Source organism: Beta vulgaris, chromosome 8 (genome assembly GCF_026745355.1).
Source record: "Beta vulgaris subsp. vulgaris cultivar EL10 chromosome 8, EL10.2, whole genome shotgun sequence".
Taxonomy (NCBI): Eukaryota; Viridiplantae; Streptophyta; class Magnoliopsida; order Caryophyllales; family Amaranthaceae; genus Beta; species Beta vulgaris.
In genome coordinates, this window is record NC_079209.1 from 53372973 (window position 1) to 53608039 (window position 235067).

The 235067-nt window shown below is 36.3% G+C and overlaps 19 protein-coding genes across 31 annotated transcripts; 14 read left to right on the plus strand and 5 right to left on the minus strand.

The window, feature by feature from the left end:
• Positions 1 to 2305: 2305 nt before the first annotated feature.
• LOC104901798 (cyclic nucleotide-gated ion channel 17) lies at positions 2306 to 13550 on the plus strand. The gene is made up of 8 exons (XM_010689410.4): positions 2306 to 2677; positions 2832 to 2878; positions 3002 to 3569; positions 4651 to 4863; positions 6811 to 7112; positions 8528 to 8639; positions 10972 to 11208; positions 12267 to 13550. Exons 2-8 carry the CDS (start codon positions 2850 to 2852, stop codon positions 12960 to 12962), a joined length of 2157 nt encoding a protein of 718 aa, XP_010687712.2. The 5' UTR covers positions 2306 to 2677; positions 2832 to 2849; the 3' UTR covers positions 12963 to 13550.
• Positions 13551 to 14147: 597 nt separating this feature from the next.
• LOC104901799 (preprotein translocase subunit SECY, chloroplastic) lies at positions 14148 to 24618 on the plus strand. Its single transcript, XM_010689411.4, has 8 exons — positions 14148 to 14409; positions 15573 to 15730; positions 15833 to 16218; positions 17074 to 17373; positions 17456 to 17545; positions 20717 to 20840; positions 23338 to 23501; positions 23984 to 24618. The coding sequence occupies exons 1-8, from the start codon at positions 14246 to 14248 to the stop codon at positions 24203 to 24205; spliced, it is 1608 nt and encodes a 535-aa protein (XP_010687713.2). The 5' UTR covers positions 14148 to 14245; the 3' UTR covers positions 24206 to 24618.
• A 4532-nt stretch (positions 24619 to 29150) lies between these two features.
• Positions 29151 to 38057, plus strand: LOC104901800 (leucine aminopeptidase 1). The gene is made up of 10 exons (XM_010689413.4): positions 29151 to 29443; positions 30296 to 30710; positions 30810 to 31004; positions 31169 to 31394; positions 32098 to 32224; positions 32477 to 32572; positions 33427 to 33504; positions 35012 to 35072; positions 35318 to 35505; positions 37756 to 38057. Exons 1-10 carry the CDS (start codon positions 29210 to 29212, stop codon positions 37882 to 37884), a joined length of 1749 nt encoding a protein of 582 aa, XP_010687715.2. The 5' UTR covers positions 29151 to 29209; the 3' UTR covers positions 37885 to 38057.
• An 8965-nt stretch (positions 38058 to 47022) lies between these two features.
• On the plus strand, positions 47023 to 64797 carry LOC104901802 (formin-like protein 17). Of its 4 annotated transcripts, none has more exons than XM_010689416.3 (17): positions 47027 to 47479; positions 49031 to 49731; positions 50555 to 50776; positions 50885 to 52368; positions 52474 to 52603; positions 54655 to 54726; positions 58233 to 58331; positions 58543 to 58584; positions 59784 to 59864; positions 59951 to 60001; positions 60199 to 60280; positions 60695 to 60789; positions 62031 to 62102; positions 62184 to 62300; positions 63347 to 63382; positions 63503 to 63569; positions 64080 to 64797. In XM_010689416.3, the coding sequence occupies exons 1-17, from the start codon at positions 47407 to 47409 to the stop codon at positions 64241 to 64243; spliced, it is 3588 nt and encodes a 1195-aa protein (XP_010687718.2). In that variant the 5' UTR covers positions 47027 to 47406; the 3' UTR covers positions 64244 to 64797. The 4 variants fall into 4 exon arrangements, 3 of the variants coding, with proteins under 3 accessions (XP_010687718.2, XP_010687717.2, XP_048491072.1); XM_010689415.3 differs by having other exon boundaries at positions 47028 to 47479; positions 63347 to 63415; XM_048635115.2 differs by lacking the exons at positions 47027 to 47479; positions 49031 to 49731 and having other exon boundaries at positions 50646 to 50776; positions 50898 to 52368; positions 63347 to 63415.
• A 2491-nt stretch (positions 64798 to 67288) lies between these two features.
• LOC104901803 (reticulon-like protein B21) lies at positions 67289 to 76656 on the plus strand. Of its 2 annotated transcripts, XM_010689418.4 has the most exons (9): positions 67296 to 68650; positions 68751 to 68816; positions 68947 to 69049; positions 69176 to 69250; positions 69337 to 69487; positions 70211 to 70280; positions 72163 to 72228; positions 73754 to 73876; positions 76216 to 76656. In XM_010689418.4, exons 1-9 carry the CDS (start codon positions 67540 to 67542, stop codon positions 76389 to 76391), a joined length of 1941 nt encoding a protein of 646 aa, XP_010687720.2. In that variant the 5' UTR covers positions 67296 to 67539; the 3' UTR covers positions 76392 to 76656. The 2 variants fall into 2 exon arrangements, with proteins under 2 accessions (XP_048490724.1, XP_010687720.2); XM_048634767.2 differs by lacking the exon at positions 73754 to 73876 and having other exon boundaries at positions 67289 to 68650.
• Positions 76657 to 95654: 18998 nt separating this feature from the next.
• Positions 95655 to 98388, plus strand: LOC104901804 (cytochrome c oxidase subunit 6B-like protein new16). 2 transcript variants are annotated; one of them, XM_010689422.4, is made up of 4 exons: positions 95655 to 95787; positions 95868 to 96005; positions 96700 to 96775; positions 98129 to 98388. In XM_010689422.4, the coding sequence occupies exons 1-4, from the start codon at positions 95713 to 95715 to the stop codon at positions 98152 to 98154; spliced, it is 315 nt and encodes a 104-aa protein (XP_010687724.2). In that variant the 5' UTR covers positions 95655 to 95712; the 3' UTR covers positions 98155 to 98388. The 2 variants fall into 2 exon arrangements, with proteins under 2 accessions (XP_010687724.2, XP_010687722.2); XM_010689420.4 differs by lacking the exon at positions 98129 to 98388 and having other exon boundaries at positions 96700 to 97034.
• An 18241-nt stretch (positions 98389 to 116629) lies between these two features.
• Positions 116630 to 118956, plus strand: LOC104901806 (uncharacterized). Its single transcript, XM_048634812.2, has 2 exons — positions 116630 to 118025; positions 118411 to 118956. The coding sequence occupies exon 1, from the start codon at positions 116797 to 116799 to the stop codon at positions 117940 to 117942; it is 1146 nt and encodes a 381-aa protein (XP_048490769.1). The 5' UTR covers positions 116630 to 116796; the 3' UTR covers positions 117943 to 118025; positions 118411 to 118956.
• A 4079-nt stretch (positions 118957 to 123035) lies between these two features.
• On the plus strand, positions 123036 to 135598 carry LOC104901807 (FIP1[V]-like protein). Its single transcript, XM_057391192.1, has 9 exons — positions 123036 to 124215; positions 125902 to 126131; positions 126665 to 126791; positions 127009 to 127077; positions 127157 to 127294; positions 127374 to 127475; positions 127586 to 128001; positions 129800 to 131450; positions 134160 to 135598. The coding sequence occupies exons 1-9, from the start codon at positions 123319 to 123321 to the stop codon at positions 134727 to 134729; spliced, it is 4200 nt and encodes a 1399-aa protein (XP_057247175.1). The 5' UTR covers positions 123036 to 123318; the 3' UTR covers positions 134730 to 135598.
• A 2006-nt stretch (positions 135599 to 137604) lies between these two features.
• LOC104901808 (ATPase 8, plasma membrane-type) lies at positions 137605 to 143620 on the minus strand. Its single transcript, XM_010689426.4, has 12 exons — positions 142099 to 143620; positions 141798 to 141917; positions 141372 to 141608; positions 140944 to 141258; positions 140394 to 140840; positions 140177 to 140299; positions 139982 to 140086; positions 139581 to 139890; positions 138965 to 139479; positions 138507 to 138863; positions 138227 to 138408; positions 137605 to 137909 (listed from the first exon to the last, which is right to left on the minus strand). Exons 1-12 carry the CDS (start codon positions 142153 to 142155, stop codon positions 137813 to 137815), a joined length of 2865 nt encoding a protein of 954 aa, XP_010687728.2. The 5' UTR covers positions 142156 to 143620; the 3' UTR covers positions 137605 to 137812.
• Positions 143621 to 144675: 1055 nt separating this feature from the next.
• LOC104901809 (60S ribosomal protein L39-3) lies at positions 144676 to 145806 on the minus strand. The gene is made up of 3 exons (XM_010689427.4): positions 145656 to 145806; positions 145445 to 145548; positions 144676 to 144904 (listed from the first exon to the last, which is right to left on the minus strand). The coding sequence occupies exons 1-3, from the start codon at positions 145656 to 145658 to the stop codon at positions 144856 to 144858; spliced, it is 156 nt and encodes a 51-aa protein (XP_010687729.1). The 5' UTR covers positions 145659 to 145806; the 3' UTR covers positions 144676 to 144855.
• A 3732-nt stretch (positions 145807 to 149538) lies between these two features.
• Positions 149539 to 165349, plus strand: LOC104901810 (uncharacterized). 3 transcript variants are annotated; one of them, XM_010689428.4, is made up of 9 exons: positions 149542 to 149718; positions 149879 to 149929; positions 150698 to 150719; positions 150919 to 151033; positions 153602 to 153634; positions 155468 to 155593; positions 164274 to 164380; positions 164482 to 164553; positions 164858 to 165349. In XM_010689428.4, exons 1-9 carry the CDS (start codon positions 149575 to 149577, stop codon positions 165184 to 165186), a joined length of 999 nt encoding a protein of 332 aa, XP_010687730.2. In that variant the 5' UTR covers positions 149542 to 149574; the 3' UTR covers positions 165187 to 165349. The 3 variants fall into 3 exon arrangements, with proteins under 3 accessions (XP_048491111.1, XP_010687730.2, XP_048491113.1); XM_048635154.2 differs by lacking the exon at positions 153602 to 153634 and having other exon boundaries at positions 149539 to 149718; XM_048635156.2 differs by lacking the exons at positions 149542 to 149718; positions 149879 to 149929; positions 150698 to 150719 and adding an exon at positions 150800 to 150820.
• A 6104-nt stretch (positions 165350 to 171453) lies between these two features.
• LOC104901811 (uncharacterized) lies at positions 171454 to 174869 on the plus strand. The gene is made up of 5 exons (XM_010689432.4): positions 171454 to 172297; positions 173213 to 173249; positions 173534 to 173770; positions 173853 to 173900; positions 174205 to 174869. Exons 1-5 carry the CDS (start codon positions 171984 to 171986, stop codon positions 174460 to 174462), a joined length of 894 nt encoding a protein of 297 aa, XP_010687734.2. The 5' UTR covers positions 171454 to 171983; the 3' UTR covers positions 174463 to 174869.
• A 10714-nt stretch (positions 174870 to 185583) lies between these two features.
• On the plus strand, positions 185584 to 194084 carry LOC104901889 (two-component response regulator ARR10). The gene is made up of 7 exons (XM_057391101.1): positions 185584 to 185998; positions 186775 to 186927; positions 192137 to 192345; positions 192376 to 192526; positions 192624 to 192700; positions 192779 to 193888; positions 194025 to 194084. Exons 1-7 carry the CDS (start codon positions 185887 to 185889, stop codon positions 194082 to 194084), a joined length of 1872 nt encoding a protein of 623 aa, XP_057247084.1. The 5' UTR covers positions 185584 to 185886.
• A 245-nt stretch (positions 194085 to 194329) lies between these two features.
• Positions 194330 to 196466, minus strand: LOC104901814 (hypothetical protein). The gene is made up of 3 exons (XM_010689434.4): positions 196087 to 196466; positions 195218 to 195241; positions 194330 to 194833 (listed from the first exon to the last, which is right to left on the minus strand). Exons 1-3 carry the CDS (start codon positions 196376 to 196378, stop codon positions 194532 to 194534), a joined length of 618 nt encoding a protein of 205 aa, XP_010687736.2. The 5' UTR covers positions 196379 to 196466; the 3' UTR covers positions 194330 to 194531.
• Positions 196467 to 201746: 5280 nt separating this feature from the next.
• Positions 201747 to 204691, plus strand: LOC104901815 (temperature-induced lipocalin-1). The gene is made up of 2 exons (XM_010689435.4): positions 201747 to 202364; positions 204148 to 204691. Exons 1-2 carry the CDS (start codon positions 201978 to 201980, stop codon positions 204331 to 204333), a joined length of 573 nt encoding a protein of 190 aa, XP_010687737.1. The 5' UTR covers positions 201747 to 201977; the 3' UTR covers positions 204334 to 204691.
• Positions 204692 to 205518: 827 nt separating this feature from the next.
• Positions 205519 to 209874, plus strand: LOC104901816 (glycerophosphodiester phosphodiesterase GDPDL7). The gene is made up of 10 exons (XM_010689439.4): positions 205519 to 205535; positions 206504 to 206647; positions 206742 to 207038; positions 207128 to 207240; positions 207329 to 207827; positions 207936 to 207977; positions 208100 to 208381; positions 208471 to 208616; positions 208742 to 209225; positions 209373 to 209874. Exons 2-10 carry the CDS (start codon positions 206548 to 206550, stop codon positions 209663 to 209665), a joined length of 2256 nt encoding a protein of 751 aa, XP_010687741.2. The 5' UTR covers positions 205519 to 205535; positions 206504 to 206547; the 3' UTR covers positions 209666 to 209874.
• A 349-nt stretch (positions 209875 to 210223) lies between these two features.
• LOC104901817 (uncharacterized) lies at positions 210224 to 218358 on the minus strand. 5 transcript variants are annotated; one of them, XM_048634850.2, is made up of 10 exons: positions 218150 to 218358; positions 214475 to 214782; positions 214314 to 214371; positions 213768 to 213876; positions 213540 to 213690; positions 212579 to 212630; positions 212343 to 212489; positions 212130 to 212241; positions 211927 to 212053; positions 210224 to 210977 (listed from the first exon to the last, which is right to left on the minus strand). In XM_048634850.2, the coding sequence occupies exons 2-10, from the start codon at positions 214633 to 214635 to the stop codon at positions 210518 to 210520; spliced, it is 1377 nt and encodes a 458-aa protein (XP_048490807.1). In that variant the 5' UTR covers positions 214636 to 214782; positions 218150 to 218358; the 3' UTR covers positions 210224 to 210517. The 5 variants fall into 5 exon arrangements, with proteins under 5 accessions (XP_048490807.1, XP_048490808.1, XP_048490809.1 ...); XM_048634851.1 differs by lacking the exon at positions 218150 to 218358 and having other exon boundaries at positions 213540 to 213685; positions 214475 to 214559; XM_048634852.1 differs by lacking the exon at positions 218150 to 218358 and having other exon boundaries at positions 213540 to 213685; positions 213768 to 213871; positions 214475 to 214558.
• Positions 218359 to 221287: 2929 nt separating this feature from the next.
• On the plus strand, positions 221288 to 227144 carry LOC125492377 (F-box protein At5g49610-like). The gene is made up of 4 exons (XM_048634779.2): positions 221288 to 221481; positions 223905 to 223999; positions 224837 to 225836; positions 226582 to 227144. The coding sequence occupies exons 3-4, from the start codon at positions 224840 to 224842 to the stop codon at positions 226974 to 226976; spliced, it is 1392 nt and encodes a 463-aa protein (XP_048490736.1). The 5' UTR covers positions 221288 to 221481; positions 223905 to 223999; positions 224837 to 224839; the 3' UTR covers positions 226977 to 227144.
• Positions 227145 to 227313: 169 nt separating this feature from the next.
• On the minus strand, positions 227314 to 231820 carry LOC104901818 (uncharacterized). 2 transcript variants are annotated; one of them, XM_010689441.4, is made up of 7 exons: positions 231661 to 231810; positions 230726 to 230889; positions 228931 to 229149; positions 228668 to 228844; positions 228351 to 228575; positions 228081 to 228209; positions 227314 to 227778 (listed from the first exon to the last, which is right to left on the minus strand). In XM_010689441.4, the coding sequence occupies exons 2-7, from the start codon at positions 230807 to 230809 to the stop codon at positions 227548 to 227550; spliced, it is 1065 nt and encodes a 354-aa protein (XP_010687743.1). In that variant the 5' UTR covers positions 230810 to 230889; positions 231661 to 231810; the 3' UTR covers positions 227314 to 227547. The 2 variants fall into 2 exon arrangements, with proteins under 2 accessions (XP_010687743.1, XP_010687744.1); XM_010689442.4 differs by lacking the exon at positions 230726 to 230889 and having other exon boundaries at positions 231661 to 231820.
• Between the last annotated feature and the right edge of the window lie 3247 nt (positions 231821 to 235067).

Genomic DNA, 235067 nt, shown 5'->3' on the forward strand with positions numbered 1-235067 from the left:
TTAAGCTCCAATCAGTTCAGTTAAACTCCAATTAGTTCAGTTCAGTTGTGTTGAGTTGAGTTCAGTTCAGTTCAGTTCAACTCCATTCTTTTATAACCATTTTGTTAAATATTATTATTATATTGGTATAATTTTTTGTACTAATTACTCTTATTATTATTATTATTTTATTATTATTATTATTATTATTATTATTATTATTATTATTATTATTATTATTTATATTCATTACTATTAAGTATTATTATTATTATTGTTGTTGTTGTTGTTGTTGTTGTTGTTGTTGTTGTTGTTGTTGTTGTTGTTTTTGTTGTTGTTGTTGTTTCTATATCTTATTTTGTTTATTATAATTTTACTCATTATTATTAGAAGGAACATGGTCTAGGTCAAAGCACAAATAAACCCACGTTTTTTAGCCAATAAACCAATCAAATCGTGTCAAGACGGTTCATGATGTAATTTTCGCGGTCCAACCCAATTATTATTTTTATTACTAAATATTATTATATTATTAAATCTAATTATTAAAATAGTAATATTAATTTACTTCTTAGATATTATTGTTATTATATATCATCATCAAGTATTAATATATTGATACAAATAATATAAAATAATAATTATTAATATCATTATTATCATTAATTATTATTATTATTAATTTATGATTATTAATATTATTATTTATAACTATCATTTAAAAATTCCAAAATACTATTATTATTATTCATTATTATTACTTATCATTATAATAATTATTTAATATTCATATTATTATTGTTTAAATATTATTTATATATTTATTACATTCAATTTGATTTAATTCAATTCAGTTTAATTCAACTCCAATCAGTTCAGTTCAGTTCAGTTCAGCTGTTTTATGCCGAAGAGAACATGCCCTTATTCCTCTAAAAAAAAAGATACTTCCTCTAGCTGTGATCTCAATACTCCATATGTTCCATTTTTTATACGTATCAATAGTAATTTATACTTCATCCATTCCTAATTAAATGTTAGGTTGAGTAAATTGACATTATCCATCAACTAACTTCAACTCTATTTTCTCGGTATTATGTAAAGAAAAACATAGTCGAGTGAAATCTTGTTACATCCATCTCAATGTATACTTTTAAAATATCATCTTTCTATGATTATTACTTGTGCATAATTAAGACTTTGTTCTCTTGGACTGAACTGGACTGAGGTGAGCTAAATTGAAATGAGTTGAACTGAACTGAATGAAAACTGTGAGAGGAAACTAACTGAACTGAACAGAATTAAAAAAAAAGCCCAAAAAAACAGGGCCTAAATATATTAAAGATCAAAAAATATATTGGATTACATAAAAAAATGAATATAATCCTTATCTATATTATATAAGCCAAGGGAGGAGGTGTGATGTCCTCTTTTGAAGTGACTAAAATGCCCTTAATGATCTAATTAATAGAATGAAAAAAATTACAAAAGCAAATCATTTAAAGATTCTCATTCCAACTTGCCATTTAAAACAAGTTTAAAATGGTATATGCATCAAATACTTTAATCAAAAATTAAATGGACAAAATATTTATACCTTATAAAAAAAAGATGACATACATAACGTGCACATGAAAAATCTAAACATTCACTACCTTTGATACTCTTTAATTCAGTTAAACCAACTCATTATTTTTGTTCTTTCTGTTCAATATTCATTCACAAAAAATTAATATTAACAATCACTCACAACCTTTTTATTTTTTTACATTAGCGAATTAATATACTTCCTCCGTTTTTTTTTAGATGTTACACTTTCTATTTTAGGAAATTTTAAATTAGATGTTACACTTTTATTTTGGGTAATAATTTCTCTCTATCTCTCTCCTATCACATGTTCACATGGGCCCTTTTGTTTTTCATTCTCTCTATCTCTCTCCTCTCCAAAAATTACCTAGGAGTCCGTGATTTGAAAAGTGTAACATCTAAAAAAAATGGAGGAAGTATCTAAATTCATCTAACTGTTGAATTTTTCACATTTAAGTTTAATCATAAATAAAGTACGAATGAAGTATCTAATAGAATAACAAATTTTGAAATTAACGCACGCATCGCGTGCATATGAAGGCTAGTATAAAAAGAAGTGAGGAAGTATTATTTTTAGCAAATTTTACTAATTTATTCAATTTATTTATCGCAGTTAACAAAGGTGTGCTATCTTTTCTGCCAAGTAAAGCAGTTGCTTGGTTTGTGCAAGTGTAAAATCAGCAAATATTTGCTCTTCCTACAATGAACTTTGGAGTATCGTTTCACATTCACACTTTCTTAAAAATTCCTAATCAACAATTGAAATGTGACCAAAAGAAGAAAGTAACTTACATCAGTTGAAAAAAGACTCCATTATTGTCTTTGCATTTTCTGGGAATAATTTCACTACTTTTACCTCTTTCTCTCTTCAGTCAACATCCATTTGACTTATCTTTGAATAATAACATACATAACCCTTCCCTGGTTGTGATTTGTGAATCCCTTCCTCTTTTACTGTGTCATAGCAGAAAAAAAAACAAGTTTTTATCTTTCTCTTTTCTGGGTTTTCCACATTTTTTTTTGTCTAGGTTGTCCTATATCTTTGTTGAAGAAAGACAAAATGTTGATTTTCACATTAATGGAGTTCTTCTACAGATTCAAGATCTGAACTTTGGTATGGTGTGTTGTATTTCTATCAAAATTCTGCTTGTTTTAGTGTAATTTCTTCATTATATTTAGTGGGTTCTTAGTATTTTTTTGATGCAAGTGCTCTTTGTTGAGTGAACTTTTTGTTACTAATCTAGTTTACTATGAACTGGGTATGTTAGGGTTTTTGCCCATCTGACATGGAGTTGAAGAAGGAAAAGATAGTAAGGTTAGTTCACTCTAATTCCTTTTTGTATGTTGATAATCTTTTTCCTTTACTGTTTGATATGATGTAATGGTGAGTTCAATTGGTGAATTGAGTGTTTATTATGAATTTATGATGCAATCATAGGTTCTATTCTGGTGGGAAAAAGGACCCAAGTGTTGTACTGCCAAAAACAGACCCTACAAAATTAGAGAAGTCATCTTCTACTTATAAGCTTTCATCAATCTATATTAATGATGGTGGTACTATAGGGGCTAGTGGTAGATTAGGAGAACCATATAAGTACGGTAAGCCGAAGGTTTTACCGGAGGAGGAGGGGGAGTCATGGAGGAAGAAGATACTAGACCCAGGGAGTGAAATTGTGCTGAAATGGAACAAGGTTTTCATTGTTTCATGCTTGTTGGCTCTATTTATCGACCCGCTGTACTTCTATCTGCCTGGGATAGCTGGGGATCGGAAGACTTCTTGTGTGAAAACCGACTTGCATTTGCAAATTGTTGTCACCCTCTGGCGGACCGTTGCAGATCTCTTTTACCTTTTGCACTTGATTATCAAATTCAGAACAGCTTATGTAGCTCCCAGTTCTCGGGTCTTTGGAAGGGGTGAGCTTGTGAGGGACCCTGGCATGATTGCAAGGAGGTACATAAAATCTGATTTCTTCATCGATCTCATTGCCACATTGCCTCTGCCCCAGGTATGGTAGGTTATTGATCACTTTACTTTCAATTCTGATGAATTTTCTGACCATTAAAGTAAGCTTGAAAGTTGTAGTACGATTTTTGTAATGGAGGGGATAATGATAATGTAGAAATGCTGCCAATGCATGTGACATCAACGCTCATGTTCCATTATCTTTGCAATTGTTTGTTGGGGATTGATAAAAGTTTATCTTAACTATTCACTGGTTGATTATTTTGCAAGCTTTATTTGGAATAGTTGGAAAGCATGCACTTTCACATGTTTGATGGTAAAATCTTTTGAAGGGTTTTGGTTTTTCTTCCCCTCCCAAGCTAATGGATGCTTCTTAGATTCATTATACAGACATTTATATCTGTGACTAAGTTTTCGTCTGATTCTAGGTGTTTGATCTTCAAAGTTGTAGATTTTGCGATATTAAGACTCGGTAAAGAATTCCCAGTAGCTTATATGCAATGCAGGATGTAGTTCCAAAATTTGTAGTTGTTGTGAAGCCTTATACTGTGTAGTGTATATCATCTAGCTAGGTCCACAAGTATCTTCTCTTCTTAATTAAAGTCATGATTCTATGGAACCTTGAACATCAATCTTTAAAAATATAAAACTTCACTCTGTTTATGCTTTAGTATTTATCTCTTTCTTCTTTGTTTAGGGTGCACTCATGATTTTTGAAATTTTGGCATGTGTAACTTTGAGAACGTGTTGATTCAGTTAGCGCTGTCACATGTGCCTTATTTATATATCATACATGCCTGAGTGTATTTTCCTGTCCATTAACTAAAGGCAAACACTTCAATTACATTATCTTCAATTCTTCATATCCTCTTTTTTTTTTTACAAGTGTAAGGCCTAAAATTGTATCACCGATAATGTAGAAGACTTACATATGATATCAGTAACTCTTTTCTAGGAGAATGATAATGTCACACAAGTAAATTTTTTTTTTTTTTCCCAGCCTGTGTTGCATGGCTTTGAGAGTATGATAATGATGGTTGTTAAGTCAGAAATGCTTGTCCTAAAAACATTATGAAGCTTTACATGTTCTTTACAATAGTTTCTTTCTCCAAATATTTTTGCAGATTGTAATCTGGTTCATCATACCTGCATCGAGAAGTCCGAGAACAGATCACAATAACAATGCTCTTGCGCTTATTGTTTTGCTTCAGTATATTCCTCGATTATATCTGATTTTTCCATTGAGTTCTGAAATCATAAAGGCCACTGGAGTTGTCACAAAGACTGCATGGGCGGGTGCAGCATACAATCTGCTTCTGTATATCTTGGCTAGCCATGTATGTATTTCTAATGGTATCTATAATATTGCTGCAACACCCCCCCCCCCCCAACCCACCCGGGATTTGTTTAAACTCACAGAACTTCACATTTAATGAACTAAGAGTTACACATTTGCAATTCCAAGCTGTTTTCATATGATCTCGTAAAAACCATGTGGATAAATAAGAATGAAGTACAAAAAGCTAGGATTTTCTGGTTTCTTATTTCTATTTTACTCATTTCAGAATTTATTATAAGTTACATATCAGATACTTTGCTTTAAAATAGTTTGAGCTACAAATTTGCAATTCCAAGCTGTTTTCATGTGATCTCGTAAAAACCATCTGGATAAATAAGAATTAAGAACAAAAAGCTAGGATTTTCTTGTTTCTTATTTTTATTTTACTCATTTTGGAATTTGTTATTAGTTACATATCAGATACTTTGCTTTAAAAAAGTTTGAGTTACAAATTTGCAATTCCAAGCTGTTTTCATATGATCTCGTAAAAACCATCTGGATAAATAAGAATTAACTACAAATAGCTAGGATTTTCTTGTTTCTTATTTTTATTTTACTCATTTCAGAATTTGTTATTAGTTACATATCAGATACTTTGCTTCAAAAAAGTTTGATTTGCTCTTGTCTAGAGTATAATCAATCATATGCCTTTGTTTCAATGGAAAATTTATGATCTACTCTACCTCAGGTTTCATTTAGTTTGAGATGTCTATATATGAGGGGAGAACAATCAGAAACGCAAAATAAATAGAATGAAGGCTCCTCTCTGGGAAGCTTTCTTTTGCACAGTTTGTCGCTTATATGAATACTGACTGCTCAGAATGGCTAGAACCTCAAAGATTAAAGAACAACAAATTGACAACTCAACCAAAAGCCCAAGTACCATCACAGTTACGTGCTTTGTATCCTATTCAGCCGGAGAGTTTTTTTATTTTATTTTTGTGCCTTGCTTTCCTTTTGTAGACGCTGGCGCCCTCTTTATGATACTCTCTATTACCATTCCTTGCCAAAACATTATATGAGTTCCTCAAGCCAAATACGTAAAGTAATTGAAGATGGACGGATTAGTAGCTAGCTTTCCTTGAGTAACCAGGGGAATGAAGAAAGAAAAGGACATAGAAAAGCTGGTTTACAATGCTTAGTTTGGTAATGAGACATAGGGACTACAACAACCTGTGAAGTAGAAAGACTCTCGGAAGGTGCTGTTTCAAGTTTTTGAAACACATGAAAAGCAAATTGAATGCCTCAAAAACGTTGGAGACGGTGGCAAAATGTTCTGTTCTCTTAAAAATGCTTAGAAGATAGGTGCAAATCTGATTTGAAAAGGCTGTGTGGTGCATGCGTGAAATTTTGACTGGCATATCCAGATAATATAGCCCCCAAATAGAATGAAATATAAATCAAAACCTGGACCTAATGGCTGATGGAGAGTGGAAAAGCCTGGCTGCCTCCCCTTCCCTTCTCGAATGCACCACATCTCTGCTAAGAGTTCAAACGCCCATACCTCCATAATTCATAGTTATCAGGCAACAATTTGAGTAGCTTGGTGTCCAACAGCGTTAAAACTTAGATCTAACCTTTGCAACAACACTCATAGCTGTTCTCTCTCGCAACCTTGCCATTCTTGCTGATTTTAATTTTTTCGGTCCTTTCACAATTTACAGTTGGTGGTTTCTGAAGGATTAAAAAGAAGAGAGGATGACTTGTCAAATAAAGAAAGAAGGGTCTTGGAGCCTTGGGGGGGTTTATTGAACCCTTGCCAGTTTGCTTTTGTTTTTATGTGTGGAGTTCTCAATATTATTAATGTAGAATGAAGGGAGATTACTCCAAATGTTTTTTTTATTCATTATTTGTTTTCCCCCTTTAAAATACTTTGTTTTTCGTTTCGGAAAAAAAATGAAAAACTGAGAAAATTTGGTTCCTGTTCTGTGCTACCGTTCTGCAGGTTTTGGGAGCAGCATGGTATTTACTATCAATTGAGAGGTATACACATTGTTGGAAGGCCTTCTGCAAACAAGAAAAAGGCCCTCCGAAATGTGACCTTCATTTTTTAGATTGTGATATCTTCAACAGAGCAGATCGTGTGGCTTGGGCTAACTCAACAACTGTATTCAGCAACTGCGATCCAAAACAAAGTGATAGCTTTCCATATGGAATTTTTGCAGATGCAGCAAAAAAGAATGTTGTCTCTTCCAATTTTGTCCGGAAGTACTTCTATTGTTTATGGTGGGGGTTGCAACAATTAAGGTACACGCATAAAATGCATTTTGATAGAAATATTTCTTTTTGATACTGTAGGATATTGGTTAGGTCCTTGTTTTTGAGTGTTTCGAATTCACTATTGGAGTAATTAGACTACATAATAAATAACGAAGGAGTTGTAGTGATGTAACGAAGGAGTTGTAGTGATGTCTTTATTCTCCTGTCAATTTTTAATATAAAGTGTCAACCAAAGAGAGAAGTAGAGAACCAATGATGGTGGTTTGGGCATGTGAGACGTTGCCTGGATGATGTAATGGTTAGGGCAGCGAAAGTTTGGGGTTGGGAATTTGGGATGTTCTAGAAGAAGTCAAGGCCGAATTGATTTGGATGGAAGGCATTAGAAGCAATATTAAGATATTAGGTTTGTAGGAGCGTGTAGCAGTTAGCACTTAATAGAAGATAATGGAGGCAAAGGTTCCATCTAAACGGTCACCGGAGATAAATTATTGACTCATGCAGCCGTGCCATTTAATGAGATTAAGGCCTTGACATTACTTTTGTTGTAGTATACAACAAAAAATATGTAATATAGGAAAAGAGTTTCTAGGATAGAGACCGTCTCTTTGGAACTATCTACCTTTTCTTTTATTTTTTTACAAAGAAAAGCATAAAAGAGCAACCAGCCAACCACCTTAATTAGCCACTAATGGATTCCATTAAGTTTTTTGTTATTTTGACCAAAATCCTATCCCTCCACGTTCATCACTTCCATGTCCATCGTGCCACACCCTCCTCCTGCCCTCCAACACAACCCCTAATTACTTCTACACGGTTCATCCCACCTCAGTCTCCTCCACTAACACCAAATCCTCCTGTTAAAACTCAAACTACCTTCGATTCTACCACCATCATTATCGCCGTTTACATCATAATGATCAAGATGACGACCTATACATTCTCTCTTTTATCTCTATCTCTTTCTATCTAAGTAGTCTCTTCTTTGTTGCTTAATTACTGCCAGTACCACGTCCACTACATTACCCTCAACACCATCACTGTTTGCATCCTCTATGCTCCACACCCTCATCCACTAAACCTGAAAGCCTCATTCTCCTCAACATTACTTCTAACCACTGTTGAATGATAGGGCAACAGTGGAGCAAGGGAGAGAGGTAGTGAGAAGAGACAAAAGAGTATGAGAGAATATATCAAATGTGGGGGTGGTGGAGATGTCTAGAGATGTAGTCAGGCAATAATGGCATTGAAGTGAGGTGCGGCTCTTGGGCAATTCAATGGAAAATTTATAAAGAACCTGTTTATTGGTAGCGTTACCAGAATATATACTTCATACTATTATGAGGTAGTTGTTTTTTTTGGTTGATCAGTGGACTAAAAGGCTTCTGGAATTATGGATATGATTTTTTGAGAGGTGCTAATGCGTGTTTTATCTTTCTTTTCAGCTCTTATGGGCAGAATCTAGATACAAGCACTTTCATAGGGGAGACTTCATTTGCCATACTCATTGCAATCTTGGGTCTTGTTTTATTCGCACATTTGATTGGTAATATGCAGGTATTTTGACAATCCTCTTAACATATTTGCTCCGTGGATTTCTAATTATTGGTTGTGGTGACAAATTATAATTCGAAAACTCTTCTCCATTAGAGTTGGGGCTGTGTCGGGTTGTTTATTCTGCTTTGAATTTGTGCTAAACTACCTTCTCCATAAGATGGGAATTCTTTTACCCCTTCTGGGCAAAAGGGGAATACATTGGAGGAGGAAGGCGCTGCTGGGACCCTTGAAACGAATGTTTCGGGAGGAAATATTAAGTGGTAATGGTATTAAACCAATTTTTCTATTTATTAGGTAGCTTAAAGATTTTTTTTAACTAGATATTGTTTTGCAAAACATGATACTCCCGTTGTTTTTTAATCAACTGTTGCAATTCCTCTTGGCACACATGGTTTCATAACAGCATGAAATGTTTTAGCTGGCTTTGTGGGAACTTAATAGCTAGTCGCTACCATCCTTGTCCTTATGCAGTCTTCGGAACTTGCCATGCAACCACTGCGAACCGTCAGCCCTATAATCTCTATTCTGCATCTCCGCAAACCCTAATTTCGTTCCTTTCTAGCGAGCCACTACTATCCGTGGTCCTTATGCAGTCTTCTGAATGTGCTTTCTTTATGATCTCTGCCTCTTGCCCTCTTCAACTAGTGTATGGTTATGGTTGCCTGTTAGTGCACTTGCAGAAACTCTTTTGCCCCCTGGTCTTAGAGTAGGTAATCTATGGTACTTCATCATGCAATATGAAATTTTGAACAAAGAGTTCTTTCAGATTATAGGATTATAGAGTCTGCAGTATTCTACTGCTTCCATTTATTTTGGATATAATCCTCATCTTACACTTTGGTTACTGCAACCCATGTAGGCATGTAGATTAATCTGACATAGAACTTTTTGTTCTTCAGTAGTTTCCATTGCTTTTTAAATCTGCTTCTGTTAAATGAGCAGAGTAACCTTTTGAGGTCGTCGACTGTTTGAAATATAATGACTAATATAACAAGTGATGATCCTTATTGATTCATGTTAGGGGCCTTGAAGGACTATTTGCGATTCAGAGTTGGATTCTTTCCATTATTTCTCACTATAGACCATAGAGGTGATGTTTTTAGGGTTGTCTTGTACAATGACCACACTTCAGAGGTTCCTTTTTGACATGATTATCCTCCTGGCTAATTGTGAGACTATCCAATCCTTATACACTTATTTAAAGCACAGGGACTTGAATGACTATATTTGTGATTCAGAGTTGGATTCTTCCATTATGTCTCACTATAGAGGTGATGATTTTAGGGTTGTCTTGTTGCTATGAATTAACATAGCTTAGACACCAATAAATGCATAAATTGAGGGAGAAGATGAAGATTTGATTGATAAACTGAAAATTACAGAAATAAAGGATAGATTGCCAAGTATTCGAGTGACTTGACACACTCCCAAATGAACTCTTAAAAGCTCCCTAATATTCTCAATAATTTTCAACCTCCTTTCTTCTCTCTAATTAACCCTATATATAGAGTAATTTTCTTAACAAAACTACCTAGCTTATTCCCTAAGCTATTCATTAAGAAAAGGCCTAAATTACCCTTCCCCTAAAATATCAGTTCATAGCACTTGTACAATGACAACACTTCAGAAGTTCCTTTTTGACATGATTATCCTCCTGGTTAATTGTGAGACTATCCAATCCTTATACACTTATTGAAAGCAACTTAAATGAGCTATTCATGAGCAACGTCATAGATTTTGAAGAACAAATCCCATTATAGGCGTCCCTGCGTCGGAGCCTTGAACTTCACAATGTGAGTAGATCTTTATACTGGTCAGCAGGCTTGAACTTGGAAGGGACTGAGTACTCCTCATGGTGGCAACCTCCACCTCATCTGTCATTTCTCAGGTTGCTATGGTTTTGAAGGAAAGAAAAGAAACACAATGTCTTTAGTAACTATGTTTTACTAATGCTTGACAAGACGCCATTTAAGTTCTTTTAGTGGAACTTTCAAAAAAAAAAAAAAAAAAAAGTTATTTTAGTGGACATTTTAATTTTATATGAAAAGATTGGACAATATCTTTTTAAACTTCATTTATCAGGCAGCTTTATCCCCTTTATATGGCCATATCTGTCAATGTTTTTTGTCATTCTATAAGCTCCATGTACATAACCTTCTGTAAGAATTTGGGTGGAATTTGAGTCCTGTCACAAATTTTCTTAAAAGCTGGGGAGGTTTTGTGCTGAAAGTTCTCTTATGCACCTGCTCAGATGCTTGTTTTTGTTCTGGGTTCTAGTGTAATAGTCTGCAAATTATCCTTCTGAATTCTTCCTTCTAATTTTCTGATGTAGACTTATCTTCAATCTATCACTGTGAGGCTTGAAGAGTGGAGACTCAAGCGAAGAGATACTGAAGAGTGGATGAGGCATAGGCAACTTCCTGAAGATCAGAAACAGCGTGTGAGACGCTTTGTACAGTACAAATGGCTTGCAACTCGGGGAGTAGACGAAGAGACAATTCTGACTAGCTTACCTACTGACCTTCGTAGAGACATTCAGCGCCACCTGTGCTTGGACCTTGTCCGAAGGGTATGCTTCGTGCTCCCAATGTTTGCTGCTCTATAGCTGAAAACTAGAGCTCCTGTTTCATTATCCTTTCTCTTTATATTTTATAAACTATTTATCAATTTACCAGCTAGGAAGCTTGCACCATCTAAATAAGGTTTCTGTCAGAACTAACTCTTATAATACTACCAATAAAAAAAGGTACAAGATAACAACGGCATAATAGACTGGTGTGGATGTAACCGTCAAATAAGTAAAAACTGGTAGAGACAATCTGGTACTCATGACAATGCTTTATGCAAAAGAAGTGAAAGAGGTAGTTTCTTATAATACTGTTGATACTAATCAGAAAAAAAAGAATTGTTAAACGAAAGTGATCGAAATTCAACTATTTCTAAATGAACCATGGAAGTGGAATGGTGAAGGATAACTTTGCTTGGGGAATGCTGAACTGCTATCGTTGGAGTTTAATTGTCATGAACTAAAGATAGTGTAGCAATTGCCCCATTCTATGGCAAATCTGTTCAATACTATAAAATATAAGGTACAGCAGTAGAAGTGGTGTAAATTGGCCTGTTCCACTCTGCTTTCATGAGACATCACTATTTTGTATGAATGCAGATTGTGCTGATCATGAATACCTTGGTTTTTCATCTGCGTATTGTTTAGAATAGAAGGTCACACATTTCGTACAAAGTGTCATATGCAATGTTGTTGGAACTACAGAGTGAGTTTTGACAAATCAGATCTGTCCTTCTTGAGAGAGTGCGTGGAACTTATAAGTTGTACAGCTCTTTTGTCATCTACCTTGTTGATTGACATAGTTTCGGCTTTTTTTTCTGTAGAGTTTCCGTTAATGATCCCATAAGTGATTATGACTGTATCTGGCTTACTTTGGTTTTATGCACAAACCTTTCAAATATCCCCAGTTTCACGGTATGTTTGGAAATCTAATGTTACCTTGTAGTGAAAAAACTTTAGTGCAACATTAGATACCCAATTTTTTTTTTCATGGTCAACCTTCTTTGGATCCTTTTGGTCCTATACCATATATTAATCAGCTACTACTCTATACTATACAGGTTCCGTTCTTCTCACAAATGGATGATCAGCTACTAGATGCTATATGTGAACGTCTTGTATCCTCATTATGCACGGAGGGCACATATATTGTTCGGGAGGGTGATCCTGTGACTGAGATGCTTTTCATTATTAGAGGGAGATTGGAGAGTTCAACCACAAATGGTGGCCGGACTGGTTTTTTCAACTCGATCACTTTGAAACCTGGAGACTTTTGTGGTGAAGAGTTGCTCGGTTGGGCCCTTCATCCAAAATCCTCCCTCAATCTACCTTCATCAACCAGAACTGTGAGAGCGCTTGTTGAAGTGGAATCCTTTGCCCTTAGAGCAGAAGATCTCAAGTTTGTAGCCAATCAATTTAGACGGCTTCACAGCAAGAAACTTCAGCACACATTCCGGTTCTACTCTCATCATTGGAGGACATGGGCTGCCTGCTTTATACAGGCTGCTTGGCGACGATACAAAAGGAGAAAGATCACGAAATGTCTCTCCTCCTTGGAATCCTTCACATCTGAGAGAGATGATGATGAAACTAGGGAGGAAGAAGAACCGCTTTGTCCAACTCCTCGGGCTAAATCAACCCTGGCAGTGACATTATTGGCTTCGAAGTTTGCAGCAAACACTAGGCGAGGGGCTCAGAAGATAAAGTTGCAGAAGCCTGAAGAGCCTGATTTTTCTGCTGACCCTGATGATGATTGAGCACATACCAAATATCCTATATGTATTTTTTTGAGGGGTCCTATATGTATAGTGATGGTTATTACTTAAGTTTCTTAATGCTAGACGGCAAAAGAAAAGCCATGAAAGTCCACGCCGATGTTCTTCTGTGCGCAAAATGCTGGAATTTTCTCTTGGCCATCCATCAGCTGCTTGCTCTTGCATTGTTTTGCTTCTGACTTATCTGCTGATGCACATGAGAGTTGTTTCCATGAAGTGTTGAGGGGAACAAAGTAATGTCGACATGCAGTTCGTGGATTTTTCTAGCTGGCTTGTACTCTGGGTTGCAAAACAGAACTCAATGCAATGAAATCGGAGAATATGAATCCAGATTATTCACTGCCTATTTTGTCACTGAAATATGACAATCATATATAGATGTACACTAAGACCACGAGGGCATAATAACAGATCATTGTTCTTTTTTTGTTGCTTCTCTTGGTTATTTTTTTGACAAAACCATGGTCCACATATATAGTCAAGTCATGAGCATGTATCTCAGAACAATTTCCATAGATTAGGGAATAATTATGGGGTTTACAGGATAATTGATAAAATTATTCTTACTAACTAATGGAGTTGGCTTCGGTTAGTCACTAAGGCATTCTGAACATTTTTTTAAAACTCAAGATATATGATGAATTTTTGAAACAATGGAAGTATTTGGCGAATAAATGAATTTGTCAAAGTTATTTAATGAAAAAATCGTTACGACAATGTTTAAATCACATCACCATTATTGTAGTGGGAAAACAATATTGCCATAAAACAAAGCAATTAATAAATAAAAAATGGAAAAAGAAATTTAAAACATTACTACATTAGTTAACTATTCTACATTATGTTATTATATGAACAATTATGTTAAGCAAATTCCTAATAACTACTAAGCAAATATCTAGTAGCTACCCCAACAATCACATTTACTGCAACAATTAATAACTACTAGAACGGCTAGTTTTGTCAACAAATCTGTAGTATTTAGTCGATAAATATCTACCATTAAATCTCAAATACTACTTGTAATAATGTTCTACAACAACTACCAATCATGTGCGGCCATTGCCAACGGCTACTTGCTACTACAACTACTCTCCCCCAAAGATACCCTCATAGGCTCATAGTTATAGTTTTCATATCCGTTGAGAAAGAAAAAGAAAAAGGAAATCAAGGGCCTTCAGTCTTCACTCTTTTCTCACAAGTTAGCTGCTACAGCCTACAGGTAGAGCAAGAGGAGGAGAAACAGGGGAAGAAGGGCGGGGATAATGTTGTTAACATTTACAGAAGCAGCAATTCCATCAACTTCTTCTTTCATCTCATTTTCTCTCTCTTCCCCTCCCAAATTTAATCGCAAACCCAGAAATTTTAGCCTACGCACCAAACCCACTTCATGGATATCTGCTTCTCTCTCCTCCACCACAACACCCAGGTTGGTTTTTGTCTTCAATTTTGTGATCTTAATTTTCTTCAATGAAGAATTTTGGTAACTGGGTTCTTTTATTCTGCTAAAAAACTGAACTTTTTGTTAGTTTTACTTAGTTGGAAGATTTGGAAGTAGTTAAGGATTGTTCTATGAAACATTTGGCATATTGGGTTTCTTTCTATTTTTGAAAGAATGAAGGTGTAATTGGTTTTTTATGACATTTGAGGAAGTGGCTACCTCTTATTTCAAGTGTTAAATTGCAAATTTTGAACTTAGCTTCGCCTCAGATTAGTATATACTCCCTCCATCCCTCAATAGATTTTCCATTTCTCATTTTTCACATTTGCCAATGCATATTTTGTGTCATTAATCATATTAGTAAAAGTTATAGAAGTTTGATTTTCGTAATGTATACAATGAGGCAAATCAAAGAAGACCCACATGACTATATTTTTTTCTTATCAATTGATTTTTTTTTTTTTTTGAAGATTTCCTTACTTATGAATAGTGACAAAACAAGAAATGGGAAATCTTGAGGGATGGAGGGAGTATATATTGTCTTTGTTTTTTTGATCTTAATTTTCTTCAATGAAGCATTTGGAAATTTGGTTCTTTTATTTCTGCTAAAAAACTGAACTATTTGTTAGCTTTATTTTGTTGGAAGATTTGGGAGTTACTTAAGAACTGTTCTATGAAACCTTCAGGATAGTGGGTTCCTTTTATATTATTGGAAGAATTGAGGGTTTAATTAGTTTTCTGTGACATTTGAAGAAGTGGGTGCCTCTTATATTAAGTGTTAATTGCAAAATTTAAACTTAGCTTCACTTCAGATTAGTATATATATGCATTAATATTAAACCGATCACAAGAATGCCAGCTACAGTACCTATTATCCAAAGAGGAATCCTTGGTGTATCCTTACTCATGATTTATGTAATATTTTACTTACAATTAGTAGAATTTATAAGGAGACATTGACATGGATAATCCCAAGTTTAACCAATCTGCCTAAGAAATAATCCAAACTGTTGATTTTCATATATATGATAGCCAAAATGAATTAGTAAAGGCAAGAAATATTAGAGTTTTGTTTATTTTGAGAAGGTTGGGATCGTTCATATCAAAATTTCCAAATTCTAATTGGATTGTTGCTCTTTCTGTCTCCAAAGCTGTGAAAGCTCAGTGTTTGATCCATTGGGTATAGAGAAAGATAAGTCATGGGATGTAGCTGGTACCTGGGATGGTGTTCTGAGGTTTGTTTCACAGACTTTTGAGAGTACTTCAGGTACAAGAAAAGACAGAACATCATCGGGTCGTGGAGTTGCAGGTGTGTTTCTAAGGCATATATTATTCTGACACTTTTTCTAATCAAATCTTTTCCATTGTTGTTGTCTGAGTCCTTTTAATTTTGTTAGTGTTATATTGGCAGCTGCAATTGAGGATAGTTCCATTGATTTCGGGGACTTCTTTAAAGGCCCATTACCTGGGAAATTTCTGAAATTGTTGGGGTTATTGGCATTGTCTCGACTTGGGATATATGTGCCTCTTGGTGGTGTGAATCGAGAGGCTTTTGTGGGTAACTTGGATCAGAACAGTTTCATTAGTACTTTGGACTCGTTTTCTGGGGGTGGCATTGGACGGCTTGGGATATGCTCTCTTGGAATTGTCCCCTTTATTAATGCACAAATTGTGTTCCAACTCCTTGCCCAAGTCTACCCCAAGTTGCAAGATCTCCAGAAAAAAGAAGGTGAAGCGGGGAGGAAGAAAATTCAACAGTATACCCGTTATGCTTCAGTGGGGTTTGCTTTAGTGCAGGTGAGGAAGTTTTCTTATCAATATAAAGAGCCGAAAAAGCTATGTTTTTTAGCTCTTTCTTTATTTTTTTGGCTAGCAAGTCTCCTACCACCTAGATATTGTCAATCTATTACTTTTCCCATAGTTTACTAAGTTAACCATGATCAAGATGTACTATAAATGTTTTATTTTTCACTGTCCAATGCAAATTTTGAGGTGAACAGTCTCATGTTGCAGAACACATTTCATTAAAATTTAGTTAGGTAAATATACAGAAACTTTATCCACTTTATATTTCTGGTTAGGTAGCTTAAAAATCTAATGTAGCGTAAGAATTTGAATACATCTAGCAGTCATCCTCCCTTACCATGATGATACAAACAACGTAACATCCACATTATCCTGTTACATATATTTTCATGTTAAGGGAGAATGAATGCTATTATCATCAAATCCTTTGGCTGGATTATTTTCTTGAACTACGGCAGTTACCTAATAACAATAGTTAACTGCCCATTTGTTAGCCAGAAATAAATGGTGGTAATAGTAAGTTTAAAGTCTTGTACCAATGCCCACGACCACGTTTATAGAACTTCATCCCCGAACATGTATTTTTCTTTGCAATTCCTATTACCACTCAATACCACCTTTAAAGTGGTAATGGATGATAACTGAAAATATGTGAAGAAAGAGAAGTATTGAAGATGGACAAGTATTATCATGGACATTGGGGTGGAACTTTGTTCACAAATTAACCTGTGAATTCATTACTAGTACCTCCATTTATGCTGGTTGATGTTTCAGTAACTTGTGCACAGTAAGGTTCAATTTAATTTGTGGTAGTGCAATGAATTGAAAATGCTCATCTTATGGCAGGCAATTGGCCAAGTGCTTTTTCTTCGTCCTTATGTCAATGACTTCAGTACCGAATGGGTTCTTTCATCAGTTATCCTGTTGACACTTGGTTCAGCATTGACAACATACCTTGGTGAACGTATCTCTGACCTGAAACTTGGAAATGGTACATCTCTATTGATCTTCACCAATATCATCTCATATTTACCAGCATCTTTTGGAAGGACCTTTGCTCAGGCATATCAAGATGGGAATTATACTGGCCTTGCCATCATAGTAGTATCATTCGTGTCATTGGTGTTCGGTATTGTATATGTTCAGGTAAGTAAGAAGATTTTTGTTACAGGATGGATCTATAACAGGGGAAGCTAGAAGCTCATGATGATTTTGAAAATTTTACCAGGAAGCAGAGAGGAAAATTCCAATGAACTATGCATCAAGATACTCTAGTAGGAGTGGAGGACTTCAAAAATCTGCTTATCTGCCCTTCAAGGTTTGTCTTTTATGAAAGGTTAATTGACATTTTCAAGCTTCAATAGATATTGCTAGTCTTATAAAATGTCGGCAACAATGGGCGGGGGATCAAGGCTTTTTTAATTTTTCTTCTGACATCTTTCTACGCTTCACAGTAACCAGATACCCAGACCTATGAGATTTTTTTTTGGTAGACGTTTGCCTTGGGTTCAACCCAGTGTTACCTAATTCGCTATCTAATTGGCCTTTTGAATTCGCCAATTCGCCCAAAATGAGCCAAAAATGAACCAAAACCGACCATAATTCGCTTTTCTCAATTCGCAATTCGCGGGGAATTAGGGAATTAGGTAACACCCGTTCACTTCAACCCACAAAGTTTAAATTATACTTATATTTGGGTTGAATGTGATCCGTTAATTTCTATAGATTAATTGGTGCCCTATGTAGCACCTTTCACATTTATGGCTCTCTTTAATATTTCTGCAAAAACTAAGTTTGGAGGATGCTTGGTGTTAGAGATGATATCTCTTGTTATTTTAGGTTCTTGTGACCTTGGAGGATACTTGGTGTTATAGATGACGGTTTGCTGAACTCCTAGTTCCTTGTGGCCTTTGATCTTGAAGTGTAGAGATAATGTCAATGTTTACTCTTCACTATGAAATGATCCTGCTTACACAAATCACCACAACAACTAGCACAAGCAAGTAATAACAGATCAAAGATCAGCCAAAGGTTTGTGATATTGAAGATAGTAACCACTGAGCTTTCGAGAGGCTCGGACTCTCCCAAAATAACTAAATACAAATGACAATTTTTCTGCTTCCCTTTCTTTCTCTCCTTCCTTCCCTTTATATACAATCATTATTTCTCTCACTACCCCCCAAACTCCTTTTTCTCTAACAACTTATGACACTACCTGTCAACCATGATTATATTCCCTGAATTCTGTTAACCCGATTGATTTACTGATTTGCCCTTGTTATCCTTGCGTCTGGACTGACTTGCCCTTCTTCTTGCGGCGTGTGTAAGTGAGCATAGGTGGAGGGTCCGGATTCATTACACACTATCACTGATTACGTTTAATATATCTTAAAAAATAGTAAAGATCAAAATCCATAGATACTATCTTACCCTCTTGTGTACCATGACACCTCTATCGTATTCTTTATGCAACCATTATAAAAGCTAGATACTCCCTTCGTTTCTTTTTAGTTTACTCACTTCATTTTGGGGGAGAACCAAGGAGGAAGTACAAAAGTATGAGAAAGAAACGGAAAAGGTGGAGAGAGAAACTAAAAAGTGGATTAAAATATTAAAAAATGGATGACATAGGTGGAAAAAAAAAGGATAAAGTAGATGGGACATGTTACCAAGAATAGAAAAAGCAAGAGTGTGTAGATTAAAAAGAAGCAGAACAAAAAGAAAAGTGTGTAAATTAAAAAGAAATGGAGGGAGTATATCTTAGTTGAAATTGGTTATATTTCCTGAGCTACGAGACATTTATTAGGAAGAGTAGACTGTAATGAGTAAGCTCACATAAGTTACATATTCTATCCTCTTTTATCCTTTCTTCCCACTTAGTCTAATCTACTAACCTTTAGCCTTTTAGAATGGCAGATGTGACTAGCCTAATTCTTACATATAGAGGGAAGTGAGTCTGATAGAGTATGTTTACTTGGAGGGATCCTATAAGTATTATGTGGCTACATATTGGGCAAATGAACGTGGTCTGCTGGAAACATGAATATTGGGGTAAGCTTTATGGAGAATAATTTTGAGTTTTTACAACAGATGACATGTGTACCATTCTGTTCCCCACCATCTTATTGACCATAAACCTGCAAGGTTCTATCCAAAGACTGGGGTTGGGGGGTGGGTCATGAGAAGGCAACCTTACCCTCGCTATTGAATGCTAACAGGTTGAATAAAAATCTATTGATTGGCCTATTACTTTTATGTAATATAAGAAGTGAAGAAATAGTATAGTAAGATATCTAATGCTGAATTGCTGACAATTCCTTAAGCAATGTGTCATTGACCGGGTGTTTAGACACCCTTGCCTATTAGGTGCCAAGGGGGCAATCCTTAGCTGGAAGGGGTCTTCGAAGCTCGTGAAAACACGAGCAACGTTGTCTCTCAAAGGGACATGCTTGCCTATTGGCGACAAGAGAATGAGGGTCGGTCGGGGCTTGTGTGGGTGGAGCAATCACAAGCGCAGGTTTTTGGAAAACTAGTCGGGACTTTCATGGGGATGGGGTGCTTTAACGTAAATTGCAATATCAAACGGAAGTATGGAAAACGACAACTTAGTTAAAACTTGGTAAAAAGTCTAATGCTTGTATGTGCGGAGCAATCACAAGTGGCAGTTCTGGGAAAACGAGTCGGGACTTTCATGGAGAGTGCACTTTAATGTAAATTGCAATATCAAACGGAAGTATGGAAAACAACAACTTAGTTCAAACTTGATTCCATTTATTCAATGATATCCCTAAAGAGGGTTAATCGTGAGATACTTATTCTAACCAGTGAACACACTATTTGCAATAACTAATAATGAACTAAAAACCTAAAGATAAGAGCTAAAGACAAAAAGTGAAGTACTATAAAGCATAAACTAAGCAAAATACAAGTAAAGGTCCGTTGGATTCTAACATGACTCCTGGTATAGACATGAATAGGTACTGGATATGTATCAGGATATCAGACAAAAGGGTCAACACGCCTTTATTGCTAGAAGTAGTTAAGCTGGTATTGTAAAATGCTACTATGTAAAACACTTTAAGATAGCTTTTCATGATTTTTTGAGCTTCGTTTCTGCTTAATTCAGCTAAGGAAAGAAATTTTAGTGGTGTTCAGTTTGTAAAAGTTCAGTCAGTAATCATAAGACTTAAAATTCAATTAGATTTTTTGCTCAACTCAGGAAGTAAAGCTCATTCATGCTGTTTGCATAGTTCAGTCTTTATGTAGATAATTCTAGTTCTAAACCTTTCTCTTTCAGCAACTAAGCTAAATTTGCATGGTGCAACAAACCAGAAGCTATCCTCTTCACTTCTAGACTAGTATAGACTATAGAGTGACCCAATGTGGATTTGAGTATCTCTACCATAAAATTTGCGATCCGCCTCGTCTTTTCTCATCGATTTAATTTCTTGTTCTATTTTATATTGAGTCCAATTTTTTTCCTATACAGGTGAACAGTGCTGGAGTAATGCCTATTATATTCTCGACATCATCATTGGCCCTTCCAGCTACACTTGCACGCTTCACTGGTTTAAATGTCCTTAAGAAAGCTGCTGTTGCTTTGACTCCTGGAGGTAATACCTGGTCAACTCTGGGATATTGACTGATTATGTTTTAAGTTTCACGGATTGGTAGTTCGGTGGGTATATGAGTGGCTGAGATTCAAAATTTCAGACATGGGGACCTGCTATGATTTAACACGGGTGCGACAACATGACATATATGAAACTTATTACCGGTTCTAATAGATATACACACATATATTTACTTGTTTTCTGATTCTGATTAGATTATAAATCTCAATCCCACTATTGATTTATTAATTAGAATGGATTGTCATGGAAAGTGAGTCAAGAAATTAATTGCATTCTGGGAAACTAACGGATAGATGGTTTTATTTGTAAAATTGATGATATGGAATTATCAACTCGGCCTTACTAGTTACTACCTCATACTTCTTAGTGGCGATATACTCCTCAAAGAAAAGGAAATAATGATCTGAATAATCTCCCTGGTACAGAGGTTCCCTTATACTACCAAATAGCTGCTCTCTTTTCTTCTATCTCTATAACTAACTCTGCCTGAGATCCTTGAGTTCCAACAACTTCGTGCACAAGGTAAAGCTAATAGAACAGGATGGGGGAGGAGGCAGCAGTCGCAGCACTGGTGGGGTGTCTAGGTCCTTGCTGCAGCCACTGGAGAAGAGCTCATACAAAATTTAGATAAGGCAGCAAAAAAGAGGAAAGGGGCAGTGAGATTAGAGAAGATAATAAAAAAAACAGGTTAGGACTGGAGCAGTGGCTCTGATCACCATGCTAGAATATGATTGATGCCCTGAAGAGGGTTGCATTGTACATTGAAACAGAAACCTAAATATACAAGATTTAGGAGCCATAACATAAATACATCATTTATGCAATTATATTTACTAGCATTCAGATGATGGTACCAAAGGTGCTGCTTAATGACATTGATGATCTATGCTTTGTACAAAAAGACAAGATCCTTAACATACAAAATATATGAGCCTAGAAATAAATAAATCATTTATGCAATTATATTTATTATTACTCTGATGGTGGTACTAGAGGTGTGCTGCTCAATGACCCAGATGATCTATGCTACTCTGGCTTATTATATGGTCATATGGACACTAGGACACTGAATTTTGGGCCAAAATCATGGAAATTTTTTCATAAATTAGCACATCTGTTGGACATATAGACATGCGCGGATCTGTCGGACTCTTAATCACGTACACTTGTCCGACGTCGATACTAACTTACTAAGATGGTTAAACATAGAGTAAAGTTGAAATGTGAGATTAGCTACTCATCCGCTTCTTCCCTTCCCTTCTTCACTGATTTTATATTTTTTGGTTGAGGAACTATTTGTGTGAGTTTGTGCATTTAGAACCATTTACTCCTGGGGAAGATTTACATACATAATCTGTGCAGAAGCTTAAGGTTCTTGAATAATGAAAGAAATCACTAGTTATGAAAAGCTCTCAGCACGGAGCCTTGAAGCATTATCTCAAGATTGCACTTGTAAGAAGTGAGCTTAATTGATGTTAAGAGGAACTGCTTGTTATTCTCGAAGGGTGTTTAAAAGAGAACTTTTACAGCCAGCCCAACATATGAGGTTTGTGCTGTTGATGATGAGGACTAAATTGAACAACACATACAAGTAAATAGACACGAAAAGAAAGATAAAGAAACATATAGAGGACTTGTTCCGCTTCCTGCCCCCAGGCCTCGTGTCAGCTTGGCATTAAAATTTGAGGGATGTAACCAGAGGCTAAGCTATCAGGACACATGAAAGAGGTTAGCCGTACCTTTTTAATATTTATTTAGTGGGAGGGGACTATAGGTAAATAGAGTGGACCCAACATATGAAGCTACTGTATTACTTGTGAATTATCTTCCTGTCTCTAAAAGCTGCATGATTTAGGTTTTGGCTGCATTGTCACAGGATGCTTTAGCATAATCTTTGGTGTTCTAAATCTCAGAGGTGGTTGTGATAACGATCACAGAATAACTTTCGCAATGCGGATGGTCTGCGAGCTTAATATCGCGGTAACTGTAAGCTCACAAACCTTTACAATGAGGTAGCGATGTGGAGATGCAGCCAAGGCTTGACAGTTGACACAAATTTACAACCCTTTCTCTGAGTTGCATCTTTATGCTCATATAGTTGATTTGATCATTGGCCATGACCTTATATTGATACTTGGTTAGCCTCTACAGGCCTGCTCCTTTATTAGAAAAGTGCAACTGCACAATGAGTTGTGTTGTTTGATGTGATTGGAGTAATTGAATGAGTTTGAAATAGGGAAGCTTGATGGGGAAGGGGACGCACCTTATTTCACTGGGAGTTCCAACAATCTTCCTTGAACTTAAAATGTTGATTTAGTTTGACATGGAGTTTTGCTTTTACAATTGGACGTCTGTAGATCAGCTATGAAGTGTTTGGGGGGGGGGGGGATACAAGACGCTAAGTGGTGCCATTTTGTTATATCAGCTTGTTTATTTATTTTTAACATCTTAATCTGAACAGAAAATTCTTTTGCAGGTTCTTTCTATATTCCAACGAACATCATACTGATAGCCTTTTTCAATTATTATTACACTTTCTTGCAATTGGATCCTGATGATGTAAGCGAGCAACTGAAGCGTCAAGGTGCATCTATTCCACTAGTCCGGCCTGGTAGGAGTACGGCTGCATTCATTAAGACGGTAAAACTGACCTTTTACCTTACTGTGGCAAACCTAGACTGTATTTACACAGCAGCATCATAATTTCTATTTCTATATTGATGAATGAGATGGAAATTGCTTGTTAACTTCCAAGTCTTCCTTTGTGATTTATATAATTTAGCCACAAGATCCCCTCTTTATAGTCTATTTGTTTCGACTTATGACTAATTATTGGCCTTGGCAATGCCTAGGGTCGTTGTATGTAATTTGAGATCAAATTTGTATTTTAATTCAGTGAATTGTATAAGCAAATGTACATACATATTGGTATATTGCATATGCATGTTGAAAGTTATAAAACGGATGTAGGCTGAGCCGGTGAGAGGGCAGTAATGAAAATTCTTAGACCAATTTTTATTTTCTGTAATAAAATAAAATGCCTTAATACCTGAACCTTTTATTTTTGCTTCTGCACTGTGCTGCATACTGATGTTAGTCTTAAATTGTTGGTGGAAAATCAGGTTCTTAGTCGCATATCAGTCCTTGGTTCATTTTTCTTGGCAGTACTAGCTGCAGGTCCAGCTGTAGTTGAACAAGTCACTCATCTCACTGCATTCCGGGGGTTTGCTGGCACGTCTGTCCTCATCCTTGTTGGTTGTGCAACAGACACCGCAAGAAAGGTTCAAGCCGAGTTAATTTCTCAGAAGTATAAGAACATTGAGTTTTATGATCTTGACAAGTAGAATTCTTGAAGAACAAGGTCTGAGGATATGAATTGGAAAGATTTCTTTGGTGTAGATATGCTTGCTGTGTATCTCCTCAGTTAGATCACGCAACACTTAGCCTTGTACTATTCAAGTTTTTTTGGTCCATATATATATCTGAAATTTTCCAATTGAGCCTGAGTTGCAATCTACGAGAGTATGGGCACGGACACCATTGAAAGGCGAAAGCTCAAAAATTACACAGAACGACTCGAGTATTATATAAGGCTTGCTAACACTTCTTTGTATGATAAAATGCTATTGTTGTGATACACTTTTAAGAATTCTGTTAAGGTAAAAGTACACTGGTGATGTAAATTGACATGTAATTTTTGTTTGATATTATAAAATACATGTAGATTGAAATTATGAAATGACATTTACGTTGAATATACCTGTTTGGAATTACAATTAAACCAGCTTTTGATGGTATCAATATTTTTGATTTTTTTTGCATGTTAATTTTAATATATTGTTGTTATTATAATTACCATTATGGATTTGATTGAGTCGACCCATTTGAGGATTGATTCAGTTCAAAAGCTGAACTCCAACTCTAAATGTCTCTCGAAACTTTAGATCTCCTATTCTTATTTTACAGCTTTCCTTTCTGAACAATTGCAATCTTGGAGACTATTGGAATTGTTCAGGTCAACGTATAAGGTCCACCCACATAAATATATAGGTATCCTTATAACTAAAAACCATGTGACTATTTTTTGAAAGTAATGAGCCTACAACCTACAAACAAGCAATGGCTTGAGGCCATGGGATCCAATATGGACTCCATGTATGAAAATCAAGTTACTCATTGAATGCAAACGAGTCTTCAAAATGAAGACTGGAGAAAATGGAAATATTTATATTTATAAAAGTAGATTGATAGCTAAAGTTACAAACTAATTCACAGGGTGAATTATAATGAAACATTTTCTCTAGCTTCATGCTTAAGTCTGTTCGGATACTTTTAGGCTCCTATCAATTGTAGATTTGTAGTTTATTTTGATTATGAGATATGGTAAATGGATATCAAGATCACCTTTCTAAATAGGATTTTGGAAGAGGATGTGTACATAGTATAACCTAAAGTTTTTGTGGATCATAAAAAAAGCTGGAAATGACATTGGCAGTTGCCTAATAACCGAAGCAAATGATTTTTTTTTCAAAACTTAAAAAACTAAATTGTTTTGCGTCAGTTGTACCTGGTTGTACGTGTGCAAACATTAGGTCTTGTTCATCATTTTGATCTAAGCTATTTAAAATGTAAAGATTTGATTTGTATCGTGGATACGTATAAAGCAACTACATACGCGTTGGAGTTTTTCATTCCATGATAAAATCCCCAAAAGGGAGTACACACATCAAAGGAATAATTTATTTGTTCAAAGTCATGCTATGTATGTCCATGAGACCTTGATTTAGATTTTAATGTTGGAGATTTAGAGTATAATGTTAGTTTACTTCATGATGTATTGTTTGAGTTACTTGGTTATGGTGTTGTTACTCAAATGGTATATGTGATACTATGCTATGATGAAGAGCGATGTTTTCAAGTAACTAGCATATGCTCGCACTTGCCTCGCAATCGCTCGCACAAGCAGGGAGGCAGGGTCGAGGCTGGTCGCACCTCGCGACACAGTCTCGCACAAGCAGGGAGGAAGGGTCGAGGCTGGTCGCACCTCGCGACGCAGTTAAGCAAAGCAGAAATTTTTTGTCGAGGCTGGTCGCACCTCGCGACCTGGGTCGCACCTCGCGACACAGTTAATTTCTGTGCGGTTTGTCAAATGCATTGTTTCGGTTTTTCTAAAATGATGGAGCATTAGTATATATATGAGATCTCTCATATGATGAAGGGGTTGAGAAAAAATAACTTCTGTCTGATTTACATAAGAACTAAAGTTCATCATCTTTTCAATTATTTCTTTCTTTCACTCATTTGACGAATCTTATAACGAGCGTGATATTCGTTGTTCTTCTTTGTATCTCAGAAGTGAATTCCTTATAACTCGTGCTCAGTGTAGGGTAGGAATAGTGCTTTTGGGAAAGTGTCCCAACACGCCTAGAAGATTCAAAGTTCATCTAGTAATCATCTTTGTAACCCTATTACTATTTCTAACATTTAATTCAGATGCCTTAGTTTTCTAAGATCTAACACAACCCTGTAACATAATCGTCGAATGCAATTTCAACACTCCAAGGTAACACAAAGTCACAAACCCGATAAAATCTAAAATAGTTATAAGGTTTACACTAGTCTAAAATGTTTAAACAATCAACACCAACCAGTGATTTTACCTAAAACATTTATAAACAAGTCGATAATCAAACAATCAACATAAACTATCAATACATCGAACTAGTCAAAGGAACCAAACAAAATATTATTCTGTAATGCCCTGATAATTCTCTCTTTTCAGAAATACCTTTTGAATATAAAACATAGAGAATTACCCAAGCATTATCGTCCGTGTGATAACGTATCGACTTATTCAGAATTTTGCAGCGGAAAACAATTAACTAAACTTCATACTTTAATATAATAAATAAATAAGTAAATAAGTACTTAAAACAAAACACTCTATAAATGTCTACTTCAAACCAACTTATTAATTATAATATGTTCCTACCAATGCAGTAAATATAATAATACTACCTCTGTTTTTATTTAGTTGCAACAATTTCTACTTTTAGGTGTTTTTTATTAGTTACAACATTTTCCTTTTTAGGAAAGCTTTTGGGATAATTTGACTATATTACCCTTACTTCACCTACTCTTCTCATTTAATATAGTACTAGTAGCAAGGGTAAGTGGGTCAATTATACTCTCTTTTCTCATTTTGTTAAAGTTTGTGCAAAAAGGTGAATGTTGCAACTAAATAAAAACCGAGGTAGTATGTTACACAAGCTCTCCATTTCTAGATTCCCAATGATGGACATTTTCGAACCTATAAATGTCAATGCTCTAGAGAATCTGCTCACCAAAATGGGTCATCACATGATCAATAAGGCAAAGCCATGATCAACAATCACAAACAAAGAACGTAATTAGCAAAGCTGAGTACTACATAGTATTACATAAACATTCCTAACATAATACTAATAAATAACGTGTAGGGATAAATAATAATATAACAATATAACATTCTGCAGATAACTTATATTGAACTAAACTTTAAACATCTTTTATTACTTTAATGGGATAGTTATTGGACTTGAGTTGTCTTATCTAACTTGCCTTCACCTAGGAAGACGAAATACGGGAGCGAATCCGTATTCCAGAATGACCTGTGATATCGAGAAACCTTTTGAAAAATAGGAATGGTGATCAATTTATTACCCAGAAAAGCCATGGCACGCTCACCATGTACCCCAACTCCTAAATGTCCAACTCTAGACGTGCACCAGTCTAAAGTCTATGACTATCTACATTACACTTTACGTGATTTACAATTTATTACTTGTTATGACACACACACACAAGTAACAAAGAAATATCAATCAACATTCACAACTGAACTTCTCTTTTATCTTAGGATTCAATAAGTGATCACACAACTTACAATCCAAGATTACTTTCTTTAATCTCAATCTTTCTTACTTTGTTGAACCTAGCCAACAATCAATCTTACCTTTCAAAGGGATAACTTATCAACTTACCAAATAAGGCCCACATTCCTCATAAAGTAGTGAAAATAATAATATAAGGGAACACATGAATAAACATGATTCAATCTCAATAATATATTAATTTCTCCATGTGAATTAATAAATAAAGTTCTCATCCACATGCTTGCATCAATAATTCCATACAAGCATGACAATCTTTAACTCATAATTAACATGTTTGCACAAAGGACTTTAATATTTAAATCTCATCTTGAACTTAAAATATTAAATCTGATTTTTTTTTACTTAATAATATGAAACATATAATCTGAAATAATTAAAGATACAATCTTTAAACAATAATTTAACAAAATAATACTTAGAAATATTAAATCAACATATATGAAATCAATATATAAGAAAAAGAGGAAAAGAACCAAAAGAAAAAGGGAGAAAAAGAGTGAAATATCGAAATCATCAACATATATGAAATCAATATATAAGAGAAAGAGGAAAAGAACCAAAAGAAAAAGGGATAAAAAAGTGAAATACCGAAATCGCGAGTGAAATATGACAGCAAAATTGTGAAACTTGCGGAGGCCATAACTGATAGAATAATAATCGGAGTGATTCTTGAGCCTAAGTTCAATAACTTTTCGAGATCTACAATTTCTCAGAAGGAATTTTTGGCTAAAAATAAATGAAACTATGGGAAATCTGGACAATCAGATTCGGATGAGAGAAAAACGAGTGAGAAACCGAGCAAAAGTCGAGTGAAACAAAGAGGGAAAAATCGAGTGAAGGGAGGGAAAGAGGAAAGAAGAATTAGTGGAAAACAAAAGCCAAATCTGAAAATATGAATCATGGGAGGTTTAATGAAGTTTTCATAGGTTCCTTTTTCCTAATCCTTGTAGAATTAGGTGTACATAGGAATAGAAGTCTTATTAAGAAAAGAATTACTCCTTTGAACTTTCAAATGGGCTCAAAAAGCTACAAATTAGATTCTTCAACCCATAAGCTTAATTTAATAATTAAATATACTTTAAATACTACTCTTTAAATAATTAAAATTCCACTTAATGAAACATTTAATTAATTTAAGAAATAAAAACCATAAAACTCTTTTAACTCTTCAAAATAGTCAAATATTAAAATAATTCGACTCATAAAATATTAAAATTATTTATAAATATAATTTAAATCTATTTATACAATTCATAAAATTACGGAGATTACATATTCAAACCAGCCAAGTAAAACACCCATCATCCACTCAAATAACCCATCAAAATGGGAGACAATAGAGAGTGGGAGAGTGGGCAATGTGGGTAATTAATTAATACTAGTACTAGTAGATAAACTGTGGTGCATGACAAAATGGCCGCCACCATTGTATCCATTGCTTCATCGGTTGCATCGTCCTACTACTCTACCTTAGTTGCATCGTCTTACTCTACCTTACTTATATCTAAGTTACGCCCTTTTCAAATCCTTAGACTTTCTACTCCATCTAAAAAACCTCTATATTTCTACGCAAAACCACGTATGGCGCATTCTCTTACTCGTGCTACTCTAGGACTCACTCAACCTGCTAATGTTGAGCCTTTTAAGGTTTGTGTTTCTCGATTGATTCAGTCTTCTTTTTTGTGTGTAATATATTTCACTTATCACTGGATTTAGTGGAATCTAATTTGCTAAAGTTTGATGTTTTATATATCTGTTTGTTTTTGTTCTTTGATTATGCTTTCATTGTGCAATTGTTGATTGGATGTGAAATTGCTAGTTAGGGTTTTTTTTTTTTTGAATTGAATTGCTAAATTTTGACTCATCACTGATTTAATGGAATCTAATTTGCAAAAGTTGATTTTTTTTTTTACTATCTGTTTGTTTTTCTTCTTTAATTCTGTTTTCATTATGCATATGTTGATTGGCACTGAAATTGTTAGGTAGGGTTTTTTGATTTTGAATTGAATTGCCAAATTTTGACTCATCACTGATTTAGTGGAATCTAATTTGCAAAAGTTGATGTTTTTACTATATGTTTGTTTTTCTTCTTTAATTCTGTTTTCATTATGCATATGTTGATTGGTGCTGAAAATGTTAGGTAGGGTTTTTTTATTTTGAATTGAATTGCCAAATTTTGACTCATAATTGATATAGTGGAATCTAATTTGCAAAAGTTGATGTTTTTACTATCTGTTTGTTTTTCTTCTTTAATTCTGTTTTCATTATGCATATGTTGATTGGCGCTGAAATTGTTAAGTAGGGTTTTTTATTGAATTGAATTGCCAAAATTTGACTCATCACTGATTTAGTGGAATCTAATTTGCAAAAGTTGATGTTTTTACTATCTGTTTGTTTTTCTTCTTTAATTCTGTTTTCATTATGCATATGTTGATTGGTGCTGAAATTGTTAGTTAGGGTTTTTGATTTTGAAATTGAATTGTCAATATTTGAGTGAAGGTATCTTTTGCTGTGAAAGATATTGATGTGGTGGAATGGAAAGGAGACCTGCTTGCAGTGGGGGTTACAGAGAAAGACATGAGCAAGGATGACAATATGAAGTTTGAGAATTCTATATTGAAAAAGTTGGATAACCAACTCGGTGGTTTATTAGCGGAAGCGTCGGTTGAGGAGGATTTTACTGGCAAGGCTGGACAATCAACCATTCTTAGGCTTCCTGGTTTAGGATCAAAGAGGATAGGATTGATTGGGCTTGGTTCTAAGCAGCCTTCTCTTTTAGCATACCGTGGTCTAGGTGAAGCTGTTGCCACGGCTGCAAAGACTGCTCAAGCTAGTGATATTGCAGTGTTCCTTGCTTCTTCTGAAGGGCTTTCAGCAGAGCTGAAGCTAAGCACTGTTTCAGCCATTGCATCTGGTGAATGCCTGAACTTCATTCTTGTTTGATGTGATTCGTGTCTGGTAGTGTTTAGTCACTGATAATGTTTTTGTGGTGAACACTTGTGTTTTTGTATAGGTACCATCCTTGCAATGCATGAAGATAACAGGTTTAAATCTGAGTCAAAGAAACCACACCTCAAATCTTTGGATATTATTGGTCTTGGAACTGGGGCTGATTTAGAGAAAAAGCTCAAATCTGTTGAAGATACTTGTTCTGGAATTATTTTTGGAAGAGAGCTGGTTAATGCACCTGCTAATGTTCTTACCCCTGGTTAGTACTCTGATTATTTTTTTGCTTACGAATTCCCAGGGGTATAGAATTCATGTTTTATATGTATTTTATATCAAGATTGTTTGTAAAAGGGGTTTAGGGAAGAAGAAACTACAAAGCTCTCCTCTTCCATGACTACACTCGTGTTAACATTTATTCTTCAGGAGTACTTGCTGAAGAGGCTTCCAAGATCGCTTCAGCGTACAGTGATGTCCTATCAGCAAAGATTCTCAGTTTAGAGCAATGTGAGGAACTGAAGATGGGATCCTACCTTGCAGTTGCTGCGGCTTCTGCAAATCCACCCCATTTTATCCATTTATGCTACAAACCTCTTAGTGGACCAGTTACTGCCAAATTAGCGCTTGTTGGGAAAGGATTGACATTTGACAGGTGAGTTTGTCTTAGTGGGATACTTATCTAATTATATATCATTTGACCCTTTGGAAGCATACCTGTGTGTGATTGTGGAACCAATTTTAGTTGTTTATGGGAATGCCACGGGAGGAGTAATGTGGTGCTACTTACTGAAACAGTTGATCTGTATCATGTATGTGATCGCATATTCTACTTTAGATTTCATTGTCCCTCTGATCATGCCTGCAGAGAACGGAGGTGGTGGTTGTGTGGTACTATCTCGTATTTCCTCTGTTATTCTTTTCTTGCAATATTGGAGTGTGCCACATGAATTTAGGATAGGAGAGGGATAGAGAGAGGTGAAAAAGGGGACCCCATGAGCTAGGAGAGAGAATATATTGCCAAAAATGTTGATGTTGCAAGTGATATGCAATTTTTTAAAAATGAGAAGGGTTGCAAGTTAGAAAAAAGCGGAGGACATATATAATTGTCTTCATTGCCCAGGCTTTTGGTCCTGTATGTGTTACATTTCTCTGACTATGTATGATTGCTTTTGACTTTCTTCTTTGGGGTGATTAATCTTGCTCTTCTTATATTACCTTGTTGTGTTTTTGGTAAGGTTCTTTTGCCATACAAGCGATAAGAATGTTCTCAAGAAGTATTTAGTCTTTCAGAGTGTGTTTGTGACTTTGTATGCTAAATCTGGCATATTACTAAGTGTTTATCTTTGATTTTTTAGCGGGGGCTACAATATTAAAACTGGACCAGGTTGTTCGATTGAGCTAATGAAGTTTGATATGGGTGGTTCAGCAGCAGTTTTAGGTGCAGCAAAAGCCATTGGTCAAATCAAACCTGCTGGAGTTGAGGCAAGTCACAAAATATAATTGTTCTTGTTTTCTTTAATTAAAAAGGAAAGAAAGAAGGAAATATGCTATACATATATGTGAAAGAGGCATTACATATGTCTGTCTTATCTTTAACTAGAAGACTAGAACTAACTTGACTTTAAGACAGTTGCACACTTATACTCCCATCGGCATTTTTCTTATGGCAAGGATAATAAGACGGATAAGAGGGATGCAATACTTATCTGAATCATTGTTCTTGGGAATGTGCAGGTTCATTTCATTGTTGCCGCCTGTGAAAACATGATTAGTGGGACTGGTATGCGGCCTGGGGATGTAGTCACTGCTTCCAATGGAAAGACTATAGAGGTAGTGTTCTATTTATTGTGACAAGATCTTTTGTATATCATATGATTTATTTGATTCGTGACGAAGAATACTTTTGGTATATCTGATCTTTAGTGAAGGTCATATGCTTGAAAAGCTCGAAGCCCAATAGTGCTGGGGCTTTGGGCTGGTTTGTTTTTAAGCCAAATATTTCACATCATGATCATCTTGTCTGGACCTTACAACTTGTGGTCACTAGGAATGTCAAATGAGACATTCTTTCCCTGACACAGAAGCAAGGCTTTTTTTTAAATAAAATTTTCACATAGATATGCCGTTGATGGCTCCATCCATATTTACTAGTCCACCTAATTGTTATTTTTTGTTCCATATCGTGTCACTTAAAATGCAAATGTGCTGTTCATTATCATTTTATTCATCTGTTTAATATTGCTCATCATCCTTTTTTCAACGATGATGATCTTCTAGGGTGATAGACAAAACTAGGTATATCTTTTTAATCTTAGACGACGCAGACATTCTGGTTGAAGGCTCTAAAAACTTGATTAATAGCATGTTGATAGGATGTAGAAGAGTAGGTTATCTTTGACACTTTGCGATTCATTAGATTTTTTTAATGTTCTTTCCATCTTAATGTGTATAGTGTAGATAGGTTGCATTTCCTTAATGTCAAGTGAAAAATGTTGGATAAAAAGGGCTGTCATGGCAACCAGCTTGAACGGTCCAAAACATGTGCTCTGATGATACAAGCTTAAAAGAGTTGATGTGATTATCTGATGCACTTTTTGGGAAAATCAAAAAGATTGCTTGGCTGTACAGTTATGGTGTTTGTTCTTGTATCTAATCTTCTGCTTGCCTATCATAATTTAATTCAGGTCAACAATACGGATGCGGAAGGCAGGCTTACTCTTGCGGATGCTTTGGTGTATGCTTGCAATCAGGGTGTTGATAAGGTATTAGGTGTATCTATCATTACGAAACTATGAAACAATGGGTTAAATAAATTCACCCGTGCACACACTTATACATATGAGAATGGAGAGGCTAGCTCCTATATTTCTCACTCCCATTACCAGTGTTCAATCCTCATTAACCCCACCCTCAGATTCCAGACTAATTTCTCGTATGGAGTACATATGTTAGTTTACATGTGTGTTTGTGCAATTTGTATTGACATTTCTTTATTTATCTTAGTTGCTTGATAGGGCTTGTTTCAAGAAACTTCAAACAAAAGGGAAAATTAAGTGGTCAGAATGGTTGTAGTAGCATAAGTTATTGCAATTTTTATTTAATTATTATTAATAGACTTGAGTGAGGGGGGTTAGGGAGAAAAACCGACTCAATGAAATAAAATCAATTAGACGCACACAATAAAACACATGCACTCATGCGTGTATGATTTTTTATATATCTATGATAAGTAATAAAGAATTAGATAGAAAGACACCAAGGGGTGTCACCCTGTGATGCTCAGACTCGGCAAATCACCCCACCATACCGGTGTTGACCCGACCCGACCCAGGTGTGGACACGGAAGATCGGATACTGGAGAGAAAGTGGACTCCGCAGTTTCTACTTTCTAACCCTTGATCTAAAATTAGAGTTGAGATACATTATAATACTCCAATTAAGACTATAGGGCTTTTCCTTTTGCTTGCCACGCGACCACCTTCTCCTGCAACAGCTGCTTGATGTTTCGATATAGGGTTGCTGAGTTTCCTACTTTCCTTCTATTTTCTTTCTCCAATAAATAAACCGTGGTTAAAAGAAAAAAAGAAAAAGAAAAAGAAAAGAGACCTACTATCACGTCAAGGAATGGGAGAGATCACTTGCATTTATTGTTTCCCTTCTTTTTCCCTTAATTTTACTGAACCTGTACAGCTGTAATCATTATCCATTTATTTTTCATTTATCTCCTAGGATCTAGAGTCCGTGCTAACAAAGAAACCATTTATTACTCTCAATCTTTTGACGTTTTAATAAAAAAAATTAAACTTCTTCTATCAACAAATGACCAATAATTCTAATCTAAAGATGAAGTATTTTTTTTCTCTGAATATTTTTTTTCCAACCGTGTCCCTATGTCCAAATATAAAATTTGTATCCTTCAAAAATGAGTCCTCAAGTCCTTGATTTTGAGATATGGAGGATCCGACACTCGGATTACTATCCGTGTCCGAGCATCATAGGTATCACCTATGTACAAAAGGAGGGCTAATGACAAAAAAAGGCTCAAGCCCTCAATATCATAGAGCATTTTATCTACAAAATCAATAGGTTACAAATGATGTATGAATTAATTTTGTATCATACCAAAATGCTTATTACTAGGTTATAAATGATGTAATTCTGTGACTTTTATCTCCATTTTCAGAGCGTTTAAAATAGAAAAGTACTACTTTTTTGTCGCCATCAAATTTGTCTAAGATGCTTATTACTAGGTGAATTCTTCTTTGACAGATCATTGATCTTGCAACATTAACTGGAGCTTGTGTTGTTGCTTTGGGACCTTCCATAGCAGGTAAACTGCATATTCGTGATCCGTCTCTGCCAGCAGTTAACTGTGTCAATTGCTGTTAATGTTGATGTCTAATTGTTTTTCATTGTCTTGCTACTTCACTTCCCAAAAGTTGCAGTATGTCAGTTTAAGATAATTGCCTTTACAATCATTGCCACAAATGCTATACGTTAATAATATATTGTTTAGCCTGAATGTGAGGATATAGTTCACTTTTTATCCTCTTTTCCTTTTTTTGGTTTGATCAGGTGTCTTTACACCCGATGATGCACTTGCCAAAGAGTTGTTTGCTGCTTCAGAAGCCACTGGAGAAAAATTTTGGAGGATGCCATTAGAAGATAACTATTGGGAGTCCATGAAATCAGGAGTGGCTGATATGGTCAACACAGGGGGTCGCCAAGGTGGTGCGATTACTGCAGCTCTGTTTTTGAAACAGGTAAAATCAATGCTTCATCTTGTGGTTAAGAATGTCACCCATGGTAATATTCTGTCATATTTAGATGTGCTTCACTCCATGCCATTAATTTTGTATTCCTTTTGTTTTACTCATTTTATGAGTTTGTTCTATTATGCCTTCCATTCATCTTTGTTGCAATTTTTGCTTCTAGTATGAAATTTATGAATATTAGCACAACTACTACACACCCTCCCTGAGCAATAGATGAAAAATTAAAATCTTTTTCGGTTTCCCCAAAATACATAGGCATTTTTTGGATACGGGTCCACCATCTCCAATCACCTATATGTGTCTCTTTCTAATATAAAATTACCTACCATCTCTTATTGCATCTGCTTTTTTCTGTTCTCAATATAAGTTACGCACCATCTCCATTCACATATTTATCCCCCCCCCCCCAAAGAATGTAAAACTCCCTGCTATCTCCAATCACATCAACTTTGGTCTCTTTCCTCAATATTACCTGCCACTTATGTTTTTCCACACCACTACCAACAAAATAAGGGATCAGCCATTATATTTCTCGTAAGATATATGTCCATCTCTTCTATGTTATGTATTGCGGGATGCAGGAAGTTTTTAGAAGAGGGTACAGTGGTTCTAGGTTTTTTTATTTTTCTAGGGTGAAGGTTGGCCTTATTGAGGAGTACTTTGTCAAAGTCGCTGTGGTAGTTTCATTTAACATTTCTCTCTTTATAATCCAATAATTGTTGGTTTGCTGATAGTCAATTAGAGAAATCCTTTGGAAAAGTTCCACTTTGGTTCCCTGTGAAACCACTTTGGTGCCTTCTGTATTTACTGATTCCTTCATGTTGGTATCCCAACCTTCCAGTTTTTCTACACTTGAGTGCCATATGGATTAGTAATTCCATTTTGTTGCTGTGAAGTATATATTCATTTCACTTTGGTAACTTATGGTTTAGTAATTTCATTTTGTTGCCCTGAGCCCCAGAGAATTATAGAAATTTCCCAATTATTGAAATTTTTTTCACTTTGGTAACATTTTAACTCTTTAGCTTCTTTCTCCCAGAAGAGGAAAAAAGCACCACCTGTTTTAAAAATGTTCGCTTTGAGCGGTTGGACAAAACCACTCACAGCCATATATTATTAAAAAAAGTTTGAAAAAGTGGGTTTGGTAGTTTAATAAGAAAAAAGTGGAAAAGGTAAGTGTGTATTTTCATAATGAAAGTGATGCCTTTGTCAACTCATAGATTTTTATTAATAAAATATTGTGGGAAGCATTAAAATAATATTAAGCCAAAGAGTGACACTGACAATTTTTTCCCCCAAAAAATACAATTAAGAACCCATGTTTGTGTATTGAAATCCTGGTTATTGTTAAATCAACCCTTGTTTGTGTGTTTGAAACCCATGTTTTTGTTAATTCAACCCTTGTTTGTGAAAAAGTAAACATGTGATCTCTGCCATAAAGCAAAAGGTTGCATTGGTTTGTGTGTCTTTTTTATCTTTTCCCCCCAAAACGTACAATTGATTATCAATAAGAACTCTTGTTTGTGTATTTGAAACCTGGTTATCGTTAAATCAACCTCTATTTGTGTGTTTGAAACCCATGTTTTGGTTAATTCAATCCCTGTTTGTGTATCTTTTGTCCCCTTCCATTGCCTAGTCGATTCCTTAATACCATATTGACTTCATTTAATTGTTAAATTACCACTTTACCCCTTTTTTAATTGTTAAATTACCAATTCACCCCTGTGAACGGTTTTGCCCAACCGCTTATGATGAGCGTTTTATCACTACTCGGGGGAAGTGGGTAGGAGAAAGTGATAGCCAAAACTAGGCTGTGCTTTACCTGAAATAGGTGGTATGGACGCGGCTCTACCGCTCTACTCATACTTTTTCAAAAGAAAAAAAGAACGAGCGGGTATGAAATTTTGAAAAAAAGAACTTGCAAGTTCTCAGTATTGTGAATCAGAGTTTGTCAACTTGGAAGGAACGACATATTACCTTGTTTAAATGGGGAAACTAACTAAGTTAATTGTAGGTTATTAGAGTAGAACTCACTATAGATCTGAGGGCACCAAAGTGAGAATGAATATAAATTGTATGACACTAAAATGAAATACTAAACAAGAGGATATTAAAACGAAAATGTTTAAACTCGTGGGCACCAAAATAGAATTAGTAAAACCATACGGTTCTAAATTGAAATTTTTTCTATTATTTACTACAACTTGCAATTTCTGACTCTGTAAGTTCAATTTGCAGTTTGTGGATGAAAAGGTTCAGTGGATGCATATAGATATGGCCGGTCCAGTTTGGAACGAAAAGAAACGTTCAGCAACAGGATTTGGTGTATCAACATTGGTGGAGTGGGTTCTTAAAAATTCATCATAGTTTTTGGTTTTTTATCATGATTGATATTACAGTGTGACTAGGATGATGATTCGGAAAATAATACAGTTTCAGTCAGAAAAATTACTTTCAGCTGAGTAGTTTTTCAAATTTTTACACAGTTATACACAGAGATATGAAGTTGGCTCTAATGCGGTATTTTTGACTTGTTTTCATTTTGATTGTTTTTTGCTCTGATTTTCCGATGGGATAGCAACTTTTTTTGAGAAGTTGACGGCAAATGATTTAAACTTTTGCTTGTTATGATGTTTCGCTTTGAGTTGATTCTATGATTATCATTGAATTTCTGATTAATTGCATATTTGTTTCACAATGTAAAATATAGTTGCTCTGTTATTATTATTATTTTTTTTTTTACTCTCTTTCGGGAACTCGTGGTAACTAGTAAGATGAATTTTCTCTCGGTTGCCTTCAGACTAGACTACTTATCCAGAGGTTCAATAAGCCCCAGAATGGGAGTATTAAGGGGTATTGAGGAGAGTCTTATGGTAAAACTTAATAAGACTCAATTATATTTAAGTAAAATTTTGGACAGAGTTTTGAGTTGGGTTTTGATATTTAAGACTCTTTTCAAGACTTTTGACATGTAAAGAATATATTTTTTGACCAATAAAAAATGTTGTGTCTTTTTTTCCTGTGTGGAGTGGGTATGAAGAGAGTATAAGTATAAAATTGGAATGTGTATGAAGTGAGTATGTAGAATTAAAAATTAGTGGAAAGCTGATGTGGCACGATTTGAACTTTGGAGTTTAGTCTGAGAGATAAATTTATCTTGAGTTCTTGATTTTAAAATATATGTTTCATATACAACTTTAGAATTTTTACAAAATTTTATAGGATATGGGCTCAGTAACTTCTATAGGCATGTAACATGATTACATGAGAATCTTCTATACTTTTTCGTAGAGGTTTCATTTTCCCATAAAGTTCCTCCTTCTTCAAGAGGGTTGCCCACCGAGTTTCAAGTCCAACATAGCCGATTGAGACCATGACACGACCCATTATTATATATACTTTCTCAGTTATTTAATAAACTATTCATTTATATTTTGACACTATTCATTAGTAAAAAAAATATTTCAATTTTTTTTCAAAATATAAGAAAAACCACAATCATATGGGGTTTTGTTTGATTTGTCTCATTGTTTACATTATGAAAAAGGAACTTTTATAATTTATATTAATATGTTATTAGAAATATTAATAATGACACAAAACGCACATTGACAAGGGTGAAAAGAGAAATGAGAAGTCTATTGAGAGATGGATGGAGTAAATAGTAATTTGTGAGTTGAATTAGAAGAAATTATTAAGTTTCATGTGAGACATTAACCCCTATGGCTAATGGTTGTGGCCTCCAAGGATCATTGTATTAGATGTGAACTCTTTGTAGAAAACTATGTGTTAGGAGTTTTATATTATAGTACCATCACAAAAGAAAAGAGAATTCTAGAGAGAAGGTCTCTTCCTTCTCTCTAGAATTCTCCAGATCCCTACTCACACCGCCTCAAATCAGCCCTCTCACCGCCTTTGTTTTCGCCTCTCTATCGCCCCTAATTCTTCCCCTCCATCATCTCCTTCTTAATTGATGGGTTTAGGCAGGCCATCTGCGCCTTGAAAATCTGCTTGGTTGGTCGATTTCTTTGCCAAATCTGCTCAACCCTCCGCCATCGGTGGGTATTAGCTCTGATTTAGCCCGGACAACGGCTCTTCAACTCCCTGATTATAAGGCTGGTGAGAGAAGATGTGAAAAAAGGAGGTGAAGATTCATCCGCCGCAAAAGAAGTGAACTTATGCCCAGTTCGATGTCGCCGACATCGACTCCGACCGCCGCCGCTGGTGGCTCAGCAACCGAAACGAGGAGACCGTTCGATCGTGTTCCAGATCTGGCTGTTTGAAGCTGAAGCAAGTGAGCGGCCTCCTCCACCGCTGTGGGGATGCTGCTTAGTTGTTAAATTTGACTGTAAAGCTTCCCTGAGAAGCTAGAACTAGTTTTTCTTTTTTCTTGTAATTTAGTTATCTAGTAGTCTCTCCCTGAGATAGAGATTCTACTAGTTTTAGGTTCCTGGTGGATATTTTCCTGAGATAGGGATCCACTAGTACCTCATGTACTTCAAAAAAAAAAAAAAATTTGGTTGTGGCCTCCAAAAATAAGACACGTGTAGAAATTAGAATTGAAAAGATTCCAAGAGAAATAAATGATTCACATATAAGACCAATTTTGTAAAATATTACTATGGTTCGAGTTAAAATAAGACACTTGCAAGTTGCACGTAAGTATGTTGAATACATAACATATAGTAAATGCCTTTATTATGGGCGCTATATTCTCTCTCCGCTTATAAAATGTCAAGGTGATCCAATAGGCATTGTGATGCGAAGAGCGTTACTTGCAGAAATAGGAGATGTATTAGACGTGTGAAATCTAAGAAAATCCCACCGGAATACTCAATCATATAAAATTATCAAGAAAAAATAAAAATACTCAACCATATTAGGTATTCAAGAATTTGTTTCACTATACCACATTTAGACCATTGCAATTAGGGGGAAAATGAGGATCTTACTTTACAAGGGAAAAAAAATCGAACCGTTGTCCCCAACGCCATGTATATGAAGAGTCAAAGTGACCAAGAAAAAAAAAATATGTACGAGATTTTTTTTATTGGTAAGGAGACCTACTAGATAGATACTTGTATAGGTTAATCCAGACCAATCACACAAGTAAGGGGAGGGTAAGAGAATCCCATCCCCAAGGTGCATCTAGTACGGTTAGTTCCCAACCTCAAATAGAAATTTATACTTCCTCTGTTCTTTTTCTCTTTTATGTGAGAGATTTTTGAGAGAAATGTTTCACTTATTTCAAATAAGAGGAAGTATAAGTTTTGAATCTATGTACTCATTGTAATATACAAGCCAAATAATAATATATTTTAACAATAGAAAAACTTGAATGGACCGATTCACAATAACTTATTGTATACCAGAAACCATATGATATATCCAGTTTCATTTGATATACTTAGTTTTTGTTTGATATAATCATTTTTTTGTATAATAATCACTTTTTACATAGTCAGTTTTGTATGATATAGTCAACTTTCATATATAGTCAATTTTCATATGATAATATAGTCGATTTACTCCGAATATAGCTAATTTTTAAGTGGTAAAGTCAGTTTGTGTGCACATAAATTATCGTGAACCGGTAAACCTAATACGCTTTGTTTTAACAAACGGAGATAACACCAATTTTTTTATAAGAGATAGTAACATACAAATAAAAACCTATTTTTAAAACAATCTGACTTGTGTGGATCCGGTTCACGTTAACATTAGTGTGCACCAGGCAAAACAACATATCATTACTGAACAATCCACTATATTATGCGAAAACCCACTATATTATGCAGATTTTCACTATATCATCCAGACGCATACTATATCATGCAGAAATTCACTATATTATTCAGACACACTTACTATATATATCATTCAAACACACACATAATATATCATATAGAAACTTACTATATCATTCAGACACACACTATATCATTCATAAACACACTATATCATGCAGAAACTCACTATATCATTCAAACACATATTATATCAAGAAGAAACTCACTATATCATTATGATACTCATTATATCATGGAGAAATTCCATATGTTAGAACACGTGTCATGATATATACTACGCAACTTAGATCTTCCTGTATGTAAAAACATTTTAATTAATTCCTCTATTGTATTGCATATAATTTCACATTATGTTTTTCGTTAATAAAATATACTATATTATAAGTTCACTATATCTCTGTAGAATTCACTATACAAAGTTAATATCTTACCAACCCGGTGCACACTAAGGCTATGTTCAGTTTACCTTATTTTTGCTTATCTCAGATCTAATCAGATCAGATCAGATCAGAAAAAATAAGATCAAATAAGATCATGCTTATATTTAAAAATCGTTATTACTATTAAATATCTTTCATTACATATTAGTAAAAATTATAATAATTGAATATTAATAAAGTACTAATTGAGACGAATCAAACAAGATCCCACATGACTATATTTTTTCTTATATATTGAGAAAAATCTAAAAGATAAGATCTTGTAAATCAGATCAGATTAGATCAGAAAAAATAAGTTCAAATCATAAAATTTTAGGTGAACTAAACATTGCCTAAATTTAGTATGCACCGAGTCCATTTGAGTTTTTTTATTTTCAAATTTTTTGGTTTCTTTATTGGTCCTATGTACCTGCTCGTCCGTCTGATGGTCAAGTGCATCCCTGTAGTAAGGAAGTCCACCTGCTGTGTGGGACCTAGTGATGTGTACTCGAAGCCAACTGAAAAGAAATATACGTTATTATCCATGAGAAAAATGAAACTAAATAATGTCAACAAATGTGAGACATTGAATATTACCTGACAGCTAAGGGGTCAAGCCCCGGAACATGCTGGGAGCCTAAAATAGGAACGGCCTCGTCAAACTGTGGAGGTGGGTCCCGCACCCTCGAAATCCGAGGTCTGCCAATGTGTATGTGCTCCCATGCCCAAATCTGTAACAACAACACAGGGCCACCTAACTCCCTCGCACCCCTCTGTGATGCCCGATATAGCTGCCGATACAGGTATGCAAGGGTCGCACTACCCCAACTATATGTCCCTACTACGTCGAGATCAGCTAAAAGTGGGAGATAAAGAACCTGGACTGCATCTCCACTCTTGTCGGCAAAATGGACTGCATCTCCACTCTTGTCAGCTAAAAGTGGGAGATAAAGTGGGATACAGGTATGCAAGAATGGACCCCATCAACGCAAGAATGTAAGCCCGGGCAAATCGATGTACTGTCACCTCATCAGCATCATTCGGCAACAAGAAAAAATGTTGCCGAAGCCATGTCAATCTCAAAGACGAACCCTGGAGAACTTTGGGCTCGTTCTCCGGTGTGTTGGGCCAAATCCCTAACAACTCGAAAACTAATGTAGCCCAGTTACCCTCGCCTCGACCAGTAACAGGTTCCCCGTGCACTCTAAGTCCAAGGATAACAGCGACATCCTCCAAAGTAATCGTCGCCTCCCAACAGTCAAATGAAATGTATGGGTCTCCTGCCTCCATCGCTCCACTAATGCCGTCAGAAGTGGTCTATCAATCTCCAAACCTCCCCCTACCAAACGATGTATGCCGAGAAAACCAGCACGCTCGACATACCGAAAAACCTATCGTGAATCTCCCAGTCAAGATAGAGACTGTGATGATGCAACCGACACGATATACCGTGTCCGCTACTCCCTCCAGACATCCTCACTCCGATGCTGGTCCTGGAGGGTGAGAACGCTGCGATCAGTGGCGGGGGAAAGATGGACTGCGCCATCAGACCTAATAAGAAAAAAAAAAATATACCGGTTAGTAACACAATGACGACTATGAAAATAATATAAATTTATGAAATTTAAAAAATATGAAAACATTTACCCAGATGTTCCTTCACCGTTCTTATTAGGACATCTTTGCTTATTGTGTCCTGAAACCTTACAAATGCTACATCTATATTTGCCAGACCTATCAGCTGCATCCATTTCATTTTGTATTCGAGTGGACCGTGGACGTCCAGCTCCACGTTTTAGCCTCTCATCAGCTATAATTCTGGACCATCATATGGAGAACAATTATGCATATCAGGCACAGGCTTGAAAAAGGACATATAAGTAGATCGATACGAGCTAGTCAGAAATGAAGCGTCCAAAAACCACTATATGACAAGCTCCGGTGACGACATACCGCAAGGACATGAGAACACGGCAACTTATATATTATGACTTTCTCACATGTACATGTCTTCTGCATTAAGTTAACCGTGTGTTTCTTTCCACCTTTCCCTGCAATACGGTCTCCACGACCAGTAGTGACCTCAAATAGCCCTCGTTCATAATCAAACACAATCACCTCATGAGCACCTGCCTTCTCCATGTTCTTTTCAATGATGGTAGTCGCCTTCGGGCTATAATCATGGCCTTCCTCAAGTCTTTTTCTACCTAATTCTCTCCTTGTAGCAAAATAAGAATTGACACGATAAAATGTCATTCTTACCAAAGCAGTGATCGGAAGACATCTTGCCCCTTTTAGGACACCATTAAACACTTCAGACATGTTGGTGGTTTGCACACCATATCTACACCCACCATCATGATGTAGAGACCATAGATGAAGGGGAATGTCCAACAGATATCTAGCTGCCTCGACATTAATGGAGCCAATTCGATCCATATAGTACAAAAACTTCCTTTTCTGCCTAGCATATGCAGCTTTTCCGAATAGATTCTTGATGGCAGCATTCTTATACTTCGAATTCAAGTTCGAAGCAAGATGACGCACACAAAAGCGGTGATGTGCATATGGTTCTTCCCATCCACTACCAGGCTCGTTCATAGCTGCAAGGATACCCCTATGACGATCAGAGATGACACACAAATCCTTTCTATCTGTGACGGAACGTCTAATGCAAGCTAAAAACCAAGACCAGTCCTCCGTGCTTTCTTCCTCCACAACGCAAAGGCAAGTGGGAATAGCTGGAAATTAGCATCTGTTCCCATAGCAATCAATAATTTGCCTTTGTATTTCCCGTACAAGTGAGTACCATCTATAGTGATAAGAGGCCGACAATGACGGAATCCGGAAATGGAGGGTTTAAAGGCCCAGAAGACCCTCCTAAAGATGTGCGTAGTAGGATCTTGTGTTGGGATCGTACTCCAGTAAACGACAGTGCCTCGATTGGACTCTTTCAAGGCTTGCAAGTACCTCGGTAACTCTTGATACGACTTCTCCCAATCACCAAAAATATTGCTGATTGCCTTTTGTTTTGCTAACCAAGCTCTCTTATATGTTATTGAAAATTGATATTGGTTCTTCACAAAAGTAAGGATGGACTGAACTTTGAATGAAGGATCAGTCCTAATGAAATCCTCGATAAGATCAGCAACGAAATCTGATGAAATGAGAGGATGGTCTCCACATGTTATGTCTCTAAACAATTGCTTGCATGTGGACCAACATATCGTACAATTTTGAATGAGAACGACTTAGTCATGATTGCACGCAACCTCCATGGACAGTGACACACTTCCTTTCTGGCACATTCAATGACATACTTTGTGGGCTCTGACTCTAACACCCGAAACATCTGGTTTCTAGAGATCGACCATGCTTTCACAAAATTCTTTAATTGCTGCAATGAGGCGAACTCTTGTCCTATCTCAAATTCAGAAGCCACAATCAATGAACTAGTGCAATTCCAAGTCATCCATGAATCTATTAACCTTTGATCAACTTCGTCAACTCTAAGCCAATTTTGTGAAGGAACACCAGCCTTTATTGCCTTGTCAGCTAATTCTCTTGCATCATCATCCTCATCCCTATCAGAATCCACATGCTCCTCCTCGTTTCCCAAAAAATCAACATCATTTTGATGTAGAGTGTCAAGATGGAATGTGGATGGTATGTGGGGAGACGAAGCAGGAGAAATAAACTCATTCATGTGCTGATTAACATAATGTGGGTCTGACAACATGCTAGTAAATGATTCAAATTGCATATTAGGAGCTGATGTCGGTACCTCCATGCTATCCCTAAAGTCCATTGAAGGTACATAACCCACATTACTTTGCACATTTATCTCTTTGGGAACTTGTTCAATGTACACCTCCATTGCCATGGCTGACGTTTGTGTCACTGAAAGCCACATAGCACTCAGTGACTCGTCATCCTCTAGTGCAATTGGCACATATTTTCCCGGCATCGGATATCTCATAAACAATTTAGTTCCACATACATACGATCACATCCAACAACGTCATATACCCTATTCAGAATCTCTTGAAACATCATACCGGAATTGATGAACAAAAACTTTTTCCTTCCACCTCTATACACAATATCAACATCATTTTGAGATAATTCACCATTCCAATAAAGGTATAGAGGATATTTAGGTTGTTCCATATTCTACATACAAAAACATAATGTTTAATTAAGTTATTCTTATTCTACATATTCAAACAATATGAACACTATTTTTCACCTATACTAGTAGTATTTACAACATAAACACAACAATTCATGCAAAATCAACCATCACAAAATGCTCAAATCCATTTTAACCAACCAACAACTAAATTATACTAATCAAACAACTAAACAATATGCTAATAACCTTCGAATTATACTAATCACCTTCCAATTATACTAACCTTCCAATTCATACAAAATCAACCATCACAATATCCTAAATTTTTAATCATCAACAACTAAATTATACTAATCAAACTAAACAATTTCCATCTAACAGTTACAAACCTAAAATACATAACAAATATGGCATGCTAAACAAATTAAATTAAAAAAAAACAAAAAAAAATACTCACAAAGATGGCTGTGGTCGGAAGAGAGAGAGGGAGAAGTGACGGAATCCGGTGAGGTGGTGCGCTGTCGTCGGAAGAGAGAGAGGGAGAAGTGACGGAATCCGGTGGTGAGAGCTCCGGTCGCCGTGTGCGGTGAGGTGAGGTGCGGCGCTGTCGTCGGAAGAGAGAGAGGGAGAAGTGAGTTTGAGAGAAAAAAAATTTCGAACGTTAGAAATTGGGGATTTAGGTCTGATTTGGGGATTTTTATAAACCGCTACTCGGAGTAGCGGTTTTCTTTAATGAACCGCTACTCCGAGTAGCGGTTTATAGGGTGGGTCCAAAATCTTGTAAACCGCTACTCAGAGTAGCGGTCAATTCTTATGAACCGCTACTCCAAGTAGCGGTTAATTATTAAATATAACTGCTACCTGGAGTAGCGGTTTTTATGCGTTAACCGCTACTCTGAGTAGCGGTTTTACTGAAGTTTTTTTTAAAAAAAATTTCTCGCGTGCCGTCCTACGTGGACGGTACGCAGGGAAATAAATTTTTTTGGGGCATATTTTGGGAATTAATCCCCTTTTTGACATTATTCAAGGAAAAAATTCTCCTATAATGACCGTGTCGAATAATGATCCTAACCAGCTCTAGTAACATAATATTTAAATGAGCTTGGACGCTTGGTGTCAACTGTCGCGCATTGGAGACGCACACGTAACATGCTATGCGGCTCTGACTCTCCCGAGTAGTGACTGTTTGACATGCAGCTTCTCGAGAACCCAACTTAGATTTGTTTGAACAGAGAAGAAACGAAACACAGATTTGATCAAAAACAACAAATAAAACACCCACCTCCATTTTCAAGTACAGAGATCCTATTTCTTACAATCCATTCTACTCCTACTACTTTTACTTTGTCAAATTGTCACCCAACGTAATAATAATACTATACTGCTATCATTTTTATAATGATCATGATGATCTAAATTTCAACTTAGGTTAATTTTCGTTATTACATCTGCATGTATTTTCTATTTTGTATTGTGTTTTGTTGTTTGAAACAATTGCAGAAAAGTGTGTAATTAAGTACATGAAATGGCACTGCTTCGCAAATTGTTCTTTCGCAAACCACCTGATGGACTTTTGGAGATATCTGAGAGAATCTATGGTACTTTATTCTCCATTCTTTTTCTTTTTGTCTCTCTCTAATTTATTTTACATATTTGTCTTTATTGTCTGTTAAATTTGCAATATGTTCTATTGTGTATTATTGGGTACCTGCTATTTTACAAAAGAAATCCCTATTTTATTTAGTCCCTCATAATTTATAATCCAAAGTTAAAACTACAGCTGCTTTGAATGATTTATATCGTCCACATGCATATCTTGTTGTTAATTGTATCATTTTTAGTATTTTCATTTCAAGATTTAGTGATGAATTTCATAAGTACTTGTTTTTGGGTGCTCTCACCGGAAAGTTGCTGATGTTTTGTATAAATTAGTGGGTTTGGTCTGCAGAAAATGGTTTAGTATAGCTGATGTTAGTTTGGGTATGTGCGATATAGGTGACGAGATACACCGGTAAGAAAAGTGTAGAGTTGGATTATGAGAATTTTAGAAGTTGTACTTAGGGGCCAAACATGACTAGGTTGGAGGGAGTTGAAAGGGTACAAGATGGGATTATGGGAATTTTAGAAGTAGTAGTTTGTCAATTTGGAGATTTCTTATACTCCATGTCTAGATTATGTCCGAGGTCATTAGATAGGAACCTGAAAATGAAGAGAACCAAAGCATATTGCTATTATGTAAAGTGTAAACATATAACCAACTTGCTCATGCTCACTATTTCTATAGGTGTATTGACGATCTCCATAGATCTCAAATAAATTTTAGTTACCTTTTTTTTTATCAACTCTCCGCCATCAATCCCTTTGAGCTGTGACTGAGACACTGAGTTGTATGTATATTCACTGTGTCCATTGTTAAACTTATGAATAGTCAAAACTTCATAAAATGACGAGATATCTCTTTTGCTTATCCCTATCCCGATGAGCTGAAGCCATAGCTCATATGTTATTTTGAGCATCAAATGTGAATTGATGTCTGACCACATGGTCCGTGTCTACATCAATACTCCCTGTGTCTCAAAATACTTAACCCATTTGCTTTTGATACATAGATTAAGAAGGGAGTATAAGGTGCGCCATTTGGGAGGTAATGAGGTCAAAAATTGGATGTGACCGAAGTTGTGAGTAATATTATATTTCGGAGAAGAAAAAGTAGAGGTGAGTTAGAAATATGGTCCCAACCCGAGAAGGAAATGTATAAAGTATTTTAAGACATTCCAAAATGGGAAAAATGAGATGAAGGGAGTTTGATGTAAGCGTATTGCTATTTATCAAACTAGATCTCGTATCATGATACATTTCCTAAAGAGAATTACACCTTATTGGCTATTTTTTTTAGTTTCAAGATTTATGAATTTTGAACCTAGGGGATGATTTTGGGGATTTAAGCTTGATTTTGGTTTATCCAATTCCTGAATAAAGAGAACAAAAAGAAAAGAAGGAAAAGAGGGACAATTGAGTTAGTTATTTTGCATTTAATATGTGTGAATCACTAATCTAATTTTGGGACCTGTTCCCATGATCATCTGAATAGGCCAACAGTTTCCATAGTTGTTTGATTTATCTCCTAATGCCTTTTTCTTTTTGTGTAGTTTTTGACTGTTGTTTTACTACTGATTGCTGGGAAGAGAAGAACTACAAAGGTTACTTAGCAGGCATAGTCAGTCAGCTACAAGAGCAATTTCAAGATGTTGCGTTGTTGGTCTCCAATTTTAGGAAGGCAGAGGTGAAGACCCAGATTTCGAAGATTATGTCGGAGTATGATATGACCATAATGGATTATCCATGGCATTATGAGGGTTGTCCTATCCTTTCAATGGAGTTGATCCACCATTTTCTGCGCTCGACTGAAAGTTGGCTTGCACTGGGAGAGCACAATGTTCTGCTGTTGCATTGTGAAAGGGGTGGTTGGCCAGTCCTGGCTTTTATGCTTGCTGCACTTTTGATTTATAGGAAACAATACACAGGGGAGCAGAGGACCTTGGATATGGTTTACAAGCAAGCGCCTCGCGAGCTTTTGCCAATGTTGTCACCTTTAAATCCCATCCCATCGCAACTTCGTTACCTTCAATATGTATCAAGAAGAAATGTTGCTTCACAGTGGCCTCCTTTGAATAGGACGTTGAGTTTGTATTGTATAATCTTCAGACTCGTTCCTGTTTTTAGTAAAGAGGGGGGTTGTCGTCCTATTTTTCGGATTTATGGACAAGATCCACTTAATGATGAGGATCGAACTCCAAAATTATTGTTCTTCAGTCAAGAAAAGAGTAATGCGGCCCGTTTATATAAGCAGGTGATTTCTGACACAATTCCGTATGTGCTGGCATTATTGGCCTTCCAGTTGGGTTTTGAATTTTGTGTTGTCTTTAATTAGTATACATTGTTTTTTTTTTTGCATGGTCAGTTACACAGTTGTCATTTTTGTTTTTGTGGATCGCACTCATTTCATCATTGGCATCATCTTCTATGCGTTGTCTCTACTCTCTCTCTCTCTCTCGCGCCTCTTTCATTATGCTGTCTCTTTTATTCTGTAAAAGTTGGAATGCTTCTTGAGACTATATAAAGCCTAGTATATGCTTATTTAACTGCTGCATTGACTCCCCTTGTTCCTTGTGTAGTCACAGAGCTTCTGATATAAAAGCTACTCTGAGAACTAGAATTTTGTCTCTTAATTTTTTGTCCTTGCCTTATGTTGTGTCCTAGTAAAATTTCAATGACACCTGGTTTACATTTTTTTCGTTGTTACGATGCACTTAATCTCATACTCGCATCTCGTACAATTGTTTTTTTGATTTTAATTTTATGACAAGACAGCAGTGCACTTGATATTGGCTTCGTCCTTTTGGTTTCTTAGCTTAGTTAGCATTCTCTTGTTGGGATCAACATCACTCATTTTGCATTATCTTTCACCTCTCTCCACAGCTCACTTTGTGTGTGTGTGTGTGTGTGTGTGTGTGTTCTGAGATGTCCTTTGTTTTGGGATATGTATGTATGTGATTGATATCTTATCTACCTTACAATGAAAATGGCATGGGTGTGGTTCATATCCATCGTAATTGCAACAGAAATGGCATGTGATTATCATAGCTATTTGGTTCATTTATTTATTGGTGCAGACAGAATCAGAGCTTATCAAAATTGATATCAATTGCAATATCCAAGGGGATGTTGTGCTCGAGTGTACAAGCCTGCATGAGGATATGAAGCATGAAGACATGATGTTCCGTATCATGTTCAACACAGCTTTTATAAGGTCCAATATTTTAATTCTTAATCGAGATGAAATTGATACACTGTGGGACACTAAGGATAACTTTCCAAAGGAATTTAGAGCAGAGGTTTGTATTTTAGCAACAACTATCTGTTTAGTTGGTTGCTTGGCATCAGCTGATTCATTTTTCATTTGCCTAATGAGAAGACTTCTCCTTCCTTTTATCTTTTATTAGATTCTGTTTTCAGATATGGATGCTGCTGCTTCCGAGGTTGCTGCAAATTTGTCATGCTTCGAGGAAAAGGAGGGTGTTCCAGTGGAAGCATTTGCTAAAGCGCAGGAGTTCTTTAGTCATGTCGACTGGCTATATTCGAGAGATGATACTGGTCAAAGTGTGATACATAAAGTTTCGGCACCATCCATTTCCTGCAAAAACATTGACTTTGTTACTGTTCCAGTACTTCCACTTCCAGATGCTGAGAGTTCTGCCCCACTGTGTAGATCAAGCAATGAGAAGTCAAAGGAGAAACAGAACTCTAACATGATATATAATTTAGAAGACCAGGATAATCAGGACTTGCTTTGTCAGAAATCAGTGGATCACAATCTGGCCGAGCAGAAGGTCAAGTCCAGCAAATTTCAGGTTCTGCTGGACCAATATCAGCCAGGGGTGATTGCTAAAAAAAAACTAGTAGCTTGTCTCAACCCAGGTATGAGAAGGCTTTCGGTCACTCCATGTGCTCCTCAGAGAAAAGATACTAAGTGTCCTGATAATGTAGAAGATGGTCTAATGGCATCAGGAGTTTCAGTCCATGCAGAGGCGACCGCTTCTCAGCAAGCTTCTCCATCTGTTGTACGAGAAAAACCTTTAGCCTCTCTTCCTATGCAATCACCACAACAACCTCATGTAGAGGGGTTCGAAGTGGAGCTGTCTTGTAAAGATGTGTGTACAGGCCTTGAAGATGCATCAAAATCATCAGCAACTCCTGAGTCATCTCTGATTGCTCGTGAAGGGGAAGCCTCAATATCAAGAGGTGGTCCTCTGCCACCTCCAAAACTTGTTGAACGGCCATCTATCAATCCTATGCACGAGGATTCAAGTGTGACCGACAGATGTCGACCAACAATATCATCAACTTCTCTAGAGACTCCTTCAAGGAAGGATCCATATTTTAAAACATCAACTTCATCATCTCCACAGCTGCGTTCCACACCTTCAAAACTAGAACCAACTCTTCAGTCTCCCTCTAGGCCACCACCACCACCACCACCACCACCTCCTCCTCCTCCTCCTCCTCCTGCTGCAGCACCACCACCTCCCCCACTACCTCTTTTGAAAGAGAAACATAGAAAAGCTGAAGCTCCTCCAGCCCCACTTCCACCCCAGAAATCGAGCTCTTCAAGCTCATTTCCAGCACCACCGCCGCCTCCGCCTCCTGGTCCTGGATTACAGTCACAGCAAGCACAGGTTTCTGCATCTGTTCCCTGTGCACCTGCTCCCCCTGTTAGTTCTGATAAAGGAGCTCCAAAGATGGGTATGACTCCAGCTCCTGCACCATCTCTAAGTTCTTTTAATGTAAAGGGACGAAGTCCTTCACGCACTTTAGAACCAAAAAGCTCTCAAACTACAAAATTAAAGCCATTGCATTGGCTGAAGCTGAACAGAGCAGTGCAAGGAAGTATTTGGGCAGAAACTCAGAAATCTGGAGAACCTTCAATGTATGTAGTGCTTGGAAAGGAATATTGTTTATATTCAACTGTAATGTCTTACATATCTTGTATTTCAGTGGTAACAGTTTTTTTTTGTCTTTTGTTTCATTTTAGTGCTCCAGAGATTGACATGTCAGAACTAGAGAATCTTTTCTCCGCTTCAGCACCAAATTTAGATCGAGGAACCATTGGTGGCAAATTGGGGCGTTCTCTTGGAGCTCCCAAATCTGATATAGTGCAACTGGTACAATATTATGTTTTTCATATATTTCTTTGATACAGTACTCATGCTTGATCAATTTTAGTATTTGAATGGGCGTGTTTACTAACAAAGAGTTGAGGTGGCAGCCGGGCATCCGTCGTCGTGATGTAGAACTTGATTGAGTTGACGAGTCTCATGAGAGGTTTGTCTAAGAGCATGCTTGTTTGAGCTGTATGATCATGTCTATGCATAAGAGATTGCATAATTCTGGGGAGGGTGAAAGAGGTTGAAGCTGGGTAGGAGGAGGAGGAGGAAAATGGGTTAGGGTTAATATGACTTATCAGGGGGTTCCATTAATTACATCAACCTAACACAAAGAAAAAAAATTTATTTGCCAATCAAACAAAATGGGTAATGAAAGGTTTTATCTTATTTTCTTTTTCATAAATTCTTTTTTTTTTGTTTCCTTAAGTTGAACCAAACACCTTAGTTAAAAGTTCAAGGGGATAAGATTAGGTTACCCATGATGAATAGCTAATTTTTTTAATTCAAGTGTTCAACTGTATATCCTCAATGGCTATATTACACAAAATCTAAAAGGTGGTGGATAAAGATTGAAATTTAATACTTCCTGCATTTTGAAAAAAATTAAACGCTTATCTAAAAAAGCTTTCACATAAAAAAGTGAAGCGTTTCATCTATTTCAAAATGGAGGAAGTATTTGTTTGCGGTACACATGTAGGTAACCACAATTGGTTGTCCTCTTTTTAGTGCTTGTGTGGGCGGTAGATAAAGATTGAAACTTAGTATCAGTTTGCGGTACAAATGTGGGTGCTCACAATTTGTTGTCCATCTTTATTTTAGCGGGTTTTGTTGCATTTTCCCTTTACATTAGATAGAACTTTTCTGATGTGTACGATTATGTTACCTGGAGGTTGTGTTGTGTGTTGTCGATTTTGCATGATATTCCACATGTAGATTTAAAATTTTGGATCTGCAAGACAGCAACTTGTCAATTTCAAAGAATTATGTAAGCACTTAAGATTGGAAGGTTCTCCGGGGGTCTTTTGGATAAGGCCATTCTATAATATAGAGATTGTCTATTATAAGCTTTTATGTGCATTTAATTATGCAACTTGGCTTTGCACCAAGAAATATGAAACTTGACTTATTTATTTGTCACCTCTTAGGAGTTGATCTGGATTAGAGAAAGGAGATTAGAGAACTCATGTTTACATATTTCTCAGGAGTTATGGGTCATGTAAGCATTTTACACGTAGTTTCGTCAGAGTTGGGCCAAATTCGGAACACTTAAGAAGTTCTATCTTGTCCTGTCTAAGCTTCCTACATGACAAAAGGCAATTTGTCCGTCTTTGTGAATCTGAGAGTCAATACATGACAAGCTGACACTGCTTCAATAGAACGATTATTGCCTTATGGTGACTGTCAATAATTTTCATATATTTGTCAAAATAAGGTAACCTAAAAGGTCCATCCTCTTTAATCTTTGGCTCTGAAGTCTGAACTCTAGCAACTCACTCATTTACGTTGATTTGCCTTCTGATCCGAGGTTTTATCGTCAAATCTTCTGAAATTGACCATCTGTGTTGTGTTTTTTACTTCAGTACGGCTGCGTTTGGTGCATGTCAATTATGGCTGATATATTATTGTACAGCATTCTTTTGAATTTCATTGTTGTATTAGTATATCTTAGTAGTTTTTTTTTTCGATATACTATATCTTGGTAGTTTGATGCAACATTATTTCTGTACTTTCTGTCTCCTGCTGTTTTTCCTGTTTGTTTGGTTCATTAATTTTAGATGTTATTTGATCATTTCACCTAAATTTTGTTTTTGATTGTCAATTGTCAGTACTCAGTAGTGTATGTTCACCTGAAAACTTTTGCAACTTTCAACACCTTAGTTAGGTTGTTGTGTTACTGTTCTTTCTGTCCTTTTGGGAATTTTCACAATCTTCATATCTTAACAAATTCCAGTGTTCTTGTTTGTATGGAAGTAGGCGCTAGGTTTACTTAATTGATTTTCTTTCCTTGATTTGTATTCCTTGTACTTATACATGTTTGTTTCTTGCAGGTTGATCATCGGAGAGCTTCCAATTGTGAGATTATGCTCTCAAAAGTTAAAGTTCCATTACAAGAACTGATGGTACGCTGAGCTGTTTCAATTGCACATGTGGCTTGTTGAATTCATTGTTTTCATGCATGTCATGGGGTTAGGATGTCACTTGCACGGTCTTGCTTTGTCAACTAGTTTTAGCGTGTGCGAAGCAGGGATTCTTTTTATGTTTATTTCCTTTTTGAGCGTAGAGAGAAGGAAAAGATGGATAAGTAAAATGTTTTTCTTTTGTTAGATGTGGGGGTTTGGGGGAGGCAAATTGGTTTAAAGAGTTGAAAGCCCTCAGGAACTTTTTTGTTTTGTTTTCAGGAGTGAAGTGTTGTAGATTTTAGTTGTGCATGGAGTGTAACAAACTTACTTTCTACTTGATAACGATTAGCTATATGATAATCTTTTCTTAATAATCTAAAAAAGGAACAAGCAAATGTGGGAAAATCCATGTATGCAAACAGTTCCATGTCCTAGCACATGTAGGAGTCAGTTTGATTTTTCTTCTCTTATTCAAACTTTTTGGTTTTTTTTTTTCTTTTCTTTTTCCGTATCTACTGAATGTATGTTTTTATGTTGGGAAAACGTTGAGCTTGATTATTCATTATTGTGATGGTTTCATGTCTCATGCCAAAGCGAATTATTCTTCCAATAATATCTGTGTCATCTAAACATGGTAAAGAAATTTAAATTATTCTAGTATCAAAGGAGGGAGAATATTTTTCTGGACCAACTTTCTGGTTTGATTAAGGTGATGATGAGAACAGAACAAGAGAAGGAAGAAGACAAGAAGTTCATAGGAAGCACTGATGAGATTAAGTGTGAACGAGTTGGGGAGAGGCGGCTAGTGGCCGGGAAGGAGTGAGGAGTGTTTGGCCAGAATTTGCATTTAAAGTGTCTTTTAATGATACCTTATCATCATTAAAGTTTATTAAGGTGCTATCTTATTATAGTGTTATATTAAGGGGTACTTCTTTACAAACTCTTATGATCCAATTTATTGCAACCTGTGGACTCTAACACAATTTCGGGAATTGCGCCCGATGATACCTGATTACCAGCTAAAGGGCTATTCGGGTCAATTCTACTTGGACCTGCGGTGAATCATTATATTGTAAAACATAAAACATACTCCCTCCGTCCCATAATATAGTGCTTGATTCCATCTTTTCACGGGAATTGTGGTAAATAGAATCTAAAAGAGGAAATTAAAGACTTTACTTTTTATTTATTTAAATAAATATTGTATGAAAAAAGGTGATTTTAGGAGAGAGAATGGAGATAATTGATGAAAGAGCATTAAATGTAACCTTTGGTTTGTATAAACAAAGCAAAAAACTAATTTCAAGAAGCTAAATAAATGATGATGACACGGTTTTTCTAGGCAAATCACGAAAAAATATGGAATTAAATATAAAACCAAGCACTATATTTTGGGACACCCAACATGGAAATGAAGCACTATATTATGGGAGGGAGGGATTATTATTTTAAAATTTTAGGGAAAGAAAAAGGTAATATAAGAGAAAACTTGTTTCCTTTTCTAACAAAAAATTGTGATAGAATATTATCTAGGCATTTTGGTGGAATATTCCTCTGTTGATGGCCTGTAGACTTCTGCACCCACAGCTCGATAGTTTGTACATTGGGTGCATGTTTGGATTGTATCCTATCACCAACATTTCGATCATTTCTTTCACATTTCCCCAAATTATAAAAGCTGAACTCTAAATATATTCTCTTATATTGCATATAGGCAATATTCACGTAATAAACCCTCGGTCTTACTCCATCCGGAAATAAGTACGGTTTATGGATATGTGCATACAATGACGGCTTGTTTGCTAGGTGGTAATCAATTGTGGTAATGGTAAGGATTTTATAGGTGATTTGGTAAAGAAATTTTCATGTCGATGTCCATGGTTTGTCCATCCCCTGATACTTCTTTATCTTCGTATATTTCGCTTAGCACTTAATCATCTATTTCCTTTTTATAGGTGATATTGACTGGTAACGAAAATTTAGGAAGAAAATCAATTGTTTGGAAGCATAGGGCTTCCTTTACGAATTACGTTTTCATTTCCTGTTGTCACCATTTAATTCCGGATACCAACTGCGCGGAAGGAGTTAATTGTTGTGTGGGTGTTAAAATTGACAATAAAGCATTGAATTGTAAATCAAACTGACAACTTACAGTGCATGGGTGTTTTAGTGACAGATAATATGGAATAAGAAAAGTTAAACCTTCTGTTTCACAGCTACAGTAGTTAGCACGTGGAGCTTATATTTATACAACAAGAATTTAACGAGTCTTAACATGTGCTTTGACATCCCTTTCTTAGGAAGATGGATCATGTAAATTTCAAATAAGAGAAACTAAGACTATCAGTAGTTTTAATCGTAAATTTCAAATAAGAGAAATTAAGACCAGCAGTGGTTTTAATCAGCATAATTAAACTAAATCCACCAAATTTTTTGCTAGCAAAAGTTGAAGTATTGAACAGAAAGACAGAAATGGTCCTGGTGGAAGGATAACATTAGTGAGGAATTGGTGGAAGTAACTTACAAATCTGCTGGGGGGTTCTGAAATTTTATGGTATCATCTCTCTTTGTAGGAGATGTATAATTTTTCTAAACCTTTAAGCTGTGGTGTACTTTAGCTTGCTATTGTGCATCAAGAGAAGGCTGTACTTTTAAGATTCCTGTTTCAAGCCTCAGCTTCTGTGATCTCATCTTTGTATCAATATGTATACATTATATAGTTCCCGTGATAGAAGTACATTTCATTTCTAAAATATTTTGAGATGGCTTGTGAAAACTGGATCCTGATTACATCTACAAAATCAGTCTGGTTTATTATTTAACCTATAGAATCTTGTATATATAAAAAGCACTGTTAAGCACTTTGATTCCAAAGATGTAAATATTGGGTGCACAAATGGTATTTGTTAATGTGACTTCATATTCTATCAGTCATATTGGTCATTTGAGTAGACTTTCAGCTCTTATTGACCTTCTGTTTGCCATGTCGGCTTCATACTCACTATATAGTTGAAGTGTAACGGTCCTTTATAATTCTGGAAAAATTGGTTTGCAAGCTGAAAAAATAGTTACGTTTTGGCTTTTCTTTTGGCTGGTTCTATAACCATGACTGATTATGTGGCTCGTAAATTATCCTACGAATATTGATTCAACTTGTGACTTGAATTCTTTTTTAACCGCTATCTGCTATGAAACAATTTATCAACTTGAAATCTTATAATTATTGGTTGGTGTTTTATGCCCATGACTAGAGATTGTTCATGTTGCACATATTTTCTACATTTTTTTTAACCAGGAACAATCTTTAGTGCATTTCTTATTTGGTTCGTTCTGCCTGATAATGTTGTTGAATTTACTTGCATTTTGTTTAATCTTGAGGCATAGGTTCTAATATAGGGTAGTGTATTTGTGTGTACAGTATACTTCGTGAGCTATTCATATAAAATATGTTTGGAACTGACATATTATATGTCCCTTTCTATCATGCTCATTAGTTGACCTTGCAGGGTTCAGTCCTTTCTCTACGCGATTCTTCTTTGGATATTGACCAAGTCGAGAACCTCATAAAGTTTTGCCCAACCAAAGAAGAGATGGAGTTACTTAAGGTTTGTCATTATCTCTCGGAAACAAAATCTGAATCGAGTGTAATAGATTTAGCTCAGTGGATTTGTAGTAGGTTTGTAGAAGGAAATTAGGAATTGTTCTTTTAACTCAGTGAAGTTTTTGTTCGACTGCTATTTTACAAAGTGCTCCTTTGATTCATATTAAGATATCTTATTTTTTTCTGTCTGCTTGCTGCCTTTTTTTTGTATTAAGGGATACAAAGGAGAGATTGATAAGCTTGGCAAGTGTGAACAGGTACACAAGCTGTTTCCATCCTCCTTTCTTTTTGTTGTTGAGACTCAGTTGCTCTTAAGCTTGTGATATGTATGGGTTGCTCACTGCTTCTAATGCTTGGTCTTATTTTTGTCGTTATTGTCATCTTTTTGTGTTGTTTGATTAAGATTCTAGGCAATGCCTACACATCCCAAAGTTATACTTTCTCCATTCCATATCACCACACTAGTAACTCCTTGCATACCATGTTATCTGTCATTTAATCACTATGATTCCAGAATGAAAAGAGCAGCGCAGTGTTACTTGGTCAGTTTTGAGTAATACTGCATGATTAACTCACTTTTTATAAAGCTTGTGTATAACCTTAAAATACAGTATTATGAGCCTTGCTTCAAGATCGGGCCATCAGCTCATTCTTGGGATAATCTCTCAGCTGCAGTCTCTCTCTCTTAACCTTACTTGTGTCTATGCTTTCTTGTTAAGAAAAAATGGAGAAACTCTTTAAAGGAGAGTCTCCATTTTGGAAGCTTTTAATAGAGATTCTGACTTTTTACTAAATTAAACCAGAATTCAGCTTGGCTCTTATTTATAATGAAGCTCACGTATGTATAGGTTACAATACTATCATTGCCCAACAAATATAGATCCACTATTTTAGGAGTATAATGCCCACATTTCATAAGTTATAGCTTGTTTGCTTATCATATCTTCATTTCCCTTTCAGCTTATCTACCAATCAATTTTTCCTTCTCTTTGCTCCTTGTTGCATTTGGTGTACTGTTTTTAAGTAGTGCACCAGTAGCATGATTCCCCATCTGTAGATTGAGCTTGTGCACAAGCTCACAAGCTGGGATACGCAGCTCGAGAAGTCGCCGGGGCCCGGGAGGTCCTAAGTGGTATCCAGTGGGGGGATAAACGAAAGTTGGAAAACCCATATTTGAAGTGAACATTTATGATTTTGGAACATTACCTTGTCTACTATCTATTTTTTCCCTCTTTTCTTTTGCTCTTATAATTCGAATGGCCCCTAAAGCTAAAATGCTATCTCAGTTCTTCCTCCAAACAAAAAAATTTCCTCTGGTTCCTTCCATATTAGTTATTGAATATTTAGGAGTGATGCTGCATATATCTGGACCTCTTCAGAACTCACCTTGATGGGATATATGCTGGTTTTTGCTCTTGTTTTATGGTTAGCAACTAGCCTTACACTATTATGACAGTTCTTTCTAGAATTGATGCGAGTGCCAAGAGTTGAAGCTAAGCTGAGAGTTTTCTCATTTAAGATGCAGTTCCATACTCAGGTCAGTGGCTAAATGATTTGTTGCTTATTGCTGACTTGAAACTATTGTATTGTCTGCAAAAGTTTGACATTTGGCTTCTGGTTTAGGTTTCTGATCTTAGGAAGAGCCTCAATATTGTGAATTCTGCTGCACATGAGGCAAGTAATCTGTGTCTTGCTTTTACTTATCTACCTGCACTTTTGGTTGTTTGTAAGTCAACTTGCACCTATTCAGAATTACATAACCGAAAGAACCTGTTACTTTTGTCTATAAAATGGTAATATTTCAATATATTACCCTTATCTGGCCACCATCTTCAGTTATCAGAGTCATGCAAAACTTTTGTAATCTTCAGATCAGAAGTTCGGTGAAACTCAAACGAATTATGCAGACAATTCTTTCACTGGGTAATGCATTGAACCAGGGAACAGCTAGGGGTAAGTTGTATCTCATTTGCATCACTTTGTTATAGGAAAAGGAATTATTAGCTTCAAGTCACCTATGCAGGACCTTCAGAAGAAATAACCTTTCTCTGTGTAGATCCTCCAGGGTGAATTGTATTGGCTCATGTATGTTCCTTCAGTAATTAAATAGCCATTATAGCGACTTATGGTGTTTCATTTTTCAATCATTAGCAAAATGTTCACATATTCTTGTTCACATATTGATTAGGAGTTTGTCATTTTCAATCATTAGCAAAATGTTCATGCGATCATGCTTCATTTTTATATAGACACTTCACATTTTCTTGTTTTTGGACCTGGAATATATATCATGTCCCCGCCTTTCATATTATATTATTTTCTGTTCCCTCACTCTTTCTGTATTGGTTTGATTTTTCTTTGCACTAGGCTCTGCTGTTGGCTTTCGCCTTGATAGCTTGCTGAAGCTCACCGAGACCCGTGCACGGAATAACAAGATGACTCTTATGCACTACCTTTGCAAGGTAGTTTTGTAAGATATGCTTTGTAGATTTATCATGTTAGAATTGTATACATATATGGAATGGAACTTGCACAGTTCAAGGAATAAATGTTAGAATGGAGAGTGAAGATGATCCCTTCTGCAGTTCTGCTCTACTAGTACTAATTCCTGCTTATTTGGTAATGCTCCCCTGTAAATGTGGTAAAAGCTCTGACCGAGCACTAATATTCTTCTAGCTGAGCGTTTTATTCATCTGCCGACTTGTATGAAGTCATGAATGATTTCAGTTGGGTGGCTCTTATGGTTGCAGATAATTGAATCTATAGCCATATAAGACAGCTCATATTAAGAGCTGGTGTCAGTCTCTTAAGGAAGTAGATAATGTTTACCAGACTTGTGATTCTGAAATAGCTTGGAGGCCATCGTGCAGTGTCTCGCATCTGAACAACATCTATACTTAGTCACTTTTTATGATCAAATGATATAACAGTGGATTTCGGGAACTGGTAGTGTAGTGAATAACGGGAAAGTAAGATGCGCTCCTGCGGAAGCCACTACAATATTCAAACTACAAAATCATGCATCGGGAAGTAATGGATGTCATAAACATCTTAGGGTTAGTAAATTAAGATTGCAAACTGCAGAAAATTAGAATATCCTCGCTGGTTTTGTAAGCGAGAAAGGAGGTAGTTCTCTTGGGCTCACCTCGTATCTGGAGTTTAAAGGTTTGCATGTATACATCTACTAAGCTGCTTTGCTGCTTTATGTGCTGAACTTTTCTACTTGAGTACAATTTGCTTGCAAACCTGCATGGTATCTTGTACATCAAAATTGACAATATATTCTATTGATGCACATTCTAAGTTTCTCGTTTTGTTAATATTACGCCCTTCATTGTCATTCTAATTATCAGAGTCCCGGTGAAGGAACACATACATGCAGATTAGACATAATATTATGTGCTCTTGTATTAATATGTGCATAAATATTTCTGAGATTTTATTGTGTTGATGCTATATGGTTATGTGGACTCAGATGTCCTTGGTGATTATGTTAATTCATATTTACTAGCTAACCATAACAGCATCACTTCTTAATTCTACCGTGAATGACTTCTCTGCTGTAATATACTAATATGTGCTGTAGTGTACTTGCTTTACTGATATTTTGTTTACGTTGATATGTCAGTTGCTACTATTGATTTTGGCTTTCTGTTGATGCCCATCTAAACACCATGGCCTTCATCTGGCTAACGATTTTCAGGTGATTGCGGATAAGCTTCCAGAGCTCCTAGACTTCTCAAAGGATCTTGCGAGCATTGAACCAGCAACAAAGGTACAGTACTGCATCTTTCGGTTTCTATTGATAGAACTTATTGAGGTTGAATTGTTTCTGACGGATTCAACATCCAAGCAGATCCAATTAAAATTTTTGGCAGAGGAGATGCAAGCAGTCAACAAAGGACTGGAAAAGGTCGTGCAAGAATTGTCCATGTCGGAAAATGATGGGCCCATCTCAGATGAATTTTGGAAGGTACTAATAAGGCCCTGTTCTTTTGAACTCAATTTCAGCAAATTTCAGTTTCAATACTTTTACTCTCAGTTTCAGTTCAGTTTAGTCTAATTGAGCAAATTTGGCTCAAACGAACATGACCTAACATTAAGATCTTCTGTAGAAATTTCACTTCCCAATCCCCTTATATAGCTTTATTATAGCATACGGCATATTTAAATATACTTTTCTTGATTGATAGCATCAGATGCAGGCTTGCAGCTCCTCTTGTTGCATAGCAATATGTAGTATTGTTGGAATGCCATCAGTAAAACTTAAGCATGTAATCTGCTGCTGTGATGTACACTACACTAGTCAAATATCTCGTAGTACCTCCTCTGTGCTTATTATGATGGATTTTGCTGATTCCTGTAGTTCCAGTGGTCTACAATAAACTACTTTTCTAATATTGTCATTGCTAGGAAAAGACTTTTGATCTTGCCCAAATCTGATGTAGGCTAAATCCTAATGCATATGGTCATGTTACTAGTTGTGGTGTTGCTAGAAATTTTGTTTTAGTAAAGTACAGGTAGCTGTATCTTATTGATGAGTTAATTTCACATCACTGGATGAGTAGATTAAGAAAAGTTAATTGGTTCGACACTGAAGGGTCTCCAGATTGTTGAACGCAAAGGGCTTGTTAAAGCATACGAACCACAAGTCAATCATTGATAGTATCATAGCTATCATCTCAGATTCTCAGTAGTTATATATAAAATCAACAAAGTCTTTGTAAATCTCGCCTTTAGTAGTGTCTAGGAAAATTCCAGATGTGACCGACCTTGTAGTTAACCAATTAAGACTACAATAGAGTTGGTGTTTAGTAGGCCTGTGATTAGAATGAATTTCAGAAAGTAAGAAAGGCGGATAATTGAAGAGAACTGTTGATAGCATTAACGAAAAGTGATATCCAAGATACTTTTGAAAGGCAAGGGGTAAGAATGCCATCCGACAGATCCCAATGTCTTGTGCAACTCCTTTCCTAGTTTGTTGATAGCATTAATCAATTATTCCTTTTTATCTTTCAGATTCTGAAGGAGTTTCTACGTTTAGCTGAAGCAGAGGTGCGCTCATTGGCATTACTTTACTCTGGTGTTGTACGTCTGAAGCCTCAAGCTTTCTTTTTTGTGTTGATGTCTTGTCCATTCTCTCTATTGTTAAGTCACTTCATCAATGTTCTGCAGGGTAGAATTGTTGATGCGTTGATAGTGTACTTTGGGGAAGATCCTGCTCGTTGTTCATATGAACAAGGTAATGGGTGCCTAACCAAGGTGAATTTGGTTGGGCTTATTTGGTAAATACAGGAAGCAACAAGGCGAACAAATTTAGAGATGCATTTTTAACTAAAATTGATTATTTGCTTCTTGTTTACTGGTGCATTCAGATTTCAAGATAACAACTGTAGGATATTATTCATATTTTCAGTGGCTAAAACATAGAATTTACTTGCATTGATCTCGATCTTAGGATTCTGGATAAACATGCAGCTTCTCATATCTCTTTATACAGGTGAAGATCAGTCGAATAAGAATGATGCTTCCTCGTATGCATTGTGCTTATATTTAGGCTTTTCCTTTTTCTCTTTTGTTGTGCGTATGTGTGTGTTTTGTGGTGGGGGGGGGGGGGGGGTGTTGGGTTGCATGCTTCTCCATGACAATGAAGTGCAAGTTTTAGACTGCATGTTTAACACCACATAGACTTTGTTTGCCTTATTCTTGTGTGCATGTAAAGTGATGTACCTGGTTTCTTATTCTTCTGTAGTTGTCACAACTCTGCTCAATTTCACGAGAATGTTCAACCGAGCCCATGAAGAGAACTGCAAAAAACTTGAGCTCGAGAAAAAGAAAACTGGAAAAGATTTAGGAAGTCAGAGGATAGGAGCTCAAAAGGAATCTGATATAACAAGAGGGGGAAAAATCAGATGACTGAAGTGTAACATTTCTCCTTCATGTGAAAGGATTAATATTATTCTTCTGGAGCAAATGTTGTGAATATTCTATTCACTTCTTATTGGATGGATATGAGGGTTAAAAGGGGTCTCAGCTGTGAGTGTGTTACTTCATGGGAGCTACATTTGTCATGCCGCGATCTCCATCGCCTGTTCATTTGCTTTCAATTATATCCGAGGATGGGCTTGTACTCCTTAACGTAAGAAAGTGCTTCCGAAGGCTTGAGACTTCTATTCCACTGGGATATAATGCCCTGGATATCGAGTCATCGACAGATCTACCTTTGTAGTTTGCAAATGGTACTTCATGCCAGTGTAGATGAAATATATATAGGTTGTATGAACACTGTATAAGCTGTGTACAGAAATGCAGGAGCAAAGTTTCTTTCACAATTTTGTCTATTTTTTCTTCTTCCTAGCTAAAAATTGGAGATGGACATTCAATTGGTGATGCTCTCAAAGTACTGAATTGCTGGTTGTAGTAAACATGTATAATGCCCCAAGATTTGGGAAATTTTATGCTTTCTTATATGGCTCATGGTGACACCACCCTGCCTACCCAACAACCCAAAAAAAATGCAAGAGAGAAGGTCAAAGAAGGCAAGGGTAATCGAATGACCACAATCCATGAACATACCTTGTAAATTATAATACAATTGTGATGTTTGGGTAGAGATTTGAGAAAAAGTTCATGAACAAAATAGAGAAATTGGTGTGGAGTATGTGTTGAATAGATTTACCAAATTGTCCTTTTACATGTTTGCTAGTCTCATTTGGCAAAAGTTTGTGATTATGTGAGTGCAATCCGTAGATGGTGCACACGTCTGTATGGTGAAAAAGATGTGCACATGTGTATGACTAACAATTTAAATATACGTAAATAATATGTCAAATGAACACATATAGATGGCCAAGAACAACCAGATGAACATATATGTTTATTGGTTTTGGTCTTTATGTTCAGAACCTAGTGCTTAATGTTCATCGTTTGTCCCTTCCACATCGTATGGACGTGTACACCTATTAATATGTAGCATAATGTACTTTAGCGTTAATCATACTTCACTTTGACCATTATTTGTGATTTAATAGATAAGAAAATAGATAATCATATTATTTTTTTTGAGGTGAAAATATATAATTATGTTGGATATTGTTAGATTCGTCTCCATAAATATTCTTCAAATATCAATTTTTTATAATTTTTATTTATATATAATTAAATATAATAATGGTCAAAGTTCTACATTAACAAATACACAAATCAAACAATATGAATTAAAAAAATATGAAAGTTGAAAGAGTGAGAACCTTCTGCTTTCACTGGCTCCTTTCCTTAGTACTAACTACGACAAATTTAAGATTAAATTACGCCCTAACGTGAAGGAAAGGACAAGAGCAACTAAAGCATAAAGGGAATCAAAATTCAATGATAGCAACCATTTGTCAGAAATCTGTACCTTTTTGTCCACCTCTTTTACACCCAAAATGGTGCAAACACTTCCATGGTCCTCTTTTTCCTTGATTGTTTTCGCTCTTGTTAATGTAAACTTGACAATTATTTCTTCAATTACATATTATTCATCGATGCACAACTAGTAATAATATAATAATTAGTATTTTAATTCGGACGATGTTTTGGATCCATTATAATCATTAAATATATTATTATATATGAATTCATAGTTGATTCCATTAGTTTTTCGTAATATATTGTCTAGTCCGAAATTGGATAATCTACTTTATGGCATGTTAAGTTGTTAAAAAAACCATCTAAGGAAATGGGGATAATAATAACAATTTCAATGTAATTTGGGTAAGAGAATGTTATTATAATACTTAATAAAAAGATTGAAATCAAATGGCTTGTCTACATGATTTATACTTACATATAATTATAAGAATTTATTATGTTTTACTTGAAACATTAGGCATTAAAATTGTAATAGATTATTGGTTAAACTATCACATTTCATAATAAAGGTTATGTGTTCGAGTCCTAATAACTACACATTGTTAATATTATTAATAATTTGATATATACTCATTGATGCAGGACTAGTAAGATCTTATGTGATAATGCTTTTTCATATACTACGTTCGTAAATTAAGTTAATTCTGCCCAAAAGCGACCTCTTGCAATGTTATTTTATATGTTTAATCAAACAAGGCATAATAACCTTTTACACTACCCAAGTATATTTATTATAACTAGTTATACTATGTACATGGTACACCAAAGACCATCTTTTATGCATATACTCATTTGGAACTCTCCTTTCTAAATATATTTTTGCTCATTAGGAGGATTTCGAAGGAGTAATGAGCAATAAAAAAAATTAACCTTGAGTATATTATTATGCTCATTGTAGACCTGAGTGTATCATAAAAGTAGTATAATACTTTCTCCGTTCCATAATAAGTGAAATATAGGAATTGGACACAAGATTTAATAAACATCACTTTCAAAAGTCAAAAAGTCATAAACATCATAATATCCTTTATATTATCAAAAGGAGAGAGAAAAGCAAACCACACAAGTTTGTGATGAGTACTCTTGTCATTTAGTCACTTTCTTTTTTCCATTTAAAGTATGTTTCACTTATTTTGAAACATTCTAAAATAGTAAGTATTTCACTCATTATGAAACGAAGGATACTTCCTCCGATCTTTATTAGTTTATCCGTATTCCATTTTGGGATGTCCCTTATCAGTTTACTCATTTCTTTTGTTTCTATTATTAGAACGGGATTACTAACGTTCCATCACACATTCATTCAACTTCAACATAAAATAATAATTTTTCTTTCTTTCTATGTCTCATAACATTGTTTCTCCTAAAACTTTATGTAAAAGAAACGGGTAAACTAATAAAGATTGGAGAGAGTAAATGTGAGTGGCTTTTCCCTTAGAGAAGAGAGAAAGTTAGAACACCCAGCTTATTAATGATTACATATAGCATAGCATTGTTAACTTTGACAAAAAAAAAAAGTGAAATTAATCTAATTCAGTCCAATAAAAAAGGACTAGGAGTATATAATAAGGCTTGCTAGGACCCTTATACAAAACATGATTTGCAATGTGATCATGGTCTGATCTTAAACTTAAATGCAAGGGAAGAAGAGAGAGAGAAGGGAATCCCAAAACACAGATACACTAATACAATACTCAGATACTCCAACTCTACTGTCCTACTCAAGTATCCAACTACTTGTATAAACAAAAACGTTTCCTTTTATCCAACAAGGGAAAGTGGAGCAAAAGGACTGAATAATGGAAAGTGGTAAGAGAAAGACGACGACGACAACGACGACAAGGTTGCCAAAATTAGCAACGGCAGCGAGATCAGTTGAAGAGATGAGAATGAAAACAAAGCGTCGTAGTGGTAGTGGTAGTGGTAGTAGTGGTGGTATTGATGTGATCAATGAGGAAGTAGAAATGAACTCTAATGATGAAATTCAATCCAAGCAGCTTAAAGTTACAAGTGATAAGATAGGTGCTGCTGCAAAACGGAAGACTTGGAATTCTGAATCTAATTTAGACAACACTACTGCTGTGATCGCCATTGCGACGGAAAATTGTGAATTAGTACTAGATGAGGAGCAGCTCCAAGTCCAAGAGAGTTGCAATTCTGATTCTACAGACTCGAATTGCAATCGCGAAAACATTGATCACAAAAGCCTCAATCAAGATAGTATTAGTAGCAGTAGTAGTCGTAGTAGTAGAATTAGAATAAGATCTAACAACCTAAGGACGACTAGTCATTCTTCTTCTCTGTCTCCTTCGTCTATTCAGAAACTGAAGAAGACGAGATCTGAACCAGTTAAGGCTGGTTCAAGCATCGAGAGTGAATTGAGGAAGGTAAATTCAGAGAATTTGGATAATCAAACCAAGATCCATCTCGACCATATTAATGATACCACCAATGTCCAAGATCTAGTGACTCATTCCAATTCATCTCCGTCTCCAGAGCAGCAACAAGAAAAACAAGAAGAAAAACTCAGAAACGAAAACAATAGTAACCAGAGTGATGATACACAAAAGGCAGCTGAGCCGGAATTGACAGCAGGAGCGAATGCTTGTGAAACAGAGGAAGATCATGTGGATAAAGGCCAAATAAACAAGGTTGATGATACAAACAACAATAAAGAAACATGCTGCGATGATGATCAGCTGATTCAGACTGATACCTTTAAGAAAAACACACAAATCAAGTCTAAGAAGGTAGTAAGTCCTTCATTCACTAACTCCAATCAAGGCCTCGGCCTCTCGAAATCGACTCTAACCCCTCGTCGTTTATCTTCATCATCATCATCGTCGACTACAGTCAGATCCGTCCACAACAAACCAACCCTCAATTCCTCTTCTCCTACCACCACAGCGCGTAAGCACTTACTACTAATTTTTTTTGCATAATTAGAAGCTTCATATCAGATCATGCGCTCCTAATTTCCTTGTACTAATAATAATGTGTGTTTTTTCAGAAGAGGTGTTGTATGAATCTAATATCTCTGCAACCCCTGAAACATATAGCAAACTTCAGACTTTAGGTGACTTCATCACTTATCTTGTTTTGAACTACTTTTACTTATTTGTGCTATCTGCTGTCAACTCCGATGATCTTTTTCGATATAATCTGATATTCAGATTAATTTGTTGTTCCCTCCCTTGATCCTTCAGTGGATTTAGTGATGTGGAGAGATGTATCTAGATCAGCATTCATTTTCGGATTCGGAACTTTCATTATAATCTCATCCTCTTATGCAAAAGACTTCAATTTCAGGTTAGTCTGTTTTACATACATACACATATACATATACATATACATATAAAAAGATTTGGGATCGGAAATTCGGAATTGGATGATAAGATTTTCTCTTAGCTGAACTAAGTTTTGTTGCAATTGTAGCTTCATTTCAGTTGCCTCCTATTTAAGTTTGGTCTATCTTGCCGTCGTGTTTCTCTACAAGTCATTTATGAACAGGTACTTGTGTTTTTTACATCGAGAAAATTTGCATTAAAAAACGAGGGTGTGCTTTATGTACTGATATTTTTCTAATTTTGAAACAGAGGAGTCATGAGAAGCGAAGATCAAACCGAAAATTGTGTCTGGGGAGAAGAAGAAGCGATTCGATTTGTGAAATTGATTCTTCCTTATTTGAATGAATCTCTGCTGAAGCTGAGAGCACTTTTTACTGGAGATCCTGTCACTACTATGAAGGTACTATTTACTCCCCAATTAATTTTACTTGATTTAATCTTCTTATGAATTTACTTGATTTAATCTTCTCATATTTTGCCCTTGCCTATATAAGGTAATACTAGTACTCCCTTCGTCTCTTTTTAGTTTACTCATTTTTTTTTGGAAATCGAGTCTAAGAGAAATAGTATGTGACTAGTAAAGAGAAACAAAAAGTGTCAATTAATTTAGTGTGGTCCAAGAGATAAGAATGGTGACAAATAGAGAAATAATGTTTTATATAAAAGATAATAATTTCCATCATCGGTAAGGATTAAGGATGATGTAGGTTGGTCTTATTCTCGTCTTCTCGAGGTAGACCAAGTGTTTCTTTTCTCATCAAAAATATATATATAATATAAAATTAGTGGGGTCCATAAAACTAAGATACAACTAAAAATGAAAAATGAGTAAACTAATAAGAGACGCGTGGAGTACTTTGGTAGTAATAGACTAATTGTACTTGTTAGTCACTATTTCCTCCTTTTTTTAGTTCAACTAATTTTGACTTTAACACTATTTATATACTACACTTTAACCATCTATAAAAGGAAAAACGATTATATGAGATCTTAAATGATTTGTCTCAACATTTGTTTTTGCAATAACAATTTTTACTTGTACATGCTAAATTTTTTTTATTTAGGAAAATTAATATATTTTTCTTGAAAAACATGGGCTCACCATGTGAAAATGAAATTGTAGTTGGCTGTGGTGCTGTTTGTCTTGGCAAGGTGTGGGAGCTCCATCACTATATGGAAAATGATGAAGCTTGGTAAGTACTATCATTAATTATCTTTAGAAGTACTAATTTATTAGGTGGATGAACAACCTTCTGTAATTTTTTACTAGTTTTTTTATTTATATGAGTCACGAATACAGTATAAAGTACAAAAAAAGTGAGTGAGAGATTCAAATCTAATATATGACATATTATTCACAGCACCTTAATTTTAACCACTAGACTAAAATATATTTGGTATAATTGTTTACTAGTGATAGTGACTGGCAACAATTAGCTAATGACTGATGTCAAGAAGAAAAAGGAATAAAAAGACTGGCAACAATTAGTTGACCCGCAATGTTTGGGTATCTTTAGTTTAGCTGCAGTCAGCAAGTTTAATACTCCTAGTACCAAGTACTACAGCAGTACTACTAGTTTAATTACTCATTTACTCCTATGTATGTTATTTACGCATTTCAAGCCCAAATCTCTCACGCATTTCAACGGGCTACGTTAGGAAATGTAAATACGAGGAATAATGAATCGTTAATTTTACATAGCGATAGAATCTATACTAATATATTAAAAGGCGTTTTTAAATAAGTAACGGTGTCACATGTCGCTTTCTCTAAGAATGTTTTAATCCATATATAGTAAAAAGGTTAGAAATTACATAGTGTAGTGTTGTCATTTTAAAGTATAATATTAATAAATGAAAATTTTCCTTACTGATGCTTAGCCCGAGTAATAACTAATGATACATTAATACCCGCTTATTATGAACGATTTATCATCTCATATATAAATATTTTCATTTATTAATACTTGCATCATGTAGATTGGAACTACATAAAAATAATTCTAGAAAGTAAGCCGTTAAAATGTCGAATTGATAATAATATTTCCAAATGCTCTCTCTAACTAGCATTTAAGTTATTCGAAATTTCCCCTCAAAAGAAAAGTTATTTGATTAATTTGTTTTTTTATCTTTCCCTAATAACTCTTTTAAAGTATGTATCTAATCATCGTAGGCCAATTTTAAAAACAGAAAGGCTTAGATAATTAAATATGAAATTAAAAAAAGAAATTTATAAAGGTAAGATGAATATCCTTTACATGAAAGGGAGAGAGGGGGGAATTAAAGATCTCACTTTGTAAGGGGTAAGAATTGGACTCTTATCACAGGAATGAAAGGATGACATCCAATCAATTAGGTCAATCTTTATTCTAGTGTAATAAAGAAACTGATTAGTAGTATAAGGAAAAGCTAAATGCAGCCTTAAGAGCTACATACAAGAAGTTAAAAATGAAAAAAAAAAAAAAAACAAGCATTAACTGATCATTGATATTACCTCTGTGTTTCTATTATTTGCAACGATTAAACATTTTTCCTCACTATTTTATGTCAAATCGTTGCACATAATAAAAAACGAAGGTAGTACATAAATTAATGCAAATTTTTTTATCATAAATTTATAACTAATTTTCATTTCAAGTGATGTATTTATATCTTATATACAATCATAAATACTGTATATAGCATAACCCGTTTGTTACAAATGCAATGAGTTTTGATTATATGGTGAAAGCACAATGCTACATCTACTCGATGGGTAGTTAACTCACTAGAAATAGAGCATTAAAACACTATTAGAATCGATGAGTTGGATTCCATTATTTATTTATTTCTATTAGTAACGAGTTGTTAACCCACTAGGTAGATAAAGTTTTTTCGATAGTGAAAATATGGTATAGACAGGGAGATTAATGCACAAACTTGGAGATTCCAGATGCTGATAAGACACGTTATGTTACCTAGTAGTTAGTGATAGCAGTACTACGAATACTGAAACGTGTCTGTAAACTGAAATGGCTTTACCTTTTGCTTTACGAATACTGAAATAAACTAACGGTTGCATCTGGATTTGCGCAGGCTTTTTTGGAGTTTTCGTCATTCCAAAACTTTGTTCTTCCTATTCTTCTCACGTTACTGCATACGGTAATATTTCCAATCTATACCTTTCAATCCTTGATAAGAGTAGTATAGTTCACGCATATTGAGTATGATTAGATAACAAATAATTTTAATTAAGGATTTTAATATATGTAATTTTAAGAATTGCATATAATCTTTTTTAAAAAAATTGCATATAAATATTAAATATATTTTTTTAAATAGTTTTGATTTAGATATTTATGACATAATCACACGTCAATTAATAAACTTTATGTTTATTCATTGCTTAATATTAATATTTTTAACTTTTTAGCAGTCTTAAATTCGATTTTGTTCAACTTATTTTAACTTACTGTATTTCATAAAACATACGATAAGATAATTCAAATAACATAATATTAGATAGGAAAAGAATAAAAGATAAGATAAGAAAAGATAAATTAAGTTGAATAAAATGGGTTAACTAGTTAGGCAACCCAAATACGCAATAAATTAGAATATAAGTTCAGATAAGATAAGTTCATATAAGAAGATAAGATAAGTAAAAATAAGTTGGATCAAACAAAGCCTTAAAGCGTATATATCATATTATTCCTTTAAACAAGATAACAAAGAGTAAGCTAAAAAAAAAAATATGCGACAATATAAGTGGACTTATTAAAATATTCTTCCTATTTTTATTTGGTAACAAAAAATTTGCTATTTAATCTTTCTTTATGTTAGAAATTCTATATTTAATAGGATTCATGGATGTTTTGGAAAATGTACTTAGGGCGTGTTCGACACAAGTTTTTTAAGTAGTTTTTAGTGTCTTGACTAGGTCAAAACACTAATTAAGAAAAATAATAGTGTTTGGCAAGGTAGTGGTGTAAGTAGCTTTTAGTGTTACAAGTAGTGTTTTAGTAGTATTTGTGAAAAGCTACAATTTGTAGCTTTAGCTTTAGTGGTGCATAAATTATATATTAAAGTTTTGTTTGAGTTTTTAATTAATTATTTGTAAACAACTACTTTGACAGTTTCTTTTACCAAACATCAATATCTTATGCCGCTACTTGACAGCTAACAACTAACAACTAACAGCTACACACCAACCACTAACAGCTATTTAACAGCCAACAGCACAGCTAAAAGCTACTACTACAACTATTGTTGCCGAACACACTCTTAATTGTTTCCTAATTGGTATCGTATATGATTAACGAGTTTAGGCAAATTTAAGTTATATAGGTTTGTTGATTTCTAATCAAAGCTAAATAAGTAGTTTTCTCCAATTCTTTTCAAAAAAAAAAAAAAGTAGTTTTCTCTAATTCTCTCTAAAAATTAGCATGATACTTTCCTAAACATAAAAGAATCCTATAAAGTTGTACACATTTGTTTATTTATAATCAAAGTTGAGCCATTTTCTCTGGTTCTCACTAAAACTTAACATGATAACTTCTAACACTTAATTTCGTGGCACTTGCAATTTGCATGTGCTATCCCTATTCCCTACTAGTTTAGCAGTCATTTTATATTTATATAAAGAAAAGTAAATGGCTTACATATCGTAACTACTTTACATGTTCAGGTAAATTTTGGGTAAGGCGTTTTCAAGATGCATGGGAGTCATGCTCACATAAAAAAGCTTTAGCATTTACTATTTTCACGCTCGTCTGGAATTATTCTTCGGTAGTTGCTCGCGCTTGGGCAGGTAAGGTCTCGTCATTTTTCTCTTTCTTCTCCTCAAAGCATGGCCTATGAATATGAGTCAAATTAAGACTTTAAGAGGATTATTAGGTTTGAGTAAGATGCACTTTCTTCGGACTTCGGTTTTATTAGTTCACTCATTTTTTTTTTGCGCAAAATCTTAAGAAAAATAAACATGTGGGTTATAGAAAGAAAGATAAACTATAATATAATTGTCAAAGGACAAGAGCCCTTTGGGCTTGAAGTGTGGATGCGCTAAATATTCCACTTAGCAATGAAGGGGTGATGAGATTCGAACCCGTGACCTTTATGTCACACTGACTCTGATACCATGTCAAAGGACCAACTCAACCAAAAACTTAAGCTGATGGTTGAGGCCCCAGGAATAGATTTATACTCTATCAATAATGCCTACTTCATTTTTGGTGGGTCAAACTTTAAAATTTTTGACCAAATATTTTCATTTGTATATATAAAAAAAAAATATTCACGTGGGATCTTGTTATATTCGTCTCAATGTGCAGTTTCATAATATCAACTTTTTATATTTTTTATTAATACGGAATTAAATATATTAAAGGTCAACGTTACGTCTTGAAGACCGTGTAAAAGAGAAACAAGCACTATATTATGGGACGGAGGGAGTAATTTAATGGCATATTGTATTTAGGTTATATGGGTCACGAAAAATAGAGTGAAAAGATAATAATAATAAACAATTGATAGTACAAAAATTATTAAGAGAGACTGTTTAATTTTAATATAAAAGTAGGCCTAACCACCAAATGGATTAAACTAGTCATTGAAAGAAATTATCCTAATCATTATTGGGTTAATTCTCTTTTTAATATTGCGCTTACCATTGCCTAATCTATACTAATATATTAAAAGACGTGCACACACAAGAAACGGTGCCACGTGGCACTCTCCCTAAGGGAGTTTTACTCCATGTAATCCACAACAATTTAAAAAAAAAAGAAATTGCATAGTATAGGTTTTGATCCCGAGACCTCAAGAACATATACTAAAGACTTAAACACTAGACCAAATAATATTTAGTGTTATCATCTTAATTTATAATATTAATAAATGAAAATTTTCTTACCCGGGGCGTAGCCCGGGCATAATAACTAGTTTTAGTTTAAAAGTAGGTGGTCTTTTACAAGATAAACTCTTGATAGCATCATTCTAGAAATAGCAAAAAAATTTAGGTAAACTAAGGGTTTGTTCTCTTCGGCATAAAATAGCTGAACTGAACTGAACTTATTGGAGCTGAACTGAACTGAACTGAATGAATTGAATTGAATTGAATTGAATTAAATTAAATTGAATTGAATTAAATTGAATGTTATAAATATATAAATAATATTTTAAACAATAATAATATGAATATTAAATAATAATTATAATGATAAGTAATAATAATGAATAATAATAATAATAATAGTATTTTGGATATTTTTAAATGATAGTTATAAATAAATAATATAATAATCATAAATTAATAATAATAATAATAATAATAATTAATGATAATAATGATAATTAATAATAATTATTTTATATTATTTGTATTAATATATTAATACTTGATGATGATATATAATAGCAATAATATCTAAGAAGTAAATTAATATTACTATTTTAATAATTAGATTTAATAATATAAAAAAATATTTAGTAATAAAAATAATGATTGGGTTGGACCGCGAAAATTACATCATAAAACGTATTGACGCGATTTGATTGGTTTATGGGCTAAAAAAATGGGTTTGTTTGTGCTTTGACCTAAACCATGTTCCTCCTAATAATAATAGTAATAATAATGAGTAAAGGTATAATAAACAAAATAATATATAGAAACAACAACAACAACAACACAACACATAATAATAATAATAATAATAATAATAATATAATAATAATAATAATAATAATAATAATAATAATAATAATAATAATAATAATAATGATAATAATAATAATAATAATAATAATAATAATAATAAGAGTAATTAGTAAAATAAATTATACCAACATAATAATAATATTTAACAAAATGATTATAAAAGAATGGAGCTGAGTTGAACTAAACTGAACTGAACTTATTGGAGTTGAGCTGAACTGAACTGAACTTATTAGAGCTGAGCTGAACTGAACTGAACTAAAAATAAGATGGGGAGAACAGACCCTAATAAGATACTTCGAAAAAGGAAAGTGGGTAAAAAAACTAGATGATATGCTTGTCTTTGAAAAATATGGACTAAAAACGCTAATTTGGTAAGATATGAGTTTGTACATGCCAATTGCCAAGATTGACAGGTTGAATTTGATTTGATGCAGCCTTCATATTGTTTGTGGCTTTTCGATATTATCAACAATCTTTGACCACTGATGATTTTGTTGAGGTCAAAGAACAAACAAGATTACACAGTGTGCAAACAAGACGACATTTAGCAAGAGAGCGAGGAAGAGTACCAGCTTCATTAGATCAAAAGAAAGAAAAGAAGAGCTTCTGATCAAAATACTTTGAATATAAGATGTTGAGCTAGCACTTTCTCTGTAACCATATTGTTAGATTTAGGAAAAACACCTCAACATATTTAGATCTATCACATATATATAGTTTAATTCCTAGCTTCACTGTTATAGTATTATTACCTACAATGTCATGATCCAATCCTTTTTTTAACCTGTAAATGTGTCCCAATAACTATAAAGTACTCGTCACGTATTTATTCTATTTTAGAAAACATGATTTGTCCTCTATTTTTTAGATGTTTAGTATATGTACTCAATATTGCCTAATAGTGTTGGCATCACTTCCGATCCCAAAGATTAATATGGGAGCGAGTTTCACTTAATTTTCCCAATTTCCCCCCTATTTGTAAGGGACTTTATCTTACCCATTTAAACTTTTGTAACTATTTTAGGTCTAAAACCATAGTTAACCATCGGCATGTTAAATTATTTAAATGCAATGTAATCACTATGTAATTTTAGCTTGAATCTTCTTATTAAATAAGTTATTTATGGCTAGCGGTTGAGATTTGTTTTCGAAAACATAGCCATTCCTCTCGGCCCACACATTCCATGCTAAAAAACATCCGTTTTGCACCATCTTTTTTTATCGAGAGCCTCCCATCTCACCAAGGTATCACAAAACTCCTCCTGCTCAATATCTCTCGCCATTGCTTTGCATCCATAATCATAGCCCAACGAGCAGGGAGGCAGAGTGATGAATTTGCATTGTATACCACATGCATTTATGGTGGGGGTGAAGCAAGCCCGAGCAGCAAGCTCCACTAAATGGTGCGCACCACCCACTGGTGTGATTAAAGTTAATGCTGACGTGTGTGTTGGAGATGATGGATGGATCGGACTAGGTGTTGTCGCCCGTGGCTCAGATGGGAAGGTTTGTTTTTCTGCCGTTAGAAGGTATCGAGCTTGGTGGCCTCCAGAGATAGCGGAATGCAAAGCGATTCACTTGGCAGTGCGGTTGGCTAAGGCTCATGCTTGAGGGATGTTTTGGTGGAGTCGGACTCACAAGTTGTCACCACGAGATTAACTAAGGATGTGCTCTTTTTCTCGGATCTAGACTTTATTTTAGGAGATGTGCTTGCTTTGAGTAATGAGTTTAATTCTATTAGTTTCATTCATGTTAAAGGATGGGAATGCTGTTGCCCATAACCTTGCTAGAGTTTTGCCTTTTGGAGTTGAACAATGTTGGGAGAATCATGTTCCCTAAGTTGTGGCTCCGTACGTATTGATGAACACTTTGTCTCTTGATTAATGCACTTCTCCTTTTCCCCCTCAAAAAAAATTTATTTATGCGCTAATAATAAGAAACTTTTTGTATAAGGTGATATATTGTGTTATTTTTACCTAATGGGTCAATTTGCTTTTTATGATCTTTTATCTTTTTTTTGAGGGGAAAAGCATAAGCTTATGATCTTTTATCTTATAATTGGACTTCCCCTCAAAAAATAATTTCTTATCATTGGACTTACACAACTGAAGATACAAAATGGCCCTACTATGTTGGTGCGGTGCCTAAACCATTTATGAACGCCCCCTACCACAACCACCAACTCCACATGATTGTTTTGGTTAAATAGGCCATTTTTTCAATATGAAACTGCAGAAGTTTCAAAAGAAAACAATTAAAGGAAAGTTAATGTGGTAGCATGTAGAGTAGAGTATAAAAATTAATGTTCGCGTAGTTCGTTGCAGTCCCTATTGCCATCGTTAGGATCCCTATCTCCCCTACCCCCACCTCCCTCGCTCCCGCACTCGTAAGGGATAATCTCCATCTTACTTGTTAAAATAAATGTTGTATAGAATATGAATGTTCGAGAAAAATTTAAGTTGTTCGTAATTTTATAGACGAAATTATTATTGCTCAAAAGGGTCAATACTTTATTGCTCCATATTTTCCCTGATTGTGGTGATTTGAATGTACGCCCACCCAAACATGCAGTATACTAGAGAGCTAAATTCATTCATGCATTTTCTTATTTTATGAGGATTACAATGAGCAGAGGGATAGATGAGGGTGTGCAAGGAGCCAAACAACACATGGCCCCCAAAATTATAAAGGCCCCAAAATATATTATTTTGAAAATTTAACTCTATATTTGAAGAAATCACCGTTATTTTCCACCCTTAATAAATTTGTCAATGATTTATCTTTAGATTTTCAACTTTCTATCTTTAGAACGCTAACCTTCCATCTCTATTTTCTATAAATTTAGGGGCCCAATTTTCATGTTAGAACTGGGGCCCCAAAATCTTCAAGACGACTCTGACAATGAGTGTGAAATCGGCGAAAAAGTGGCCTTCCTTAATCGAACTCAAAAGCAATGAGCAGTCACTAGTAGAATAAATGCTATTTGTTGCGGTTAAAAAGAGGCATATTGCTGCGTTTTTGGGCGCGCCGCAATTAAGGGCGCAGCAATAGGTATTTAATTATATTGATGCGGTTTTAAACCGCAGCAATATCTACAAATATTGCTGCGGTTTCTAGGCCAAAACCGCAACAATATATGTTTTTTTAATTGAAAAAAATACAACATATTGCTGCGATTTTGACCAAAAACCGCAGCAATAGGTACCGGTAAATTGAATTTTTTTTTTTTTTTTGCATTATTCTATCAAATTTGAAAGACAAAAAGGCGGAAAGAAAATAAAACACTACTGATTGAAACTAATGACAAAAAATTATAATACAAATTCAAAAACATAAAAAATACAGATTAAAGTATATTATTACAATAAATTTAAGGCAGATTATAAAAAAATCAAAATTATAATACCAAAACAATAGCAGATCTGAAAAGAAAGAAGCTAATTATACAAATTCAATCGAAGAAGCTAATCAAACACCCAACAGTTATATAAAGCACACGCAGTCACAACTATGGCTTCATTGCTCGATATAATTGTTGGGTGGTTTTTGGTTAACTTCTCCTAATAGAAGCCTAATTTGTTAATAAAACTAGGTACTAATCTACTACTCCAAGATGCAAGTAAATGACCTAAAATCTAATCAACTATAAGCAACTCATATGAAACATAAAGTGGGTAACTGTAGGTATTAGCAAACTGAAACGTAATGGATTGCCCATTTAGTAGGGCTATGCCAGCATTGACGAGGCAATCATTGAAATGGATTCGCTTGAAGATGAGTGGATCGACGAGGTGATCAGAGCTGAACCACCCACAATGGAGGTGGATCTGAGAGATGTCACAACCAGAGACACAAGATCTCAGAATATCACAGTGTGAGTGGGTATACCGGAGGGAAGTGGTGCACCCGGTCCTTGGTTAACTAGAATATCGGATTCACTGCACTTGTTTGTATCACCCCAAAATCGAGTTGGCTTGTCAACGTTCTTTGGCGCTGCGACAAGCCAATCGTCTTCTTCGACAAGCCAGAGGCAATAAACATCACCAATTAAAGGAAAGAGGAAACAGCGCAACAAATTGACAAAAGAGTATAATACCAAAACTTCGAAAATATAGAAACAATCGTCTTCTTCACATCCTCTATAAATGACGAACGACGACTGAATTTATAGAAGAGTTTGCGAGCGACGATCCAAACGACTGAATTTATAGAAGGGTTTGCGAGCAACGAACCAACGACTGAATTTGGCGTGAGTTGTGAGAGAGCGCTGAAACAATGGTGAAACAGTTGTGGTCGAGAGGAAGAGAGGAGGAGAGAAAGAGAGGAGAGAGAAGATGAGAGAGGAGAGAGCGCTGAGAGGAAAGAGGCGTGAGGCGTGAGTTTTGAAATATGAGGGAAGAGGCGTGAGTTTTGAGATATGAGGGAAGAGGCGCGAGAAATGAACCCTAAATAAGTAATTGGGCCGCGTTTTTTTTTTAGAACAGACAATATTGCTGCGGTTTTGGGCGGGAAACCACAGCAATATATTTTAAAAATATTTTTTATTATATTGCTGCGGTTTCCCGCCCAAAACCGCAGCAATATTAGTCTCTCCAGGCCCCACATTTTTTTAAAATGTATCCGTTGAACAATATTGCTGCGGTTTTAGGCGGGAACCGCAGCAATATTGTTATTTTCTATTTTTTCTATTTTTTTGCGTGTAATATTGCTGTGTATAGGTAAAACCGCAGCAATATCACCGCAGCAAATAACATTTATTCTACTAGTGAGTATCTTTCATTAGGTCTCTCACAAAATTCTCTCCTCTCTTGACAATATTGATATCAATCCTTTGCTATTGACATTCCTCAAGAATTGTCGGAGGCTTTTTCAGGATTAGTGGTTCTTCTAGTGCTTCAGTAGTCGGTGATTCTTCTAGTGCTTCAGTAGTCGTGGTTATTCTGGTGCTTTCAGGATCCTTCCAACACTTCAAGATGTGATGGTTCTTCCACCACTTCAGGGATCAATGAGTTTCTCGAAAGTCAACAAGAAAGAAATATATATGTCGAGTTGCCGCGGTCAACCAAAATTCTGTGAACTAGACAATTAGAAACTTTCATGGAAACCACTAAGGGGACATCATGAGGGAAGATGACACCCTTAGCATCCTCTACTATGAATGACATTTGATGCATTGATGGTGGTTGTGCCCATTGGCAACTCTTATGGAAGTTCACTTTGAATGACATTATCATAAATAAGAGTTTTTTTTGTCAGAAACAACCTTTTAAAAACACTTTTTTGCGAAAGACAACCTTTTAAAATTTTTTGGGCAAGTTCAAACCTTGATGAAATTTTTTTTTGTTGAAAGCAACCTTAATCAGTTTTCCGACGTTGACTCGCCGGATTCCGGTGTTGACCCAACTTAATGAGTCACGTGAGGTCACGTGACTTCATTAAACCCAAATTTCCCCCCCTTTTCTCCCTCCTTTTCCCCCATAACCCAATTCTTCACCTTTCTCTCTCTTTCCCTCATTCTCCATTAATCCGAAAGCTTCAAGAATCAGAATTCTTCATCTTCTGTCTGGGTAAAATTCTTGCACAACAGGATTGGTTTGTGAGCTCTCAATTAAAGGTAAGTTCCAAATACTCTTTAACTTCCAATTTTTCAGTTTCTCGCAAATTAGGGTTTTTTGCCATTATGTAAATGGTGATGAGTGTTTTTGTAGGGCAAATGACTCCAATTACTGAGATGAGATGTCATTGTGGTTTACGGGTTGCAAAGAGAACCTCTTGGACTCATGAAAACCCTGGACGCAAGTTCTTAGCTTGCAAATTTTACAATCATGAGACTGGGCAGAGGGGTTGTGACAATTTTGAGTGGATTGATGAAGAGTGTCTTGATTGGCAGAGGGATATCACTAATGTACTATTGGCAGAAAAACATAGATTGGCTACTGACTTGAACATCCTAAAAGCAAGATTATGCTTGTTTGAAAATGAGAAGAAAAGGGTTGAAGCTGAGCTTGAGAAGATGAAGAAGAAGAATTTGAAGAATGCTGATTATGGTAAATTGAACAAAGGGATGATACCAACTGAGCAGCATGGGGTGAAGCTGTTGATATGTTGTTGTGTTGTGTCTGTGGTTGTTAGTTTATGCTTTGTTAAGGTGTTAGGCTAATTAAGCTGTTAAGTTAGGTTAGTGTAGTAGTTTTAAGTATTCTCCAAAATTCCAAAATGGCATGAAGATTGTTGTAAGCCAAATTGGAGCCCTATGTATTGACTGAATGAAAGTTGGTATTGAATGAAAGTAATGATTTTTGCAAAAACTTGTATTCCATCCATTTGCATTCAAAATAGAAGTCATTAGTGAATTACAAGCACAACTTAAAAACTGTAGGTGCATAAGTTTGATCCCTAATACAAAAAATCTACCAAATCATTCTTCCAAAAAAACAAGCTAAAATCATTCTTGTGTTTGAGTCAATGGTGGGGGGGCAGAGCTGGAAATTGAAACTTGTGATGATTGAGTAGGCTGACTGAGATCCACCTTAGTAGGTTTGAGCTTCCTAGTCCCACCACTTTTGGGCTTAGAAGGATGTTTAAGGGTGGAAGACCCTTTCTTGGCTGGCACAGAGCCTTTTTGTGATGCAGGGTTGGATGCCACATGGCCAGGCTTGGCTGGCACAGAGCCTTTCTTGGATGCAGGCTTGACTGGCACAGAGCCAGGCTTGGCTGGCACAGGGCCAGGCTTGGCTGGCACAGGGCCAGGCTTGGCTGGCACAGGGCCAGGCTTGGCTTGCACAGGGCCAGGCTTGGCTTGCACAGGCCTTTTCTTGGCTTCTGGAGTGGGCTTGGCTGCCACAGGCCCAGGCTTGGCTGCAACAGGCACAGCCTTGGCTGCAACAGGCCCAACCTTCTCTTTTTGGCCTCCCTGCCCATGGTGAGCAAGTGGAGCAGGCATTCTACAGCTGCTTTTATAGTGGCCTAGACCATCACATCTACTGCATTTGTTCTGCTTCTTTGCCCTCTTCACTTGCTGTTGTTCTTCACCCTCTCCTACTTCCTTCTTTCTCTTCTTCAACTTAGGTCTACCAACCATTTTCCTGTAAGGAGGAGGTAATGGTTTGGGAAACTGTGTTGTATCCCACTGATTGTGACCTGGCATTGCTTTGAAGGTTGGAGCATATGCCTTTGCATAAGTCTCCACATGGTAGGCAGGGTGAATGAAATCTTCATATTTCAGCCTCCTCAACTGGATGCAGGCAAGTGCATGCCAACATGGTATGCCCATCAAACTCCACCTATAACACCCACAATGCCTACTCTCTAAATTCACAACAAAAGTGTCAAGCTCATGATCTACTTCAAACTCCTGAAGGTCAGCTTGTCTAACCCTCATACTTGACAACTGATGGCATTATAACCCCCTCAAATGTTTTCAACCCCTCCCTCTTAGAACAAAACCTTTGCATTACATACCTCCTTATCCACTCCATACACTGGATAATAGGTTTTGTTCTAGCTTCCCTCAACACATTATTGAAACTCTCACAACAATTATTTAGAAGCATGCCTGACTTGGAGGATGTACTGAATCCATGTCTAGACCAGTGGCATGTAGGGATGGCTGCTAGGTAGTTATAGGCTTCAACATTGATGGACTTGATTGCTTCCATGTGCTGGTTGAAATGGTGCTGTCATCCCAATACATAAACCTAATTAGGTTACAACCACCATAACTTAGTGTCTAACTTAAACAAGCAAGTTGTATATGCTCTTACCTTTGCTGAAGACCTTGCAGCTTTCCATAAATGCTCCTTGTATATGACCCCAGGAAACTTGTTTTTGAAATTTGCCCATATGTGTCTACAACAATACCTAGTCTCTGCATTAGGTAGTACTGTATTGAAGGCATCAAGTAATCCCTGTTGCAACACAGCAAGTTAGGTTAATTAGTGGGTAAGCAAAGCAAAAAAAAGAGACAAAATAAATCACACTTTATAACTAACCTTCTGCCTATCTGACATGTAAGTCAAATCTTCCTTCTCATGTACCCATGTTACACTTGCTGCAACTGAACTTATGTCATTCTTCAGTAGCTCCAAGAACCACCCCCAAGTGTCAGCTGATTCTGTCTCAACAACGGCCCATGCAACAGGGTAAATGTTGTTATTCCCATCCTTCCCAACAGCTGTAAAGATGATGCCAGGGTATGGGCCTTTCAAATGTGCCCCATCCACTCCTATAATGGGCATGCATCCACCCATGAAGCCCTCTTTGCAAGCTTGCAAACAAACATACATTCTCTGAAATAAAGTAGGTGGTTTGTCTATCCCTTCCACCTTCACCACAGCAGTAGATCCAGGGTTGTATTTCCTAATAGCCTCTGCATAATCCCACACCCTCTCATATTCCATGCTTGCATCACCAAATATCATCCTCAAAGCTCTCACTCTAGCATAGTAGGCTTTATAATACCCTATCTCTGCTTGGACCTCTCTCCTTGCTCTCTTCACAAACAACTTAATCTTCCAGCTTGGATCATCCCTAAAATCATCTAAGTATCTCTCAGCTAGGTATTGGGAACTAACCTTAGGGTTCACATGCTGGTGACCACATATGTGGTCTGGTCTGTAAGTCTTAATTTGCCAAGACTCCTCCCCCTTCAATTTCTTGCAATGAATTTTAAACTTGCACTTTGACTTCTGTTTGCAGGCACATTTCAGGATTCTAGCCTTCTTCCATGGACACCCACACCTTTTTGCACAGTACACACTCACCCTACTTCTATTATTGTGCAGAAAATAGTAATTATATCCTTGTTCAATTGAGTTATGCCTAATTGCCTTCCTCAAAATTTTGTTTGAAGGGAACTTTAGGCCTTTGCTCAACAAAACCTTGTCCTTGAAATCTACTTCAGGGTTAAAAGTAGGGTACTGAGGACCCTCTTCATCTGACCCCACAATACTCCCATCATCACTGTCATCCAACTCAACATCAGATGGAATATCCAAGGGTTGCTCTTCACCCTCATCCTCATCCACATCATCATTTGCATCCCTTTTACTCAATCCTCTCAAACTTGCTGTCACAGACCTTGTGATGTTTTGTTCTTCACCTATGTTAAACAAGTCATCATCACTTGCATCCTCATAATCTCCATCACTGAGCAACACATCACTCCCCTCACCACTGCCATCACTGTCCTCACCTCCCCCATAAATGGCCTCCCTGCCCTCATAAGTCTCCTGACCTCCAGCTCCAACAAAATTCAACACAGATCCAATTCCACTCACTTGAGGTCCCTCTAGGTCAGCATTCCTTGATTCAGTTTCAGCTAAATTAATCACTTCCTCTAGAATGGGCTCACAAGGCTTCTTTTTCTTGCTAGATTTAGTGGGTAGCTTTTTGACAAGCTAAAGTCATATCACCTTATCAAAAGTAATCCTAAGTCCTCTAACAAATTGTAGTCAGGGAAGTAGGGTCGAATCCACAGAGAAACAGTGTTCTTTTCCTAATTGTCAGTCAAATCTAGAGTATAGGAACGAGTGTTTGTAGTAATTATACTAAACTAAACTATAATATATCAAGAATTATCAATAATAAAAGTCTAGGGCATAGGTTCACCAATGATCAATATTTCGGGATGAAACCAAAAATCAACAATTAATAATGCAGTTAAACAGATTGATTCGCTCTCTCAAGTCTAAATCAAGCATAGAACGATATTAACAGGCTCTCGCAATTTATTAACACCAATTCTACCTATTGAAACTAGCCTTAATATCAAGTTTATACCTCTCGGCGCATAACCTAATATTGCAACACTATAACAATCAAATCTGGCCAAATTGGATTGAATAGATATAAAAACATTCAATAGGAATCAACATGCATCAATAAAAATCAATACTTTAATAAACATCCCTTCCTAATTGATCATGGATCCCCTAAACCCTAGAAATAGACTACTCAATCATAATTGGGAAAACATATTCATAATTAAATAAGCAAACATGAATTAATATAAAGGATTGAATAGGAAAAGAAGAGAAGAGAAATAATACCAATTGTAGAACCAATCTTGCAAAAATCAAAGCTTCTATTGAAAATTCAATGTAAATTCGGGAAAAAGCAAAACTAGGGTTCTTCAATAATTGAGAGAAAAAGAGTTCTAATCTTTCTTGAATTAATGATGGAAAAAACAAAATAGAAAATAAGATAGGAAATAATAATATTCCCTTGAGTCTTTATACCTTTCTATTTCCTAAAACAACTAGAAAAATAGAGTCTAATTCGTCAAAAGATAAAGCCTTATTCGACTAGGAAACCCGGAATAATCCGCGGCCGCGGATTTTCGGGCTGCAAAACAGCGTCAACTTGCAAAGACCATATCTCCCAAACTAGAAGTCGTATCGGGGCGTGTAATATACCGTTGGAAAGTCTTCAAGTCTAGTTTCCAACCCCACTGGAATCACGAATTCCGATCTCTGGATAATAAGTTATGATCAAAAGAGTGCACATGACTCAATTTCCATACTTCTTTTAATACGTTTCCGCTATGTTTGAGTTGCAATCCGACTTGAAGATGCCCTTTGGACTTCTCATTTGACTTAGCTCCTTCCTAGATGCTTCTCATGCTTAAGCTTGTCCAATAATACTCCAATTGTGTTCTCAATACCTGAAAACTATCAAAAACACCGAAAACACACAAGAGTAATATCTTCTCAACTTAAGTAACTTTATGCAATTATGGACTAAGAATGCAACTAAATGATCCTAAAATGCAACCTAAATGCATCATGAAATGCCTATATTAATATGACTCATCAAACTCCCCCAAGCTAAACTGTTGCTTGTCCTCAAGCAATCAAACAATAGACACGGGAAGAAAATGATAACCTACAATATGGGACTAAAACAGGGTCAAGCACACAATCCAAAACACGAGAGATATCAATCCTACATGAACCAAGCATCGAGTATCAATGAAACAAAGCCGCATAGCACGTCATGTGACCAATCAACTCAACAATCTTACCACAACCCTTTCCCCCAAGCTGGACTTAACAACACTTGACAGACCTCACTATAGGTATGTGAACTAATACTCTCTGTGTTTAGGGCGAAAATCAATGACACTCAACGATCTCAACCTATATATATCAACTCAGAAGAAGCAATACTCTTTAACTTTGACCTTTTGACTCACTTTCAACACGAAAAATGTAACACACAAAGATCAAGAGGACTTTCAAGGGTTGTAATGAGGCTAGGGTTAAGGGTATGGATCATATTTTGGGAAATGTGGTGGAAAAGCCAAGAAGGGGAGCAAATATCAATGTAAAACGGCCTAACAAGGCATTCATCACAATTTCATATAACTCATCATTACCACAATATCACCACAATATCTTTCATGCATAGTAACCCATATATAACCTTTTCACTTTTCTTTCAAAATATGTTCACTTTCTTTGTTCTTTCATTTCTTTTTCTTCACTCTTTTTCATATTGCCAAAATCTCTTTGCACCACATTCAAATTCGATGATAAAGCTCATTAATAACACTTTCCTTCAACATAACCATGCATTAACTACATCCATGTAATACAGTATGACCAAAACTAACACTTGCTCCCCCAAGCTAGGCTTGGGACAATAATCAAATGAGGTTAAGGGTTGTAATATGGGTGTAAGTAGCAAGCAAGGGTCAAGAAAGCTCAGCGGGGCTAGAGACGGGAAATATGTGAACAAAAAGAACTCTGGAGCTAAAATCGATGAAATGAACGCCTCAATCATATCAAATAGTGTACACAATCAAGTATCAAGGACGTACCAGGTCAAAATCAAGATCAATACATCAACTGAGGAACTAATCACTCATGAAAGAACATAACTGACACAGATTCGTCATTTATTAGGCACAGAAGCTCACATGGGTCAATTTTGTCTGCACAGTAAAGTTAAAGCCAGCCAGAGAGATCAAACAGTCTTACCACAGCCAATCAATCGTATCACAATTATGCTATGAAGAATCATGAAACCACTGTACAACAAAGCGTAGAGCTGTAGTAGAGATATCCACAAATTCTCGAAGGTGTGCCAACAATAGTCCCATAGATGAAAACTAAATGAAAGACATAGCTAAAATGAACTATGATGCAACTAAGAAAGCAGTACATTTTTTTGGTTACACGTAAAATCCTATTCCTAATGAACAGGCAAAAGCGTGTAACAACTACAAAGCAATAAAAACTACACTAGAAAGCAATAAAGGATAGAATATCCCTCCCCCAAGCTAAATACAGCACAGTGTCTCACTGTGTAAAAAGTAAGGAAAGGGAAAAAGAAAGCTCACGCAACGGGAGCTTCGTCCATCGAGGATGGCTCAGGAGTAGTGTCGACGCCAGAAGCGATGGGCCAGAAGCATCTAGCGGCCGACGTAGATCACGGACCTCGGCACGAAGGTCCTCCATATGACGCTCCACAGTCTCGAGACGAGATAATATCGTCGTCTGAAATGATGCAAAAGAACTCATGAAGCGACTGAAACGGGCTTCCATGCTCTCAGGAGACATAGTAGTGCTGGACGAGGGTCCTCAGAGACTGGAGGTGGAGGGGCTTCAAGTGTGGGAGAGATGACAGATGTCTGGGGCTGATAATGCAACACACTGCAGCAGGGAATGTCCCCTGAACCTTGCCGCCTACCTCTATAGTTTCAGAGATAGCACGGGGATTCCACAGCCAAACACTAGAATCCTGAGGATGATCATTTGGTAGAATATCGTAGATGATGCGCTTTTCGTGGAATGCAAGGCTTAACAACCATAGATACCTGTTCTTAGCTTGGTGGACGAGCCATCCATATCGATCCATAGCAGTGGTGTTAAGGAGGTTGGTGGAGGAAGAAGTCATTTAGAGGCTAAATCGTGCCTCTATCCAGAGCAAACACAGAAACAAACCACCCATAGAGATATCACCTTTCTTTACATCCCGCTCCCAAAGAAATCCACCCATAAGAAACTTGGCAAAGTTCAGTTTTCCGTGCACAGTCGTGGAGACATAGAAAGAAACCACAGAAGTTTCAAATCTTGGAGAGTGACTTGCCCTGATTCCGCTTTGGGACGGAAAAGTTGAAGTATAAAGCGGTGAAGCAGGCGGAGAGCAGGACAACCAATAGATGAGGACTTGCTAGAACCCGATGCCCAATCAGAACGCCCTGTAATCTGCTTCCAAAAGGAGATGGGATCAAATTTGTCACAACTGGAGCCATCTTGTAATTGCATGAAGGTAGATGGACCAACATCCCCCCTGTAGGCCAACCAAACATAATGTTTATCTCATCCCAAGACATGATATGCTCTGTACCCTCAAGGGTGAATACTACATCACCTTTCGATGTTCCCACTGCAAGGGAATCCAGAAATTCAACTACGAGCTCAGGATAAATCCGCTCGTTCAATCGGAATACTCGGCCCCAATGATGTGTCCGCTCAATGTACTCAAAAGCCCAATCAAAGCCGATCTTAGTCACGGCATTCAGAGAGAGATAGAGGTTGGGGCGATGGTGCGCTTTTGGAGTGTAGCAAGGCGCGTTTGGGAAGTGGAGGGTGAGGGTGGGGGTGAAGGTGGAGGGGGTGATGGAATGGTGGTGGCTTTAGATGTGGTGGATTTATTTGCTTTGGATTTGAAGTTGTGGAAGTCTTTGAAGGTGGTTTGGAGGGGGTTTTCTTGTGTATTTTGCGAGAGTGCTCATTGGGATTGTAGATGGGTTTAGGCTTAGACGAAGCTCGCGTGGAGGATCTCATGACGCTTTTGAGCACACAACCAAGAACAATCACCACAATATAATCACAACAACTTCACAAGAATCACCACACAACCAATGTAATGCCTAGCAATCCAATCTCAACAATTTGTCGCCACCAAGAGACCCAAAATATTGTCAATTGCAATGAGAAATTCAACACAATCGAAACCACAATCAAGATTGATCAACAATAAACAACTTGAATAGCAACCATGGTTCAAAAATGAGTAGTAAGCACTAACAATAATGATTCAAAATTCGGAACGAAAGTGAACAAATTGAAAACTTACTACCACGTGAAATACACGATTGATTGAGAAGATCCAAAGATGTGTCCAAGATTCCCAATTGAAATTTCAAAGCACCTTCAAGAAGAAACCCCAATTCAATGATAAAGGTTAGGGTTTGGTGGGTGGTTAGTGGCTGAGGGAGTGCTGCGCCGGCGGGGGAAAACCGGTCGGACGGCCGGCGAAGCCGCGGTCGATGAGAGACGGGAGCGAGGGTCGAGTGTGGCTGTTGTGAGAAGTTCGAAGGGGAGAGGGGTGAGTAGTGGTGTCGCTGCACCGCGGGTTGGCGGATGGAGGCGGTGGCGTGCAGCCGGCCGGTCGGCGGGCGAGATGAGGGAGGGTGGTGGCGATGGTGTGTGGGGTCCGGAGGGTTTGGGGGGGGGGGTGGGTGTTACTTTTTTTTTTTTTTTTTTATTATTATTTGTTTATGTTGGGTGGGTGGTGTGGTTGGGGGTAGAGGAGTTCGAAATCCCGCGGGCGCGGGAGTAATCCCGCGGGCGAACAGAAGTGGGTTGGGAATGGGGGGTGGGTAGCTGCGGGCGCGGGTTTTTTTTTTTTTTTTTTTTTTTTTTTTTTTTGTGTGGGGCGCGGGGTCGGACGAAGTGTCGGGTGGAGTTGCGAAATCCCGCGGGCGCGGGATGATACCCCGCGGGCGGACAGTGAAGTGGGAGATGGGGTGAGTAGTGGTCTGCGGGCGCGGGGTTTCGGTTGTGGGGCGCGGGATCACGGGCAAGTGTGGAAGCCTGCGGGCGCGGGAGTAATCCCGCGGGCGGACAGAAGTTTTGTGAATTTTGGTGAGCTTTTGGCCGCGGGCGCGGGATCAACTCCGCGGGCTAGAGGAGAAATGAGGAGAGTGGACGTGAATTCCCGCGAGTGCGTGTGGGAGTTCGTGCTTTCACCTAGGGTCAAAATTAGCACACCAAAACCACTAAACAACACTTGTTAGCATGGTTAGTCTAATAAAAAAAAAATGAAGATGGAATCCAAGTGAATTCAAAAACTAAAAGAAACTACGAAAAGAAACTAACTAAACTAAAAATTAATAAACGAATTCAAGTGAATTCAAAACACACAAAAATTGAAAAATAAATTGAATTCAAGTGAACTCAACATGCTAATATTTTTGTTCTTTTCTTTTGTTCAGATAAATGAAGAGTAAAAGGAAAAAGAAGAGTTAGAGATTCGGGTTGCCTCCCGAATAGCGCTGGTTTATGCAGGTCCCGCACGACCGTTTACCTCTTTTCAATGACTAGTAGAGGTTGGTGTTTGGAGGTAGAGTACCTCAACTAAACCCACAGGAGCGCCTTCATAGTACAACTTCAGACGTTGACCATTCACCTTGAAACTTTCACCTTTTTCGTTCATAATCTCGACAGAACCGAATTTGTTCACTCTGGTAACTGTGAAAGGGCCTGACCATCTAGACTTTAACTTTCCAGGAAAGATTTTTAGCCTAGAGTTATAGAGTAAAACCTTATCTCCAATCGTGAACTCCCGAGGGAGGATCTTTTTGTCATGCCACTTCTTGGTTTTCTCCTTGTAGACTCGTGCACTATCATATGCTAGCAACCGAAACTCATCAAGCTCATTGAGTTGTAGAAGACGTTTCTCCCCTGCGAGCTTTTGATCCATATTAAGCTCCTTGATCGCCCAAAAAGCTTTATATTCTAATTCAACGGGGAGGTGGCACGCTTTCCCATACACAAGCCTATACGGTGAAGTACCAATAGGCGTCTTGAATGCAGTTCTGTAAGCCCAGAGTGTGTCATCTAACTTCGTGCTCCAATCCTTCCGAGACCTTACAACTACCTTCTCAAGAATAGACTTAATTTCGCGGTTTGAAACCTCTACTTGCCCACTTGTTTGAGGATGGTATGCTAATCCAGTACGATGGTAGACTCCATATTTCTTCAAGAGGGTGTCCAAATGTCGTTCATGAAAATGGGAGCCTCCGTCACTAATCACAGCTCGTGGGACCCCAAACCTTGGAAATATGATCTTCTTGAACAAAGCTATGACGACCTTAGAATCATTAGTAGGAGATGCCACGGCTTCAACCCACTTAGAAACATAATCCACAGCACGCCAAATTTTGACAAGCTAAAGTCGTATCACCTTATCAAAAGTAATCCTAAGTCCTCTAACAAATTGTAGTCAGGGAAGTAGGGTCGAATCCACAGAGAAACAGTGTTCTTTTCCTAATTGTCAGTCAAATCTAGAGTATAGGAACGAGTGTTTTTGAGTAATTATACTAAACTAAACTATGAATATATCAAGAATTATCAATAATAAAAAGTCTAGGGCATAGGTTCACCAATGATCAATATTTCGGGATGAAACCCAAAAATCAACAATTAATAATGCAGTTAAACAGATTGATTCGCTCTCTCAAGTCTAAATCAAGCATAGAACGATATTAACAGGCTCTCGCAATTTGTTAACACCAATTCTACCTATTGAAACTAGCCTTAATATCAAGTTTATACCTCTCGGCGCATAATCTAATATTGCAACACTATAACAATCAAATCTGGCCAAATTGGATTGAATAGATATAAAAAACATTCAATAGGAATCAACATGCATCAATAAAAATCAATACTTTAACTAAACATCCCTTCCTAATTGATCATGGATCCCCCTAAACCCTAGAAATAGACTACTCAATCATAATTGGGGAAAACATATTCATAATTAAATAAACAAACATGAATTAATACTAAAGGATTGAATAGGAACAAGAAGAGAAGAGAAATAATACCAATTGTAGAACCAATCTTGCAAAAATCAAAGCTTCTATTGAAAATTCAATGTAAAAATGGAGAAAAAGCAAAACTAGGGTTCTTCAATAATTGAGAGAAAAAGAGTTCTAATCTTTCTTGAATTAATGATGGAAAAAACAAAATAGAAAATAAGATAGGAAATAATAATATTCCCTTGAGTCCTTATACCTTTCTATTTCCTAAAACAACTCGAAAGATAGAGTCTAATTCGTCAAAAGATAAAGCCTTATCCGACTAGGAAACCCGGAATAATCCGCGGCCGCGGATTTTCGGGCTGCAAAACAGCGTCAACTTGCAAATACCATATCTCCCAAACTAGAAGTCGTATCAGGGCGTGTAATATACCGTTGGAAAGATCTTCAAGTCTAGTTTCCAACCCCACTGGAATCACGGAATTCCGATCTCTGGATAATAAGTTATGATCAAAAGAGTGCACATGACTCAATTTCCATACTTCTTTTAATACGTTTCTGCCATGTTTGAGTTGCAATCCGACTTGAAGATGCCCTTTGGACTTCTCATTTGACTTAGCTCCTTCCTAGATGCTTCTCATGCTTAAGCTTGTCCAATAATACTCCAATTGTGTTCTCAATACCTGAAAACTATCAAAAACACCGAAAACACACACTAGAGTAATATCTTCTCAACTTAAGTAACTTTATGCAATTATGGACTAAGAATGCAACTAAATGATCCTAAAATGCAACCTAAATGCATCATGAAATGCCTATATTAATATGACTCATCACTTTTCTCTGAACTTTCCTGTTGGTATTGATGTGGTTGGAATGAGGGAAAAAGAAGGTGTGGGAATGCTTTTAACATTTAAAGCATCAGCTGCCAAAGACTGTGACATGCTAGGGTTTTGACCACTTTTGGGCATTAGATTCCCTTGTGGGGCCCCCCTATCAGTTTCTGCTGACTCACCATTTTCACTTTCTGCTGACTCAGTATGTTTACTCCCTTCATTTGTCCATGTGTCACTGTCATCAACCCACCTAACAGACCCACCATATAGCTGCCCATTGTCCTCCTCCTTCTTATCTGGATGCAACACATATATATGGTGCCAACCATCTCTCTCAGGTGCTTGCAAAAATTCTGGAATCTCACCATCACCCTTGATTTCCTTTCTTCCATTATGTAAACTACAACCACGTTTCCTAAACCACAACTCACCTACCTGTTCATATCCTAACTCATTTTTAATCCAATCAACAAACTCAAAATAGCACACCTCTTCCACATTAGGGTGCAAAGCAATCCCACTTTTGCAATTAGGTTTCTTCTCATATGTTGTTCTATTATTTTTTGTGACAAACTGTCCCCCATGATACAATCTAATATTGATGGACTCCATCAACTTAAACCAGTATTGATAAACGTTTATCCTACCATTAAACCTGATGAATACAACAATTTCAAATTTAAAACCCTAAAATCAGCATTCAAAATAGAGTAATTCATAAACAAAAAGGTTCCAATTCAACTTTAACCTCAATTAGCATAATTAAATCCCAGTTAAAACCCAATTTCATGAAATTAATCATATTAGGTTCGTTAATTATTCAAGGTTAGATGCATAAAGAAATGTCACAAAAGTCCACATTTTTAGGTCATATGCATAAATAAAAATGTCAGAAAATAGTACACATTACCTTGCCTTTTGAATGAGTTTGTAATTGGTCCCCCCCTTTGCTGTTCTTGATGATGATGACTCACCTCTCTGTTTCAGATTACCCATAGTAACGTTTAGATTAGGTTTAAAAAATCAAACTTTTTTATGTAATCCTCTTTTAAAGTACGAAAAACATAAATTAAGTGAGCTGTACCTTTTTGGGTGTTGAGTGCATTAATTCTAAGTTCCTTCACCTGCAGTTCAGTAATGGCGAGAGAGCGAAGTTGGAAGAGCAGTTATGGCAGGGGGGGTGAATCATCTAAGGGGATGTTTTAGGAAGAGCAGTAGTCGGGGGAAAAGGAGGGAGAAAAGGGGGGGAAATTTGGGTTTAATGAAGTCACGTGACCTCACGTGACTCATTAAGTTGGGTCAACACCGGAATCCGGCGAGTCAACGTCGGAAAACTGATTAAGGTTGCTTTCAACAAAAAAAATTCCATTAAGGTTTGAACTTGCCCAAAAAATTTTAAAAAGTTGTCTTTCGCAAAAAAGTGTTTTTAAAAGGTTGTTTCTGACAAAAAACTACATAAATAATTAATTGGACTTTTGAAACAGAATTTAGAATAAATAAATAGATTTATGTTTTCAATTGATTTTGGGTTGACTTTTTTGGATTGCTCTTTCTTTGGATCGGATGAATTAGGACAATTGTATGTTTATCGTTGGGTACTAAATTGGGGACACACGATTATATGTCTATAGTTACAATTACTCTTGCCATTCAACATGACCTTCTAGTCATCAATGCAATTAAAGATATATCGACTCCGCCATGGGAAATAGCTAATGTTACCAAGGATGACAAGCTTCTACTAAACAAGTTCGACATTTGGCAACTCACATAAATCTTAATAGAATAGATCAATCAACCGATTGGATAGCTAAAATCAGTCATTTAATTAACTCTTTTTTGTTGTTACACCTTTGTACTAATCCTTTACTTTCTTCTAAACCTAATCATTTTGGCCCGACCCGATTTGGTAGATTTTTTTGGCCCGATTTTTTTAAAAATTTGGGCAAGTCAAAAATGACTTTTTAGTCTATTTTTTTGACCTGGCCTAATTTTGGCCCGAAATAACGGGCTTTGAGCACAAAATTATGACCCAACCCTACCAATAGGCAAATCTTTTTAGGCGCGACCCATCCCACCCAAACCCGACCCGGCCCATAATCACCTCTACTTTATTCTATTCCATATACATGTAGGGTCCTCTATTGTTATTTTTCCTACTTTATTATTTAAAAAAAAAAAAATTACTATGTTGGACCACCACATAACTAATAATGTTTCTACCATCAACCAAACAAAGTTAAAACTTAAAAGGTTTGTTAGGTTGAAGTTGCATTTAATTATTTTCGTGATTTGTTGTTCAAGTAAGTAAAATAGTAATGGGTGTGGATGCGCAAAACCCTGAAAAAGTTCATAAGGATGTGCTTGCTGATGCGAGACAAGCTTGCTACAAGGTGAGAATAATCATGAGTTCTGATAAACTCCATAATCATTATTTGATTGATCTAATTTAAAATTGAATCGAAAATTACAGGCTCGTGATGCATTCTACAATTGTTTGGAGAGAGAATCCGGTAAAAAAGCCTCCGAAAGTGCTTGCGCCGGCCTTCTTTATCCTCGCGATTGCAAAGCAGCTAGGGTTAATTACGAGTTGAATTGCCGTCCTGCTTGGGTATGCTATTCCATATTCCCGTCTCGCTCTTATTTTAATTTGTCGTACTAGATTCAAATGCACGCAATGCGGGTTTCAATTTATGAAAACATGTACAATAGTAGTAGTACTGGTATTTTAAGTGGATATATACCAAATTTACATAATAATGCTGACGAAATAGATGTTACACTTCTCAAAACACACTTTTTTAGGCAATTTTTTTTGAAGAGGAGATCAATATAGAAAGAAAAAAAATTAAACGCATGTGATAGGAGAGAGATTGTTGCTTAAAAAAGAGAGATTGTTGCTTAAAAAGGAAGTGTAACATCTATTTTCTTACAACCATATTTAGAAAGTGTAACATCTATTTTGTTACGGAGGAAGTATATTGCTCTTATGGATTTGAAATTCATAATTCAAGTTCTAATGTCAGGTTGAGCGTGCTTCACTTTATAAAAACATGTATAATAGTCGTACTGGTATTTTAAGTGGGTATATCATATATAGCAAACTTAGATATTAAAATGTTGCTCTTATTGATTTCAAATTCATAATTCAAGTTCTAATGTCAGGTTTAGCGTGCTTTAATTTATAAAAACATGTACAGTAGTCGTAGTACAATTAGTTATTATAGGTGGATACCAAATTTACATAATACATATTGCTCTTGTTGATTGCAAATTCAAATTCATAATCCAAGTTCTGATTTCAGGTTAAGCATTTCGACAGGCTATATTGTACCAACAAGAGAACTCAAAGATTCTTGGATGACAATGAGTCCAGGAGAGGTCCGTTAACTCTTCCACAACCTTTCACCTTCAAGCCTCCTGCAAATTAGACCTCCTTTTTACTCCTTACATAAATTTCTTGTTAATTCTTCCTCAACTATAATACACAAACAATAACATGCTTTGTTTAGGTTTTACTTCTATCTAACAGTCATGATGTATGCAATTTCGTCGGACATTCGAGATTTTTATGCATTGTTCCCATGCTTGCTGCGTAATTATAATGAAAAGGATGTGTGCGGATTGCATTTTTAACTAATGCTGACTGCCTTTTCCAGGATCACATTTTTATTCATTTAAGCGCTTATTTTGCCTATTAGATACTAAGAACAATGTATTTCAAGTCTAATTTTGACCAATTGAAGTGATTTCAAAGCTGGGACTAGTCTGAATTCTGAAGTGGAGTGATATCAAAGCTGGGACTAGTCTAAACTCTGAAGCATTCATTCTGAAAATTCAATATTGAAAGTGTAGTTTGCTTTGGAGATTGAATAGATTGGGTCAGATGAAAAGTTGTTGATATTGTGAAGCTAACTATGGTCAATGATATGCAGCTTCTTAACATGTTCTTTTCGGGACCTCTTGCATCTTCTTTTGTTGGTTGGTATCAGAATGCATTGATCAAGTCTTAGCAAATAGTGGTGTCAGCTTGGATTATACTTGACCAGTTGACCTTTATGGGAAGTGAGCTTGAAATAGACCTAGAAAATATCGGTACCTAATAGAGACATGATAAAATAGAGAGTATGTGCTTAAAGAATAGAAGATTTGGGACTGTTGTTTTGGTTTCTGGCTTATGTTACTAGGAGAGGAGAGCTCTTAGTAAGTTGACAAGTTGGTTGCATCCAGCCACTGTGGGGCACATTTGCTATTGCTATCTTTTGCCGGATCTCAGGGGATCTTTTATACCCCAGATTGACCTAAAGATGTTAAGTTGAGCCACCATGAGATTGGTGCGCAGTTTGCCTGTTGTTTATCATTTTTTCTGCCGGGGGAAATCACTAAGAGAGGTAATTAATGCTTCTAAATCACGTCAGACTACCTTGGAGTTGATTCCCATCAAAGTGTCAATGTTTGTACTGATACATGGTTCTCTTGATTTTTAAGGAAATGTTTTAAGGGCTCTTTTAATCATGAAAAAGTAGCTGTGCTAGATAAAGAATACAGTATATAGCTAGGATTGCTGAAGTATGAAAGTAAGGTTTGCCACTATGCTGTATTCCTGTTTCAAAACGAGGTGAATATATGAATCGGGAGAAAATGCTGGTAATTTATTATTAAGGGTATATAGTTAAGGTGCAGATGTTTGACATGAAAATCTTAACATGGTTTTTTTTCTTTTTTTCTTTTTAGCTCTTGGAGGAAAGAGTACTTGTTGAGAGATGATATATTAATTTCCGGGAGTAAACCAAAAAAATGTACTCTCAGAGAGTCAAAGGTATATTGGTATAGTTGTACAACAGTACACTGTACAAGTGAGAATGATGCTTAGCATTATGTAAAATCTTCTAAGCTTTTCCATGGAGAAAGCTACCTCTATACCAGTTTGTAACACCAAATTCTATTTCTGATGTTTCTTATATAAGATCATCATCTGATCCTTTAAGCTTGTATGCTGCTGCTTGGCTTTATAAGTTCTGACTCAATTGTGATTGATAATGTTGATATTTGGGGGTATGACTCTTCTGTTTTGATTGCCTAGAATGTGCCAACTGCTTTAGACAATAAGTTCCAGCAATTATCATCAACTATGTGTGAATGCATACAACATTGGCTGGATGCAACCATGTCTTAGCAATGTAAAGGTGTTTTTACTTGTTTAACTTTGAGATTCCGACGTTGAAATCGAAAAGTAGATCTAAGCTTTTGTTTTTATTATCATCTTGTGGTTAGATTTGAACAAGCCCACCACCAAAAGTTAAAATCTTGAAGATCATTGGCATGTGAAATTTGAGAGGATGGGATTAAAGTTGAGTAGCACCTTAGTAGAGGAGGTGAAAACTCACTTTGGGAGATGGTTGTTACTTCTAGTCTTGGAAGAAACAGAGAGACAATGAGGTGTTAAAAGAGAAAGTGTGTGCAATTAATGAGTGATATATATTCATCATGATGTTGGTCCAAAATTCAGTTCAACAAAAATCAAAGCAAAAACCCCCAACATCCTTCAGGTTTGCTTACATCTGATTCAAAATAATTTTCTTTGTTTATATTGCAGAAAGTGGAATTTTATATCATCTCAAACTTTTTTTTAGGAGCCATGTATTGTTGTGCACGCTGCGCCTGCTAGTTACTCCCCTGAGTAGGACATTGTAGTTTGGGAATGATTTTAACAATAGTGGGTTTGGCGGGTGTTTTCCATTGTTTGTAGGGCTGGAAAATGATGAGTTTGCATGGTGCTGTAGTTAGGGGATGGTGATGGTTGTGGGGAGGAGACTGGTGGCTTCGATGTTGATGGACTGACTGATTAGGTCGATGATGGGTTGCTCAAAATTTGGGGGAGAATTCATATTCTATGGGTTTTAGCAAAAAATATCTTTGAAAAACAATCTCAAGCAAATATAATCGAATGGAAATGTGAGTTTTCGTTGGCTTTCCCTTAGTTCTCCCAATCCAAACTCCCTGAAAGTTCATAGTTTTAAATAATTATGATAATGTATTAATTTGAAATACTATTAAGGTTATTAATCAATTGCTGAAAAACAAATTGCTGAATCAATTTTTAATTAGCATTAGAACTAACTAGAAATTTATTTTCAGTTATTGCTTATTATAGCTTGGAGGATGAATTCCTATTGAGAATTACTGTAATTATCTATGTGAAATCCTTTAGAGTCACAATTATTGAAACTTGAAACTTTTGCTTTGATCTACGAACATATTAACTAGTGCAACTAGGGCTCATTGTGTGATCTTGATTGCACCTAATCACAACCTAATCGTTACTTTCACAATTTGGTTTAGTTTGTCGTCTCGAAATAGTGGGTTGGTTTGAGATTTTGATTAAATCACTGCTTACTAGTGAGCCCTTCACTGAGGAGTTTGAAGCTACAGTGTCATTATATCTATGTTTATAATGAAGGTTTGCCCTTCAAAGAAACGATGAAGGTTTGGGGAGGAAACTAAAAGATCAGTAAGTGGTCTGAATAATTATCCATAGGTGTTCTGAAGACCAGGAGCAGAGATGGTCTAAGATGTTTGGGATCTGGAGAAAATAAATAATGGTCATGCTGCTACTATAAGCGCATTTTCATCTATGGTTAGTTCAAACTGAAATGGGTTGCTGAACCTTTTCCTCAAGATTCTGAGTTACTGTAGTCTGTATATACCAGCAGAATGTAAATATTTTGTTCTATGATTAACCAAGGAAGTCTTGGCCGAGTGGTTAAGATTGAGGTACTTTGAATGATAGGTCACAGGTTCGAATCCCCCCTCCCCTTTTTTGTACTTTGCACCGCCTTCGTGGCTCATATGGATCAAAAAATCATGCTTAGACTATCTCAGCTTCTATTCTGAAGTAGTTTGTAAATGTTACAGCTACCTTGTAGAAAATATTGCTATCCTAGGGTGTTATGCTATTCAAACTAACAAGCAAAGCTTCTAGTACTGCCTTACTGGTATGCAAACTTGAAGTACCTGTAGGATTGTGTAGATATTCGTACACTGTACCTTATTATATATAGCTAATATAGTTCTCGTATTACATTTTGGGAGTCCCAAAATGTTCTTTCCATTTTCCTTGTTTCCATTTCAGATTATCATATTTTAGTATATCTCTCCTCCTTTTTGGAAGGGTTTTGACACTTTCATTTAGGCTCTGTTTGGTAGGGTGTAAAATATTTTCCATGAAAATGAATTTCCCTTTTCTTTTCATTTTCCGTTGTTTGGTTTGACAAGGGGTGTAAAATAAGATTTCCATCAAGGGAGCTTTAGGCGAAAATCATTTTCCTTTCAAAAAGATGGGAAAACACATTTTCCTCCCTCTTTCTTAGCAACCTTTTACTATCTTCTTATCCATCCTCTCCTTCCTCCTTCCATTTTTTCTCTTTTCCATAACTTTTTTTTACATTGAACCAAACAAAGGAAAATTAGCTTTGTATTTGAATTTTTCATTATAAAATGTTTTACATGAAAAAACATTTTACATTGAAAATGTTTTACATCCAACCAAACGGAGCCTTAATGCTCCTCAATTGTAACGGTTGGGTATAACAAAAAACACTTTTTACTCTTTCTATCTCCTCCTTTCACATGCCCATCTATATAATGTTTTCATTCTTTTTCATTTTTTAACGACAATAATTCCAAAAAAAAAAAAGACATCTCCATATGCAAGTACACCACAATCACTGTTTCCTTATTAATTCTTGTGCCCAAAATGAAATGGAAATTATATTTTGGGAAGGCCATGGAGGGCAATGCGTAGATGCTGCACCAAGGTGTAGGATGAGCATCCTGCACCTTGTCCAAAACGCAAGGTAAGAAGAATAAAACGCACAATTCAACATGCAAAAAGTAATTGATTTGACAGCCAATGTACATTCCCCTTACATCCAATGTACAAAATCGAAAATTCAAAAAGTAAATGATTTGACATTTACTGTTCACCATTTAATAACTGATTTGATGCCCCCCCATATAATGTTCACCACTTCTCTCTTTTCCACACTCAACCTTCTTGTACATTCTTGGCTTCGTGGTTGTTCATTAACAAAATCAAAATGTACAATGACAGCCCCCCAGCTGAAAGTAACCCAATTCCTGAAGTTGATGTCAAGTGAGTAATTTGCAATCTTTGTACACTAGGTGTGTTGATATTTGTTCACTAATGAAATTCAATATGTACAATTACAGTCTCATACCGAAATTCACCACTTCTCTCTTTTCCACACTCAACCTCCTTGTACATCCTTGGCTTCATGGTTGTTCATTAATAAAATCAAAATGTACAATGACAATCCCCCAGCTGAAAGTAACCCAATTCATGAATTGATGTCAAGTGAGTAATTTGCAATCTTTGTACATTGGGTGTGTTGATGTTTGTTCAGTAATGAAATTCAATATGTACAATTACAATCCCATACCGAAATATGTCAAGTGAGTAATTTCCATTCTTTGTACACTGGTGTGTTTGATGTTTGTTCACTAATGAAATTCAATATGTACAATTACATTCTCATACCGAAATTTAATAAAATCACAATGTACATTGATGGTCATTGCTTTGATCACTGAAAATCCCTAAATGTACACTCGTAGATTATTGTACACCAAACCATATGCATTTGTACATTAAAAAAATTGTTTCACGTGATGAGAGAGAAAGAGCTGGCCCACTTTCAAAAATATTGCCAAAAGTCAGCCACATGGGCAAGGTGTAGGATGCTCATCCTACACCTCGGTGCAGGATCTAATTTGCGCATGGAGGGAGTAGTTTCCATATACTTCCTCCGATCTTTATTAGTTTACTCTTTTCTTTTGCACAGAGTTTTAGGAGAAATAATGTTGTGGGTCATAGAAAGAAAGAGAAACTATTATTTTATATCAAAGTTGAATGTATGTGTGATGAAAAGTTAGTAGTCTCATTTCAAAAATAGAAACAAAAGAAAGAGGTAAACTAATAAGGGACATTCCAAAAAAGAATACGGGTAAACTAATAACGATCGAAGGGAGTATTTAATAAGAATCAAGGTTGACCTAGTTGGTTGGAGGTCTTTCTTCCATAAAAAGGCTCGATTCTTGCCTCATACAGAGTGGGGTTTCCAAATTTCCCCATTGATTTTGGTGTAAGTTTGGTTTTAAGTTTTTCTTAAACCCAATTGCAAGATAATTGTGGTTTATGGTTTAAATCGCAAAATAATCAAACCATGGACGGTTTTAGGATGAAAAGATATCTTATAAGAATTTGGAGTTCAATATCTTTGGTTGATTTCTTTGTCATGTTATTTGGGATTTAAGGTTTTGTTATTTCATTGTTTTAGAAAACTTTTTGACCAAAGAAAAATAGTTTTCACAAAATTAAATAATGGTTAAATTACAATGTGCGAAATTATTTTGATGTGGTGCAGTTTGGTCTAAAATGCAGTGTGGCGTGAATGCGTGACGGTGATTTGGAGAAGTGCGAAATTGGTTGTTTGCAGTTTGGCTTGAATTATGCCCTAAACAACCAAAGCGTGGATATGCATTAGGGTGCACAATGTTCATTGTGCATAAAAAAAAAACATATTATTTATATAAAAGAACACGAACTTTTTTCAACAACTTTTGTACTTTAAAAAAGAACACACGATTTAAAATTAAAGAACGTGTTTTTTTTTATTTATGAAAGAAAAAAGGTTATAATGAAAAGAACATATAGTAAATGAACATCTACACTTAGGGCCTGTTTTCTTCGGCATAAAACAGCTGAACTGATCTGAACTGAATTGAACTGAAATGAATAGTGATATGTGAGAGTAAAAGTATTGTCAAGAGCTGAACTGGTCTGAACTGAATTGAACTGAACTGAAAATAAGCTGGGGAGAACAGACCCTTAAGGTAAAAGAACACTAGAATTTTTTGCACGCGATGCGTGCTTAAATTTTTTTTCAAAACAGAAACTCGATTTTCTTCGGCATAAGAGTCAAAATTTGAACATTAAACATGCGAAGTATAATTGTTTTTAGTTGCAAATTTTGATTTGTTTAGTTTCTGTCACTTAAATCTCTCACCATTCTTATTATTTTTTATTTTATTTTTTTTACTTTTCAAAGTTAAATTCTACTAACAAAATAGAAATTTTATTGAATTTATTTATGATTTCTAGTATTATAATTTTTTAGTTGATTTTTTAATTAAGTACAATACTTCATAAAGTGTAAAGAAAGTAGACACTTTGATTTCAAGTCAATTTTTTCATAGTTTGTAGTTTGTAAGTGAATTTTTAAGTTTTTGTAAAGTTTCCTCATTTTAGTGATTTGCATAACGTAAATTATGCAATTTTATGATTTTAATTGACTTGTGAGTGATTGTTATATAATTATATTTTTTGATATTTTTATTTGAAGCGCCCTTTGATTTGTAAGTGAATTTGTAATTTAGAATGGGAAGGAGGTAACATAGTCTCTTAATTCGGGGACACCATAGCTCCCCCCTCCCCTTATATAATAGAGATATGTTGTATTTTAATTCTTGAATGATATTTTACATAAACCTTTTTTACCTTGATAATTAATCGCTAATATGTATAGAAAAAAATAGGTCCAAATATATGTAAAAGTTTCATTATATATAGGAAACACTATAAAAAAGTAAATAATTTTTTTTCCTTGTCTAACTTCTAAATTCTGATTTCACTACAAATACACCTCTATTTATTTTTTTATCATGACCCACCATTAATTGTGAATGGTTCTTGAGAATAGTGATTTGTAAGTAAATTTTTGTAAATATTTTTGTATGTATTGACGTTCTAGGTTATTATTAGCTAGTTTTAGTTTGTATGTTAATTTTTAGTTTTAATAAAGTTTTCTGATTATTTGAGTGATTTGCGTGATTTTTATAATGTGATGATTTTCTCAATTGTATGGGTGAATTGTAAAGTTTATTCTTTTAAGTGATTTGTGAGTGAGTGTTGTAAATTTATTTTAGGTAGTTTTCTTTGAGTGTCGATTTTGATTTTAACAATCCTTTTGTAATTTAGCAAGGGAAGGGGGGCAAAATAGGCGTTTCAAAAGAAGACACCATTGCTCCCCCCTTCCCTTATATAATAGAGATATAGCTTTTTAATTTAAATTTGAAAAAGGAACTTTTTGCTGCAAAATATAAGAAAGCAAATAACAATAATTTTTTAAAATTATAGAATGTAAAAATAATAAAAAAGACGTAGTTTAGAGAATGGTGCACCATGTTCTACATGCACTTAGGTGCATGTACTAAATCAAAACTTGAACATCAGTATGCGCATGAAGGATAACAAAACTAGAAAATACCTTTTAAAAGAGAACCCTTGATTAAATAATGGGGGTTGCTAAATGCAGCATCACCTTACTAACGCAGCCTTAAAAAAAAACCCCAAAAAATCTTTATTATCATATTCTTTCTAAAAATCCCTTTCTCTCTCTACAAATATTCTCTCCTCCTCTCTAACTGTTAGATATAAAAAGCTTCATTGAACATCTACAAATTTTAATTTGATATTAATAAATGGAAATTTTTTTTACCCGGGATATAGCCCGAGTCTAATAATTAATTCTTCGTTAAAAGTTGCTATAATGCTATTTACGATGCGCTTGCCAAATTATCGGAAGCTTTTGCTGTCAGTTCCCGTGTTTTGGACAAATATGAGTTCGTGATTTTATTTTTACCTTCATTCTTCAATTCATTCTCTAGTTCATAATTTGAGTTGTATTTTCACCGATTATATCCTACTCTGGTTCACAACTAAAGCATGACATTATGAATGCTAAACTTTTATTCTGGATGAGTCCATATCGTGGTCCCTTTGATCATTTCACTCACCCCTTGCATTTTTTTTCTCCCAATCACTCTCACAATCTTTTTTTCAATTGTGATTAAGAACACTTTTTTCATGATCATCAACTTGATCTTTATTCTCAATCATGAATAAGGATGCTCTTATAAATTTGAGTCAATCAAACATGTAAATCTTATGTAAAAATATATATTGGATGCTCTTGTTCAGATGCACTCTCCTTTAAACGTACCAAATACAAGTCGTCCTATACAACATACCTGCATACTTTTTTTTGCATTCTTTTTTTTTTTTTTTTTTTTTTTTGACAAAGGGTAAAAAAAAAAAACACAAAAGCAAAGGAAGATTAGCTTTTCCTTGCCAAGATGGCAAGATTATGGGCTAATTTGACCTCCTCTCTACTTACCTTAATACAAGAAATAAATAGAAAGCTATTGGCTTTCCTCCTGATATCCCTAATGATATTGTCTATGTTTTGATTTGAGCTCTTAGAATTTTTTAGGGCCGCGATAATTTCACTGCTATCCGATTTTATGATGAGGCCCGCACTACGCCATTCCATATCCGTTATTGCTTTTAGAACAGCATATGCTTCTGTTTGAACAGCTGAATTGGCAAAAACCTTGTCGCTGACTCTTCCCGGGGATCATTGTTTATATTTTTCCATGCTATGGCCGCTTGGCACTGGTTAGAGCTTGTGTTCTTCTTCCAAGCACCATCCACCACGATGGTTTGGACGCTAGAAGCGTCCTTCTTCCCTATGGACCATTCCAGATTACTCGAAACTTCTAACTCCCTGTACTCCTCCTCACGTCTCGTACTTCTTTCCTTGCTAGTCCTTTCTTTCCCGGCACGAGCAGAATGGTCAGATATTATGTTCATTATCCTTCCCGGGTTAGGAGAGATTCCTTTGAAGATGACTTCATTTCGGTGTATCCAAATTCCCCACAAGTAGCAACAAAGTCTATTTCCATGAGTATCCCTTCCTCGGTTTTCTTCTTTTTGAACCAATTCAAAAAGTTTTTGATCCATTCCTGAAGAGGAAGGATAGCGCCATTTGAAGCCACAATTCCTAAGGAGCAGCTCCAAATTCGCTAAGCAATATGACAATCCCGAAACAAGTTCCAGTGTTTCGGTTTCCTTGTTGCACAAACAACAAGTTGCGTTAATCCCCTTGATTTTCCTTCTAGCTAAATTGTCAGCTGTTGGCAAGGCTTTGTTTAAAATTTTCCATAAGAAGTGCTTCCACTTCGGAAAAATGGTAGATTTCCAGAACTGATTCCAGAAAGATGAATTAGAGGTATGAAGAGTGTCATCTCTATTTAGAAACCAATAGCCAGTCTTTACTGAGAAGATGCCGGATTTTGAATGGCTCCATCCAATCTCATCCTCAGTCTCTTGTTGTGGAATATGAGTGGCAAGGATCTCTCTTGCTTCCGAAGCTGAGAACATGTTCCAGACTATGGAAGGCTTCCACTTCCTGCTGTGGTCGATCATGTCTGAAACCCTCGAAATCTGAGCTCTCGAAACGTGATCGTTCGGATGAATAGGCGGCTTGAGCTGCATGGTAGGATGCCATCGATCAGAATCAATGCAGATGGAGCGACTGTTGCCTATTCTTTTGAACAACCCCTTCTTAAAGGTTTTACAAGCACTAAATAGACTGCGAAAAGCGAAGGAGCTGTTTTTCGGGTTCTCATTATCCATAGCCAATTGTAGAGGATCTTTTTTGTATCTAGCCACGTAAAGCTTATGTATGAGGGAGTCCTGATTCTTGTGAATCCTCCAGGCCTGATTGAAAAGCATGACTTATTGGTGTGGGATATATTTCTAAACTAAGACCCCCTTCAGCTTTGTGTTTTTCTAGCAGCTCTCTTTTTCGCCAGTAGATTGGAGTTTTGTCCATTACGAGGACCACCAAAATTTTAGCAAATAGAGGTGACGACTTCGAGATTTTCTTTGGAAGCATGTAAAACCGAGATGTATTTGAAGCCAAGGAACAAAGGATAGTGTTGATGAGTATAAGTTTCCCTGTTTGCGAAGATTTGAGAACTTCCATGAAAGGATCTTGTTTTGTTTTTGAGACTATACTCTTAAACACTTCCGAGGAACGACCATCAACTTCCATAGGGCAACCTAGATAGGTACCTATTTTATCCTTATCCAAAACCCCCAGCGGTTTCCTCATGATTTTCCTGAACTTTTGGGGAGTGTTAGGGCTGAAAACGACATGCGATTTATCAAAATTGATCATTTCCCCTGATTTCTCGCAAAAGATAGCAAGAACGTTTTTGATAGCCCAGCAATTTTTGGGATTGGCTTTGAAGAAAAAGAGAGCGTCATCCGCAAAGAAAAGATGAGAGATTTTTGGGGCACTTCGAGCTATTTTTAGGCCATCGAGATCTTTTGTCAACTGTAATTTCGACAAATTCTTCGAAAGGACCTCCATGCAGAGAATGAAGATGTAGGAGGAAAGGGGGTCTCCTTGGCGAAGTCCCACTGAGGGAGAAGACTTTGGAAGGCTCCCATTGACTAGGACTGAGTAGGAGACAGTTGAAATGCACTGCATGATCCAGTTCACCCATTGATCCGGAAATTTCATCCTCCTGAGCATAGTTTCCACAAAGTCCCATCTGATCCTATAATACGCTTTACTTAAATCCACCTTAAGGATTCCTGCAAAGCTGTTTTCTTTCTTCCTTTTTTTAACCCAATTGATGATTTCATGAGAGATGAAGCAGTTGTCAGACATTTGTCTTCCCGGTACAAAGGCGTTTTGATACTTGTCGACTATATCTCCCATCACTAACTTAAGCCTGTTTGTTAGCGTTTTCGCTATAATTTTGTAAGAGGTATTACAAAGGCTAATCGGTCTGAAATCCTTTGTCTCCTGAGGGCGGTCTTTTTTAGGGATTAGAGTGATGAAGGTCCTATTTTGTTCTTTAAGCAGAAACCCGGAAGAGAGGAAAGAGTTGACACTATTTATTACATCCGGCCCTACAAGACTCCAGTTTTGCTGGAAGAAAGCTGGAGGGGTGCCATCGGGCCCTGGGGCCTTAAGAGGCTTTGAGCTAAAGCACGCCTTTTTGATTTCTTCCCCAGAAAAAGGCGTGCTCAGAGCAGCAATATGATGTTGCGAAAGAGTTGCAACGGGGTCAAAGAACGAATCCTCATTACTTTGGTAAATGCCCTGGAAGCTTTCCAGGAATAATTGTTTGATCTGTGGTTGGTCAGTTATCCAGTTTCCTTCCTCATTTTTGATTGCTTTGATCTCATTTCTAGAAGATCTTCCCTTTACGCACTTGTAGAAGAAGGTTGTCGATCTATCCCCCAATTCATCCCACTTCGATTTTGCCCTCTGGCGCCAATATTCGGATTTGATATCTATGGAAATTAAAGCATGCTTGCGCATCTCTTGGTCCTTGTTAGCTTGAAGATGAGAAGAGATATCTTTTTGGTGAGCTGACAAGTTATCATTGATATCCAACCAATCAATCTTATTAGTGTTCTTGAAGTTTAAACACCATTGTCTTGTCATTCTTAGGCTTTTTTGAATTTTCCTTTGCAGAATGAAGGACGGAGAGCCTTCTTGAGCCTCATTCCATTCATTTTCAATTAAACTTTTCACTTCTGGATATTGCAAACACCAAGAATCTAACCTATAGGGCCTTTTCCTTGTTCCCTTACTTAGAGTTCGGAGCTGAAGCACAATGGGGCTATGATCTGAAAGGAGAATTGGTAGGTTCCAGACTTCTGCATCTGGATAACTATCTCTCCAGTCTGGGTTACAGAAAGCTTTGTCAATCCTTTCATAGATGGCTTCTTCATTTGATCTATTGTTTGTCCAAGTGTAATTTACTCCTTGATAGGGCATATCCATTAGCATGTTGTCTAATTTCCAATCTATGAACTGAGTGGCTCCTTTAAGTGACTGAGAACCCCCCCAATTTTTGGTTATTCGTTTCCACTTGATTAAAGTCTCCTACCAGCATCCATTTGCCTTTGTGATTGTCCATTATGGTAGAGAGATTAGTCCATATTTCAGATTGATCAGCAAGGTAAGGCGAGCCATAAACAAACTCTACATAGAATTCATTACCAGCATCATCTGTAATGCTACAGCATACATAGTTTTTGGAGAGGGAGATGGTAGAAACTACTACATTTTTCGACCAGCACAAAAACAGACCCCCCTTTTTACCCTCCGGGTCAAAGCCCGTACAGCTTACAAAGCCTAATTTACTAAACATGGGCTCTAAACAAAACACTTTACTCTTAGATTCAGAAAGGAAAATTACATCAAGCTTATTAGACCTAACAATGCTGGAAATAAAACCCAAATTTTGAGGAATAAGGTTTTTGAGCCCCCTACAGTTCCAGCTTAGGAGACTCATATCTTCACTCCAGACTGTTGGTCAGCCGCACCTTTGATCTTCTTCTTCTTCTTAGTAGTGGAGCTCGAGCTTACTGCTTCAACACCCTTCCCTTCTGACACTTCATCATCGCTTAACCCAAATTTAAGGATGGCTTTGCCTTTAGTATTCTTCTGAAATTTCATCCTTTTAGAAAATAAGGAATCGCCTGCAAGCACATCTTCTTTTGGGGGAAGGTTAAGATCAAAAATCTTTGCGGCAGAAGTCTTTTGAGCCTCTTTTTCATAGAGGCGCAAGTATTGAGATAGGAGGCCAGATGTCCTCCATTCTCTTTTCTTTCGTCGCTTGATGAAAGGGACATCGTGGGGGGGACTAGTGTTGGGTTGCACAGTTTTCCCTTCATGAGGTAAAATGGTGTTTAGATCCATGGTTTCTATGGCAAAATCCCAGTCCTCAATAGGGAAATCCGAGAAGGCAGTGTTGAAGGAGCTTAGGGAAGTTGGGGTGTTAGGGGGTGTCTCAGTGAGAGAGTGAGAATCAGAAGATGAGTTTGTGGAATTCTGACTGAAGTTTGACGATTTATAGTGAGAAATTTTGTTGGGGTTTGACTCAGAGTCAAGGTTTGTGCAGTTATGCTGAGTTGGAACAAAAGGGGCCTTCTGGACCAGCTTGCCCAGTTCATCCCAGTCAGAAAAGGATAGGGAAGTGGTCCTATCTTTCCTCTTTTGGGAAGAGGAAGATCTGTCTAAGCCCAAATATTCAGGAGGTTGCACAAGTGGGCCTTTTTTAGAGAAAGTAGGGTGGGCCTTGCTTACCTTACCCAAGTTGTCGTCCTCTACCTTTGCATGGTAGTTTTTTGACGAGCGAGAAGGGGTGGAGCAGCTAGCCGAAGCTATCATCAGTGGATCAAAGGAATTGTGACTGATAACTGGCGAGTTGACAGAGGGTGAGTTTGGGGGATTTTTGAAAAGCATTGCTTCCTCCTCTAGAGGATCAATCTCAAAAGGAACAGAGTGAGTGGAGGGGTTAGCTTCGCAGTAGGTAAGAGAACCGAATGGTATGAAGAAATCACTGAACGGGTCTGTAGGAACAAACAGCCTATCATTTTCAGAGATTTGGACGTTGGTAAAAAGGCTAGCAAGATTAACTTCCTCATACGGAGGGAAGAAAGCAATCTGATGTTCAGGAGAGAGATTATCTTGGGGAGAAGCTGGAGGGGAAGGATGGACTCGAGAGTGTGATGCCATTTTTGGGGTTTTGTTTGAAGATGAAGGAGAAAAGGTCAGGTGCATTAAGCATTTGAGTAGTATTAGGTATAAATAGATATAATTGAAGGAGTGTGAGTGAACTGAAGTGAGCGAATTTGCAGAGGGATTACTCTTTCGAGCCCAGTATGTCAGAGAAAAAACTCCAAACACAGTTTGAAAGAAAAAATCCGGGTGATTTCCTGAGATTTTACTATACAAAATTACATTGCTACCCTTGTTTTTAGAGGAGAGGGTAGCCTCGTAATTCCAGATAGTAGTAATACAAATAGCTATAAGGAAAAACTTACCTGATAAATGATGGCTCAATTCTCCAAAGAGGTGGTTGGGGCACCCGTGGGCATTAAACTCCCGTCGCCCAATCTTCTGCTTCTTTAATTCTCTTCTCTCTTCTTTGTTCTCATGCTCAGTGAAATAAAGTTTCCTTTTAGGTGGGTGGGAAGGAATTGATGGGGACTCTTTTTCTTGGTCTAAGGTCTCCCTAGGAATAGTACCCTGCAGGCTTAATGTAGACTCGACTTTGCAAACCCTGACTTTGAATATCCTCTTGCCATGAACAGTATTGCCGGATATTTTCTTCTACTTTTTGCTTTGATGATCCAGCTTCATAGTTTGGTGGAGTTCATCGTAAGGATGTTCGCTAGATCTTTTTGTCTTTGACGAACCTGCTTCCGTGGGATATGAAGGTGGGAACTTTCCATGATAATGGTGATCACCATTATCTCTCTGTGAAGGAGAATTATCTTCATTCCCATTACCTTGACTAGGATGGTCTCCACCTCCAGAAGAGCCTGATGAGTCCGACCCATCGTCATTAACATCATCTTGGATGGTGTGCTCCGAGTGACTATCACCTTCCTTGTCTCTTCCCCCAGCATAGTCCACTAGGTTGATAGCAGAGGTTCTGTTTCGCTCAACTCTTTTCAGACCAATGAGCTTATTAGTAAAGAGGGGGATGTCATTCTGGGATGTTATATGTAGATGCACACCCTGCCCTATATCCTCAAGCACCATTTCAAAGTGCCTTTGTGCAGTGGCAAAAGGAATCCTGCACCTGGCTCTTCTATGCCCTATTCTTCCACATTTATTACAGTACACAAAGACACCCTCGTACCTGAAATCGATCCATATTCTAGGCCCTTCCTGCCTGTTGAAGAAAACTCCCGGAACTAGAGGATTGTTAATGGGGATAATAACCTTCGCTCTGAGATAGTCTTTGAAACCTTCAGAGGTTGAGTCATCATCAAAGTAAAGAACTCTTCCTAGCTTTTCTAGAGCTCTCTGCGCTACACTAACCTTGTTATATAGGAGAGGTAGCCTTTCTACTTTGATCCAGATAGGCATTCTCAAAAAGGAATGGTCTCTAAAGGAATCTTGGGGAACACATTTAGTGAAGAGAATAAGAGCTCCCTGGAAGTTTGCCGTACTCAGGTCGATAAGGCTTGCTCTATCTCTCGCATCCGAGCAGAGGAAGAAAAATAGTTTTGTAACACCCCCAAAATCCACACGCGCCTACCACTGCTGCATCGCGTCGACCTCGGGGGCGTTACCGCCGCGATGGAACGCAAGGCATAATAAGAGTTAACGATAACTTAAAACATTAACTTGAAAACTAAAATGCAGCGGAATTAAAAATAAATACAACTCGGGAATCATCAATGACCCCTTTCATTCGAACCACCAAACATATATAAGTCTTAGAAAAACCAATAATACTTATTTAAAATGCTTTAAATGTAAATACCCAAGCCTAGTCCCCGTATGCTCGAGATTATGCAGCAGCACCAGCACACCTAGTCTGCTCCCCATGTAGCATCAATGGTTCATCGCAGTTCATCAAACACATAATAACACACAATCAGCTATGCTGAGTACGTAATAACCATTGAATACATGTAAACATAAATGATGCACACATAACAATCTTAAGCATGATGCTACACTATGTTACATCCTTTATCCTTTAACCTTTTAATCTTTAATTGGCATCGAACGGGCACCGTCATCTTACTAGAATCATACGGGCTACTGAATCCTTAACAGACACTAGGTCTGTTAGATGAAATGCAAATACGGTTTTGTTCCGTCTCACACCCATCACCTTAGTATGCATACCCCCAAGATCGAACGGAACCTTCCGCCTACTTGAGTGTCAAAAATATAAGGACACTACTGTCGTCACAGTAGGCCTGCGTAGGAGCGTAGGACAAGTCCCACACCCCCCATTGTTCATCACTTGTAGGGAGTCCAGCTACAAGATATTGCCATAATTCATTTTAACATTAACCATTCATTTCATAACCACATATAGTCATTTACCTTTTCTCTTAGTTATAATGCTCAAAACGTATCTCTTGTAACACTCTTGTTACACTATGGATACATAGAATCAATTACCTGTTCTCTTCATTAAAATGCTCAAATCGTATCTCTTGTAACAACCTTGTTACACTATGGATACATAGAATCATTTACCTGTCCTCTTATGCTCGAATCATATCTCTTGTAACAACCTTGTTACACTATGGATAGATTAAAAAATGCTCTTGTTTATACTACGATAGAATTACGCATTCCAATGCAACATATCAATTTCAATTACAAATGTCTAACCAGACAATCTCAATCAATCAAACATTCCCTATCATGCTTCTAGGTTCCAATAACATAGATTGCAACCTAATCATGATACTAATACTTGGGATTAAACTGGTACGCGTACGTACCTTGTAACGGAGAATTTTCGCTGTCTTAATCGAACGTTCCGCTTATGAAATTGGGACCTAAACGTTAAATAAAACTTTAGTGCTACGTCGTTGATAACATTAACAACTACTACGTAACTAAGACTATACGGTTTAATATTTGAAGTAAACGATTAATAAACCCCTTGTTTAAGAATTTTCGTTACTTTTCTTATTATAAAGAGTTTAACGTCTTTTAAGAGTTAAAGCTAGTGAACATACTAATATTAGTTAGTGTCATTAGTCCACTATCTTTACCAAACCAATTAACTTATAAGTCCAACCATGTTTTATGTCCAAATCTTATGTCCAAAACTCTTAGGTCCGATCCAGTATTATGTCCAAAAGTCGGATTCAAACTTTAGTCAGAATAATAAAATAAACTCATTAACTTGAATTATTAATTAACTAATTATAATTTAACATAATTATGAAAACATAATTTATAATTAAACTTTATATAATAATATAATATATAAAATGTTTTATACCGTTAAGCTCGCCGGAAATCAAATTCCGGCGACCGATTTCCGGCAACGGCGCAACAACCACACTCGAACACGAACGCACAGCAGCACCCTCGCGCACCTTCGTCGCGCGCTCAGCACTCGGACCACCACACCACTTCGCTTGCACACGCGAGCCTCGCACCAGATCTCTCGTCGCTCGCACCAACTTCGTCACTCGCACGGCTTCACACAGCACGCGCACCCGAGCCTCGCACAACCTCGTGCGCTCGCTCGTCTCCCTCGACTTCACTCACTCGCACAATCCGCACAACACTCGCACCAGGCCTTCGCACCAACCGCTCGCTCGCACAGCCTTCGATCCAACCCTCGACTCGCTCGTCTCACACACCACCCTCGCACACACTTTCGCACTGTCCTCACAAAATCGCTCGCACTGCCCGACACTCGCTCGCACACACTGCCGCGCCACTCGTCGCACAACGCGACGAGGATCCGAGAAGGCACGGCGGGGGAGATGAGAAAAGAGGAGGACAGCGAGCGAGAAGAGGAGGGCAGCAAGAGAAAAGAGGAGAGCAGCGAGAGAGGAGAGCAGAGAGGGAGGAGAGAGAAGAAAAGGGGAGATGACGGCTGAGGGAGGAGAGGAAGGAATTTAGGGTTTCTGAAATTTTTCTCCTCTTCTTTTCCTTTTTATAACCTTCTAAAAGTGGTAACTCTAGATTGAGTGAACTCGGTTTAACTTTTATAAATCCGAAATTAACACAACCGACTCGTATTAATATTATTATATTCTTATTATTCTGTAAATAATATTAAAATACCTTTTTATTATTTTCTTGGTATTTCTTAATTATTACGAATTAATTCCAAAAATACGGAGTATTACAAGTTTCCCCACCTTTTCTGACTTGAATTTCATCATGCGTGATCCAATCAGAGGATACCCAGTTCCTTATCTGGGTCTCTGTAAACTCGCGGACATCTTTAACTTTTCCTAATACTGAGTTATATAGAATATAGTCTTCCTGTGTGGTATCATTATCCTCGGATTCAATTTGGATACCCTTCCTTCTAAGGTGATGTATTCCCAACCCTGCATTAGGGATGAGGTTAGGGGCTACGTTTTGATTGGTACTCATTTGTGTGATTTGGTTAGTAGTTGTTGTTTAAGAGAAGATGCTGTGGTTTTTTTTTTTTTTTTTTAGGAGGTTTGGGAAGTTGAAAGGTTGAGATGAACTTCAGCTCTCTCTGTTAGGATTCTAGAGAGAGATGGTCTCTTTTTAGAAAGAGAAAGTTTTTTTGCACTCTTTTGAAAACTCGTGATAAGATGAATTTCATTAGGTTATCCTCGCAAAGGGTCCACTCATCCAAAGGTCCAACAAGCTCCAAATCCCCTTCCCCCCAACAATATTGAAATTTTGCTTCCACCAAGATTTGAACATTGGTCTCTCATGTAGGAGATAGGAAACTATATCATTGAACCCCAAGGGTTTTTGGTTCCTGCATACCTGCATTAGTTGTAACAAATACTCCGTATTCAATATACTCAAAGTATATTTCCCCTATTTCTTTTCAAATGCAACAATTGTACTTTTTCACTATTTACACTTATCACTTTGACTAAGATTTGTAATTTGTACATGATGAAAAACATAGTCAAGTAGGATCTTCTTAGATTTGTCGTGTGATATACTTTCATATTATATAATTTTTATAATATTTACTTATATGTAATTATAGATTTTTTTATTAGGAAAGATAATTGGTATGGAAACCAACTCATGCTATGCTACTAACGTGCATGACACACCCGCTAAACAGCCTAGTAGTAACTACCCCAGTATATGGTTTGGACGAGGATTCGAATCCTGGACAATGTCCTGAAATTCGGATGGTACTCCACTGAGCTACCACATCTCCCTTATGTAATTATGGATATTTATGGTTAAAGTAATGTCTCAGAGTTTTTTCCTTGGATAATGCAAAAGTGGGTTTTAATTCCCAAAATATGCCCAAAAAAATAAAAATTTCCTGCGTACCGTCCACGTAGGACGGCACGCGAGAATTTTTTTTTCCAACTTAAGTAAAACCGCTACTTGAAGTAGCGGTTTACAAGTGCCGAGAATTTTTTTTTTCAACTTAAGTAAAACCGCTACTTGAAGTAGCGGTTTATTAAAAAAAAATGTTTTTTTTTGTTTGTTGTTGTTGTGTAAACCGCTACTTCAAGTAGCGGTTCATTAATCAAGTTGTGCTTGCAACATTTTGCCAGGTAAACCGCTATTCAGAGTAGCGGTTTATATTTATAAAACTGAATATAAACCGCTACTTGAAATAGCGGTTTATCTTTATTTTTTCGTGGGATAAAACAAAAAAAACAATTTCTCGCGTGCCATCCTACGTGAACAGTACGCAGGGAATTTTTATTTTTTTGGACATATTTTGGAAATTAAAACCTACTTTTACATTATCCAAAAAAAAATTCTAATGTCTCAGCTTCATAGGGAGTAGGGACTCTTCCAGCTTTTAACCATTCTCACACTCTCAATGAGACTAAAACCGACATACATAGTCGTATAAGTTTGGCAACATAAATTTTCTTTTTCCCCTCTTTCTCATCTCAATTTCTGAATTCGCTTGAATTCTATCAATCTCATCTTCAGCTATACATACATCTTCATCTTATCTAGAGAAGAAATTCACGCATGGATTCCGCAAAATCTCAAACATTACAAATCTTCATCCGATCACTCAACCCTAAATTCCCAAATCGTACCCTAACCCTAAATCCAACCCAAACATGGGGCGATCTTACGAAATCCCTAGTATCATCATCTTCTTCTTCAATTTCTCCCCTCTTTTTCTTGTCATTCAACGGAAAAACCCTAGACGAATCCTCCACCATCGCAAGTTCCAAAATCGCCGAATTCTCAACCATAAACCTCCACTTTAAGCTCCTCGGCGGCGGCGGCGATGGCGGCGCAACTGGTGCGGAATCAAGAGATTGCTACTTAACCATGTACGCCGAAAAGAAACCAGATAAAGCAGATCCTAACGAGAAGCGGCTCTCGAAGTGGACAACTTGCGCGCTTTCTAATGAACCATTGAATCCACCTTGTGTGATTGATCACCTCGGCAATGTGTTTAACAAGGAGGCAGTTGTTAAGGCGCTTCTCGCCAAGAGTTTGCCGAAACCTTTTTCGTTTTATATAAAGGGGTTGAAGGATTTGATCCCTGTTCAATTGTATTGTGTTGATGGATGTTTTCAGTGTCCGATTTCGGGGTTCGAGTTTAATGGTAATTATAACTTCTTTGCTCTGCGGAAATGTGGTCATGTTTTTAGTGCTAAAGCGCTTAAAGAGGTTAAGTCTTCAGCTTGTCTTGTTTGTCATCAAGAATATGATCAAGTGGATAAGATTGTCATTAATGGGAGTGATGATGAGGTTGCTGTATTGAGAGATAGGATGCTGCAGCTGAAGGCTGCTAGTAAACAGGTTAAGAAGCCGAAATCGAAACAGCTCAACTCCGCTGTTGATGTTGGTGTTGGTGTTGGTGTTGGTGTTGATGTTGGTGTTCCCTTGGATTCGGATTCTGCTGCAGGTGCTCAGTTGAGTGGCAAGAAGCACGCGATTGAGGATGCTAATAAACTCAAGGAGAAGCTTCCTGTTTCTGTTGCGGCTACTACCAAAGATAAGGATAAGGATGGTTCAGCTAAGAGGTTTAAAGCTGTTGATAATGCACCTGCGAATGCGAATAAGAAAGTTTATGCTTCTCTTTTTACTTCTTCTAAGAAGAAATCTGATTTCAGAGAGACCTATAGTTGCAGATCATTGCCTTTAGGTCGAAATTGATTCGTTGCAATATATTCATGAGATGCTAGATTGTATGATTGGGATTTTATCTTTGTCTCTAAGCCATCTCTTACCTTGTTAAGGTATGAATTTGTACAACTCATTCTCTTTCTAGTACTACTTATTTAGTTGGATCATATTTAAATAGTTGATCACACTGTTAAAGCATCCAATTATAGATGTGCTTAATTCAATCGTCCCATGTTTATCTTATTTGGTTGTGATTTGTGAATGCGTGTTATTGAGGCCTTTGGTAAACTGGATTGTTTAGGGGAGAAATTATGAAATGTTTTAGATGCTTAGAAATGTGATTAGGTAGATAAATTGAGTATTTTTTTCTCAATGGAAACGTATCAGATGCTGAGAGGGTTGATCATTGTTATATGGAAGTGGGAAATTAGGTCCAATTGAGAAAATTGATCTGTGAAACAATGAAAGGTGTGTAATCAGTAATGTACTAATATGCAGAGGGTCTGCACACTACGCTGGTTCTTCACATAGCGCGCAACATTGGCACAATAGGACTGTAGGAGTGACAGCTGCCTCCGCTGGCTGGTTGTGCCTAAATCCTTGCGTTGCCTTACGTACCTTATCGGGGCGTATTACAGAAAGATGCAGCAGCTATTGGCTTCATGATGGCTCCTAATTCATTAATGAACTCGGTCTTCGTGTTTTGTATGTCTAAGCTTAAGAGGCTCCATCCCATGGCAAGGAAAAGTATGTCTAGGGTGAAGAATGTCTTCCTTGTGTATTAAAGTATGGATCAGAATTTTTTAAGAAATTCCTCGCCCAATTTCAAGTTTAGTCCTTCTGGTGACTTTATAGTTAAATCATTGGGCAATATAATGGGGAGACATGGAAATTTGATTGTGATTGGAACATAAGTTGTTTCTTTTGTTTTTTTGCCATTTATGAGGTCCTGAATTTTAGTTATTTTGTATTTAGAATTGATTTTACATGTTTGTACTAAAAGTACATGTGAATTATGACGAAAATACAAGGTTTTCTCTTCTATGATACTGATAACAAAAGGCACACTGTAAGGGCTTCACAGTCGTGCTTGAGGATGTTGCCTAGTGTAACTAAAACATAGTGATCTACTGATCTCAAAGGAGGCGTACAGGTGAGGTCACTGGTAATATCACATATTCACACTGTTGAACTCCAAGAAGAAAAGTTATATCTTCACCAGAATTTCTTTCTTTGTGCAACCCGATTACTCACAGCTTCTTGGGTGCTTCGCATTTGTGGATGAATCCATCGTAAGAACTACTTTAGCAGCATGACTAAAACTTCCTTGCCAGCCGTATGCCGCTGTCTAGTCTAAGCTGAACCTCTTCTCGGACAACAGTTGCTGGGATAAAGGTATTCAGTGATTTGGCAAGGTTGAGAAAACAAAAAATGTTATCAAATAGCGTATATTCTAAGTACAGGTATACTGTTGTCACTCAAACCTGTAAGTATAGCAATGTCATCGAGTTGCAAAGTAAGGTGAAATATAACCACGATCAAACTGCATCCCTTCAACAATATAAATTAAATTTGCTTATGAAGTTGTTTGTTATTTTTTTTTTTTTTTTGATAATTGAAGTTGTTTGTTATTAATGCTGTTATTTAAATCAAATGTCACCTACAAAGATCTTTAACAAACCTTAGTTTCTTCTGTGATCAGACATTGAGACCTTGTACAAGGACAACAAATGTAGTTGTTTCATCTCCAGCCAAATCATAGGCTTTACGGCGGGTTGTCTCACTAACTTCAGCCCAGTAAATTTCTTTCGTCCTCAAACTCAACCTTCAAATTATCAAGAAAAAATATAACTATAGTAAGCACATTAATCAACAATAACCATAACTCTAACATGGCAAGTTCTAGTAATTGAAGAGGAAAAAGAACATCTTATACCTCCTTTGCAAGGTGAGACCATCATTAACAATCTTTGGGGAACCATATTTGCTCTCTAGAAGACAATTCCAGCAAAGTTAGTAAATTGGAGAAACACATGAACATAATTTACTTATTGTTCAAGTGTTCGACTCACTTGCAACCTCTTAATAGCGGATCCATCTTTGTAAAAAAATACAACTCTTTGGCTAGCATTGACCTTTGTTGAACTGCCCCAAATAAAATGAGATCATCTGTTCAAAGCGTTATAAGAAGTCATAGATGCTAATGAGGATAGGTTTTCAGCTCAAGTTAGTGGTAACTATCCATTATTACATGATTACCAGGGGTAGCCACATGCTAGTAAATGTCGATTTCATTTTGTTTATAAAAACAAGTGACTGCGTCGAAGAAAGGAATCCACAAAGCATCAAAGTAACCAAATCTATAAATATCGTCAAAAAAAAAACCAAATCTATAAAGCTCGTGAATAAGAACAAATATCGTAAAAATCATGATGATGTAACAGTATGCTTCACTTCGAATTTTCAATATAATACGCCACACTTAATTTTAACAATAAACCTTATCAACTTCAATCGTCAATTCTGTCATTGAATCTTAAAAAAACGTTTATAAATCATATAACACTTCGGCCTAGTCAATTGTTAGTTCAAGTGGTTTTCTAAGTTCACATTTGTAACGCAATTTAATTCAATTAGTGTTTTTGATGGAGTGAGAAAGAATCATTAAGGTTTCTTGAGAAATTGGGCTTCTTATTTTGAGCTTGTATTCTATTCTTGTACCATCTTCTTATTCTCAAATAAAATGGTTATCCACACGTGACATAGAATTGACCACTTAAATAGAAAATTAAAGTGTTACAAAATCAAAATTTGACCATAAAAACTCACATATATGTATATATAAAAGAGCATTATTATATAAGGTATTGTTAATTTGTTACGGCCAATTGTCTCGTAAAACGAGGTCTGTTGTTTGCTCAAAAGTAGAATATGGAGAAACTCATCATTTTCTCAAATTTTCAAAATGTAGTTCAAAGATTACAACCACCCCAACTACGTTATGGCCAATATTTTTAACAAACCTCTGATATAAGGAACTACACCAACTACTTAATAACCTGAAAATCGTATTCACGATAAGTGAACACAATATACTCTCATATGCTCTAACAAAAATGCTACATTAAGACTTAAAAACATTCGAAAGAACTAAAATTTCCTGTCACCCTTAATTATTAGTATATGGACATTTACTTAGCAAATTGTAAGGAACTATTTAATGCTTTAGATCAGATTATGTCTGTTTTTTCACTTTAATTCACCTTCCTATTCACTAAACACCAACTAAAGTCAAAATGTGTGTAAAATAAATAATCTAACTTAACAAAAAGGATCGTTTTGTACATTGTTGAGACATGCAAGTTTGTCGACCAAGTGAGATTTTTTGTAAATAAAATATCGATGATATATAATCATAGAGGTCAAATATATGGTTGTTATTTTTTTAAAATCATAAAATAAAGCACCACTAAATATTCAATTTTTAGGACAAAATCTTATTAACATTTTCAGTTGGTCTTGTAAGAAACCGCCTAATTTTAACTTAAAAGTAGACACGACCCAAGCCAATATTAAGAGGAGAACATGCCACCTTTTCTTAATATAGGGACTAGTTTAATCTATTCAGGAACCAGGTTAATCTATTTGGTGACTAGTTTAATCTATTCAGTAATGACATTCTTTAATCAATTCAATAACTAGTTTAATCCTTTTAGTGACTAGTTTAATCCGTTCACTAAAACTACAGGGTTACTTTTTTGAAATTATTTGTGGTAGTTCAATAATCAAGACAAAAAGGAAAGAGAAGAAAAGGGAGAACTAGGATAATGGTTTTTTTTTTTTCAAAATGGACCACCAAGAAGCTTACTTCATTGAATCATCATGAGCCAAAGAAACAATAGCCTTCGGAAAAACACACCTCCACACGCGTTGGCCACTTTCCACAGGATGAAAATGAGCTAACTTGTGAGCTACCCAATTCCCCGAACGTTTAACAAAGACCATAAAACTGAAAAAAAAACCGGAACCAAACTAAAAATATCCTCTAATACAAGGTGGAAGTTACTAGACCCCGATTGTTTACTCTTCAAGGCTTGAACAACATCCAAACAGTCCAATTCCATCACCACATGTGAATAGTCCAACAATTTCGGCAGCTTCAAACCTTCGAAAACGACCTTGGCTTCAGCAATGCGCATCTCCCAGCGCTCCCAGCTCACCTGCATCAGTGTTAACCTTTAGCCATCACCCGCCCGGAGCTTTCCAGATCGTCGGACAAGCCTCGCCCGCCTTCACACGCTTCCCCTTGCGACCCTTGAAAACTTCTTGAACCTGCTGGCAGGTATGCAATGCGTACGCAACAATCGACGCAGGATCAATGGACTCCCCCTCTATCGAAGCACAACATCTTGCACCCCGGCCAAATCGCCCAGCATATAGTTAGAAAGATTTCCAGCTTCTCGTCATCCAACTTTGAAAACATATCACCCCACCAATCCTCCACACACACATAACCCCCATGAATATCAATCTCAAATGCACTTGCCTCCCACACCGCACAAGCGAGCCCACAAAGAGCGAAAGCATGCAACCTCGATTCAGAAGAGGCGCCATAAATATTGCAACTTGGAGGGAAGCTAGCCATACGCTTACTAATACCCAAGCAAGACGAGAGTGCTTCAAGGCTTGCTCTCCATGCAAACATCTTCACTCGAGGCAAAGTATTTGTCTTCCAAATATACTTCCATAAATCAATAGAATGAGACGAAGTAACTTCTGTTGCACTCCAGACATCACCAACTAGAGCTTTATAAGCTGATCGAACAGTATACTCCCCATTCTTCTCTAAATCCCAACACAACAAGTCACTCGGCAAGCGATGACTAGTAGGGATAATGTTGAGAACTAGGATAACGTTGGTTAGAGTAAAATAGAATGGACTTGTTAGAAAAATTCAGTCTTAAATTCGTCTAATTTTATTATTATGATAATTTGTGTTAACATTTTGGCTACAAGAATGCCAATACATGATGTTATCAAAAAAAAAAAAAAAATGCCATTACATGACAAAATTATCAATTCTCATATATGAACAAATATTTTCCATGAATAACCTTTGAATGTGAAATACTGAAATGGTTTTTTTGAGGCCCAATGAAGACTAATGAAGCCTAGGCTAGGGTGAAGAAGAGGTGAAGGTACAAGGACAATCACGATTTATTACGACTTTAAGCTACCATACCACTGAGCCTTCTTCTTTCTTCCTTCTTCCTCCGCCATTAAAGAAAAGCTTGAAAACACCAAGCTCCAATTTCTCTACCAGAGTTAATTAATCCTTCTACAACATATACATATACACATAGTTAATTAATCCTTCTACAACATATACATATACACATACATCTTATGATGGAAGATGACGACGAATTTGGAGATCTTTACACAGACGTATTAAGTAACTTTCCTTCATCTACACCGTCAATTCCACCGCCAATTTCATGCCTTCCGATTGATCTCAACCTTCAATCAGACGACACAGATGATATCCCCAATTCCAATTTCAATAAAGAGAAACAAGAAGAAGAACAACAACAAGAAGAAGAAGAAGAAGAAGAGAAGGTTAGTTTCGTAAATAAACAAGGAGATTCCAGAAACCCTAATCAAGAGAATTCCAACAATCATATTACAACAACAGGGAATGAAATTAGGGTTTTGGACTCCGCCGATTTTAATTTGGAAGGTGTTAAGAAGAGGGATAAAGATGATACGATTCGATATGATGAGGTTCATGAGCTTAATTTTGGTTTAGAAGAAGATTTAGGTTCGGAGCCTGTTATACCTGGGCTTAATAATACTAATAATACTCTTCTTCCTGCTTCGGTGGCGGCACCGGTATCGGTACCGATACCGGCACCTGTTGTTGTTGGTGGTGGTGAGGAGTGGGATGATAGTGAGAGTGATAGTGAGGATGATTTGCAGATTGTGTTGAATGATACTCATCATCATCATGGTACTATGGGTATGGACCCTAATGGGATGATGATTCATGGAAGTGATGATGATGATGATGAAGATGGTGAACCACTTGTTATTGTTGCTGATGATCATACTGCTGCTGTTGCTGCTGCTGCTGCTGCTGGAGGTGTGCAACCTGTGGAGGATCAAGAGTGGGGAGACGAAGCTGGACAATCTGCTGAAGGTAAAGATAATGCTGATGCTGCTAAAGCGAATGCCGGACTCGCTACTGCTCCTAAAAGTGGTTATGCTCCTTATGGGTATCACCCCTTTCATTCTCAGTTTAAGGTTAGTTTATATGGGGTTTTTGTAAACTTCACACCCTTTGTCATACCCAGCTTTAAATTGTACTTCTATATCATTGTATAGTTTTATGCTTTAATGAGATTTAGATCATATGAGACAAGATGGATGCTTCTTGTATCATTCTGGATTTTTTCTATGTAAAGTTGAGGATTCTTTCAATGTGCTATGGTTATGTGCTTGATGGTTTCTTTTATGTATAAACACCTAGGTTTTTGTCTCTCTGCTTATCATTCACTCTATTGTTCCATTTAATCTTTGATTTGAATTGTTCAACTTTATCCTAATGCGATAACTTAACCAGCTTACCAAAAATTAATACCTTTATTTAAAGTCAGCAATCCCTTTGCGCAAAGATGAAGTGAGTGTTGAAGCTACCTGTCATGGTTGTAAGACTTCTTTTCTTCAGTTCTGTAATAAGACCCTTGTAGGTGATCATGACTCATGAAGGCCTTGCAAGAGCTTTTTGGACCGTTTCTGGGGTATTACCAATGAATGAATCCCTAGAAGACCCCTGAGTAATGCTTATCGTCTTCTTTCGTTGTGTAGTTTCCATTCTTTGCAAGAGTGCTTAAACTGGCCATGAACTACAATATGACTCCACCGTGTGCTGGATATGCTCCTGTTCGTCTTATCATTTGCTGAACTTGATCTTCCTTGCTACATATTCTGGTAGATCTTTTCCTGAAAAATTTGTTGTTTTCGTAAGAAAAACATGGCGTATGTTGAAAGCAATATTTCCATCCTTTACTCTGGAAGTCCTGAAAGATCTTTGACTACGAAACCTCCAGTATTGTGCATAAGGTTATGAGGCTGCTGCGCTAACTGAATGCTTTGAGGAAATGAGTACAGTTGATGCATATAAGTGCCATTATTGCTCAAAAAACATCATGTGAGCATAGCATGCATTTGAGGCCTGAGGGACAACGCTGACACGCTCTTGTTCATAACACCTTGGGGGTGCTAGTTCTTTTTTGGGCCTGAGAGTAAACAAAGAGCTTACATTGGGGGAAACTTAGCTTTTTAGCTGTAGGTGGTCAAAAGATGAACAATTATCCTTTTTTCTGTTTAGACTTCATATTTATGTATCTGAACTTGACAGGATGATGAATCTATCATCTGATAAAAAAGAGTGCTTGGTGTCATGGTATTAAATCTTGACCACATTACCACATTGTATAGGTTTTTGAGCTTACCACGACCGAGATATGAGGCCGCAACAACTGTACACCATCAGCACTGCCCGAGAAAGTGGGTTTGTGACTCTGACCATTATCGTAACCACATCCGAGATATGAGACCATAGTTAGCGTACTTGTTCGAGTCTTTGATGAGTTGTCTCTTTAGTTGTGACTTGTTTCCTTTTGTCTTTCTCCCCTATTTTTCTTGCGTATATTTGTAATGAGATTATATCAGGATGATCTAGTTGCTAGTTATGTTTATAAGGCTAGATCTTTCAGTCATAGCTGTGTGTTTTCTCTAGTTTTATTTGCCACAAGTTTTGTATCATATATCCTTGAATTGTTCGGGTTGTTCAAAATTCTGCTGTTATTATCTCCCTTTTCTGTTAAAAAAAAGGTCAAAAGTGTATTGTTCTGTAGCTATGAAATTCTCATTTTCGTTGTCAATTCTTCATGTGCGATACTGAATACAATTTGGCCTTTTTTGCAGTATGTAAGACCTGGTGCAGTACCTCTGCCTGGAGGACCTCCTGTTGGTTCAGGTGGAGCCCCTGGTCAAGTTCGTCCCCCAGCCAACATGAGCCCTATGGTTGGTCGTGGAAGGGGTGATTGGAGGCCACCTGGCATGAAAGGTCCTGCAATGCAGAAGGGTTTTCATCCGGGATTTTGGGGTAGCAATCAGCCTGGACGTGGTCTGGAATTCACTCTTCCGTCTCACAAGTGAGTTTATGTAATTGTGTTGGTTCTTCTCTATTCTCCTTTATGCTTGATGATATCTAAATCCGGACTTTGGAGACCCAAGCTTTGTGCAATCTATTCCTTGACAAAACTCCATGAAACCGTGCTGATAGAATATCTGAAGTTTTAGCAGCCGAAGGATCAGGATATTTTTCTCTGTTGTAATGCCAGATAATTTATTAAATCTAATAGACATTAGCTTCTAGTCCCACACTCTCATATTGAACTCTTATCCCTTTGTGCTTAGTGTCCTTTTTGAGGTTGAGGGCTTGTTTTCCTCGTTAGCCCTAATGCGTGACACCCATCTTTTTGGTGTATTTTACAATTATTTTTCTTTGAGAATGTCCATGCTGAACATCAATTTCTATTGTTCATATTGGCTGATATCACCCTTGTACTGTATTATGCGTCGATGTTCATAGAATTCTTAGCTGATAATATCAATTAACAGAGACTTTTTGAGTATTGCTCTATCTCTTGCTATGCTACTTGCTAATGTTTTGATGTTTCTACAGGACTATTTTTGATGTTGACATTGATAGCTTTGAGGAAAAACCATGGAAATATCCTGGTGTAGATGTATCAGATTTTTTCAATTTTGGCTTGAATGAGGAGAGTTGGAAGGACTATTGCAAGCAGTTGGTGCGTGGGTTTTGCTTATTGCTCTAACTCTTTTCTTCTTTCGATTTCAGTCTTTTTCTTGTGGATTTTTCTGGAGGATTTGACTCGGTATTTAAAATATAACCTAAAAGTTCAGCTGTATCTGTGAAGCATGAGACAAATTTAGCTTTTTATCCAATGTCATGTAGACTAAGTGGTTAAAGGAGGGATGGCTTTTAATGGGGTATGGTTTCTCCAGGAACAACTGCGCTTAGAGTCTACAATGCAGAGCAAAATTCGCGTTTATGAGAGTGGCCGTGCGGAACAGGTACTCTTCACTTGATCCTAGATATTACTTGCCGTTGAAGTATGTAGAAAGCTTATATCCTCTTTTTTGTTGTGATCAGGAGTATGATCCTGATATGCCCCCAGAACTCGCAGCAGCTGCTGGTATGCATGACTCAGCGGAAAATGTGGATGCCACAAGAGCTGATGGTGGACTAGGTGACTTGGCTAAAGCATCTGCTCGTGTGCGGCCGCCATTGGTATGTTCTGCTAGTTTTTTGTTTCACTTCCATGTGCCATATAGCTGTGCTCAGTGGTTATCTCCTTTTTTTCTCTCAGCCAACCGGCAGAGCCATACAAGTAGAAACTGGTTGTGGAGAGCGCTTACCCTCTGTTGATACTCGGCCACCACGTGTCCGTGATTCAGATGCAGTCATTGAGGTAAGTAGTCCTATTGGGCTTCCGTTGACACTCTTATCTTTATTTCAAGATGTGCTACTTGAAATTAGCACTGTGTGGTCAGTATCCGTTAATGGTGTGTGGGCAAACAGATTGTATTGCAGGATTTTGTTGATGCTGAATCTACTGGTAATGATGCTGAATCTGCTGGTAATGATGCTGAATCTGCTGGAAATGATGCTGAATCTGCTGGAAATGATGCTGAATCTGCTGGAAATGATGCTGGAGAGCACCCAGATAATGATTCTGCAAGAGAGGAAGACCAGGTAGATGTGGTTGATGAGGATGGTCCTCAGAGTAGGGATGTGTGTTTTGACAGTCGTCCACAGGGATATGATGTTACAAAGGAGGATGGTTCACGGAAAAGGTCGCCAGTCAAGAATTCTCATGCTGAGATAGACGATGATGAAGGGGACAGATCTTCACCTCAAAGAGCACTAAGTGATCACCATCTTGGCTCAAGAGATCACGCTTCTTCCGACAATGCTGGTTCACCATATGAGGAGAGGTATTAATCAGATTATCATCTATCATCACAGCATATCTAATCTCTCTTCTCTCCTCTTTTTCTCTATCAACAGCTCTTGCTGTTACGTAGGTGTTCAATCATCCTTGTCTAAGAGCAACTTTCACATCCTTGTATATGTGATTGATGCAACTTAATTTATGCAATGCTCTTCCTTTCCATGCTATTTCCTAGCTGTTGGCGGAGGTTAAGACCCTTGCTTTAACTTGCATTGCATGACCATTTGGAAGAATATTGATTTAGTCTATAGTAACCCAAAAACGTGAAGTTGTCCAATTTTCTCTTTCAGCTTTTTGAAAAGGGACATTTTTTAGACTCATTGTCTATGTTGTGCTGTTGTTGCTGTATGACTTGCTATTATCTGGCTCAGATTTAGTTTCCTTTGTAATAATCTTAATTGAGGCCTTTTGATAATATTGTTCTTCTTCAAGTCACTTTCAAAGTTGTAATGACTTTATCTAAGCCTTCATTTATCCTGATTTCCTGACTTATGCAAGATGAAATGCCAGGGGGGATGTAAGCAATTTGCTGTAATACTGTTAGAGAGATGTAATGTGCAGAAGTTTGCTAGAATGAGAGGGACAGCTCAGAACGTAGTATATAGGAGATGGCAGATAGAGAAGTTATTCAGTATTCAGACGTTTGTTTAGGGTTGCTAGCATATGCTGAGCAACAATCTATCAAAAATCTCTCTCTCTAATTTCTTTATCATTTTCCTCTTGAAGTGAGACTAGGAGGGTATGGGTGTTGGCATGTTGCAAAGTTTTGGAGACCCCTTGTAAGCCTGTTGTGCTGATTCTATTAATCCTCGATCAATTACTTTTTGGTTATAACCTACCCTTAGGGGGACATAGAATCCTTGCTGCCTCTCAAAAGAGAGATCTCCTGAACCAGTAGACAACAGGGAGATTCCTGTCTTAAACCTGATCTTGTGTAATTTAGTATTGTGCAAATCCTTTGCTTGTGTAATTGTCTTCCCGCATAGGATAAGGAGGATATTTTTTTTGAATGAAGTGAGAGCTGATAGATTGAAATCCACTGAAAGTTATACAAGAGCGCACATTGAGCAGCTTCTTATAACCAAGTACTGTGAAGCAGGCTGCTCTCAACAGAAAGGGATACTTTATGTTCTATTCGAAGTTTAAATCTTAAGTACCGGTGTTGAGAGTTGTCACTTTGACAAGGGTCCTTGTCCAGCACTTTGATTTTTTCTGTGACAGCAGTTATCTTGGTTCACACGCTTGGAGATGAAAAACATAAAATTAGAGGGGAAGGGAAGAAAAGTCCTGCAATAGTTCTTAAATAGAGCCAGAGATGACAAGTTTAATCAGAATAGCAAGCATGTAAATAAAAAATGTGTATGAAGTATGTATCTGTGATGTGAAAAGATACGAGAAAGTCCTTTCAGAACCAGGAATAATTTCATGGATTCGTTTCACTTGGACCTGTGTCCAATTCTAAGACAGGGTCGTTGTGTCTGATACTTAAGTATTCATATGCGACACTCGTATTTATGTCTGGGTAAAATAGCATTCACTTCAGTAGAATAAGTCGTTTCTTGAGATGAGCTATAGCAAAAACGTTTTGCGTTGGTTCTAGATGTATATGGTTTCTTTTTGTTTGTTCTTGAGAAAATTTCTCCACTCTATTTAACTTGTAACAAAATTACTGTGCATACAAAATTACTGTGCATTAATTCATAGTGAAAAAGAATAGTATGGGTGAAGCACTTTTGAACTATTGGTAACTAGTGGTTTTTGATTTTTTTTCTTCCTTTTAGATGGACAAAGGAAAAGACACGCCAGAGATCCCCTCACATGTCATCAGGTGAGAGTGCTTTGGACAGAAGATCTGTTGATTATCAAAGGGAAGATTCTGTTGAGAGCATGGAAGCGAAGCATAGTCCTGAGTCATCCTCTGCTACTCCCATAGAACATGCTCGAGAAGGAAGTTTGGAAAGGAAAATTGCCGAGGCTGAAGATGTTCCAGATGATATAGAGCCTGGAAAAAGTAAAGAAGACACTAATTTGGTTGCTTCTAGTAATACCTCAAAGGACAAGCATATTCATCCCAAAAAACAACAAAAACTAAGTCATCAAGTGGAGTTGCCAGCGAGTAAAGAATTTGATGAAGGGGGTGACTTTAAAATCTCCAGAAGTAGTGACAACAGTAAAGGTACTGGAAGCAGCAGAGATCATCCAAAGTGGCGCGAGGGGGTTGATGAGGAAGTTGTGCAAAATGGGCGTTCCACTTACCTCGGTGATGTCAAGAGAAATCATGGTGATAGTGGACATGATTTACGGAGAAAAGATCGTGATGGGAGAATGGAGCCCGAACGAAATTATATGGTAGCAAAGGGGAGGGAGGATCATTATTCTCATCGAGATTGGGATCCTCATGCCACCAATCATTTCCATACAAAATCAGAGAGTAGTGACCGGAGGAAAGAGAGGGATTACACTGATGTTAGTTGGCAACGGCGAGATGAAGATCCGCATGGACGTAGGATTAGGGCTGAAGATATTAGGAAGCAGGAGCGTGCTGATGAGATGGTATCCAGACGTAGGGGTAAGGTTAGGGAAGTTGATAGAAGTGACAAAGATGAATATGTCCAGCCAAGAAAAGTTTTGGATAATGGCATTTGGAGAGGTTATCATGACAAAGATGCGGGTTTACGTTACAGGGAAAAGGATGATGTTTCAAAGAGTCGATTCGAGATCTTTGATGATCATCACAGTAAGAGAAGGAAAGATGACGAGCATGCAAGAAGAGACCATGTTGAGAAAGAAGACATATTGCTTTCTCATAGAGACAGCAGCAGTACTCGTCGGAAGCGAGAAAGGGACGGGATATTAAATCTAAGGAAGCGAGAGGATCAGCCAAGGATTAGAGACAACATGGACGATCATCATTCTGTTAGGCTTAAGGATGAAGTTTGGGTGCAGAGGGAGCGGGCTGAGCAGCAAAGAGATAGAGATGAATGGTATCGTGGTAAACAATCTTATGAGGAAATTTTGTCCAGAAGAGAGAGAGAAGATGGACGAGCTCCTATTAGGAGCAGTAGAAATGTAGAAGAGAAGACATGGGTTGGCCATTCTCGTGGCGGAGAGGAGTACAAGGGACACGATAAAGATGCGGGAAGGCACGGTGACCAGCTTAAGAGGAGGGAGCGGCTTGAAGAGGATCCAAGTTTGCAGCATCGAGGAGGTGAGGATGTCTATGCACGTGGAAGTCAATTTGCTAACGAGGGGAAAAGGTCAAGGCAAGAAAGGTCCAGTACTCGAAATAGTCGTGCTGATGCTTCAGAAAATCAGAGGTTGCATGAGAGAAAACACAAAGAAAATGTCAAAAAGGCTAGAGAATCTGAAACTCACAGCACTTTAGGGCAATCCAAGAGACATCAAGGAGATAGAGGCATGCCAAATGAGATGGTACTTTCTATATCAATTTCCTAAGTCTCGGTTGCTCATTTATGACAACTGCTTTGTTTAAATTTCTGTTGCTTATTTATAACAACTGCCATGTTTAAATTAATGTTGACAGCAATTAAACTTAGATTCTTTAAGGAGAAATGGAGAATAGATTCTTGTTGTTATAGTGGATGATGATTTATGGTAATGTGATGCAATATGCAAATGAAAAACTTGGTTATTGACCACATAAACCTAATTCATTGGTCCCAATTTTTTTGCGCAAGTAGAGAGTAATATGTTCTGACCTGTCTCCGTGTTGCTTCTGCTATCAATCTTTCTTAGTGGAAGGAATTTGTATTGCAATAATGACAAAAGAACATCTAAAATCGGATCACTTTTCTAAGGCATGTACCAATACACATTCCTAATAATGTAATATTGACCCTTTACAAAGAAGTCGGCTCGTTCCATGATATCACACTATTGAGATGCAATAAAAGAAGTACAAATAATCTAAGTTACTTGTTTAGATTATTTAGCACTTGTATTATGTATTTTTTTTGTTTACACTCTCTAAAAGGCTTTAAATATAATAAAGAGAGAAAGCAATAGATAAAAAGAATCAGAATTTTTCCTTGACCTTTACTCATAAGATATATGGGTAATTATAGAATAGTTAGGTATTTGGTAAAAAATAACTAGTTAGCAATTTTATTAACTTACCATCAATGATTGAATATATGGCATAACACTTAACAAACAGAAGTGAAATATTTCTTCATCTGAATCATTATTTCAGTTTAATTCATTAATTTTTGTGCTATGCATGTTGCCATGTCATAACTGCAGCAATATAAATTAGTGGACATTGCTTCACTTTTATTAATATGCCACATCACTAGAACATGTGATGAGTTTCAATTAAATGTGCTGCTTCACACATATCAATTGAAACTATACATCACATTGGTGATGTTTTGATATAATTTACATTATGCCTATTATATAATAATATATAAGAATCAAGGTTGGCCTAGTTGGTTGGAGGCCCTCCTTCCACCCTTCTGACAAGGGTTCGATTCTCACCTCTTGCAATGTGGGATGCCCAAATTTCCCCCCACTTTGTGCAAGGGATATTCATCTTACCTTTAAAAAGATATTATAATATTTACAAATGTTAATTACATTAATATCGGAAGTAATTAATTAAGATAATTACAATTGATAGATATATAATGTCACTTTTACACAACTCCACAACATAATAAAATATTCATATGTAAAATAAATTGAGCCTTACTGTACATAAATATCCAACACTCATTTCATTTTCCACTACTTGAAGTTACTATTTAAGGTGTTTGGAACTTTGGAGGCACTTCATGTATGGGTTTGGGTAAAAGATTTGGAATCATCCAAACCCATGCCATATTTGGCTCCGTGTATCTTGCAAAATTGATGCCTGCGAGGTGGGTGGAGTGGGTTGATATCCTCCAGACCCCCGTCAAAAGAATGAAAGACACATTCTACAACAACACTTCTAACCATTGTCACCTCTCATGCAACCAGCACTGCAAAAATTGCACCCACCCAGAAAAACACCTTATATGTCACCCACAGAACCCCCATCACCTAAATGGCCACCATCCACACCTTGGATTATTGTTTTGACCCCCACTACCTGATCTGGAATTATGGTGGACACAAGTACAACTGACTACCAAAGGTGGTTTTTGTGCTGGAGTTGTGAAGGATGTGGTTGAAGAAGGAGAGGGGGGGAGAGGTAATAGGTGGCAGGAGAGTTGAGATCTCAGACCCACTAGGTAACGGAGCAGGATGACAGAGAGGAAGAAAGTGGTGGATGAGGGGTGAGGGAAGAGAAATAGTGGCTGGGAGGAGGAGGAGCACAGAGGCAGCAGATGGTAGAAGCAGGGTGGGGCGAGGAGAGAGTTTGATGGGAAGGGCTGGGATTTTAATATCTAAATGAGGTGAGGAGCAGAGAGTGAGATATTCATATGTTGCAATCAAACACTGTATGATGTATTGAGGTCTAGGTGTGGTTTATTTAAAGCTACCGTAGGTTTCTGATACCTGCGGCTGATACCGTGAAGCAAACAAAACGGCCCCTTATTGATACTGCTTCTCTAAGTCTGGTTTTTAGTTAGTCTTATTTATTAACTAACATTAGATGATATAATCGTCGTATCACTGATGAGATGACGAGACTAGTTTAGGAGGAAGATTAAATCCCTTCCCTTTTCAACCTTAGAAGATCATATGTGGTAATCAGAAATAATAAGTTTGAATCAGCAAAAGTCAAATTCATTTAGTTAAAACCAGTGAACTCTTCTTTAGTGAAATCCTTGATAATAAGCACAAGTGACTTTTAGTTAACATAATTCAGTCTTATCAGTGAAAATAATTTCAATTCAGTAAAAATCAGGTAAAGAAAACAGGGCACAAGTGTCACACACGACAATTTTAGATAACAGCTTTTGTGGTAGCACTAATGAAGAAAGTAAATGAGAACACTGCTTCAGCAGTGGCATGATGGCACCTGGCTTCTATTTTGATTTTTGACTAAAATCCTTGAAGTCACTTATTCTTGTGATGAAAGCAATGCTTCAGCATATGCGTCTGGTAATTTTCCTAGAATGTACTTGTTTGTCATTGATTTTTCTGTCATTGCTTCTATTTTGTATTCAATTTATGGTTTTCGTTGGATAGGCTGATGTAAAGCGCAGGAGTGAACAAGCTATGGGTGAGCATGATACCTCATTGCGCAATCTTACTAAAGAAGGCGGAGATGATGCTTCCTCCGATGATGAACTGCATGATTCAAAGAGAGGGAGATCCAAGCTGGAACGCTGGACGAGTCATAAGGAAAGAGATTATGATGTCTACTCAAAGTCGTCTTCTTTGAAGCATAAGGCGATCTGCAAGGATAAAAATGCTGGCTCTGCAACATCTTCTGGAATTCATGATGAATTTGCCAAGAAGGTCGAGGCTGTCGATAGTAATCAACCTTTGCCATTGGCTGCAATTAAAGAGGGTGGAGGTTCAGAGAAGGAAGGAGATGAAAGACCAATGGATGGTCGACACCTGGATACAGTTGAGAAATTGAAGAGGCGCAGTGAGCGTTTTAAGCTTCCATTGGCGAGTGAGAAGGATCCACTGGCAATTAAGAAGATGGAGAGTGAACCTTTGCCTTCCTCTCAAATTGACACTCCCGCACCCACTAATGCAGAAGTCAAACATGAGCGGCCTCCCAGGAAACGGAGGTGGATAAGTAGCTAAAAGCGTGAGTAGAGAGGAAGAGAGCACATTCATTTATTGTCCACTTGTCCCTGCTTTTGGCTTCTGGATCGACCAGTTAGCTCTATCCAGAACTGTGAAGATGGTGTATGTGTCGGCTTCAAGCTCACCCCAAGATGTCACATTACAAATTATAAGATGGTGACAATGTGCAGTCCGAGTTAATTTGGTTCTTTCTATCAGCGCTGCCTGCCACTGTATGCTTTTTTAAAAAATGTAGTGTGTAAATCCTAAATGTATAACTGAAATCTAACTAAATCTGACATTGATGGTATTGGGTGGCACAAGCATATGTGTATTGTACCTTAAATGGTGATACCATGTTATGAACTATTGATGCAACCACAGATCAATTGCCGGAAAGAACCGCCCATTGATCGAAAAAGAAAGGACTCCACACAGGTCATAGTGCAGGGTTTCATCGTGAACGGATAAGAAGCCATTAGAGCTGACAACATCACCATATTGTTACAGGAGCATTGAGTGGTGAGTGAAAGACTGAAAGTCTGAGCTTCTGCTTGTTTTTGAAGCAGACAACTTCTCTCACATGACAGTTTGTGGGATTTCTTTTCTGTACTTTATTGTATTTCTAATCTAGCTGTTCTCGTACACAGTAACATTCTAGTCTGAAACCTTATTTTGATATTTGCTTCGTTATAGTACTATAGTATACATTTGGAAATTTCTTATACAGCAACTTAAGGATACGAGTTGCCTGAAAATGATACCCAAAATTTTTTGTAACTTGTAAGGGTATATTCTTCTGTAGTCATGTAGGTTTTTAGTGTAATTTATTTTTTTGTGGACAAGCGTGCCCAAAATCTAATTTAATCTATTATTTATTTACAGAATTTAAATTAATATTTATTGATGGCAATGAAGGTAGCTCAAATATTACTTTAGATAAGATGCATGTCATATACTTCCACAACCTACTTTAAAGAAGATATATCGATTTACCTCACACCAGTATGTATATATATAATCTGAAGTTTTTAGGAGCATTACATGGGGTAATGAAATTTTAACTAAATCATTCTTGAAAATCCTAGTAAATCCGCTTCTCTTTTTCTCCTTATAAACCCTAGTCTTTCTTTAACGATTTTGGAATTGCCATCATCCTTTTCTATAGTGGTAAGTTCTGACTTCTACTTCTTATGCTTTTATTTTTCTAGTTTTTTTTTATTAATAAAAGTTCTTTTCTCTCTCCATTGGAGTGTTTTCTACTCAATTATTGAATTCTTTGTCTCCCCTAGTGAGAGTTTAGAGTTTGGAGTTTGATTTGTTAGTCTCCCTTTGTGAGAGTTTAAAGTTTGGTGGTATGGTTTGTTGCAAAGATGCAGTTTATTGATGGTTTGTTGCAAAGATACAATTTATTGAATTTATTGATGGTTTGTTGTACAAATTTACAGTCAAGATTGGATTTTTGTATGCCATCTAATGGTCCAATACAAAAATAACTTCTCAAAATTATGTAAGAATGATATACTCTCTCAAAAAAGGTTGCATAATTCAGCAAAGAAATTAAGACTACGCTATATTGTCATATTCGGTCCATTACTATCATAGTTAAATTATAGTGGAATTCTATTTGGTCAAGCTCTAATAGCTATATTGTCTTACAATCGTTTTTACTTTAATATAAATTGTAATTCAAAAAAATCAACCACCAAAGAATTAGCAATCTAAAAGATCAATATAATCAACGCTTCTGAAGAGTTAAGACCTTATTTGCATGGAGTTGAAAAAGCGCAACATTGCCAAGACTCATAAAAGCGCAACATTGCCAAGACTCATATTTCACTTTTTTTTTGTCGTCTACAAAACCTTTGTGTTCAAGGTGTCAAGGAAAAGATGAGAATTAAATGCACGCCATCAGAGATTGCACGCTGATTCACGCTTAATATGGGATGTTTCCTAATCTTTGCTTTCAAGTCTGGAAACTCCAAGACATGGATACAAGTCATTAGTTCTCTAAATTCCAATGCTCCATTATTACTATTATCATCTCAGGGGAGAAATTTTGTCTACCCATCGGGTAATCTACCCATCAGAGATAGAATAACCAGTACAATCCAACTCAACAGAATTAATAATTTTTTAATTGTCTATTTCGAATGGACAGTCTATCCAATGAGTAGATGTAGCAATCTCCGTCATTTGAGTAAAGAGCACTAATAATTGTCAAAATGACACCTTCGGGTTTCAAAGCATTTCTTTTTGTGACGAACTGATAATGATATTAGTTGAACACGTTCTATTAATATTTCTTTTTCGTTAATGTAACATGTTATGTGTGGAACTCCAATTGTCCAAACAGTATATGTGATATGCTGTTGATGATCACAGTACAAGTAAGTCAAACTTCATGGAAACAAGATAACGCCTTGCCTTTTCTATTGGCATCGAATGGTGCACAAAACAGACAGGTACATTGAAGTAGCACACTTAGCTTATTACAACTATTACAACAACAAAGCCTTAGTCCGAATGAGCTCATTACGTTGGTTGAATACATAGCCTCAACATCAATTATGGATTTTTAACACAATCTGTATGCAATTTTCGTCACAAATAAAGCATATGTTGCAATCTTACTTGCCAATTTAGTAGTTCAAAACAAAACATCATGTTTCTTTGTTTGTAAATGAATAACATTTGATCACATTAACGTTCAGATGGTATGTATAATTGCGAAATGGCAAAATTTTGATGATTATAATTACGAGTAGCTCTTTTTTTTCTCTTATTTTGGTGAGATGAATTTACCATATAAGAGTATGACATCTTTATTTGTTAAATGAAACTTTTGTATATATAGGTGAGATTTATGTGGAGAAATAAGTTTTTCATTCCATATATTATAAGGTATCACTCATTTCTCCCTTGATTATAAGAAACAAAATGCTTTGGGGTTCAATACAACCCTATGGGCTATGGTATGCAATTTAGTTAGTAGTAGTTAATCCTAAGAAGATAGCAATGAGTGCTAAAAAAAATGGTTTGCCCTCCATTTCCATTCATATTCCTCTGCTTGAATTATTGAACTCGAAATTAGCTTCATTTTAGACTGTGTAGCTTTGCTGGATTGTATCAATATCCAGTCCTTTGTTCTTTACCACCGACTCAACATGTCCTTTTAAAGTGTGCATTTCCTGCAGCCTGCACTCTTAAATTTAACTACATCAAATATTTGCTCAAACCATTTCCAAATCTAGCTACTACTAAACTCATAAGATCGTTGGAGTTGCGTTCTGATGGCATTCGCGAAGTTGATCATTTTATTTTTAACGTTTGTCATAAGGGAGTACAATATCAAGAAATGGAATAAGAATGTTTTTCATGCTAATTAAGCTAAGATAGATCTCAAATGCATAGAGAAGAAACATAAGTAAGCCTTTTAGTTTGCCTTATAATTAATGGCATCTAGCTAGCTAAGTAGGAAACTAGTACAAAAGAACCTACTAGTCTAACTATACCTTGCCATTTCAGCACGTTTTTTGGCCTGCTCAGCTATTTCAGACAACTCCTTGTAGTTGTTGGTTTCGTTGTGCAAGGCATCGTTTGCGGGGGTTTGGAGGCCGTGGAGGGTGCGTTGAGCCACAGCCCACTGAGCCTCTCTTTCCCCCTTTCCGTAATCCCTCTTTGTAGTAAAAGCAGTCTACAAACATGGAATTAACTTGAATTTAAGGCTTTAGGACTAGGTAGGTTATATATGGTTATAGAGTTGGCTTGTGTAGGGATTTTAAGGTTTGTTACCTTATTCTGAATCATGTTGTCCCATGCTTGTCCGGTTAAGGCATAACGCGCTATAATTTTGAGGATGTCAAGGGGAATGTAAGTGACAACACTGTAAAGCCAAATCACTCCAGCCCATCCCCATCCAATGCCGGTCACCCTAGCAAAATTCCACTTGGCGTATACAGCAATAAGTGTAGCCACTAGTTGAGCAGCAAGGAAGGCAACCACCAGAAGAATACCAGGGCGTTCTACAAAGGACCAACTCCTTGATCGAGTTACAAATATGAGTGCTTGACTTATGATACTCACTTGAAGGTACAAGGCTGCTGTGAGTTCATCAACGTTGGACTTGATTGATCTTACACCAAAAATATCCTGTAAAATAACATAGCCAGATTATATAGAGTAATTCATATAGGAAAATTTGTTCTAAACTGAACTAGCTAGTTAATCTAATGATTTTGATTTATACTCACTGTAAATATATTAGTGTCATGTGCCAGGAAGAAAAAAAGAGCGGTAGTTAGAGCCATGTAACTGCCAAGAATGATTCCGGTGACAAAAATCTCATTGAGTTTCCAGGAATCAGGAACAGGCGAGGGCTTCACTCTGTCTTTAGAGATTGTCATGATGGTACCATCATTAAGGACGGCGATGATCAAGACCATGAATGGAGGGAAGTCATATTGCCATATGAGGACAACTAATAGAAACCCAAACACTATACGAATAGTGATTGATACCGCATAGATAGTGTAGTTCTTCATCCTCTGGAAAATTGCCCTGCTAGTCAAAACAGCACTCACTATTACGCTTAGCCCTGGTTCGGTCAATACAATATCTGATGCACTTCTTGCTGCATCTGTCGCATCATCCACCGCAATACCAATGTCTGCCTTCTTCAGGGCAGGTGCATCGTTCACACCATCTCCAGTCATACCACAAATATGATTTCTTTCTTGTAGCTTCTTTACAATCTCATACTTGTGCTCTGCATATAATTTATTCAATTGAAGTAATACTTATCAGTTATTCATGGATTTCACATTTTGAGAAAAATAAAAAAGGTATGAGGATATGTTGCTGTTATACCAGGGAAGACTCCAGCAAAACCATCAGCCTGTTCGATAAGCTCTTCAACGGGGATGGAAGCAATGGACTCGTCCATGTTTTGTCCTAGAAGGGTAGAAGAAGGATACATATTGGTGCCCATCCCAAGCCTACGACCAGTCTCTTTTCCAATAGCAAGTTGGTCACCAGTGATCATCTTAACGTTGACACCAAGATCAAGTGCCCGACGAATAGTCTCTGCACTGTCATGCCTAGGAGGATCGAAAAGTGGCAAGAGACCCACAAACTCCCACGGGCTGCCTGCACTCTCCTTAGTTTTCTCTGGAACACTCTAAGACAAGATGGCATTGTTGTAATTCAAAATAACGTCAATAATACTAATATGCACAACTAATACTTATATATGGACTATGGTTCTTTACCTGTCTAGCAACAGCCAAAGATCTAAGTCCACGATCAGCATAACTATCAATCACGGCATGAGCCTTTTTCATTATCTCACCCTTAAGATCGCAAAGCTCAATGATCTGGAGAAAGAACAGATATAAGAAGTAAGGACATCTTGTAAATTTGCAATGCCATCCATTACCCTATCATTTGTCCTGTTTGTTACCTACCTGTTCAGGAGCACCTTTGCTAACTCTATACCAGTTTCCGTTTGAGTCAATGTAGGTGATGGCAGTGCGCTTCTCCACAGGATTGAATGGCAAGAAATGTATCTCTTCAATTCCTGCTCTTGCCTACAAGGCAATAGCGAGAGCGAGTGATTCAGGAAAAGTTAAAAGTTAAATGATTCAGTTCACCTATAACAACAGGAAAGCATACAACAAATACCTCTTTAGGATCGCTCAACATCCCAACAATGCAAGCATCAATGGCATCCTGATTTTCAACCCTAGAAGCACGTGCACCTAACAATACCAGGTTGTCCCTATCTACATCCTTGGTGAACACCTCAATAAGGGCCTTGTCAACTGTCAACTTATTAAGGGTGAGGGTACCCGTCTTGTCACTGCAGAGGACATCCATACCAGCCATTTCCTCGATGGCTGTCATCCTCTTGGTGATGGCACCCTGTTGGGATAGTCGATGAGAACCAATAGCCATCGTCACTGACAACACTGTTGGCATGGCGATTGGAATCCCACCGATCAGGAGAACTAACAGATTGTCAATTCCTTCCCTATACCTCCTATGTTGGATAGGAAACATCACTATTATCTCAATCACCATACCAACAACAATGGAGATAATGCAGAAGTTACCAATGGATGTCAAAACCTGTTCATTCAATAATAATCAGATAAAAATAACTTCAGCATTTAAGTATAAAAAAGAAATTATACATTTCATGGAAAATACTCGGAATATATATAAGGTAAACCTTTTGAAAGTGGCCAACTTGGTTGGTGCTGTCCACCAAGTGAGCAGCCTTGCCAAAGAAGGTGTGGACACCAGTAGCAATGACAACTGCCTTGATTTCACCTTGTTTGCAAGTAGAACCAGAGAAGACTTCATTGCCAGGGTACTTGGTGACCGGTAAGGATTCGCCAGTAAGTGCAGCCTGATCCACCTTAAGGGGATCCCCTTCCAAGAGACGCGCATCTGCTGGGATTATATCTCCCAACTTGATGCTGATTACATCTCCAGGTACCAAAATAGATGCATCTTCCTCCCCCCATTTCCCATCTCTAATCACCTAAACATACAATTATTGTTATCAAAAAGCAAAAAGAAATATTAACAGAGAAATACTAGAATCCTAAATAAGAGTATAACATATTACAATACAATGGCACATAATTTAAGTACCTTGGTTTTGGGAGCAAGATTAGCCATGAGAGAGGCTGCAGCATTTCCAGCATTATTTTCTTCAATGAAGCTAATCGTCGAGTTAATTATAAGCAAAACAACAATTCCAACAAAGTCTTGCCAATCTGGAGGTCTGCCTCCTCCATTAGCTAAAACAATAGCCATGACAGCAGCTGCTTCCATAACCCATGATAGAGGATTCCACATGAACCCCAAAAATTTGAGGAACTTGCTCTCCTATACAATCATAATAATGTATCACATTATTAATCAATAACTATTCTTTTCTTTTCTTCATTTCAACTAACATTCATTTTCCTCCTAATGTAGCCTACAAGCCTTATAATAAAACGAATATGGACGATAAGCTACTAAAACATAACACAGAGCATCATGATATACAAGCATTCATAATATATTTCTTGCCTTCTTCTCCTCAAGTTTGTTGGGGCCAAAGATTTTGAGCCTTTTTTCTCCCTCGGCGGAGCTTAAACCATCTTTGCTACATCTCAGCTGCTTGAAGACTTCGTCCACAGGGATTTGCTCCTACACAAATTTCGAGTCAAAATATATAAGACTGGAAACAAAGTAACAAAGGAATTTTATTTCGATAAATGTATTGAGTACAATCTCTATATATGATCTTTCACTGCCATGATTTTCATTTCTTTTTGTACATGATCAAAGCATTTAACAAGTTCAGCTAATAGCAACATAATCTACTTACAAGATCGACATTCTCGTTCTTTATTTGCTCTAGAGAGATATCTCCACTAGAGCCCATTGGGATGGATCACAGTTGCTAGGAAGAGAGAGAATCTTCCCTCTCTTCAATCAAATATGAGGAAGAAATTATTAAAACCAATATATCACACTTATATTTTTCAACTTTTTTGTAAATTTTTTTGGTCTTTTTCAATCCCCTTTTCTCCAATAAGCAGGCTAGTTCGTCAATGGAGGAAGATTCGGATTTCGTTGTCGAAGCGAAAACAAGCAAAGTCCTATGAATGGAATGGAAAGGAGAGGGCAAAAATTGGGATGAGAATGGCAAATTCTCTTATACATGAGTTAAGGAGAAAAAGAAGGGAGGAAGAGAATTGAATTGTAATCCCTTAAATTTTGGAGGACAACAATTTTTTGAAGTGAAATCCGTTATTTTTGTTGGTGTTACCTGATTTTGAGGGATACCTAACGTTCAAACATAAGTGGGTTCCCAAAATGGGTGGTATGTCAATGGCGGGTGAAGATAACTAACATTTGAAATTTTGTTTATTTTAAGAGTTTTATTAACTTTGTTTTCCCCTTATATCCCACTTATTTTTTTATATATAACTATAATTACTTCTTTTTAAAATAATTATCAATGTATGATTTGTGACACATGAGTGATTTTTGATATTTGTGTGACTTATGAACAATTGGAATTACTGTCAAAAAAAAAAAACAATTGGAATTAAATGGTCCAATGTAATAATAAACAGAACTATAGACAATATTTTTGTAAAAGCTATTACAATATATTTCGGAATATTGGGATTTGATTATCAATTACATGATATTATCAAATAAATAAGCATAACTTTTCTCATATACTTAATATTTTCAATATTTCGATCTCATATCTTTGGAGTAATGCTTTGAGATTGTCAAATAAAATAAATAAAAAAATTATTGTATGCCAATTCATGTTTTCATGAACATTCAATGAAATTTTTAGATACAATAAGATATCATGTTTTTTATTAATGTCATTGCACACTCTAGTCAAGATTTTTATTGCCGTTCCTGATGAAGAAGGAACTTATTATTGATAATTCGAATACAACTGAATTTCCTAAAAAGGTTCGCCAGACTCGAAAACATTCCATCAAAAGAAGCCCAAAGTGAACCAAAGAGATATTCGTACATTGAACAAGAGAAAAGATTGACTAAAATATAATAATTAATTTATCCGTTCTTTAATAATTGTATCTAAAGAAATCGACCCACATATTAATGGTAGTGGTATAATAACCTTCCTTAAGAAAAGGTAATCATACAATTACCACTAGGCATTTTAAAGGTAATCGTAAGATAAAAAGGAAATGGTACATATTAAAAAATTGGAGGTAGTACTATAACCTTGTGATTTAATTTCCATGTGTATCATAATATAATTTGGTGGAACTGAAGTAAAAGAATCCCAAAAAAAGGACTTCATTGTTCATTCATCTATTATCTTCAAAGTTGTCTATCATATATTCATACTCACACAAACCTCTCGACTCTAGTTATACGATACAAAATTGTTAGGACTCTATATATGATATGTACTACGAATAACAATTATATTCTTAATACATATATACAGAGTCCTAACAAAGATAAAAACTGAGTTTTTACTCTTTTTAGTGAAAACAAAGTATTGTTATAGAGATGAGTTATAACTTGTACGATACAAAACAAATCCGAGTTTTAATCGAAATCAGAGTATTGTTATAGAGATGACATTATGATCACAAAAACCAAACTCTATTAGACTCAAGTGTCAAGCATCAAAGGTTTGCCACTGATCTTAAGTTCTTTGAAACAAACAGTATGAGTTTCATTATCAGCTGAAAATCACTCATCCTTAACAGTGTGTTTGGTTCATTTTTAGTAAAGGAAAGAAAGGGAAGAGAAAGGAAGGGAAGAGAAAAGAAAAGAATGGAAGAGAAAGGAAAAAAACCTTAAATTTTCTTGTTTGGTATAAATTTTCTCTTTCCTTTCGCATTCCCCCGCTTTTGGGAGGAAAAGAGAGTGAAATTTTATTAAAGAGTATTTCCTTCCAATTCCTCCCATTTCCTTTCACTTAATTTCTTTTTTTAATAAACCAAACATTGGAAAGTAATAAATTTCCTTCCACTTCCTTTCTTTTCCTTCCAAATCCTTTCTACCAAACAAACTGTAAAATTTATACCAACAGAAAAACCACCCTCATCCTCTTTTGCTTTTCTGATATCACCCAATCCCCCATAGCCAAGAACCTCCAAATACATTCCATTTCCAAGGCCTTGTTCGGCAATACTTTTTTGGTAGCGGATAGGAGTTAGACAAAGCCAAACAGGATTACAAATAAAAAGACGAGGAAAATTGAACAAAACACTACTATGTAATTACTTCACAATAAAAAGATTAATAATGTTTGCTTTTTGTTCTCCCCAACTTATTTTCAATTCAGTTCAATTCAACTCTAGACAATATTTTTACTCAAACATATCACTATTCAATTCAGCAGGTTTTAAACCAAAGAGAACAGGCCCTAAAGTTACAAAACGTATCAGCATTGAAACTTAAAAGTTGATCGTAATCTCATAGAAATACTCCATTAAGCAAGAATAACATCTCATCAACAGAAAATTGTCGAAGCTCCACAAAACTTCAATTACCAAAAATTCTTAAATCTAAAATCCAAAAAAAAAAAAAGATAGGTAAGGCACGAGCCCTGAGCAAAGGAGCATCCACCTCAGAAGCCGAGCTTGGTGCGACGCCAGTGCCTACGCTTTGCATTGTACCTATAGAAGACATCATAACGCCACAATTGAGTTCAAATAATCAAAACATCTTCAATGAACTGGGTTCACAATCATTTATTATGAACCAAACTAACTATATTAGAAAAGAAATCGTCAATATAATATGAAACTAACTATAATCATAAAATTGATTATATACAAAAACGGACTACTTTCTCAATTTCAATTTAGTTGTGATATTTTCTAATAACTTCCCTCTATCTCTGTCTTATCACCGTAATTTTAGAAGGGTAATAACTAAATGGAAAATGAGGAAGTACATCAAATGAAAACTAACTACTTCCTCCGTTTTATATTGCTCGCTACCCTTCTCAATTCAGAGACTCCTAGGCAATGGCAAAAAGAAAGTGTAGCAATGAAACTTCACGCAATCAAAAGTGTAGCGAATATTATGAAACGGAGCTAGTGTATTAAATGAAAATTGAGTATATATATGTTTATGTGCAGAGCAATGAGTTGCTGTGAATTCGATCCATTCAAATTTTTAAAAAAATAATCAAAATGAACATAGTAAAATACCTGATGGTGTTGTCAGTCCTCATGCGAATCCAGTAAGGGATGGGCCTATTTTGCCTCATCTTCTTGGCCAACTTCTTCTTGATCATGAACGACTTGTGTGAAGGCTAACAAAATTAAGTAAAAAAACAACTTAAACTTTCCATTAATAATCAATCAACAATTATCAATAATGAGCAGTTGCAGATGATGGATGGGAGGAGAGAGAAAATACCATCTTTGCTGGTTCTGGTTCTGGTTGTGGTTCTGCTACGATGAAATGGCGGAGGAACCCTAAATCTAAATGGAAAATGAAACCCTAAACTTCAAATGATTTACTTTTCTAAAACCCCATTTACTGGGCTCCATCTTATTGGATTCGCACTTCATGTGTTGGACTTGGACAGTTGGACCTAACACCTATTTTATATTGGGCTTTGCTAAACGACGCCCTAGATTTTCCTACTAACGCCCTAAATACAGTATTTTTATACTTCGTATTTTTTTTCTCTCTCCTCCCCTTAACCCCTAAGGCAGTGATGATTTTTTTTACCCTCCCTCACCAGTCACCACTCCCTCCACATTGCCACACCACCACCGCCGCTGCCGCCACCACCACCACATCCTGACAGACACCTTTAATTTTTTCCTTTGATCTCTCTGTTTTTTCTCCCTGTTGATTGAACGCCGTATATATTTGTTTAATGAACTAGATCCCTCTGTTTTATACAACCCAAAGGAATCTAGTTCCATTAAATCAATGCTAGTGCAAGAGATGTGATTTACAGATGCAACCATGACAATTCTGCAATATTCAGAAGTGTAAAAAATGAAGCAAACTTTAGAAGGATATTTATGGCTGTTCAAATGTAGCTTTTTTTCATAAACAGGGAGAAAAATCAGGAAGCAAACTCATAAAAATCTCTCTGTTTTTTCTCCTTTTTTTTTTGAAATTAAGAAGGGGAGGCGTCCTTGGTGGACGCCCCACCACCGGTGGCGGCGTCCTTGGCAGGCGCCTCACCACATGGTGAGGCGCCTGCCAAGGACGCCGCCACCGGTGGTGGGGCGTCCACCAAGGACGCCTCCCCTTCTTTTTTTAAAAAAAAGTTCAAAAAAATAAGGGGGCGCCCACAAGGACGCCCCACCACCGGTGGAGGCGTCCTTGGCAGGCGCCTCACCATGTGGTGGAGCGCCTGCCAAGGACGCCTCCACCGGTGGTGGGGCGTCCTTGGTGGGCGCCCCCTATTTTTTTTAAAAAAAAAAAAGTCCAGAAAAAGGGAGAAAAACAGAGATGCCGGAACTCGAAAAGGTGTCGCCGGAGGAAGGTCCTTGCCGCGCAAATCACCACTGCTCCTCACCGGAATTAACCTTATCGCCGGAGATACTCGCCGGAGATACTCGCCGGAATTCTTCTTCTCGCCGGAGTATGAGATTTTTGCACATGTTTGTTGATGGAAAGTGGTGATGAGAGTGAAAGAGAGTGGGAGTGGGAGAGTGGGAGAGTGGGAGGGTGGGAGTATAAGAATACACAAATACAAATCTATGTATTTATACAGGGCGTTAGTATGAAATTCTAGGGCGACGTTTAGCAAATGAGTTTATTTTTGGACTCTTTATCAATTGTTCCACAAAATGCAACTATATGCTTTATTTTCTTCAACTGTTTCTTTTATAAAATTAAACTTAATTTCATTCTTTTATTACAAGTTATATAAAATGTTCAATTTCTTTATTATTATTATTATTATTATTATTATTATTATTATTATTATTATTATTATTATTATCATTATTATTATTATAAAAACAACATTATATGTAGACGACTTAATTAATTTTATAAACAATAATTGAAGATGGAGCTAGTTAAGTCGGTTAATAAAAATCTTTAGCAACTAGTTTCATGATAAGTTCAGGCCTTGTCTGGTTGACAAAACAAATCATGGGAAGTGCAAATTCCTAGGAAGTAGAAGTATATAAAGTTGTTTGGTTGGCAAAATCATGGGAATTTGCACTTCCTAGGAAGTTCTACTTCCCACACAGTGGGGGAAGTTGCTTACCTAGTCTCCCCTAGGTAAGTGCCACTTCCCATAATTCCATCTTCCCATAGTCTACCAAACAATTTTGTTTACTTCCTAGGAAGTGAAATTTCATGGGAAGTGAAATTTCATGGGAAGTGAAAAAGCAAGGGAAGATCAACTTCCCAAGTGCAACCAAACGATACCTCAGTACAACAAGCTAGATTACCTTGAAAGATTTCACAAAATTTCATACCTAAACTAGTTTTTAGGCCCGAGCTATGTCCCGCGTAATTATACCTTTCATTTATTAATATCTATACTAATATATTAAAAGGCATTCCTAGACAAGGAACGTGCCACGTGTCGCTCTCCATGTTTGAATCCATATAATTCGCATACAATAAAAAAAGTTGAAAACTGCATTATATAAAATTTGATCTTGTGACTTCAAGCTCATATATTAAAGTTTTAACCACTAAACCAAGTCATATTTAGTGTTATCATTTCAAAGCGAAATATAAATAAATGAAAACGCCATTACTCGGGAAGTAGCCCGAAACTGAAAAATATTAGTATAGATTAATATATAAATATTTTACTTTGAAATAATAGCATCAAGTATCTATTTTTGTGATCTCGAGATCGAATCTTACCTAATGCATTTTTCTATTTTTTTAGTGTATGTAGATTACATAGCATAAAATAATCCAAGCAAAGGCGTCACATGGAATTGTTCCTGGCTTAAGAACGTCTTGAAAAGTTTGTTATAGATAATTATGAATAAGGAACAATAAATAATTGTGGCCTCGTGACTTCATTTCCAAATTCCAGCCAATAATAAAAATGTAGGTGTATTGACCATCATTTAATTTTATTTACTTATTGGTGTCATAATTTTCTTACATACCAAATTGGCAAAAAAAAAACTTAAATTTTCATACAAAGTTGGTTATTTGGTTGAATTACTTTCATTGAACTCTTTTACAATTGTAAATGTATAAGTAATTTTTGTTTTGCATAAGAGATAGACAATATAGTAGGGTGGACTTTTATAAAAGCGTTGAACATTGTTGTTACGTAAATGACTAAAAGAAATACTAACTTTTGGTTAACGACGAAAGTATCATTGAGAGTTGAAACACGTTTTAAAGTTTAGGGGTATCATTTAGAACTTCTAAAAAGTTGGGGTACAACTGAGAATTCAATAGTTTATAGGCCACAGAAAAATTTAAAAATTAAATAAGATTCACGAAAAAGTTATCTGAAAAGAACGTGTGCATCAACATGTTAAATAGACAAAAAAAAAGCCAACTTTTCCCTCAAAATTCTAATGCTTACTCAAAATATCTCTATTGAAAAGTTGTACTAATAAAGGAACTATTCAAAGTTTGCCAAAAGTACCAGATTTACCCCTTTGATTTCGTAGTACATTTAAAGAAGATTATTATTAGATTCTATTATATTTATTAGATTCTATTATATTTGTTATTAGATCGTTATTATAAATTAGTAAAAGGGAGTGTCAGAGTGTCACTAAACACTTGATTCAAGTAACAAAATAAAAATTAGAGATGTTATCTTAGATAACCCTAACATATAGCCCTTTTTCCCAAATAACCCCCACATTACTACCACTATCATGAATAACCCTAAATTTGTAATTAAACATGACGAAATTACAATTGATTCGACTTTAGATAGGTTTGGTGCCATTTAAGAAGGTTGTTGATGGTTATCCAAAAGGATGTACATTAATTTTGATGCATAATTCAAGAATTTTATTTCTGGCAGTAGACCACTAATATGGGGCCAGACCACCTTCTTCAAATTTAATGTCATCAAACAACTTCTTAAATGGTGCCAAATCCATCCAAAGACAAACCAAGCTAACACTGTTTGTAATTCCAATTATATTTAATGATAAATTACAAATTTAAAATTATTTGCCATAAGGATGACAATCTAGGGATTATTTGGAAAAAAAAAACTATATATCAAAGTTATTTGAGATAATACTAATAAAAATTGTCTCTATTAGCCATGATTTTTTTGTTTTTGGCAAGTCTCTATTGGACAGGATTAATTTCTATAGAAAATAGCGCGGGAGGGAGAAATGACGGACTTAATGAAGAAATGGTAGTGAGAGCCTGCGGAGTGTTATTGTGGAAACCCAATTTAATTTTCCAGAATTCATACTCATCAGTCTCTCCCTCCTTTTCCTCCCATTTCTCATCATTTATGCCTTCTTCTGTTCGTATCGCAGTCGTCGGAGACGTCGTAAGTCCAATTTTCTCTCTCCTCAATCATTCATTTTCACCAACGAACATGTGTATGTACTAATTTGCGCTAATCTTAGGGATTATGAATTTTCATTTACTGTTTCCTCAACTTTCTTCTGATTTTTACTTTTGAATTTTCTGCAACTTTTTTTTTTAAGCATGACGACTGGGAACTAGAGGATGATTCCAAGGCCTTACAATTTTTACAGGTATATATTTCTCCTGATTTTTTATTTTTATTTTTTTAAAATTTTGTTTCAAATGGATGTTTTATGTGTGTTGATAGGTTTGTAACACAGTTAAACCACAAGAATTAGACAATTGTTTGAAAATTGACACAGTATTTGCTTAATTAGACCTAACTTGTTTTCTCTAAACTTAATTTGCTAACACTTTTCAAAATGGAAGTACTCCATTAAAGTAAGGGATTAGTATTATATGTCATTTTTTCGGCAATTGTGTAATGATCTAGAATGTTTTGCGATAGAATTATGACAATTTGATCATATGTGCTTTACAATTTGATCTGTATTTTATGCTAGAGCTAGACTGTTTCGAGGATTTAATGGCTGATGGTTCTGGAATTGTCTATTATCTAGCTGAAATTGCTCTTTCGGTTATGGTTTAACAAGAAATGTCATTTTGGTTTCCGTGCCAGCTTAAACTGATCTATTCTATTTTTGTTACTAAGTCATGTGTCGAAGCTAATTCAACAGATTTATAATTTGTCTTCTTTTACTCTTTTTTCTGTTGCTCGATTACATTGTCAAACACATTAATCCAATATTGGGTCAGAATTTACTACAATGAGTACAATTTTCTTCATGGTATTTTGTCATACTTCTATGTGCTCAAAATAGTTGCCAAGTATCTTACTTTGTAGGATGATCTTTTCTGTTGTTCTAATGATTCATGCTGGCAGTTAATATTAAGGCCAAGTCTTCAGCAAGCCTAACCTATATTCGTGTTTCCTGCAGCCGGATTTGGTGCTCTTTACAGGCAGGTCTTCTCCCTTATCTCGTTATTTGTAGTAGCAAGCATGCTTTGATGTCCTTGAGGTATATTATCCTAGTTTTTCTGTCTGCTGAGACTGCTGACTGGTAAGATATGCTTGCTCAGCAGTTTTCCGTTCCAACTCTTACTTTATTGCCATTTAGTTGGTTCTGACCACTACCTTTTTCTTTTAATTATAAATCAGGTGACTTTGGCAATGAGAATGTTGAGCTTGTCAAAAGTATTGCAGAGCTTAACATGCCTAAAGCAGCAATACTTGGAAATCATGATTCATGGTTTACTCGTCAGTTCTCACATAAGTAAGCTCCATTTTAATATTAAGCATGAAAACTATAAATTTAACTTTACAAACTTTATTGGTCTAGTTGCAAATCTGATTTAATAGAATCTACTGTGATGCATAATCAAATTTTATATAGTTGTGTGGGGTTAGTCTACTTATTGCACTCTATCTCTATCTTGTAAAGGTGATCAACAAGACTTCACTTACTTTACTTTCTTATTTAATACTCTTTGTATGTTACCTATAGTAAATGGGAATTAGTGAAGTATATAAGGGAATAGAGTGTGACTTATCTTTTTAATTACTTGGAAATTGCCTGTTAAACCTTTCACAACCACCACTAGCAATACTTTCGTTCATGTTGTTTTAATATATATGAGGTATAAATAAAGGACAACTTACAACTAATTCAAAGAGCAAAAACTTCTAACTACAATTTGTCATTATACTAATTAACATCCCGTAAGACAACACTATAAGACAAGTCATTACAATCAAAATAAGAATGGCCAAACAAATTAACTCACAATTACATATTTGAATAAAGAAATTTCAATAAAAGATATAACAATTAGTCTCATTGACCTCTAGCTCGCCAATTGTCTACCATATTCTGAAAAATATTTTTGTAAAATGTCGAGTGGTCTGGTGTATAATAGAATTTTATATACTCAATGTTATTGTCTTCCTCATCCTCATCATCAGATTTGTCTTGATAAAAATTCTCAGGAGGCATATATTGCTTTTTTATGTAATAAACATGCCAAGACAATTGACAATGTTTTTTTGAACTAAAACAAAAAGCTCTTGTAAGAACTCCCTATCTCTTTATTAACTCGAAGCATCAATATACTATGTTTAATGCTCTACAGTGCTTCGTGGTTGGTAAGGACCCTTTTTCTTATGTAGGTGCAAGGAATTCACTTCCTTAGTATATCCAGCATCATGCACATAATAACATTTACACATCAAAAAACAACATTTGATTTCTTACTCTTTATTATATTACCTGATTTTTAAAAAATTTCTTCCAATTTTCTTTGGGAACCTTCATATCATAAGGCCTAGAATAATATCACAGCAATTAGACACCATGTGATAAAACCTCCCAACCACGTAATGCACATAATAACATTTACACATCAAAAAACAACATTTGATTTCTTACTCTTTATTATATTACCTGATTTTTAAAAATTTTCTTCCAATTTTCTTTGGGAACGTTCATATCATAAGGCCTAGAATAATATCACATAGCAATTAGACACCATGTGATAAAACCTCCCAACCACGTAAAAATATAACTTGATTTCATCTTAGGTGATCACAAACATTTATTGCAATGGTACATTTTTGTGTCCGATATTTGTATAAATCTTATATGGTACAAATTCCTTAATCATTGTACCATCAAGTGAACCTAACAATTTCAGCAAAACAAATAACATTTTTTAGATGATTTGATGACACAGTCATATTTTAATAAGGAATGAGGTCATGTAGTATGATTGAATACTTCCACCTATCATCATTGCAATCTTTTGTTATAGGTGAAGGTTCTTCAAGCAATGAGTTCAACTTCAAATTACCCTTCAAGCATAAATGAAATAGTCTACTTACAGTTTCGTCTACTATCCCTGTCCATCTCATACTGTTTACTGAAAGCAAATTGATTGAAACAAAAATGATTGCTGCACAAAACATTGCTCTCTATTATCCATATATTTAAGTTAATCAATCTTATTTTTTCAGAGTCTCTTGAAATCTGATAATTGTTGTGAATTATATGATGTTTTATTTAATGAGCACCACTTTAAATATACCAAAATCACAATGCTAATCTGAGTATTATATATTGAAAGAACTCCAATTCTCTTCTCAAGGAAAGACCAATATGAGTCTTTTCTTTATATAATTCACCCACATATCTTATTAGACTACAATATCAATTTAGCCATAAAGGCGAGAGAGAAAATTGAGATGGTCTGAGATTTAAGAAAGAAAGAAAGGTTGAGAGAGAGAGGGAGAGAGAAGGGGGGGGGGGAGGGGAGAGGGACAAGGAGAGAGAGAGGGGGGGAGGGCGGGAGAGAGGGAGAGTAGGTAGAGAAAGATAAAGTGGGATACACATACTACTTGAAAAGCAATGGAAAAAACGTTGGCAGTTAGGGCGGAGTAGAGGGTGAGCTTTGGAGTAAAAATAGGAGTAGAGAGAAATGAGGGAGATCAAGTCCGAGTGTGGGAGTAAGGTTTTGGGGTTTGACATAAAATCAAAATGGGGGATCTTTGAAAAGGAAAGTGGTTAAACAAAATAAGTAAAATGCCTACAAAACACTCATTAAGGGGTTAGAGGGAAATAGGGAATTCAAGTACAAGTTTGGGGAAAGGAGTTTGGAAATGACGTACAAGCAATGGAAAGAAAATGGAAATCACATCACTGAAAATGCGAACAAAACACTCACTAAGGGGGGTTTAAGTGATTCTTTCCCTTTTTAGATTCCCCTAACCAAATGCCCCTTTAGCTTTACAAATAGTTGTCATTGCTAGTGTATATGTTTACTTATTGTCGTCTTCCTTTGCATGCTAGGATGAAAGATGGAGTTCAGGTTCAGCTAGAATGGTAAGTTCTTGCATAGTTGCATCTATCTTTGACACTTTTTGCCTTGATGATTGGCATATATGTAAATCACTTTTGTCGATGCCATTAAGTAAATAAGTGAAAGAATGAGAAGCTTGATCGATTTATTTATTTTATTCCTAGTTGCGAGTGAATAGACATATAAAGTTCTATGTAAATTTGCTAATTGGAAATATGAAGATGCAACTAATGAAAATTTACCGCTCTTTATGTTGTTTGGACCACTCTTTATGTTGTTTGTATAATACTTCTACTAGAGTAAGTGCTTTTTCATCTGGGACGGGAGTAAGGACTCCTGTCATGTTCCTGTTATAACTGATGGAATACCAAAGATGGGGATTAAGGTAAAGATTATGTAAATTAGAGACTCTTGCTGAATAATTTTCACTGTGAAACTAAATGAGGATATCTATACACCCCAATTAAACATCAAATCGGAGTCTCCGAGCATATTTCTTTTATGATACTTTGAGTTGAATATAAACATTTTCCATCATTTCTGAAGGCCTTCCACCATTTGGCTCTGTTGTTTTCAGTAATTAAGCATTCTTAGTTTCCATACTTTACTTTTAACTTTCAAGGTCATCAATACAACTTGTCTTTGATAAACGCTTCAATTTCTAAATCATATCAAAATTTCTTACTTCTAGTATCAACCCTATCTCTTGACTCCTGATCTTACTATCTATAATTAAGGAGATGTGAAACTAAAAGTTAGTGAAATGTGCTTATAACCAATAAGCATTGTGCTGAACTTCATCCCCTTGAGAGTTCACCATGGGGCAACTGCCTTTGAGTCTCTTACGTCCCCACACCCTTGCGACAAGGAGCTTTTCCATCAGCCTATCATACCAAGAGGTGGCAGGAGGAGAGCAAACCTTATATTGTTGTAGAGTCATGGTCCACTGTTGTTTGTTATGAACAATCAAAGGAAATTAGGTGGTGATGATGGTTTCTGAACCCTTGAAGAGTGTTTTATTCCTCTTTCATTGTCTTTCCCTTCCTTTTATTACCCTTCCATGCTTGTCGTATTATTCACATTCCCAACTCCCACAATTCCCGTTCCTTCCAATTCCCATTCCTATTCCCCATTCCCATTATTGTCATTCCTCCAATTCTCATTATTACCATCCCTCAAATTCTCATTATTACCATTCCTCCCATCCTCATTATTGCCATTCCTCCCATTCCTATTATCAATTTACCATTCCCGTTTCTACAACTTCTAATCCTATCATCTACATTCGCCATATATGTTCCCACTCCTTACCTTTACTACCCGTTTGGTAAGTGGTCATAAGTGGTGGTAATGGTAATGTAATTTAGTGTAAATTTGTAAGGGATTTCTAATATCAATGCTCATGGTAATGAAATTTCATCACGAAACATGCCTTTTCCTTTATAATTTCCATTACCACTTAATACCACCTTCCAAAGTGGTAATGGATGGTGATGAAATCTTTGGAAAACGGTGGATATTTGGGGATGAGGTAGCACTAACATGGGTAAGACATGGGATTTTTTTTACAAATTATATGACAATGCATTACCCTTACCATTATTAATGACCACTAACCAAACGAGCCATTAGATTATACGATAATGCATTACCATTACCACTATTTATGACTATTAATCAAACAAGCCGCTAGAGACTTAAAATTATGTGCATTGCATCACCAATTGATTTGCTCCCCAATATTTTGAATAAGATGTGATTTCTATATATTAATCAGCCTTTGTCATTCGAATAGATATCTTAGACATACTACCTAATTACATCAATGGTTTCCTATACCCCTTGTCAACATTCAGTCTAGGTGAAGAGCATGTTGGATACAAGCGGTTGGACTACCCTACGTTGAAGCTTAGTGTTGTTGGTGGCAGACCATTTTCTTCAGGAGGTAATCAGTTATTCAGGAAGAAGCTTCTGACTGCTAGGTAAGCTATGTTTTTCTTTTTTTATTCAAATTTTGATGGATTACATGCTATGTACAGTATTGTTTTCATTCTCTTATTGCTCTAAAAGTTCTTCTGCCTTTTTTTTAACCTATTGTTAGTTGTATATATCATAAGAGTAAGCTCTCACAATATATTAATACACTTGCAAGCCAATCACTCATTTCACACCTTAAAGAAAATTTATTGACCCTTTGATTATCAAATTACAGTTTTGCCTTACATGATGTTGATGGTTTTTTGCTTTCCTTTTATCCATTTTTCAGTATCAGTTTACTCCAAACCCCTCTACATTGATTCACGCGTCCCCGAGGTTTTGAATTTGCTCTATACCATAACCATCATTGATCAACCTTTGACCACCACTACCCTACCAAGACCATCAAACTGACACACAGGGGTTTTCATCTCTTTCCTTTCCCTTCCCTTAATTCCTTTCCTTTCTTGGGTCATGAAGTGGACACCCCTTGATTGTTTTTTTGGTTTTTTCTAGTACCCACTTTAAGATAACATGTCTAAGTGTGATTTGTGGCTGCTAGTTCAATTCTATTAGAAATGAAGGCTTTCACATGGTCTTATTGGATGCTATAGATTTTTCTTTGCTGGTCATATGTGATGTCAGACTATAGTGGGGTGTGACAGGTAATTGGTATCTTTAGCTTAAGAAATTAGATACTGTGGCAACATCTAGACACAAAAGACCTACCCATGTGTGCATATGGATTGGAGAGGAGAAACATTGGTGATGCTTTAACAACGATAAGTTGTCAGACTTCTATTCCCCTTCTTCTCTTTGCTATTTTTATTGCTCAAGGCCTCTTTTTACTTACAAGGTTGGTTTTTTTTGTAGCATGCCCTTTGTTACTTTTATAAACATAAAAAGAAATGCAGCAGGTTTGAGCACAGAAGTATACAGAGAAAAAGGAAGAGGCTTTTCTTCTCCTATCTTAATAAGAACGATCTCATACAACATACATATGGTACTCTGTGTAACAAACTGTCTGACTTTATTACAAGATGCATCTTGACAAAACTCATTATCTCTAATAATCAACTAAGCTGAAAGTGAATGACTGATATGCCCTTAAGGCTAAATGACTGAACACTCTTAACCCCCCCACCCCCCCCCACCCACCCCCCCACCCACCCCCCCCCCCCCCCAAGCTGGGAATGAGGCAGAGGCAAATACTCCAAGGTTGGTTAAGAGACTGATGCCGAGGCACTGATAAGAGGATCCTTGAACATATCAATAACATTGGTTAAAATATGTCATATGAGCAACTTCGGAGAAAATATCAGCAACTTGAGCATGAGCAGGAACATGACTGAGGTGTAGTTGTGTGATGAACTGACATCACTAGGACAGATTAGAGAAGAAGATTAAGAAGTAAAATGGACTTGATTGATAGTTTTCTTGAAAAACAGTAAAACAAGTTGATAATTACAAGCTTTCGAGAGGCTTGTTCTCTCCCATTGAACTCTTAAAAGTTCACCCAAAATATATCAATATTCAACATGCTTCTCTCTCCCATTCCATTCTATTTATAGAGATATTTTACTCCCAACTCCCAGCTTATTCTTCAAGCTACTACTAAAATCTAACTAATTATTATAATACCAAAAGTACCCCTCTTCCTAGGTTGATTCATTACATTACAATGTAATGAATCAACCTAGGAAGAGGGGTACTTTTGGTATTATAATAATTAGTTAGATTTTAGTAGTAGCTTGAAGAATAAGCTAGGGAGTTAGGGAGTAAATATCTCTATAAGAAATGGAATAGGGAGAGAGAAAGCATGTTGAATATGAGTATATTTTGGGTGAACTTTTAAGAGTTCAAGGGAGAGAACAAGCCTCTCGAAAGCTTGTAATTATCAACTTGTTTTACTGTTTTTCAAGAAAACTATCAATCAAGTCCATTTTACTTCTTAATCTTCTTCTCTAATCTGTCCTAGTGATTCAGTTCATCACAAATGGTATCAGAGCAGTTCGTTCCCGGAGATTAAGTACTGATTTTCAGTTTCAAAAAAAAAAAAAAAAAAAAAAAAAAAAAAAAAAAAAAAGAAAATCTGCAATGGAGTTTGCTTCGCAGGAGACAAAGAAATTAGCTGAAGATTTAAATGAGATAATCAGAAAAGGTTTTGAGAAATTTCAGCAAGACCTCCAAAAAGACCTCAAGAAAAGAATCAGCGATGTTTTGGCTCCAATCAAAACGGAGTTGCATTCTCTTCGAAAAGAGCTGGAGGATGAAGAAAATGAAGCAAAATCGGAGGTGGTGGCGGAAGAGGACGAAGAGGTGGAAAGAACAGGTGATGATTCACTAATCTTCGTCACCGGCGGAATTGCAGTGGAACCAGAGAGAATGGAGATGGATAAAAGATCTGAAGGTTCCTCTAGTGGAAGGCAAAGGAATTGCTCGGGTGGTTAAAGGTGTAGTCATGGTGGTGTCGCAAAAAAATCAGATCGTGTTGTCGGAGGTGGTCCACTTGGAGGATATTTTGAGAGAGGAGGTGCCGGAGGAAGTGGTTCCGGTGGAGGTCCAGGCGTTGTCTTCGGTGGTTCGCTGGGTAGTAAATCTGGTAGTGGTTGTTTACAGGTTCTGGGAGATATTTGTGGTGGTGGATGTATGTTGGACGGTGGAAAAAAATGTTTCACAGGTGGATCTGGTTGTGGTCTGAGTTATTTGGCCGGAAATTGGAAGTTTGATGTTGGAACCGCCACTTGTGGTGGCCTGAAGAGGGAAGGAGGAGTAGTCCTGAAGTGCAGATTTGGCTCAAATGGATCGAGTGGTGGACCTGGAACATTTTCCGATGAGAAATCCACCGGTGATTCAGATCCCCTTGCCGGCAAAAATGTTGGTGAGGAAGATGGACGACATTCATGGAGGGGTTATTGCAGAAGGTTCCAGAACTGAGCAGCAAAGAAGGATGAGTGAGGTCTGGGTTGGCTTAGAGAAAGCCAGGGCTAGAAGGAGGTAGTAATGGCAATCTTGTAATTACTGAAAAAAGAGAGTCCATGGGCCAGCCCATTTCTAAATTCTCTCAGCCCAATCTTCCTGTCTCACATATAAACCCCACTACTCACAGACCCACTTCTTAACACCCAAAATTTTGAGCCCTTATTTCATTAAACTCATCCAGCATTTAATTGTTACACTAAATTCCTTTTCTGATTTCCCCAACCCAAATACTAACAATCAGATATCAAAATCACCTTGCCACACTATCAGTTCCACTCTCACTTTGACTTCACAACCTCACGGCCTTCCACTTCCTTGTGACCACTTGATCACCACCCCAACTTTCTTCATCTCACCAGTTCCAAATTTTCTGAGTTCTTCCACAGCTTCACTCACTTCTTCACTCCATCTTTTTAAACCCAAAACTTTCAAGCCACAAGCGCATAACACCAGCAGCACACCAGACCATTTCAGACACTCTTTCCTTCATCACTTCCAGGACTTTTTCTTTCTAGTGGAGGCACTCACTCGAGCCAGAGAACTTTATGAGGAGGAGCAGCAACACGAGCTGAAGCATAAACTAGGCTTGGGGCCTGAAGGGCTGCAAGACACTGAATATACGAGTAGAGGGCCAGAATTTAGTGATGATTACGACCCACCTTGAGGACAAGGTGAAAGTTTGGGCGGCCGGTAATGTAATGAATCAACCTAGGAAGAGGGGTACTTTTGGTATTATAATAATTAGTTAGATTTTAGTAGTAGCTTGAAGAATAAGCTAGGAGTTAGGGAGTAAATATCTCTATAAATAGAATGGAATAGGGAGAGAGAAAGCATGTTGAATATTGAGTATATTTTGGGTGAACTTTTAAGAGTTCAATGGGAGAGAACAAGCCTCTCGAAAGCTTGTAATTATCAACTTGTTTTACTGTTTTTCAAGAAAACTATCAATCAAGTCCATTTTACTTCTTAATCTTCTTCTCTAATCTGTCCTAGTGATGTCAGTTCATCACAAGTTGACCATATTGGACCATGTCTCGAACCAAATGGCAATCTATCTCCATGTGCTTAGTTTGTTCATGGAGTACTGGACTGGTGGCAAGGACCAATCTACCTAATTATCACAATGGGGTCAAGCAAGAGGAAGATTGACAAGGCCTATATCTTTGACAAGTATATTCAACGAGGTCACCTCACAGGCAGTGAGCACCACTGCTACTCTACTTCTTGGCCTTCCATGAAATGGGAGAGGATCCAAGAAATATACAGTACTCTGTAGTAGACCTTCTAGATGAGGAGTGGCTAGCCCAATCACTATCACCGAAGGCAGTTAAGGGGGCTCCTGAACTCGAAGCAAGAAAAATTCCTTGAGTGGAAGTGCCAACAAGATACTTAAACAACCGCTTTGGCAGCCTGCATATGCACAGATTAGGTTTATTCAAGAATTGAGCTAGTTCTGAAAATTGAAAGCAATGTTTGGCCATGTTATTGTTAGGTATATAAGCTTTCCCATGAGTTGTTGGAGAGGAGAAGAATCAGTAAGAACATCACCCTTATCAAAAGTGAGCTTAGTATGGTTTCTAAAGGTAAATTGAGTGGTTTGGCAGTAAACATGCCATGATGTTTAAAGATTTCATGACGATACTTCTGTTGGGACTTGGGAGACAAAGAAGCCATATGGGGATCCCTTAATTTCCAAGGGAAGAAAATATCTGGTTGGTCCTAAATTCTTTGTGTGGAAGGTTTGAGAACAGAATCTTTGAGGTAAATTATCCCCGAGCAATATTGCATGCGATTGGAAGGTCATCCACATCTATATGAATCAATATTGAGGTGGTCCCCTACCCTTTTGAGAAAAGGCTACAATCTGCCTTAGATTGAGTATAGACTATAGCCAAAGGTGTGTTTTAGGTGATTGATAGTTAGGAAAACCATTGACAAGGTGCTTGGTTTAATCCATACACGGACTTTTTTGTTTGGAAAGAAACAATCAGGCTCCCCCTGACCTATGACTACCATGCTGCGTGGACCAGCTTATCCCTTTGGAAGAGACTTAAATACGACTTCATTAATATCACCAGGCAAAAATGCATTTGTGACATCTGTTTGACATGTCATGCAAATCTGAGAGCAGCTACAGCTAATAAGGCCCTTACAGTGGTCAGCTGGTCACAGGAGCAAAAGTGGCTGTCAAATATTCACTAAAGATCTGTTTGTGACCAAGAATAACTAATCTTTCTTTGTGTTCAACAATTGAACCCCTTGGCTTGTATTTGTGTATTGAAAATCCATTTACAATCTATGGCCTTTTTGCCTTTATGTGACTGAGTAACCTCCCAAGTACTATTGAGCTCAAGTTATCTATATTTATATCCATCATGATAACCCAGTGTGAATGAGGGGCAATCTGTTAGAAAGCAACTAGATCTTGGCTTGATGTAAAAGAGTTGAGAAATGCATCAAATTAATAGGTAATGTAGGAGCAACATAATTTTGCAGCCAACCAAGTGGTATTTTGTTTTTGGTAGAGTGTCTAGTAGGTTCTGGTCAGTGGGAGAAGGAAGGATCAAGTTGTGAGATAGGATATGCAGTAGATGAGGGAATGGGAGAGATTAAACCAGAAGAAGTGGGAATCGCAGGTGTAATGACTATATCAGAGTAAAAGATAAATTTAGATCATCATGGAAGCCTGCACAAGATGCAGGCGTGTACATAGGTAAGGGCTTCATGTTTGTTGTATTATTGTTAAAGACATGTTCTAGAATTATAGCATCTCCAGGAACAAAGAATTTCATGTTAAGAAGTTCAAAGTCTATAACCCTTCTGAGTGTAAGGATAACCCAGTAGAGCACAAGGAACACTTCTGGGAGTGAACTTATCTTGAGTTAGGGAGGATTTAATCAAATACTAACTGCTAAGCAGCCAAAGACTCTTAGATGAGAATAGGAAGGAGGTTTTTGTTAACTTCATACAGTATTTTGCTGTTAAGTATTGGAGTAGTAATCTATTAATAAGGTGCACTGCTGTCATAGCACAATCTCTCCAATATGCAAGTGCTAGACCAGATTGAAAACAAAGAGCTCTTACCATTTCCAGTAAATGTCTATGCTTCCTTTCTACCCTAGCATTTTGCTGTTGGCGTTTGACACAGGAAGTCTAATGTAGGATGCCATGCTTGGCAGAAAGCAATCTACATTTGGACTCAAACACTAATGCATTGTCAATCTTTAAGTTTTTATTTTTCTGAAAGTGAGTGGCAGCATAGTTGAAGTAGATTTTCAGGGTGGTTAAACTTTTGGATTGAAGTAAGTGAATTCATGTGTTTCTGGTGGTCGTCAACCAGTGTAAGCATATATATATACTTGCCTCTTGTTGGAACTCTTTAAGGACCCCAAATGTCCATGTGGACTAGTTCAAAGGTTGTTGTAGGCTTGTAGCTCGAGAATTACTAAGGGTGAAAGGAAGCTTAGTGAATTTGGATAGAGGAGAGGTATGGCACACTGAAGTAATTTGAGGAACATGTGGTTTGTCACATGTAACAAGTTGAAGCTTGAATAGAGAGGCATGGCCAAGTCCATGGTTCCAGTATATGAATTTTATGAAGGAGGAAGAGGTGGACTAGTGACTGTATTACAGCTATTAGGATGTTTTTGTATGGGAACTAGAATAGGTGTATGAGGTAGACGAATTTTGAGAAGATATTAAAGTCCATCTTTGGCTTTGCAAAGGCACTTGATCAATTTGGATTGGCAATCAACTAAACGCAATGATCAGGATAACACACAATTTGGCAATTATTATCCTTCATGAGTTTATGGACAAAAAGAAGGTTGTGTTCAAAAATTGGGAAGAGAACATTGTCGAGAGTCAAGTCTTTGCATTGCATAGAGCTACTGAACTAATGCGAGAGATGGAAGTTGTGGCTCCTGTAGGTAAAATCTAGGGTGATTTCTTGATAGGCATGGGTTTAGTGAAAAAGGATAACGTGGGGCTCATCACTCATGTGATCAGTGAGTCAATGATCCAATCATGACTCATTACAGTGGCAGATGGGCAGGACACCATCTTAAAAAAGTGATTGTCCAACTCTTCATCAGATCCAGATCTTTATGAACAAAATTAGCTGAAGACTAACCAGGGATCAGCTTCAATTTTCTGTTGAGTAAACATTAAACATCAAACTGCCGTCACCATTTTTGTTTCAAGGCCCATGCTTAGCAGCAGCAACCTTAGGCGTTGGTGGCTTGATGCTCTGCCTATGTTCTAGATAGCATTAGGCCCACTGTCTCTAGTAGGACTAGGAGTAGGACCCTTTGGAGTTTGCTTCTTGTATTTGTTGTGCCAATTAGGGTAACCTGCTACTGTCCATAATCACTCTGCAGTGTGACCTTTGCCATTATGTAGCAGGACATGACTACACTTTACCAGCAGATCCTTTGCTATATATTGCCATCATTCCATTGTCAAAGTATAGGACATTGCACAAGCTACTTCCACATTAGGAAACAGAGACAACATTAAGTTTTGACTCTTATGTCCCATAATCAGCTACATTAAGTAACTCAAATAACATGAATTCCTCCTGCAATTCAATAGCTTTAATCAAAGCTTGAACATCATCAGGAGTGGTGGTGATGCTAGTCAGGGTATCCATATAGTCAAGCTCTTCCCACAAACATTTCAGAGTTGGAATAATCACTAATGGAGCTATTGTTCTGCTACAACTCTGCACAAATCTCTAGTATCTTCTGGATCCATTCGCGAGCAGAGACCGTTTCTTAGTTGTAAAGATATTGCCTAAGCATGATTCACATACATGTAAGATTTCTAAGTAGATCAATGAGCCAAGAAATTACCATGGATTTACAAGTATCCCTCACATAGCGTCGTTTTATTTACAAGCCCTAGCTTGTATTTTGACGCTAGATGAATTTCCATAGACCTCCTCTATGATCTATGATCGGCCAAATTAGCGAGTGAGTATTTTAAAATACACCCTTTAACCATGTGGGTATTAAAGAAAATATAGCAGCATGAGGATATTTTAAGCAATCCCCTTGCGTTATAAGATTATTTTTTAAAATAATTGCTAACATGTGAGTATTTTAAGAAGTTTCACTAACCATTTGAGTCCTTTTTGTGTGGATTTCATATTTATTTTTCCTAATACCTTTCACTTTTCTTAATATAATTGTTCTTTATTATTTTTGTCCGTACATTTTAATTTATTGATGTCAATGATAATTATCCCCAATAAATATCAAATAATATTATTTACATGTAAAGAGAGATAAAATTTGACAAACTACAAAATAATAGACATTTATTGACAAGTCATTGTATCCCAATCCATGTAAAAATTGCATAGATGTAGATCACAATCCATCTATAAGTAGATACTTTCTTTTGTTAATGGGACATGTTTTGCCTTGTGAAGCTACATTATTGAAATATTAGCAAGTCATGTGTAAGACCGCCTTACGACAAAGTTAGTGTATGTCCACCTCGTTTTTTTGCCGTAAAAGGGTCACGGTATAAGTTAAAGGGGTATCGTTTTGATAAAGGGTCAACTCTTACCTTAATAGGGTTACTTTTACTGTAAGTGACCCCTTTAGGTCACATAGTTGACCCCTTGTCTCACCGTAAACTATAGTGAGTCACTCTTATATGAGATTTTTTTTTTATCAAAGCGTAGTGTACTTTCAGATATGGAGTCCGTAACATGGGAGAAAGTGCAGATAGGATTCACAAAGCTGCTAAAGGGGCTCCAGAAGAGCAATCCATTGTATTTCTTGCACATAATGGGCCGACAGGTAGTCAGACTGTTACATTGACAGAGCTGAGTGACGTGTGCCTTAAAATGTACTTGATATTTTTTTCCAATTTCTGGATTTCTGGATTTCTGATTGGGCAGGTCTTGGTTCTAGTATGGATGACATATGCGGCAAAGATTGGGAGTATGGGGGTGGAGACCATGGGGATCCAGGTAATTTGATTAGGGTTGTTATTCTTCTTCCAGGTTTTGGATTTTTCATTTGTACATTTCTGCATAGTGCATAGGTAGTTGCTTTATTGCCTTCTCAGCTGAGTGGTGATAGATAAGGACGACTGTAGTGACTGATTGATATAAACAGGTGATTTTTGAGGTTATAACATGAAACTCATCGGTTGACATCCAATGCTAGCTAAATGAATTGATGAGGTGTTTGATTGGCTTAAGGGTTTCAGTCTTATTTCTTATCCACTTATTTTTCTAAGGCGAGCTTGATAGTCTGCTTTTTACAATTCAGATTTAGCCCGAGCGATATCCTTACTAAAAGAGACCAACAATAATCCCATCCCTATGGTTGTTTTTGGGCACATGCATAAAGAATTGGCATATGGAGGCCTCCGGAAAATGATAGCCTTTGATGCAGACAAAACCATGTACCTGAATGGAGCCATTGTTCCAAGAGTGAAATATTTGGATTCTGGAGGTTCTATTCGGGCCTTCATTATTGTAGAATTTTCAAGTGGTAAAGTGATGAAGGTAGCGGAAACTTGGGTTTCAGTGATTAATGATAAAATCTTGTTAGAAGAAGAGCTTGTTTTGTTTAGCAGCAATGATGAAACCGCTTAAGTATATTCATGTCAAGAGTAACATAGATATTTGTGGTAAAAATGATGCACGAGTAGTGATGGTGTAATGTTCATGACTATATCTATAACAGTGATCAAAATTTGGATAGTGCTGGCTCTGAAAACAAAAGCGTGTATTTGTAATACAAATCTCTTCTTATTTAGTACTCTGCTTACCAGTTTATGTGTGCTAAGAACTGAGGCTTTGAGACCTGTAATTAGTAGAATGATTACAGCATGTACTGCAAATGTTAGCAAGTCGTGATTAGGTGAAAGGCATGTGTCTCAGGATTGGGTAGATAAGTTTTTTTTTTTGCTCGGGAGAGACTACTTAGAGCCTGTTCTCTCCCGCTTATTTTCAGTTCAATTCAATTCAGTTTAGTTCTGTTCAGTTCAGCTTTGGACAATACTTTTACTCTCACATATCACTATTCATTTCACTTCAGTTCAGTTGTTTTATGCCGAAAAGAACATACCCTTTAGCGGACTTGGAATCCACCCATTGTAAATAATAGATTAAATTAAGGAAATTGTATACGGTACTCTTTATTAATCGACTATTTCATGTGGTATCTTGGAAGCTTTTGAGTTCTACGGAGTTCACTTATTGACATTTCTATGTAGTACTATCTCCAATTATTATACATCCTCATACCATCATAACCACTCAACAACCACCTTCCTAGAGTCCTCACCAGTACTATTATCACCAAGCATACTCAATGCCCTCCTTTTAGCTTGCATTCAATCCATCTATCATTATTATTTGATTGGTGGAAGTAGTAATGGAAGGTAGATAGATTACAAAGAAAGGGCTTAGTGAGTGTACTTGGTGATAATAGTGGTGGCTAAGACTGTAGGATGGTGGCTAATGGATAGTAAGAGTGGTGGAAAGTCGTATAATTATTTGAGATGGTTCTACATAATATGTCAAAGACTGAGGGGTAGCTGATGAAATTTAAAAACTCTCGATAGTAAAATATAGAAAAGTCAATAATACAAGTATATCATGTAAATATCTCTTTTAACTCTAATAATCTACTTCATTGTTGAGTTGTATTTCAATTTTTTTTATATATATATCTCGAGTTTGGTAGATAACTCCTTGGATTGGTGAAGATGTTGCTTTTTGGGGGGAAAAGAGAATGAAGTGAAGCTTTATTGTCAATAATTAAAGTAGTTCTACCATGTTAGCCAATAATACATTGTTTTTCAGGTACTAAGCTAAATAAAGGTCCTAACTTAATTGCATCATGTGATTTGTTTTTTTTTTTTCCTAATATGTGGGGGACCTTGATAGAATATCAATTAGCTTGTCTTGCCTGATCTTGATTTGGTGCATTAGCTGTGTAAATGAGATTCCCTACAAAAAGTAGTGTATATGAGATGTATGACGAGTTAAGACCACTTTTACGACCTAAACTTTGGAGAAAATTACAATAACGACCTCCCAAAAAAGGCGTTTTTCTTTTATATAACCTTGTGTTCCATAAGATTTTATGTTTTGTTAAAGTTTCAAGTGGTACTGCTTAGGGTGGTAATAAAAAATGAAACTGAAAAAACATGTTGAAATATAGAAAAACCGTTCTAAATGGGTGGTAATCGTACAAATAAAAAAAGTTTTAACGGTACGGTTACAGAAAGATAACAATAACAGTTAAACTGTACGGTTAAGATTATGATTTTTAAGTGAACAGTTAACTGAAAAATTGAAATATTTTTTCTCTATCTCATTAATGTGAAACATTTTCCAACAATTATATTAATTTTAATATTTGTTACTAAGTAGCAACAATTAGAGGAAGTATGTGATTATTTGGAGACTTTAGTACTAATATAAACACTATAACTAGGGAATCCAATCTTTCAAAAAAAAAAAAAAAACTAGGGAATCCAATGAATTCTTAGTGTTAGTTATGTTGTTCAATGAATTTATTATCCACTTTATATGCATTTTATATTAGAGTGTATATAATATTCAATTATATACAAGAAAAAAATAGAAAATTATATGTACATTAAGTAAAATATAATAGTATAACTTGAATAACAGTTAATGGTTAACTGGAAAATCGTACTGAAATTTGAAACTCGCAACATGATCAATCCTAGTGAGTCATTTTGTCACTTGGAATTCTTGGATCGGGATTCCAGGAAGAGTCATGCTCCTTTGTGACTTAATACCCTCTTGAGTGGGTATTTCAGACTTCTCCTTTGAGTAGTAGAATTTTATTGAATTGACATGCTATGAACCCAATTGACAAATTGGTGATCGGCTTTCAAATATATAATTTTCAAGGCATTGATTGACAGAATCATTACCAAGCTGAATTGAAATCTAATCATTGTTAGATCTCGAACAATCATCTGATTTTGGTAACAAGTCCCAACCATGAAAAACTTTACCAACCTCGTATGCGATCACTGATTTTTGAATAAGGTACTGGAGTCTAGAGGACTCGAAGAACTTTGGGTCCCCTCTTTCAACTTCTATATTTTTGGATTCTAAGTTACTATCTTCGTCATTAGAATCCTTTCCCCTATTCACCCTCAAAACTGAGTATATATTTGACTCAAATGTGAGGTACTTCGCTCTAGTATCTTTGTAAGCTCTATTTCTAGGTGAGAAATACTCATTCCTTCTTTTTCCTTTGAAGGCAACCTTGATTATGGCGTCGACTGTCGTATTTTGCCGGCTAGAATTAACAGGAAGGCAGAGAGTAGGAGGACGAAAGTTGGCTCGTCGACGATGTTGAATGAGCAAAAATGATGCTCAGGCCTCCGATGAGTCACTAGGGTCTGCACTACTTTAGGGTTTTGGGAGAATTTTTTTAGAGAGGTTAAACCTTCGGTACTTTTTAAGGCATAATTAACCACCAATTCTGCGAGTGAAATTCATTAAATTTATCAATATTTTTTCCCAAACGAAAAAACAATACTTAGTAGAATTTATCAATTTCATAATAATAGTATTATTTTTTAAGTTAGGTAAGATGAATGACCTTATTAAATTGACACCTCTCGCAAGTATATCTAGCTAGTTTTGCACGTCAAGTTCTTGGAAGTAAGGAGGAATGATAAAGAAAACTTCATTTCCAAAGAGCTCTTAATAATATTTGATCCTAATAGTATTTAATCTCATAACTTGAAGTTATAAGGTCAAATCTTTTCATTTCTTGGTTGAGTCTTACTTGATTATGGTTAGGTTAGGTACTACGTAGTGGTCCATCTAGCTGTAAAGTGGTACGGTAGTGTATTACTAGTCTGCCATGTTACTAGATTTGGATAAAGAGCAAAGACCATGCATGTTCAACAGGTTTCAACTTCTTTCTCTTTCCTAAAAAGGAACATGTTTCAACTTTTAATAGCTTCCTTTGTCCCGCTTTTATTTGTCTAAAGTTCGAGTTTTTTCAGAAACTATATATAGCAAGGTCTTTAACGTGTAACAAAGTAAATTTAGATGCGTAATAGATACTACCTCCGTTTCTTAATAGATTTATTATTTCAATCCGTTTTGTATGGACTCGGTTCACACTAAAAATATTGTGGACCAGGCCCAGGCACGTGACCGGTTAAGAAGTACTCACTTATACACTATATCAAAAATAGATACACTATATGATACATAGGTACACTATATCAAAAATAGATACACTATATCATAACTACGTACACTATATCATACAGAGGTACACTTTATCATAACTAGGTACACTATATCCAATAGGAACACTAAATCATAACTAGGTGCACTATATTCTATAGGAAAATATTTACTTAAACGCATTACAAAAACATACACTATATCAAAAATAGATAACACTATATCAAAAATAGATATACTATATTATACATAAGTACACTATATCATTTTACTATATTATACATAGGTACACTATACCATTTTAACATACACTATATCATTTTAACATATACTATATCATTTTAACATACACTATATCATTTTTACATACACTATATCATTTTAACATACACTATATCAAATCAATATACACTATCCTAAACTCACGTGATATGGATCGGGTGCACACTAATCAGTGTGCACCGGGTTCATATTAGTTTTTTTATTATTATTTTTAATTTGGACACTATTCTTAGGTAAAAAAATTCCTCTAAAAAAGTGTAAAATGTAAGAAAAAACATAATTATTTAATGTCTTATTTGATTTATTTCATTGTGTACATTAGAAAAAAAAATAAACTTTTCTAATTTTTACTAATATATAATTAAAGCTATCTATACTATATATTAAAAGGTGTTTGTATCAAAGGAATGGTGCCATGTGGCACTATTCACTATATATGCGCCACGTAGCTTCACCATATCATCTTATGTGACAGGTAAATTGTTACGTCATCTTATGAAATAAATATTGTTTGCCGCTATATTTGAAAATACAACTTCTTGTAAAGAAAAGTTTGTCCTTACCATCTCAATCAACTTTTTTTAGTGCTTCGAGAATTCACATGTTATATATTCATTGCAAACATAAAATAAATTAAATGTTAGATTTTTTTAAAAATTAATTTTTACAAGAGTGGAAAAAATATATATCAATTGTGAAGAAGAAAAAAGGTAACACTAGTTAACGATACAAAATATGGGCTGACAAACGTACATTAGAAATGGGAAATTGATTAGAGAGTAACATAATGAAAAAAGTGGAATGGGTAATTGCTATACAATTTTATTGTCTGCCGATTTTATAGGGGTTTTGCTAAACGTCCTAGAATTTTCTAGTAACGTAAAATACCGTATTTACATACTTGCATTTATTTATCTCTCCTCCCCTTGACTCACTTCCCTAATATTTTCTCAGTGTCAAATTTTCTCCCCTTCTTCATTCACTTTCCCTCCCATCTTATTCCACTCACCACTAGACACCGGTGCTGCGCACCACCGCCACATTGCTATCCCGACACACCACCACCAACGTACCCCCACCATCACCCCCTCTCTCTGTTTTTTTTCCATTTACGGTGAATTTTAAAAAAAAAAAAATTAAGGGAGGCGTCCACCATGAACACTTAACATCAACCTATAAAAAAGCAATCATCATTAATTTTTGTAAGACGGAAGAATTATATTATGAATGGTTAGGGATACTAATTAACAGTGTTATATTTTTTCTTAAGATAAGCTTCTTTTTTTTCAAAATATTTTTAGATTAATATAATTCTTTGCACTATAACAATTATACATCAAATAAAATGTGTAACTAATGGATGAGATGTCGTATGATATATCCATGAGATCAACGATGTAGAATATAGAACTGAATATGGTGGTGGTTGACAATTGGCACTAAGACTTATTTGGCAATTAACGAATTAATAGATGTTAGCTGATTATATTAGCCGATAATTATAACCTGATTGTATTAGTTGATAGTTGTAACCTGGTTGTATTAGCTGATATTGTAACTTGTAACATCTATTGAATTTTTTTTTTCTTGGGTGCAACCCCTTTTTGAGTGTTGATAGTACTACCTAGAGGTAATCATGGATCAAACCGGACTTTGGCCAAAAAAGTAGTCCGTTTCGGATCAAATTCTCGGGCCGAGACGGGCCATAATTCCAGTATAAAACCTGGTAATTCAGCTCGGACCATGCGGGTTTTTCGGGTCATTTTTGGGCCGAGTAAAAAATTAGCCTTTTTTTATATTTATATTGCCCATGGCCCAAATTTTTTCCCAAAAATTCGGATCAGGTCGACCGCCGGCAGAAAATTCATGTCCAAAATCCGTCTATTTTCGGGTTGTCGGACCCATGTTGATCACCTTCAGTATTACCACCTTGCTTTGAGTTTGAAATACCATATATCGAGACAAATATCTAAAGACGCGTGGGATGGAGTGTTAACCTATCTTACTCGAAATTGGATACTTATATCAACAAGGATATGTGGTCCAACTCAATAATTTTGTGGAACTTTTCTAATTTCTTGGGGAAAATAAAATGTTCAAGTATTCAATTCACGTCCGAATGTCGAGGATCTAACAACTTAACTTAAAATTAAAATGAAGAGGAGACTGGGAGTAAGAAAGGGGTAAACTTCCTAGAATTGACGACGAGGTCTGATTGGGTTGTACAGTATCAGAACCGATCCATTAAAGAAAAACCAACAATTTGGCACTGGCTGATTCCACACGTTCTTCCATGGAAAAACAAGTGGGCGTTGACTGTTGGTCAAATATGATAACTAGTACAAATTCCTCATAATAAATGTGAAGAAAAAGGAATGTTTCTACATTAAATAATCTACGTACTTCACTTCTAGGTGTTTCTTTTCCTTATTTTCTTCTAAAATTTTACAGCCATTTCCGCCATCATCTAATCTAAATAACTAAAATCTAATCTTAATCTTTGTTCGTTTTTTCCAGTCAAAAAAAGCAGTTCAATTCTGGTTAATAGCTTCAGAAATAAATCCAACTCAAAGAAGAAAATCATACACCCCAATTATATCGGACAAATTTTCTAAAATATAAAACCACACACAAAAAAAACCTCCTTTCTCTCTCCTCTAAATAATCCCACCTCAACTCACTTTCTTCTGTTTTCCCCAAAATTTCAATTTTCTTCTTTCTCTGCATCTTTTCTATTGCAGAGAAACACACAAAAAATTCCCCCTAAATTTATTTTTGGAGGGAGAAAATTCCATAATTCTAAAAAAGAAGTTCAATTAACATAATTAATTCTAGTGTTTTATTTTTCTGGGTATCTTTTGTGAGGTGGGGAAAGAATTAAACAAATAATAAGAAATAAAATAAATGCAAAAATGGGTAATATGACATCAAATGTGGCTGCAAAGTTTGCATTTTTCCCACCAGAACCTGCAACATATGAAGTGATAAAAGAGGAAGAAGAAGATGAAGAAAAAGAAAGGTGGGTATTTTCAGGAATAACAGCAGATAAAAATGTGGATGTTCATGTTATTGAAACAAAGACTGGAAATAAAGTGGTTGCAACATTTTGGAAACACCCTTTTGCAAGGTTTACCCTTTTGTATTCTCATGGTAATGCTGCTGATTTGGGTCAGATGCAGGAGCTTTTTATTGAGCTTAGAGCACACCTTCGTATTAATATTATGAGGTAAATTTATTTACCCTCTTTTTTTTTGGGTGTTTTTAGCTAGATTGCTTTATTTGTTGTTGTTTAATGTTATTGTTTGGGATGATTTGTTGTTATTCTGCTAAAGAGGGTAAAATTTTGATCAATTTTGTGGTATGTATATATATGTTTTGTGTTGTTTGAAGATTTTTTATGTGTTTCAAATGCTAGGATTACTCGTTTGTTTATGATGTTATGATTGATTTTGAGATGCTTTCAATTGCATATTGGTGGAGATTTTGGCAAATGATTGTATGTGAATATTCTTTCATTGCCTATTTGGATTGCTGGCTTCTTAAATGATGTTGCTGTTTCTGGAATTGTAAGAGGTATATAGCCATGTAATATTGCTGAAATAGAGAAACACTAAATGAATGGAAAGCTTGTTACTTTGAAGATTGATATTAAGAAAAGTTCCATTCTTTATACTATTGGGGTTTTAGGATCTTTAACCTACATGGATACACCTGGGTGTAATGGTGTAATCTTACACCCTCTTACATTCTGTTCCATCATTTTGAGCATATGAGGTGGAGAATGTTAGAGGGAGTAATTCTACACCCGAGTGAGCGGATGTAGGATAAATAATGTAGCTGGGATTAATAGGCAGGTTCAGATGGAACATTACAATTCTAATGGAATTAGGATATCAGTGTTGTTGTGTGCTGTATTATGTGGTATCAGTGGGCAGTGGATGCAATTTGTGATCCCCATTTCCTTTCCAACATATCCAAACAGTAATTGAAGGTGTTTGGACTCCCTGAGGATTATAAAAAATTTCCGGTGCTGATATCTTTAGTTAGAAGGAGCTTTATTGTTTCTTGTTTTGAGCAAATCAGGCACTAGTTAACAGGCTTTATTGTTTAGAATAACTGACAATTATGTGTTGCTGTGCAGCTATGACTACTCAGGATATGGAGCTTCAACTGGCAAGGTAAAAAAAAAAGCCTATTATGGTGAATGCCTTGATGTTTTTGGTTAAATTGGATTATGGGGTGAGGGGTAATACATTGAATGCTCTTTGAGTGGTTTGTCAAAGTCATTATTTATAATCAGATATCAAACAAGAACTAGAAGAACATAATCCCTGGTGAAAGACTGAAAAGTTAATACGCATCCACGGATGTTTGATTTTCTGTTATCCAGATTTTCAGATATCTGCAGGTTATAACATAATTGTGTTTGCTTAGTATTTGTATTGTGTGGTACTTGTGGCAGCCAACGGAGCACAATACATACTATGACATAGAAGCTGTATACCATTGCTTAAAGAGAGAATATAACATTAAGCAAGAAGAATTAATATTGTATGGCCAATCAGTTGGAAGTGGCCCCACATTACATTTGGCATCACGTATGACAAGATTAAGGGGTGTTGTTCTTCATAGTGCTATACTATCTGGTATACGCGTCCTGTATCCTGTGAAGGTTACATTGTGGTTCGACATTTTTAAAGTACGTATGACATCATAGTGATATTCTTTTGCATCTCTTGTTTCTATTAACAATTTCTAAATGACCACCTGTTTATTTGCAGAATATTGACAAAATTCGGCATGTCACCTGTCCAGTCCTTGTTATACATGTGAGCTTTTCTTTTTTTTCTTATTCTTTTGTAATCAGATTGTGTGAAATCACTTGCCTGTTCATATATTTGATGGAGATTCCAGGCTTGAGTGTCTCAGTACTCGGTAATCAGGGTGTGGTTTGTTAGTAAATTATATGGTAAAAAGTTCCATGATATCCTAGATCCATGATCTATTAGGTTTTTGTACAATTTGGTCTTATGGATGTTCATGTTCTTTGATTCTAAAAGCCCCAAGAAATCATATCTAGTTTAATACCTCCTCCCTTTTTAACAGCCTCATCAATAAGTGCTCTACATGCAGGGAACCAATGATGAAATTGTAGACTTGTCTCATGGGAAGCGATTATGGGAACTATCAAAGGACAAGTATGAGCCACTATGGGTAAAGGGCGGGGGTCATTGCAACCTTGAGACTTACCCAGAATACATCAAGCATTTGCGTAAGTTTATCAACTCAATGGAAAAATTAGCCATCACTCAGCCACACAAGCAGCTTACTGAGGCCCCAAGTATAACCGAAAATAAGCACCATCGATGCTTAAGATTTGGCAGGAGATAGCAATAATTACAGTAGCCTCAGCATATATGGAGAATCTCTGCGCCCCTGACTCTTAGTCTGGCTGGCTTGTTATCGCACTCGCATCTGAAAGCTGATAGGAACAGTGTATCAGTGTTGCTTGTATGCGCTTTCTATGGTAACCCCCATTGATGGAAATAGAGATGTGGTTGATTTTAGTGTTTCTACTAGCATCAGGTCCAAATTTCCTGATGTTGGTTTTACATCATGTATCATATTTGGGGTGAACGAGTGTACAATCCTGTAGTTCGTTGGATGTAGCATTATCTGTAGGACGAGCTAGCACAAGTTTGATAATCTTGTTTATGTTATGTAGAGCCACCAGGTTGATAATTGTGGATTACAGAAAATCTGGCCCTTATAATTGTATGCATTTGTAAGTTTTCATTCGGGTTAAAGTGTTAGTAAGCCTTGTTAAACCAACCCATGACTTGTGAGTAATGAAACATCAATCTACCAGGAAGAATTTTGAGCAGTAAATTTACCCATTGTATCATTTATCTATACAAGTCAATGAAATTTCTTCTGCGATATATTTTAAGGAATGATAACTATAGTCTATGCTAGCTCCGGAGTAAAAAATATAGCCTACTTTATACTTCTAGAGATTCAAAAGAGCAAATGATTATAAGAAGCATATGTTATATTAGGAACCGGGAAAATATAGAAAGATATGCAAGTTGTCAATGTAATTGATATAAATTGTATAAATAAATCTGAAGATGATTTGTTGATTGTATTTAAATATGAGATTTGTTTCATTATATTTGCTTATGAATATCAATGATTTTTATGTAGATAACTCTTTGTTTTTATGATTCGACATTTATTACAAAACAATATATTTAAGCTCAACATTGATGTTTGAATCTACTTGGAAACTAGGGGTGAATTCAGAAAGGGTTTTAAGAAATCATTTTATTAACTTCGTTGTGGAGTCAATTTAATGTCATGTGAAAATTAAGGATTGATCTACGCTCCAACGATGTTTTCGTGAAACCCTCATTGATGCTTAAGTCATATAAGACAGAAAGTAGTTCGAGAAGGATTGAGATTGTCCAATAATAAGTAATCAGAACTAGTATTTTACCTCGTGCGATGCCCTGGGTCAGTTACAATTATCAGATATATTACTCATAAATTTCATAATTGGCTCTATTAGCTTTTGTAATAATATGACTAGTACGAAACTGAAAAATGGACGTTATGGCATGGTTTTTTTTTTGGTTGAAAAAGAGGGCCGGAGTCCTAAACAAGAACAAATACCAAACCATAAATCGCAAACACCAAAACAAAGAAAACATACCTAAACAAAAACAGGAAAAAAAACTAGCTAAAACAAACTTAAACTAACTACATCCTACACTAGGTAAGCACACTAGCACTTAAAGTGGGTGAAATTATACGTCTCTTATGATGTTTCAATTAAAATTATGATCAACCAACCGATTTTATGACTAAATAATAGCACAAAGTCAAAAATATCACCGCACAGAAAGTGTGCATATAAAGCTAGTATAAATCTATCAAAAGATAAACTAGGTAAATTGTAAACAATGTTTCGAAACAACATGATATTTGAAGATGTCTAAAGCTTATAATAGATAATCTATACTAATATATTAAAAGGCGTGCGAAAGAACGTCTATGTGCCACGTGGCACTCTCCCTAGGGTATTAGTTCATGTAATCCATGTACATTAAAAAAATTTAGAAATTGCATGGTATAGGATTTGATCCCTAGACCTCAAATAAATATACTAAAGTCTTAACCACTAGACTAAATTGTATTTAGTGTTCTTATCATAAAGTGTTATATTAATAAATGAAAGTTTTTCTTACCCGAGGCATAGCCCGGGCCTAATAACTAGTTAGTAGTCAAAACTATATTTTTCCTGTTGAATTGTAGCAAGTCTAACATTTGAAAGGGCTCGATAGGACTAGAGGGATTATATTCGAATAGCAATGCATTAAACCTACCATCAAAATATACATATTTCTGAATGTGACATAATTAAAATGAAATGAAGCAAATATTAAATTTTTAATATTATTCATCCTAAAACGTTTGAGATTATGATTAACTCCAAAGATAAGTACTTGATAATTGATATCTAACTTTTTTTTTTAGGGGATAATTGATATCTAACTAAGTTGTTCTTTTCTTTCAGAAAGATGATTTGATTAGGAGCGTAAAAGCAAATACCAAACGTGTTAAGATCATCTCGTTTCTTTTCGTCTATTTTATATCTTAAAAATCATGATACCGAAACTAGTAAATAATTAAATTTCCAAATACCCCCTATATATTTTCCCTCGTCATGCAGTTTCCGCCATTGATTTAGGAAACGGATCACGAAGCATCATTTCTTTTAGAAAACGGAAAGGATCCCAACTCACATCCAAAACCCTTTTTACCGCGAGTTTTTGAATATTAGATGTTATTTATAAATTTCATAAAATAAATGTAATTATCGAGATTACTTATATATTATAAGGAAAAATATTACTCCAATGGTAATAGGATTAGACAGCAAATCTTGGGAAAATGGAAACAAATAAGTATACATGGACATTACTTTAGTTTCCATAATAGCACAATATCCATATTAAGTAGTGTCTCAACTCTCACATCGGATGATGTACACTGCACAGAAATAAACACCAACATATTACTCCCTCTGTTTCAAAATATAAGGCATTCACGCTTTATGAAAATTTGTTTTGATCACAAACATCTCTCAAATATGATAAATAAAAATTATATCGTTGGATTCATCATGAAAAATACTATAATAACATTATTTTTTAAAATTTTTTATCAACATAAATTGAGAGTAATTAATGATCAAAGTTCGACCTCGAACATCGTACGTGCCTTATATTGTGAAACGGAGGGAGTAATAATTTGGCATGTTCTAACTATAAAGAAACGTATTTTAAAAGGGGTTGACTTATTTTATATTCACTCTTTTGACAGTGGTCACTAATCAGCCAAACTAAACTACAAAAGTACAAAATAAGAGGGACTTAAACATAGCAAGTAGAACAAACCCTTTTTATGGACTAAACCAATTTAAAAAATGGCAAAACCTCCCCCACCACCCCCACCCCCCCCACCCATAAACCCTGCCCTCAAGGCACAAAGTGAGGAAAACCAGGCTCTGCACTCCGACCAGCAAAGCACACCAACGACAGGTACCACTTCGACTTCGGCACCGGCAACCTCAAGGGAGAACAAGACAGCGTCAGAAGAAACACCACACCCAACTTTTCGCGAAGCACTTGCGAAAACCTCCACCAACTCAGGATTCAACCTCACAGAGACCATCCAACTACCACTGGGAAGGCTACCGTTCGCGGAATCACCACCGGACAATCTGCCGGAAAAAGAAATCTTCCTAGCTCTATCAGAGGAGGACTATCAGCAGCTAAGCAAGCCATGGGAAGCGGCAATTATCTGCAAAAATATGGGGAAATCCCTTTCTAGAGAGTATCTAAAAAAAGCACTAACGTCTCTATGGCAGTGGACAGGTCAACTAGACTTGGTAGCTATTGGAAAAGGTTTCTATGTGGTGAATTGCACCAATCTCACAAAGAAGACTGAAATTTTGGTAGGAGGACCATGGTTTGTGTTGGGGAACTTGATATGGACCCAGCCATGGGAGGCGGGTTTTCAACCTTCCAAAACAGAAATCACCCATAAACAGGTATGGGCCCACTTACCGGAACTGCCTATAGAATTTTTAAGAAAAGATTTCTTACAGAAAATTGGAAACACCATGGGAAAAGTGCTGAAAATCGACACGAACTCAATAGAAGGAGATAAGAGAAGATTTGCATCACTGTGTATGTGGGTAGAGATGTCGACACCACAACCGAAGGCAATATGGCTGGGAAAGAACCGGCAGGAGATCCTGTTTAGGGAGGGCCCAGGGTTCTGCAATTTATGTATGGATTTCGGCCACCACCCAAAAACATGCAACCGGAAAAAGAAACCGGAAGCCGGTAGCGAAAAACCGAGACTGACACAGAACGGTAGAGACATGAAGGAAAAGATGTGGGTCAACGTTGACAATACAAATCAACAAGGGACCACAAAATGGAAAAAGAAGAATGACACAAAAGACAAAACAGTATCACAAAAAAAGAACGCCCAGGTGGAAATTGATAAAGTAGGAGAAGCTACTACATCAAATCAGTTCGCCATTCTCCAACATATCTCTTCAGAGATCTGCTCTGCCGCCGCCTGCAAGGTAATGTCTGTCTCACCTTCTCCCAACAATAGCCCGAAACGTGTAAGGAGAGAGGAAGCTGAAAAAAATCACACTAACCCAGATTTTATGGGGAACATTCCTCAAACCCACGTCTCTCAGACACATAAAGAAAAAAGCCCACCCCCACAACAAAAAAACTCCCCCCATTATCCACCACAACCTCAAACCCTCCAAATACCTGAACCAACGAAACCCGAAAAAACAACAGAGAACCAAACCAGCACCACCAAAATAAATATCTTAAAAAAGAAAAATGGCCAGGCGAGTACAAATACCGGACGAGATCATACCCAACTCCCCACCACCCTTCTCACCACCGGACACCCCACCATCCCCAGCCATATCACCTCCGAGAATACAAGTAACGGATTACGAGGGACCAATCCTCTTCAACAGGACGGTACGCCCAATCAAGCCAGAACAAAATTGGGGCTTTGTGGATTATATCCTACTGAAGCAGAACGGGGAAGTGTTAGAAGACCTTCCACTCCAACAGGTGAAAGAAATCATCCTGAACCCGTACTGTGCCTCGGAAATAGCGGAGAACCTCTTGATGTACTACCACGATGCGGGGGCGATCATCACACCACACATACCACAATTCCAGACCATGAGCCATTTACCAAAGGTGATGACAATATTCATCAAGTGGTTCTTGCAGAAAAAAGTGGGAGTAGAGTTAGAGGAGAGAGAACTATTGATGAACTTAGGACCGTGGCTGGATCCTACACCTTTACTACCCCACCGAAGACTTGTAACACGGGTAGCGGTAACGGCCCAGAGGGTCACATTCGTGAGCAACACGAATGCAATGTGGGTGGGTCGAATGAAAACCCCTCTCAAACAACTTCAAATGTCGGCGAATTGGGTCGAGGGAAAAGAGAAAAGCGACCCTCGAGAGTCCGAGTTAGTACTATGGCCACAGAGAGCCTTCTGGATGTGCCCCTTCACAGGGCAAGAAGTTGCAGCGCTCGGAAAACAAGAGGGAGCGTTGTACCAGAACATCCAGAAGAGGCCACCAATCCCACGTAGCATGTCGGTACTGTACTGGAATGCAAGGGGCATGGGACGCCCGACTTTCAAGACAAACTTCCGGCACTTAGTAGCAACGCATGGTCCGGATGTGGTGGTTCTGTCAGAAACATGGGTGACCCGTGAACATACGGAATGCATCATTAAAAGTTTCCCTTTCTCGAAGTGGTACCTTGTTGATCCGGTGGGTTTTGCGGGGGGCATCTTGATCCTGTGGAACCCGGCACGAGTTCGGATTCATATCACAGGAACAAGTAACCAGGGAGTTCACAGCTTGGTTGAGGTATGTAATAGTTCTACAAATTTTATGCTTTCCTCAATTTATGCTAACACAAAATATCGGATCAGAGAATTGTTATGGGAAAATCTGCTGAATTTCGCGCCGAACGTGCAAGTTCCGTGGGTGGTTATCGGAGACTTTAATGAAGTAACGTGTCAAAGTGAAAAATTCGGGGGTAGACCTGTAAATAGGAGAAGAATTGAAAAATATGTCTCGACAATGGATGGGTGTGGGTTAGTGGATGTAGGTTTTCAGGGCCCCAAATATACATGGTCGAATAATAGGAAGAGAAACCCGATTTGGGAGCGTCTTGACCGGGCATGGGTAAACGAACTTTGGGTGTCTAGTTTCCCCGATACATGTCTGACACATTTACCGAGAGTGACGTCGGACCATAGTCCCTTATTACTCACTTTACAAGCCTCACAAAGACCTAGTGGAGAGAAGCCTTTTAGGTTCGAACCCATGTGGTTACAAGACAGAACATTTAGGGCTTTCGTCGTTGAGGAATGGGGGAGGTTGAACGCGAGTATGTCTATCCTAGGGAAATGTAGAGAGTTGTGCACAGCAATGATTGAATGGAATCGTGACCACTTTGGGAATGTCTACCATAGAAAGAGAAGAACATTAGCAAGACTTAAGGGAGCCCAAGCAGCACTCCAACTAAACCCGCTATCCCATTTCCTCTTTCACCTTGAAAAGGAGCTTCAGAATGATTTGTTAATTGTATTAAATCAAGAAGAAGCTTTGTGGATGGCCAAGAGTAGGGTTGAGAGACTTAGGGATGGGGAAAGAAACACTCGCTTCTTTCATCGGAGCGTGCTCATGGAAAGGCACTCAAATAAAATCCTTCGACTTAATGACAATGTAGGCAATACGCTTACAGACCCTTCCGAACTTCGTGACCACATATCCGGGTTTTTCAAACACCTATACACCACAGAAAAAAGCTTGAGCCCTATCAGTGTCAACATTACCCCTGAAAAGCACCAACTGCACTTTCCTCCGACTGATAATGAGATAAAGAGCGCCATCTTCTCGATGCACCCAAACAAAGCACCTGGGCCGGATGGACTTCACCCGGTCTTTTTCCAGAAAATGTGGGATACTGTAGGTCCCGAGATTTGTGAGTCGATTAGGGTGTGGTTCAGGAGGGGTCAAGTTCCAGAAAATCTATGTGAAGCCCTCATCTGCCTTATACCGAAACAGTACCCCCCGGAAAACGTTAAACACCTGAGGCCAATAAGCTTATGCAACACCTTGTATAAGATTGTCACTAAGATTTTGGTGAACCGATTAAAACCGCTCATGCCTGAATTCATATCTCAAAACCAAAATAGCTTCACAAAAGGAAGAGGTCCCGATACGAACCTGGTCATTGCCACAGAAATCCTTCACTCCATGGCTAAAAAGAAGGGGGGCAGAGGGTGGTTTGCTTTAAAAATCGACCTAGAGAAGGCTTATGACCGTATGGAGTGGACTTTTGTGAGGGAGTGCTTAATTAAGGTTGGACTTGACCAAAAAACCATTGGGATCATAATGGATTGTATATCAAAGGCTTCCTCTGCGATTCTATTAAATGGAAGGAAAGGGGAGAGTTTCCACCACACTAGAGGGCTGAGACAGGGGGATCCTATGTCACCATATTTGTTTAACCTTTGTATGGAAAATCTGACGGATAGAATTAACCTAGCTTGCCAGACGAAAGAGTGGACCCCTTTCTGGGTGGGAAGGAAAAGAGTACCAATATCTCATCTGATGTTTGCCGATGACCTTTTGCTCTTTGGGAGAGTTGATGAAAGCACAGCTTTCTCGGTACGTGACACCCTGAGGATGTTCTCTGAAGTATCAGGACAGAAAATAAATGAGACTAAAAGTAGACTTATCTTTTCCACAAACACCTCGGAGCAAATGAAAGACCTATTCCAGCAGACTTTAGGGGTAGAGGAAACCAAAGACCTAGGATTATACCTAGGATTGCCTATATCTCACAAGAGACCAACCAGATCACAAATGCAATTCCTTGTGGAGAAAGTGAGAAAAACCCTAGCAAAATGGAAAACAAAATACCTCTCAAAAGCGGGAAGACTATGCCTAATCAACTCAACTCTAGCCACAATCCCAAACTACTACATGCAAGCTATGTTCCTACCTACCTCCACACAAAATGACATTGATACGGTATGTAATAATTTTCTTTGGGGAGAGGAGGAGGGGAAGAGAAAATTGCACCTAGTAGCGAAAGAAGATACCTTTCTGCCAAAAGTAAATGGGGGGTTAGGAATCAGAAGTCAACGCACATTAAATGTTGCGGCTATGGCGAAGTTAGGGTGGAAACTGGCCCATGGGCAGGAAAACCTAGCTAAAGCATGCATAATGTCGAAATACTTTCACCAAACTCACATCACAAAGTTCAAATATGGTTCACCCGTTTGGAAGAGTATTGGGAAGGGGTGGGAGCTACTCCAAAAACATAGCTCGTGGATAATAGGAGACGGTTCCACAATTAAGGTTTGGCATGACGTTTGGGTGGGGAAAAGGACCCTACGCGACCTATTTATTGGACCCCTGAACAAAAACGAAAATAATCTGTGCTTGTCCCACCTCGTTATGAATCACAAATGGGACCTATCAATCCTACCTGACCACATCCCTTTGGCAATTAGAGACCGTATTAGGGCCATTAGACCTATTCCTAGCTACACAAAAGGCCCAGATACTATTTCATCCACCTTTGTCACACACAAAGGTTTCTCTCTTGCCTTAGCATACAAGGATGGCTTAAAGACCTGGAGAGGGGCCGAGGATGTTAACATCCATTGGTTGTGGAAGACAAAAACACAACCAAAAGTTACCTTGTTCCTTTGGTTAGTATGGCGTGATAGACTACCTCATAACCTCCTGCTGTATATTAGGAAAATCGCCACCTCCCCGATTTGTCCTTGTTGTGATAGAGAAACTGAGGATAGTAACCACATACTTAGGGGGTGTAGTGTCCCAAGCCGAGTTTGGAACCAACTATCCCCAGGCCACCTAGTAGACGGACCAATGAGTGAGTGGTTAGAAACCAATGTCAAGTGTGATGAGATTGTTCATGGATTAGAATGGAGTGTCCTATTTCCATTCCTTTGTTTTGAAATATGGAAGTCACGCAATGACGTTATCTTTAACCAGGAACCTAGGAGCCTAGAAAAGATAATAAGTATGGCCAAGAGGCAAGCATGGGACTTGAAGAAATATGTCCTTCTAACACAACCTACCCCATTGGATGAGATACCTGTCGAATCTTCACCTATACAAACACAACCGAATTTTTTCATACACACAGATGCTTCATTTGGGTCTGATGAAACACCCGCGGGATTAGGAGGTATCCTAAGAGATCCAACGGGGCGATGGATCCGTGGATTTGTGCGGACTACGTATGCAGCCAGCAGCCTTGTATCTGAGCTGCTGGGTATTAGAGAGGGTCTTCTCCTCTGCCACAAAGGGAGGATCCAAAATTGCGTGATACACTAGTAGAATAAATGCTACTTGCTGCGGTTAAAAAGTGCCATATTGCTGCGGTTTGGGACGTGCAGCAATTAAGGGCGCAGCAATAGGTATTAATTATATTGCTGCGGTTTTAAACCGCAGCAATATATGTCAGATATGCTGCGGTTTTTAGGCCAAACCGCAGCAATATAATTATGTGTTATCAGTTTATAAGAGAATATTGCTGCGGTTTTGCCTAAAAAACCGCAGCAATATTCCTTTTTTTATTGTTTACTTAACCGCAGCAATATTCCTTTTTTTATTGTTTACTTAAGTATATTGCTGCGGTTTTGGCCTAAAAACCGCAGCAATATGTCAAGGTACAGGTAAAAAAAAATTTTTTTTTTTTTTATATTAAATTTAAAAAATTAGAACCAGGCAAATAACCCTTGTACTATCCACCAAATTTACATAACAAATGAGCATCAGATCTTTTAAGAGAAATATAACAACAAATGAAACTAACAATAAATCAAAAAAATCGAAATGAAAATTCTAACAGTATCTAAATCGAAAAACTAAATCTAAAAAAATTATAACAATACAAGAAGAAAATCAGAAAATCAAATCAAAAAAAAAAAAAACTAAAATCGAAGAATTAAATTTAAGCAAAAAAAAGAACTAAAACAATCTGCTTCGCCTGTCGCCAGTTTCGACATCGCTGAGGCTTCGCCATTTGCGATTTAGTGGTGGAGCGATGGCTGAGATATGTAGACCACAAGCGACGATCTACGGCCGAGATTTGTAGACCACGCAACTCTTGAACGCGAAGAAGACAAACAAATGCCTGAAAGTCGCCGGAAATAAGGAAATTAAACTCGCCGGAAAGGAAGACAAACAAAACAAATCTGAAATTCGCCAAAATAAAAAAGAAACAGATCTGATGTTCGTTGATGTTGAGAGACGAGGTGCGGAAGCGAAACAGAAGAAGATTCGTTAAGTTTCTGCTTTCTTCACCGGCGAACGACCGCCATTGATGGAATCCCCGAGCAATTCGTCATCGTCGTCGTCACTGATACGTCTTCTAGCGAAGGAGGAGGTGCACTCTCGCTTCAGTCGTGATTCAATGGCTGAATAAGCTCGCATAGAGAGAGAAAGAGAGGGGTTTCTCTGATGAAAATAAGTCGACAGAGAGAAAGGTTGTGAGTGAGATTTGAATAATTTCTCGCCTAATGGTTTTGAGAGGAAGGATGAGTGAGAGAGAGGAAGGATGAGTTGAAAACGGCGCTCAAGGAGGAATGACAAGCAAACCCTAGTTGGGGTTTTATTATTAATTTTAAAGGACACATATTGCTGCGGTTTTGGGCGGGAAACCGCAGCAATATATTTTAAAAATATTTTTTATTATATTGCTGCGGTTTTCCGCCCAAAACCGCAGCAATATTAGTCTCTCAATGTCCCACATTTTTTTCAAAATGTAGTCGTTGAACAATATTGCTGCGGTTTGGGCGTGAACCGCAGCAATATTGTTATTTTCTATTTTTTCTTTTCTTTTTGTGTGTAATATTGCTGCGTATAGGTAAAACCGCAGCAATATCAGCGCAGCAAATAACATTTATTCTACTAGTGATATTCAATGATAACCGGGTGGCGATTAATTCCTTGTATGAAACTTCTAATCATTGGTGTACCATTACTCCTTTAATTCTTGAATGTAGGGAGCTCTTGCAAAAGCTTAATGAAGTGAAGGTCGAGCACACAAGAAGAGAAGGCAACAAGCTTGCGGATTGTCTAGCGAAAAAAGCTAGAAGTTTAGATGATTGTATGAACATTACTAGGGAGTTTCCACAACCCCCTGATTTTTGCATGTCTACATACATCTCGGATTGTAATAACTCTATTTTTAGTACTTAATTAATGCTTTCCATTTTCACCAAAAAAAAAAAAAAAACTACAAAAGTACTCCTACTTGACATGTTCATAAAAACAAAAAACGAAGAGAAAAAAGAATGAAATATGGAGGTATTGTTAGAAAGTTGAAACTGAAAAAAGAGCAGATTCTGCAACAAGATTATTTTCCTTAATTATAAGGTGCATTCTTTCCTAAATTGATTCAAAATAAACCAGCAACTTTCTAACCCGACTAAAATAACTTACCATCATTCTCATCTTTTTTGTATGGCCATACATTCAACATTTCTTTACTAATTACAACATTCAAATCATTATATATACCAAACCCTCTTCTTCTTTTTTCAAAACTTCTCCTCAAGATTTTTTTCCCAAAGAAAAAAAAAACCATTTTTTATCCAAAGGAAAAAAAAAACCATTTTGAAAGTGAAAAATGAGTTTGGAAGATGAGAGATTTCCTGTGGGATTGAGGGTTTTGGTTGTGGATGATGACATAACTTGTCTTGCGTTGATGGAGAATCTCCTTCAGAGATGCCATTATCATGGTCAGTTTTTCTTGCCTTCTTTCTTACCTTCACTTACTCTAATGCTAAGCACATGTCACATACTTTATATCAATTTTTTTTTTTTCTCCCAATAAGATACTTTGAATTGTTAATTGTTGGAAAATACCTCCTACATCTTACCTAGTACTCCCTCCGTCCCAAAATATAGTTCACATTTCATTTTGCACAGTTTCCAAGACGTATCTTTGACCTACAATATCTTCTATTTCTTATTAGTAAAAAAATATAAAAAGTTGATATTACGAATTTATACATTGAGAAGAATCTAACGAGACCCCTCGTGAATATGTTTTTTTTGTATATATTAGTAAGAATATTTGGTCAAAGTTTTTAAAATTTGACTCTCAAAATAGAATTGGGAATTATATTTTGGGACGGAGGGAGTACAATATAATGATTTTCAGCTAATAAAAATAGTTTAAAGTTGTTTTTATTTTTCATGAATCTCCAAAACCTCAACATGATCCACCTATGTTACAATGTACTCTATGAGACATATATACTTTCAGAGATGAACTGAAAAGGAAGATAATGCAATAGTTTACTAACAAATTGAGGTAAGTGAATTTTTTTAAAAGGGGCCTTGTATATTATTTTGCCCAGGACCCATAAAATGTCAGGACCGGCACTGATATTTGGGAAGTTGGTTTCTCTTGCATTTGCTGCTTCACCCTCCCCTCCTATTCCAATAGCCCAAACTTTGTACTTTTAGTATGTGTGTATTTATGTTAGTAGTTGTTGTTGGAATTTAACAGTGACTACGACGAACCAAGCAAAGGAAGCGCTGAGGATGTTGAAAGAAAACAAGAACAAGTTTGATATTGTGATCACCGATGTTGAGATGCCGGACATGGATGGTATTAAGCTTCTTCAGCTTGTGGGTCTTGAGATGAATCTACCCGTCATTAGTAAGCCCCTCCTGCACATTTTCGCCTTTCTGATCTGCTTTCTTATCTATCTTAGACAAATATTATCTTGTGATTTATTTCAGATACGTATTAAGAATTATAGACACGATAATATCATATGCTAATTACTAATATATCCTAGAGATGTTTATCATATCTGTAGTATCCTACTTTATCTCTACAATAAAACAATTTGCTCGGTTGCCTGCAAAACAATGTAGTACCTTCTTAGGCAATCTGGATGTTTTTAGTTTCTTTAATTTGTATGTATTTTTGCTAATGCATAAAGGGGTGGTTTTGACATGTAGCTGTTTGAATTATGACAGTGCTATCAGCTTATAGTGATACGAAGCGAGTTATGCAAGGGATCAGGAATGGTGCTTGTGACTATTTGGAGAAACCTGTCAGAATGCAGGAGCTGCAAAAGATATGGCAGCATGTCTTTAGGAGAAAGAAGCCTGTGCCCCTCCAAATAACAGCTGACCAAGCAGGTGGAAGCAGTACTCCTGCTTCAACTGGTGATATAGCGCAAGGTGTGATTGATAAAGGAAAAGGCATTGAACAGAATTCTGGTGATGACAACGATGATGACGATGAATTGGAAGAGGGTGGCCGTGACATTAATTTTGTTGTGGAGTCAATTGAATGTCTTGTGAAAATTAAGGACTGATCCACGCTCCAACGATATTTTCGTGAAACCTTTATTGATGCTTAAGTCAAATAAGATAGAAAGTAGTTCGAGAAGGATTGAGATTGTCCAAGAATTAATAATCAGAACTAGTATTTTACCTCGCGTGATGTACTGGGTAAGTTATAATTATCAAATATAATTATTCATAAATTTCATAATTGGTTCTATCAACTTTTTTAGTAATACTAGTTTTTTTCCCGAGCAGTGCCCCTGGTTAGTTACATACAATAAACATATATATTATTATTTTTAAATTTTGTAAAATATTTTGCCACTTTTCGTATTTTTTATCAATTAAAAAATTGAAAAATTCACGTCACGATGTGATAAGTGAAAAAATTGAATTGTTTGAGTTTGAAAACAATACCTTAAAGGAATTGTGGTAAAAGCAGTGGCGAATCTTGAGCAACTATTTTATAGGGGTCGAATGAACAAATTAATAGTTAACTGTAAAATTTATAAGGAAAAATTTCAAAAAACTACTTTTTATAATCAATTTTTTTATTAAAAAATTATCTTTTAAAAATTTTCTTTCAAAAAAGTACCTTATATAAAATATTCCTTTCAAACAAAAGCAGGTGAATTATACTTATTTTCTATGGGTTTTAGGAATAATTTGAAGGAAAAAAATAGTTATTGCAATTGGAAAAGAAAAAGAAGAGGTTAGTAACAATAAATGGTCAAAGATATAGGGAGTAAAAGAAAAGGAAAAAAGGTATTTGAAATGAAGAAATAAGAGAATGTGAAAAGTAGAAAAAAAAAATGCATTAAGCTTTGCTGGGTTCGAACTTGGAACCTAAATATGAAATGTTCCTTTGCATTCAATACAATTGCCACTGCACTGTGCCAACTTTGCATGTCATACATTATGTTGCGGGGAGTTCTTTTATCTTATAAAATTAAGGGGGGCCAGGCCCACCCCAGCCCTAACAATGATCTGCCATTGGGTAAAAGAATATGACATCAATATTATCTTGTAAGTTACGTAACATGTTCAACCACAATCAAGGCATATTGGACATCACGTTTCACAATACAAATAATACATTGAATAACTACAATCTCAAGAATGTTTTTATCTCAAAAAAAAAAAATCTCATTTTCAACTACAACCACTTTAAAAAAATTCAAGAGGCTTGGGATATCACAACTTTTATGCTTTGCGGGATCGTTATGTACCTTCAATTAAGTATGCAATTTGTCTATCGTGGTATACAACACATGCTTTCCTACTAAATTGACAAAAACAGTAATGTGTTAGATAAACACAAATAATAGTCTTTAAAAGGCAATAAACAATTCACACTTTTGATTAAAAATAATTGTCAATATAAGAAAAATGTACATAATGCTAAGAGAAAAAGACACCTAGATTTTTCAAAAAATATTATGTAAGTGCAATTTCTCTTAAAAATAAATACAAATTAATGAAACATTTAAAATCGAAAATAAAAATAATCATTCTTATGGCCTGTTTTATTCGGCATAAAACAATTTACCTTAATTGAACAAATTGCTACTGAATTTGATTGCAATTAAACTGAATTGAACTAAATTATAACTAATAGTAACGATAAATAAATAACTTAGGAATTAAACTGAAAATAAGTTGGGGAGAACAGACCATTAAAACCAGACTTAAAGTGGGTGAAATTATACGTGTCTCTGATGATGTTTCAATTAAGATTATAATCAACCAACCGATTTTATGATGAATAACAACACTAAATCAAAAATATCACCACACACAAAGCGTGTATATAAAGCTAGTATACATGTATCAAAAGATAAACTACACAAATTGTAAACAAGGTTTCGAAACAACATTATATTTGAAGATGTCTAAAGCTTATAATAGATAATTAGTAGTCAAAAGTATATTTTTCCTGTTGAATTGTAGCAAGTCTAAAATTTGAAAGGGCTCTATAGGACTAGAGGGATTATATTCGAATAGCAATGCATATTATGCATTAAACCTATCATCAAAATTGTTAAAACTATACATATTTCTGAATGTGACATAATTAAGATGAAATGAAGCAAATATTTAAATTTTAATATTATTCATCTTAAAACGTTTGAGATTATGATTAATTCCAAAGATAAGTAATTGATAATTGATATCTAACTTTTTTTTTGAGAGGAATAATTGATATCTAACTAAGTTGTTTTTTTCTTTCAGAAACGTGCTAAGATCATCTCATTTCTTTTCGTTTATTTTCTATCTTAAAATCATGACACCAAAACTAGTAAATAAATAAATTTCCAAATACCCCTTATACATTTTCCCTCTTCATACATTTTCCGCCATTGTCTTAGGCAACGGACCACGAACCATCATTTCTTTTAGAAAATGGAAAGGATCCCACCTCACAGCAAAAACCCTTTTTACGACGAGTTTTCAAATATTAGATGTTATTTATAAATTTCATAATATAAAGGTACTTATAGAGATTACTTATATATTAGAAGGAAAAATAGTACTCCAATGGTAATAGAATTAGACAGCAAATCTTGGGAAAATGGAAACAAATAAGTGTACATGGACATTATTTTAGTTTCCATAACAGCACAATATCCATATTAAGTAGTGTCTCACATTGGATCATGTACACTGCACAGAAATATATACTAACATTCTAATAATTTGGCATGTCCTAACCATAAAAAAATGTATTTTTAAAGGGGTTGACTTATTGTATATTCACTCCCAAAAGTTAACTAAACTATAAAAGTACTTGCATGTTCATAAAAACAAAAATGAAGAGAAAGAATGAAAAATGGAGGTATTGTTGAAAATTGAAACTGAAAAAAAATCAGATTTTACAACAAGATTATTTTCCTTAATTATGGGGAGCCTTCTTTCCTAAATTGATTCAAAGCCAGCAATTTTCTAACCCGACTAAGATAACTTACCATCATTGTCATCTTTGTTTATAGCCATACATTCAACATTTCTTCACTAATTACAACATTCAAATCCTCCTGTAATTAGGTTTAACATTATACAATACCTACTTAGCATCTTTTCTCACTTTCAGACACATTTTTGCTAAATTATCCACCCATATTATAAAAAAAAACTACATTTTATTTAGAGAGAAAAGAAAAAGAATATTGATGTAGATGCAATTATTGAGTCTTCCTGCTATGTTAGTATGTACATACTACATACATATGCATGTAACTATATATACCAAACCCCTGTTTCTGTTCTGCCATTGAATCATCAGCATAACTCTTCACGGGCTCCACCTTATAACCCTCTTCTTCTTTTTTCAAAATTTTTCCTCAAGATTTTTCCCCTTTTTTTTCCAAAGAAAAAAAACCATTTTTTATCCAAAGGAAAAAAAAAAAAAAAACCATTTTTAAAGTGAAAAATGAGTTTGGAAGATGAGAGATTTCCTGTGGGATTGAGGGTTTTGGTTGTGGATGATGACATAACTTGTCTTACTTTGATGGAGAATCTCCTTAAGAAATGCCATTATCATGGTCAGTTTTTTTTTGCTTTCTTTCTTACCTTCTCTTACTCTAATCTCAATGGAAAAAAGAATTTTTGTAGATCATGGCAAACTCATGTTTGCATACATTTTTCTTAGGTGCAAATGTTAGCATTAATGTGTAAATAATAATGGAGGATATGCACTGATGCACACAGCACACACTACTTCTTCCATGAATTTATCGACCGTGAATCGACTGTAATTGCCTTCTCTTAGATTTAGTTTCAATGACATTGCTGACTGTTGGGAATAGAACACAGTATCTAAATATTTGGGAAGTTGGTTTCTCTTGCATTTGCTGCTTCACCCTCCCCTCCTATTCCAATAGCCCAAACTTTGTACTTTTTGTATGTGTGTGTTTATGTTAGTAGTTGTTGTTGGAATTTAACAGTGACTATGACAACCCAAGCAAAGGAAGCGCTGAGGATGTTGAAAGAAAACAAGAACAGGTTTGATATAGTGATCACCGATGTTGAGATGCCGGACATGGATGGTATTAAGCTTCTTCAGCTTGTGGGTCTTGAGATGAATCTACCCGTCATTAGTAAGCCCCTTCTGCACATTTTCGCCTTTCTGATCTGCTTTCTTATCTAACATCTAAATACACTGAATGATAAAACAATTTGCTCGGTTGCCTGCAAAACAATGTAGTACCTTCTGAGGCTATCTGTATGTTTTTAGTATCTTTGTAAGTATTTTTGGTTAAGGTCAAACACATGTCACTCTAAATTCTGCAGAGATTTATAGTATTTCTTCTCTTCTGTTGCTCTTCTTCTGAATTACACCGCCTCAGCTTGATTTAAACGTGTGAGCTTTCCCACGAACACTGAATTAATTGCGTGTTTGGATGAGGGAATTCCGGGAGAAGGGGAAGGGACCGAGGGTGAGGGATCCATCAAACCATATCTTTCCACTCCTTTTTCTTGTCTCAATGATTGCTAACGCTAGCTAACCAAACAGAATCGCTAATGCCTAAAGGGGTGGTTTTGACATGTAGCTGTTTGAACTATGACAGTGCTATCAGCTTATAGTGATACGAAGCGAGTTATGCAAGGGATCAGGAATGGTGCTTGTGACTATTTGGTGAAACCTGTAAGAATACAGGAGCTGCAAAACATATGGCAGCATGTCGTGAGGAGAAACAAGTCTGTGCCCCTCCAAAGAACGGCTGACCAAGCAGGTGGAAGCAGTACTCCTGATTCAACTGGTAATACAGCGCAAGATGTGATTAATATAGGAAAAGGCATTGAACAGAATTCTGGTGATGACAACGATGATGACGATGAATTGGAAGAGGGTGGCCGTGACAATGAGGACTCGGCAACCCAGAAAAAGCCCAGACTTTTCTGGTCTGTTGAGCTGCATCAGAAGTTTGTAGATGCTGTCAACCAATTAGGCCTTGATAGTGAGTATTTCGTTCATCATCTACACTCTTTTGTACATAAACTCTCATTGGCATTTTTTAATGGTAAATGGACACTTCCTTTCATTTCTATTTGCAGAGGCCTTTCCTAAGAAGATTCTTGACCTAATGGACGTTGAAGGCCTAACAAGAGAAAAAGTTGCGAGCCATTTGCAGGTGTCTATATAGGATTATCTTTGCTTTCTTTCTTATTCTAAATTGGTAAAATCTAAACGTTGAAGCTACTGTGGGCAGAAATATAGGCTTTACCTGCGGAAGGTAAATTCTGGTTCGAGCCTGCAGCCAGGAAACAGGCTTGGTGTGTTTGGGGGTGAGGATGCGCACATAGGTTCTCTTGGGGGAGGCTACGGAATTTATCGCAGTCTGGCAGGGCCAGGAAGATTTCCTGGTATTACATCTTTACCAGATCAGTCAGGAGGTATGCTTGGTCGGTTGAACACAGCTGCTGGGTTAAGTATTAGAGGCCTTTCTTCTTCTCCAATGCTTCAAACACCCCCTCAACTCCCAAACTCAAGCAACTCCTTCAACACTCTTGGCAAGTTTGACCCTTCGAGTTTTTCTGCAACAACCCAGAATGCTAATTTGTTTCAAAATATTCCTACGACAATGCAAATTAGTAAGTCGCCTCTTCTAAGTCCACCAACCAACTCCATGATGTTGAATGGTAACCCGTCATTAAACTCAAGAGACTTCAGTGACCAACCATCTTTCTTTTCACCCTCTTCAAATTATAGAGCCTTAGGGACTGGGGGTACTGCAAATTTGCTCGATCCTAATTCCAGACCCAATTGGGGGACTCCCATTCCACCAGCAGTTCAGTCACTTCCATTCTCGCAAGATGCACTTCCAGCTAATGTCTCCAGTGATGGCATTGCTCCTGTTCATGCTCAAATTCAGAACGATCCACTTGATATTTTTTGCGGAATCTCTTCTTTGGATGATTTGAAAGGAAGCCTACAAAGCCAAGACTGTATAAGTGGTCCCAGTAATAACTTCAATAACCTGGGACATCCACAAATATGGCAGGATCAAAGGCCTGATTATCTTCTCAACTCCTGTAATATTCCCCACACTTCAAGCTCCTTGATCACGGCTGTCGCTCCAACAGCTGGAGAGAATGAAAGACAAAGCAATAATAACATGATGAGCGCTTCACCTTTCAGCCAGTTGGAAGGTGTCTCTTCACAAATTCTGCAGCAGAATGAAGTTCAGAAATCTATTGACGACTCAAATCTCAAGTTTGATGAAAATTTTTTACTGAGTGATCCAAAGCTTCTCTCTGCTTCAAGCCAGAGTACTAATTCTGAATACTTGGAGGATATTGTGGGAAGGTTTCTTAAACAGGTATGACCAATTTGCTGACTACATCCTCCATGGTTTACACTGTGTTGTTTGATGAATATCTTTTAAATTCCACAGTCTTTTACAATATCTTGATGAAATCTTCCAGCAAGCTACTAACGTGTTTTTGTTGGTGCAGGGAAATGGCGAAACTGCAACAGGACGAGAAGACTTTGGGCTTGATCCCTTCCTCATGTAGTTAGTAGCTGGGTTTATGCAGGAATTTATTCAATTTTTGTGTCTTATGAGTTCCACATTCATCCCTAAAGGATTGATTTCTATTGCAGTGTTCATGTCTAGATATTTATTTTTCTAAATCTTTCTATCACAGTACACAATGAAGTTGCATTTTGTTCGTTGTGCAGTGATACCAAAGAATAAAACATATCAGCAAATTAAACTTGTTTCTTGTTCAACATGTTTTCTAAGTAAATTTGATGAACATAGCTGGAAATTTTCTGAAGCTTTATATTTCATAACCAGTGTCAGATTTACACTTTGAGCAATAAATTACTGGGTATCAGATGATGCATCCTATAATGAAGTAACTAGAGAAAGTAAGAAACTTATCAATTATAACAAGTGGTGAGGAAGAAGAGAACAGATACGTGAGCCACATACAGGTAGATGTTAAAAGCCGAAGCATTTATTCGCCTTCCCAGCCCAATTTACGAGCTCTTCGCTCCCATAATGAAGTAAACTTCATCTCCTTCCTCAGCAAAGCCTCAGAACGCTCTCGCGCTCCCTCACAGGTTTCTGTTGCTGCAACACATTTATCACCCTCCCTTTGGTACTGAGAGGCTACTCTTCTGGCTTCTGCCAAACTGACATTCATATGCTGTGCATTTTCTGCTGCAACACCCTCTTGCAGCTTCAACTCTTCTGTCAACAGATCCACAAATTGTTTTGCCATTTCCTTCTTCAGATCTGGGTCACTGCTTCCACAATCTGCATGCTCAAATTATCAATATTACTGGGCCAAAACACCAAAAGAAAAGCTTTGCCATTTTTATTCATTCATTCGCGATCAAATTAATAACTACACGTGTTCCTATACTTAGAATTGCCAATTTGAATGTCCAAGCCAACCAAAGTTCAAAACAAGCTTTGCTACATTTCTAGCTACAAACTTAGAGAAGCTGCTGCAATGGAATTCTCTAGAAAAGAATGCATCTTGGGAGAAACTAGAGGATGGAGAACATGAACAAGATGTTAAAAAATACCTAAACAGCCACAATTTTCAAGAAGTTTAAACTTTCTAAAACATATACTATCAGAGTATCAGAGTTTCTGCATTTTCGATACACCGTGTGATGTAAATAGTAATCATACCTGGAACAGATAAATTAGCCAATCCTGCAAAAGAAAAAAATGAAAAAACAGAGAAGAAACATTAGAACAACTGACAGAGAAATCAATAAAAGAAAGAGCTTATTGCTTCTCAGAGTGAAGTAAACTAGAATAACAAAACCTGCTGCAGAAGTATATTCTGATGATTGAAATACAGCATATGAAAAACTTTGAAGCTTTATAACAAAAGAACACATTGAATTAGATCCCCAATTCGCGTAGCCAACAACCCAAGAGTGCTAGCCTGCTAGGGGTTTGGGCTCTAAAAGCATTGATTTGTAAGCATCACACATAGGATTAGGAGTACCTAATGAATGTTTCTTCAAAAGGCTGCATTAACCCCAAGAGTAAGGGTCTAATCAAATTGAATTTCAATTCAGGTGTATATGCCAAAAGACAAACCCATAAGCTTAAAAGTGGATCAACAGTAATTAGTAGGACAATTGGAGCTTAATCTCAATGCTAATCCTACTCTTAAATCCGGATCACCCTACATGATAAACAATCACAATCACAACAACAAGAGAGGTTTTCCTAAAATAGATAGTAGCATTTCCCAATTAAGTTTTTTTTTTTAACCCATATGAGCCACGAAGGCAGTAAAGTACAAAGAAGGTTAGGTGAGATTCCAACATGTAATCTATCGTTCACAGCACCTCAATCTTAACCACTACGCTAAGACAAACTTGGTATTTCTCAATTAAGTAGTAATGAAAATCACTAGTAGTACTAGTACTAAATTAGGAAGAGCGTCAGTTCATCTCGAAGATGTACAAATAAAATATTACTAATATTAAGTCGTACGGGTTAAATTACATTAAAAAAAAAAAAAAAAGGGAAAGAGAACAAACCAGGAGCAATCTGAAGGAGAGAAGGAGTAGGAGGACAATCACAAGAACAAAGAGGACAAGAAGAAGATTGAAGAAGAAGAAGTTGTTGATGTTTTTGATGAGTAATATTATTAATAGAAGAAGAAAAAGAATGATGAAGTTTCCAATAAAGTGCAGGAGCAGAAACACAAAGTGCAGAAATAACAGCAAACATAACCAAACAACATCTAACCCAACTACGCCTTGACATCGACATCATCATCATCGTTGATGCTGAACTACCTGAACTTGAACTACTTCCTGTCAATGTCATCTCTCTTTCTTTCTCTCTCTTTGTGTGTGTGTTTGTGTTATCAGATTTATTCAAATAGAGTAAGTGTGAATGCAGAAACTGTGATTTTAAGTACCTTCAGATCTGAACCTTAAAAAATGAGTATTTAATAAAGATTTCAACTTTACAGTTTTTGCTTTCTCATCAACAGTGCTTAACTGGTAAAAGGAATGGACTGTTTTTACTTGTTTTTTTTTTGTCTTGTTTTTTTGTTACGAAGTAAAGATGGAAGTCACCTAAAATAAAAGAGTAAAGGTGAAAGTTGGGGTTTAGGAGGAGGAAGTCGCCTTATGGGCTATATAGTTAATCCTGTTGTTTTGTACTTCGAAGCACACCTTCTAAAATGGACGGCCCGGCCTATTTTGTAAAGGGAGGTTTAGGAGAAAATTTAAAGGACTTTAGTGTTTGGTGTTTGGTATTAAAGAGGTTTGAAATAGATGATTAGGTTCAAAAAAAATTTGGAACAAATGAGGAAAGGAGCTTGTCGATATTGGAGTTTTGAAAATGAGTGGAATAAATTACATTTATGTTTTAAAATTTTTGAAAATTATATTTATAAACAATAAAATGTATAATAATGTATTATGTCCATGTCTTTATTGGTCATTTTACATAATTAAATCAGTTACTTACAAACACCATTATAGAAACAACTAATATAATCATCTATCCACTAATTGCTAAACAATGTCACTATTTAGGTTTGAAGTTATTTTAATGCCCTTGGGAAAGTCCTTGATAAGATAAAAAAAATTGATGTTTTGTTTATTGCTTTACTCTTTAATAGTTTTTAGTTGGTATTATAGTTGTTTTTAAGTTAGTTTAGGATAGTTTGTTATCTATTTTCTTAATTTGTGCAATTTTCCTCCTTGTATGAACTTTCTTTGGGCACTTTGTTTCGTTTCAGGACTTATTAGTGGACTTGGAGGATGTTGGCACGACCCGATATTAAGATCAAAGAGTAAGTTCAAGGAAACATCACCAAGTACATGGGGGCAAATGTAACAAGTTTTAGAAGGGTTTGCGCGCAAGGGTCAACTTCAAATGGCTATAAATTTCATCACACAAAATATTTTTGAGCGATTCTAGTTGGAGATGAAAGCTTAACTCAATAGATTTCTAAAGAGTGGTCACAAGCCTAATTTCGATGAAAAAAACGAGTGAAATATGGCCGTTTGAAAGCGAGCTGACAAAATTGAAGAGTGACATGAGCGCTCGGGTCAACACACCCACCCTGGTCTATTTGTGGAAAACTGAATATTCAGTTCTAATGGTTTGGCCCGCTCGGGTCAACCCCAACCTCCACCCCTTGGATCGCTGGGTTTTTCCAAAGAACTTTCTTCTCACTATTCTCTTGTGTACTAGGTTTTCTTGTTATTTTACTTACTTTGTTTTAGGACTATGTAAAAGAAATTCCTCTTATTTTAATTTCGCATTTCAATGCAACATATTTCAATGCATCATATTGATTTCACGTTATAACGTCTAACCAAACAATCACAATCAAATGTTCCCTATCATGGTACTAGGTTCCAATAACATGAATTGCAACCTAAACATGATACTAAGCTTTGAAAGTAAACTGGTACGCGTACGTACCTTGTAGCGGAGAATTTTCGCTGACTTAATAGAACGAGCCGCTTATGAAATTGGGACCTAAATCGTTAAAACAAAGCTTTTAGTGTTACGTCCTTGATAACACTAACAACTACTACGTACTAAGACCATAACGATCTAACGATTCGAATTACGCAATAGTTAAAACCTTATTCCAGAACTTTCGTTATAATTCTAATCTAGTGAATTTAACGTCTTTTAGAAGTCAGAATTAGTGAGTAACTAAGTTATTTAGTAACATTAGTCCACTATTTTACCAATCCAAAATGTCATACGTCCAGCCTGTCTTATGTCCAAAAGTCAAGTCATATGTCCAAAAGGTAAGTCATATGTCCAAAAGGTAAGTCATATGTCCAAGAGTAAGTCATATGTCCAAAAGGTAAGTTCCATGTCCAAAGAGTGAGTCATACGTCCCAAAGTCAGATTTCATGAAACAGGTTACTCTTGAAACAATAATAACTGTAACTAATAATAAGACACACTTTTCCTACTTTCAACTTATTCCAATTACAAACCTAATCAGAATTTATACTTAAAACAGAACAATAACTTAACTAGTTAACAATCTAATAAATTACTAAACACTCTAATTATTAATTATAAATTACAAACCTTTCTTAACTACGAAAACAGTAAATATAAGAATAATTAATAAACTGACATACTAAGTTAAGTACAAAATTATACCACTGACTTTCGCCGGCACAAAGATTCCGGCGACGGAACTCCGGTGGCCTCTGCTGTCCAAACTCACACACGCGACCCCGGTTCCTCGCGCACAACCCTCGAACACCGCGACCCCCCGTCGCAGCACTCGAACCACACGCACGCCGCACGAACCCGCGGACGAAAGCCTCGACACACCCGCGCAACCTTCGACACGCCCGCACCGAAACCTCGCCTGAAATCGCACAAACCTCGAGCCAGACCACGCGCAGCACCAACCCTCGCGCGCTCGAACCACCTCGTCGCTCGCACCAAACTCTCGAACCGCACAAAACCTTCGACCCCCTTCGCACCACACCCTCGCCTGAGTTCGCACAACCGCAGGCGACTAGAAGGAGGAGGCGAGAGGAACTTCAGCGAGGGTTTGAGAGAGAATCCGAGAGAGAAAGAGAGAAATCTGAAAGAGAGAAAAGAAAATTCGAAAGAGAGAGAGAGAGGGGCAAAGGAAGTCGGCTGAGGAGAGGGAGGAGAAGAGGTTTTTAGGGTTTTCTGAAATTCCCTTCCTTTTCTTTTTATACTCCCTTCAAAAGATAGTCACCCTAGGTCAAGTGAAGACTAGGTTATTCTTTTAAAACTCCGAAAATTCCTAACAAATTCATACTGACAATAATTTATTCCTATTAATTTGTAAATAAATTAAAATACCTTTTTATTAATTCTTTTATATTTTCTTAATTAGTACGAAATTAGTATTAAAAATACGGAGTATTACAAAGTTAATCTACATTATATTTTAATAAAGTGAGATTTGAAATTCTTAGAATCCTAGGAGAGAGAAAATATCATCTTTTAAAGAGAGAAGTGAGAGAGACTTGTTGGAAGATTTGAATTTGAAGAATCTAAGAAGTAAACTTGCAGATGAGGCTCCTTGCAAGTTTGATGAGAATTTCTTACTCTCTCTCATATTTTATTGTTTGATTCTCTTATTTTCATGTCATTCTCACTCTATTTACTTGTTCATCCTAGATTATTATTTTAGTTCATGTTAATAGTTATTAAAAGCTTTTAGTTTATAATTTATCATGGTTTGTGAGTAGTTATTTGATTGGGAGGGGTTGAAGTCATTGATTAGTTCATGAACCCCTAAATCTGACATTGGGTTTTGACTTGGGGTAATTAATGTTGGTTAATTTATTTGCTTTTTTTGTTTATAAATATTTGTGTGATTGGCCATCATAGGAGCATAATTTAGGTACCCTTAGTGAAGGATCGAGAGATTAAGTTAATGGTTTGTCTCAAATCGATTATTAGGCTTGAAGGACCATGAGAACGGGAACTACCTAACCTAGGGGACTTAGTTTATTATTCATATTCATCATGTTCATGAATATATTTGAAGATCTTGTTCAAATTGTTTTGTCATGTATGTTTCAAAATTTTAATTTTCATAATTTAGTCTAATACAAAATTGAAGATATTTGGTATTTTCACTGGGTTTTCTTAGATGTACCATATGAAATATGGGCAATATTTATTGTTGAAAATATATATAGAGGTTTTTAAGGCTAACAAAATATGAAGAATAAATAATATGACGATTGGTGTATTGTGGAATACACTATTGACTTGAAAACGATAATCGGGTGCAACCACGATGCTCAATTGTATTTGTCGTTTCATTACCTAATGTTAATATTTGAATTAGTGGACCCATACCAAATAAGGAAATGAGAAATCTATTTGGGACAAATATAAATGAAAAAATGGACACTCTATTTAGGGACGGATGGAGTATATCATTTCAATACACGTATCCAAATTTTCAACTTTTTTATAATTGCTACTTATACACAATTAGAGATATTATTAATTGAAAATGTGTTTGAGGTATATGTAAAAGAAGAATCAAATGATATATCTTTAAAAAAAAAAAGAGAAAATACTTCTATTACGTGAACGAGTCTAACAAGGTTTGATCCAAACTTTTCTGATTTGACCTGATTTAATAAAAACAACTACTCCACTTGTTTCTTTTCGATTGCTACATTATTTGGACACAATTTTCAAAGACGTTTTTTTAACCATATGATCTCTTAAGTAAATATTATAAAAAGTCCAATAATATGAATATATATATATCGAGACGAATCTAATAAGACCATATATGATGATATTTTTATTTATAGAAATATCAAAATAATTGGTCAAAGTTAATAATTTGATTTCCTAAAATAGAAATTTGTGAAAACATAGTTTTTCGATTAGAGGTCTCATTTGTTTCGTGTAAGAAGATTGGTGGTGGGCCTGCACAACTACCACTGCGATGCATGTTGGAAGAAATTAGGGGAAGTTATTCATAAAGTAATCCTTTATTAGTTGATAATTAAGATGAAATTCTTGCCACAAGAAGGGCCAAAAGCTTAAAACTTGAAAAAGAAAATTGATAGGAACATCAAACCACAAATTTTAATCCATACACCCAATTACACCGTAAGCATGATACACTCAATGTTATTTTTATGTTCATTGCTGATTTGAAAACATCCAGCATAATATCAACAATCACCTCTCCCATCAATAAATACAAATTTTAATCATACACCCAATTACACCATGAACATGATACAATCAATACTATTTTTATATTTATTACTCATTTAAAATCATCCAACAAAATATCAAACAATCACATATCCCATCAATAAACAAAAAGATTTAGACAGTCACCTAATGAATAATGACTTGTGAGTTGTGACATCCATTTCTTATTGTTCAAGTGTTTAACCAGATCCACTAAAAAAAAGTTAAAACAACTTGTTAGGACTTGTTTCCATGTCGATCAACCGAGATTGAAGGGTTTGAGTTGGTAACACATGTACTATGAACTATCATCCAAAAAAAGGAAATTGCATTACCCATAAAAACCCAAAAGAAATAACAAAACTGTGGGCCTATATGCTACAACTAAAGAAGTCTAGGATATTCTTTCTCTTTTCATTCATAAGGTGGAGAAACTGCCACGTTTAAAGTCACTAAATATCACAAACACAAATTTCTCATGTCCTCATCCATTCCCACCTGAAACTGAAATAAACTCAAAAGCCCATACCTAATAGTAATAACTAAATTAATTTCTTTCGATGATTAGTTTGATCCATAAATCTGCTTTTATATTAAAATTAGACGGTCTCTTCTAATAATTTTTGCCCCATAAAAGCATTCATTCTCCTCACTCCTAACTCATAACTTATAGAAACACACACACAAGTGAAATAAGAAAGCAAAAGAAGTGCAAACAATGGAGAAGAACAAGGAGAAAAAAGAGATGGAAGTAGTAAAAGGAATAGATGTGCAACGTTATATGGGACGTTGGTATGAAATAGCATCTTTTCCATCGAGATTTCAGCCGAAAGATGGCGAAAATACTCGCGCAACTTACACGCTGAATTCTGATGGTGCGACAATTCATGTGCTCAACGAAACATGGAGTGGTGGAAAGCGTAGTTTCATCGAGGGTTCTGCTTATAAAGCTGATGTTAACTCTGATGAAGCGAAGCTTAAGGTTAAATTTTATGTGCCTCCATTTTTGCCTATTATACCTGTTGTTGGAGATTACTGGATTCTTTCGCTTGATGATAATTATCAGTATGCTTTGATTGGTCAGCCTTCTCGCCGCTATCTATGGGTACGCTTTTACTTACTATTATCCCTTTTTTCTTATGTTAATTGCACATGGCCTCCTTGATACTCCCTCCGTCCCAAATTAGTTGCTACATTTTGACCGTAGACATTATTTACGTCATAATTTTGACTATTTTTTACTCTATATACAAGGAAAAAACATAGTCGTGTTGGATCTTGTTTGATTCGTCCCAATTTGTATTTTCCAAATATATAATTTTTATAATTTTTTCATATATGTAACTCAAGATATTGGTGTTTGAAGTTGCATCTCGTAAACTGTGAAAAAGCAAATGTAGCAACTAATTTGGGACGGAGGAAGTAATTGATTCCGAATGTCTTTTCCCTGCTAATTGCAGGGAATTACTAGTAGTAATTTAGGTTTTTGTTTGGTTGCATTTGGGAAGTTACACTTCCTTTGTTTCTCTAGGAATTAAAGGAAGTTGAAATTTCCATGGTAAATAGAACTACATATTGTTATGCCAAGTGCTTCGTCCGTCCCAAAATATAATTAATGTTTTTTTTTCTCTTTGAAGACGTATCTTTGACCTACCACATCTTTAATTTCGTTATTAGAAAATATAAAAAGTTAATATTATAAATGTATACATTGTGGCAAATTTAACAAGATCCAACCTGAATATATATTTTTATATATAATAGTATTTGATCAAAGTTTTAAAACTCTGATCCTTAAAATAGAAACAAGAACTATATTTTGGAACGGATGGGGTAAATAATTGAATAAACTTTGTTAATCCATCTAAAGATAGACATTAATAATTAGTGGTGTACAACTCAGTGAGAATATTTATAATACATCTGGCATGGTACACTCGAGATTATTTTCTTCAAATGAGCAAAATGAGCGAATGAGTGAATGAGTAAATATTTCTACTCATTTAAGAAAATGAGCAAACACTTTTATTACAAAATGAGCAAATGAATAAATGAGCAAAATGTCCATATGGGCAAATTTGGTATCAAATGAGCCCCTGAAGGTCTAATTTATTACAAAAATACCCCTAGGTGTACCTCCAACTCAGTAGAGTTAATTAGTGGTTAGTCTATCCATTGAGTAGACCGTAGATTTATCAATCTCCCCAAATAACCTATCTAGTTCTAACTTACTAGGAGATGAAATTACCTATGAATTAAAATGTCAAACAAAAAACGCCTTAGAGACATAGCTAATAATATAATAGATGTACTTCCTTTGTATTATTTAGTTGCATCATATGTTTTTTCACGGGTTGGAATACGTTTGTATGAATATTAATATCTCTGATGTTGTATTAGTAAAAAGAATTATTAAGAATTAATATTCGGAATTCTCGTATTGAAACGAATCAAAAAAAAGCTATATTTCACTTTGGGTATGTGTTTTGCTTATATAGTCAAAGGCTCAAACTTGGTTAATGAATGGTGACCAGAAGTGAAATTGTGTAACTAAAAAAATATGGAGGTAGTATTCAGGAGACTCGAGACCATTCAAATGCAATCTAACTTGACATAATTAAGCATTCCCCACGAAATTATTTTGCACATCGGCTTCACAAAGTTAACTCTAAATTCCAATATCATTTTCATTAATTCTTATGACTGCTAATCAAACAATTGGGTTACTTAATATTCACATATCATGGTGATTGACTGCATGCTCACCTCTTTTACTAAGGAAGTACTTGAACAGTGTTCTGATTAGTGTTTGATTGAGGCTTATATGTGGGAGGAGAAGGATATGCTGATTGTGTGTGTTTTTGTTTTTGGGGGTTCTATTTCTACAGATACTTTGCAGGACACCTCATATGGAAGAATCGATATACAATGACCTGGTGCAGAAGGCAGTCGAGGAAGGCTACGATGTTAGCAAACTTCACAAGACTCCACAGGCTGACCCTCCTCCAGAAGGTGATGAAGGCCCCAAGGATACTGGAGGCATCTGGTGGATCAAATCCATCTTGGGAAAATAGAGCACGCCACCAAGTAATGGTATTAATGATTCAAGAGAATTATGAAGAAAATCACTGGAATTCGCTAGTATTGCATATTGTTGTGTTGCTGTTGGTATTAGGGAACTTTGTGCTGTGCAGTTCATCGTTGTATACTATGCTGTCTAGTACCAAAGTGACAGGGTTTTAGTTTTGTTACCCTTTCCCTGTCTTCTCGTACTACGTAGGTTTGTCTTGAGTCGTGCATCTAAAACTACTGGAATACTCTTTGCTTAGCGCCATACTTTGTTGTTTGTAGTAGATGAACACTCGCACTCTGTAAATTTGATCTCAATTTCATGTATGAATTTCTCTCTTAATGCATAGTCTGAATTTCTGATTTCTGAGTAGCGCTATCTGATGGTTTATTTCTTGTTCTATAATCTTGGGATTGTGCTTATACTAGGTGAATGAACGTTCAGGAAAATTGTGATCTTTAGTCGATTGTGCTTATACTAGGTGAATGAACGTTCAGGAAAATTGTGATCTTTAGTCGAAGTTTAGTTGGGTATATACCCTGCTAAATTCCCATTACAATTTTGGTGAGACGAGAATCAAGTAGTACTCGGTGTAGCTTATATATGTATCACTTCGTAACTTCAAGTCTGATCTCTACCAGCCACGAGTGACGAGCCCACGACATCTGGAGGCGGGCATTCCTAATGTCGTGCGGGCATTCCCTTATTCTTTTCTCCGTTTGCAGAGTAGGAATGGATGTACTTTTGAGAGGTGGCTCTGTCCAACATAAGCTAAAAGTCACTTTCCTAGCTAGTTTCTGATGTGAATCTATGGCCATATTGCTAATTTTCATCGACATATTGTAAGTTAGTATACAACACCAATGTCGTCTTTTTTTTTTTTTTTTAAATGTGGCATTTTTTTATTAAGGGATGGATGAGGTAGACACTGAAATTTGCAAATTTGTTTCAAGAATTTTATTGCAGGATACGTATTTAAAGCTATGTTTTGGCGTTGTAAGAGACATCCCATCCCTATTTTTAGGAACTGTAATAAAGATAACTTGTGAATAAAAATAATGATACAGTTACATGTTATGAAAAACTGTTGAAAGGCCCTCTAATACATGAGGAAGGAGATGGGGTTGAGCTGTATAAAAAAAAAAGAGATTGTAATTCGCGCGAAACGAACAGGCAGACATGGAGATCTGAGGGTGAAGAATGAAGGTAAACCAAGAAATGAGGACTAGTACTGGCGACTGTTTTGGATATTTGATAATCTGTCATTCTTTTGTAAAAATAGTAATTACATTTTCTATTATTAGAAAAGTTTGATCCTCCTGTATGAAGGTACTATATCAATTAACGTAAACAAGATCAATGCGTGGGAGTTATTCAAAACTAACCGCCTAAATTCTCCTCTCAAAACAAGAATTAAAATTATTTTTTTTGGTTTTTGTTTTGTTCTTGTATTGCCATTGATATTGTATGTAGGAGCTCCCCTATCCTTCTGCGTTGTGCTCCATTGACATTCCTTTGACTGTTTATTTACCTTCCTTCACTTTTCTGTTTGGTCGAAACACCGAATATTGTGCATTTGGAACTACCTTTGTTCTTTTTAACATCAATATCTTTGTAAGTTTGATTTTCTCGTTCTTTTTGTCTTGTCGATTATAATCGCCTTTATTCTACATAGAAAAAAAAAATATGTAAGCATGATTTTGTTTTTGATTATGTGTGTTCAGAAATTTTCAGTAAATAAATTTGTATATGTAGATATGTGTTGAATCATTTCCAAGGCAATCAAGACATTGTGTTGTTATCAAGCATATATATGAATATGTGAGAGAACATACTATATCATAGATGTTCTTTTAATTACAGCATGATAATTAAGGTTTTGAGATATGAATGAAGATGGAAAAATGGCAATCTCGTGGTCATCGTTTCATCTGTATTTCCTATTTTGAATGATAATCTTGTCTTCTGTGTTGATGATGAAAGATCAGTACTTATCTGTTTTAATTCAGAATAATACTCAACAAAGCAAGACAAACAATAATGTAGTCTGTCTTGAAGAATAATTGGTTGTGTTGTTTGAGGCTGCATATATTCTTTCTTGTAGGCTTGTAGCATTGAAGAACAGAAAAAGGCAATCTTGAGTAATAATTCTGGGAATGCTTTACGCTTTACAGGGAGCGAATTCAGGAGAACAATAATTCTATAGATATATAAAAAAATGATCAAGTATTTGGTGGTAGCATTCCTGTTGATTGAGTTGATCACAGCACAGAAGCCTCCTGCAAATCCAGCTCCCCCTTCATGGTTGACATTGAATGGTAAATTATATGCTTAAATTTTACTGCAGCATTGTTTTCGCTTCTTTGATTGAAAAAAGAAAAGGTAATTCTCATTTTGGTATGGGGGGTGTAGGGGAACGACCAGCAGTGATTGCAAGAGGAGGATTCTCAGGATTGTTTCCTGACTCGAGTCGATTTGCATATGACTTTGTGGGACAAGTGAGCTTGCCTGATAGCATTTTGTATTGTGATCTGCAATTGACCAAGGATGGTGTAGGCTTTTGCCAGTCGGAATTGAAGCTTGATAATTCCACCAATATCGCTCTTCTCTTCCCTAAAGGCCAAAAATCTTACAATGTTAATGGCAAAGATGTCCGTGGTTGGTTTGCTATCGATTATTTAGCTGATGCCCTTTTACCTAATTTAACCTGTAAGTCATTCACATTAACGGCTAGTTTGGGAGGTGGTAATAAATGACGATAATGGCAATGACTTTGTAGTTTCATTTGTCCCTTGCAGCGGCTCAGAATGTACTGACTAGACCTAATGCATTTGATGGCCAACCATTACTGCTAGTTGAAGATGTAACGTCTATTAGCAAGCCACCTCCAAGAGTCTGGTTAAATGTTCAGGTTAACTTCCATCTCTGCTTTAGCTTTATTTCTCAAGAGATTAGTTGGTGAAAATACTTACAATTAGACCCTGGTCTGGTTGTTGCAGTATGACCTGTTCTACAACCTGCAAAAAATCAGCCCAGCATTATACCTTGAGGATTTGAGATTCGCTGGAATCAATTATATATCCTCCCCAGAGATTGGGTTCTTGAAAAGTATAGCAGCTAAAGTGGACAAGGTTCGCACCAAACTCGTGTTGAGGTTCCTCGAACCTGAAGCAGTTGAGCCTACAACCAAGCAGGCATATGGTGAGATATTGAAAAACCTTGCGGCCATAAAGCCATATGCTTCAGGCATTCTTGTTCCCAAGACATATATATGGCCAATCAACAAGGAAATGTATCTTATGCCACCCACCACTCTTGTAAATGATGCCCACAAAGAAGGCCTTGAAGTATATGCATCTGGGTTCGCCAATGATTCTCCTGGCAGTTTCAACTACAGTTATGACCCAACTGCTGAGTACTTGCAGTTCATTGACAACGGTCAGTTTTCTGTTGATGGTGTGCTCACTGACTTTGCTCCTACAGCATCTGAAGCAATTGGTATGTCAATATTCTCTTTAAGATATGTAATCTCTCTTTTATATACTGAACTAGCTTCTCTATGCATGTCGCTCTCTCCTAACCATTTGTATGTTCTTTTCTTTGTAGCATGCTTAGCACACAACAAAAATGCTAGCAGGCCTCAAAAAGGTCAGAACATGTACTACAACTTTGATTCTTGCTTTTTCTTCAAGATGCATTGTATCTCATTAACCTCAAGCAGATGAAGGCAGAATCTAAGTAAGTTTGTGTTTTCTGTTTTTCATCCACAGGGCACCCTCTAATAATAAGTCACAATGGTGCCAGCGGGGATTACACAGGATGCACTGATCTCGCATATGACAAGGCAGTCACGGATGGGGCAGACGTAATTGATTGTTCAGTCCAAATGTCAAAGGATGGAGTTGCATTCTGCCTCGATTCAGCTGACCTTTTGGGAGATACTACTGCCATCACTACCTTCATGTCTAAATCCTCCAGCATCCCTGAAATCCAACCCAAGAACGGAATCTTTTCATTTGACCTCACTTGGAGTGAGATCCAAAGCCTGAAACGTATGTAATCAGCTTCCCACCTATATCTACATATGCTTATATGTTTGAAGAAACATTTACATTAAAAATTAGTATTCCTGTAATTTCAGCGCAACTAACGAGCTCAATACCACAAGACATGGGAGGCTTGCCAAGGAATCCAGCAAACAAGGACAAGGGAAAATTTTTAACCCTTGTTGAGTTTCTAGACTTTGCCAAGGCCAAAGCAGTTACTGGAGTGCTCATCAACGTACTGGTAAGTTCAAAATCTTCATGGTAATTGGTATGTATTTCATTTCTGTGAGACAAAAAATTGACATATATAGGATTTTCTTGAATTTTAAAGAGATTCATTAACATTTCATTGTTGTTTGCAAACAGAATGCACCCTACCTAGCCTCGAAGAAAGGTCTAGACATAGTAGGTGCTGTCACCACTGCCTTGAGCAATGCCACATTGGACAAGCAGTCGACCCAACAAGTTATGATCCAATCAGATGATACAGCAGTGCTAGCAAAGTTTAAGGAAGTTCCAAAATACCGCAGAGTGTATGTTATCAAGGATATAATAAGTGATGCCCCAAAGCCATCGGTGGATGAAATTAAGAAATATGCGGATGCTGTTGATGTTAGGAGGCCTAGCATTGTTAAAAGCACAGCCTCCTTCCTCAGCAACTTCACTAAAGTCGTTGAGGAGATGCATGCAGCAAATCTCTCAGTACACGTCTCCACCTTATACAATGAGTACACCACCCTGGCATTTGACTTCTTTTCTGATCCTATGATAGAGCTAGCCACCCTTATTGAGGGACTCAAGGTCGATGCAGTTGTCACTGAATACCCAGCTACTGCCAATGCCTACTTAAGTAAGTCTTCTGTCTCTTATCCATGTCTCCCGAAGGTTGGTCCTGTTGCTAATTGAAAATGGTTTCAAGAATTTACTGCTATGATTACTGTTTAAAGAAGTTTTTTTTTTGTTTTGCCCTTATAATTTGTTCTTGGAAATTTTGAAGGAAGCCCATGCTCAGACCCAACTAAGACAAACCTAGAGTACCCGATAAGTCCAGTGGAGGCAGGGGCTTTGCTTGAAATAGCTGTACCACAAGCGCTTCCTCCGTCAGGAGCACCAGCACCGGCACTTGAGGCAGCCAGCATTGTGGACCCACCTCTGCCTCCAGTTTCTAAGGTGGATAGCCCAGCAGCACCTGCAGATCAGAAGAAGAGCGGAAGTGGGAGGACCACCACCACCAGTGTATGTCTCTCTTTGGTGGTTGTACTACTCAGCTTGGTTTTAAGAGCTCACTAACAATGGAGTACTTAAAGGCTTTCCCAGGGATATATTGTAAATGTTGTATGCTCCAGCTTGAGGTTGTAACAAAAAATAACTCCCCAATTATTGGTAATCATATCTTCTGTAGAACAGGGGTCGAAAACATCCTACACTGAATGTCACTGTACAAAATTACCTCATATTGTTGCAGAAAAATGCCAATCAGATTACATTATTTCTACCAACTAACTTCCAACACAATAAATGTGAAGAGCTATCTCATTCCCTGTTATAGTCTAGAAAACACAGGAAAGTTGAAAGAGAAATATTAAAGAAAAACCAAGAATGATCAAATTCACAGAACGTCTGTTTCTCCATTATCATTCATCTCAGACATGGAAAGGAGGTGATTATAACAGTAATTGAAAACTATGAAACATGTATATTGTATTGCATGAGAAACCAACTGGATAAATGACCGAATTTGTCAGATACGAAGTACAATATTTTGCATAAACAGGATAACTAGTTTCCAATATTTCGCATAAACAGGATAACTAGTTCCCAATATTAACACAAAGGGGAAGCTCTCACTTGTGGAAAAAGTAAATAAATGCCAACCTCAGCATACAGAATAAACCCATGCATGCTCACAAATTCATTATCATTACTTCTGTCAACAATTTTGTACAATACGATACATCATTGTTACAGCAGTTGTATGGAGGATCGAATCGAGGACTAAACTAACATGAGATGCACAGCAAAAACGAATTTCCAAGAATATCTTTTTGGCACAATAAGTCTCAAATTGTTTAACAGATTTTTGACAATCATTTACATATAAAGATAGCCGATAAAGTGCTATGCCCTAAAACGATGCTTTGATCACTTTCTCTTCATCTTCTTCCAAGAGATTAGTTCAGGAGGTAACACATCTTCACTAGAGGAAAGCACGGCTTGAGCAGTCAACTTTCCAAGCCAGGCATGGTAAAGTAACCCTCTGGCACCAAGACCTCCAATTAACCAATATTTAGAAGCATGATGGCCCCCTACAAGATCATCTATGCAACCTAAAAGTGGAAATGATCCTTGCGGAGTGAGAGGGGGCATTGCCCTGACACCTGCCTGTGCTCCTGTTAAATTCCAATTGGTTATTTGTGGATATACCATACTTGCCTTGGGTAAAAGTTGTTGCAGGGTGGCAGAGGCTTCTTCAGAGGAGACAATAGAAGAGTAGTTACTTGATCCCCATTCCCATGTGGAGCCTAAATATAAACTTCTAGGCCCCTGAACAGCGAACCAAACATCTGATAGGATTGAAGGACTATATTCGGGATATTCTTCACTGCATGAATAAAAGCAGTAGCATAACTTCAGAAATTCCAAGAAGGTTGCAACACTTTGCAAATGATGAAAAATAAGACTCAACCGCATTCATGCATTCCCTCCGTACAGCTTCAAGTATAAATGTATTGCTAAAGCTGTACTCAAAAACATTGACCACCATTTTCAGGAAAGACTATATGGCCAAGCGTTGGCAAAAAATTAGTGGTTTCATCATGAGACAACATCTCTTCTGCTTGCTCATACTTTATACAAACATATTTTTGCCGTTTTCCTCGTCTCTCCACCGTTTAGTTTCATCTCATTTTTTGTTTTCTATGTTGGAAGCAGAAGTGCAGAAATCATACTCCAATAAACAGAGCTCAGCTCCAGGAAGTTCTAAAAATAGGAAAGATAAAGGTGCCGTTTCATATCTTATATAGTCTTTAAACTAGAATGCACCAGTAGCTATGCTCAGTAGTACTTGGGGGTTGGAGCAGGGCTATGCTGCACGTGCACGGATTCAATCTAGATCAAATAACTGAAGAAAAAAGGATTTTGTGGGACAGAGCAGCTCAACTTGTTAGAATTGGCCAAGTGATGATTGGCAAACAATAGATGCCCTAAATCGCGAGGGCATGCATATTAGCATTTTAAATTAACATTATAACGTAGAATATGAAATCACAAGATCAATCTCAGCAACATCTCTCAATATAGTTTCTGATCCCAAACTTTCAATATTAGCATTCTAAGCTAACAGTATAACCTAGAATAAGAAATAAAAAGATAATTTCAGAAGCATCTCTCAATATAGTCTCTGATACCAACCTTCCAATAGGATGTTAGCAGTATTAATCAGGGTAACTAATACTTGTAGCTTTATTGAAGGTCATTCTTTTCCTTGTTTATCTATAGCATTGCAACTTTTATGCTATTGTGAAACAGAGCTTGAAACCAAAACTTCTTACCACAATGAATCATGCAACTGAAGGTGTGCAACAATGCCTCTGCATGTCCTTAAAGGAAGCATTCCAGACAGCTCAGCTAGCATGTCAACTCTAGCACCAAGACAAACTATCACAACATCATATTCATCTGCATGAACAAACGCAGCCAGTCAACACAAGGGAAGGCTTTCCATCAATTATTTTAAACGAGTATGAGAAATAACCTCCCACTTCACTTAGTGAAGCTACAGCTTTCTCGTGCAAAGTTATATTCTTGCCATGGAGACCTATTGATGACATCCTGCTGACCAAATTTTCACTTGCTAGGAAAAGTGCCTGGCAAAAGGAACACGATAAAAAATCTTTCAATTAAAGACCATATTACCATATATACTCAGCTTTAAACAAAATTGTCAAATGGTTCTCAATCCTTATACCTTAAGGTAGTTCTGAGGATTGACATTCACAGCTTCAGGCATAAAGAAGGCTGTGTTCAAAGGTGTACATAATTTTGGTATTAGCTCTATTGCAGAAATCTTATCAATCGCCTGTACTGGACAACTTGCTAGACTACTCAGTACATTCTGCACACAAGGAAGAGAGAGTCATTAAGTCTCGAGACCATTTCCCATATACAGTTGACGTATTGCAAATTAAGTAAGACATATATAACCTCATGCATTGCATTCAAAATCTTCTCATTAACAGCTGGTCTCAATATGCCCCTGAAGTAAAGCTTAGACCATTAGGGTACAGTTACAAGTAGCTTATTACAAAAATGATTAGATTAGCCAAGTATCACATGGGGAGCGAAACAACAGAGAGTTCGTTAAGAATTTGTAACAATGTTTGGCTAGAAGTTTTGCAGGAAACGGAGGGAAAGCGCTCCTTATTCCATTGTTTGGAACTTTGGATACAATAGGTTGGGCTAAAAAAAGGAGAGAAAGTTGAGATGTACAAATAGAAATTGATTCTTCCTGAACAAGCAGCTAAAGGTTGCTAGCTACAGGTAAGAGATATAGCTAGAGGATTATAAAAACTAGCTACAGAATTTCCCTGCAATCTCATTACTAAATAGGACAGACCTAATATCCTGCACAAGTATTGCAGATCGAAGATATAGAGTTAGATATAGCTGAATGACCAATCCAAAAGTCCTTATTCATTGGCGACCACGAACACAGGTATATGCATCAATGATTCATTTGTACGCGAGTGTATTTGCAAGTGTACTATAAACTTCCTGCTAGCTTGGCCTGTAAAAAGTACCATATAGTTGTGAGTCTAACCTTTACAAGAGTGATCTTTGGTGATAATAACTATATACCTAATGGTTAATTTTCTTCTTTTACATACAAATCTTCTCAATTATGGAAGAAATCTGTTAAATTTTGAAGGAAAACATATGTTTCCCTTCCTTTCCATACCCAACCGAAGTATTTTCCTAATAATGGAAAATGAGCCTCTCCCCCACCCCCAACCTTAACTATCATCCTTCCTCCACTTCCAAGTAACCTCCTTTTTAGTTGGTTGAGACCCAAGAAAAGAGAGGTTGATAATCAATATTTTAAACATTACCAGCAAGAAATCATGAAAATCCAAGAACCAGAAGGAAAGACAATAAAATGACTGACTTTTTCCGGACAATAAATCCATCAGTGTTCTGCCCACTGTGAGGATCTCCATTCATTGCATAACTTGGTGCTCCTGTGGCTGCAGCTTCGGCAACATTTAGAAGATTCAAAAACTCTCTCCAACATTCTTCACCCCTCCAGAGAAGCTTCACTGACAAATGAGGCATTAATCAGGATGCATCCGATATATAATTAAAAACCAGTAAAACAAAAGTAAACAAGAGAAACCTTTAGGGGAATAGGGGTGAACAAGGCCTCCAGCAACTCCAGAAGCGCCGCCACCAATACCAACTTCATCAAAGATGTCAACTTGTAGTTTCAGTTGGTTGGGGCTGTGCTGCCAAAATACATTGGGTTCATATTACACCAAGGAAGCAGCCTTGTATACAACATTAATTCCTTGATGAAGGATGACAAATTTCATTAGTTTAAATTTAAAGAAGCAGTTGAGTTCATACATATTTTCATTAGTTGATACTATACTAGACCTTGCGAGTTTGACCACATACAAGTTTGGCGGGTTCCATCCTAAACCAATTGGTAATACGAGAATTTACTTACATTGTAGTCAATCTCTCCCTATTCTTTCAATGTGGGATCAAATGTGGTTTATCTCTAACAATAATGCAAACCCAAATCCCAAATGAAATGATGTTCTCAAAACCTATAACTGACACCCCCAAAACTAAAATAACCCATAAATAGAAGCACCTTATCAATAATGAAAAGAAGAGTAATGAGTGAAATGAGTAATGAGGGAGAGAGATGAAGTACGAAGAGTAAATTCCAAGCAACGGACAAACCAGCAAAGCCAGCACCAAGAACAGCACACCTATATAAAAGTGATAAGACAACCAAACTTCAATAAGATGAAGAAAAAAAACACCCAAAAAAGAGATATATATATATATATAAAGTCATAAAGAGAGAGAGACCTGAGAGAAGTTGTAGTTGGATGGGAAGTAGAGGAAGATGACGACATTCGTAGAGATGAAACACCTGTCATTGCTCTTATGAACATGAAGCTGCTACGGACATGGACATCTGCTTTACAAAGCGGAAGCCATTGATATGGATATTGAAATTTAAGGGTCATTTCATTAGATTGGTGCCACTTCTTTTATCTACTTTTTCATATGATATGATATTGGAGATGACATACTTCAATAACTTCAACGATTGGGCTTGTTCTTTTCGACATAAAACAACAAAACTTAACTTAATTGAATTGAATTGAAATGAACTAAGGGCCTGTTTGGGAACTAGGATTTCATTTGAAATTCTGAATTTGGCCCAAATCAGGTGTTTGGATACTCAATGGAATTGAATTTGAAATTGGGCCAATTACAACTCAATTCCAAACTATGTTAGAAAAACCTATTTTCAAATCAGACCCCCTCCCCATGTGATTTCAAATTCTGGCCCAGTCCAAATGTCCCCCCTTCCCCCAAAAAAACCACGATTCTCTCTCCTCCTTCAACGCTTGAGTTCTCAACAAACCCTTCCCCGAAAAAAACCACGATTCTCTCTCCTCCTTCAACGCTTGATTTCTCGACAATGAAATTTCAGTTCAAAGATTGAGAAATTTGCGATTCTTGCACGAATTTCCGGTTGATCTCAAAGATTAAAAGAACTAATTTGCGATTGATATCAAAGATTGATGAGGAACGATTTTACATCTGAAGGTACAATTTTTTTTTTTCGTGTTTTTCCTACTTCTGTAATTAGGTTTTTTCTAATATAGTCGAGTTTATGATTTTTTTTGCTTTTTTGATGATTAAATTTGTGAATTTGATATTTCTTTGGCTATAATCATATTGCGTTTTACTTATTTATGTCGGATTTTGCGGAATTAGGGTTTGGTTTCGGATTCTGCGGAAATAGGTTTGCGATTTAGATCTGATTTCTGGTGTTAACTTGCTCAGTTTGCTCTGAATCTTGTTATTAGAATTTTCTGTGTGTTAACTTGCTCAGTTTGATTTAGAGCTGATTTTCTTTCGTGATGGCATCATTGTATCATAATGTTCAACAACCAAAAAAAATTAGAATCGTGCATCTGTTTCTTGACCGTTAAAAAATGTGAGAAATTATACCTTTCGAGATGACAATGATGATGAAAGAGTTGAATCAAATATGGTAATTCTAAGGTTCTTAATTCTACTTAGAAATGCGTGATTTGCTGGTATGCTTACACTACCTATAAAAAATTAAGCTGATAGTTATAGGATTGTATATTATACTTTGTATAAGACTTTGTCCTCCTTTTTGTTCTTATGTCATTCAATGTCAATTTGCATACAAAAACAATTGCAATTTAATTCTCTTAAATTTAGCCAGATAAATCCACATTAGCCTGCCAATATTATGATGTCCTGAGGATGAATGGCTTTTTTTAGGAATTTGTTTACTCATAAACATCTGTACTCTGAAGACGACTTAAAGTACAAGTTGGTTTTCTCATCAATACAAGTGGTATTATCTAAAAATTTGGTCAGAGATCCCATTATCATGACAATTGGGCCATGTTAGATGAGGTTTTTGATGTATCATCAACTCATTAGACCTGATTTCGCATTACAAAATATTGCTGTTGGTGCTGAAATCTCTTTTCCCATCTTTTGTAAGTGTCCTAACAATACCCAGTTGCGAAATAATGTCAGTTTCTTGGTTTCTTATGTTTTTCAGCCTGATGATAGTTTAGACTCTATTGCTTCTTTATTTGGGGTGTCCAGACAGTCTATTGTTGATCTGAATGGGAATGATGATCCTGGAATTTTTGATATGGTCTTCGTTCCGGTTTCGAGACTTGTTAGGCTTAATCAAACTGTAACTCCTGGTGTTGTTACTAATAATCAGACTAATCAGAGTAGTGTGGTTGTTAATACTAATAGTGATCATAAAGGGGCTGTTGTTGGTTTAGGAGTTGGTCTTGGGATTTCTATTCTGTTGCTAGTTTTGGTTTCTTTGTTGTTGGTTTATAGAGAAGTTGAGTATAGGAGGAAGATGAAGGAGAGGGATTTAGAGGAGGTGAATAAGCAACATAGTGTAGGGAAAGGTGGTGGAAGAGAGTATTTGAAGGAATTGGAACAGAATTTGTTGTTGGCTGATGTTTTTAATACTTTGGATAAGCATAAGATTTATGAAATTGAGGAGTTGAATAAAGCTATTGATGGGTTTAGTGAGAAATGTGTGATTCAAGGTTCTGTTTATAAAGGTTATATTGATGGTAAATCGTATGCTATTAAGAAGATGAAATGGAATGCTTATGAGGAATTGAAGATTTTGCAAAAGGCATATTCTAGTTTGTTAACTTTACAATCATTGTTTATAAAAGGTGAAGAGAACACAGTTTAGAAATGATGAAAACAAGTGAACATTGTCTGACTAACATATAGATTGATTGGTATTTGGGTTTTTATTGTTGTACCATGGGGGTTCAGGTGCTCACATATCTGCTGTATAAACAAGCTAAGTACATGATAGTTAGAACAGTTTACCGAGCGACAATGTTAAGACACCTAGAATCTGTCTATGTATATGTTATCTCCCTATTGGGTTTTCTCTTTGTTTCTGATGCGTTTGTATCCTTGAAGAAGAAGCTAGTGTTAACCTGTTATATCTGATAGCAAGATTGTATTGTAGGTGTAAACCATTTAGATATAGAAATGGCGAGGACAGTAGTAAATAGTAATACTGACCCAGTGGCTTGCTGAAAATCATACCTAATGCCTCATCATGTTTTCTTGTATAATCATGTTCTACTATCATTTTCAGGACAACAAAAATGCAGCCTCTTATTGCAACAAGTGCATAGAGAATTGGGAAGATATATGCACTCTATTCGGTGCAGATAGAGCTGTTGGGGATGGTTCAGAACAACATGATGAGGCAGCGGACGCCATGGAGGAGGAAATGATAAGTGAAGGAAAGAGCTCATCCAAGGATCCAACTGTTTCGGGCTCTCGCAAGCGCAAAAAAGATAGTGTAGCTGATGCGGTCAACAGTTTTGCCGAGTCCTTCAGAGAATATGTGCAAAGCAAAATGAACGATACCCCGAAACCCACTTGTCAAGAGATATATACCGTTGTGTCTGAAGTATATGGCATTTCTAGGAATCAGATAAGGGCAGTAAAAAGGTTTATGAATGGTAATCCCGACGAATTTCTAATGTTGAAAGAGCTACCGGAGGATGAGAAACTTGATTGGGTACTCTTGTGTTTTGTTGAATAGTTTGAACTCACTTTCATGTCATTGTAGGTTTTTTCCATTACTTTATCAAATACTCTCTTAAATGTTGCTCTCGATGTTAAGATAACTTTTGTTATAACAATTTTGGATTGTGGGAATGTCAAATTCCTTTTATTTGCTAAGGATTTAATATTTTTTGTTGAATGCAATTACAAGATTATCCAAACAATAGCATGGAATTAGAATTCCGGAATTCAATTCCAATGTTTTCCAAACACATACATAGATTTGAAATATTGGAATTCAATTCCCATGTTCCCCAAACAAGTTTGAGAAATTGGAATTGAAATTCAAATACATGATTTCAAATTTTAGAATTAGAATACAATAATTAAAATGAAATCCGGGTTTCCAAACGCTACCTAAATTGAATTGAACTAAATTGAATTGACTGAAGTAGTAAGTAGGAGTATTTAGAAAGTCCTTTGTTGGTGGTTTGGTGCAAAATAGAGGTGGTGTGTTGGTGTTTGTGGAGGAGGTCTGGTGGTTGATGTGGAGATGGGGTAATTGTTGGAGGGAGGCATGGGGAGTTTTGGTAGATCTGATTTTCTTTTGAGAAATTAGAGTACTTGTGTGGAGAGGGAAATAATGGTTAAAGTAATTTCCCATTTTTTTATTAGAATTCATAAAAGTATCGAATTTTTTCCTTGAATAATGCAAAAGTGGGTTTTAATTTCCAAAATATGCCAAAAAAAAAAATTCCCTGCGTACCGTCCACGTAGGATGGCATGCGAGAAACTTTTTTTGTTTTGTTTTTGCCCACAAAAATCGCTACTCTGAGTAGCGGTTTACTTGGGCAAAATATTGCAAGCATAAATCAAACTCTGCTACTTGAGTAATGAACCGCTACACGAAGTAGCGGTTTACACAACACACACACACAAAAAAAAAAAGCTACTTCGAGTAGCGGTTTTGCTTAAGTTGAAAAAAATAAAATTTCTCGCGTGCTGTCCTACGTGGACGGTACGCAGGGAATTTTTTTTTTTTGGGGAATATTTTGGAAATTAAAACCCACTTTTACATTATGTAAGGAAAAAATTCTAAAAGTATCTATAAATTTATTTTACCTGATTATAAAAACATTTCGAATTTTAACAAAAGAAATGAAAAAGAAGCTGGATGGCTGAGTTGGCAAAGCATGTAATTTTAAACCTACTTGACTTTCGTTGACTAATGGTCATAGTTTTGATGTGATCACTAATAAATAATAATAAGCATCTCTTTCGTTAGCCATGATTATTATGTACAAGACATGTCTAAGGCTATGTTCAGTTCATCTGAAATTTTGTGATCTGAACTTATTTGATCTGAATTTATTTTTTCTGATCTGAACTTATTTTTTCTGATCTGATCTGATCTGATTTACAAGATCTTATTTTTTAGATTTTTCTCAATATATAAGAAAAAATATAGTCAGGTGGGGTCTTGCTTAATTCGTCTCGATGAGTACTTTATTAATATTCAATATTATAATTTTTACTAATATGTAATGAAAGATATTTAATAGTAATAATGATTTTTAAATATAAGCATGATCTGAACTGATCTTATCTGATCTGAAATAAGCAAAAATAAGGTGAACTGAACATAGCCTAACTCTTACTAAGATTTAATAATTGTCATTGGAGCCTAACATGGACGAAGAGGTGTCAAATTGAGTTACCGTTCATGTTTTGGAATATCCTACCGGACGGGTGTGTTCGTGTCAAGTCATGTCCAGTCGGGTGCAGAACGTACCGTTTTGAGTTGGGTTTAATCGATTTCAAGTAATCCTGTTCCGTTCTAATCGTGTTTGTGTAGATTAAATCGAACTTCGATTGACCTCGGGTATGATCAATTTGGGTTTTCATGTATGGTCGGGCTGAGTTTGGTTCAGATAGACTTGGTCGAAACATTTACGAGTATCAAGTCTCATTTAGTGGTGAAAATCATTTCGATTTTAGTTAAAATTTTGGTCGGGTTAATCATTTTTTTATATTGTGCAATTATCTTCTTTATCATCTATTTATCACTTATCAATGTAATTTTTATCATCTATCTAATAGATTACGATGATCTTGGCCCACATTAAAACCTAAAATCATTCTAAACCACCAGATTTCCATGATCATCTTTATTATTTATGACTACCATAGAATTTTTATCCCATAGGACATTTCTATGGTGGTCAATGTTTTTTCTAAAAAATAAATCACCAAAGACCATCAAAGTGTAAAATGTAAATAGTTTACACTATGTAAATAGTGCAACTATTTCTAAATGGAAGAAGTATGTTGTTAGGTGAGAAAGTGTTGGTGACAATTTGTAGGAGCTCCAAAAACTCCACTAAATAAGGACGCGTTCGTGATTTATTAGGTAAATAACATCGTAGATGACAATTTTATTAGACAGGTTAAGAGTAGTTCACCTGACTCAATCCAAATTGTATACTCCTTTGTTTCTTTTAGTTTACTTACTTCATTTTGGGGGAGAACCAAGAAGGAAATACAAAAGTTTGAGAATTAAACTGAAAAGGTGGAGAGAAAAATTGAAAAGGAGGGGAAAGAAAAGCTAAAAAGTGGATGACATCGGTGTAAAAAGAGGAGAAAATAGTTGGGACATCTTACTAAGAATAGAAAAGACAACAATGTATGAATAAATAAAAACAGACAAAAAAAAGCGTGTAGATTAAAAAACTCGAAGGAAATACGACTTTTGGTCATTTCGAAAAACTTAGTGATATGAAATCTCCTATATTTGATGGCAAGTCTTGCTAGATGACTTTTGGTCATCTTGTTTTTCTTTGGAATCCAAAGACTTGAACTATGTATTTCTTATTTTTCTACTTCATTCGTTTAGAAATAATTACACCGTTTCATGTTTCTACGCTTGCTAATGTATGACTTCAAACATTAATATTTTAAATTATAAAAAAGTAAAAATTGTAAAAGGCTGATAGTAAAAAAAAACATTGAGACGCTTTTAACAAGATCTCATATGAAACATGACTATATTTTTTTCTAAAAAAATATAGATCACCAAAGTGTAAGATAGAAAAATAAATATTATGCAAATGGTGCAACTATTTCTAAACAGAAGATGAATCAAGAAAGTGCCTTCCCTTGTGTGCAAGACATGCATAAGCCCTAAGGTATGTACTATGTAAATATTAGAGCTGATCAACTCCAGCACGACCCAATTTTTGGGCGGGTTTGGGTAGAATTTTTTTACTTGATTGGGCCTGACTTGATTTTTTTTCTTCTTTGGGACGGACTTTGGGCAAGCCAAGATGAGCTTTCAGTCTATTTTTTGTCCCAAAAAGCCCGCTGAACTGGCCTGAAATTGCGGGCGTTAGGCACAAAATTCTGACCCGGTCTAGCTCGACCAATGAGCAATTTTTTAAGACAAACTCCGACCCAAACCCGATTCGACCCGACCATGATCAGTTGATCACCCCTAGTAAATATGTAATGTAATTATGTAGCCTGTAGGTATACAAATTGGCGTAATGTTAGTCCGAGGAGTTTAAAAAGGGGAAAGAGGAATCGACTATTTTTATGTCTTGTACCACTAAACAGTCTAATTAACAGACGCATACACAACCTATATACCACACTGTGACAAGACCACCTGCAGGCTCCAAGCAGCTAATTCCTCTCTCTCTCTCCTCTCTTTTTCATCTTTCATTTCTTTCATCTCCTTCTCATCAACTCTGGTTAGTGGTTAACACCATTTTCATTTTTCCAGAAACGTTAAATATTTCATTTTTGTAAGAAAATGTAACATCTTTCACCCATTGTTTTCTTTTGTTTACAGTTCTTTATTTTTTTTATACTCATCATTATTTAAATGAGTATTTAGTTTACTTGGTTAGCTTATTACACTCTATGAAATTAGTTTAGAACTCAAAGTTTTTTACAATCTTTCTCTCTTATTTTGTTCTTTATTTCCAACCTAAAAAAATACAAAGATAGGAAATTTTGTTTTTCATAATCTGCATGTATTTCCATATTTTTATGTACTTTTTGTTTTTTCATTCACAAAAAATACCCACGAAAAAGAAGTCGGTAGTATATGAAGATTCACTTTAAACCATATTCAACATGTTTTTGTGCTAATATGATAAGTGTTAGATGAGTAAGTCGAAGATTTTTCATACAACGGCTTAAATTTATGTGTTACTCCATTTTTATTTATTTGCTACATTTTTGTTTACACAAGAATTTAGGAGATGTCTTTTTCATTCTTTTTTGGTATACTTTTTAACCCCTTCAACATTAAATAGAGTGGGAAAAATGAAAGAAGTAGTACTTATTGGTGGAAGTACAGGGGAAACAATTATAATACTATTATTTTTTGGTGGGTTAAGTCTCCTAATAAGGAAAAAGCAACTTTTTTGGAAACTGTAGCAAATAAATAAAAGCGGATGGAGTATTGTATTGTATGAGAATATTGCTTCTTTTATGAATTTATGTTATTGTTTTCCCTTTTTTTCATTTTGTTACTTGTCTTTGATGTTGATGTTTTAGATGTACCCAGAGGCCAGAATTAAGAAACACATATGGTGGGTATAATATAATACTTCTTCCTTTTTTTAGTTGCAATAATATTTATTCTTAGGTGTTTTTTTTATTATTTTGGTTTTTTGGTAAAGGTTTTAGGGGTAATTTAACCATTATATCCAAATATGAACAATTGTGTCTAGTTTACTCTCCTTTTTTCTTCATATTTGTGCAAAATAGGCATTTGATAGAGAATAATATTAGGATAATATTTTCTCATTGTATTATGATATACTTTGTTAGTTTACTATTCATGTTAGGACTCGGATTAGGTAAACCTATATTGATCAATAATATTCACTCCAGACTCAAGGAGTTTTCCATAATCTAACACATTTGTTGTGACTAAAAAAACAAAGGTAGTAATATGATGAGTTGTGATAAAATTTTGATGAAAATTGAAATGTACGAATTTTAGACATTGGGTGGCAAAATTATTTCGTAAGAAAAAAGTTTGATGAAAATTGAAATGTTCGAAATTCGACTTTGGGTGGCAAATGAGCATGTTCATGTATTTATGTTGGCTAGTTTTCTGTTAGAGTCTAGCAAGAGTAGCTTCATGTATAATTTTGGGTTGGATTCTAATATTAATTTGCAACTATGGTGTGAATTGATTTTGCTCTAGTTTAAGTATCTTGAGATGTCAAACAAATAGTAGAAGCTTAGGTGACTAATGAGCATGTTCTAAGGGAGTATGTTCAAACAAACAGCTAGGCTATAGACTATATGTGTACAAATATGGAGTGTAACTATTTATTAAACACTTCTATATTACAAAAGCTATGGACTTTGTAGTAGTAGTATTACTTATTTCATCATAGTTCAGTTGAGCATTTGAAGCATAAGATTGTGCCTTGTTTCACCATACTTACGAGTTCAGTTGAGCATTTGAAGCATAAGATTGTGCCTTGTTTCGCCATACTTACGCGATACGTCTTTAATAGCATGATATTGAGTGTCCTCTCTACATGTATAACAGCTAGGAACAAGAGAGATACTTGAGTAATGATTTTACTTAAACATATCAAATAATCATTCTTATAGGGAATGAGCAACATATCTCCAATACACTTGAAACTATTTGTTCTGATTTTTTGGCTTCTTGGAACCTTTGATTTGCTTTGGATTTGCATATTATTTGTCATTTTACAGCTATGATATTTTCTTCTTTCACCTACCAGTTTACATTGTTCCAAGTTTTGTAATAATATCTTATAATTTTTCATCATCTAACCAGCAAAGTTATTGAGTTAGTTTGTACTTTGCTTTGTAATTGAATTCTTTGGCTATGATGTTATGAGCTTAAGTTTATGTGAATAGAAAGTTGTGTTGCCTCACAAGCATAGTTGAACTTTTTTTTTGAGTTAGTTCAAGTATATGTATTGTACAATGACCTCTTTTTATATGTATTGTACCATTTTGATTATAGAAATGTAGAATTTTTGCAAAATCATAGTAACTTTGTTTATATTGAGTATGCAAGCGAAAATACATACTTGTAGCATTCTTTGTACTTGAAACATGTGAACTAAGTCATGTTGTATAATTTTAGTTACTCATTTCTTCAATTTTGTAGGATTTTGCAATCTTACCATCCGCCACCGAACTGATCTTACCCACGCTCACCAATCCAAAGTAGGATTAGCTACCTTTGACCCATACATAAGTAAGGTATGTATATTACTCCCCCCCTCTTTCTTTTGTTTTGTTTTTCGGGCTCATATTAGGCGAATATGCTTAATCTGTATTTTTTATATATTGTGGTTATGATATTACAAGTGTTATTTCCAATCAAAAGAATAACAATAATTTTAAATTGGAGTGATGATTACTCGAAGAGCATGTATAAGTTGTTATTGAGCTTGATATCTTAACCTAAACTTTTTCTTTCAAAGATATATATATCATTTGAAAATTGAAAATGCATAAGTATTTTGTGAACAAGATGTCATTGGATGTTGATACTACTTTGCCTTCAAAGAGGAGAAGCTTTCTTGTTCTCTTCAGCACGAGGTGGAATAGATTTCTTCATCTCAACTGAAACTGCAGGCTGTATCTGATACACAGCAGTTGTTTGTAGTCTTTTTCCAGTATTCAGAGAGAGAAAACTATAAAAATTTGTAGGTTGATTCTTTTGGATACTCTGTTACTTATATGCTGCAACATCTTACAGTTGTTGAACCAACTTCTTTCTTTGAGTTAATAAAGGGTAACTCCTACAATGCTGCAATATTTTTTTACAATGAATGATGTTGTTCATTACTATCTTTTATTACAAAGAGATAATTTAAACTAGCAAGAACCAAAAAAAGCAAAAAACTATAGTTTTGATGTTGAGTTATTATGAAAGATGTTTTAGTCATGTTTCATATCTCATTTCATGTATTCAATTCCAAAGAAGAACATCTCAAGTGCTAGGAACTTCCTGTCATTTCTGATATATCATGATAGCTTTGAACTGAAATTTTTGGTTACTGTCAGATTTGTCTCTGATTGTCGACATCTCAGGAAATGGACCTGAGCTTACTGCACAACGATATCTCCTTCAATGTACTGTCTCGATTGCCTGCTAATATACTGGTACAACTAAAGACGGTCTCAAAAGGGTGGCAGCACTTCATTGCAGATTCTGATTTCACACAGTTGCAGATGAAAAAGGCTGAACCAATTTCAATATCAGGATTCTTCTTCCAGGAAAAATTTCTGTTCTGCGACATCGATGTTGAAAAGCTCAGCTACATTCCTATAGGAGCAGAGGAACCCAGGATTTACCAGAATGTCCTTGAGTTTTTGCCTGAAAAGGTAACTATTTTGGGATCAAGCAACGGCCTAATTTGCTGTAGGAGTTGCATTCCTTCTCCTGACCCATTGATATACATCTGCAACCCTGTGAATAAGCAATGGATGAATGTGAAGTGGGATAGAGTGAGCAGGCGGGACTATATCGCTTTTTCCTTCGAACCATCTTCTGATTCCGCATTGAATGCAAGCACAAGCTATAAACTAGTAAGGATACATGAAGTTGATGTGCTTACGCCCGGGAAGGAAGAGTTCTATTTCACCTTTGAAATATATAATTGGGAAAGAAGGGTGTGGGTTAAATCAAAGGAAATTTGTCACTGTGAAGATTCTTTGTGCACCAACAGACAGGTCTTCATAAAGGGTATCTTATACTGGCTGACAGATGGTCGTACGCTTGTCATGTTCGACTCTGAAAATGAGCTGTCATTGTTGATCTTGCTCCCTGTTCCTTACGCTGAAGGAAAGTTGGGTGAGATCTGTCTTGGAGAATCTAATGGTGAACTGCATTGTGTAACTTTATCACAGGAAGCTCTTTCAGTTTGGGCCCTTGAAGACAGTTTCAACTCAAAATGGGATTTAAAGTCTTTCATATCCTTCAAGGCGATGGAGCAAGAAAATCCGGAATATTTATGCAATTTGGCGGAGAGGGTTTCGAAATCTGTATGTGAAAAGGTCCCGTGGATGCAACCTTTGGCTTTCAAAAATGGTATGCTCTTCATAAGGGTCTCAAATTCTGCCTATGCTTTTGATATACAGACAAGGAAGACACAATTTCTGTGTGACATGTTAGATCTTGGTCGTGATTTCATGAGTGGTCCAACTGTGCTTCCATATTCAGTTAGTTTGACACCGTTGGCAGACCCGTAGTCTACAGATACTTGCTTCATCCCTCCCTTTTTTTGGATACAGCAGTAAGCAGTCTATGCATGAAACTGTCTATCAGCTTTTTTTTCGCTTCAGCACATACTGAATACTGTATATGGTTGCTAACTTGGTGTAGTAGCAGTGAAAATTTTGGGTTTTCCCTCTTAGCATCTTACAATTTACAGTGCAGCCTTTTAGATTGTTTTTGACAGAAGTTGCTGAACATTTTGTTTGTAGAACTTGTTTATGTAGTAAATCTTTTGTGGCTGTCTGTAATCTGGAATGATAGACTAGCTCAAAATTAAGGTATGGTTACATCTTTTGTGGCTGTCTAAATAGGTTAATAATCATTCCTTCTACACGTCTTCCTGCTGCAGATATATTTTCTACAAAAGCATAGTTATGTTTCACTTGCTAGTGGGTCTATCCCATACATGATTTAACTGAATATTAATGCTCTGGAAATTAGTCAGTGAAAGAAATTGGTTATTTATGTCTAATATGGGCACATAACAGTTGCCAAATTTACCGTTTTTTAAAAGTTCAGAATTTTACATGTATCAAGTATCATGTATGTCTCACAACAGGTCGCAACGAGCACCTCTCCCACACTGTCCCTTGCCACACTGGCACTTTCGATGTGGAGCAAGCTGAAGCTCTGGCCATGAGACATGCCATGCGTATAACAATGGAAGCTGGTTTCCGAAGTCTTATCCTTGAAACGGATAACATGAAGCTGTTCTCGCACTTAGCAAATAGGAAAAAGGCTCAATCAACTTTTGGAATGATTGTTAGGGATATTCAGTCTTTAGCATCTCAGTGTCACTCAGTGAGTTTTTCATTTGTGAAAAGGGGGGGAAATAGAGTAGCGCATAGACTAGCACATGTGAGTGCTCAGTTTAAGGAGGAAAGGGTATGGTTGGAGGAGTTTCCTCCTGTTATTCTTAGTGATGTACTGTTTGACAGTTCAAGTTTGAATTAATTGATGCGCTATTTTCCCGTCAAAAAAAAAAAGTATCATGTATGTCTGATACTCTAACCATAACTGTGCTGGAATGTTGATAATACAAGGATGGTGGAGGTGAGTCAAAAATTTCAAGATGTACGACATTCCATACCTATGTAGCACGGGTACTTCTTTTAGGTCACATACTCCGGTACTCGTACTCGTACCCGTGCCCGATATGATACGTATCCTCTATAGGTACACGTACCCATTCCTAAAATTTCAAAATCTTGTCGTTTTCCGTCCCTGTACTTGAATCCGTACCCGTTCTCGTATTCATTTATGTGCAACCTAGTTCCATACACACCAAAAAGAAAGAAAAAAGACATTACACGATTTTGATCGCTTTCCGCAAGCAATGAGCCATTATCACAACATTCCGCAAGAACTATAGCTCTACTACACAATAGATCCATTTTACATCAAACAAGAGAAAACACATGTAACACAAACAAGGAAAGACTATTACTTAGGCTTAAAAAGAAACAAGCAGAAGAACTGTTATTTATTTTCCGTGTGACAAGGTTTCAACAGTTTGTTAAACATCTCAAGAAAACCTTTCTCTATCATGGGGAGAAGAGAAGTTAATATTCGGGCCATGAGGAATGATTCCATATGGATTAATGGACGGGTGACTTCCATAATAGTGCTTCTTGATGTGATCCATGTTCACTGTGCTGCTCATGCCAGGAATTTGGAAGATCTCTTTTGTGTAATTGAACAAGTTTGGGTACTCTCTCAGCAGTTTCTTGTTGCATTTGAAGTGAACAGCATATACCTGTGAATGAAGAAAATTTAATTCCGAACGCAAAGAAAATCAAGACTGAAACAAAAGAAATTTATCAGTAGCATCAGACTCGCGGGTTTAAAGTAAATTACATTGGTTTAACACGTTAACGACGTTAGAAAAAAATATTTCAGCCACCTTATCAATGATTAGTAAGCTTAAAGCGAGTTCGCCCTTGATAAACTTAATCAATGATGATTATCATTTATATTAAATAATTTTGAAGTTATGACATAATGTAGATTGGACGTGATATTTCTGCATAGTGAGCGTAGCATTTAACGTTTCCATACCTCATCAAATCGTATGAGGGTTACAAATAACCGAATATCTGCTTCCGTCAGTGAACTGCCACATAAATATCGATGTTTACCAAGTATGTCTTCACATTTGTCTAGAGCTTCATACAGTGTTTCAACAGCCTAGGAAATAGAACATAAGCAAGCATGATCATAACACAAGATAAGCATTTGAAATTTACCTCTTTCCCAAACCAGAACTTCGCATTAGTGATGCCAGCAAGGGAAAGATGATAGTCGAATTTTACAAGAAACATACTTTACCTTATCATATGGTTCTTGCTTTGTGGCGAAACCACATCTGTAGACACCGTTGTTGATCCTATCATATATCCATTCATTAACTTCATCAATTTGAGTTCGCAGCTGATCGGGATATAGATCCAAATCCTTATTCTCTGCTACATCATTGAACTCGGTGTTCAACATGCGAATAATCTCTGCGCTTTCATTGCTTACAATTGTCTGAAGTTTCTTATCCCAAAAAACCTATAATAAACCAATTTGTAAATCAAATTGTGAAGTGAAAGGATGCTATCATAGAAGATGTCTTAAGATATGAAGTTATGAATGGTACACACAGGCACTGTAAATTTTCCAGAGTAATTAGCACTTGCAAGCTCGTAAAGCTCTCTGATACTCTTTGATCCATGAAGAGGATCAATTGCAGCACCAGGCTCCTCCACACCAGAGACAGGAAAAACCCATCCCATGTGTTCATCACCTTCCTTTGTTCTTTCCCATTTGGGTTTGACAGACTGCAAGTGCAAGGAAATGACATGTTATACTAAGGCAGGGTCTTATGCACAGTGATTGTTTTAGGAACAATAGATGCTCATGTTACCGAGAAACTGATCGCTTTGTCAAGCCCTTTGATCTTTAAGAAAGAAAGGCATCTACATGCCCAAGGACAAGCGTAAGATATATATAAGTGATATCTTCCAGACTCGGGCGGAAAGGCTGCTCCTTGATCTCTTGAAATAAAATTACGGAACGTTGAAGGAGATCGAATGAAAGCACCTGAGTTGGAAGTCTCATCAACTGCAGTTTTGGCCATGGTGCACTATAATTACATAACAAAACAGGTTAGCAGTGCTTTTTGAGAATACAATTCATTTTAGAGCAAAAGACGTGCAAAAAGAGAGTAATTGTGGAGAAACAGCAGGAGCTACCAAGTTGTGAAAACAAAATTTAGATGGCCCATCAAGTGTCTTTTCATAGATTATAAAAGCAGCACATTGCTGTCTTCTTGCACTCAAATTGTGGAAGCATATACAGCTATTCAGGAGTTTAAGTGAGTTGACGAATGCAGCGTGCAGGTCATCAAGATAATCGTGGTCATAATAGAGCAATACTGATCCAGAATTTCTTTCATACTCTCTCTCTCTCTCAAACATTCTTTTCCCTTTCTCTCAACCAACTTTAACTAGTATCCTAGGCAACAGCTGGGCTTCTAATCATTGTAGAATAGTGCTTCCTTTATCATCATGGAAGGCGTAGAGTAAACTTCCATATAGCCTTATATCAAACAGATTATGGTAGAGCAGTGCAGGTGAAATGTCTCAAGGTGAAATGTCTCGGTTACTCTGTATAGAGTAGCCATTATCATGAAAGCTGAAGAGGATCATCAGTGAGGATCAGCTCTCTAACTAAACAGTACGCCTTCTTTTCTTAATTCTTTTGGATGCATGTATCCACGATTGTTCCAACTGGATCACTCAGATGATTAAGGATTGAATCCCCTCCTAAAAAAAAAAAAAAAAAAACTCCCACAAATATTTTTTTGCTGTTGAATTCCTTTACAAGTATAAACACTCAAAATAATAAGCTAACATTGCTAGAAAACATATAGTTCTAAGCAACCGGGACGTGAGCAAGAAGAAGCGTTGATAATATATAAAAGCCGTGAACTTCTGATCCACCACCAGTAGCCCAAAAAAGAGTTGGTGTTGATCGTTCTTAATGAGTCCTTAGCACTTGATTAATCTATAGTTCGTTCTAACTTTTAAGTTTGCTTGCTTTTGATCAAGGTGATATGGAAATAAGAGATGTGTTTCATTGACTAAACGCAGCAAATGTTATACTCGTGATGTGTAGTTGACAAAGCAGATGAAAACCTCAAATCATCTATCATATTATTAAATTGTTTATTACATGTCTGAAGACAGTCAGATCAATCCCGAATCATAGATCAAATACATATGCCAAGAGTTCACAACTTCCAATTCTATCGATAATAGAAGTCAGCTACTCCAAAGCAACAAACTCCTTTCATACAAATTTCCTCATTCTCCACCATTCTCAAGCTTTTAAAATCAATTGTATTTACCCACACAATAGCAAGTATCAGACTTCTTCTACTAATATGGATATTGCTAATTCATCCAGAAATGATGCTGGAAAGTGGAAACAGATCATTAAAGTAATTTGACAACTAGATCAATGATCTTATACTATATGAAGGGGATTGTATTAATTAATGCCAATATGAGATGTGTAATGATATTCATGTTTGATATTGTCGAAACCAGCATATGATTTCCAAGGAACTCTGCAGGTTGTACTACAGATGTTTGAAGGTGAGAGGTCTGAAGCAAACATAGACGCGTTGCCTATTTACGCTGTGAGGGTATTCTTACCAGGGATAATCTCCTCAATCTGGGTGTTACCAGTGGAAGATACAGTCTTGTATGTAATAGGGGTGACATGAGCACTGAGCTCATTGCAACACACTGAACACAGTATAGCAACTAGTTTGAAAAAGGCAGGACAGTCACTTAGCTGATGCTGTCTTGTAAATTACCTAGATGATTATAAGATAAAATTCTCAGAGTAGAACAAAATAATTGGCTAAATTTGTGCAGGTATTACATTATTCAATTGAAATTCGGATTACTTTGTTGTTCGAGTAGTATACCATAGTCTGAAGACTGAAATGAATCAATTGTGAACTTGAGTATCAGACATCATAAAAGTATACAACTACTACACATAAACCAACCCATAGCAATTAGCATGATCTGCTGATGAACTATTGCTATTTGCTCAAGAAGTAAACTTAGAGGGTGTTTGGTATAGAACATTTGATATAGGAACAGATTCAAATAAGCGTTTTCATTTCTAATTGTTTGGTACGAGTGTTAAGTAACAAATACCATTTCCGGAGGTATTCACAGTCCCCCATTTGTTACCCTTGTTAAAATAGTGGAAATAAATTACATTTCCTTCCTCAATCATAAACCTCTCAATTATTTCCGTTCCACTAGAATATCGAACAACTATTAAAGATAACAATTATTATTTCTATTTCCCCTCCTTATTCAAATCTTTTCCATTCCGTTTCCATTAATCATACGATTCATACCAACCGTTCCCTTAGTCTATAAGCCTAATATATCTCTCTAAATCAAGCACAAACCACAAACTAGTCTGCAGTATTTTCATATTCAATCAAACCATTACATAACAGCTAGTAGAGTTATAGTAGCTCAAACAAATTAGATCAAATTTTAGTAGCTCAAACAAATTAGATCAAATTTTAGTAGCTCAAACATATTAGTAATTGAGAACATACCCAATAAAAATTCAGTAAATCTTTCTCACTTGATGTCGTCCACAGCAGGGCAGATAGAGGAAAACAAAGAGAGAAAGAGAGGGAAAAAGGAGGAGATGGTATAGGAGAGAGAAAGAGTTGGTGGAGAAGTTCATTATTTTGAGTTATACACTCATACTATATAGAAATAGAACTTAATAGTGACACTTTTTTTTGTTCAGTGAACCCCTGGAAAAAATGAATAATAACAAAGTTGCCTTGTTGGTAGTAAAATATTGCATATAAAATAAAGAAGGCTCTGATAAAAAAAAAAATAGAAACCATTACCCAACAACCATGACAATGACTGATTTTTTTTCCAACTACTCCTCTCTCACATAAAAATAGTCATTATTCCCTATAAAAAAATAGTCAATATTCCCTATATAAAAAAAAAATAGAGTCAGCTATAAAATTTTGAGAAATGATAAACCTCTAACTGCTAGATGTTTATAAACATCTAGCATTCATGTGGCAACATATAAGTGGTACACATGTCACTATATTATTTATCCAAACAAATTACTTTTTCCAATTTTTTAAACTTGTATATCTCAAAAAATATATTTTAGAAAAAATAAAAAAATATACTAATATTCATATATTTTTATTCTCTACAAATAGACATCCATCTTGATATAATTTCATCATATTTTTATTTTACTCTTCTCTATCTCTTATTTAGATATGTAAAAAAAAATACGAACACTATCTGTTTATACACAAACACTATTGTGAGTTGCATAAACACTTGTTATAGTTACACGAACACTAGTTCTAGTAGCATGAACACTGTATATTAGCATCGGAATCTTCTGACAGTGTCCAATTAAAAAAATACGAACACTATCTGTTTATACATAAACACTATTTTTAGTTGCATAAACACTAGTTATAGTTACACGAACACAAATTGTAGTAGCATGAACATCATATATTAGCATCGAAATTTTCTGACAGTGCCCAATTTTCGAGATTACTTTTTTTTTTACTGATAACTTTTTTTCATGTATATTGACAATTTTACCCCTGCTAGATGTTTATAAACATCTAGCAGTTAGAGGTTTAAAATTTTAGGCTAGCCTCATATTTAGTGGTCTAGCCTAAGTTTGTTTTCCGTATAAAAAAAATAATTAAATTTTTGAAATCAGTTCCCAACCGTAATTTCAGGTTAATATTTTATAACAATTTTTTGGTTGAAACATTTTATAACAACTATTCCTTCGTTTAGTATTAGTTTACTCATTTTGACTTTTTACATTTATTGATGTTAAACTTTGAGTAATAATACTCTAATTATGTATTTGTAAGAATTAAAAATTTTAATATTCTGAAATTACATATTAAGACGAATCTAATGATATTCCACATTATATTTTTCTTTGTATATAAAGCGCAAATAATAATCAAAATAATGAAGATAAATATTATTATAAATAAAAAATGGATAAACTAATAAAGGACGGAGTGAGTAGTATTACATAAACCAATCTATAACATGATTTGCTGATGAAATATTGCTCAAGAAGTAAACTTCCATAAGTCTAATATATCTCTCTAAAATCAAAACATTGCTTATGTGTTTGGCATGCTAGATGTTGGAGTAGTGGTTAGAGTTTCAAGTAGCTTTTTGTTAGCTTTTCACAAACGTTAAGAAATATGACGTTCAAAGTATGAAAATAGCATTCCAAATCCAAAAATCAGAGAAGACTCTTCGCACATCTTCTACCTCCATAGTTGCTGCAATTTTGCTCTCAACCTTTAATAGCATCATAAAAATCCCCACCTTTATGGATTAATTTGGGATCAACCAATAAATCGCAAAAATATTCACTAAAATATTCTGAAGTTTCTGCAAGAATACCGGTGCTACTTGATTTTTTCTCTTTTCCTGAAATATAAATGAAAATCCATCTGAAAAATTGTTAGGAATTATCTATCTCTATGTTTCTCTGAGAGAGAGAACAGTAAGATAGTGACACACAGACCCAAACGAGTTTTGCAGAGGTTTTAGAGAGAAATTTCTGGGATTTTAAGGGAAGTGTTTGAGAAGATTTATGTCGGCAAAGTCTGATTTGATAGTGTTTGGGGCTCATTCGTTGAAGCTCTTCCAATTATATTACTCATTGTTTTTTTGTTCACTGTATGCAACTCTGCTGTTCTTCTCAGCAGAGCAACAATCTCGAATTTTCATCAGTTTCGATGGGTTTGAGGCCTAAAAGGACTTGTTCGGGAGTGGAGAGTTTTGGAGGTTTTCACATAAAGCGATTCATAACTCTATCTCTCTTCTTAAGAGGGACTCTCACTTGATACAACCATCATTAATTTCTCCGGAAATTTTCTCAAATTTTCATCTTTCTTAACTTTTAAATCTTTGACTAATTTTTTTAAAATTTAAACCCTCAATTTTTTTCTGTTTTGCGGGTTTTAACTAAGAACTAGTTATAATGCCCGGGCTACGCCCCGGGTAAGAAAAATTTTCATTTATTAATACTATAAATTACGATGATAACACTAAATGTTATTTGGTCTAGTAGTTAAGAGTTTAGTATATGTTCTTGAGGTCTCAGGATCAACGTGGCACCGTTTCTTGTTTGCGCACGCCTTTTAATATATTAGTATAGATTTTACCAAACACAAGGCCAAAATGTCGGACTTTCAGAATCATATGTTGACTCATAGCTCATCTACAGTAAACCGGAATTTGCAGGTAACAAAACTCTACGAAAAGTTCGTGTGATATGCTATGATCCGGATATTCCCCTATTTCCTGGAAGACTAAGAAGCAGCCTACAGTTTCTCAGTCATCTGCAGAGGCAAAATATCGTTCGATGGCTGCTATTGTGTGTGAATTAAAGTGGTTGAAGCAGTTATTAGGTGATCTCGGAATTCAACATCCTGTAGGAATGCAATTATACTGTGATAGTCAATCTGCCTTATATATTGCCCAGAATTCGGTGTTTCATGAACGTACTAAACACATTGAGGCAGATTGTCATTTTGTTCTTGATGTTGTGACTGAAGGTCTTGTGAGTCCATCCTATATTCTTACAAAGTTTCAGCTGGCAGATATTTTTACAAAAGCACTTGGTAGACTCAATTTGAATTTTTATTGTCCAAGTTGGGCATTCGTGAGTTGCATGCTCCCACTTGGGGGAGGGTGTTAGGAATTATCTATCTATATGTTTAAGATAGATTTTAGGAATAAAGTGTTATTCCTAATAGGTTTCTAGATGCAGGATGTATATATATATACTTGATTGATGAATGAGATGATTACACATAACATTAACCTAAACTTAACAAAAACACTAGACTCCTCGTGATATGACCACTTAATACTCATATTAGTGGGAAGTCAAGAAAGATCAACCCCAAAGGAGATGTTT

Excerpts from the sequence above, each read along its gene's own strand:
- LOC104901810 (XM_010689428.4), top strand. The coding sequence starts at position 149,575 with ATGGTAGTGAGAGCCTGCGGAGTGTTATTGTGGAAACCCAATTTAATT. Across the intron at positions 153,635-155,467 it reads GTTCAGGTTCAGCTAGAATG|TCTAGGTGAAGAGCATGTTG; the intron begins GTAAGTTCTTGC and ends GTCAACATTCAG. Across the intron at positions 164,381-164,481 it reads TGCACATAATGGGCCGACAG|GTCTTGGTTCTAGTATGGAT; the intron begins GTAGTCAGACTG and ends CTGATTGGGCAG.
- LOC104901814 (XM_010689434.4), bottom strand. The coding sequence starts at position 196,378 with ATGACATTGACAGGAAGTAGTTCAAGTTCAGGTAGTTCAGCATCAACG. Across the intron at positions 195,242-196,086 it reads TCTCCTTCAGATTGCTCCTG|GATTGGCTAATTTATCTGTT; the intron begins GTTTGTTCTCTT and ends TTTCTTTTGCAG. Across the intron at positions 194,834-195,217 it reads GGCTAATTTATCTGTTCCAG|ATTGTGGAAGCAGTGACCCA; the intron begins GTATGATTACTA and ends TTGAGCATGCAG.
- LOC104901803 (XM_010689418.4), top strand. The coding sequence starts at position 67,540 with ATGGAAAGTGGTAAGAGAAAGACGACGACGACAACGACGACAAGGTTG. Across the intron at positions 69,050-69,175 it reads GCAAAAGACTTCAATTTCAG|CTTCATTTCAGTTGCCTCCT; the intron begins GTTAGTCTGTTT and ends TTGCAATTGTAG. Across the intron at positions 69,488-70,210 it reads ATCCTGTCACTACTATGAAG|TTGGCTGTGGTGCTGTTTGT; the intron begins GTACTATTTACT and ends ATGAAATTGTAG.
- LOC125492377 (XM_048634779.2), top strand. The coding sequence starts at position 224,840 with ATGGACCTGAGCTTACTGCACAACGATATCTCCTTCAATGTACTGTCT. Across the intron at positions 225,837-226,581 it reads ACCTTTGGCTTTCAAAAATG|GTCGCAACGAGCACCTCTCC; the intron begins GTATGCTCTTCA and ends GTCTCACAACAG.
- LOC104901802 (XM_010689415.3), top strand. The coding sequence starts at position 47,407 with ATGGCACTGCTTCGCAAATTGTTCTTTCGCAAACCACCTGATGGACTT. Across the intron at positions 50,777-50,884 it reads CAAAGGAATTTAGAGCAGAG|ATTCTGTTTTCAGATATGGA; the intron begins GTTTGTATTTTA and ends ATCTTTTATTAG. Across the intron at positions 54,727-58,232 it reads TTCCATTACAAGAACTGATG|GGTTCAGTCCTTTCTCTACG; the intron begins GTACGCTGAGCT and ends TTGACCTTGCAG.
- LOC104901815 (XM_010689435.4), top strand. The coding sequence starts at position 201,978 with ATGGAGAAGAACAAGGAGAAAAAAGAGATGGAAGTAGTAAAAGGAATA. Across the intron at positions 202,365-204,147 it reads CTTCTCGCCGCTATCTATGG|ATACTTTGCAGGACACCTCA; the intron begins GTACGCTTTTAC and ends CTATTTCTACAG.
- LOC104901818 (XM_010689441.4), bottom strand. The coding sequence starts at position 230,809 with ATGAGCTCAGTGCTCATGTCACCCCTATTACATACAAGACTGTATCTT. Across the intron at positions 228,845-228,930 it reads ACAAAGCGATCAGTTTCTCG|TCTGTCAAACCCAAATGGGA; the intron begins GTAACATGAGCA and ends TTGCACTTGCAG. Across the intron at positions 228,210-228,350 it reads AGCAAGAACCATATGATAAG|GCTGTTGAAACACTGTATGA; the intron begins GTAAAGTATGTT and ends TCTATTTCCTAG.
- LOC104901889 (XM_057391101.1), top strand. The coding sequence starts at position 185,887 with ATGAGTTTGGAAGATGAGAGATTTCCTGTGGGATTGAGGGTTTTGGTT. Across the intron at positions 192,701-192,778 it reads AAGTTGCGAGCCATTTGCAG|AAATATAGGCTTTACCTGCG; the intron begins GTGTCTATATAG and ends TACTGTGGGCAG. Across the intron at positions 193,889-194,024 it reads TGGGAAGGTTTCTTAAACAG|GGAAATGGCGAAACTGCAAC; the intron begins GTATGACCAATT and ends TTGTTGGTGCAG.
- LOC104901798 (XM_010689410.4), top strand. The coding sequence starts at position 2,850 with ATGGAGTTGAAGAAGGAAAAGATAGTAAG. Across the intron at positions 3,570-4,650 it reads CCACATTGCCTCTGCCCCAG|ATTGTAATCTGGTTCATCAT; the intron begins GTATGGTAGGTT and ends ATATTTTTGCAG. Across the intron at positions 7,113-8,527 it reads TGGGGGTTGCAACAATTAAG|CTCTTATGGGCAGAATCTAG; the intron begins GTACACGCATAA and ends CTTTCTTTTCAG.
- LOC104901817 (XM_048634850.2), bottom strand. The coding sequence starts at position 214,635 with ATGACCCTTAAATTTCAATATCCATATCAATGGCTTCCGCTTTGTAAA. Across the intron at positions 214,372-214,474 it reads CCAACTACAACTTCTCTCAG|GTGTGCTGTTCTTGGTGCTG; the intron begins GTCTCTCTCTCT and ends ACTTTTATATAG. Across the intron at positions 212,490-212,578 it reads TTTTGAATGCAATGCATGAG|AATGTACTGAGTAGTCTAGC; the intron begins GTTATATATGTC and ends CCTTGTGTGCAG.
- LOC104901799 (XM_010689411.4), top strand. The coding sequence starts at position 14,246 with ATGTTGTTAACATTTACAGAAGCAGCAATTCCATCAACTTCTTCTTTC. Across the intron at positions 17,374-17,455 it reads TCGGTATTGTATATGTTCAG|GAAGCAGAGAGGAAAATTCC; the intron begins GTAAGTAAGAAG and ends AAATTTTACCAG. Across the intron at positions 17,546-20,716 it reads CTGCTTATCTGCCCTTCAAG|GTGAACAGTGCTGGAGTAAT; the intron begins GTTTGTCTTTTA and ends TTTCCTATACAG.
- LOC104901807 (XM_057391192.1), top strand. The coding sequence starts at position 123,319 with ATGATGGAAGATGACGACGAATTTGGAGATCTTTACACAGACGTATTA. Across the intron at positions 126,132-126,664 it reads TTCACTCTTCCGTCTCACAA|GACTATTTTTGATGTTGACA; the intron begins GTGAGTTTATGT and ends ATGTTTCTACAG. Across the intron at positions 128,002-129,799 it reads GGTTCACCATATGAGGAGAG|ATGGACAAAGGAAAAGACAC; the intron begins GTATTAATCAGA and ends TCTTCCTTTTAG.
- LOC104901816 (XM_010689439.4), top strand. The coding sequence starts at position 206,548 with ATGATCAAGTATTTGGTGGTAGCATTCCTGTTGATTGAGTTGATCACA. Across the intron at positions 207,039-207,127 it reads CCTTTTACCTAATTTAACCT|CGGCTCAGAATGTACTGACT; the intron begins GTAAGTCATTCA and ends TGTCCCTTGCAG. Across the intron at positions 208,382-208,470 it reads TGAGATCCAAAGCCTGAAAC|CGCAACTAACGAGCTCAATA; the intron begins GTATGTAATCAG and ends CTGTAATTTCAG.
- LOC104901811 (XM_010689432.4), top strand. The coding sequence starts at position 171,984 with ATGGGTAATATGACATCAAATGTGGCTGCAAAGTTTGCATTTTTCCCA. Across the intron at positions 173,250-173,533 it reads ATGGAGCTTCAACTGGCAAG|CCAACGGAGCACAATACATA; the intron begins GTAAAAAAAAAA and ends TACTTGTGGCAG. Across the intron at positions 173,901-174,204 it reads GTCCAGTCCTTGTTATACAT|GGAACCAATGATGAAATTGT; the intron begins GTGAGCTTTTCT and ends CTCTACATGCAG.
- LOC104901808 (XM_010689426.4), bottom strand. The coding sequence starts at position 142,155 with ATGGGCTCTAGTGGAGATATCTCTCTAGAGCAAATAAAGAACGAGAAT. Across the intron at positions 139,891-139,981 it reads CTTTGGCTGTTGCTAGACAG|AGTGTTCCAGAGAAAACTAA; the intron begins GTAAAGAACCAT and ends ATCTTGTCTTAG. Across the intron at positions 137,910-138,226 it reads AAACGTGCTGAAATGGCAAG|GCTGCAGGAAATGCACACTT; the intron begins GTATAGTTAGAC and ends TTAAGAGTGCAG.
- LOC104901804 (XM_010689420.4), top strand. The coding sequence starts at position 95,713 with ATGGGTGTGGATGCGCAAAACCCTGAAAAAGTTCATAAGGATGTGCTT. Across the intron at positions 95,788-95,867 it reads CGAGACAAGCTTGCTACAAG|GCTCGTGATGCATTCTACAA; the intron begins GTGAGAATAATC and ends CGAAAATTACAG. Across the intron at positions 96,006-96,699 it reads TGAATTGCCGTCCTGCTTGG|GTTAAGCATTTCGACAGGCT; the intron begins GTATGCTATTCC and ends TTCTGATTTCAG.
- LOC104901806 (XM_048634812.2), top strand. The coding sequence starts at position 116,797 with ATGGATTCCGCAAAATCTCAAACATTACAAATCTTCATCCGATCACTC.
- LOC104901800 (XM_010689413.4), top strand. The coding sequence starts at position 29,210 with ATGGCCGCCACCATTGTATCCATTGCTTCATCGGTTGCATCGTCCTAC. Across the intron at positions 32,225-32,476 it reads TCAAACCTGCTGGAGTTGAG|GTTCATTTCATTGTTGCCGC; the intron begins GCAAGTCACAAA and ends GGGAATGTGCAG. Across the intron at positions 32,573-33,426 it reads CCAATGGAAAGACTATAGAG|GTCAACAATACGGATGCGGA; the intron begins GTAGTGTTCTAT and ends AATTTAATTCAG.
- LOC104901809 (XM_010689427.4), bottom strand. Across the intron at positions 144,905-145,444 it reads AGGACTGACAACACCATCAG|GTACAATGCAAAGCGTAGGC; the intron begins GTATTTTACTAT and ends TGTCTTCTATAG.